Genomic DNA, 244,355 nt, shown 5'->3' with positions numbered 1-244,355 from the left:
TCTGCTCTTGGCCTGTCGGGCTGCATTGCTGACGTAAGAGCTTTGGGTTGAAAGCAAATGGAATAGATTTCATCTGACAAATCCCTAAGGGTGAGTGGAAAAAGGAAACTACGTTGCTGCAAGCCTTCAAATTATTATTCACTATCCGTTTGTTATCAAGGCAGGAATAACAGAGGCTCAAGACAGCGGGAGTTTGAAGTTAGGCCTTTGCGGATATTAAAGATCCTATCTAGACAGTATTATAAATCATAGCTTGGACTGTGTTTATGGGACTTGGCTGTTGTTGGAACATCAGCCTTTGTGAAAGTAATATCAAAATGTTCTCTTTAAACTGAACTCACCAGGCAACAATATTCAGAGTCAGACTATGGTAAAAAGCCATTAAGCACTGCCATGTTCGTGATCAGCACCCTCAGTGTTATCATATAAGGCAAATTTGGCCAGTTCCTATGCACACTTAAACCAAATTCAATAAGACCTACTTATGAGTGTGGATAGGATTGCAGCTTTAAACAGAAGGTGAAAAATAATGGTAATATTCATCCTTCAAGTCAGAAGTAACAACAAACAGCTTCCAGACATCTGGGATTGGGGACCAGGCTTATAGGTGCGAAGGTGTGACTCCCAGGCTGCCTTGAGTCCGACATCTCTGAAATTTATAGAAATTGCCCACTGTGAAAGACAGGTATGGTAAAAGGAACTGCCCTGAGTCAGACTTAGCACAGTATTCCCTACTAAGACTGGGAGTTACTTTTCAGGACTTCCAGCTCTGTACCTGAGACCCTTTTCATAACAGATGTCAGGAATTAAGCTTTTTCTACTATTGAAATATTGCCCTTCTTTTAGACGTGATAGTTATTAAATTAGCCCCATCCTTTTTCAGTTATGCTCTTCTGTGGTCAAAACAAAACCCGACAGTGATTAAGCCAAAGAAATAATGCATATAAGAGATAAGGAAATCCTGAATGGGTCAGCCAGCCAATCTTGTAGCCAGAGTAGCATTGTCGGGATTTAATTTGTTTTTAGTAATTGGGTTAGTACAAAATGTTACTTATTAGAGTTTTCTCTCCCAGATGTTTCTTGTTTTTGATTTTATTTCTTCATGCTAACAGGAAAAGTCCTTAATTCTTTACTCATGACATCAAAATGAAAACCATTGTTCCATCATAAACACACACACAAATCCATGACCTCATTTCATGGAGCAGGATCAAAGGACAGTGACAAGGTAATATTCTAGAGTAAGGTAAGCTTAAATAATTAAGAAGAATACTAGAAAGGAAATGTAATTACTTTAATTAATTTAATTATGCGCCAAGTTTTAGTAAAAATTTGATTTTTTTGAAATAATAACTTTCATGTTCCCAGGGCTGGTTATATTTGCACGTGACTTTTTGCTGCAGTGTCAACACACTGTCAGACTTTTCATCTTGTAATGATCTCTTCAACTCCAGTAAAATGGCGATGGTTGAAAGTTTCTACAAACACAAAAGAGGTTTTCCCAGATAAACCAAGAAACAAAAGGAGTGGGACCCTAGGAATAAAAATGAAAGAAAAAATACAGAATGTGCAAATGATGTTTTTAGTCATCCAAATATATTAAGTGCGCATTTCAAGATTATCAACTCAATTCATAGAATCATAGAGTTGGAAGGAACAAACCATGTAACTTTTTGTAATTATTATCTAGATTTGTATTCAGTCTTTTTTCATTTATAGCAATGTCTGTGTAATTTCCAAAATATCATGAACAACAATTACAAAAAAATACCCAACTTAAAGCAATAAAAAAGAAACAGAATGGTCTAAAAAAATGAAAACGTGGCCTCACTGGTTCACCTCAAATTCCTGGAAGAATAAGGATGTTTTTACTTGATGGTAGAAACTCATCATGGTCTCCACCATTTGAGCTTCCAGGGTAGGATGTTACATTGTTGGGGAGCCACAACAGAAAACGTTTTTGAATGCATCACTGGTTGCTCAGACTGTGGACACATTACCATTGACTCAGGCTCCAGTGCATTCCCATCACTGGTACACATACAGTTGCTCTTCTCTTGAAGCATCAGATCCACAGCTTGAGGGTTCTTTCTCAACCCAGCCCTGTTCCTGGATACCTAGGCAGCAGCAGTGACCAGGATGACCTTTGACCTTTTTATCTTTTATGCCACCTGCACCCTTTCCTGCAAAAACCAGACCTGGCCTCAATTTCTCCTGCTCTAATCACTTTCACATTAGATTACTGTAATGCACTGCCCTTGAAGATAGTCTGGAAGCTTCAGTGTGCAGAATGTGGATGACAGGCTTGTCTGGAGTTGGTGGATCAGATAACAGAATCATAGAACTGTAAAGTTGGAAGGGACCCTGAGGATTATCTAATCCAATCCCCTGCAATGTGCAGGAATATGCAGCTGTCCCATACGGGGATCGAACCTGCAAACTTGGCGTTATCAGCCCCATGCTCTAACCCACAGAGCTGTGCACAGATCAGATCACACCAATCCTTTATCAGCCAAGTGGATGCTAATTTAATAGGCAGACATAGCTTGGACCAAGTATATCTCAAGTATTACCTCTCCCTTTAAGAGCTAGAGAGTGGCCATGGTGCAGCCTCCCAATAAGGTTTATTTTATTTAGACAAGAAGCAAATACTGTTTTATTTCAGGGAGCTATTTTGGGATCTCTCCCCCCCCCCCCCCCATTTTAAGGATTTTACTGCTACTGCTGCTTTTAGCCTTGTTGCAAACTTTGTAAAAGTTGCTTTATTGTTTTTAGCCTTGTTGCAAATCATTGTAATAGTTGCTTTATTGTTTGTAAACTGCCTCGAATATATTTTATACTAAAAGGAAGGATAGAAAAAGGATGTTCGCTCTGTGTAGGAAGGTCTCTATCTCTTAATTTAACAATGTTGGCTGATCTCAAGAAACTATGAACAATCTTAATAAACTCAAAGATTAGTTGTAGCACTTATAGAGTGAAGAAGAAAGCATTAATTTGAAAAAGGTGTTGCAACAACAGAAAAGGCACACACAAATCTTGCTTAAAAAGCCATTTATCTCTAATATTATGTAAAGGAACCAAACCATAATTTACGAGGCAGCTAAATCACCTCAAGCCTTCTTAAACGTGAATTGCATGAAAAAGCTCAGAGCACAATTGGTTGCTGTTATGTTCACCCCACTTCTCTGAGTGATGAAAAGTTCTGGGTGCACAGCACACAACTGAATTTGGTTTCCTTTGGATGAAGGTTACTTGAGGCTTAGGGTGTTTTGTAATGTTTGAATTTATTTAAAATTATGCCGACTGAACAAAGATATCCATGAAAGCAACAGTGAAGCAGAAAATGAGATGCTCTGTTAAATTACAAATGAATCATTTATTCTATATTTCTTCCATTATGGAGCTCAAGGCAGCATATATGTGGTTTCGGGTACTCACCCACCCTAGCACTGACCCAGATCCAGACCTCATCTGCTTTAGAAAGACGGTGGCCTCATGTGTCCTCAGACTATACCTTGGGACCCTGAGAAGTTTGTGCTTTTTCCTTCAAAGATAATAAAATAATAAATACAAGACAAAGGAAATGAATATGTAGAGACTGTTCCGTGTCCCACATTTGCTATTTCAATATTATTATTCTGTTGTGCACAGCCCCACCTCCTGGTTCAAAAGCAAAAAAATGAGTGAAAGATTGCTCCCCCAAACTTCAAACTTATTGCTTTATTTAAAGGAAGTCTATGAAGGGTATTGTTACAAGCCACCACAACCTCCACAACAGTGCTAGATTCCAGGGGTCCAGGCACTTACCCAGGATTCGTGTTTCCTTTGGAAATGAGGCACAGCGGAGACTATGGTTTCTTTAAGATAATATGGTTTATTTACACTTATATACAACCTGAGCCTGCCATGGAAGGGTTCAGAGCACTGCCGCTGCCCCCGCCACCCATAGACGTAGTCCTGGATTCAAATAAAAAATTAGACATCCTCAAAAACATGGCCCTCTCTTCAGCTTGCTGACTTTTAGAAACTGCCGCGAACCTCTGCCCTAAATTTCCCTTTTGTCTTTCTAACTAACTGACCATTGAGGGAGGGGCCTGCCATCCCACTTGCCCTCTGGCACACAGCCACTCCTTTTGAGGCCTGAGCTTCAAGCGACAGCAAAGGATTCAAGAGTACCCCCAAGTTACATGCCCGCTCCTTCAGGGAAGGAATGGAACCCTAGCGAGGGCAGATTAATGTCGCCATGTACTGCAGTAAATATTTTTAATTATATTCAGTGCTTTTTTCTGGGGCGATGCAGGAGTAGCATACCCCTAAACGTTTTGTGAATCTTTGTACTTTTGTCCGTTCACTGTATTTATTTTTCCTATAAAATGGTGATTTTCTTGAGTCAAAATGAGAGTACCCCTAGACATTTTTTTACAGGAAAAAAGCACTGACTATATTACATCCAGCCAAACCTAGGCAGCATCTTAAAAAGCAGAGACATCACCTTGCCAACAAAGGTTTGTATAGTTAAAGCTATGGTTTTCCCAGTAGTGATGTATGGAAGTGGGAGCTGGACCATAAAGAAGGCTGATCGCCGAAGAATTGATGCTTTTGAATTATGGTGCTGGAGGAGACTCTTGAGAGTCCCATGGGCTGCAAGAAGATCAAACCTATCCATTCTTAAGGAAATCAGCCCTGAGTGCTCACTGGAAGGACAGATCCTGAACCTGAGGCTCCAATACTTTGGCCACCTCATGAGAAGAGAAGACGCCCTGGAAAAAACCCTGATGTTGGGAAAGATGGAGGGCACAAGGAGAAGGGGACGACAGAAGACGAGATGGTTGGACAGTGTTCTCGAAGCTACCAGCATGAATTTGACCAAACTGCGTGAGGCAGTGGAAGACAGAAGTGCCTGGAGTGCTCTGGTCCATGGGGTCACGAAGAGTCGGACACGACTAAACAACAACAAACTGAAATGCTTCTCATTCCCATCGATTTCAGCGGGAGAGCCCGACTAAAGTTTGCAGTCGTACGCATGCCTAATTTTGTGACATGCACTGAAAGATCGGCAGGTGTATCATGCCGTATATTTCACAGAGCGGGTGCCGACGGAGGCTGGTCTACGAGGGCATATGGGGCACCCCCCCCACCACCCTCTTGTCTGTCTGCGGCGACAGAAACGCCTGAAGGGAGAAGCAGGTGAGGTTGGTGGCGGTGCACGGCTTTCGACGCTGAGGAGTTCAAGGCGGTGGGGAAGGAAGCCTCTGCCCCGCGGAGCCTTGTGGCTGTGGGGTGACCCACCCGTGTATGCAACGCAGCAGGGTGCAGACGAGGGGGTTCCCCCCCCCCGCACGTTACCCCCTGGCAGTCCAGTTCGGAGCGCAAAAGCGACCTAACGCCGCCGCGCGCCCCTTTAGCCGTCCGCGCCCCCGAGGCCAGGCAATTCGCGTTCCAGCGCCGCAGCCCGCTCGCCGATTGGCTCCTCGGAGCGAGGGCGTGGCCGCGGAGTGGCAGGATGTCACGTGGGCGCTGCGCTGCAAAAGCGGGGCGTGCGGGAGCGGCGGCCACCTTGAGGGCAGCGCTTCGCGGCGGGGCATCATGCCGTACGTCCTCATCAGTACGCAGATCCGCATGGTGAGCAGCTCGGGGCGAGCTCTAGGTGGGCTTTCCGGGATGGTGCTGACCAGGAGCCCGTCGGTGCCCATGCCCAGGAAGGCGAGGGGCGGCCCCGAACGGGTTGCTGCCCGCCCGTGTCCGCTTGCAGAGGTGGACTGGGGCGCGGGACGGAGTTGATCCCATTTGCCTTGCAGGAGGTGCCGCTGCTTCCAGGCTAGAAAACAGCGGCCGGCCCTTGTTTTTTGCTTTGGCCCCTGAACGTGCATAAGTATTTTCGGATCCCGATGGGGCTGTCTTTCTTTGCTGTTTAGGGCTGGTGGCGGTGTGATTGGCAAAACCCCCCAGGGTGGCCTTGTGATCTCGGCATGGATCGAAACATACCTGGCTATTTCCTGGTTTCCTTCCTTTTTCAGGGATGCCACCTGCTAAAGTGTCCAGGTAACTTAGTGCAGCAGTTCTCAACGGATGCTCGACAGGTGGCTCCTTCCGCTGAGCGATGGTCCCGAGGGTGGTCTGTCTGTTAGCATGAACCTACTGTGGATATATCCCAGTGTATCAGACGGGTGCCAAGTTTGCCTTTTTGATACTAAAAGTTGCTGTTATTCAGGCTGAGGAAGCAACCAGTGATTCTGTAGAATAGTTGCATGATAAGACAGATGTCCTAGATTACAAACGGATAGCGCTTACTTTTTGTCTCCTTGACAAAAATAACGGACTGAAATCCAGTGTGTTGTAGCTTTGCATGACAAGCAGCTTGAGTCTGATGTAAATTTAAACAATGCTGCCAGAAGTTCTGTTACATGTGAATGACTAATACTGCTTATTTATGTAGAAGATTTTAGTATTCAAATCAATTTACATATTGGTATATTATTGTTGTAATTCTTATGACAGCTCCACAAGTTAGGGCAGTTTTATTACTCGCATATTGTAGACGGGAGGCTGCAGCTCAAACAAAGTGGTTAGGTTAATATTATCTATTTTCATGCCTGAGGTAAGATTTGAACAAAGGAATTCCTGATTCCTATATTAGACTGTTAGCTACTGCACTACACTAGCTCATCCTACAAAAAAATGGTAAAGGCTACTATTTTGTATATTGTACCTTTTCTCCTAGGAGTTCAAAACAGCATATGTGGTGCTCCTTCTTTCTATCTATCCTCAAAACAGACCCATAAGAGGGGCATATATATGTACAGTATGTGTATATGCAGGCATATAAATATGTATTTATGTGTTTGGTGATTTGTATGTGTATGTGTATATGCCTAGATGGAACCAAATGAGCACATTTAAAGCTGCTTGATGCATTATATTTTATCTGCACACTTAAAAATGTAATGTGACGCAAACCCCAGGAAAAGGACCAGAGCTAAGTAGTAATGCTTATGCTTTGCATGCAGAAGCTTGGAAAACACTGTGATATTGCATACCCTGTGATATTATTTCAGCACTGCTCAGTCCGTAAAATACAGTGGAAAGATTCCACGCCATGGTAACTCCCATTGTTTGCGACCTGTGTACATAATGCAAATTAGGCATATCTTCACTCACTCTTTCCCATAATTTAGGCTGGAATCCTAAACACATCTGAGATCATGCATCATTAAACTTACTTCTGAGTGGATATTTATCGGATTGTACTGGGCATGGAAGGGATGAGGCTGGGCATGGAAGCCGCATCTTCTAGCCAACTGAAAATGTCACTTGGCCTTTGCTGAGCACTGCCCCCACACATCCCAATTTATTTTTGCCCATAAGGACTAGAAGCTTGAGTTAAAAAGCTAAGGGAAAGGAAAGGAAAACTGTAAAGCTGAATTTATGGCCCCAGTTCCACCTTTTGTACTCTATGCTTTTGTGGGATCTCAGAATACCGACAGCTTTGTATATGGTGGCACATATACCAGTTATTTTCTGCTTTACTAAGCACGCATGCCTGGAGCCGCTCCTTACTCCGAAGTTTGGCTCTGCTGCTGCACCAGACCCGCATAGAGTTCCCTCCACCTGCAGAAAGCTTAGGTAGTGATTAAACTGTGACTAGTCTTGGTTAAGCTGTTGCTCTGATTTGCTTATAGGGTGGTTGTATGACTATGAGCATTCATCTTGATTTTCTTGCCTTCCCATTAATCAGTCATTTATCCTACATTTCCCTATGCATTTCCCTGTCGCTTTTTGAGCTGCAAAAAGTGTATTAAGAAGTGAATTTGTTGCATTGCACCAACCTAAATCTCTGATACATGCTTTAATAATAATAATAATAATAATAATAATAATAATAATATAAAATAATACTATCCCACCCATCTGACTGGCTTTCCCCAGCCACTCTTGGGTGGCTTCCAGCACATATAAAAACATAATAAAACATCAAACATTAAAAACCTCCTGATACAGGGAAATCCCTTCTGCAAAATAGTGACTGTCGGGAAGCACTTTGAGTCTAGCTTTTTTAATGTGCTAATCTCAACCTAAGTGACTACGGGCAAAGGGGGGCAGGAACTGTGCAGATGTATTGCTCTGTTCTTGCTGGGTAGAGACTCTAGCAGAGTCCCGTTATATTCATTGCAGGGGCCTCTGCCTGCCAGCCAGAGTATCAAGCTGCATGGGCTAGGTGTATTGAATGTTAGCAAAGGAAAGAAATGGAGTTACAAAACAACTGGAAACTGAGTGAAGAGTGGCAAAGGGCAATGTGGAAGAAACTTCCAGTCATTTTGATCTGTAAACAGAAAGGCAGTGTGTCGCAGTGCATAGTGAATCAAATGGGGTTGCACAATCGTGCTTTAAAAATCGAATAAAAGTTTAAAATTCCAGTTCCTCTCTGATACACAAATGGATATTCTTGCCCTCATTTGTTATGAAAAGCTCTATCAAGTTTCACCTTTGCTCCCTTGTGTCTCTGTGTGGTACACTCTACATTGCAGCACATTAAAAAAAAAAGTTTTAAGAAATCTGTAGTGGATCATGTGGGATAACAAGCCTCAAATAACCTACATGCTTAGGTCTAATTTATGCATGAAGGGATTAAGACCATAGAGTAAGCTGTCTTGCAAGGCTTAGCCCACCTTGGGCGGGACAAGGTAATCAAGACTTCATTTCTGTCAGCCTACCTTGGTTGTTCCAAGCTCAGACCACATGGCTCGAACAAGCCTCTCTTGAATTCCTGTACCAATAATTTAGGAACTTTGACCACTGTAACTAAGTCAGGTTTACTGCCTGTAACTTTTTCTGAATGCTGTGTGGAAACGCACACGAATCTGACCTTTGCAGAGTTTGTAAGTAAACCATTTTTTAACTGACCAAATGTGTGGTCTTTTTCTATGCTGGGGAAGAAGGTGTTTGGGGTTTTTTTTGGAATTTACAGGTCTAGCAGCCTATACTTCCATGCTTTACTTTGCTGCATATTTTGTGATGTGAAAACTCTGCTGGGGTCTCTCACCAATGAGTACGTGCCCCAGACTTGGATCTTGGCATCTAGAAATTCTCTTTTTTATACCTACAGTATTTTTCCCTTGCCACCAACATATCACACATTTGCTTAAGCAATAAACAGCACAATCCTACTGTTTACTCAGAAGTAAGTTGAGTTCAAGGTGACTTGCTCTCAAATGAATTTGTTTAGGGTTACATCCTCAGTATGAATAAATTCTAGCTTTCTATAGGAAGCTGACATATTTGTTTTGCAATGCATATTTTGTAGGAAACGAAAGGGGAGCAAATTTTGAGAAGCTTTAGAACACTGGCTAGACCATTAACTAATATGAATAAAGAGGGGGGAAACCATAGGGTGACAACATTTTGTTGTCTGTCTACAGCCATTTCAAATAGTGCAAGTTTCTCTTTCCCAAATACAGTCCAGGGATGTACAAAGCTTATTCGCCAGTTCCTGCAGCACTCGGTCCCTTTACTCAAAGGGCTTATGAAGCTGGAATGCCAAGTCATTTCCTGGACAAATTGGCCAGGAAACGCTGTTGCACTGAATATGTTTTCTGCTGGACAAGAGGGTTTGCGAGGTCATTTGGCTGTGGCGTGCTCTTGTAGACATTGCTCTGCAGTGCATGCCACAGTGAGCGCGAAAGAGCTCCTTCATGGTTTCTGAATGAGCTGTGACAGTTGCACTGTTTTCTTCTTTCCCTTTCCTGAACCGTGGTCTGGTCACACAGTGGACCCTTTTAGCATTGCGGCCTCTTTGTCACTTACATTAGGCACAGCCATTGTGGGTTCCCTTTGCTGTTTGGCAAGCATCTTGACCTTTGGGGTAAAAGGCAGGTTGCTGCTTAGCATATTTTGAGACTCCATGCTCTGAACATTTTAAATTTTTTTAAATAAATTTTTTATTAGATTTTCCACCGTGATAACACAAACCACAAAGCAAGATGATACACAAAAACAGAAAAAGAAAAAGAAAAAAGAAGAAAGGGGGGGGGGAAAGAAGGGGGGAAAGGGGGGAACAATACACAGATAAACAATAACAACTAACTTAATTCTTCACAAATCCAGCCTTTTAAACATCTTGGTTGACTTCCTCAAATCCCTCCCTTCCTCAAATCCTACTTGTAATTAAAAGTAACAGCTTTCCAATATCATTATTAAACTAAAACAATTTCCTATTATAGTCCATCTTATTCACTTTTCTTAACATTCTAAATCCCATTTATTTAATAATAATTTAATCCTAGGCCTATTTGTTTCTTTCAAGTAATTTTTAATTTTACAATATTTATTCAAATAGTCCTTGAATAGTCCTCCAGTGCTATGAACATTTTAAAGCAGTATATTTGCAACTGCAAAGTGGCTCCTTTGAGATCTAAGTAAGATTTTGCAAGCATTCAAATGGTTCACCTTTAGCTTGTGGTGAGTAGGAAGTGGCTCCAGGCAATTAGTCAAAGCTGCTGCTGCTGCTGCTGCTGCTGCTGCTGCTGCTGCTTCTTCTTCTTCTTCTTCTTCTTCTTCTTCTTCTTCTTCTTCTTCTTCTTCAGTGGAAAAGAAGTGGAAGTACTCTCTGCCTCTCTCCTTGCTCCCCTTATAGGTTGATACGACTTGTAAGTTTGGGCAGGCAGGCTAGTAAAACGTGTGGCTAGTGATCTTGGTTGCAGCTAAGGCTGGTTCAGCTTCCTAAGTGCCTCTAAGTAGTGTAACTGTTTAAACAGTTATTCTTCTAACCCTTCACTGTGTTTCTCTTCTCTCTAGTTAATCTGGATTTAAGCATAATAACTAACTTGGCAGGATAAACGATGCATATGGAAATCCTGGTGTCCCTTGCTCAGCCTGCAGGAGGAGTTCTAGCAGAATGTTTCGTTTTGCATGCCTGCTGTGTCCACCTTCCTGGGCCATGTATTGAACAGCATAAAAGTCTCTAAGTCACTATAAATAAAATTGTCATTGGAATAAGGAAAAAATAAGAGTAATCAACATCAGGATGGCCACAAGTTCCTGATCCTTGGATTAGATGGATTAGATACTCTTGCTAGATAGACTGAATGAATGTCCTGATCCTAATATGATTTTCAGTAATGAAACCGGGTATTTCTCCCTGCAGGAGGTTGGGCCCACCATGGTTGGTGATGAGCACTCTGACCCAAACCTGATGCAATACCTTGGGGCCACGAAAAGAAACATGCTGGGGAACCATTTGTAAGTATTTCTGTGGGTATTTGATCTCCCACCTTTTTGCTTCTCCATCCTTTGGTTAACCAGTCAGAGATCTTGATAGTATAACGTGACTTTCGCCTTTTGATTTTGCATGTGCACTGCAAATACAATACTTATGGGCAATTCACATGTCTTTGTGTTTATCACGGGATGCTTGCAGTATCAAATAGTGCCTTCCATGTGTGGATAGGCCATCACAGCTACAGCACTGCAGGCAAGATGTTTCTATCACCTCTCAAACCCGAGGTTTTTCAGTGGATTTCAGTCCACACATCCAGTTGCTAGTCTAAATGAAACAAAAATAAAGTAACAAGTGTAGATAAGCCAAGTGAATATGAGAACCAGACTTCAGTTTAGTTTTTAGGCTATACTGAGTTCAATAGACCAGTGGTTTGACTCATACAGTGTAAGGCAGTTTTTTATATGTTCATATGTGATTTGGAATCTAAACATTCAGAGGCACAGTGAATAGTCCATTACCAACTCAGTGTCTACATTTTATGTCAACATGTGGAGGGCACCATGTTGGCTACCCCTGATCTAAGTGGTTAAAAAACATTTCCTCACACCTCATCTATGGCCAAACCATGCCCTGCTGGTCACCTTCATGATTCAGCTCTGTGAAAACTGTGTATTCTTTAGGATGGATGGAACACTCCACCCTGCTGCCGAGATGTTTCCTGGACTTCAGTCCAAAGTAAATGAAGAGAGTCCTCTTCAGGCCTAGCTGGATCCACCCCTTCCATCTCATCCCCTGCTGGCCCCGCCTCTGCTATCCATGCATTAGGGAGGGAAAAATCTGAAGCAAGAAGCCTGCTGTGTACTTGTACACTTGCAGGTCAGGCTCTCTGCTTTAGACATTTCCACTCAATGCATGGAGGGCAGCAGGGCTGGGCAATGGGGTTGTGACCAGCAAGTGTGGCCCCACTCTTCCTCTCATGCAGTAAACATCGTGTGAGGGCTTAATGCCAGAGTAGGGTTGGAACAACAGTAAAAAATAAAAAAATGAAGGCCCATTCATGCTGAGAAATTTCAGGAGGAGTGTTCCAGCCACTGTCCCTTGCAGGACTCGCATCTTGCTTCAGCCCCTAAATATATAGGAAGCTGCCTTGCACTGAATCATACCATTGGTCCATCTAGCTCTATATTGCCTGCACTGACTGGCAGCAGCTGTCCAGGATTTCAGGTGGAGCTCTCTCCCAGACCTACCTGGGACATTCTGCATGCAGAATAAATGTTCTACCACTTCCTCGTCATTAGTTCAACTTCTTCCTTGTGCATTTTCCCCTTCCTGTCCTCAGTCTGTTTTCAGTCTGGTGTTCCTTTGACATGTAAGAAGCCCTTTTCAGGTGTTATAATCTCCCCCACAAGTAGCATTGTGTGATGAAGAGCACCCAAAGCTTTGGCCCACCGTCACTGTTCCTGTCACCCTCCAATGCTGGAGAGTGAATTTCTGAAGCAGGAAACCTCCTATACTTGTGGAAGCCCCACACACAATGCAGAACCCTGTAACTACGATTTAAACACACAGTTTTGAAGGTGATACTTTATTGTTTCATAACTATAAGGTGAGACTGAAAATCTCTTGAAACAAACAAGTATTTCAGATTTGAAGAAGAGGAAAATTAAGGAACGTTCTTCTCCCACATGAATATTTACCTCAGAGATAAGAACTAAGAAATAGTGAAGAACTAGCATCTCCCCCTGTCATTTATAATCATGCCCTTCTTAAAACCACAGTGCACTCTTAATGTTTTCTGCTCTTTCCCTTCTCATTGTCATATTCCCTGATCGTACAGTTTATACTTGAAAGCAACCATTTTACTAGCAGAGAAAAAGTGATTTAATGTGTAAAATTGCATTGCTGGAAAATGGCATTTGTTGGAAGCACCAGCTTGTCTTGTGGGGCCCCCTAGAATTCTGATCAGCTGCCTTCCTGCAAGTGCCTTCAAGAAAGAGTGAGGACCTTTAAGCCTTGGGTGATGAGTGTGGCCCTCGAGGCCTCTTTTTGACCCTTGAGACTGTCCCTAGGCCAAGCCCCCTCCTGCCGCTGAGTTCTTGTGCTCACCAGAGAAGTGTCCTTGTTCATTTCCAGCAGGTGTGTGGCAACTATGTGGTGGGATGTAACAACAACAACAACTTTATTATTCATACAACAACAACAGCAGCAACAACAACAACTTTATTATTCATACCCCGCCCAGGTCTCCCCAGCTACTCTGGGCGGCTTTCAGCATATCTAAAAACACAAAACATCAAGCATTAAAAGCTTTGATGCGAGAGGAATCCTACCTGAGACCTTGTTTTAGATTGGGTATAGACAACATGGTGCCCTCCAGAATTTGTGAATTGCAACTCCCATCAGCCCCAGAAAGCAGGTCTAATGGTCAAGGATGATGGGGTTTGTAATCCAAAACAACTGGAGGGCAGCACGTGGCCTTTCCCTGCTCTAGGGTTTGCTGTGAGAAGTGTCACTCCCTCATGTCAACTTTTGTACTTTTCTCTGGCTGACGTGTCTCCAAACATTGCAAGTTCTAATTCTTACCCCATCCATTTCTAGGATGCAATCAATGTTTAGTCAGTGGAAGCTTTTCCTGTCTCCGTTGCCACGGCGAAAAGCTGCGTAGCTTGCCTCCTCCCTTTTGTAATTGAAGAGGAGGAAGAGGGGGAAAAACAAAACAAAAAACACAAACCTGCCTTGGTGGAATGTAGGGCTATACTTGGCTTCTTTGCTGTGGGTGTGAAAACCTGCATTCCAGGAAGGTTAAGTCAGAGGGATCAGTTCAGAGAACCAAGTAGGAACACAACCAAGGGAGGCCTATTAAAATATCAAGGCAGAGATTGAGCCATACTAAGGGAAGATTGGGACACGGGTGGCGCTGTGGGTAAAACCTCAGTGCCTAGGACTTGCCGATCGTATGGTCGGCGGTTCGAATCCCCGCGGCGGGGTGAGCTCCCGTCTTTCGGTCCCAGCTCCTGCCCACCTAGCAGTTCGAAAGCACCCTTAAGTGCAAGTAGATAAATAGGTACCGCTTTATAGCGGGAAGGTAAACGGCGTTTCCGTGTGCTGCGCTGGTGCTGGCTCGCCAGAGCAGCTTCGTCACGCTGGCCACGTGACCCGGAAGTGTCTTCGGACAGCGCTGGCTCCTGGCCTCTTAAGTGACATGAGCGCACAACCCTAGAGTCGGACACGACTGGCCCGTACGGGCAGGGGTACCTTTACCTTTTTAAGGGAAGATTGCTTTTCTAAGCAATTATGGCTCCCTTCAAGTTGTAAATGACTTGTGAAGGGCATATCTACAACACTTAAAGTGTTATAACTAAGTAGCTTTTAACTGTATTAAAAATCCAGTTGCACTAAATGATTATGCAGGTAATCCACTCTTTCAGTAAAATAATTCCTGTTAGTTTTAAAGCAGATGTAGGGAACCTGAGGCTCTCCAGATATCGCTGGATTCTAGCTCCAGCCAGAATGGTCAATGTTGAAGGATGATGGGAGTTCTGGTTCAGCCAGAACTGGAAGGTCACACATTCCCCACCCGTTTAAAAGGTTCAAGTGGATGTTTTTTTAATTGAAAAAAGTATTTTGGAATAAGCCTGGAAATCTTAAAACAAGAATGCATTAGCTGGTATTACAAATGTAGTTAACAAGAAAGTACCTAAATAAATGGAGATTGTGTGGCTTGAATCTGGGTCATACACAGCCATGGATTTTCCCACGGAGCAAGACGACCTCTCATCTAGCCCAAAATATGTGGCAAGGACCACAGAAATGTCAAAAATGTTTCGGCGGTGTTAATTATCCTTAATTAGTTGGGATGTATCAAGAGCAGAGTCGATTTGGATTCCCTTGTTAATTTCTTATCAGTTAGATTCCCAGGTTGTAGGCCGGCCTTCCTATTTCCTCATTATTCACTGGGCATTTTAATGTTTCTATAAGTGATCCCTAAACTGAAAAAAGAAAAGATATGCTGAAGATTCCACAGCCAAGTTCAACTCCAAACTTGCATTTACAATTGGTTTTGACCTCACTCTGCCATGAAGTGTATAAGCTTCATTCTAATCCTATCTAGATCACCCAATACTCAAGCTGGCAAGAGCTGATAGAAGTTGTGGTCCAAAACATCTGAAGGGCACCAGGTTGGATAAAACTGCTCTAGATCAGGGGTCAGCAACCTTCTTCAGCCGTGGGCTGGTCCACTGTCTCTCAGACCATGTGGTGCGCCAGACTATATTTTGAAGAAAAAAATATGAATTCCTATGCCCCACAAATAACCCAGAGATGCATTTTAAATAAAAGGGCACATTCTACTCATGTAAAAACATGCTGATTCCCGGACCGTCCACTGGCTGGATTTAGAAGGCAGTTGGGCTGCATCCAGCCCCCGGGCCTTAGGTTGCCTGCCCCTGATCTAGATAGTGTGATTGGTCTGTATGGGGTCTACTACTAGCAAATCAGAGGTTAAACTAACCCCTTTCCAGGCCCAGGAGGAGCTGGAAAGAACTACCTTTGGCCCCAAGGCCTGAGGTTTCCCAACCCTGTCCTACGTCTTCCAAAAAATTGGGATGGCAAAGCCGTAACTGGGCATAACCCTGATCCGCACCACTTTAGTTTACACGTCCAGTTACTTTCTAGGTTTACAGATTGCGCTGTCAGAACCTTGATGGAATTTGGTAGCCTTCCCCAAGTGGCGGTTACAGTTCATTTTTTTTTTTAAATAAATTTTTATTAAAGTTTTACAGAAAAGGAAAGTAGAGATTCTCAAAATAAAAAAACCATAAGTTACAGAAAAAAACACACACAGAGATACAAGAAAAAAATCACAACTAATTAAGAAAAATTAAATTTAAACAAAGAACAAAAAATAAAAACAAATCCATTATTCCCAATGACCTCAAATTCATATGCTTATGTTCTTGACCTCCTCACGCCTCCCCCCTTTTGTATTCCCGTTTAGATATTTAGTTCAGCAAATTCTTACCCTTTTTCAAATATTTAAACTTTATACCATAACACATTCTATATCAATATTTTCAGCCAATCATCAATACCTTTTTTTGCATAATCTTATTAACTTTTATCACTAATTACCACTTATGACCAATCCAAGCACAGTTTTAGCATTCATTAATTAAGTGGCGGTTACAGTTCAGTTGAAGTTATTTGGGAAACTGCTTCTTCTCATTGTTTCCACATCTTGTTTACAACAGCTGGGAATACTATGTGCACGATGCCCCTCGGATCGTTTTGGACAAGCTGGAGAAGCGTGGTTATCGTGTGATCAGCATGACGGGAGTGGGCCAGACACTGGTGTGGTGCCTCCACAAAGAATGTACAGAGAACTCTGATTTTCTCTCTGCCCAAGATATTGCTGTAAATCGCCCAGCATAGTCCTGCCTTCATTTTCCAGCGTGTTACTCGGTTTAAGGCATTATGAAACATAGGTACCACTACCACAAGCGCATCATAGGAAGGTGGCCCGGTTAGGGCTGGCGCTGGCCTGAAGAGATCAATCCTTTTTGAGCATTAATTGGAATGCCAGTCCAGAACTGCCAATATAGCAGCATTATCCTCATTTGTTCCTGTTGAATGATGAAAAGCTGGCATTAAAGGAACTCTCTCAGGCTAGAGTGGCTGCGGGGAGAAAAGGCCAAGCTTATAAGTTTGTTACTTTGCTGAGAAAGGGGCGGGTGCTGCTGCAGAACAAGTTGATCACCAGTAAGCACAGCATATCTCTAAACTGAAAATAATCTAGGCTGTACTCAAATTAAAGAGTATGAATAGAATCCTGAATGTGGTTTTTTTTAGTTACCCCTTCTATACGCAAACTGGAAAACGGAGGCGAAAGGTCCTGTAAATATTTGAACATCAGTTTTGTAATTGTACCAGTCCATTCATTGCTGGGATTATTTGGAACTGTGTTTATGCAGTAAGCCGTTCTTAAAATAGCTGGCAAAATAAAATAATTTAACAAACAGACTTCATATTGTCCAGAGTTTAATTTCTTTGAAGTAGCAGCGGGCAAGCATTTTAACTCTTGAATGAAGTTCTGAGAAATAATGAGCAGCTGCCGCTAAAAGGCTTTAGAAGAAGTACACAGATAATGACCCTGGATATGGGCCAGTTCCTGCATTGCCAGATAATGAATCAGATGCCCACAGCCTTAGTAGAATCATAGAATTGTAGAGTTGGAAGGGACCACAAGGGTCATCTAGTCCAGCCCCCTGGAATGCAGCAATCTTTTGCCCAATGGGCTCAATCCCACAACCCTAAAGTCTCATGCTCTACCACCTGAGCTATCCCAACTTGTACAGCCTTCCATTCTTCAAGAAGCTGTAGGAACATGGCAGTATCATGGGCTATTTACTGATTTAGTAGTGTAGTGCCAAACCATTTACTCCCCTTGTGTTTGAAAATATGGTCATGTACTGTGGCCAACACTGATTATATATAATCTCCATGTTTCCTTGTTAATGAGAGCAGTGAGAAAAGACCAAAAACAGCACCAGTACCTGCCATGATGATTGCTGCAGATTTGAGGGTGCATCCAATGTATTTCAGAACCCTTTTTTTGAAAAAAGCCTTCCAGGTGGGAACAGAAGCAATAGGTTTCTCAAAGGTCCATTGCACGACAACCTTCTGGTGACTTCTTCTCAACTAATAAATGCAACCAATGTGTCTATTCATCACATCACCATTTCAGTGTCTTTGAAACTCCCTTTAACACACAATTTTTTTAACACAGAAGTTGCTGGAGATACCTCGTAAACATGGCAATCATTTATATAACTTATACCCATCTGTGGAGTTGCCAACAGCAGAAACCATTTTCTGGCAGTTTCCATAAGATTAAAACTAGCCCATGGTCTGTCAATGGGAGGAGAAACTTGACTTGGTAGCTTTGACAGTGTGGGCACCCGATATCTAAGCAGAAGCCACACACCACCAGATTTATACCCTTATTAGGGATGATCAGTTTATTTTTCAAAGAAAACCACGGCTGTTTTTAAAAAGGATATTTATTGACTTAATTTAAGTATAAGCAAACACACAAGCTAATGCTATTTTTCTCCTTGTACTATGTGGAAGGTTCTTCCTCATCTTCCTGTTTCATCTGCTCAATCAGCTTCTGTCTCTCAGCGGCTTGGCGCATCCGCATCATCACGAGGCTTTCGTAATCCCGCTCCGAGACAACTGAACCCTAAAGAAAAAGGGATGGTAGGAAAAGTAAGGTGGGATCCCTGCTAGTTCTTTCAGAAGTCCTAAAATAAACACCACCACAATGGCACAAGAAAAAAGGTCTTCTGGTGCAGAGTACCTTACAGACATTACTAGCTAGTGTTTATTGGCAATAAAGATTGCCCAAAGTGGGGAAAACTCTAATGTAGCCACTCCAAGCAAAATGTCATGCCGGAGTAAGTAAGCTCCTCCACTCTCAACTATTACAGTTGTGGCAGTTCTCATTACTACAGGTAATTGTAGCCTACCTCACAGGGTGGTTGTAAAGGTAAAATTGGGTGTGCAAGGGGACACAGACCCAAGCTAGCTCCTTACTGAAAAAGTGAAACAGAAATGTAATAAATGATAAATAAATTTCCTTTTGCTGCAATATAACAGGAAGTACTAAAGCAGCATCATAAATGTTCTAGGATCAAAATACTGTCTACTGCCTTAATTTTACAGGAACGTAATATCACTTTAATTAAGAACAGGCAAAGCACTGCAAATACTCTTTGGAGGAGGGTTCCAGAATCTTAACTAGTGATTTCTTCCTCAGATTCCAAGAAGAGAACAATACAAATCCCCAAATCTAAAATTGTTGAAAATGAAACATCTTACATTGAGGGGATTCCCCTGGCCTAATATCCTGTAAAACCAGTGGAACCATTATCCTGGAAATTGTGCGGCATTTTATTTCTCAGCACTCTATTAAACAGATTCTATACTTAAACATTTAGTGTTGTTGAGTCTCAAGAGGACTTATAGATGGCATGGCTCTTTAATACTAATCAACAGCTTTTCATTTTCAGCTTGGAGCTATCCAGTTCATAAAGCAGAGTAAAAACAGCCATTTTTGTACATTCCTGATTAGTCAGGCCTTTTAAAAAATTTGAAGGCAGTTGGCACCTTATATTTGTGACTTAATTGCTTATGTAACATATAATGGTGTGAGAATACAATATAAAGAATAATAGAATCGTAGAACTGTAGACTTGGAAGGGACCCTTAGGGACATCTAGACCAACCCCCTGCAATGCAGGAATCACTGAAGCATCCATGGTAGATGATCATCCAACCTCTGCTTAAAAATCTGCTGGACTGGATCAGACCAAGGTCCTTCTGGTTCAGCATCCTGTCTCCAGGAGTGACCACCAGTCAGGTGTCCCTGGACAGCTGTAAGCATAGCGTGATTATTTGCTTCTGTCTCTCCACCACGCCTGATAGTCAGACTCTTACTGCCTCTGACCATGAAGGTGCCATTTGGGGACGGGGAGAGATCCCATCTCCAACCTTAAGTAGAAATGCACGGGTCCCTTGAACTTGCAATTCAGAACTGGGTCTTACTGTATTTCCTTGTCCTCCCCCTCCTCCAGCAGCTACACTGAAAGTTGTTCAAGTAGTATTCCATAGAAGCCCTGTATTCTCTTGAAGCTTTGTATGTGTGGGCTGACACTTCACAGGTCTACACACCTACTTCCTGCAATCTCTGCAATTAACTAATAGTGTAAATCCCAGTTTCTGATGTAACTGAGTCAGCAAGGGCTTGGCACAGAACACGCACAAAGGAATTGCCACCAGCAAAACACATGAGTGGCTGAGTGAGAAGGGCAAGGAGTAACACCGAAGGAATGGTGTTCTAAAGGTAGAGCCGAGAAGATACAGTGGACTTTTAAACATGGACACAGGTATGCTGGGCCCTGGGCTGGAAGGACTTCCTTCAAAATTCCCCTCTGTCTCACAGTAAGTAGCAACTCTACATTTCATTTTCTTCAATGTTAAGCTCTGCAACTACTTAAGCTCTAGAAATCCTTCATGAATATAGTTTTGCTAATTCTCGGCTCTGCCAATCCAGTAATGAGAGACTGATAATGACTTTTCTGTCATGTAACATTCAACAATTCCACCATATGGATGCTGCTTTGTGCTCTAGAATCTGGGTAAATTTGTTGAGATGATGATATGTATATACAGCCCTTTATTTGGCAGCTCCATAATTCCTTTGTGTGGTAAGGATTTAAAATGGGCTAAAAGGGGCAAGTGGAGTTTGGTGATCTTGAGGTGGCAGATGAAGTTAGTACGTCCTGACACATTACAGCTTTCAATCTGCATTAGATAGTACCTCATTTTGCCTAACAACTGAGGAAGGAAATGAGGTAGGGAAGGTAGCAGATCAAGTGAAACAAAGGCAGGGTAGGTCAGAAAAGACTCTTTTGGAAATAATTTGGTCTTAAAGAGCGCTCTAGAGAAAGAAAGGAAAGTGGCCTGATAAATGGAAAATGGGAAGGCCATCGAAGGTAGAAGGAAGAAAAAAAGGAGTGAGATGTGGATTTGTACAAAAAGCTGTGGAAAACTGTGTTAATGGGGGTGACAGATAAGGAAACATAGGAATGAAGAATACCAGGGAGGTGTTCTAAGGGACCACTGGATAAGAGGGTGATTTGAAGCAGGGAGGCAGGGAAGAAGGCTGATGGTGATGATGGAGATAGGTCAGTAACTCTCTCTCAAATAGTACTATACTGGTTGCCACTGTCCTGAATAAAGGCTACTGCAGAAGCATGGCAGAGTCAAGCAGCAGAGGAGTAAGAAGGGTCAAGCCCCATCCTGTACACTGCAATAACTCATCTGCTGCATCTCAGCCGGCTGGGATGACAGAGCCTCAACTACAAATGCTTTAAAACACAACTGTTTACACACTAAGAGTTATGATTGGCTTTCAAATTCACAGTACTTGAAGTGCTTTTTATATGTCTACTTAACATTTTCTTTGAAATACTGATAACTTGGTTCTAATACGGTCATGAAAGTCATGTTGGTAGAACTCTTTCCCAATGATTTCTTTAGTGGAAGTGAGGGTTAACAGTCAAGTATTGCCTTCTCTGGGAAGCCAGCTTGTTAGGTTTTCTTTTTTCTTCCAGAAATTAGAAGAAAGAAGCTCCCCACTGACTCAGAAAGCCTCAATTAAGCTCAACACGGTGGCCTCTGGCCTCCTTCATCACACAGTTGGGAGCCGCCAGCCTTTTTTATTGCTTCTCTCACCATGGACACTTGGCGGAGAGGATCCATCAGATCCTCTGGTTTCTTCAAGCGCCTCTCATTCAGGAGGCATAAAAAGCTGGGCAATCAAGTCACAATCTGGAATCATAACAGCCAAACAATAGACACCAGTGGACAACAGTACAACAAAAGGGAGCTCCCAAGAGACTTGACGGGAAAGTCGGACTATTTATCGTGTCAGAGCGAGCAAAACCTACTCAGCAAGCCACTGCCACCTCCCAAACCACCTCGGCTATATCTGGACAGTGCCAGCTGCCCCAATATAATAAACCACACAGATTCTCCCTCTACAGACATTTCTTTCCCAAGCACTTCACGTCATTTCCACAAGGCCACTCAAACACAGCCAGACCTATTTTATAGGAACCAAGCCACAAACTGGTGGCTCTCTGAAACCACCTCCTGCTACAGAAATCCTATTCGTGATCCATTAGACCCCTTTTTTTCTTTCACATTGGATTTGGGGCCCTCACTCCTTGATGATGTTTTGCAGACACTCAGAAACCAGAATTTACTGTCAGATTAGCTAGACTTGCAAATAAAAGCAGAGGAATTAATTACACCGAACCACTGGCTCATCTTCACTGCCTGTACGCAACCAAGGCTGCTTTTTGTTTTTCTCAATGAACTGAGAACAGCAGACCAGCTAGCAGTTGAACACAGTATCTACTTGGAATTTACTAGCATTACTGTATTTCCATTCATCACACATTCCCAAGAACTCCTACTCAGAGTACTTCATTATGACAAGATGCTTCCTACATTTGGACCACATCAGAGATTCTACAACTAATGTGTGTCTGGAAAAGGGTGGGTGGTTGTAACATGAAGGAACTATAAGGAACTCATGGATATACAAGAGCCTTGAACTAGACATGACTGAAGTTCATCTTCCTTTATGCTGGTGCATATTTTCCTCATTAATGGGTATATTTAAGCTATTAGAAAGCCAGACCATTATTGGAAAGCAATTGTTTTTCTTTCTATTTGTCACAGGGGAAAGGAAGTGTATAACTATTGCTTCCACAATAAGCTATGAATAATCCATTGTAAAATGTGAAAGAGAATATATATTTTAGACCTTATTAAAAGTATTTCATGTACTTCATTTGTGTCTCCTTTAATTTCCATTGGCAAGCACTCATGTAACAGTGTGACTGGGGAAAACCCTGTTACATCAAACTCTAGAAAGAGCAGGAAAGGGGCCACTGAAAGGAAAACCAAACAGCTACTGCTCTCCTAAGCATATCCAAACCACCTAAGACCTTTTGTTGGCTGAAAGAATGGCTGCTTCTTGAGAACACAGACATTTTGGATTTAGAAGGTTTTAATAACGTTTTTGGGTGGCATGCATATATGTGGTACGACAAGGTTAAAGCTCATAAAGCATTCAAAAACCATATTGTCAGGAAAGCATTGTTTAATGTCTGGCTAAGATATAAAGACTTATTGGAGAATAAAACCCCAAGGTGGTTGTCACCAATGGAAGCAAAGGCACTGAAAAAGTCCAATATGGAGGCCAAATGGCCGAAATATTGGGAAATATTGGAACAAGAAGGAGATAAATTGAAATTGCAGAGTTTTGAGAAATTAAAAGACAAGGTGCGAGATTGGTTGCACTATTTTCAAATAAGAGAGGCCTATAATTTGGATAAAAAAATAGGTTTCCAGGTGGAAAAATCAAAATTGGAAACTGAATTGTTAGAACCCAAAACTAAAACACTTTCAAGAATGTATAACTTGCTGCTAAAATGGAACACGCAGGATGAAACAGTTAAATCTGCTATGATTAAATGGGCACAAGATGTTGGTCATAACATCATGTTTGCTGACTGGGAACAGTTGTGGACCACAGGTATGAAATTTACGGCATGTAATGCCCTAAGAGAGAATATTATGAAAATGATATACAGGTGGTACATGACACCAGTCAAGCTTGCAAAAATCTATCATTTGCCCGACAATAAATGTTGGAAGTGTAAAGAAAATGAAGGAACATTCTTTCACCTTTGGTGGACGTGCCCAAAGATTAAGGCTTTCTGGGAGACGATTTATAACGAAATGAAAAAAATATTTAAATATACATTCCTTAAGAAGCCAGAGGCCTTTCTCTTGGGCATGGTCGGCCAATTGGTGCCAAAGAAGGACAGAACTTTCTTTATGTATGCAACAACAGCAGCAAGAATTCTCATCGCAAAGTATTGGAAGACACAAGAGCTACCCACCCTGGAAGAGTGGCAGATGAAGCTGATGGACTATATGGAATTGGCGGAAATGACTGGCAGAATCCGAGACCTGGGAGAAGAGATGGTGGAAGAAGACTGGAAGAAATTTAAAGACTATCTTCAGAAATAGTGTAAAATTAATGAATGTTAAAATTATGTTTGGATTGGTAATAAGTGGTAATTAGTGACAAAAGTTAATAAGATTATGTAAAAAATGTATTGATAAATGGTTGAAATTATCGACGTATAATATGTTATGGTATAAAGTTAAAATATTTGAAAAAGGGTAAGAATTTGCTGAATTAAGTATGTAAATGGGAACACAAAAGGGGGGAGGTGTGAGGAGGTCAAGAACATAAGTATATGAATTTGAGGATACTGGGAAAAATGGATTTGTTTTATTTCTTTTTTCAAACTTCTTTTTTCTTAATTAGCTGTTTTTGTGTGTGTATTTTTTGTGTTTTCTTTTTTGCAATGTATATTTTTATCTATGGCTTTCTATTCTGTGAATTTTTATTTTTTTCTTTTGTAAAACTCCAATAAAAATTTATTTTAAAAAAAAACAAACCACCTAAGACCCCCTTGTAAGAAATATCATGTCCCAAGGCTTGTTTATGAAATCATGTGGCTCCAGGGCCATGTCAAAATAATTTATTGAGTTACTGCCTTGAATAAACACTTACAATGTGTAGATGGATTCACAGTCACACTCCCTTGCTTGCTATTGCAGGTCAGTCTCAGGACCAAAATGCAAGTGTTATTTTTTGTGTTCTTATTTTTATTATGCATTTTGTCTTTTTATATTGTAAATTTATGTTGTGAACCATCCTGAGATCTATGGATGAAGGGTGGTATACAAACCAACAACAACAATTCCATGTTTAAACAAGAATACAAAACCTTACAGCTTTTATTTCAGAGAGAAAACAACCACCCCATATAGCTTTCCTGTGGAAAACTGCCACATCACTGGCTGCTATTTACCTCCAAAGGTGCAATTTACTATCTCTACTGCCGATTGGAACTCTATGGCTGCTGCTGCTTCAATATAAAACAGTCAGGCTGTGCATTATTTGTTTGCAATGCATGACTAACATCACATGTAGTTTTGCCCTCTGTAAAACTAACACTTGAATTGAATTATGAACTCCACCCATTTTTGCATACTTGCCATAATGACTGTGCCATCAAGATAAAGCTGCAGCATGCCAAGAGTTCCTAAGTAACTAGGGACTCTTACCTTTGTTTCTGCTTCTGGCTTCACATTATAAACAAGTCAAGAGTCAGAACTGAGCTTAAAGTGATTTCCTCAGGTTAACAGCATGGCCTTGTGAGAAACGCAGGACACACTATCCTCTAAGTAGGGGTGGGGAACCTCTGGCCCATGGTCCTCATTAGGGCCAACACAAGTCCCAGTTTGGCCCGTGAGACAGTTTTTCCCAAACCATGCCAACCTGCAGCCATAGGTGACATCAAGTGTGGGGCAGGTGGAGATGTGGCTGCCACTGCACAACAAGGAATCTGAAAGTACACTCCCAGTTGTGTGCTGTCACTAATCGAATCAGCTGACTGGCAGCGAGAGCAAGTCTATTCACTGACAGGGGGTAACTTCAAGCCTGTTTTTCCTTTTCTAGCAGGGAACATGTCACTCGATGTCAGATTGACAGGTGGGTAGGGCCCTGTCCACCTGTCAAAGTGGCCTACCAGGGTTAGCAGAACCCAGGATCTGGCCCGCTGAATGGATCTAGTTCCCACCCCTGCTCTACAGCAATGTATATTGGCATAGCTTTTCAGCTAGCATGCCAGACAATTCCCATTCCAGCACAAAAAGTGATGCTTACTCAGATGCTTAAAAAGTTGAGGTAATTTTAATGTTTTAGTATTTTAAGTTTTGTATGTTTTAAAGTATGGCTGTGGATTTTTCTTGATTCTGCTGTTTTATCTTTTTGTAAACAGCTTTGAGATTTATTTATTTATTTTTACAATCATGCAGTGTAGAAATGTTATGAAATAAATGAATAGCAGATTTGTCCTGGTGCAAGTGCCAAGCTAGTGTCTCTGCTGCAAAAAAGCATCTGCTTTTGAATCATCTTTGCAGATAACATAATTTTTCTAACAAAAAAATACATTAAGCATGCAACATCACATAACTCAAGGAGCAAGCCAACAAACAGGTTAATGCCGCAAGAGGTTTCCTTTTAGAAGCAAGATGACAGCACAGACAGAACAAGCACTGTGTGGGTATACAGTCTACATGCTTAATGGATTTTACAATATTGCAGGAGGAGGGCACCTAAGTATTTATTGGAAGGCTAGTAAACATGAATAGGATAGTAAAAAGAGCCTCAGGGCAGACAGAAGTCAAGAGATAAGCGCTGAAGTAAATTAGTCATTAAAATTCAATAACTTTTTTTAGCATGTAAATACAGACAGAAGTGGAAGAGGATCCCAAAATATAATGAGGCATTAAAGATGTCACTTAAAATTGGGAAGAGAATGAATAGAGCAAGTTACAAGCATTCATATTCAAGTACTGCCAAACAAAATAAGTTGTGGGAAGCTTCTGTAGAAAGGATGTAAGGAATCAGTGATGTCACCTCAGGAGTAATTATACAAAAAGAGGAAGGAAGGTGATCACCACAGGCATGGCACAAGCAACAGGAAAAAGTTTGCATATCAAAGTGAAGTTTACTGGAACTTCACTTGTCAAAGGCTAAGGATGCAAAATATAAGTAAACTTTTCACAGGTTTAATATTTTTGTGTAATTGTAAAAATTCTAAAAGCAATTTTAAAGTCTCCTGATTAAGAATATTACCATATTTTGTGTTGTAATGTATGGATGTTTATTTCATTTAGGTAATTTACACAGGTTGCAGGATCCAGCTTTTTCTGTACTGAATTTAGGTTACAGTACAGAAGTTTATTATCTTTTCAAGTAAAAAATCAGTATCCGCCTACTGCATTTTTTAATAAAAAAAATACATTGGGATCAAACACAATCCTGCTATTTTAGGCAACCATCCCAGTTCTTATGAAAACTGACTCATAAAAACTGGCAGGCCAGTTAGCTTAGGTGCAAACTATTACTTCGGGGGGGGGGGGAGGAGTACTGGAGTTAATCTCCAACCTGAAAGACATACCAGTTGTATCCCTTCTAGCTGGAAACCCACTGAAAAACCAGGAATTACATGAATTGCAATTACATCCCACTGAAAGGTGCTGCTATGTGTCCAAATACAAAACTTGCTAAGGTATCATCTAAGAAAGAGTTCAGAATAGCACAATCCCAATGTCTGCACTCCAGCAAGTAGCTGGAAGGCCTCTGTATCAGAGCATCTATCACTTCCGCAGAGCTATGAACTCAGTCACAGCTCCCAGCTTGGGTTCATACACATTAATCCTGTGCAGCAGGCAGAATATATGGGCTCCCAGTAAGAAACATATGGAATGGAAACAAGCCAAGATAAACTCACGTCATAAGCCAGAGGATTCATAAGAAGCAATAAGCTAACTTGAAAACCAACAAGAGCTTCTGTTTGGAGACAACTTTTGCTCTTCAGTCGTGAGAAAATAAACTTTTATAGGCATTGTTTGTGATAAGAATGTAAGAGTCTGATGGATCAGGCTAGTGACCAATCTAGTCCAGCATCCTGTTTTCACAATGGCCAACCCACAAGCAGGACCAAACCACAACAGCACTCTCCCCTCCTGTGGTTTCCTGCAACTGGCATTGAGAAGCATTACTGCCTCTGGCTGGAGAGGCAGGGCATAGCTATCATGCCCAGTAGCTTTGCCTATATTGTGCAAGGGAGAAAAACATCTCTTGGCCCCAAACAACCTGAAAGTACTGCTGGATTCCACCTAGTTCAGCACAACCAGTCACAGGATTTGTTCCCTACTGCACTCCAGGCAAGACTATTTGTGGCCATAAACACACAGCCCTGTGGAGTCGGGCAGGAAAGTCACTCTTTGAAAAGAGCTGAAAGTGCTCCCTAGATGGAGCCATCCAGGCTCAAACAAAACCTCAGGCAGGCTGAGAGGCAGTTTCTCAGGAACTACTACTTGGAATTAAACACAAAGCAACCGGCTAGCAAAACAAAGGAAGACGCAAATAACAGCCTCACCTGAGAAACTACCAGAATACCTGCTCATTAAGTAGACAGCTGCTACTTTTCCACCCACACACTATTGAAAAAGCTATTCAAGCCACGTGCACAGAGAAAAGGAGGGCAGACTTTGGCCCAGAATTGCTTTTGCTTTTAAAGAATAACTGCATGTGCAGAATGAATAGCTGGGCATTCCCATCTCACATATCTATAACAGATACAGTCCAAATCAAGATAATAAAGTGGTATTTACATGTTCCCACTTCCCTCCATCACCCATTTATCTAGTCTGTTTTGTCCTTAACACATGAAGACTCTTATTTCATTTATGACTAACAATAGGTGCTCTGATTCAAGACATGACAAGCTATAAATGAAAAAGTAAAGACAAATGAAGCCTCAAATATAAAATGGAAGCTCAGATGATCTTGCACTCTACAGCACCGATTCCCCTGCCTTCAACAGAGCAAGGGTAGTTCTAGAAACATTAGAACAGTCTTTATAAATGTAATATTGAAATGGTGCAATAAAGCAAATCCACATTTGGGGATGTGAGGAACCTTTAGCTTAGATCTGCTTTCAAAGAGATCACAGAGGTTTATTTTAGCTAGCAGATTTGCAGACAGTGCATCACGTCTGTAGGCCTCTTTCCAATGATGGGACTTTCTCAACAAACAGAAGAGAACATACAGTGGTACCTCGGGTTACATACGCTTCAGGTTACAGACTCCACTAACCCAGAAATAGTGCTTCAAGTTAAGAACTTTGCTTCAGGATGAGAACAGAAATCGTGCTCCGGCGGCACAGCGGCGGCAGCAGGAGGCCCCATTAGCTAAAGTGGTGCTTCAGGTTAACAACAGTTTCAGGTTAAGTACGGACTTCTGGAACGAATTAAGTACTTAACCCGAGGTACCACTGTATACTCTAAAGCAGGGGTGGGGAACTGGATCTGTCCCCACATCCCCTCCCCACAAAATTGACAGGTTGGTGGCAAAAACACAGTGCACAAAGTGGTGATGATCTGCTTACTTCCTGGTCTTGCAAAGTGCTGTGCACAGGGCTTTGCAAGACCTGACCATCAGCTGATGCTGGGCTGGAGGTTTCCTACCACTGCTCTAAAACCATGAGTTTCATCAGTAAAACAAGCCTTTCCTTTTCTGGGAGAATTATCTGCCCCAATCTAGTTTCTCAGAAGAGATCGCTTCCCCAGGCTCATCTTTCATCAGCTGTGCGTGTACTTCTTCAGCCCAACCCTAAACACAGCAAACATCACATAGGATCCTCTCTATTACTCCATTTAGCAACAGCCCAATTAGTGCCGCAGCAGATCATATCTATACAAGCTCAACATCAAGCCAGATTTATACTTGCTTTCATTAGAACAAGTTCATAAATGAAAAACTTTAAATGGCTTACAGTTGCTTCCCAAGGCAAAAGTACAAAGAAGAACGGAATATTTTTGCTAGTGCCCATACCAGGTGTTTGCAGAGTTGAAACAGATTTTAAGAACCACCAAATGTAAAAGTAGCAGCTTGTATTGGTCCTACCTTGGATATCTGTGGCAGGCTGGTGCCATCAGCAAACACAGGATTGCTCTGCGGTTGGCCCTCTAGCCAAGAGATTTTTAGAGGATTGCTTATCAGGCCAACTTCATTCTTCACTGCCATCTCCTAATGAATAAAAACAGCCTCTTCATTTCATGCTTCCCATACTAAGCCCAGAATAACAGAATAGCCACAGGTCAATTGATTAAACGATCATGCTAGATCAGCATTCTCCAACCTGGTGCCCTCCAGGTGTTTTGGACTATAATCCCCATTATCCCCAACCACTGATTATGCTGGGCTGATGAAAGTTGGAGTCCAAAACATCTCAAGGGCATCAGGTTGGGGAAGGTTGTGCTAGATGGAGCTGAAAACCCCTCCAAGCTTGTATATGAGCCCCTCCCAATCCCTGATTAGCCCATCCCATTTTCATCAGTAGGTTTGTGTGTGCACATTAATGTGAGAGAGTGCATGCCAGTGCCACAAGGATGCACCATGTGATAGGGGAGAGCTTGTGTGAAAAGTAAAACAAATCCAGCTTGCTTAAAGCAAACCACACTAAATGCACTGTATGGAAGAGTGAAAAGTAAAATAGTCAGATAATCTAATGGGAGGAAAATTCCTTCCTAACTTCATTAAGGTTTTCTTCTGCATTTAATGCTCATCATAATATGGAGAGAAGCATCCTAGTAACTATAACAAAATCAGATGTAGCCATTTAGGGTTTACTGGTAACTACTGTATTTTTCGCCCCATAGGGCACCTAGTTTTTTGGGGGGGAAATAAAGGGGAAAAAAATTATTTCCCCCCCAGGCGTGGGGCTGGGGTGGGGGAAGCCCAAGCTTCCCCCGACCCCAGCCCCCAGAACAGGCTGCTCTCCGCAAGCCGTGGGAGGGCTCCCGCGGCTTGCGCAGAGCTACCCGAACCCGGGGCGCGACTGCGCAGCGCACCCAGGCTTTGAGACTGCGTGGTGACATACGAGAGCCAGTGTGGTGTAGTGGTTAAGAGCGGTAGACTCGTAATCTGGGGAACCGGGTTCGCGTCTCCGCTCCTCCACATGCAGCTGCTGGGTGACCTTGGGCCAGTCACACTTCTCTGAAGTCTCTCAGCCCCACTCACCTCACAGAGTGTTTGTTGTGGGGGAGGAAGGGAAAGGAGAATGTTAGCCGCTTTGAGACTCCTTAAAGGGAGTGAAAGGCGGGATATCAAATCCAAACTCTTCTTCTTCTTCTTCTGCTCAGCGCGTCCCAGGCTTCGGGATGCAGGCAGCTCTCCGCAAGCCATGGGAGCCTGGCGGGAACTCCCACGGGCTCCCAAGGCTTGTGGATAGCTTCCTGAAGCCTGCATTCACCCCATAGGATGCACACACATTTCCCCTTCATTTTTGGACGGGGAAAAGTACGTCCTATAGGGCGAAAAATGCGGTATCTTGATAGTGGTATTTGCATACTGATGGGAGGTTTTACCATGATAATTTTGTTACTCAGGGGCTAGTTTTGTTACTCAGAGTGGGTGTTTAAAGTAACAAGAAACTCTATTCACATAAATTACTTAACTATATAGAAATATTTAAGTATGGTTTCCTAAACTGCAATAAATGCTTTCCCTTTGTTTTGGTGAAGATTCTCAGAGCCTCCCACCCCTCTATAAACACCCACCCGTTCTGCGCCAGTCATAAGGGTTGGGTGGGGGAAGCCCAGCTGCTGTAGAAGAGTCATAGAAAGACTTCTAATGATACCTTCTTCCATAAAGGTCAATGTATACCACCATAAAGGTGCACTGAGAAATTCCAAAGTCGAAAAACTTACAGCGGCTTTCACCGTGGCAAATTCCACAACTGCACTCCCAGTCTTCTTGCTAGAGATTAGCAAATTCAGAACCTCGCCATACTGCCAGAATCAATAAGAAATGTAAAGTCAGACATAGGTCTAGGGGAGAAACCGTATGTTCTAAAATGTGATATATGACAGCTCTTGCCAAAGTCTCCATAAATAACAAATGGAAAAAGGACTGCAGTGGGATGAGATACAATACTGGTGAAGAGCACATTTTGTGCTGCGATATACTATGCATAATCATGTCAAAATGCTAGTTAAAGAGTTTTTAGAGATATTACAATAGCAGTCATTGATTTGAGGCCAAGGTCATCATAACAAGCTTGAAATGCAACACAGCCATAAGTCAGTTCACAGATCACACTTTCCCAGCAAAACCCCATAGAACATCATCATCATGTGATGTAATGAATGAGGTTATTGTTCCAGCCTAGTTCTGAATTAATTGTTCACGAAAAAAAAAATAGAGAAAGCCCAAGCTAGTCAAATCTGCCTAGCAGTTACTGAAGTACAAATAGGGATGAAGTAAAGATCACATGTTAAATCACACCATCAAATTATTTACGAGTCATACCACAGGGATATATTAGTTGTATTAAATATTAGCTGACAAGTTAATAAATTCCTTATGATGTCCTCCTGTACCAACAAAAAGGAATGGAATGATTTATAATTACCACGGGAGGGCCTCATTAGTTTATGAAGATATCAACTTTCTTTGCTTATTCTTACAGTTTGCTAGGCAAAACCAACCAACCAAGGTGAAAGGAGCATTTTGGAACAGGACCTTTTGTAGGATTTGCAGAAGAACTTCTTTTGAGTAGCCTCCTTTAGTTTCATCTTCTTTCTTGCATTTCCAGCGTAGCTGATGAGGAAAAGTTAGAAATTAATTTCACACTGTTCAGTGTACTGGATGCAATATATAGCAGAATCTAGCATTTGGTTTCACATCTGTGATGCTATAGAGGCAACGGATTCAGATGTTAAAATTTGTAGACATACTAAAAGGAACGTATACACTGCACAGGAACAGATATACATAGTCCTAGGCACAGGGAAAAGTTCACATTTAGAAGATCTGAAAATTACTACATACATCAAGCAGCATCTGGCAACCTGTCAATATCCCAAGTCACAGAGACTTAACTTCTAATTACCTTCATCCTAGTGCCTAGATTCTAGATTAAAGTGCAAGGAACACATTAAGATGAAGTAAGTGACAATTCCAGTAAGCAGCGAGGATGCCAGAGACAGTCCAGCATTCTGTGTGGCCAGAGGCGATCCATGTGGCTTCTACTGATGGAATGATAAGTTAGTTGCTCATCTCTCTTCATAGCTCAATTTTTGGGAATGTCTTACTTTGAGCTTGGGTGTTCCTTTGCCCTCCTCTCCATACCCATCATGTTTGCCTCAAAGAAGAAAAGAAAAAGAAAATGAAAACTACACTGACATTTAATGAATGCAAATACTCAAGAAAGTCTATGTTCTGCATACCCTTAGCTTGATTTAAACTCCACCACAGGGGATTTGGGTGTAGGTTGGCAATTATCCTGATAACTATGCAAGTTAAAAGGGGGTTCTATTTTGACTCTTGTTACTTCCAGAAATAGAGCTCCAATGACAGTGAGATTGGAAAATTTCACTCAGCCATGAAGCTCACTGGGTGACCTTGGACCAGACACCACCTCTTAGCCTAACCTACCTCACAGGGTTGTTGTGAGGATGAAATTGGGGGGGGGGACACTACACCATGTACACCAACTTCAGATTATTGGAAGAGAAAGGTGGCATATAAATGTAATAAATAAAAGAATAAATAAATTTGGGGTGGAAGGATAAAAATAGCACTGAATGTTCATAAACCAATCTCACATGCCAACTGAAAAATCTGTAACAAATATTGCAAAGTTCTTTGCAAACATTCCTTAAAATAATCGTCTATACCCTCCTCATTTCCACATCTGCCTGGGGTGAAAAAGGAAATAAGTGGCACAGCTTAGAAGAGACCAGAGCTGCAATCCTACACACACTGACCTGGGAGAAGGTCCCCCTGAACTCAATTTACTTCTGAGTAGACATGCATAGGAGTGTGAAGACATCTCCCAACTTAACTCTTATTGTTTGGCCATTCTACTTGATAAAAGAATATTCTGCCACTAAGCTCCACAACAAGAGACGCAGCAAAGAAAAGGCTATTTTTCTACAGGCATATACTCCTTAACAACAAAAGCAAACTGACTTTGAGCACCCATGGGCGTGTTCAGAAGAGAACCGAGGCAAGACAACTTTGTGGCAGTCAGAGGCTCTGACCTTGCCTGGCCTTACCTCGTACTCGCTGTTCTTTCTCAAGTCGTATTTGTTCCTGGATAAGTTTTTGTTGTTCCTCCAGCTGGCGGGATCCCTCCTCACGTAACCGTAGGATCTGGGGAAAGAGGCAGAAGGCAAAAAAATGGTGGCCATGTTGCCAAGAAAAGTGGCTGTTACAAAACAATCTACTCTTTAACTTGTCGGTATGAAGAAAGTGTCACAAGGAATAGATCAGCAGTCTATTTATCGCCTGTCTAGCAACAACAGCCAAATTGAAAAGTTTTTTTGTTGTTTTTTTTTTAAGGAGAAGAATAGATACACAGGAAGCAGCCTTATATAAAGTTAGACTATCTCTCTCTACAGGTTTTTTTAAGAAAGGAGTCTTACCTGGAGAAGCCAAGGATCAATACCTAGGACCTTTTGCATGTGAAGCACACTCTACCACTGAACTACGCCCCTCAAGTTTATAATCCCTTTATGCCATGTTTTCACACAGCCTGAACCTCAATATTGCTACTCCTATAGGCTGCCAGCATAATTTATCTTTCAATACCATTAACTTTCTGCTCTTTACAATGGCTGTGCACATAAAGGATCCCATCCTCACTTCTGATATAAAATAACATTTTGTTTGGTTGCTACCCTTACCTCTTGCTCTAATGTTCTAGTTATCTGGATCTCTTCCTCCTTGCTAACCTGGGACTGGGCTTCTTTTTCCCGGGCTTCAAGATCTATAGAAAAAGAAGAAGTCCACAAGTTGGTAAAGTAGGAGACTCTTAATCTCAGGGTTGTGGGTTCAAACCCCACGTTGAGCAAAGATTACTGCATTGCAGGAGGTTGGACTAGATGGCCCTTGTGGTCCCTTCCAACTCTACAATTCTATGATTTCAAGATAGGACAAACCCAAACAGATTGGTTTTTCCTGAGATTCATTTCTAACAGGATGAATCTCTGCTCACAGTACAGTATATTTAAGAGCACCTACTGATACCACCTCAAATTTTAATGAAAACAAACGAATTGCAGACATGAACAAATGGTAAGGATCCTGCAACCTGGCATTTACTCCATATGCAAAAGAATATTCTAGATTTCCATACCAAGTTTGACTTTTTTCCTCCTTTCATCAAGTTTCTGAGTCCTTTCTGCTGCCTGTTTCTTTGCTTTCCTCACTTTATCATATGCTGCCTGCAGTAGTGATAGGACAAGAAAAAACAATAAATCAAAACAAAATAAAAGTTTCAATCACATATCTAGAAATATTAAAATTAAAACAAAACAAAGATCTGCAAGTGTCATGGACATTCAGATTGTGTTTAACAAGGATAAAATTTTTAATAGTTCCAGACTTCTCAGTAACTAACATTAGTAATATCCACAAACAGAGGAAAGAAAGATGGACCAGAATATGTGAAATCAAGAAAGATACAAATATTTGAAAGTATTCTGAAGTATACATCTTACTTATAATGTCTGTATTAGATCACTAGCCCAGTTTAATGCTAGCACCGTAGGAGCAGCATAGTCTGAAACATACTGACAACAGGTGTTGACAACAGGTATAGTTTTGCTTGCAGCTTTTAACAGGGATCCAAAGAATTGGGCAAGAACAATAGAATTGCAAGAGCTCTACCTGCTTTCATGTCACAGCAGTTCAAAATACAGGAGAAAACCAATGAAAAAAGCAGTTACTTTTTTCGGTAATAAGATCTGTTGCAGCAAACGAGTTTGAAGCTGTGCATATAGTTCTCCCTCTATCTCTCTCACATTTTTTTTAATCACATCTTATTTCTTTATATGAAGTATTATTTACTCAGATAAGTGGAACCCAGCTCATTTTAGAACCTAAATACTTGATCATAGTGCCAAAAATCTCTTCCATCCCAAGCTATCACTAATTTAGAAAGTATGCAGAGATCAGTTTGAAATGAAGGATTCATATCGAACCTCCAAGGCAAGAATAAATTAGTTTTAACCTTCCCCAAGGTCAATGAACACATTTACACTATGAGGTGCCACAGGGCACTATATTGTTCCCAATGATATTCAACATCTATATGAAGCCACGGGAAGCAGTCATTTGGAGTTTTGGAGCAAGGTGTTGCCCTGATGAAACTCAACTTTATTTCTCCATTACAACTGAGTGTGGAGCAAGCTGCAGTGGTGGCCTGGATCAGAGTCAATAAACTGAGCTTGAATCCTGGAAAGACGGAGGTCTTGTGACTGGATAGCTCCTGTTTCTGGGAGAAAGGCCACGTGTCTGTTCTGGATTGGATAGCACTTCTCCAGAAGGAGCAGGTGTGCAGTCTGGGAGTATTCTTTGATCCATCTCTGTCACTGGAGGCTCAAATGACCTCTGATGGTTATAGAGTTCTCCCTCCATGCAAGTATGACCCAGCCTCAGCCACTCATGGTTTAGAATAGGAGTCTATTGCTGAGAGAAGTAGGGAATTTCTGTACATAAGCTATCCAGAGATATGTAAGGAAACAGCCAGAAACAACTTGTTGGCTTGTACTGGCCTGAAATAAGTTTCTGACTGCACTTTTCTTTTCCAAGTATTCATGTCTAACAGCAGAGCCAGAAAATGCTTGGAGTTCTAACAGAGCATTAAAATAACTCACCCTTGCTGCTGCATCTGTTAGAACTGCCAAAGCTTGAGACAACTGATGGAAGAGCTCAGCTAGGAAACAGAAAAAAATGAAACAGCAATAAGAGAATGCATACAATTCCTAGATATAGAACTGAGTAAATGATTGTCTGAAATTTGTCTGAGTAAATCATTTCAGAGAACACAACAAAGCTTCTTACAATATTTGAAAGTCAATCCTCACCATAACTTCAGAACTTCAGTTTGCTCCATTTAAAATACAGTTTGTCCCTTATGCAAGGATCAGTGCTTTATTCTTAATATCTTATTTCTAAACTTACAGGTGATTCCTAGTAACTTGTATTTATTAGTAACCTTGGACAGTGAAAGCAGAACCTAGCCATCATGTATGAAAATACATTTTATTTTGTCTGTCCTGAATCTCAAACAATTAGCCCCCTTCTGAATACAAAATATTGCTGAGTCATCATTTAATCGAATATATTTATATTCCCCCAGATAAACTTATGAACATTGTAAGGCAGATTGCAGCAATAAATATAATATATTGAGCAATTACAGAATTAACAGAAGTCAGTAAATTAAACATCTAGAATAGCAGCAGCAAAAAGATGAAGCCCACATAAAACCATCAACAAAAGCTTAGAAGAACAATAAAAATCTCAAATCTGCTTAAGACTCAAACAATGGGGGTCCACACACAATTTCTGAAGGAGCCTCAAATATCGGGGGCTACCACAAAAAAGCTCTGTCTGTGGTACCTGCCAATCCTATGGCTCTTGGTAGCAGGCCTAAAAACTGCACCATTTGTCAACCAATGGACCTGGTACACAATAGGCTTAATGTGATTAAAGGGTCACGTAAATAATCAAGCCTAGACACTGATATCCAGAACATTCCATCTATTACCAATAAAACACACCAGTGTAATTCTGGATAAATCTAGCCACTTCTAGTGATCACACAGGGAAAACAGTCAATAAAAGCTAAGAGTGTCTATGAATACTTTCCATACCTGCTTTGGGGTTGTCTGGATTTTTATCTGGATGGCAGGACAAGGCCTTCTGTCTGTAGGCTTTCTTAATCTGTAAATGACAGAGCAAAAACAATGCAATGAACAATGTGATTAGCAGATTAAGGCAGTATTCAGTTATGTAGAAGATAGGACAGCAGGCAACTACAAGTAAATAGGAAAAGTTTAAAAATAAGCTCATTCTTTTAAGAGGTTTGTTTTGCTGCCAGAGGTTATCTGCCCAAATGCAGGCCTACCTTATACCAAGCAAACCTGGTATAACACTGCTGTAGATATGACAAACACACCTGCTGCCTAATGCATCCTCAATGCTTGGACTGCAGCTGCTCAGGTAAATAAAAATATTTTATTTGTCAAAGTAACTGTTTCACTGATTCCATCCAATGGCAACAACCTGGCCTGATAGGAACTGAACATGTGCTGACACTTGGCCAGAAGCTACAAAATACTACATGAGTTCCATGTTGGCCAGCCCCGATTGTTCTTGCTGTTTCTGCCTGTGAATCAAAAGTGCGCTCCAGAAGCCTCAACCCATCCTTGCAAATGCACATTTGATGGGTTGTTCAGTAGTGCTGGAAAAACTGTATTACTGATCTTCTCAGTAAGGAACCTCTGAGTTCTCTGGCCTGTTGCAAATCTGTGTGAGACTGTTAAGACACTGAATCTTTCTTCTGTTCAGGTTGCTGGATCAGATGTTGTTAGCATCTTTCCAGCTGTACAATTCTGTCACAACAGAGTTACTATGAAGTACAGATCACATGCATTCATTTTAACATTAATACTCCTTATCAGAAACATTTTCATATGCAAAGCAGTGTCTTATTATTCTAAGATAACTACCCTAAAAAGTTCTGTCAATATGCAGTATGTATAGACTAAAAACGTCTGGTATTCAGGCACCACCTAGTGGACCAAATGAGTACTAAAAAGACAACTTGAAGCTATTGATCCTTAAACTTAAAGGAAAATATTAACACAATAATACATAACAACACTATTTGACTACTCAAAGTGCTTAATACCCATTATTGCAGAAACTGTTACAAACATGCTTTCAAGAAGCTTCCAAAATGCTTGCCTGTAACAAGCAAATATCACTTCTAGGAAGGAAAACATGTTAAAATTTAGCTTTTTAAAAAACGCCTCAAATGGGGGTGAGGGGATTAGGATAACAAATAAAAATAAGTCTTCTAGTAACTTTTGAGGAACATACTTGCAAGGTTGCCACAATGTTTGCCCACACAAAGGAAGACGGCATTATTATCAATTTATGCCAGATGGAGAGACTGAAAGAACTGTGGCCAAGATCGGATGCAAACCAAGGACTTCCTAGTTCACAGTTCACCTCCCCCATCATTATACTCACCACCTCAAGCATCCAAAGCAAACCCAAGAGGCCATCTCAATCACAGTTCATTCATGCAGCTCAGTACCACACACTTGCAAGGCCTATCATAAACAGACTCCCACGAGAGGTGGTGGACTGTCCTTCCTCGGAGGTTTTTAAGATGAGGCTCGATGGCCGCCTGTCATGGATGATCTAGTTGAGATTCCTGCATTGCATGGGGCGGGGGGTTGGACTAGATGACTCTCGGGGGTCCCTTCCAACTCTACCATTCTATGAGAGAGAGCTCAGTTGGTAGAACACGAGACTTAAATTCCACGGTCGTGGGTTCGAGCCTCACGTTGGACAAAATACTCCTGCACTGCAGGTTTGAACTAGATGACCGTCGTGGTCCCTTCTATAATGACTATGAAAAAACAGTAGTATGATCGCATTTGAAGAAGGCGCGACTTTCGCGCAGGGCTGCACCTCGGCGCATCTCAGGTTTACTGGGGAACCCAGAAGGGGGACCCATCGAGTACAGTGCCAACTGGCCCGTAGGAAAGTGTGTGCAGTATCGCCTCAATACTTTAGGCCATGGGCCCTTGAACACAGCAGCTCGAGGGCCCTGAGGTCTTGTCCCGTAAGGAGCGGCAGGGACAGAGCCCCCTGCTATAATTCTGGCCCTCGGGGGCCTGCGAGGGTCCGGCTGGGCCCTCAGGGATCTCCAGCGGCCGCCGCCGCCGCCTCTCCCTCCCCTCAGCCCGAGGCCTTGCCGACCTCTTTATCCGACGCCTTCTCGCCAACTCCCAGCAGCGCGTACAAGTCCAACTCCAGCAGCTCCTTATCCACCGCCATTTCTCTTCCCGCTCCGACCCGCTTCTTTACGGGGCCAAAACGGCTGCTATTCCCTCGACTTGCCCGACCGAGCTTGCCTTTCCTCAGCTAGGCTACCCTCGCCCGCCGCCCAACAGCGACTCGCGCTGCCCTGAGGCTGCTGGGAAACGTAGTCTTTGCCTCCTCAGCAGTTCCCCTTCGCGCGTGTGGCCAGAACTACGATTCCCGTCATGCCTCGGACCTAGAAAGGCTGGGGCTCCCATGAGACTCCGCGCAAGGGAAGGTGGGGGCGGGGAGGCCCCGTGGGCTCTTGGGAAATGTAGTTCTCCCAGCTTCTCCGTTCCTTCCTGTCTTGCCGGAGAAGATCTGTCCGGGGTGATGGGAGTGGGACTCTCGCCGCACCGCGCATTTCTTGCACTATAGTGAGTATTGCCGAGCCGGGCCAGTGGACGTTGCCATTAGTGAGGTTCTGCTCGTGGTTGTCTGGCGGGGAGGCGGAGGCGGCTTCTGCCTCGCTTCGCTTCCAGCCTCCTCGCCCTCCCGGCGCCCAGAGGCTGTGTCGTGTTGTGCAGCTGGGTGTTGGATTTCCAGATTTGGGACCGAGGTGTGTGCCTGGCGGGTTGTTGTTTTGCTCTTCTATGGTAAAACGGCCGTCGAGTTCCGCGCTGGTAGAGCATTTGCCTTCGACTGCTGGGTCGTGTGAATCGGCTGGATGACGCCCCGGGTCAGCCTAAGGTGGGTTGCTCCACAGCTTTCTCCATCATCGTTTCCATTTTCCATTTTTTGCCTTTTTTATTTTAACGAGGGAGTGAGAGGAAGGCGGGGGGGGGGGGAGAGAAGGCGGAGGAAGACGGAAGGAGAGATACCTGAAATGTGTGGGTTGTCCAATACATACATACATACATAGATAGATACATAAAAGTGGGTGCCATGAATAAGGTGGGGGCTGGCATTCCTGGTCTTCAAAAAAGATTGAAATGTTTAGCTGTTGCGAGATGAGTACCAGGTGGGAAATCTCTCCGGATGTTTGCTTCTCCATGTATCAGCCCAGCCGCATCTGCATTTTACAGTAGTACATACAGTACAGATAAGTGGATCTATAGCTGTTCTGTGATCCTCTCTAAAAGCCTTGGAGTTTGGCAGGAAAGTGCAACCTCTTCTTATTTTTAAAGGTTGCCTGTAGGATGCTACCTTTAGGTGGTGGGTAACGTGCTAGCGGCCTGCGAAAGTGATGAGTCACTCCTCTTCAGAAATGTGCATTGCCAGCCACTTTTCTCACATAAATCGGTGCATTGTAGATGGTTGTGTTTGCCATCTGTGATGATGAGAATGGGAACTTATGGGGTGGGTGACCCATTACACACAGACTTGGGGGGCACTGCTTTCATCTGAAACGGATAGTGCTGAAATCTAGAATTCTGCCTTCTAGGAGACCCAGTGATTTTCTCCTTTAAATTTGGAGGGGTCACCAGGATGGTCACCTCAGAAAGGATATTTATAGAAGAAGTGTAGTGTCTGTTTTCTTTACCTTTGATTTAGTGATTTAAGAACATTTCAGTGGCAACCATTGCTGTTAAGGTTAAGAACCAGATCCTCACATTTTCTTCAGACTGCATGAACCTCAGGTTCCATAGTATGGCATGTTTTCAGTGGTCCGTTGCTAACATTCCATAACTGTACCGTCTCTCTTATTGTCTGGTCTCTCTCTGAAAGAGGAAGAAAGTTGAGGTAGCAGACAGAATAGAATCATGTGTCTCCATTTGTACATTTTTGAAGACTGAGTGTGCCACCTCACCTGACATGATGGATAGCAGATGTTATGGCTGTGCATCGAAGTTTACTGTCTTCAAGAAACAGGTATGGTTTTCTCCACTAATCGTCTTTGTCTTGAGAAAGGAGACCTTGAAGAATAGAACTTGGAACTATTATTCCAAAATGTTCCACTAGAACTCAGGCTTTCAATCGTTTGTGACAGGTGCGCTTGCTCAAATTTTAGTTATTTTAATGATGTGTCAGTTGTTTATTCATCTGTCATTAATTTACTAGATGTAAGTCTTAAGCAAATCACTTGCTTTTGTCCCAATTTTCTGTTTTGTACAGCTGTAAAGTGTATAGGTGCTAAGATAGGCAGAGGGGGGTCTCTTGCTAGTTCCTCCACCCTCAGAAGTTTGGGGTGTGGTGTGAAGGGGTGAAAACGTTGTTTCTATGTTGGCTTTGCAAAGTAAGAATTAGGACTGATTAATACATTATGCTTTTTTATACACCTTTTCAATACAGTATTGTATTGTTTAACTTTAATTTCGTTGTTTAAATATATAATAAAATGTTTTGTATACCACTTAGAGACTGTTCTTGTATTAAATGGAATATAAATATATAAAATAAAACAAATATCCAATATCTGTAAGGGTGCAAAACTGTGTACAGTAACATGGGAGTAAGCATCACTGTGGAAAATTACTGAATGAGTAGGCATGCTCTGTGTAGTGTGCACTTAAAAATGTAAGGTGTGGGTGAAGCAAACTTACGTTTGGAATCTTGTATGTATAAAAAGAACATTCACCAGAGACCCAGGATTTTCTTTTGGTCATTGAGTTTGGTGGCAAAGGTCTGCAGCTACATAACATGTGGAGTGGCTGAAATTAAGATTGATATCTTTGAGCACAGATTTAGTAAACAAAGGTTCATTTAATGCGTTTTATGGGAAGTATTTATGTTATGCTATTTATTTATTTAGAAAAAGTATAAGCAAAAACAACAACCCAGGTTCAGTCATAAACCAGTTAGTCATAAAGCATAACTAAATTTCGCAAACCAGTTAAAAACAAATATGGATAAACCCATCATTAAAATCAAAGATAAAAGCAGGAAAACATTTAAAACAAATATCACTAAACCATGTGTCCGGTTTGGCTTGCTGAAATACTGTTAGCAAACACTTTCTGCATTCACATAAATTCTTTTGCTTTCAAAAGGTAGAAAGTGATCAAAGAAGGCTATAATGTTTTGATGTGGAAGCATCCCCTTTGTGAACCCTTTCCAAGAAAAGGTCATTCAGACTTCTTGGAATCATTTGCAGCTGGTGTTAAGAGCACTTCCTTCCTTTTCCTCTTCCCTTCCTCTCTCAGTGTGGATGCAAGAAATGCGGGCGAGCGTTTTGCTCAGGCTGCCTGGGATTCAGTGCTGTCGTCCCCCACTGTGGAAACACCCAGCAGAAGGTCTGCAAGCAATGCCATGGGGAATTAACAAGGTAAGAAACCAGAGCTGTGGTTCTGATTGAGGGGTTCTCGCACTTTCCTTTTATGAAGGCAACACAGGATGTTTCCTGCAGGGACTTGCCACTCCAGCACTTCTACAAGCTAGGTGGGCATTCCCCACAACAATGAGGTCCATATGATGCTGCAAGGGTCTTTCTAGACTAAAGGAAGCTTTTCATGCTGTTTTTCAGCCTGAAAGCTGCATTCTCTCATAGGTAACTGGGCAGGGGCTGCATGCCTGCAAAGGGGGAGGGGGCAGAGGCAAAAGTAGTTGGCGCAACAGACGTGCCTCTTAACTCTGTACAGTAGGCTACATTCCAGCAATGCAAAAATCAGAAACTTCTACACCCCTCCCTGTCTCTCCATCTGTGCAAGCAAGCAGAATTATTCCAGTTGAGACATGTTCTATCCAGGCAAAAGCATTCACGGAGGAAATGGAGCATGGCCAGTGAGGGCTACATTTTCTCCCTGGGGCTGAGGTTCCTCACCTTTGGAGTGGACTTAGTGAAATTGCTGAGGCTTGTTAGAAAACTGGCATGTCAGACTGAAGTTTAGGCTGGGACCTTTCTCCTTCGCTTCTAGTTTTCTGTGTACTTTGATGGAAGATTGTTGCGGGGGTGCCTTCAGTCAGGCAATTCTTCAAATGCAAGCCAGAGATGAACAAACACCCTTGCCATCTCCCCTGTTGTTTTTGAGGCATAGGGTGAAATAGATTGGTGTTATACCCGGGACTTCTCATGGGGTCGAAGGCAAGGCAAGATGGGGTTCTGTCTGAGGGCATGTCCTGCCATGATTAAGAAGGGATTTATGTTCTGCCATTGTGACATTTCTCCTTTTGGTTTACAGTGGCTCACCTCAGTCAAATGCAGCTAAATGGTCTCCACCAGAGAACTATAAAAAGTGAGTTCTATCTACTGGTAATCTAATTATCTATCATTTATTAAATTTGTATACTGCTGTTCATCTGAAGATCACAGGATGATTCACAGCTTAAAAATACAAAGTGAGAACACAAAATACATAGTAAAAACAAGAGCAAAAAACAAACCAATAACCCCACCCCACAAATGCATTTAAAAGGATGCCAAAGCCAAAGACCTGGTTAAAGAGAAATATTTTTGCCTAGTACCTAAATATATGTAATGAAGACGCCAGGCGAGCCTCCCTGGGGAGAGCATTTGCAAGCAAGGAGCCACTACAGGAAAGGCCTGTTCTTGTGTTGCCACCCTCTGGACATGTAGTGAAGGAGGCACACGAAGAAGGGCCTAAGATTATGACCACAGGGTCCACATTGGTTCATATGAGGAGAGGCGGACCTTGAGGTGTTGCGGTCCTGAGCCATTTAAGACTTTATAGGTCTAAAACACCATTTTGAATTGGGCCCCAAAATTGTCAGCCAGTGCAGTTGGGTCAGGATTGGTGCAATATGGTCAAACCATCTTTCCCCAGTGGTCAGCCAGCTGAAGTTTTTGAACCGTCTTCAGAGGCCTCCCCCTGCATTGCAGTAATCTAACCTAGAGGTTTCCAGAGCATAGATGACTGAAGTTAGGCTATTCCTGTCCAGAAGGGGGAGCTGTGGATCCAGAAATACCCCAAGCTATGTACCTGCTCCTTTAGAGGAAGTGTAACCCCATAAAAAGCAGGCAGCCTCCCATCCATTTAGTCTAGGGAAGAGCCCACTAACAGTGTCTCAGTGTTACCTGGATTGAGCTTCAGTTCATTGGCTTTCATCCAGCTTGTGACCAAGGCAAGACATTGGTCCAGCTCTTCCACTGCCACACCTGCCGATGCGAATGAGAAGTGTGTCATCAGTATATTGCTGACAATGTACTGCAAAACTCCAGATAATCCTATTCAGTAGTTTCATGCAGATGTTAATTTATTATCATCAGTAAAAGGTTTATACTGCCCTTCATCCACAAGTCCCGAGGCCGTTCACCACACAAAAATACAAGATATAAAACATCAAATACGTAATAAAAACAAGAACAAAAACAATCTAATAACTCCCTTCCCCTCACCCCCTCTCACAACACATTTAAAAGGGTATCAGATGTTCTTCAGCCAAAGGCCTCGAAGAGAATTGTTTTCACCTGGCGCCTAAAGGTGTGTAATGAAGGCGCCAGCCGAACCTCCCTGAGGAGGGCATTCCACAAACAGGGAGACACTGGCCTTGTCTCTCTCCTGACAGATGTCATCATACAGGGCGACCAAAGCAATTTCTGTGCCAAAACCAGGCATAAACCCCAACTGAAATAGATAGAGAAAATCAGTTTCCCCCAAGATCACCTGGATCTGGTACGCAAATAACAATCTTATTCCGTATCCTTGGTGTAAGTTGCAAACAAGGGTGTGTACTTTTGCTCATTTTACAGATCCAAGTCTTTGTTCTGAACTGCCACCATTAGCTCTAGGTTATAATCAGCCAACAGTAATGTTCTTGTTCTCTAGTTTGTGTCAGGATTCGGAGCCCTAATGTAAAGGGAAGTCAAAATTGTTTCTCAACCTCATCTAGCACTGCTTTGCTGTTGAAATGTTAGTTCTTGTTTCTTATTGGAGCAGCTGTGATTTCCACTCATATGATGAGAGAAGGCAGTTTTCCATAGTCGTTGCATAACCTTCATCGAAAATTACCCGTTGCTTAGGACCGATTCACTCATGCCTATGTACTTCTTGATTGCTCAGCCCTTGATTGCTCAGTATTTCACGACTCTGGCTGAACATGTGAATGCGCTTGGGAAACAGGACTGTGTTTTACTTGGTGGGGTGATTCCATCTGTAGTGTTTGTTTTGTGCATGCAAGTAGTCAGCTGATGCTCCAGTGATCAAATGGTGTGGGTGGGTGTGAACAAACCCCTAGAAAAGCACATGGAATATGATTTTAAAATTATTATTTCCCCTTTAAAAAAAACCAAAACCCTGCTGTAACTCCTCCTGGTTGCTCTATCTGCAGGCGTGTAGCAGCCCTTGAAGCCAAGCAGAATCGGCCGCAGGGACTCCAGAAGGGTTTGTTGAAGTCCCAAAGCCAAGCAGGCTCCACATATCAAGGTCTATCAAAAGAGGATCGAGCTCTAGCAGAGAGACTGGAGAGGCTCAAGAAGGAAACAAAACCCAGTAAGCTGCGTACTACCATATTTTTTGCTCCATAGAGCGCACTGGACCATAGGGCGCACCTAGTTTTTTTGGAGGGGAAATAAAGAAGAAAAAATTTATTCCCCCCCCCCCAGCTCCAAAGAGCAAAGAAGCCAAGACAGCCAGCGGGATCCATACTGCTGGCTGTCTTGGCTTCCTCTTTAGTCACTCACAACCTCTGCAGCTGGGAGAGGCTGCGCGCGGCTTTGGCAGAAGCCAAGACAGCGAGCGGGATGGATCCCGCTCACTGTCTTGGCTTCCATTTTGGCCGTGGGGGTGGGGCGGGGAAAGCCCGAGCTTCCCCCGATCCCAGCCCCCAGAACGAGTCTGGGAGCGGGAGCAAGGTTGCGCGCAACCTCACCTTCGCTCCTGGAGCTTGCTGCTATGCGCAAGCCTTCTGAGCTCCGAAGGCTTGCGGATAGCTGCCCAAAGCCCGGGGTGCGCAGCGCTGCGCTCCCCAGGATTCGGGCTGCTGCCTGCTATCCGCAAGCCTTCGGAGCCCGGCAGGAACTCCCGCCACGCTCTGAAGGCTTGCGGATAGCTTCCTGAAGCCTGGAGAGCGAGAGAGGTCGGTGCGCACCGACCCCTCTCGCTCTCCAAGCTTCAGTGAAAGCCTGCATTCGCCCCATAGGACGCACACAGATTTCCCCTTCATTTTTGGAGGGGAAAAAGTGCGTCCTATAGAGCGAAAAATACGGTATTTTTGGAGTCATTTGCTCTTATCACCCCTGGAAAGCCTGCTTTAGACACAACATAAAACAATTTAAAAAATGACTTCCCAGCCTTGCAAATGGAGGGGAAGGCTTGTCCTTAGCTTTAAAGCCAACACGTGCTTGCAGCAGTGTGGGAAAAAACCAACGATGGCAAGGTTACCTTAACTGTTTATTTGCACAGTAGATCTGCCACACACTGATCCAGTTTGCACATAATGCTACACTAAACCATGGCTTAGTGTGAACACACTGGTTCCTGGAGAGGAGATTGTAGCCACTTTACTCTTCCTCCGATCCTGCTGCAGTGCTGCGAACTAAGCCATGGTTTGTTGTACAAACCTGGCCTTGTGATTTGTTTTGCTTTGGACAAGCTGTAACCTGAGCTGTAACCTAGGTTTGCTCTAGGTTTATAGCTCATGGTTTGTCTTGAGCAAAAATAGAACTTACTTTTCAGGCAGTACTTATGGAATTGCGCAGTTAGTCGATATATTGCTATATGCTCTGGGTTGATGACCTCTGTGTGCATATACATCTTCGACTCTTCCTTTTGCAGGCCGTTGTGCTGCTGCTGGAAGCTGCTTTAGATACCTTCCAATTGAAGGTGCTGAAGGGAAGGCACTAGAGACTAACAATGGTCTGAATTCAGCTCGCATCTGTGTGATACTTAGGCAGGGCTATGTATAATTAGTGTGTCCCTGGGATTGCTACACAAGGCAAGCATCTGACATTTGGTAGGCATTATAAATATTCTTGTGGGCGGTTGAAAGGAACTTCTATTCATTGTTTAGTTTCTGGCGATTGAGGTCTCTGAAGCAGCATTGCTTGATATGTGAACAATGTCTGATGGAAACCTCAGACTGAATGGGAAGGCCCTCCAGTGGTCAGCAGGTGGAGCTTCTGTGTCCTGAATAGCTCTTTGTCCTGCCTGCAGAGATAGCACACAATGCACCAATTGTTGTCTGTTACTTAAGCTTTATTCAAACAGCAGGATTTGGGATTTGCAGGGCAATGAACGTGCGCAGGCTTGGGAATGATGCGGTGGGGGCGGAGAAGGGAAATATTTTATTCCAGTATCACAGGTGGTTCTCGGTATCCTCTGGGTCTAGTCAATATGATGGCTGGAGCGGGGGTCGGGGTGGGAAATACCTGCCTATCTGTTTTAATGCAAGGCACGAAAGTTACAAAAGCCTCTTAGGCTCTCTTAGTAAAACAAGATTGTTCTTAATTGAACAGAGTCCATTCCATCTCAGGCTGAGATAGAGTCTAGGCTGGCAGCACTGAAAGATGACCCTGCAAGACCCATTCCATCAGCCCAGGAGATGGAAAACCGACTGGCAGCCTTGCAGGGCAGAACAATCCCCTCTCCAGCTCCAAAACCAGTAAGATTTCTCTCTTTCTCTCTCTCCCTTGGTTTAAGAACAGCTTAGATTATGAACAACTTGGATTAAGAACGCTGCAAACCCGGAAGTAGGTGTTTTGGTTTGTGAACTTTGCCTTGGAATAAGAACATGTTCCGCTTCCTGTTGAGTGTGTTCCATTTGTAAATTGAGTTCCCCACTGCTATGGGAAAGCATGCCTTGGTTTAAGAACGCTTTGGTTTAAGAACGGACTCCCGGGACGGATTAAGTTCGTAAACCAAGGTACCACTATATATAATTTCCAAGGGATAAGGAACTGGTGGCCCTCAAGATGTTATTGAACTCCAGTTTCCATCAGCCCAAGCCAGCATGGTAGTGAATAGGGATGCTGGGAATTGTAGTCCAACAATATCTGGAGGGCCACAGGTTCTACTCTTTTCCAGATTCTGTTTCTAGTTGCCACATGAGTATTGTCAAGGGACGTGGGTGGCGCTGTGGTCTAACACCAACCTAATGTAATAACTGTGAGATAGGCTATGTGGAGAAAGCTGTCGTGTGGACAAACACCAGCTCCCTTGGCCTGAAAGCGAGATGAGCGCTGCAACCCTATAGTCGCCTTTGACTGGACTTAACTGTCCAGGGGTCCTATACCTTTTTACCTATTATCATTCTCTTACTAATAGGGTTTTGAAGTTTTATGAAGTACAGAATCCACCAGAGACATTCTGGTACATACTAGTGTTTCAAGTTCTCAGCTGTGTTCGAAGGCTGAGAGAGAGAACAGGTGTTGATTTTCACTGTGCTATCTCTGTCCAAGGGCCGTTTGCCTCAGAGACAGGCTATATCTGTTGTCTGGCCCCCTGAAAATAAGATTGGGTATATTAGGTTGGTGTGAAAGAATAGAAATGTCCCTGGGCCCCTTGAGACATTTGGGAAGTTGTTGTGGCTGGGCCCCTTGTTCTTTCTTTTAGTTTTGAACCTCTGGGCTCCTTCCATTGATTGTATAACTTAGGTTTTCTCAAAGTGGTCAGCATTGACCCTCTGGGATTGATGGGACTGTGCAGGGGTAAATAAAGATCTGGGGGTCCAAAAGGGCCTGGGGTGGAAAAGGAATTTATAAGGTGCAATGTGAAAAATAAATTTAATTACAAACTATTGGGCAAGGGCATGTTCAGAGAGCCAATGAATGCCCTTGCCATTGAGGAACCTCTGTATTTAACAAGATGATTCCGCAATGCAACAGGATTCTCAGACCATGCTCTTCTGTTCTTTTGCAAAAAAAAATGTACGCAAGTGCAGAGTTTCACTTGTAAAATATTATTTTTTTACAGTGTTAAAAGGCTAATTATAACACTCCTCAACCAAATATATAAAAGCAAGCTGCCTTTGGGAAACTTCAGTGAGTCTTTAAGAAGCCTCACTTTTCTTCAGGGTTCTGCTTAGCTGCTTCCCAAGGCCACCCCTTTATTTCCTAAGAATTTGGGTAGAGGTCGATGGCAACTTTCTGAACTCATCCAGTGGTCAGTGAACTTGAAAATTTGGGAATTCTGATGTAACTTGTGCAATCCCTTTCTGTTTTTCTTTCTCTTTTTAGGTACACGAGGCCCCTAATGCCAGGACGCAAACTGAGCAGTCAGATGACCTGCTGAAGCAGATGTCTGAGGAAGTTGCCATTGATGAGAGCGGTGGCTCAGGAGTTACGCCACAAGGTCCCTGTCTTGTTTTAAATCTGCTCAGTCTCCCCCCCCCCCAAAGTTGATTTAAAATGGAGGAACAAGCAGGTACACCTCAAGACCTCAAAGGGCACCACTGCTCTAGATCAATATATCCATTACAGTATAATCACTCGCTCAAGCACATCACCCAACATCTACTCCTTGCTGCAGGTCCCGGTTAAATAATGTATGATATATAAATGAAAACAAGGTTGTCTGAATTGTTTCCATATACAGTGGTACCTCGGGTTACATATGCTTCAGGTTACAGACTCCGCTAACCCAGAAATAGTACCTTGGGTTAAGAACTTTGCTTCAGGATGAGAACAGAAATCGTGCTCCAGTGGCCCGGCAGCAGTGGGAGGCCCCATTAGCTAAAGTGGTGCTTCAGGTTAAGAACAGTTTCAGTTTAAGAACGGACCTCCCGAACGAATTAAGTACTTAACCCGAGGTACCACTGTATACATCTTTGTTTGCTGTGATCTCTTTAGTTACAGTTCGAGAGCAGTATTAGTACCTTGATCAGAGTCATGGTGCACAGTGTCATTCTTTGGCTGACATGTTTTTATTCATTTTACAGTGGTACCTTGGTTCTCGAACTTAATCCATTCTGGGAGTCCGTTCGACTCCCGAAACCATTCGAAAACCAAGGCACGGCTTCCGATTGGCTGCAGGAGCTTCCTGCACTTAAGTGGAAGCCACGTTGGACGTTCGGCTTCCGAAAAACGTTTGCAAATCGGAACACTTACTTCTGGGGTCGTAGCGTTGGGGAGCCGATTTCTTCGGAAACTAAGCCATTCGGGAACCAAGGTTCCACTGTATTTATTTCAAAAAAAATTATAAGCTACTCATATCAATATCAAGAGTGGGGTACAGAAAACCAAAAATAAACATAAAATATGCAGTAACGATAATAGTCAAAATTTCAATACAAGACCAGGAGATGATCAGTGGTCAATAATAAAACAAAACTTAAGTATGCCTCTGAAAGATTCCACTCCTGATTCAGATGTTATAGAGCAAGAAAGCTGAGTGTCTTCAGCTTACTGAAAACATTGTGTTGCAGATCTCCTAATGACTACTCCCAGTGGCTTCATTTAGGCATTAAATAGGATTGGGGAGAAAATAGTGCCCTAACAGCATAACTGTTAGGGGACCAAGGTTGCTTTCCGAAATTGACCCAGCTGATAGATACAGAACCACTGCAGAAGTGTGCCTCTAACCCTCAGAGGAAATCCTGGAGGATATCACAATCAATAGCATCAAACCTCTCTTTCATAAATAACTCCTACAAAGATGCATCTCTCCCCACCGCCCCAATATTTAAAAGTATACAGGGAGGTCTTACTTTTTATCATACCCACCAGAAATTTGACTCCCCTCCTCCTATGTATATAGCAGGTGTGGGGACCCTCAATCCCAGGGGCTGAATGTGGCCCTCCAGCCTTCTCTATCTGGCCCCCAGGACTCTCATGGAGCAGGAAGGGCCAGCATGTTGGGTCGGTGCTATGGAGCTGTCTCACCAGTGTCCTCTGCAGAATGGTGGCAGCAGGGATAGGGTTCTAACAGGCACACACTAGTGTGAATGCAGGATTGACCCCTCTGGTGCATCCACACAACTGTGATGTCACTCTGCTCAACCCCCAGACCAACCCAGAAAGCAGCAGTGACACTACTGTCCCGAGGGCTCCATGCTGCCTGCTCCTGTTCTTCAGTGTTGTTGTTTTTCCCAGTCCTTAAACTGTGATGATGTCTTTTACCTGCCTGGAAGGGAGAGTAGGTGGGAGGTGCAGAAACCTCTGGTTTTGGTGGGGCTAGAATGTACCTGCTGCGCAAAGGTGAAGTTCACATGTTCCGCCCATGTCTGCCTCTGGCCCAACCCTCTGCTGGCATTTGGACCTTGGGAGGTTCCCTGACAGCAGAACTCTCTAGGCTGAAGGCAAACCTAACATTTAAAGAGAAATGGTAGCGGGTTATTTGCTGTTAATTTTCACTAGGTGGGGAGAATAATTATTCACGCCCTGCGGTGTGAACCTGGCCGGGCAATTTGCAGAGCAGATTCATATACCAGAAATTCAAAATCTACATCATCTTCCAGCCTCACCCCACCCTCTCTTTGTGCTTCAGGAGGGCTTTTCCTCTTTTATGTTTTTTTTTGTTTTGTTATTATTTTTTAAAAGTGCCACATGTAAATTTACGCTTATTTTACTTAGCAATTGCAAACGTACAAATAAATAGAAAAATGATGGAAGATCCTTGCTTTTCAGGCTCTGGAGGCTCTCATGAGATCTTGTAGGGCCTTGCAAGATCTCAAACAGCTGGGGGAGTTCCAACGGTTGTTTTGACTTTGCATGATTTGGCCTTTGCACATGAACCCCCAGAATGTAACCCAAGTCAAGATCGACCAGTGTTACTAATTAATCACTATTTTTTTAAAGAAAGCATTTTTAGAAATTAGTGCAAAACTATTCTGGGAGGGAGCAGAGGTTTTTTGATGTTGTAGGTGCCATCCAACCGCACTATCCAGGAAGATCAGCCCCGTCATATCAGGTCTTCAAAAAGCCCCCAAAGGCTTTAATTGTTTTCTGTCATGTTCTCTTAAACAGAATTGCATGGGGTTGTTGAATCTTCAATACCCTTCTAGCTTTAGTGATTTATTGGGTCTTAGTTATTTTATTGTGATTGATGCAGCAGTGCCCAGTGGGACAATCCTGTATCATTGACCTGGCTCCTTGATGCCGCACATTGCGAGTGGCTACTGAGAGGGGAGGCAAGGCAGCAGAGAGCTTGCCGCAGGGTAGGCACAGCAGCAGGAATGTCATGTTGGCTCCAGCGCTTTGCTTGCATCACACCCAACTCCCTGCTGCCTTGCGCCTCCCCATCCCCCAGCTTGGTAACTATCTTTTTTTTTTTTTTTTTTTTTTTTTTTAAATAATATTTATTGAAGTTTCCAAAATACAGAAAGAGAAGAAAAGAAATTATGAAGATACATTCAGAACCTTATTTTCAAACATCCACTTTCTGGGACTCCCCCCTTCCCCCACCCCTACTGTATTCCCCTTTCATATTGTTGTTTCCACAAGTTCTATTTCTGATTTAAAGCACAATTTATATACCCCATTGTTCAAATTTAAATTTATACAAACCTTATGCAACACCCTTGATAAAAAAAAAAGCAAAAGATCTCTCCCCATAGCCCACCCCCTTTTCTTTCCACAATGTCCCCCTTTTTTCCCATTAAAGTAAAAGCACACAGAATAAAAGTATAAAAAAATAAAAAATATATTAGAAAATAGAAAACCAATTCAGAAAATAGTTGCAAGCCTTTGGATTCTAATTCTCCCTCCCCTTCCCCGGTTTAATTTCCCTTATCCTCCAATCTATGTTTCCAGCCTGGAAATCTTAAGTCCATCAATCCCATTTTTCCCCCAACTCCTTGCAGAATTATTTCCCATTTCTAGGATTACTTTCTTTAAAAATTAATTCCTAAATCTTTAAAAATGTCAAATTATAAAATTCCCCCCATTGTTCTTTCAAGGTTATAGTCCAGCTTCCTCTTGTTCCGCTGCTAAAACTTTCTTATTCAGAAGTTTAGTAACTCTACATGGGTTGTTGTTATTCAGGAACAAAAACTTGCGTTCAGTCCCTTCCTTCTTCAGTAAGGTATTCTGTTGTCTCCTTTTAGTCTAAACACCCTGTAGACAAGATTCAGTTTCCGTTTTGCAGCTTTCCCAGGAGATAACCAGTTCTGTGAAATTCCGGAGTGTTGTATTTTTCCCGGCTTACGCCCATCTTTGTAATGTCCCGAAACTCCTCTAGGGGGGTTGTTGTAACTTTGTTTCCAAAAATCCGATTGTTCTCCGTATTTTCGCCATTTTGTATTCAAGTCTTAACAAATTATATCAAGTTGTAACAAATTTGACCAGCAAGGTCCTTGTAATAAAATCCTCTTTAATATTCCGACTTTGACAGCTACTTTGACAGCTGTCAAAATCACCGGCTCTTTTCACCAGGCTCACTCCTCAATCGCCCCGGTTCCCAGGGAGGGGGGTGCATTTTCCTTCTCCTTCAATTCTTCCTCCAGCACAATTCTTGTACTTTCCCATCATGGAATTCTTAATTTAGCAAAGATACCGTTCTTTTTGGGCCTTGGCTTCCCAATCCTTGTTTTAAAATGTCTACAATAGGGAGGGGGACTGACTTCCTTTTTAGATCCCCCCCCGCTCGTCTCAAATCCCAAAAATTTTTCTTCTTTTAAACCCGATTTCCAATTTACTCACGGGTTGTTGTTAAAAGTCCAAATTCTCAATGGAAGAAGTCAGCGCTCTCCGCCGGATGGCATGCGGCTTCGCTCGGCAGGGATGGCAGAGGACTCAAAGCACCACGCTTCTCCCCGGCACCCGATCCGTAGCCTTTAAAAAGGCTCCTTCACGAGTCGGGAGGGCGCTAGCGGTGCTAGCCGAGTCTCCAAGTCCACGGCCCCCGTGGCCGTGGTTTCTAAGGGTCCCCGCATCGCCGGTGCGGTAAAACCCAGCCCCTGCCGAGCCGGCTCCCTCCGGAGCTCGGAGGGAGTCCGCCATTCGGCGATGGCGCCAACCCGGAAGTCCCAGCTTGGTAACTATCAGTGGTGCTTGACACTGGGAATGCAGCCTCACTGGCTGCTGCCGATTGGATGGAGGAAAGTGGGTGGCGCTGTGGTCTAAACCACTGAGCCTCTTGGGCTTGCTGGTCAGAATGTCAGTGGTTCGAATTCCCGCGATGGAGTGAGCTCCCATTGCTCTGTCCCAGCTCCTGCCAACCTAGCAGTTCGAAAGCACACCAGTGCAAGTAGATAAATAGGTACCGCTGCAGTGGGAAGGTAAACGGCATTTCCATGCGGTTTTGTTTCCATCACGGTGTTCCTTTGCACCAGAAGCGGTTTAGTCATGCTGGCCACATGACCCAGAAAGCTGTCTGTGGACAAATGCTGGCTCCCTCAGCCTGAAAGCAAGATGAGTGCCGCAACCCCATAGTCGCCTTTGACTGGACTTAACCGTCTAGGGGTCCTTTACCTTTGCCTTTACCGATCGGATGTGTTTTATTTGCTGGCTGCTGGTTCTTATTTGTTCTTGCTGTAATCACAATCCTTTTCATGGGGCGATAGACATTGCAGACTGAAATAGCATTGTTTTTATGGTGATGTGGGAGCCAGATAATAGATGTTCCGTCTGCCGCATTTGGTCTGGGAGGTTTGTGCTGCGTGCATCATTTAAGGTTGCAGTCATCATGCAATGGTCATATATTTCTGAATTAACCCTAAGTCTCTGCTTTTCCAGAAGTTAGGACCCAAACTTTAAATGACTTAAATCGAGCCGACAGCATTGGCGGCATTGATGATATGGATCCCAAACAGTTGGAGGAGGAGAAGACTAGATTGCTGGCATCGGCGGCGACTGAGCTGAGGGAAGACAACACCAGGCAGGAGAAGATTCTAGAAGTAGCCAAGCGATTGGCCGCACTAAAAGGCCAAGATCCTGAGAAAGGTGTGTAATGGGATATTAAAGGAAGCAGAAAAACAGGCACTCTGTTTCCTTAAGAGGAGTCGTTCTCAACAGGAGGAGACAGTGCCAGTGCTCTTGGGTCCTGCTTGCAGGCTTCTCCGTGGAATACAGTCAAATTTCGGTTGTCAAATGTAATCCGTTCCGAAAAACCGTTTGACTTCAGAAACGTTTGACAACCGAGGCTTAGCTTCTGATTGGTTGCAAGAGCTTCTTGCACTCAAGCGGAAGCCATGTCGGATGTTTAATTTATGAAAAATGTTTGAAAACCGGAACATTTACTTCTAGGTTTTCAGCATTCAGGAGCCAAAACGTTCAAAAACGGAGCTGTTCAAGAACCGAGGTTTGACTGTATTTGGTTGGCCACTGTGAGAACAGGATGTGGGACTAGATGAGCCACTGGCCTGAACCAGCAGACCCTTCTTACGTCCTTACATTTTCTTTGTTGGCTAGTGGGAATATGCCTGACAAACAATTGTCGAAAAATATGACTGTTTCCTAGTGCTGTGATTCTGGTTTTTTAAGGAACAAGTAATTGGTATCGGTGGATAGCTCGAAGCTAACTTGTAACAGAAACCCTTAGTTTCTTTCACAAGTGAAACTGTTTGAACAAAGCCTGATTTGCGTATAGACAGGCCTGTAGCAAAATTCAGTACTTAGCTGTGTTTTCTCCAGCCTTGGGCATTTGCCAGGGGCCTGGTCTTCTCTCATATTTCTTCACCCCTGGGTGCCTAGCATTGCTCAGGAATTTGAAGAAACAAAAATATCAGTGCCATTTTGAAAGGTTTGGTCTTCCATTTTCCCCGAACCATAGATTAAAAACCTGCTCCTTGATCTCAGGAACCCCATTCAAATTGTGATTTATGATACCTTAAGAGGTGTCCAAATGTATATCAAACAGACAAATACCTTTGCAGAACATTATTATAATAAAATAAAATATACACACTATTCCTTCAAGTAATCCCAAGTGTTAGAAAATATTGCAGCCTGTGCAACTGGGTCAGCTGCACAGTAGCTTCATGCTCCCTCTGTAATCAATAACTGCATTCTCACATTGACTGCTAGGGTTCCCAACTAACTGAAGGAAAGGCAATACCTTGACCTAATCTTTTGCCTTTGATATTACCTTGATATGCAAGAGTGAGTGTGTGGAACTTTTCCACCTAAAAAGTATCCGCTGCTAATTCTGCAAACAAAGCTGCTGTCAAGGTGACCTCTCATCCATTAGCAGCTCCATTTGCCACAGCTAGAGTTAGCCTTGCCTACATGATGATGGGAGAAGTAGGATCCTGGATGTCTTTAGAAATCCTACTGACTGGAACCAGAAGTAACATGTTTCTCCTGGGACTCTACCATAAAGAGTAATCAGCCTAGAGAACCTGGGCTGAACAAGAAGGGAGGATTGGCTGCTAGGGAAACAAGGCCACAAGAGGAAGAGGGTGGATTGCTAGCTTCCTTGAGCCCAAAGGCAGCAAATATCTGCCTATCTGTTGATGGAACAGAAGTGACCAGGGAACAGCCTTTATTATTCTAAGAATACATGCGTCTGGGGTGTATTAGTGGTACATGCTATCAGGTGTCCTTTATTCTCTCTCCTTTATTCTCAGAAATACACTAAAGAATGCGAACCAAAATGAAAACCTATCTTACCATAGGGAGGGCAAATCTGCAAAGGAGGGCAAGAAACATAAGATGATGATGGGCAGTCTTGATGAATTGCATCTTTAGCTCCTCAGTTTCCTCTTCTTTCTCTTGCAGTGACTTTGGATGACTACAGATTCCCCAATAGTGATGAAGAAATAGAAGAAGAAGAAGCCATTCAGAGAGTTTTGAAACAGGTCCATAGTAATTGGAATTAAGTTTTGCATTTGTTAAGCCTCTTGCTTTTGTCTGGCTGCAAAGACAAGATTTCTGCTATGCCCACCCTCTTATCTTTGTTGTAAATCCATCCTCAGAGTGTGCTCCTAATGGTTTTCCCAAATTAGTCCATAAGCCTTGTAGAGTACTATGTAGAGCTTTCACTCAATTAAAGAAATTGTGTAATGCAGTTCCTGTGCACGTCAGCTTAGAGTTAAAATGAAACTTACTCCCATTAAAATATGTATACAACAGCCACTGTAGTCAATTAAGTGTAGGAGTTGTGTAGTGCAATTTTATTTATCTGTAAAGTCATTTATAGGTTGCCTTTTGGGGTATAGCCCATCCAAGTCAGCTTACAGCATCATAAAAAGCAATACCATCTAAAACTCACAATGGCAGCCGTTCAGCAATTGGATGCATGTTTACTCAAAAGTAAAGCATTCTGTAATCAGTGGGTTCTTCCTGCAGGCTCACAATATCAGAGAAACAAGGGGAGGGGAATAGGAAGTACGTAGTAAGATGAATAATTTTTTACTATTCAGTGGAAGCAATGAAAGAATGATGAAACGAAGATAGATGTAAGAAAAATAATAAAAATCAAAGCTGTCATGCTTGAGACTTTTGAAAAGGGTTTTGAGAGGCAGAAAGACAAGCCATGCAAATGTCTGAAGGGAAGTGCATCCATATTATTGATTTTGTTACATAATTTCTAGCCAGAGGAGCTACCCACAACAACCTGTGAGGTAGGTTAGAGATATTAATTAGCTGAGTAGGAATTTGAACCCAGGTGCTCTCTGAGTATTTGATGACTAGTAATAGTATTTTTGGTCATAAATGCCCTTTGTAAAGCTGCTTTCTTTCCTTCCCAATAGTTAATCTGGTGGCTGCATGTTTGTTTACTAAACCAAAGATTAAGGAAGTAGGAGAAGAAAGACGCTTCTGAGAGGAAGGTTTGTGTGAAGAAAAGTCTTTTGTTTCAACTGCTGTTGTTTCTGCCTTCAGCTTACTGAGGAGGCGGCTCTGGATGAAGCAAGCGGCTTCAATATTTCTCCAGATCGATCCACCCAACCAGCGAAAGCCCAACAGAAACCAGCCAGGAAACCCGAGCAAGTAAGCAGCCAATTCAATCCTATATTCAGTGCTTTTTTTTCTTTAAAAATGTTTGGGGGTACTCTCATTTTGACTCAAGAAAATCAGTGTTTTATAGCTCAAATCAGGAAAAATAAATACAGTAAATGGACAAAAGTACAAAGATTCACAAAATGTTTAGGGGTATGCGTACCCCCACAAAAAAGCACTGTCTATATGTGTGGCTTTCTCTGGCTTTGCTGTGCTCAGTGCAGTGTCAGGCTGATCCCAGCAAGGCCCTTTTTAGTTTAGGTGTCATCCCATCGTGCTAAATAGCACCTAAACAGAAACAACAACAAAATGCCCATGGGCCGAATGGTTAAGCTGAGAAGCAAAAGACAAAATGACTCCTCGAAGGCCAGCTAATTCTGAGCCACATTCTGTGTCCTAGTTCTGTGTTATGGCAAACAATTCAAAGCCCTCCAGCTGTAGGCAAAATTGATAGGTGTTCTCTTCTAGAACAATAGGTTTTGATGTTTATGTGAGCAAGAAGAGATGCCCGAAGTTGTGTGTGCACTTTAAAGTAAATAGCAATCAAGCATGACTGGTGCTGATGTGGGAAATAACAAACAGTTCTTCCACATGCTTCCTCTGTGAATTTACGAAACTCACGTCAAGGCCTCATCGCTTCAGATGGGCCCTTCCTGTACCAAGCAGAAGCGGTCCTTCCTTTATTGCTTGGGCTGTTCTGCATTGTCTCCAGGTGTCCAATATTGCACAGGGTTAGAAGTGTATTCTGGGGCCTGCAGCAGAGTTCATAGCAGCTCAGTTTTATTTTATTTTTTGAGTTTCTGGTCCTTGTGGCTGTAAGATTTTAATACCACATTTATGCAGACATTTCAGGTGTCTCAAACGTTTCATGTATATTCCCAGTATATTCCTTAAAACAGCCCTGTAACATGGGGTAACACCACAAGCATCGTATTGTACATGGTGGTGAGGAGGAGGGAATGTAGGCCTAGAATGAAAGAAGAACTGTCTCAGGTAAGGTGAGGCCTGAAGCAGGAAATTGATGGTTCATATTAATAACACAGTGGTTATCTCAAATCTTCAAAAAAAGAATGTGTATACAGTAGTACCTCTGGTTAAGAACTTAATTCGTTCTGGAGCTCTGTTCTTAACCTGAAACCGTTCTTAACCTGAGGTACCACTTTAGCTAATGGGGCCTCCTGCTGCCACTGCGCCGCCGGTGCATGATTTCTGTTCTCATCCTGAGGTAAAGTTCTTAACCTGAGGTACTACTTCCGGGTTTGCGGAGTCTGTAACCTGAAGCATTTGTAACCCAAAGCGTTTGTAACCCGAGGTACCACTGTATATGTAGATGTGTGCATAGCATATATTTAAAATGCTGTGATCTTCAGGGAACAGAGTCCTGCACCCTATCTAGTTCAGTTTCTTACCTGCTGGCCTCTAGTCTTAGGTGGGACCTTGGTGGTCATGCAGTCCAACCCATGGCTGAGTGTGGGATCCAGGAAACAACTACAGCATCCCTTCTATGTGCTCTGACTGCCAATCACATCTTTCCTCTTACACTCATGTGGCTTCCTGACCTCCCCAAAAACAAATAACGCATAGGCAAGGTGTGTGTTTGTTTTTAATTTTTAAAAACTGGAATTTTAAAAAAAATGAAATGAGAACATTACATGATATATGTAGAAATATTGCACTGATTTAGATAAGTGGGTTTGGGTTTTTAATTGGTGCAAAGTTGTAATGGGAGGAATTTTGCTGAATGCAAACAGTGAAGGCAATGTCATGCAGCTCCCCATTCACACCAGAAGGTACTCTTGGAGTTTCTGTTGCAACATCTAGGCATATTACCCTTTCCCTTTAGGGAAAAGCTCCAGCGGTTGCTAAACCTCTCGTCTTACCGGACAGCGACGAAGAAGAGCTGCCCTGGTGCTGCATCTGCAACGAGGATGCTGTCCTGCGCTGCCACGCCTGTGATGACGACCTCTACTGCCAGCGATGCTTCCGGTAATGGCAAGAACCTCGGGGCGGAGGGTGGAAATCCCAGCATTCCATGCAGCTTGTGTAGCGTGATCGTGTGCTGCATGTTTTTTTAGAGTGTGCAGGAAGAACTGTGTGCCGAAAAGGCTGAAACAAAGCACCTGAGTTGCAAGGGCCCCACGGCAGAAAGTAGTTAGCACTGAACGTGCAATCCCCATGACTTGGGCCTAAGGGGAGGGGACTGTCCCACTTCCTTTATCCTGCTGCAACTTCCTGCTCTCCCTAAAAAGGATGGAGGAATCATCTGGGACAGGAGTTGAGGGCTGTTTTTGGAGAGGGAAATTGGTGGAAAATCTACGCTTGCCTCAGCAGCAGTGCCTCCAGCAACGACCACACAACTGGTGTCGGGCCTAAAGGCAGCTTTTCTCAGGCCCAGACCATGACCACATTCACACTGTCTATTTAAAACACTATGTTGCCACTTTAAACATGGCTTACCCCAGAGAAGCTGTAGTTTATGAAGGGTGCTGAAAGTTGTTAGGAGACCCCGCTGTTCCCTCACAGAGATATAATTCCTACAGTTCCTTGGGAAGAGGGATTGATGGGTAAACCACTTGGAACCGTAGCTCCATGAGGGAAACAGGGGTCTCCTAACAACTCAGCACTACAGGATTTCTTTGAGTGGGGAGCCATGGCTGTCTAAAGTGGTCGCATGAGTTTGTGTATATTGCCTTTTCTTACAGGCTTGGGGGAAGCCTGGTTCTTACTGCAAAGGCAGAGCCTGGGGAAAAGTTCTCTTCATATTCACATCCCACAGCTGGAATGGAGATCAAGCCCTCTGTGCTGCTGAGAGCCTTAGATAAAAAGTCCTCATTGGTATCAGTGGGAGCTTATTTTTCTAGCTGCATTTGGGGAAGGGAAGGAATCTCCATTCCAATCCAAGTGGGGAGAGTGAAGAGAGAAGCTTCCCCTCTCTATGAGCTGCAATTCCATTAAGAACCGGGAACTCTCATGCCTGCAATTATTTAAGGGGAAATAGGTAGCTCTATCTGCGTACCTAAGTGAACATGTAGTTTGGTCCAAAGTTCAAGTCCACCACTTGGCTTATAATATACCCCACTGGCTCTCTGCAGATCTCTTCTTGTAGGGCAGGGAGGGAGAAATTTGTCATTCAGACTATGGTGCCGAAGCTTAAAACACTCCACAGTGTGTGAGCACACGCATAAAACAGAGTAATTTATTTGCAGGTGATGACCGTGATGTGCACTCACATAGTTCTGGTTCCTTCCATTGAGCTTGTGCAAGATAATCCTGCCGGTGGATTGGGCCCTTCTCTGCTCCTTTCTGTGGCTCACAATCCTACAGAGAAGGCATCCCCACCCCTGTAGTGCAGTTTCAGAGTTGGATCTGAAGGAACGGCTGGAGGCGTCCTGTTTGCCAGCCGTGCCCAGTAACCTAAATTTTCATACTAATAATTTATAGACTTCTGACTATGCCTGCAAAACCCTCACTGGAGGGCTTGTGATCTCCTCTTACCTCTCCTCTTACCTCCATGAATGAGTGAGAGTCGCCATCACTTCTGCAGGATATTCTGGTTGGCATGACAGTAGACTCTTAGTAAACACTGCCTGCACTTCCTGTTTTGGTTTTCAGGGAAAGCCATGATGAATTTGATCGGAGGGAGCACCGAACATCTAGCTATTGTCGTCCTCGAAAGCAAAAATGAGCCTATGGAGCGTGAGAAGAAAAGGGGAGGAAGGTGAAATGGAAGGGGGTAAAAGAGAAGATGCCCACAAAGGTTTGCTATTTCAGCAAAAGCTGGCAGACTCTGAAAGGCAGCTCTGTGTCACTGAGAAGCTTGGAGGGCAAATGGTTGTGCCCGGCAAAATCAAGGCAGCCGCTGTGGAGCTCGTAGTACGCGGAAGGTGGTTTGCCATGTGAGTAAGCTGTTAATTCAGTGAGAATGAAGACTGGCATGCTTGAAAAGGTGGGTTATTTTGCAGAGATTTGCCATTGACCTGGATGAGATGTTCATAGGAAATATTGCAAAGATAATAAATTATATGAAGAGAAGTTTGTGGTGATTTTTCTCCCCCCCCCCCCCCCCCGTAGATGTCCACTGTTGCATTCTACAATCTGAGAACGCGTCTCAAGGTCTCTTAAAACTACACCGTCCTTAATGCAAGCAGTAGTGTTGCCTCAACAGCAAAGTTCTTCACAAAAATGGAACCAGTTTTATAGTAAATTCCAAGTAGGCTTGGATCATAACCAAGGCCTTTCCTCTGAAATCAGGAAAACATTCAATTCCTATCTTTCCATTCTCTTTGGTCAGTTTTCCCCCTTACAAAAGGAACTAGATTTAGGTTTCATATGTCTTGTTTTTAATTACTAAATTTTCAGAATAGCATCCTTTTTGTTCTCGCTTCACAATAGCGAATTCCAAAACCATTATGAGGTGAATGCTTTTAGTAAGTCAACCTGACTGTGCTAAACGGACATGTATTGGCGTTGCACCAAAGTCCCTTGAAATGCACAACTGCAGATTCTAGAAATGGAACCCCGTTTCTCAGTTCTGTGTTCATTCATAGGCAAAACACATGGATTTATTGACCACTTCACCCCTTACATTGCTTCTTTTAGAAGTGGCTTGGGGGGGGGGGGGCAGGGCAGAGATTGTGGGAAGGCTGGTGAAGTGCAAAGGCATGGGACCCAATCCAGCACTCCTGCCAGTATGTTTGTACTGTGCTGACTTACCCTCCGCTCTGCATGTTGTCCCTTTCTCTCATTGTAAGCAACAGTGAGACACACACACACACATTGCAAAACTAGCATTATGGCTCCACTCCATCCAGCAAACTGCTTCTGACTACTTTTATGCTTCAAGTGTATGCTATTTTATCTTCTCTGTGCTAGGTTTTGCTAGAACTATCCCTTCTGGAGAGTGCGGCAGACAGAGGTTTGCCCACTGTATTTTTATTCGTTCCGGTCACACTTCCCTTGTATCAGAGCATATCACACCCCTACAAGGAACTGGGGGAGGGGGAGGAGGCAGGCTGGTGCAGCCAGTCACTTCATCTGCCCTGCTTGTCCTAGTCGGCCATGTTGTAGGGTTTGCCGAAGACGTTTTGGCATCTGAAGTGAAAAATCCAAGTGGTGAGGTAAATGAAATTATAAACAATGGGGTTGCATCCAATGAAGTCATCCTGCAAGGACTTTTGCAGTGGAACTTCCCCTCTCTCTCATTTCCCCATGTCGCAGTAATAATAATATAATAATTTATTATTTATATCCTGCCCATCTGGCTGGGTTTCCCCAGCCACTCTGGGCAGCTTCCAACAAAATATTAAAAACACTGTAAAACACCAGTCATTAAAAACTTCCCTAAACAGGGCTGCCTTCAGATGTCTTCTAAAAGTCAGATAGTTGTTTATTTCCTTGACATCTGATGGGAGGGCGTTCCACAGGGAGGGTGCCACTACAGAGAAGGCCCTCTGCCTGGTTCCCTGTAACTTCGCTTCTTGCAGTGAGGGAACTGCCAGCATTGGCAAACCCCCAGAACAGGAGAGAAAAGGGAAGTTCCATTGTGGAAGTCCTTTTGTGAACGGGATGGCGCCACTGGATGCGAAGCAATGTTCTTCATTGGCTCTTACTGGTGTCCAGATCTTCTGCTTTCCTCTAACTCAAGGAAATGGCATTCTCGGACATGTGAACCAAGGTGACTGGAGGACTCCGCATGTCTGAACTGAAGGCGGTAAAAACATTTTGAGAATTCATAGCTGGGTGGGCATGGGTTCCTGATGCATCTCTCCTCTAAACAATTTAAATAGCCAGAGGAGGTTGGGCATAAAGCTGTGTTCTGTAGCAGCTGGTTTGCAATTGCAACACACTCTTGGGTGGATTGGTGGCCTCTTCTGCGTGTTTCCATCTAGGGTGAACAGAAGGGCAGTCTACCTGGGAAGCCAGGCACTTGGCAGGAGTCTGGATGGGCAGGTGTGAGCTGACAAAGAAGCACATACAGACCATTTCCTTTCAGTGTGAATGGTGGTAATTACTCTGAATAGAGCAAGTAATACCCGGACAATGACTAGTGCTAGAGTAACATGCCCATCATCGGATCTGGACACCGCCCAAAGAGAAAACAAATAGTGTTTTAACAGGAAGATGGGTTGAAATAAACAGAAGCACTTTAGCATAAACCCCCCCCCCCCAACGCTCAGATGCATGGCTTGTATCTACCAGGAATTGTGCATTCAGTAATTTGTGATGGACTGCCCCACTCAGAGGTCTGTGGCTGCAGAGGCTTGAATGTCAGGATTTCCCCTAAAAAGCATCAGCATCCCATATTAGCATTATGTCCACAGTGAAGCAGAAGTGTGCCTGATGCAGAATCCAGATGCATAATCATGGGGGCTGGATGGCTGTTAGGGGGCAGGATAAGAATTTTAAAGGCAGTCTCACTTTCGTAGAAACGATTAGTAGCTGAACCACAACATTTATAGTTGTAGTGTCTAGTCATGCACTGTCAGCTCGGATTTGCTTAGTATGGACAGCAGGTTTCAGACAGAGCAGTTTTTGCTGCTGTGTTTGTGGTTAGCATATTTGGACCGTGTTGAAGAAGACAGGATGGGGAAAAAGGGAGGAGCAGTCTGCCTGCTCAGAGGTGACAATCTATTTGACATCCAGCTTATTCTCCCTTGAGTTGTTTCAGTAACCAGTCTGCCAGGTTTTATTTTTAACCACTATGGGCCCTGCCCTTGGATCGAAGCTTTCTTCATGTTGGTCTTTGTGTGCGTGTCCTTTTTTTCAGACTATCTGCTGAAAGGGAAGGAAAGGGGATTGAACCAAGACAGCTATAGAGCAGGGTGGGGAATACGAACTGGCCCAGAAGCACGTAGTCACTTTCTCCCCACAGAGATTTCAGTTCTTACAAATTCTGAAGTCAGTGACAGGCTTTCTTTACAATGCCTTCTGTGGCATGTTGTGCTTAAACGCATTCATGCAAAAAGATGCATGAAACTGCCTGCTGGAGAAGGAAGCGTCGGTTTTAGTTCCTTGATGCTGTATTTTTCCACAAATATAATTTCTTCTTCAACCTCAGTTTGACCCTTTGTGTTTGTTGTTTGTCGTTCTCGAGTGTGTTTTATGGACTTGAGCAACTTGCCCAGCAAGTACTGCAAAGAAAACGCATGTAGGAAAGAGAGGGAAACAGACACAACATTTCTAATATGAGGCTCAGTGCACTGTGATCAGTTTGTTAGGAGGACTGAGCTAGCCAGGCGGTTTGAAGAATGGTGAAATGAGTGTTTTCCTTCAGGTGGTGTGTTTGTAATGCATGTGAGCATAGTGTGCGAGCAGAAGACGTTGCCTGGAAGCATGTTGCAGTGCAGTACAGTCGTATCTTGGAAGTCGAACAGAATCCGTTCCAAAAGTGTGCTCAACTTCCAAAACATTCAAAAACCAAATTGCAGCTTCTGATCAGAAGCTGCAGTAGCCCTGTTGGATGTTTGACTTCCAAAAATAGTTCACAAACTGGAACAGTCACTTCTGGGTTTGCGACATTTGGGAACTAAGCTGTTCAAAAACCAAGGTACCACTGTACATGCTGCTCTCCTCTTACACTATCCATGGCGTGTTTCAGTTTCAGAAGTAACCTAACAATGGATCTCTTGCAGACAGACAGAGAAATTGGCCTGAAACCCAAACTATATGTGTAGTTCAGTAGACAGAGATATGAGACCAAGCTCTAGATCTCAAGGCAGGTGAGAGAGGCAGGCACATAGTCCAAGCTTTCTGCCACAACAGTGGCAGACTTTGGGCTTTCAAATTTCAGCGGTGCCCCCGTCTCTCATCTGTTCGAAGTCATAGTTGTGGGGGGCCCTGCAGCCCAGTGGGGGCAAGCTGGTCATGCTCCCCGAAATCCACCTCTGCCCAGAGACCCGCTTGCTCTGGTCCAGGAATGGCACAGACCTGTGTTCCTTGTGCCATTTACAGCACCCATGCCACAGATTAGCTACCAAGCATTATACAGTCACCTCCATTCACAATGTGGCAAGTGAAATACACCTGGAGATGGGGGCATGGGAATTGTGACATTGGAAAGACCACACTGAGGCCATAGAAAATGTACCTCTTAAACATGATGATGATGATGATGATGAAGACATTGTACAAAGCGATTGAAATGAAAGGCAAAAATACATTTTTGTTAACTCCTTATGCATCCCAAACTATCACATGCTTGAGGTGTTTGTGCTGAAACACAATATTTGAAAGGGGAAAAAAGCAACAGTGAACACAGGTTTTTGCTATGGATGCAGCCCTGGTGCCTGAAAGAGCACAGATCTTTTGGTGAAGTCATTCCCATTGCTCAGCAGAATGAACGATCTCAACATTGCCTTAGTCACCAGTGTGTATTCCTCAGAATAGGAAATAAAAAGGACAGGAAACCCCACCTTGTAATTACATGAATGGACATGTGTTACTCAAGAAAACTCACAGATCTGCAGCAGCTCAGGTATTTCATCTCCCACCTCCTTCACGTTTAGCTGCTAGAAACTCCCATGCCTCAGTATTTTTGGATTCTAGACTCTGGTAGCTAAGCCACGTGCAATTACCTAAGAGCATTTATCCATGAAAGAGAGAAATAATCAAGGGCTGAGCTAAATCCACTTCCCCATGTCCAACTTCTTCCCCTCTTACACTGAAAACTTGACTTCCCCGCTTCCCATTTTTGGCATTCTGTCAGCTTTCTGCATTTTGAATGGTGCATAGGTATGTAACAAAGATAGGATACTCCAGTTGTAAACCCCCATCATGATGTCGTTCTTCACTGTATGACTCTGTTTCCTGTGCCTTACCTTATCAGCTGTATCGTTGATGGAAGAAAAGCTGGAAATCACTTTAGGCAGGAAAAATGTTTTTAAAGACTGATCTCAGAGGTGATGTCAATGAAAACTGGGGAGTCTGATAAATTTGAATAAATGCTTCTCTTAGGCTATGCACACACCATATATTTATAATACATTTTTAAATCCAAAAAAGATCCAGGGAACTGTAGAATGCCCCTCACAGAGCTATAATTTCCACTACCCTTACAAAATACAGTTCCCAGGATTTATGAGGAAACTGTGTGCTTTAAATGTCTGGTGCATACATTCATATTAAGAAGCACAAAAATATTCAACTGAAAATTATTATTCCTTGCAAATGCCATCATACAAACAGATAACCTGTACCGCTTGAGGGACTTGTCCTGTCCCCCATACTCTAATTCAGGGGCAAAGAATCTGCTGTTGCTGTCTTCTGACTCCCACCAAACCCTGCCAGCATCAGGGATGATGGAAGCCGGAGTCCAACAACAAGAGCCCCAGGTTCCCCATCCCTCAAAAACATGACACAATGGGTGGAGGGCAACAAGGGATTTACGTATTTCGTGTTTGTATTTTTATGTTGTGAGCTGCCCTGTGATCTTCAGATGAAGGGCAGTATACACATTTAATAATAACAACAACAATCTGGTGGCCCTTAGTTTTCATGCTGGCTCAAGCTAAGTTGGGAGCCTGGCAACATCTGCAGGACCAAAGGTTCCCCTCCCTGATTTAATGCAAAGAGGAAAGAGATGCTTCCCTCCCATAACAGCTGTTCCCTCCCCACCCTGCTCTCCAGCACCCTTGAGCAAAGGCCACACTGGGAGGATTCAATGGGGGCTGAAATCCAGCAACATCTGGGGAGACACAGACTCCCTGTCCCTGTTCTTAAAGACCTAGCTTGATTCTAACAGTCTGAGCATTGGCATGTCTAGTTCCATGTTACCTCTCCGGAGCTTTGAGCAGAGATCTTTCCCCGCCCTGCTCCATAAGTGTTTTTCAAATGGAGATGTCAGGAACTGAATCTGGGAGCTTTGACCAGCAATGCATCTGATCTGCCTCCTGAGCTATGGCCTCTCCTCCCCACAAACAAGCTACTGCTTGCAGATAGAAATCCAAGGGGCTAATGAAGATGGATGCTTTAGAATCTGATGTGTACGATATCAGGCAGCGCTGGAATTCCATCCCTGTGTCTTCTAATAATTCTCTTCCACGGGATGATGCATTTTGTGTTACAGGTTTTTGTCATCGCGGTTCATTTCTTTTGATTGTTGGCCATTCTCCTGAGACCTTTCAATCGATCGAGCAGTTCTGTAACAAAGTCCTGAATCAAAATCCATTAAAACAAGGTTTTAATTCATACAGTTAACTCACCCTCCACCAAATTAAAAGTAGCTGGATCTTTACAACCTCCTGGCGTGTTCCTCTTGCAAAGCATTAGGAAGCAGCTAAGCCATAATTAGGGACGCGGGTGGCGCTGTGGGTTAAACACTGAGCCTAGGACTTGCCGATCAGAAGGTCGGCAGTTCGAATCCCCGCAACGGGGTGAGCTCCCACTGCTCGGTCCCTGATCCTGCCAACCTAGCAGTTCGGAAGCACGTCAAAGTGCAAGTAGATAAATAGGTACCGCTCCGGCGGGAAGGTAAACGGCGTTTCCGTGCGCTGCTCTTGTTCGCCAGAAGCGGCTTAGTCATGCTGGCCATGTATGCCAGCTCCCTCGGCCAGTAAAGAGAGATGAGCGCCGCAACCCCAGAGTCGGTCACGACTGGACCTAATGGACCCTTTACCTTTACCTTTAAGCCATAATTAAAAGCTGCCCCCCCCGGGGGGGCTAAAATAGGGTAAGATTAAGGTTTTCAGGCGATCAGGGTGGAGTATTGTTTAGGGTTGTTACTGTGGCTGAGACGTTGCGCTGTTATGTTCTTGTATTTTTATTGCTAGGCCTTTATTAGGAATTACCAGCAGATTGTTTAATTTTATTATAGTTTCATTATAATGAGATGTTTTCATTGGCATATTGCTTACATGACTATTTACATTTTGTTATGTCGTATAATTGCTAGTGAATTATCTTATGTAAACTTTGATATGAGCTGGTTTGGGTATGGTTTTCCATGGATAAGTGGCATGCAAATAAACAATGGTGCAGTAGCTGTGTAGAAGAGGAAACTTGGTGGGTGTAGCTTCCTTAACTAGCTCGGAACAAACAGCAATTTGAGTTTTCTGCAGATTGCCATTTGCTCTGATTCAGAGGCAAAGAGCGAGTTTTCACTGCAAAAGCCCTTAGACACTTTAAGGCACAGGTCTGTTCCTAGAAATGCAGCACAAAAAGAAGTCTGGATGAGCCTGGAGTTGACATGACAGACTTGCTGAAACTCCTTCTTTCAAGCTATTAAAGATTCAGAAGCCCTGACCCTCGCTGGCCTGAGGCCAGCCTGTTTGACACGGTGGCTTTGGGGCACAAGGAGACAAAACGTCTTCTGCGCCATTACCAATTGCAAAGTTATTTTGTTAAGTAAGTAAATAGCAAGTGCAGGGCCCCCACTCTCGATGGGGATCTTGGCGTGGTCCACATTGCAGTTCCAGTGTGGATCTATGTCCCCAGACCCACTTTTTGCATTGGAACAGAAGCTCCTGTTCACACCAATGGAGCTGTTCTTTTAATGCAGATGGTAGGCCTTCCTCCTCTCTGTAACCCTACAAAGCGGTTTTTAGTTCACACCGGTTCTCCAGGCCAAATGAAGACATATAGTGGTGACACCCAGGTCTTGTGTCCTCCCCTCTTCCCCTGCCCCAGGCTGGATCAGGACTGCAGCAGGGGCAAAAGGTTAAAGGCCCTCTCCCACCAGTACCAGGGTTCCAGTCTGGACTGGGGTCCCCATACTTGCTATGCACTTTGTGAAAAGCCATTCATGCAACGGAGATCTTAGCAGACAGGTGGGAGAAGAATTGCCATGTATTTTTAAGAAACAGGATCAACTACAAGACAGATTCTTCTCCCCCCTATCTGCTAAGATCACCATAAGGGGATTTATTTAAATATAAACCAAATGCCAACCAATTTATAAATATAAATTGAAATCTGTTCTTGGGGAACTTCAACCATTCTACCCTGGAGTGCAAGTAGAATGGAGAGACTCAGCTGATCAAGCAATTTAAATGTAAGTCATGCATACCAAAAGCACAGCAATTGAGGTTCTGGACTGTACCACTTCAGACTGCAGGTGGCAACTCTTATGTCTGAATACTCATCTACTTGAAAATAGTTCCTGCTTAGAAAACAGGCTAAGCTAGAATGCTTCTTCCTGGCATACCTATTTCTTGACACTCAGTTTTTTTGGCCTTTTTTTTTTTTTTGTCTGGAGGAACATGTATTTGTTCATTTATTTGTTAAATGCATATCCTGGCCTTCCACCAAACCCTGCTGCAGGCACAATTCAGCCATGTAAGCCTCTACTTGCCCTTTAGTAACTGAAGATTACTGGTGCTATTTTCTAACAGAATGAGAGGGACGCAGTCCTGAAGCTAGATCACATATTGCCCTTCATCCCGCTTGAGTTACACATCTAGAAGCCACCTTCCATGTGCTTATACCCCGCTAGCTGTACAGGTGGTGACTATTTTGCACACATCCAATTGTACGAGTGATGGACTTTGTGTGTTACCTCTTGTAATGCTTCAAGCTAGCACCGTTATTGGTGGGTTTCACTTTCTACCCAGACACACCTGAGCGCTCTCTTATTGTTCACAAGTAAATCATTCACCAACCCTGCTTGTTGTGTAGTCACCTTTGAACAACTTCTACAAGGATTGGTCAAGTTACCATGGAGATCAGCAATGGTGAGTCAAGAAGTTCAACTGCCACTAGTTGTGGAGAAGGAAAATCTTGCCTCCTTCAGCTGTAGCACACAATATAGTTCAGAGTCCTATTTCAATAGATAACCCGATTGATTTCCCTTCCAAACATAATTACAGGGTGGTGGTATGCAACTAATTTTCTCTGAGTAGACCGATTGAAATGAATGAAAACTAGTGGTGTCCTTTGCATAACAACACAGTCGCCTAGCTCATGTGCAGCTCTCTGCATGAGGGATGGGTGTTAACCTTGAAGGGAAAGTTGATGATAGTGACTCCATGGATGAACCAACACAGGTAGAAGGAAGTGGAATGAATGCCATGAGGACTGATTAGTTCTCTTAGGGCCAAACTAATGTCTGCCTGATATTAAACCTTATCAAGTTTTCCCTTTCTTAAGTACAGGTGTAGGGGTGTGTGTGTGTGTGTGATCCTTGCAAGGAAGGCTGAACATCCCTTGTGTGATCAGAACCAAAATCTTCCTCCCCTCCAGCATGACTACAATACTTACAAAGAAAACTTACCATTGTAATCAATGGGAATTTTTCCCCTTAAGCATTTTAGCTGCACAAGGAAGCCAATTTTGGCTCTGATTGCACTGGAGAGGGAAGAAATAAGCCCCCACTAACTTCCCTGTAATAATCTCTTCCCCATATGCTTGCAGTTAAGGAAAATGATACTTGATACATAGCTGCACCTTAAGAGTAGCCTATAGTTTGAACATAGGAAGGCTGCCTTATAGCATGTCAGGCCATTGTCCATCTAGTTCAGCATTGTCTATTCTGGCTGGCCATAGTTCTCCAGGCTTTCACAGAGGGGGACATATCCAGACCTATCTGGAGATGGTAGGAATTGAACCTGAGACCTTCTACCACTGAGCTACAGCCCTTCTTAAGTGAGTTTGGCTCTACTGCATTCAAAACAAATATATTTAGAAGTAGAACTTCCATCTTGGCCACCCACCACATTCAACCCTAGTAGCTTTGTGCTATTTGGAGAAGATAAACTGCACTCCTGTTTATCCAAATTTTGGCATTATCCAAACCTCTTGGTTGAGCCACAAACCGTTTGGGATAAAATAATTTATACCTGTGTAAGTATGGCTGAAAAATGAAAGCATGAGCAATGCACACTAAACATAGCTTCAAAACATCTGTAGAACTGGCTGCTCAGCTATTCCTAGAGCAGAACACTGTGATATTAAAGCATCACCAGTGCTTTTTCTTCTTCTAGAAAAATAGGTGCCAGTACTCACCATGAAGTTGTTAGAGTAAGTGCCACAATTTTTAACAACAACAAAAAAGGGGCTGGTACTGCATACACTTGATTACTTCCTGGAAAAATAATTTTAAAAGCCCTGACAGTTGCCTTGCTCTATGCTCACCTCTGTAGGTCTGGAACACTCCTGGAGAATTTCCTACAAGATAAGATAAAACATTTATGCATGTATCTGAATTATATATCTCTATATATCTTCCTCTACATTTTACCCCCAGGGACAAGGAAGCAAAATCTCTTTGGTTGGCAGCCAAAAGAACACAGGAAGCTGCCTTATAGCGAGTGAGATGATTGGTCCAACTAGCTCAGTATAGTCTACCCTGATTGGCAGTTCTCCAGGGTTTCAGGCAGGGGCCTCTCCCAGGCCTAACTGGATTTACTGGGGATTGACCCTGGGACTTTCTGTATGCAAAGCAAATGCTCTCGCACTGAACCATGGCCTTTCGCTTATCAGCAATAGGAGTATACCACACTGGGCCACATGAGCCAATAATCTGACTCTGTATTAAGCAGACTCATATGTTTAAAACTGATGTACTTTATGGACAGTCTCTCAAAACACTCCCAAGTCAGAAATGGCCTGCCTGCTTTGAATCTCAGAATTCAACCACATGCAAAAACGGTACACAGAGCTTGCACCCCATGCCACCCCGCCCTGCAATTCCAGTTATTTAGTTGTGGAGGACTCCGTTTTCAGGTACCACATCAAAAAAGCGGGGCAGATGGTTTTGTCTCATTGAGTCACGCTGTGTTTAACAGCTCATGGAGAACCTCCTTTCATGATGACTAACATGGCAGCGTTGGAAAAGGCTCCTTTGGTCCCCACAAACCATCTAAATAGGCAGTTAAAGGTGCCTCTGTCCAACCTGCAGTTTAGATTTCTGCTCCTCGTTAGAGACGTCAAGAAGATCCTCAATGTCGATTTCTGGCTCTGGAGCGGCTGTGGCTTCTGTCTCCTCCTGCAACTGGAGCAGAATCACCAATGCTCAAATTACACAGGCGCTGCCCTTCATGTTTTGGGGTTCCCCCTTCTCTATTGCTTTTAGAAGGCACTGGAACCACCATCTCTTTCCTCCCCACCATCCTGCCTGGGCTTCTCCAGCTCCACCGTGTCTACCAGTCTGGTTAAAGCTGGTCAACTGGCCCCTGGCCAGGCATAGCTCTGTTTATTCAGGCAGAACCACTCCTGTTACGTCCCCAGGCGGAATCTTTCTTTAGCTAGTGCCTGGCACTCTGTTTGATCAGATACTTGCACCTGCCAATCAAGAGCCTCCTGCCACGCTCCAATGGCTCCAGTGGCCTAGCAAGTGTTAATGAGATGTGACTTTAAGCACATTTTTTAAATTGTGGGCTCTTAACTAATCACACCTTTCTTAGCAGCTGCAGGAGGACCCCAGTCTGAATCAGGATTGTGGGGTGAGGGAGTTTCCCTGTGCTGTTTATCCCCTGAAAAAAAAATATCTACCCCAACCTCTCATTTCCACCCAGCTGTAATGAATTATTACTATGGATTTGGTGACGATAATAAATACTGTAGCATCTCATATAGGGCTGCTACCCAGGTAGGGTGATTCTGTTTCATTCAGGTGTATGTGTGTGCACACTTAATGAGGCACATAGCACCTTCAGTTTTTGTTTCTTCATCTAGCCCACCCATTGCTACTCTGAAGGTAAACTTTATAAATACATAAATTTGATTGACTGAAGCGAATTTCAAATGGTTTACTCCTCTACCTTTCTAAGACCTCCGCTAGTGACACATGCACACAGTCGCATTTCAGTTCCATATTACACAGACAGGTCAGCAAATGTCTTGATTACTTAACAACCTCCTTTCAATAATGTTGAATATCCTCACCTTTACCTGCCTTTGAGAAGCAGGGATAAGGCTGCTGGAAAGTAAAGCATCAGCAAAACTGTGTAGGGAAAACAACCTTTGGAACTGAGATAAGAGGGCCAGGCATTTACATGCTGCCTGTACATAAACAGGCTTGAAATACTCTTCTCAATGACCCAAATTGTGAAAGATAGCCCACAATTAGTTTGGTTGTTAATACGCTCCCTCAACCTCCTTCATCCCCTGCAAAGGATCCCAATAGGCTAATTCCACCTCGATTGGCAGAATTGGCAATATTACAGATGCCACATAACACTCATTCAGCCTTTATAAGAACGCAATAGTGTGTCAGCATCTACACTTTGGAACTCCCTGCCAATTGCTATCAAGCAGCTATCTTCACTATATTCTTCTTGGCACTTGTTAAAAACATTGTTTAGGCAAGCCTACTCAGATGCTTAGAAATGCTGGTGTGGATTTTAATCTGTTTTAATAGTTTAGCTTTTTGTATATTTAAAAGTTGGTAAAAAAATACAATCAAGTGGTGCATGCATTTCATGAAACAAACAACCTTATTTTAGGTACAATCAAATTACTGAATGGTCTTCTGAACTTAGAAATTTAGTAGTGCTATTGAGGGACCCTGCTGAGACCTCATTTAGAGTATTATGTTGAGTTTTAAGTTCCATAGTTCAAAAGCTGACAAGATGGAAGAGGACTCTACAAGCATGGGTAAAGATCTCAGGTGTTTCCAGGTGTGGATAATTAATCGGACACAATAATTGCTGTCCTGCTTTAGGCTGCAAGTGGAATAGCAACTCTGTTTTCAGGCTTATTGTCTTTAGGATTCAACATGTACCCAGGTGGGTAGCCCCCCCCCCAAGAAAAACAGCCTCGAATGCTGAGGTGTCATGACCCATGACCTGGGAACCTTGCAGTGCATTGTTCAGATGAAGTTCAGGCTACTCATTAGAGGAAGAACAAACAGTGCCTTACTCAGGGCTAGCAGACACAGTCCTGCCACTATCTTCTGATTTAAAGGGTGAGTCCCCTGCATTACCTCTGTCTCTCAAACCTTGTAGAACTCAGAGACTACAAAATAAGGCAAGGGACCTTTAACCAGCAGACGAGGTCTTCCAGGGCAGTGGAATCTGCCACACTTTAGGCTTGGTTAGACTAAACAACAACAAAGGCTATAGCTCCCTGCTGCAACAGCTGGTCTTGTGGCTGTTTTAGAGGGGGCTTTTTGGAGCTGTCCAAGGTCCTGGATGCTCTCTGCTTGGCTTGTGACTACTAGACAGTGCCTTCAAGTCTCAAGTGTCCATGGGGAGGAAGAGAATTCTCACTTCAGCAAGGGCATGGAGGAAAGGGTTAAATGTCCCCCCCCCCTTTCCTCCACTTGCTGCAGTCTTGATCATAGTTACCTCCCTTTGGTGTGATGCGTGGGGAGAGTAGAATAGAAATGGATATAAATGCAATGCTATTTGAGAAGGGAAGGGTTAAAGTAATATATCTGATTCATAGATAGGAGAGATGGATCATAGGGAAGGAAATTGTTAGAGCAATCTATACAATCCATAACTTGCCCAACAACCTAATAAGCAGCTGCCTGATAGGTCATCTACCTCTTGGGAAATTGAGCTTTGGAAAAGGATGGAAGTTGAAGAAGATCATCATGGGAGGATGTTTTGACATCATGCAGATTCCCCATAAAAAGTGAGTGAACAGAGGGTAGGTGTTCCACAGAAAATGCCCATTGTGAAAGTAGCCACAGAAAGTAAATGTGGATTAAATGGTTCAAGGTGAGTTTGGAAATGGAAAACATTTATTCAAGTTCATGATACAAAACTCATTGGGATGACTATGGACAGATTTCTCAATCTCTCCCAGCTGATCATCTCCACAAAGGGATGTTGTGAAATTAAAATGCCCTTGCAAATTGGGCAGGACACACATGCCATAAATCAATTATGCGTAACAAAAATGTCTGCAAATGTGACCTGAGGTTGGCAACATCGACCCTGCTGTGTGGGAATCCTTTGTAGACAAGCACAGTGTCTGGAGACATGCAGTCAAGTTGTGTATCCTTAGCAATGACCTGAAGAGGAATGACCACTGGGAGAAGAAAAGCCATGGTGCATCTGCAACAGCACAACTTGAGGCCTTCATCTGCCCCCGCTACAACAAAGCATGTCTCTCCCGCATTGGTCTCTACAGACCCAACAGGCGCTGTAACTTCCCAACAGTTTGACTTCACACATACACCCAAGGCAAACCCCTTCATTGTCTCCTGAGACAGACAGATGCCAATCAAAGTCAACCTTCCCCACCCTGATCCACCCTCGATGTTTTAGATTCAGGTTCCCAGCAGCCCCCGCCATCAGGACAATGGTCAGGGATGATGGGAGGGCACTAAACTGGGGAAGGCTGCCCTAAATAAGAAAGCAAATCCTTTGAGGCCAGTCTAAAATATCCAGAAATTCTGTAAGGTACCCAGACATGCTCCAAACATTTTTAGAGATATTGGAGAATAAAAGGGAAACAGTCATCCATTCTTTCAACTTGCATTCAGGACAACAAACAATGGCTTTTAGTTGCAGGAAGTAGATTTAAATTCAAGATTAAGACAAACTTTCTGATCATGGGAGCATTCCCACAACTGAAAAAGCTACTTAAGAAGGTGGTGAGGTCTCGGGCTTGGAAATTTCCAAGGTAAGAGCAGAAAGGTGTCTGCCAGGAATGCTTTTTGGATATAAGATGTCTTTGCCTCAGGGTGGAGAGTTGGATGAGCTGATCCTTTCCAGGCAGACGTTTTGTGGCTCTACCATTAAGCCCCAGTCTAATCTCACACAGTAATCCATGCAGAATGGGAGTGGGAGAATTTAACAAGTTAATGAGTGTGATAGTGAATCACATTCCTTTATCACCAAAACAGATGTCCATTCCATTCCAAGCCATACATTGTGCCACAGACAGTCCTGGCATAGGTAAAATTCTTTGGACTTATGTGTGATGTCTTTATCCAGTCAAATAGTTACCCACCTGGTACTGATACAGCTCTTGCAACTGGGCATCAATCCACTCCTCCAGATCTAGCCATCTCTGAAGATCTTTTCGGTTATACTTGATGGTTAATTTGCCCAGCCTTCTGTGGGACGTTTCCTCTTCTGGTTTCTCTGGAGCATTAAAAGTGACCCGAGGAAGGGAACTTGGGCCCTGGGCTATGCTCACTAACTGTCCCACCTCCTCTGTACTCTCCGGGGACAATGCTCTCTCTTCCAGCATGTTTCTTCCCCCTACCCTCCTCCTCCTCCTCCTTCAAAAAATTGCCATTGATTATTTTCAAAGAGCAGAAGAAACTGCCTGTGGTGTCCCAGAGCAAGTCGCTAGATGAAAGAGAGAGAGAGAGAGAGAGAGAGAGAGAGAGAGAGAAGTCGCAGGAGAAGCAATCAATCAGCTGCTCTAGGAAAAAGCTGATTTGGTTTCACTGATAGTGACACTGACAAAAGCAATGTGGGAGGGAGAGTAGTTGTAATAACATCTGTTGTTAGAAGAGGCTGAGCGATCATAGACCGGGCAGACAGAGTCCATTAATGTTTTATGCAATCCACTTCCTGAGGAGAATGAGCTAAGTGGGGATAATTGAGAGCGAGGAGAGGGAAGGCAGGCAATATTAAATTGCATGTTTCTGAAATGTGCAAAAAACAACCACGACACATCTCTCTGATGCATTTCTGATCAATACATTTTGTGCTTTAAATATGCTATTTCCTTTTAATAGTCTAACTCTAATACCCTTACGGTAAGGAGGCCTCTTTCTGATACAGTATCTATCTATCTATCATCTGCTATCTATTGTTGTTGTTGCCGATGCTGCTGTTGTTTTATTAAATTTGTATACCACTATATACCCCCAGGTCTCAGGGCAGTTCACAATACACACACACACACACACACGCACACAGCTGTGTTGAGTCAATATTGCCATAGAAAAGCAGGATATATATTTTACCCCCACACATCTATCTATCATCTATCTATATCTATCTATCTATCTATCTATCTATCTATCTATCTATCTATCTATCTAATCTATCATCTATTTATTTATTTGTGGCATTTCCTTATGGGAAAAGGTAAAAAGGTAAAGGACCCCTTGATGGTTAAGTACAGTCAAAGGCGACTCTGGGGTTTGGCACTCATCTCACTTTTCAAGCCAAGAGAGCCGGCGTTTGTCAACAGACAGTTTTTTTGTTCATGTGACCAGCATGACTAAATGGCTTCTGGCACAATGGGACACCGTGACGGAAACCAGAGTGCACGGAAATGCCATTTACCTTCCTACCCCATTAGTACCTATCTATCTACTTGCACTGGTGTGCTTTTTGAACTACTAGGTTGGCAGGAGCTGGGAAAGAGCAGCAGGAGCTCACCCCGTCGCGTGGATTTGAAATGCCAACCTTCCAATCAACAAGCCCAAGAGGCTCAGTGGTTTAGACCACAGCACCACCCGCGTCCTTTAGCTGAAAAGGCTTTTAGAGCAGCTTACAAAAATCCATACCATGGCAGTCCCTGTCCTTAGGTCTGTAATCTAAAAATACATGACACATGAGGAAAAAGGAATGGAAGGGAGGAGGGGTAAGTAAGCTCAAGTCCAAGTTCTTCATGTTCTTATAATGCAGTTCTATAGGTTATGGCTGTCCTCCCCTCATTAAAAAGGAAGTCTGCCCTGGAAGCACTCTTCACTCCCAGATCAGATCCAGAAGCTGAGCAGGTGAAAATGTCCAGCCCAGGAAGACCAAGCAGCTCCTGTTATAAAGATATTCCCTCAGAAAGATTACTTGATCTATACATCTTGCCCTTCCCAGACCAGAGAAGGGTGTGCTCAGGGATCCATGCCTCGTAGACTCCAGGGCTGAATTAAAGATTTAGATCTCTCTCCAGGAAGCTTCACTTGGGCTTGAGGCCTTAAGACTTGTCAGCCAGCAATAATGTCATTGCTTTGTAACAGAGCCTTAAAGTTACTACATGTGGGGGAGGAGGAGGTGAATTTCTGAAATAAAAATAAGAATAAAAAATTTCTGAAATACCAGTTTGAACTTAGTTTGAATACCTGGCTAAGAAAGAAATTTAAAAAACAAGTCCAGTTTGTAGAAATGATTTCTGAATTAGACTCGATAGTGGAAGCCAACAAAATCCCCTAAATGATAGTTACTCTGATTCAATGCATTATTTCATATTTTGGTACATGAAATTAAACCTGAAACACAAATTTGCAAATATTTTTTCAGCTGGCAACACCAATTTCACCAAAGTTTAATGTGACATTTCAAATTTATACTCTGCATGTGAAATTTTACCTCAAGTCTTTAGACTTGTTGACATCCCCTGTCACGGACTGGTTGCAGACCTTTCTCATAAAAGTTAACGTTTGTATAGGTTACTGTACTAAGAAAAGAAATAAGAGGAGACATGTACAGACACATGTCTACAAAGTCCATTATAGTCTTAGCCAGGATCCGCATTCCATTCAGGCAGAGAATGAAACATATTACAGTTGTTCCTCAGGCAGTTAGAAGAAAGATGTTTCTGTTCTGGAACCAATTAAGCTACATCCTCTTCCAGTAGCCTCTATCCATCTCTCTGTCAAAACTAACAACTGGTGCACACACTAAACAATTCAGAAGCCATTTCTACAAGGAGCCAGGCCGTTGTAATCTCCTCGTGTCCTACTGCAGAGTGGGAAGCCACACTGCAAAACCCACAGGGTGATGGTCCAACGTTTATCAGAGTAGCAGGTCCATTGAAATCAACTGACAGGTCTATAGATTTCACTGTGTGTAGTCTGAATATGACCGAGTTGGTTATTGCCCATATGGACTAACTTCATTATTTCCCAATATTTAAGATATATTGCCACTTCTTTCAAAACCAGGAACCAACAGCAACAAGACTTGTTAGGGAAGAAGATTCATACTGGGTATGAAAGGAAGCTATGAATCCATTAGTGCCAGGTCTAATCCCTGACGTCTCCAGTTAGGGCTGGGAATGTCCCCTCCCCTGCCAGTGTAGTCAGTATTGAGCTAGATGAACCAATGGGCTGTCTCCATATAAGGCTGCTTCCTATTTCCCTATGGCCTGGGCTGGATCTAGACACATCAAAGAAGCATTTCAGTTTAAAGCGTTTGTAAATTTAAACAGGGAAAACAAGTAGATTAAAACGGGACTCCACGTCGCCATCTGGTTGCACAATGTTATATCACACATACAACACATATAAATCGCTTTTTTGTTTAGCAGTCTAGCCGAGTCCCAGGACTGTTCAGTCAGTAGGTGTGACACTTTTCCTAAGCAGTGGAACTTCAGAGGGCATATTAATTACTTGTGATTTCTTGCAGTTTGGCTCTCCTCATGGTTAATCTTGAAGGCCTGACAAAAGATTACTTAAGTCATTTCAGGGGTTGTGTTCAGTGGGGACAGCTCAGCTCCCATACGTGAAGCAGCAGCCATCATTTGTTTTTGATATCTTGTAAAACGTATCTTTTCACCCGTGCTTTCCATGACCCATAAGGTTGGACCCTGTTTTCGTTCGTATAAATTGCCTGAATTCCTGTATTTGTTTTTATACGCATTCATGCTGCTGTTTCACCGGTTTCATGTTGTCTTTTTCTTTTAAAGCTATTGCTTACTGGTTTTATGTTGTATACTACCTAGAGATTAAAAATATATATATTAAGTGGTGAATAAATGTTTTAAATAACAAAAGGATGAACAAATACGACAGGAATGAATTCTGGATGAATTCTGGTAACATACTGAGAGCACAATCCCAAGTGTGCTTGTTCAGAAGTAAGTTCTACCAAGTCCAATGGAATTTACTTTCCAATAAAGGTGCAAAGCACTACAGCTGAACATGCTACGGCAAGAGGAACCACAAAGAGGAAAGTGTTGGGCATCCAAACAGTTTCTGGCGTGGAATGTTGGGCTTTCTGCTGACAGTAAACAAGGGTTCTGCAGAGCCCTGGTAGGTCCCTCCTCACTCACTATAACCAGATAAACCCCAAGTATATGGGGTTGATGAGCCTTCAGTTGCTCATCTGAAAGCTTATCTAGGGGGCAAATCAGAGAAACACATTGCAAAACGCTGCAGCAGTGTATTTCCTTGTGGACTCAGAGGCCTGTCATTCATTTTTCTGCTCTATTTCACACCACAGCTTAACTTGACTGTTAGTCATGAACTGCCGAACTCTGGAAACCTTCCCCAAGTCTCCCTTTCCTGCGCCACCTCTCTGTCTTCCCTTAGGTCCACACCTCTTCCTCTTGCCTTGGAAATTTGACACCCAACAACATCTAAGGCAATTAAACTGGTGGGTGGAGATGGAGGAACCAAAGGACAAACAAGCCAATCCTTTTTCAGCTGCCTCTTAAAAGCTGTTTAGAAACAAGGCAGTCAACAGCTAGATGGAACAAGGTGAGAGTTTGCAGAAAGCAATCGGAGCCAAAAATTATTAGATAAGAGATTGCAGGCTGGATATTGCCTCTTGCAGCAGACCATAAAGCATGCCCTGAACAACAGGAGTGATGTTGACATGTTGCCCAGAGACATCTGGCATATCTAGGCAACCTGTCAGCATCATTTTTGTTGTCAAAGGAGTGGGTGTTTTACAGTTTGATCCAAAAGGCACTCGCTGACCTCTTTAAGTTTTATGTGAAAGGTCAGGTTGCCTTTGGCTGCAAACGTTCCCTGCAACTTGAGCATCCTTCCATCCTATTGTTGTCTCTACCATGCCTTGTTTTTAGACAACTGGAATAATGGGAAGAGATGTCAAACCAAAATGAAGAAATGATCCAAAACAAAACCACTCCATTTCTCTGACTGGTGAGAAGACTTACTCAGGTCTGCAGCCTATTTTCAGGGGCATTGGGGGAGCAAACCTTGGCTCCTCTTTTCTTCCATTAGTGGATACATAAAAGCCTTTCTGTGAGCCTAACCTGGATTCTGCCCTTAAATTTTAAGTTAGAAGAAAAGAATATAAACAGATTGCTGCACATAAACTTCATGTGGGCTAGCTTAGCTCTGAGTCATATTTAAGAAATCAGTTCTGATGTAACCTGCTGCATGTGGCATGCCATATTTGTTTAATAACTATTATTGTACTAGACACACGTCAGATCAATCCATCCATGCAGACTAATTGATCATTTTAGCACTATAGATCCAAAAGCAGACATTTCTGCTGAGGCCAAAGATGTTACAAACATGCTCAGTCAATGTATAATGCCAGAAACACATTTAGACATTACGCTTGGCAATAATCTCCTATCACCCAAATGTATGAGCAGAATGGAATGTGCCATAGTCTGATTTGTTTTAGCCTTATCTGAAAAGCGACAGATCCTGAACTATGAATGACAACTCTTTCTGTTAGAAGGAGCTCTGAAAAAATATAGCTCTCTCCCTAGTAGTATCTTTTGTACGCAAAATCACAGCATCAGATTAATTTGCAGTGAGTGATTTGTAGTTCCTTTAAAGGAATAAAGTCATGGAAGCAAAGCCCCAAGAATTTTGACATGAAGTCAGTCACTACATGGCTAGTGGCAAACATGCATGTCATTCTGGGGGGCAGGCCTGCTTTGGGGTCCCCTGTGGAGGCTGGCATTGGTTATCACTTCATGAGACCACAATATATAAGAGTGTAGCCTATTTCCATTATCAAATCCTTACTTTCAAGTGGTTATTTTTGCAGGTGCAAAAATAGGTCATACTGAAATTACCGTATACAAAGGACTGATTCACAATACCTTGTCTCCATGCAATGAGCAGGCATTCAAGAGTCCTTAGGACAGGGCTCCACAGTACTGCAGCTCATACTGTCCTACTTTGTTATTACGTCTATCTATTCATACTGGTGGGACGCGGGTGGCGCTGTGGGTTAAACCACAGAGCCTAGGACTTTCCGATTAGAAGGTCGGCGGTTTGAATCCCCGCAACGGGGTGAGCTCCTGTTGCTTGGTCCCAGCTCCTACCAACCTAGCAGTTTGAAAGCATGTCAAAATGCAAGTAGATAAATAGGTACCGCTCCAGCGGGAAGGTAAACGGTGTTTCTGTGCGCTGCTCTGGTTTGCCAGAAGTGGCTTAGTCATGCTGGCCACATGACCCGGAAGCTGTATGCCGGCTCCCTTGGCCAATAAAGCGAGATGAGCGCCGCAGCCCCAGAGTCGGTCACGACTGGACCTAATAGCCAGGGGTCCCTTTACCTTTATTCATACTGGTACAAATAAGCTACTTTTGAGGAGTCTGGTGGTGGTTTGCATGCCCCATAAAAGAAATATGAAAACTTGAAAATGATCACATTTTACCACCTAGAAAACAGAGTTGGTACATTTAAGGTCCTTGTGTGAAGGGTTGTGTTAATTTTCTGTGTGCATAGCACCATTTGATCTATTTCCCAGTGTGTACAAACCTCTACTAGTTTCCAAACAGGGTGTCATCTATAGGGGAGGGCAGGGAGAGCAGGCCCCCCAATATGTTCAAGAAGGGGGTCGCCACCCCAAATTCCACAGTGATCCTCAAAAGGATACACCAGGATGAAGATGCCACCTCCTTAGGATTGCCAGGGACGAGGCAGGATAAAGCTTTGTCCCACACTTCCCTTTGGTGGTTGCCAGAGTGCCTTCTGGGGAGGCACACTGGTGATCGCCACCAGGAATGCGGCAAGGCATTCCTGTGATCTTTGTCGTAGTCTTGTGCTTCCACCCATGGCAGAGCTCAGTGGGGGGAGAAGCCAGCCAACCAGCTGAATCTCAGTGGGGTACTTGCCTGGAAGCAGACTCCATATGCAAGATTCAGTCCAATCCTAAGGTCACGAGCATCTCAGTTCATGTAGTCAGATGATCCAGGGGGCATGAAATCTGAGGGTCCAAGGTCACGAGAAACGAGAAGCAGCAAGGTCTGACCAGGAATGACAAATGTTGTTTCCAGCAACTCACTGAGGCTGAAAACCCTGCTTAAGAAAGCTGGAGCCAGCTGATTCTCATCAGGAGCAAGAAGAGTTTGGATTTGATACCCCGCTTTATCACTACCCGAAGGAGTCTCAAAGCGGCTAACATTCTCCTTTCCCTTCCTCCCCCACAACAAACACTCTGTGAGGTGAGTGGGGCTGAGGGACTTCAGAGAAGTGTGACTGGCCCAAGGTCACCCAACAGCTGCATGTGGAGGAGCGGAGACACGAACCTGGTTCACCAGATTACGAGTCTACCACTCTTAACTACTACACCACACTGGCTCTCTGATCAGCAGCAGTTGGAGTCATTTCGCCTTCTGCTCCTTCAGGCTGCTGCTCAGCAGGTGAAGCCAACTCCTGGCCCATGACAATCTCTGCCAGGGATGTGCGGGGTGAAGCATTGGTAAGGCGGCTGATGGGGGGGGGAGATGGCGGGCCGAGTCGGCCTGGTCAGGTTGGGGTGCGTGTGTCATGCATGTGATGTCATGCACAAGCAATGGGCCCCTCAACGCTGGGTGCAACTCGGCGCCTATGTTTCCACATACTGTAATTTGCAAGTTTTTTCAACCTTAAACATTCAGTATACATTCAGTACTAGTATACATACAGTACTAGAGCAAAGTATACATACAGTACTAGAGCAAAGTATACATTCAGTACTAGAGCAAAGTACTGTAACAGTCGAGTTGAAGCATGCTTCAACCATAGCTGCAGTTTAAGTACACATTAAGGTCCTTGGAAATTAAGAATATCCTTTGTTTGAAAGGGTGGTCCATATCATTCTAGAACATCTGGATTTAGATGGAGTCTAATGTCCTGTATTCACATTTCTACCCAGCATAAATGGATACTCTTTTTCAAAAGTGATGCTTAATGGCCTCCTGACTATGGGACACCAAACATTCTTGTCAGTGATATAGAGAAACTGAGACTGCAAAAAGTGAATCTTACTTCTCAAGGGGCAGATATATCAATAGCTGATAGTTAAAAGAAAACTACTACCGTATTTTTCGCTCTATAAGACCATAAGACGCACCTAGTTTTTGGAGGAGGAAGACAAGAAAAAAAATATGCTGAATCCCAAAAGCCAGAACAGCAAGAGGGATTGCTGTTCTGGCTTCTGGGATAGCCACGCGAAACCTCCTCAGGGCAGCGGGATGAAGGCTCCCCCTGCCCTGAAGAGGCTTCGCGCGGCTAAGCTAGAACAGCGAGAGGGAGCGCTGCGCAGTGATCCCTCTTGCTGTTCTAGCTTCTGGGATAGCTGTGCAGCCTGCATTTGCTCCATAAGACACACACACATTTCCCCTTACTTTTTAGGAGGGAAAAGTGTGTCTTATAGAGTGAAAAATACAGTATATGGCAATAGGATGAGAGGAATAGCTCAGTCAGTAGAGCATGAGACTCTTAATCTCAGGGTTGTGGGTTTGAGCCCAACAGGCAATATATTTTTGAATTGCAGGGCGTTGGAATATATGCCCATCAGGGGATCTTCCAACTCTACAATTACTACTTTCTCTGATTCTATGAAATAAAACAGTTACTCTGTTTTCTAACCACTAGGCAAAACAATGCCTGTCTGAAGGACAGAGATCAATATGAGAAAGGCAGCGTTTTTGTCTGCTCTGGGCAGACAGTTTCCATGGAAAGTCATGCAATGTAATAGGCCCAGTATTTATTCTTGATAAGAATTTGTGACCTTATGTGGAAACTGCAAACAAATAAAGAGTTAAGAGAAAAAGACAACACACAAATTAGTTGACCTTAGATAAGCCAGCATACTAGACATTCTGAAGCTGCCTATATTTATATTTTGGATTCTGTGTCAGTATGTTTTTCTTAGTGCCCCACTAGTACCAGCAGTGGTATTTTAGAAGAAACCACCTTTTATTTTTTATTATTTAAAATGTTTATTATGTATTCATTATATCTCATAGACCACCCTTTATTGCATCAGTACTATGCAGTTTTCAGCATATCAATTAGCTCAATTAGAAATACATTTAAATAAAACAATATCTATCTATCTATCTATCTATCTATCTATCATCTATCATCTATCTATCTATCTATCTATCTATCATCTATCTCAATATTTCAAAATATGCTTTTGCTGGCTAGCTTTGTCCTGTTTGTTAGATTAGGATGTTGATTACAATGTACGAGCGTAATTCTGATGCAGTCCCTAAGCTATCAGGTGTCTTATGTCACTATTTTCTAATGAGATATAGCTGAATAAATATATAGCTTTTGTTGTTGTTGTTTTTACAGAAGTGCATTTCAATGGCATGAAAATGTTTTAACTGTGCACTATAAGCAATTTTTGAAAGCAATAATAACCTTGGGCTCTGTCTGTCAATCTAACCTACATCATGAGATTATTGTGATGATAAAAAGGGAGGAGAGAATTATGCACTCCATCCAGTGCTCACCTAGGAAAGAACAAGACAAAAAAATTAATTGAACAAACTTTCTTTTTGCAATCTTTCTTTCCCTTTGCCTCAGGGAAGAAAACTGTTTAACCCACTGTCTGAATTGCAATTGTCTCATACAAGTCAACAGGATAATGAAATTGACCAGATCGTAAGCAGCGTTTAGAGACTATAAATTTCACCACTAAGCAAAATGCTTTATAAATTGAAAAGTAAGTGTTCCACAGGGCACTGCTAAATGGAAAAGGTAGCATTGCACTGATTTTTCCTTTTAAAGAGTTACTTGTGTATATACTTGAATATGCACCCGTCCTTTAACTAATTCTATCTGTTTCTCTAAAACTGTGAATGGAGTTTCAAAAATGCTGAATGTGAGAGGATCAGTCTCATCACAACTGACAGGTGCCAATTGCAGCAAGTGCTGGCAACAATTCTGGGTCCTAGTTTCAGCTCTTCCAGTCTAAGTTAAAACAACACCATGCAACTGTTTGCAAAAACTTTTCCCCACCAGCCCACTATGTTTCCATGCTTGGAACAGAGGAGGAGGTGCTCTCTGGCACGGCCCCATAGCTAGGTAGCATAGCAATGTGGAAGGCTGGCAGAGGAAGGATGGAGAAAATCGGTCCCTCGTTTACCAGCCTGCTCACTCACCTGCATGGAATTCCTTGTCGCCTATGTCAACCAGGTGAGCTAATAAATACAAGGCTGAGTTAGCAATTAATCTTTTGATTTATGTTTGGTGGTTCTTAGTACATTGCTCTACTAGAATAAAAGGCATGTTTAAATAAAATACAGGCATGCAAATATTACACATGCATGAATGTTTGCCTGCACATGTCTTTAACTGCTGACAAGCTTGACAGAGATTTCTGAGTATCCATTTGTGCAGGATATCCTGTTGCTGGACTAGAACTCCCATCATCTATGACTCTGACCATTGACTATGCTGTTGGGGGCTGATGGGAGTGGGAGTCCTATAGTATCTAGAGGGCCACAGGTTCTCCACATTAGAGCAGGGAGATAAATAGATTATACTGGCCTTGTGAATTTGGAAATGGTTGTTGTTGGAGGAAGGTAAGCAAAGATGATTACTTCAATAATCGAAATACTCTGGTATTTCCTCAGAAGGTTACTGTGTAGCAGATTTAATCAAAATGGGTTTTGTTCCTGCCCCCCACTGAAGAGTGTTAATAAAATGCAACCTTTCTCCTTATCCTTATTAAGGCTAATTGTGTAGTAGTTAACCTAGCTGCAGGAGTAAAAATAAGACACAGTCATTCCTGTTTTCACACATTCTGGCACTGGAAAGCAATACGTAGTGGTTCTTCTGAACAGGTAACCACCCTTTTCTGGCAGGGCTTCAGTGACGCTAACAACTTCACAAGAAGCAGAGATTCAAATGTAACAGGCCTCCTCTGCATTACTAGATCTTGATGCTGCAGTAAAGTTTCACCTGTAAGGTTTCACCTATTATGCACTGAAAGAGATTGGCAGCTGTTTCGTGCCCAATTCAAGGTGCTCACATTAGTGTTTAAATGACCCAGGCCCCAAATATCTAAAAGACCCCCTCCTTCCATATAGTCCTTCTCAGGTGTTCAGATCTGCAGAGGGGGCCCTCTTGGTTGTTCCACCAGCCTCAGAAACTCAGGGTGGTGGTGCTCCAGAAGAGAACATTCTCCATGGCTAGACTTCAGCCGCAAAATTCCCTCCCCACAAAGGTGCATCTGCCACCTTCATCATACAACTCGCAGTGGACGCTGAAGATGCCCCTCTTTGCCCTGTCTTTTGACCTTTGGGATGTATATTTTTAGGACCCAGCTTATTTCTGTGATTGTAAGTTGTTTCAAATGGCTTTTAGCATTGTGCTTTAATCGTTGTAACCCATTGTTGGGACCTCAGGGTTAAGGGCAGGAAAAAATAATTGGCAAGCCCAAGAGGCTCAGTGGTTTAAACCACAACGCCACACACTACCCAGGTACCCCTTTAAACCACCCTTGGCACATAGGCTGCTTGACAGGTGACAAAAGCCAGGGTCTTCTCTTCCCTGACTTTTCAAACAATGTTGATTTTTATGTGATCATCCTAAAGTGGTTTTTAAGAGGTTGGTGGGTGGCAGGAGGGTGAGTAAGCACTGTGGCAGCTATTGAGGAAGCATAAAGTGGAAGTGTCCTTCATCACTTTCAACCAGCCAAACTGTGCAGTTTGCTTTGTTTTAAATCACTTCTACATTGAATCCAAATAAAGTCTCGAGACAAAATCTGCAGAAACTGTTGGCATCATTTTCCTGTTATAAGAGCCTGGGGCTATTGGTAAGGGGATGGGCAATGCCTTGAATCTTCTGCTGCATCACACTCACAATCTGGGGACTGCAATTCTCCTGCTACCACACTGCCATTCAGCTGAGGGTGGGGAGTGCCAAGTACCTAGCGCATGGCAGAGGATGGAGGGTTTTGCCAGGGTGGCTCATATCTGCCTTGCAGGCTCCCACCTGCTAGGATGCATCAACTCTGATTCTTCCCATTGTTAAGCTAAAGCAACAGAGAGAAAAGCAAGCTTTGGTCTCCAGCATCAGAAAGCTGGATCAAGATAAGTTTCATCTAGTCTAGGATTCTGTTTCTTGCAGTAGCTAACCAGATGCCCTTGGAAAGCCCATAGAAACAGGTCACGAGGATAAGAGTCCCCTCGCCCTCTGTTGACTCACTCCAAATGCTGTTCAATGGAATTCTGACTCTGAATGTGAACCTACAGTTTAGTTATGCTGGCAATGAATCTGGGGGTTTCCCCATACTTCAGCAGGGCAGGCCCTACAGATGAAGAGGCAGGGGGAATTTTATTCTCCCCACCCGCCTTTCTGAATCACAGACATGATCCAAAGTTGACTTTATCAGAGCAAAGTGAAGGATACGGCTAAGGCAGGTGTGACAAAGCTTTGCCTTTTTGGATGTTTCTGGACTACAACTCCCATCATGCCTGGCCACTGGAGCTGATGGGTTTTGTAGTTCAGCAACATCTGGTGGGACGAAGATTCCTCACGTCTGATCTGATGTCCGCTGGCCTGCAGCACACATCTAGCTCCTTAAAGGATTTATACATGGAACAAAGAATATGCTTTTCTTGTGATCTTGCTTTTTTTTTTTTTTTAAGAAAAATGAATTACAGCCCTCCCCAGGGAAACACATCTGACGTGCCATTCTGGAAAGCTTTTAGGCACCTCTATGCTCAGGATTTGGTTTGTTAACTTGGATTGTACAGTGGTACTATTTCTGGCATATTGCTGGGTGAGCGGGAGCCTCTCCCAGTCTCACATTGAATGTAACTGATCTGTAGAAAAGATATCATGACCTGGAAAAAAAAGAGACCATGCACATACTTCTGTAACCTAAGAAAATCTTTAATTAAATTTGTTTGTTTTAAAAATGTATTACATAACTAGACGAAATAAATAATTCTACAGTGTATAATATTGTGCACTACAACCAGTGTGGTGCAGTGGTTTGAGTGCTGGACTAGGATCCAGGAGATCTGAGTTCAAATCCCCACTCAGCCCTGAAGCTCACTGGGTGACGTAGGGCCCATAATAGTCTCTCAGCCAAACCCACCTCATAGGGTTGTTGTGAGGTACATGATGGGAGAGAATCATGTACGCCTCCTAAAGCTCCTTGGCAGATATTAAGTAAATAAATAATAAATATGTTTGTTCAATGTAACACATTTCACTGTGTGGGGATATTTGAAGATTCACGGATGAAATGCCCCATGTAAGTCATATTTAGATTTGAAATCAATGGGGGAGGAAACCACAGTGGAACATCTTATTTTTATTTTTGATTGTATCCCGCCCCTCATCGATATATCTCAGGGAGGTTCACAACATAAAACTACAATATAAAATATATATGATAAAATTAAGAACAACAAACCCATAATCCCTTTCCCAGAACATCGGGTGTCAATCAGCCAAAGGCTGCCGTTTTCGCCTGGCGTTTTCTACAGGGAAGAGCGGGCACTAAGAAATGGGCAGTATTTCAATTTCACATTCTCCCCCTGGCCTGAAAGGGCTTCCAATTCTTTCAGATCTGCCCGTCCTCTTCCCTTTCACAGGAGGCGGCTGGGGGGAAAGGCGCGCCTCTAAGCATCCTCCCCTTTCCCTTCCCTCTTGCCTGCTCAAAGTAAATAGGAAGGGCTGGGTGTCCAGGCGTTGAATTTCACTTCCTGTCACCTGGAGTCTTTTGTCTCTCCCTGAGCTCTTGCTAAAGGGCGCACCTTGAAGTTCAGGCGGCGGGGAAGGAGTTAATCGGAGATCCGCGGAAGGGAAACACCCCTCTTGGGCTACAGCGTAGCCCGTGAGTCAGTTTCACCTGAAACCAGTCGGCAGGTAGTGAAAAAAAACCCGAAAAGGGAAACAGATCGCAGAGGTCCGAGGGAGGAAGTCGTCGCACAAAACCGAAGGGACGGCGCCCAGGGAGCCTCACTCTTCCGATCCCCGGACACGCGCCCGCCGCCCGCAATTTTCTCCGAGGAGGAACCGAAAGGAAGAGTCGCCGTCGCGCATCGGCAGTTGGACTTTTTGGGAACAGGCGAGCCAGAGTTTAAAAAAGAAAAAATCTGGGGGAGAAAGTTGTTTAAAGAAATGCTCTTTGGGCTAAAGAGCCATAAGTAGACGGGAGGGGAAACAACTCCCTTTCAGCTTTCCTAGTCGACGGCGCGGTCGACTCTCCTTGGCGAGCCCTTCTGCGCTTTGCCTGCTTTCCGCTCCTCGAAGCGCGCCGCCCTCGCTCGGCTGCGGAGATCCACCGCCTGCGCGGCAGAAGGGGCTCCGTCTGCGTCACGATGCTCCCCCGTCGGATTCACGTCCAGGCTGGGCTGCTGCTTCAGCTCGTCGCGGCTGCCTTGGTAGCCGTCGGGCAGGAAGAGGCGGCGGAAGGAGAGTCCTTCGGAGACAGGTGCCAGGCCCATTTCACGGCCGGCTTGCCCGAGTTTGTCCTGGACACGGACGCCTCGGTGGAAAACGGAGCCACCTTCCTGTCCTCGCCGTCGGTGGAGAGGGGCCGCGACTGCGTGCGGGCCTGCTGCAAGCACCCGCAGTGCAACCTGGCCCTGGTGGAGAAGGTCCCCGGAGGGGACGAGGAAGACGGCATCCACAGCTGCTTCCTCCTCGACTGCCTCTACGAGCAGGCCTTCGTCTGCAAGTTTGCCCGGAAGGATGGCTTCCTCAACTATGTCAAGAAGGACGTGTACGAGGCCTATGTGGCCATGCGGGGGAAAGGCCATCGGGGTAAGGAGATGTGTGTGTGTGTGTGTGTGTGTGTTTGTGTGTGTGTGTGTGGTGGTTGGGGTGTCTTGTGGGACGTGTCGAGATTTGCCCTACTATGGACTGAAGTATTATTCCCCCCCAAAAAAATACTAGAATTCCAGAGAGACCCAAACAAGGCGGGTCAGGAGTAAGGAGAAGTAGGACTTCTACTGGAGTTAGGAGCTGGTTTTTGAAAAAAGTATTAGACCAGGGGTCGCCAACATTTAGGGGCCTTGAGTTTATTCACAAAATGGAGAAAATGTAGTAGGTAACACAACACACACAACATTCCTCCCCCCCCCAAAAAAAAATCCTGGGAATTGTAGTTCAGCCCTCTTGGGTTCAGTTCTCACCACAAACTGCAGTTCCCTGTAAGACAGGGTGATGTCTAGTTTTCAATATTATGATATATTACCAGCTGAGCATTGCAATATACAGTGGTACCTCGGGTTAAGTACTTAATTGGTTCTGGAGGTCTGTTCTTAACCTAAAACTGGTCATAACCTGAAGCACCATTTTAGCTAATGGGGCCTCTTGCTGCCGCTGTGCCGCCGGAGCACGATTTCTGTTCTCATCCTGAAGCAAAGTTCATAACCCGAGGTAATATTTCTGGGTTAGCGGAGTCTGTAACCTGAAGTGTATGTAACCCGAGGTGCCACTGTACCGATATATCACGAAGTCTGAATTAAGGATGAAACTATGTAGAAGCGAACCCAGGTTTCTTTTTTTGCCCTTTAAGTTTAATGTGTTTATACAGCTGCTGCCACCCTCACAACCAAGTACACACCACAACCTGTTCAGTTGGCTACAGCTAAATGCTTCCTTCAAGCCTAATTTCAGCAGTGGGAGGAGCAGGCACCCTATGGGTGTCAAGGGTGCATGTGTGCCAAGAGGTGCTACATCGAAGACCCCTGGAGTAGGCAAGTGAATTGAGTGTGGGTCTATCAATGCAGTTTTAACTACTGAGTTGAGCCCCCATGCCCAGGAGCAGTTTATACCTCTTGGGCACAAATGGCCGGAGAAAGCGACCACCTTCACGCCTTGATCATGAGTAACCAGAGGCATCTGCTGCCCCTGGAAACTGAACAGTGGAACCAGCTGACCTTGGTCTGATCTGGAAAATGTTAATATGCTTTTGTGAGAGAGACTCTGGCCAAGCATTGTTTTGAAAATTCATAAATCCAGAATCTTCAACAGGAGGAAGGGAAAGCACATATATTACAAAGGCTGAAATCTAAGCACTTTTTCCTGGAAAAGTGTAATATTACAGGAATGTACCAGTTTACTTTAACTATGGAACTTTTCCACATTGTGGCTTCTTGTGTGCGTGTGCAAATTGTGACCATGTAAAACATCTGTCCCACATCCCCATGCAACATGGATTATGATGCAGAGTAGCCCTTTAACAAAAATAATGGTTAACTCATGGGGAAATGCCACTAAAGGCCTTTCTGCACATGTTGATCCCTAACACTACAAATGTACATGTGTACATTATTTGTGTGCTGCCTGCATTTTATCCTTCCTCAAGACTGGGCTTTTGTTTCAGGGTGATTGCATTTTCCACCCACTAAATGTTATATTTTATAGTACTTTGCAGCCAAGGTGGCTTTTGGCTGCATACTAACTCCAGCAAGAGTGCCTTGTTCAATTTTTTAGTAACTTGAGTCTTTAAAAATTCATTTTATAGCTTGCTTCAAAATTTGCATCTGTGATTTATCATTATTACTCGAGACAGTAAATTTGCACAAATGTATCTGATCATCATTGGTCAAGCACATACCATTTGAATGTTATTGATCTTATAAACATTCCTGCAAATAGCTCCTGCCCCCAAACTCACAAATAATGCAGTATTAGGCATGCAGGTGAGTATTGCCAGATTTACAAGTAAAGATGATCTGCTTGTACTATTTGATTCCTCTATTGCCTTGCGTGCCTAGGAAACTACATCCCATTCCACAACAATGCATCTATAGTTGTTGTGATTAGCTTCAGGTTGTGTAATGGGCAACTCCTGGATGTAGTCAGTGATGTAATTTTATCAGTTGTCACTAACTAACCAGCCTGCATACCAGATTGACTATCACTTACCCCAGTGGTTTTCAGCCAGTGTGCCGTGGCACCCTGGGGTGCCTTGAATGATGGTCGGGGTGCCACAGGCAACACTAGCCTCTATCCCTCTTTCCCTCCCTCCCTTTGATGCCCTCTCATGTCTCTGCCTCCCAAAGGCTTGCACAGCTGTTTATTGCAGCAGGCCTGGCTATAAGCTCTGCAGGTGAATGGTGCCTCTGGAAGACACCTCTCTTTGGGGTAGTGTGGGGGGCAGCAAGAATGGCGGCAGCAGGAGGAGAGGAGGCCGAGGGAACACTCCACAGAGGAGGATGTTCAAAAAGGGGTGAGAGGCTGCCAGCTCTGTGGTCAAGGGGTGACCTAACTGGGCTCCTGAGCCCCACAGGGGTGCCGCAGAAAGAAGGTAGTTGCTTAAGGGATCCGTGGACTCAAAAAGGTTGAAAATCTCTGACTTACCCAACAAGAATAATTCCCCTGCAACAACCCATGTTGTGATGCTGTACTTCTTACACTCAGTCAAGGCTGTAGGAATGCCCTGTGTCATAACTGGTTGGACATTCCCAATGAGGACATGACTTGGACTTGTGCAGGATTTGTTTGTTTTTTTAAAGATATTTATTGAAGTTTTACAAAAACATAAATTTAAAAAGGTCATATAAAAAGAAAGAAATAAAAAAAAAACATAGAAAAATACATAAAAAAGAAAAAAGAATAAAAACAAATCCATTTTTTGTAACCTTAACTCATTATCTTATTTCCTTGGCCTCCTCACACCTCCCCTTTTTGTATTCCCATTTAAGTAATCAAATCAGCAAATCCTTACCCTCTTTCGTTTATCTTAACTCTGTATCTTAACATATTATAACTCTATATTTTCATCCATTATCAATTCAATTTTGCATACTCTTGTTAACTTTGTTGCTAATGCCACTTATTTTCAATCCAACATCATTTTAACATTCATTAATTTTACAGTATTTCTGAAGATAGTCTTTAAATTTCTTCCAGTCTTCTTCCACCAACTCTTCTCCCAGTATTCTTGCTGCTGTTGTTGCATACATAAAGAAAGTTCTATCCTTCTTTGGCACCATTTGGCCGACTATGCCCAGAAGAAAGGCCTCTGGTTTCTTCAGGAAGGTATATTTAAATACCTTTTTCATTTCATTATATATCATCTCCCAGAAAGCCTTAATCTTTGGGCACGTCCACCAAAGGTGAAAGAATGTACCTTCATTTTCTTTACATTTCCAACATTTATTATCGGGCAAATGATATATTTTTGCAAGCTTGACTGGTGTCATGTACCACCTGTATATCATTTTCATAATATTCTCTCTTAAGGCATTACATGCTGTAAATTTCATACCAGTGGTCCACAACTGTTCCCAGTCAGCAAACATAATGTTGTGACCAATATCTTGTGCCCATTTGATCATAGCAGATTTAACCGTTTCATCCTGAGTATTCCATTTCAACAGCAAGTTATACATTCTTGAAAGTATCTTAGTTTTGGGATCTAACAATTCTGTTTCCAATTTTGCTTTTTCCACCTGGAAGCCAATTTTTTTATCCAAATTATAGGCCTCTCTTATTTGATAATAATGAAGCCAGTCTCGCACTTTATCTTTTAATTTCTCAAAACTCTGCAATTTCAATTTATCTCCTTCTTGTTCCAGTATTTCCCAATATTTCGGCCATTTGGCCTCCATATTGAGCTTTTTCTGAGCCTTCACTTCCATTGGTGACAACCACCTTGGGGTTTTATTTTCCAGTAAATCTTTGTATCTTATCCAGACATTGAACAAATATGCATGCCACCCAAAAACATTGTTAAAACAGTCGGAGCTAAACAATATAAACTGAGAGCATTTGCAGATGACTTAGTACTTACATTACAAGAGCCAGAAGCTAGCACGAAAAGAGTTTTGGAAATAATTCAAGAGTTTGGTCAAATGGCAGGATTTAAATTGAATAAGTCTAAGACAAAGGTTTTGGAGAAAAATTTGACACAGATAGAAAAGGAAAGGTTTCAGAATGAGACAGGGTTAACTGTGGTTAAAAAAGTGAAATATTTGGGTATAAATATGACAGCTAAAAATGTGAATTTGGTTAAAGATAATTATGAAAAAACTTGGAGAGAAGTGAAAAAAGATTTGGAGATTTGGTCCAACTTAAAGCTTTCCTTGTTAGGCTGTATTGCAGCTATAAAGATGAATGTATTGCCAAGAATGTTGTTTTTGTTCCAAGCATTGCAAATAATTGATAAAATGGATTGTTTCAAGAGGTGGCAAAAAGACATATCTAAATTTGTCTGGCAGGGCAAAAAGCCCAGAATTAAATTTAAGATATTAACGGATTCAAAGGAAAGAGGGGGGTTTGCCCTGCCAGACTTTAAACTTTACTATGAAGCGGCAGCTTTCTGCTGGCTGAAAGAATGGCTACTTCTTGAAAACACAGACATTTTGGATTTGGAAGGTTTTAATAACATTTTTGGGTGGCATGCATATTTGTGGTATGACAAGGTTAAAGCACATAAAAGTTTCAAAAATCATATTGTCAGAAAAGCACTACTAAATGTCTGGGTCAGATATAAAGACTTGCTGGAAAATAAAACTCCAAGGTGGCTGTCGCCAATGGAAGCTAAGGCAGTTAAAAAGTTAAATATGGAGTCCAAGTGGCCAAGATACTGGGAAATTTTGGAAAAGGAAGGGGACAAATTGAGATTGCAGAGTTTTGAGAAATTAAAAGGGAAGGTGAGAGACTGGTTTCATTACCATCAAATAAACGAAGCGTTTAAACTGGACAGTAAAATTGGCTTCCAGGTGGAAAAATCAAAATTGGAGACAGAACTGTTAGAACCCAGTACTAAGAATTTGTCCAAAATGTACAATTTGCTGCTGAAATGGAATACACAAGATGAAACGGTTAAATCGGTCATGATTAAATGGGCTCAGGACATTGGTCATAATATCTTGTTTGCTGATTGGGAAAAGTTGTGGACCACCGGGATAAAATTTACGGCATGTAATGCCTTAAGAGAAAACATTATGAAAATGATATATAGGTGGTACATAACCCCAGTCAAGCTTGCAAAGATTTACCATGTGCCTGATAACAAATGTTGGAAATGTAAAGAAACTGAAGGTACATTTTTTCATCTTTGGTGGACTTGCCCGAAGATTAAGGCATTCTGGGAAACGATCTATAATGAACTTAAAAAGGTATTTAAATATACTTTCCCCAAGAAACCAGAGGCCTTTCTCTTGGGTATTGTCGGCCAAGGGGTGTTAAAGACGGATATAACTTTCTTTATGTATGCTACAACAGCAGCTAGAATACTCATTGCGAAGTACTGGAAGACGCAGGAACTACCCACACTGGAAGAATGGCAGATGAAGGTGATAGACTATATGGGCTTGGCAGAAATGACGAGCAGAATCCGAAACCAAGGAAGAGAAGCAGCGCAAGAAGAATGGAAAAAATTCAAGGACTATTTAAAGAAATATTACAAAGTTAATGAAAGTTAGAATGATGTTGGACTGGAAAGTAAATGGTTACTATTAGTAATGGTTAAGACAAGGAGAATAAGGAAGAATAGTCTAAATTTAAATTAAAATAAGGGAAGATTTGCTGAACAATCAATAAGAATTTGGAATACAGAAAGGGGAGGCATGAGGAAGTCGGGGAAGATGGGATATGAAATTAGGATATGAAATGATACATGTTTTTTGTTTCGTTTTCTGTTTTTTGTATGTTTATGTTCGTTGTATTGTGTTTAAATGGAAAATAAAAATATTATATAAAAAAAAAAAACATTGTTAAAACCTTCTAGGTCCAAAATGTCCGTGTTCTCAAGAAGCAGCCAGTCTTTCAACCAGCAGAATGCTGCTGATTCATAGTAAAGTTTAAGGTCTGGCAGGGCAAATCCGCCTCTTTCCTTTACATCAGTTAATATTTTAAATTTTATTCTGGGCTTCTTGCCCTGCCAGACAAATCTAGAAATATCTCTCTGCCACTTCTTGAAACAGTCCATCTTGTCCAAGATTTGCAATGATTGAAATAAAAATAACATTTTTGGCAATACATTCATCTTTATAGCTGCAATTCGACCCAACAAGGAAAGCTTCAAATTTGACCATATTTCTAAGTCTTTTTTCACTTCTGTCCAGCATTTCTCATAGTTCTCTTTAAATAAGTTTAAGTTCTTAGCAGTCATATTAACCCCCAAATATTTTACTTTCTTAGCTAATGTTAAACCAGTCTCCTTCTGAAACCTCTCTTCCTCAATCGGTGTTAGGTTTTTCTCAAGAACTTTAGTTTTTGACTTGTTCAGTTTAAATCCTGCCACATGACCAAATTCTTGAATCAATTCTAATACTCTTTTCGTACTAGATTCTGGCTCCTGTAATGTCAAAACTAGGTCATCTGCAAAAGCCTTCAATTTGTATTGTTTGGCTCCGACCTGAATACCTTTAATCAGACGGTCCCTTCTAATCATATTTAACAAAACCTCCAGGACCGAAATAAAAAGCAATGGGGAAATTGGGCAGCCTTGTCGTGTCCCTTTCTCTATCTTAAATTCCTCTGTCATCACATTATTGACTATTAGCTTAGCCTTTTGCTCTGAGTAAATTGCACTTATACCATTTTCAAACCCTTGGCCCACCCCCATTCCCTGAAGATTTTTCTTCATAAAATTCCAAGAAATATTATCAAAAGCTTTTTCCGCATCTATAAAAATTAAAACTGCTTTGGTATTAATGTTCACTTGCAGCTTCTCCAGTATGTTAATTATGTTCCTCGTATTGTCAGACAAATGTCTACCTGGGAGAAAGCCGGCTTGATCTTTATGTATCTCTTCAACTAATACCTTTTTTAATCTATTAGCCAAAATATCAGCAAAAATTTTGTAATCCACATTAAGCAGGGATATGGGGCGGTAGTTCTTAAGTTGTGTCTTTTCAGACTCAGTTTTCGGTATAAGTGTAATGTAAGCTTCCTTCCACGACTCTGGCGCCTTTTCCCCCTCCAGAATTTCATTGCAGACCTCCTTTAGTGGCTGAGTTAACCAGTCTTTCAGAGATCTATAGTATTTGGAGGTAAGACCATCCGGCCCTGGAGATTTGCCCAACTGGATGTTCTGGATGGCACCTTCAACCTCCTGTTCTGTAATTTTGTGATTCAACATTATCTTATTTTCTTGAGAGATTTTTTGTAATCCATTTGTTCTTAAAAATTGGTCTAAATCAGTCTCTTTCTGTGGCCCTTGTGTGTATAGTTGTTTAAAATATCTCTGGAAGCACTTTCTAATCACCAATGGATTCTGTATGTTCTTTCCTTCCACATCCAGATTTGTAATGGTGTTTAATTTTTGTCTTTTTTTCATCTGCCAGGCTAGCAGTTTCCCGCATTTATTAGCTGATTCAAATGTCTTTTGTCTCATCTGCTTAATTTTCCATTCTACTTCCTGATTTATCATTTTCATGTATTGTACTTGATATAATTTTATTTCTCTCAGAATCTCTTGCGACATTGGTTTCGCTCTTAATTTCTTCTCTCCTTTTATTTTTCTCAAGATTTTATCTTTTTTCTCATTTTGTATTCTCTTCTTTAATGCATTCTGTTGAATCAGAAACCCTCTCATAACCGCTTTGCTTGCGTCCCAGATTACTCTTTTTTCAACCGTGTTATTCAAATTTATCTCAAAATAATCTCTCAGGATTTTTTGGGCCTTCTTAGTAACCTCTTGATCTCTAAGGTGTCATTCATCCTCCATCTGAAGGAACCGATTGGTGTTAGTTTCATCTCCATCTTCACCGCATTATGGTCGGAGCAAGTTTTTGGGCAAATTTCCACTTTTCGAGTCTTAGGTGCCAGTCCTCTAATTATCCATATTTGGTCAATTCTTGTCCATGTCATGTTGGCTTCAGAGAAGAATGTTCCCTCTCTTCCAAGGGGGTTCTTGGTTCTCCAAATGTCAATCAAGTCCATATTGTCAGTCAGTTCAAAAAAGGTTTTTGGTAGTCTGCCATCTTTGGACTTGTGCAGGATTTGGACCAGGGAAACTTTGTTTCTAATACTTACTCAGGTTCGTTGTTGTAGTGATAAACCTTTTAGCCCCGTTGACTGCAGACATGAACTTCTGGGGGAATATTAAGGAGTATATCAACAAATAAGAACAGCGCATGCACAGTCATTGAAATGGCATGCAAAGTCCTGCACTACTCTAGTAGAGTCTGTAAGAAGGGATTCTACCACATTTCACTGGGGACAGAAGCACGGTGCCAGGCCATAGGGAACATTTTGAATATGCACAACCCCAGACCTTACTCAGGTCATCTGCAGATACAATGCTGAAGGGTCAAGGGAATGTGATGCACCCATCCATGCCCATAGTCTATTATTTTTTTCCTTTGGCCTAAATGTGCTTTGACTCCTGAATGTCCAGAGACTTGTGGGAGAGAAACGGGAGTTTCAGATCTTGGATTACCTAAGAGAGCTTTGAGTAAAAGCTCATTGTGCACCTATCAAAATATCTTTGTGGGTCCAAACGTTTTAAAAGTGCCGCTTTAAGCATTTAATTGCATGGAAAGATGTGCCTTCCATGAAGCATTTTTTCCATTTCTGTTCTCTAGCTATTTGTGGCCTGGCAACCGACGTATCAAAGTCTTCAAAGAAATCTAAACCTAGGCCTAGCAAAGAGTCTCATGGGGATTAGGTCTGAGCCTTCCTGGAACCTAATTGCCTCATGCTGAACCAGGAATGCTTTAATGGAGGAGAAGAATACAGTGCAAGGTCCTGTATTTGGAGGTGGAACTGCAGCTTCCTGGCATCTCGAGTTTAAAAAGGCTCAGGCAGCAGGTGGTGTGAGAAACCCTCTGCATGAAGCTCTGGAGAGCCACTGCCAAAGCTCGCATCCACAACATACATTTAAAGCACTGTTATATTATTTTGACAGTCATGGAGAATCCTGGGGACTGTCGTTTGTTTTGGGTGCTGACCCACACAGAACTACAGTTCCCAGGATTCCCCATGAGTGTTAAAGTGGCATAACAGTGCAATAATAATAATAATAATTAATAAATATTTTATTTGTATCCCGGCTGAGGCCGGGCTCAGAGCAGCTAACATCATAAAAAACACAATATACATGGAAACAGACATCAATTAATTAAAATACATCTTAAAATTAATTCAGACAAGTTAAAATCTGGGCAGATGGCAATTATCGGGTTGGAATTGAGAGTGGTTAATACTTGCCAGGACCAACTGTTTCCACTGATCATACAAGGAAATGGGAGCTGGTTGGGGGCCTCCTTTGGGCTTGTTTTATACAAAGGAAAGTAAGTCAAACTGCATCCTGCCCAAAGGCCTGGTGGAACAGCTCCGTCTTTAAATATATAGCAAGGAGGTGATCAAAGCTGGGCTAGAAAGATCAGTGGGCAAAGGTTTGATCTGATGTAAGGCAACTTCCTATGTTTGTATAGGAGGTCTCAGCTCCAATTTACCAGTTGGATGTTCCAATTTACTGTAAAAGCATAAATAAAACATTAAAAAAGGAGGTCTTGGCCCAGCTAGGAAGACCTTTTATTTTTGCTTCCTCTTCTGTTCGGAATGTTTCATGCTTTTCTGTTACTGGAAAGAGGAGGATAACATGATAGTGATGTCAGGTATATTTGAAATATTTTGTTGTGTGTGCATGATGCCATCAATAACAGGTCTTGTTTGTGGGCTTTTCATAGGCATCTTGTTATCTGCTGTGAGAACAGGATGTCGGACTAGGTGGACCTGATCCAGCACACTCTTCTGATGTTCCTGAACAATCCACCACATTTTTTTAAAATGTAGCTGTTGTAGTGGATGATATATATACAGTATATGAAAACACTAGTTTCCTACTTTTTATACTTTATGCTAGGCATGGCAAATACATGGGCATGGACGGTTTTGAAGGCTGTGAGAGCAATTTGCCCTGCACTCATTACACATTTCCCTGTTCAAAATTGCTGCAGGATTTCTCAATAGTAACCAAAGCGAATTTAATGCTTTATTTGATAGTGGGGGCAGTTCCAAAAAAAGTAAGGAATGTAGATGTTTGTGTAAATAGACCCTGTCAGTATGCTGAAACATGTGTGTGTGTGTGTTAGGAAAAAGTTTGACGTTATTGAAGCTTAACCTCCACCACCCAATTATTATAAGGGTGCTGAAAAACTGTTTCAAGCCAGGAGATGGGAAGATTGGTGAACAATAAACTAGCTCACAAAAATTGAATGAGTTGGAGACTGTACACAGTAATACCAATTTGGCTTTCTCCTGTATGTATAAACTTCCCCTTGTGTTGAGGGCATATTCTGAGGCGCCTTCTCTGAATGACTTATAGACGCTTGCTGGTCTCTCCAGGTTATGGAATGCCTTTCCGGGAAGGTTTGGTTGGTGCCTGTTCTTCATTTTGACCCAGGATTGTAAATTCTATCCAGATGGGCTTTTGGAAATAAGCTAAAGGCTTATTCTTTTGTCTACTCCAGCTTTAATTTGCTTCTTTCCCTCTTTGTTTTTGTGTGTGGCTTTAAAAATCTCCACATGTTTATGTTTGCTGGGGGCTGATTTGTGGGATCGAGATATTTGAAAACGAAATACAATTGAAGCCGCTGACAAGGAATGGTGGTGGGATCTGAGCCAGAAAACAAATGTATTCTGTAGCTATGACATATGAACTAGGTCAGGAGGTGGGGAATCCCGTGGGGAATGGAAGGCTTGTTTGAACAGGACAAGTGAGTGCATCATTTCCGTTGGGTGCCCGGGAAGAGTGAGGTTACTATAGGTGTGTTTCTAGGAGACCGGATTAACAAAGCCCCTGAGCAGTGAGGTGACTTACCTACCTGGCAGATACTTTTTCATTTACGTCACTTTCTCTCCATGACCTGCCTGAGACTTCTGCTGCGCTGGAGGGAATGTAAGAGGCAAAACACAGAAGTTTGCCTCCAGTCTGTGCATATCATTAAAACTTAGTTTTGGCAGGCAAGGCTGTGTGGTTGTCTGACTTAGGTAATGCATATGATGACCCCACGAAAAGAGTAAGGAACAACGGAGAATGTGTAGAATAGCATCCCGGTCGTAGTGAACCCTGCATGCAGTCTCAAGAGGAACAGGTCAGATATACATGTTGTCCACTCCGCTTGATCAGTTCTCCAAGCTTTTTCTCTGGATGTGTTTAGGTTATTGTAAATGTGAAGGGATATGTAGAGTCAAAAAGGGAGAGGGGACAGCAAAAATGTAGGAGAGTTGACTGTTCAAATGATACAGTTTAACACAGTGTTTCTCAAACTTGGGTCTCCATAGTTTCCAATTCCCATAATCCCTAGCTAGCAGGACCAGTGGTCAAGGATGATGGGAGTTGTAGTCCAACAACAGCTGGAGACCCCAGTTTGAGAAACACTGGTTTAGCAGCTTTGCACCCCTGCAGCATGCAGTGCATAAGTAATGTGTGCCTAGCTCTCACGTTATTGGCCCAAAGAGCAATCTAGCGGTCAGAATTGCAGTAGTAAATAAGCTACATGGGTAATGGAGGAGGCTAGGCCAGAATGTAAATCAAGCATGACCTGAAGGATAGCTCAGTCAGTAGAGCACGAGACTCTTAATCCCAGAGTCATGGGTTCAAGCCCCACATTGGCCAAGAGATTGCTGTATTTCAGGGGGTTGGACTAGATGACGCTTGGGTCCCTTCCAACTCTACGATTCTCTGTTTTTATGTGTTCTCCAGATGGTACTGTGCTCCTAGAGCAGGGATGGAAACCTGTAGCCCTCTAGATGCTGCTGGACTGCAATAGTCACCATCCATGACCATTGGTCATGTTGCAGGGAACCAATGTCCCCACTGTGGAAAGACGTGTGGGTCCAGAATTGGCCTCCACAGTCATTTATGGACTCACTGTTAAAACCATGTTTATGGAAGACAATCTTACTTGGCTACGAGTGATTGCCAAAGAAGAAGAAAACTGTGCTCCCAGAGTAGGGATGGAAACCAGCTCTCTAGATGCTGCTGGACTGCAATAGTCATCATCCATGACCATTGGCCATGTTGGCTGCTGCTGGTTATGGGGGCTGGTGTCCAACATCTGGAGGACCACAGGTCCTCTCCTCTGTGCTGGGTTGGATTTAGACCTGTGGGAGCTGACTTCAGAAATGCATCGGGGCAGGGTTCCTTTCTTGCATCCTCAGTTCCCCATCAATAAAATGGGAACAGGGCTGCTGCTAGGATAAATCTGATCATGTTTGCAAAGCATTTGGAGCCCTAAAGAGTACCTTAGAGATAATTTCTAAGAATTGGTACATGCCACTTCCCAAAGTGTTAGTCTGGCGAAACATTAAAGGTAATAATGGGCAAATTCCATAATGTCAAAATAAGGATGGGCAGTTGGGCCATGCTACTTCCTCTTTGTCATCCTGTAGGCCAGATGCCCCAACTGGTATGTCCAGTATAATTCCAGTATGATTTCTCCAGAGCCTTGCCCAGTTATGGTGGCAACCTTCACCCTCTTGTACAGCCTCATGATGATCAGCTCACCAAGCAATGCCAATACGGTCACATTGGTTTTTATTTGTTAGCTGTCAAATGCAACCACAGCAAGCACAACTGAGGTTGCAACGTAACATTGCCATGCTCTTCCTTATCCAACAGCCCAAGCTCAATATGTGCCTTGGCTCACATGGGTGGCCTGTTAATTTCTGTAGAAGCTCTGTTCCATCCCACAGAACAGAGTGAGGAACCTGTGGCCCCTCCAGAGATGGTTGGACTAGAACTCCCTTCATACCTCATCACCATTCTGGCTGGGCCTGATGGGAGTTGGAATCCAACATCCTCTGGAAAGCTCATAGGCTCCCCTTCCCTACTGAAATAGATTTGCTTCCTTCACTGAGATTAGCTTTCTTCCCTCTCTTGTGGTACAGGTGAAAGATCTATGATGATTCTTTTGATCAGCACACATAAGATTTTATATACCAGAATAAAAATGGAATATATGCTCAGATGTGCAAAAACAGCTCTGGGGTGAAAAAAGGTGTGTGTGGAGGGGAGGCATTAGCTCAGTTGGTAGTTAGAGCATGGTGCTGATAATGGCAAGGTTGCATGTTTGATCCCCATATGGGACAACTGCATATTCCTGCATTGTAGAGGGTTGGACTAGATGATCCTCAGGGTCCCTTCCAACTCTACAATTCTATGATTCTATGTGCCTAAACACTTTCTGCTCAAATGAGAAAACTGCTTTTAGGAATAGATGGGTATTTGAGTACTTGTTTGCTGACCGCTTAAAAAAAAAATAGTCAAAAGAAGATGATACATGATTGTGCTGAAGCTGAGCAAGAATAGAAATAAATGCATTTTGTCTGGAATCTTTAGATGGAATAATATGCCAAAGACTCTTCTCCTTGTTTGTAATTCTTGAGCAATTCTGGCACCCCCTCAGTTCTTGCCACTTGTTTTGGCTGTTAAGGATTGTTTTTGTTAAGGATTGTTTTGGCTGCTAAGAATTAAGGAATAATGCTGTTCATCATAAACTGCATTCTTGGGTGCCTGCTGTTTGACTCTTTACTGATGCTGCTGTGCTCGTTCTGTTTTTTCCATAAAATGGGAATCCTGTGTTTTCCTTATGTGGAAGGGCAGGACCTAAAGATGTTTACTGGCAACAGTCTAGAGCCTGCTATTTAAGTTATGACTTCATAGGTTTATTCTGGGTCTAGGCAAACCAGTTCAGTGGGAGTGGAATAACCTCCTCAAACTTTTGCCTATGTTTAGAACAGCAACTTCTCCTAATTCTGCGAAATACTTGCAAACACAGCCTGCCTCCAGTTTTTCAGTTTATTGGGTGGGATGAAGTGTCTCCAGAACTGTCACCACCCCAGAAGCAACTGCTGGTGACTTTTGGACTTTGATCCTAGGCACTTGCATGCAGGGAAGTGGCTTTTATTGAGAGAGATGGGGATTTCCTTCCAAGGTGTTTTTGCAGTGGAGCCCAGCAATTTGCCGTTTGTTTTCCCAACAGACTTTGCCATCCAGCCTAACCTACCTTGCAGGGTTGTTGTAAAGTACTTTAGCCCCTTCACATTTACCAGAAGAATAAATGGTGGGACGCAGAAATTCCTTTCCTTTTGATTGCTTGCACCCGTTAGTAGCAAGTGTGAATGTTGCTGGACAAAAGTGTGAATCCTGGATTGGTCTGGATTTAATTCTGATTTAGCAACACTCACTAGGCCTGGGCGATATATCAATATACAGTGGTACCTCGGGTTACATACGCTTCAGGTTACATATGCTTCAGATTACAGACTCCGCTAACCCAGAAATAGTACCTCTGGTTAAGAACTTTGCTTCAGGATGAGAACAGAAATCATGCAGCAGCAGCGCAGCAGCAGCGGAGGCCCCATTAGCTAAAGTGGTGCTTCAGGTTAAGAACAGTTTCAGGTTAAGAACGGACCTCCAGAATGAATTAAGTTCTTAACCCGAGGTACCTCTGTGTAGCCCAGGACCAGTATGAGGAGCAGACCGCGATGTCTGCTTCACTCACCAGTATATCGCTAGTAAAACCACCACCACCTCCAGCATCACCTCTAGCGAGTGTTGCTCTACCCCAGGGGTTGGCAAAGTTTTTGTGGCTTGGGCCGGTTCACAGTCCCACAGACGCCGCAGTGGGCCGGAGTGTGTGTGTGTGTGTGGTTGCACACATGCACAAATGCTATTTCCGGTGCTGCTCCTGGGTCGGAGGAGGCGTGCACAGCTTCCCATTGGCTGCAGGAGCTTCCTGCAGCCAATGGGAAGCCGACCAGGGTCACGGAAGGCGGTCCCTGCTCTGCTCCGTGCCAGCTTAGCATGGCGCACAGGAGCTGACCAAGCAGAAAGCGGGGTTCCCTGAGCGGGCAGTGGGGGTCCATGGGCTGGTTAAACGACCCCCATGGGCCGCTTGTGGCCCATGGGCCTTAGGTTGCTGACCCCTGCTCTACCCTCATACTGTGCAGAGGGAGGAAAAAGCTATGCCGGCGAAGCGCCCATACAGCTTGTTCCCACCACTGCTCAGCTGAGGAGTGTGCGGTTGCTGCTCCTCTCAGAGTCCCCCAGCCTGGCACTGGCTCCAGGCAAGGGATCCCCACTGCTCTCCCCGCTCACCTGCAAGCTGGGGGAGCACTGGGGATGGGGAGCCCTCCCATGCCCCAGCTGAGCTGTACAAACAAGCTGCCTTGTCCCAGCCCGCTAGGTGCCAGGGTGAAACTGCCTCAGCTCCTGCAGTGAGAGCTGTGGCAATTTCACCCGGTGCCTCGCAGCCAGTGCAGCTTGTTTGTTCAATATCGCGGTATATCGCCAGACCACGACGTTTGGCTGGTGATATACTGCGATGCTGCAAAGCTGATATCGCCCAGCCCTAACACTCACCGTGACATAGTTGGCTGCTGCTTTAGATTAATATGAAGTGTTCTGATACCTTTGCCAGTGTTTTTGCAGGAAAGCTTAAAGCCACTCATTGCGATGGCACAGAACTCAGACTGGCCAACATCACTTTCACAGCAGTCAAAAAAAAAACCTCAGTGTCGTGCGGCCGCTGAATTTCTTTGGACTTGCTGAAGAGAATATGATACTGTTTGCCTTAAAACAAGGCAAGCGAAACCCCTGAAAATCCAAAGTGGTACAGACTAAACAGAGTTGCAGTGCTTAGAGTCGGAAGGTATTTGTCATGTATACAGTGCTAAAGAAAGTACGAACAACTGGACGATGCTGAACTTTGATCTGTGTTTATGATAGGCAAATGAATCAAAGTTCGCAGATAAAGGAAGTTAGACCAGGATTATGTATCTAGGCGAGGTTAGTTTTTGTATAGTGTAGGTCATGATAAAGAGAGAAAGGACTTCATTGAAAATCTGGTGTTGAAAGAGGCTGCATCTCCAGGGGCAGAGTACATGGTGATGGAGAAGGCCCAATTTGAATCTCCAGCTAAAAGGATCTTGGATAGCAGAACTGCAAAAGGCAGAGACTTCAGAATATTGCTGCGTCTCAGAGCAAAAACCAAGCTGGTTCAAATGTTCTTGTCTGTAAAGGGGTTTGCCAGTGGCGTCTTGGCTACAGTTTTTACCCAGTCTAACTGTTTTGGATCCTTTCCCCAACACAACCTTGGGAATTATAGTTCTGGGTTCAAACCAGGGCTCTTTTATAAAACTGATTCTTGCTACAGAAGCAACAACTGCTTTGTGTTTTGGACATTAACTGGTCCTAATAACATTTATTATTTCCACTGACTGACTCCACACACTCCTCCCTGGACTTATACAACTACCAAAATCTTGATCTAAGCTTGTACTGTAGTACAAATATGTCCTTTAGTTCATTTAATTTCCGTGTTTGGGTGGGGGGGAAGTTCCAGGTCGAGCAAAGGTCCAAGTGTGTGTGTGTGTGTGTGTTTGTGTGTGTTTGTGTGTGTGTGTGCTTTGTTGTCTTTCTCTATAAAGGTGAATGGCTCAGGCTTGAATGCTTTAATCTCTTAAAGACCAGACTCACCTTTAGAATCTGTCTTCTCTTTTCAAATAGGAATTTTATTGGTATGAGTTTTGTTTGTTTTTCTTCATGTGTACCTTGAGTGAAATCTTTTGTCTGGAATAAAGTAGGCAAGTCCTGTTGAGGCAGATTCCAGGGATGGCTGCAACACAATACAATGTGAAGCAGGGCTTGCGGAGTTTTGAAACTGAGCTACAAATGAGGCCCACAGGAGTCCTCCTTCCTGGTCAAAATTCCCTTTTTTCCCATTTACTCTTCTCCTTCCAGTTTCCCATATTTTTTTCCTTCCAATATTCAGACAGCAAACATTTCATGGCCACTAAGCATGCTCAGCCATAGCTGTTTTGGGGTTATGTTGGTTGTCCCAAGCCTGCTGAGATTTACGGGTATAGAAAAAGTCTTTGGAACTTTATTTCAATATATGATCACAGCATCGAGACTTTTACATGCACAAAGAAGGAAAAATTCATCGTTGTCTACAGTGGAGGAATGGTTGTTAGAATTACTGGACTTGGCTGAGATAGTGAAATTGACATGTTTAATCAGAGAAAAACCATTGTCAACATTTACTAAAGATTGGAAACTTTCTATGGGTTTTTTGCATGGAAAAGAAAATGTACTTATGATATCTCGGTTTGAGGCTTGAAGATAATGTTAGTTTATAAAAGGTGGATTTGTTGTGTTGTCTTGGAGTGCATGTGTTGAACAATTCTCTCTAAATAGCTGACAGATAAAGAATCAGAAGTTCTCTTTTCTATTTCTCTCTATTTCCCTCTTTTTCTTTTACCCCATTCATCTTTCTTCTGTTTCTGCTCTGCGTTTTTATTTACCGTAGATTAGTGTTTTAGTGAAGACAGGAGTGCCTGGTGTGCTCTGGTCCATGGGGTCACGAAGAGTCGGACATGACTAAACGACTAAACAACAACAACAACAGTGTTTTAGTCTTGATAAAAATATATCTGATATTGATCGTTATTTTTTTCCAAATTTCAATAAAAGGAAAGAACCTTCAAGATATTTGAAAACAAAAACAGATTTCCTGTTTTAATCGCTTGGCCTGAGCAGCCTCCTGGCCTAGGTAGAGTTGGCACAACAGATCACCTTCTTCCTGGGATCAGGGCAAGGTGCAGTTGGAGGGCCCAGGTGCTGTTAACAGTGCAAGAATAAAATTTTATTTTAAACACTTTGGAGGAAGGTTGAAGTACTACAGTAAATGAAACTGACCCAGCGACAGTTCCCAAAAGCTCACCCAGAGCAACTATGTGCAGTGTGCATGAACTACAGAGGAATAATGTCAGTGATACAAATGAATGATGGCTTCCAGCCTGGGCATGTAGCAGTGGTGCTCTGAAAGAGACAAGATCTCACCATCACGTCCCACGTCAGGCAATTGCTTAAGCACACACCCTATCTAGAGCTTGGATAGATATATTTTCTAGCCCTGGTTTTAGTGTGGAGATTAGCAGGGCTTTTTCTCCCCCAGGTGTAAATCACTGGAACTAGGTTCTGACATGTCTCAGGTGGGCGCCATAGCCATCCTAAGATAACCTTTCTGGGATGTTTCTGGAAGGAGTACTTCACTGTGAGACATACAGTTTATGTAATCAGATGCCAAGTAAGTGCACTTGTCATGGTGATAGCCTAGTAAAAACCTATGGGGACTTTGATGTGATCCTAACCATACTGCCTAGAGTATAAAAAGGGCCTGGGTCCTCTGCGATCTATAGGGAGCTAACAATTGCCTTACTTCTTGCATCATGCAGGTTGGTTTTCACAAATAAGTAATTTGAGCTGAGGCAGTATAAAAACACACACAAAATAGATATTACATAGTAACAAACAAACAATATCATGTAAATAACCAATTAATGCCTAAATAGGCCCACTGTAACTGTTTCTGATATACATGAAGGGGCTTTGTGGTCCAGTGGGGGTGGGTACATCAAGTGGTATAGTGATACTTTTGTGAATAAACATAAATTAGATACATTATATAGAAGTACTTTCAGAATGTAATTTTTTTTTGTTATGTGCTATTTCTATTTTGTAAGGGATGTTTTGTGTTTAAATGCTGTGTAATATATATCACTGTGGAAGGAGGTAGTTATTATTTCCCTGCAGGCTATTTTTGTGATCAGCGCCCCACCCCTATTGCTTTTCATGGGGTAAGGGAAATACATGAAGAAAAATGCTGGGGAGTTTTATAATTGATCTTCCAGATTCTTATGTTGTTTGAACCTCTGTGTAAAGCACCTTTATGTTAGATTGTCTCCCTTCATGACATGAGAAGAGCCTGTCACTATGGAGAAACTGATCTAAGGAGTTTCAGGGGAGAAGAGATGGCATAATAAACATACTCAGGGGGCTATTCATTTATTAAGTCATGTTTGCTCTAATTTGAAAACACCTGAGGCATGTGTCTGATCTGTCATATATATGTCTGAATGCACACCCGCAGTGTACCTGTTCAGCATCATGCATATTGTTGTTGAAACAGGATGGGTGTGGATGGTTGGGTGCATCAGAATCCCCTGCTATATAATGGAGAGTTTTCTTCCATTGACTTACCAGAGGATTCCATGGAAGCAATGGAGGAGACCCCATGCAGGTACTCTCTATCCATTCAGTTCCTTGCATCTCCAGTTAAAAGGGTCAGGTATCAGAAGCTATGAAAAACCTTTAACTGCCTGAGATTGTACTGCCTAAGCATTGGCAATCCATGTGGGGAAACGACCTTGGGGAAATGATGGAAACAGTGTGCTTGCATGGGTATAACCTATTGTAATCCTTTGGGTGTGACCTGAGCATTTGCTGGTCTTTGCCTGTTGTTAAAAAGTCTTGCTGTTCTGGCCACTTTCTGTAATGACGTTTAGGTAGCTGATTGAAAACTCTGGCATAACTGGTTGCACTTCAGTCTAGTTTAAGGTCACTGGAAACTTCCCAGTATATTTCCATTTGACGTCAAATGTCTTTGCCTGCAGCTTCCTAGGTTTGGCCCTTTCCCTCCACGTGAACAGCCCTTATTGCTAAAGATAAATTGGAAAAGAAAGCTGGAATGAACTTTCCGGGGTAAAAGATTACGGCTTCTTCGGCAACTGTCTCAAGGGCCTGTTTGTTGAGTTAGTAGGATCAGGTAGTAATATCACTCTTTCACTGGAGGTTTTTAAGTAGAGGTTGGATGGACACCTGTGACAGGTGGAGCCAGAACCAATGAGAGGTAGAGCCGATGGATTCTGGTTTTGCCCTCATCCTCCACTGTGCTGAGTTGTACAGTGGCAACACTGAGAGGAAGGAGGACAAAAAATGCCATCAGTGGGCTTTATAAAATAAGAAGACAGGCAGGTGGAGGCTGGATAAAGGCAGACTGAGGTTAGTGGGGCAGTGCTCCACTGCTGGATGCTCCACTTGCATATAAGAATGGGCACAGGCAAGGAAGTAGACAAGATGGCGCCAACAGCCACTGAGCCAACAATACATACAAAAGTGCTACTTGACCTCATCCCTTACTGTCCTTAAAGCTACTTGTCTTCTACTACTTTGAAAAAATATCTAATTTGTTAAAATAAACTGCTAATGTAGCATTTTAACCACCAGCGATACCTGTCTTTGGACATTCATTTTTTTAAAAAATCTCCTGCAGGTTGTGGGGTGCATTTGTAGCTGTCATGTCATTTTAGTCATGTGTTTGTTCCCTTCATTTTTCAGAGTTGGAGCCAAGCATTCTGTCATCCTTTGTTAATCCTTTCGCTTTACTGATTTTTTAAAAATGATTTTATTCAGTTTATATTATTAATGGTTAGCTGTGCATGGTGCTGTATGTAGATTGGCAGGATATATTTTGAATTAATACATAAAAATGTTGTTTCTTCTCTCCCTTGTCAGATGATCGGCCGCCTGTGGCCCGTGCATGGATGGAGATGAAAGTGCAGCCTAACGAGCCGGTGACGCTGAGGGGTTCAGAAAGTTTCGATGACCATGGTATTGTGAATTATGAATGGACACGTCTCTCTGGCGATGACTCTCTGGTGATGGAGGTAAGGAAGGCCAAATGTTTGGCTTAGGTTTGCTTCCACAATAGTTTGCCAATCTACACTTATCAGCATTCAGGTGATCATATCTCTGCTTAATAAGCTGAGACAGAATGAACTGCCTACACATGAAACCCCTTCTCTCCTTCCTCTGTGTCAGCCATGATTAAACAAGGGAATCACTTTGTAAACATTGTTTTTCATTTCATTCGAACCAAGAAACTATGGTTGGTTAGTTTCAGAATCAAGGTATGATATTCAACCATAGGTCATAGTTTAAGATTGATTAAAAGCTTTAGAACAAGCCTGAATCTTAAACTATGGCCTATGGTTGAATATCATACCTTGATTCTGAAACTACTAACCATAGTTTCTTGGTACGGATAAAATGGGAAACTATGGTTGATTCAGGGATTCCCTGATTTAATTGTGGCTCCTATTAAGAGAGGAGCGAAGGGGCTGCATGCTGTGGCAAAAAGGTGATTTATGTCTTGGCTTATTAAGTCAACATATGATCATCTGAATTGAGCCAATGAATCATTTTGTCATGATGTCAGCAGTATGGTTCAATTAAGTTGTTACTCAGCATACGCCTCCTTTCTTTAAGCAAATTACTGGAGATGTTATGCAAAGAAACTGGCTCTGTGAGAATAGCCATCAGCTTTGCATCTGATATTCATTTACTCCCTTCTCCCTCTAACACCTTTGCTTTCCTCTCCTACTAAATAACCTTTTTATATCCTTGAAATCCTTAATAGATGGATTAATGCATTTTTTAATATTTAATAATATGGCATTGTTGAACTTTGCACAAAGATAAAGGACAATGAGATTAGCATTCAGTACTATTAATCCCAGAAAATCGTCTAAGGGCATATGGTTTTCTTACATTATACGTAAGATCAAAGCAGGTCTGAGCCTGGTCAGTGTCTGAATTAGGAGACTGCCTGAAAGCCAGATCTGTAAGCTGTACTTAGTGTAAGTTTGATTATGTAAGGCATGCCTCAGTTCAAAGCTTGAACCTGTCCTGGGTTTGCGTATTCTAGATGTGTGCTACATACAATCCCTTGCTTGCTACTGAGTAAGTAAATCCAGTTTAGGCAGATTCCAGTAATGACTGCAAGGGAGGCAGGGCTCCAGCAGTTTGACATTCTGCCTTTCAGCAATCTTTAATGAGTTCAAAAACAACAGGCAGGTCCTTTGCCACTACAAGTGCTGGGTCAGATTATCTGCCTTTTCTGGCCCAAGGAGATGGGCAGCGAACTACCTTTTCCCATGGCAAGGGAGAGTCTTGGGGATTGTGACTGGGTGAATACCCTCGTGTTCCTCAATCCTAGAATGCAGTGGTGTTCAAGCTGACTTTGAGACATGGCAGGTGGTAGCATTTGAGGTGGGCTTTGATCCAAGAAATGCTGCTCTATCCTTTATTGGGGAAACGGGGGCCTGACAGCATCACTTGCTCGTAATGGGCACTGTAAGTACCTTCCACTGGCGGGGAGGTATACAATAGCCACATCAGACCTGGCAGTTGCCACCTCAGTTGCATGTGAGAGGGAGACAAATTGGGAGGACCAGTCACAGGGACAAATCACTATTGCTTTGAAGGAAAGGGAGGGGTCTGTGGCTGGGGTGGGGGTGGGGTGCCCCCAAAAAAATGCCGTTCAAAAAACAGGCTTCAAGTGAAACTAGGCCTTTATGTGGTACAAGCATATTCAGGGGCAGCCTTCATGAAAAATCAGTGAAGGACTGTAACATGGTATAATTGCATAGAGCAGGCATGGCCAAACTTGGCCCTCCAGCTGTCATATGATTGGTTAATAGTAATCATGTGTGTAATACAGAAGTGTATAAAAGCTCTATGCCGGGCACACATGATTACAATTAACCAATCATATGACTGCAATAAATTTCCTATAACCCACTTTCATCAGTCTAAACCAATTGGGAATCCTTTCGCTCCTTTGACTAGCCCTCCCAGCCTTCTCATTAAAATATGTAATTACGTATAGCTATTCTGCTCTGTCTTTCTTTATTAACCTTTGACTAATTATTCTGTTCGTTAGCTATCCACCAGCATCCTCTTTTATTTATTTGTGATTAGTATTTTCATTCTTCTACTGACTTCAAGATTAAATTTAGTCAGTTGTTCCACCTAGCCAACTTCCTTCAATCATTGCTTATGGTACTTGTCTTCAGAGATTAATGGTGCATTCTTTCAGTATACCAAGGTACAGGTTTTTCACACTTCCAATCTAAAAATGGTGTTTGTGTGGGGGGGGGGTTAAAACTAGACAGCGATAGTGAGATTTCATGGTTTTGCTAGGCCACAAGCTACCAGGAAAATGGAGTCTTGGCTACAAAAATGGATTCAAACAAAACAAGAAGATGCAGATTTCAAACAGGACAAGGAAATTTGAGTTTTCTGCTTCAGGGGAGATGATGGGAGATGGGAAAGGGAGAAACTTGATCCCAGACTGGAGGTTACTAGCTTCCCTTGTGGGTCACCTGAAGTCAAATGTAAATTCTAGCTTGTGGGACTAGTCTGGCAACCTTATTATGTCCAGTGCCTATGCTTCCTGCTCTAAATTGTTGTATAATGCCATGCCATCTACATGCCCCATAAATTGTTACTGTCTACTTCATGACGCAAGAGTGAATATAAAGTACTCATTTTATGTTGGACAAATGTGAGGTGCCAGGTTACAGTGCCATCTTGGTATCTGAGTCTGTGTTCATATCTTGCAGTGTTTAAGATTTGGTGCGTGTTTTTTCAGAACCAGTGTATGGCTTCTAAACACAATTTTGAAAAGCTTTTCCAAGGTTGCCTTGAACTCTTCATCAGGTTACATTGTTTTTTAAAAAAAAGAAAGTTGAGGGATGGGGAGGCAGGAGAGTTGGCTGATGTTCAAAGCCATCTGTGTCTACGTCTGGCAAGTGTCTGGCAACTTTCTTCCTAGGAGTGAAAAACACATAATAGCAGATGCCCCATCTCTGCAAGTACAAATAGCTTTTACAAAGTTCTGTCTCCTTCTCCTTTGGCCACTCACTGTATCACTGTGTGGCATTTTGGTTGGCGTAATAAAGGTATTGCCCTAATATGGCTTTCAGATTTTTTCTTACAGCCAACATGACTTCCTTGTACTCTTTGTAGTAGAAAGTTTTAGTCTTTGGTCCTTCTAGTTGATGTCATCAGGAAGGGACAGCTTTGATTGGAGGTCCTTGTGACTTTTTCAAAGGTTTTATTACTACTATCGCAGTTATCCTAATAATACTGTGTGTTCTGTAACATTTTGTTGTGGTGTTCCTGCAAGACTGGTCTACTAAAACATTTCCAGTGCTGGGATCCATTGTTTGAAATGTCCTGTGGGGCAGTCCCAATTGTCCTTGGCTCTCAGTGTATCAGTGTATGGACATTGAAAAACGTCCCTCAAAATTTGCCAGAGTAGGGAACCTCCAAATTTGCCTTGATGCTTTAGGTCACGGCTGTGGAACCCATGGCATCTCAAGATGGTGCTGGACTCCAGCTCCCATCATTTCCAGAATATAGCCATTGACCAGGGATGATGGGAGTTGTAGTCCAGCAGCACTGGTGTGGTGGTGGTGGTGGACAAGTTCTCCATCCTGACTTTAGGTCAGGCATCCCCAAACTCGGCCCTCCACCTCCCATCATCCCTGACCACTGGTCCTGTTAGCTAGGGATGGTGGGAGTTGTAGTCCCCAAACAGCTGGAGGGCCGAATTTGGGGATGCCTGCTTTAGGTGAAGTTCTGTGGCAACTCTGAAAAACACCCACCACCATTACATTTCTTGAACCAAGATGAGAGAATGCTGAAGCTCTTGCTATAGCTTATGTTATCATGCCTTCTGAAAGGACCTCCCTTCTTTACATTTTGCATCTTCAGAAAGAGACAGATCATGTGGTGCTCACCAACCTGCAAGAAGGGACTTACATCTTCCAGCTGACTGTGACGGATACTTCTGGACAGAAGGGCTCTACCAACATCACCGTCACTGTGCTAAATGCTGAGCAGACTGTAGGTGGGTCATTGCTAGCTGTACCTTTCAAAGATAGAGTCTAGAACTGGAACCCCGGCTGATACTAGTCTTAAGGACACACTGGGGAACAGTGTCACATGCTGGGACCTTCCAACTAGTAATATTGTAAGATCAGGGGAATAAGCTAAACCTAAACCTAACCAGTGCTTCCTAACCAGCGTCTTCTCTGATACTTACTGTGTGTGTTTCTTCTAGAGCACTGCTTGGCTCCTTATAAGGTGGGACGTTGCCGGGCTAGCTTTCCTCGCTGGTACTACAATCCAGAAACTCAGCAGTGTCAGGAATTCACCTTTGGGGGTTGCAAACCCAACAAGAACAATTACATACGAGAAGAAGAATGTAAACTTGCCTGCAAGAATGTCCAAGGTTGGTCTCCTTTGAGAAAATCCCTCCTTTCTGGATTTCAGAGATTCAAGTGAGAAAACATTTGTCATTTGATAGATGCCACTGAGAATTAATTTTTGAAGGGGTGGAGGAAGAACCCGTCTACCAAGTCTCGATGTGATGTGCTCAGGCTTTTTGAGGGGAGATTAAAAATCTCCATAAATTTGGAAGCAATAATTAGCCTGGGACTTGTTCCAACATCTTTAATGCTGAACTGATCATAAATTGTGGCAGTTCCTGCAAAGCATTTATTTTATAGATTGATGAGGACCGGCTATTCTAGCCAAGCAACATGGGATTTCCCCCATCTCTCTAGTCAGAGCTCATCATTGCATGCGAGAAATGCATTCAGTTAAAAATTGAAGATTGCTGGCATCCGTCTGTCTTGAGAGACAATGGAAGAGTGTGCCATTGGGGGGGGGGGAATTCAAACTGCTGGAGAGTTACAGTGTCTGCTATGGCTGTAGAGGCCAATAGCAGAGTTGGTCTGCCAACAGGCCTGGTACCTGAAGCCGGCTCTCCGTAAATCACTTCCTTGGGGAAATTCACCTTCAATTTTGTGGTCAAACTGCTTGCAATCCTTTCAGGACATAACCTCGGAATGCTGAGTTTTGCAACACACAAGTCATGTTCTTTCCCATACTTCTGCCCCCTGGCATTGGCAGAGCTGAATCTTAATAGCTTTAAATACAGTGCGTTCACTGAGTCTCTGTAACCTGTGACTTTTTGTACTTTGCTAAAAGCTAGCTAGGTTTTGGAATCGGGAAGGACTGACAGCTCTTTCACTAATTCTAGAAGGGTGTTGTTGGGAAACCACATCAATAAACCTCTTTTTCTCCTGTGGCCCCTCCAGCACAGTAGTGTAGCTGGAAAGGAATTGTGTGCATACCAGCATTTAAAAGGAAGGGAAATGTTTTAACAGATAAAGTATTATTGTTTTGTCTGAATTTTTAGATGAGATCCAATGACTTGCACGTAATTTTCTGAAAAACAGCCATCTCTCCCCCTCCTAATCTCTCTTTCTTTCTCTCTAGGTGCTGTTGAAAAGCGAAATGAGCCAGGTAGGCATTTCAGTGGCCTGGTTTGTCCCGAACACTAAGCCAAGTCTGGGCTTAGGAGATGGCCCACATGTGCAGATTCCTAGAGTGGAACCTGCAGCCACTCTGCTCTTGCCTGGTGCTTTCTGTTGCCGTGCTGTACTAAGCTGAGCCAAGGATTGGCTTAACATTTCTTGAAGCTGGGCTCGCAGTTAAGCAGAGGTGGATTTAGGGCAGCGGGACTGGTTCTGCCGCACTGGGTGCTGGGGCTAGGGGGCGCCACAGAGCGTCACAACTACGACGTCATAAATTGAGCAGAACGGAAGGCGAGAGACAAGCTGGGTGTGCTGAAATTTAACCTTGCGCAGGACGTTGCTGAAATTTGAAAAACCACTGTTTGCCCCTGAGTTAAGTTCTCTCCTCACTAACCATGAGCTGTGAGCAATAACACACCTTGGTTACAGTTCATGGTTAGCGAGGAGAGAACTTAACCCCAAGTCCAGATTTTGATAATGCCTTAAGCCAAACCGTGGCCCAGCACAGCACACTGCAACACTTTTGTGCCCTCTCCCTAAGCCAAGGTTTGGCTTTGTGGGTTCTGCCTGTATATCTACATGACTCCACCTTTTCTCACTTTTTTGCTGACTTCAGGCTCAATGGCAAATACTGGTGACTGGTCTCTTGCCTCTGTGCTTGCAGCGTTGCAAAGAGGTAGCTTTCTTGGCATGGTGAAACTCTTGTCTTTACTGCTCTCACTGGCACAATCATTGGTCCTGGTCTGCCCTAAGGATGATTGATCTGAAGCAAATGTCCCCGTCCGGAAGGGGGCACTGTCTTTGCTGAGAACCAAAAGGTCTGGTTTATATTTCCCCTATAGTGTGCAATGAAAACTGCCTGCCCTACTCTTTCAAATGTGACGATGGCTGCTGTATTGACAGCTTCCTGGAATGTGATGAAACTGCAGATTGTTCAGATGGGTCAGACGAGAAGTTATGTGATTCGTGTAAGTAGGTGTTGCTGTGACGTCTTTGAAAATAGGCATAATCATGCCACGCATGCAGAAGAACCCAGGCTCAGGCCAATTTTGGGACAGACCACTGAAGCTACTATCAAATCTACTATCTCTTCTGCTAGAACCGTTTCCACAAGTTCACAGAACTGAAGCTGGAAAGAGCAGGATGGTAGACTTCTCTCTCCCTCTCTTTCATCACCAAAGATGGATCATGCCTTATTTCATGTTAATCAGTCCCATACAGATTTCACAGTCCCCTCTGAAATCTAAAAATGCGTAAGGACTGGTTCACTCGTGCAGATCAGGCATTTCTCTCCCCTCCACACACTTTTGCATGAACCCTCCTCTCTCTCTCTTATTGAGTCCAGGATCTTGTGTGGAGAAATATAAGCAAGCAGGACTGAATACAGAGGCACCATCAATATATTTCCACCCATTGCAATCGCCAGCATCATTGCAGACTACTGATTGTATCAGTGTATTGCCTAGTTTGCGCTGATGTACCACAGGACTCTGTATTTGGATTGAGTGGGGAGAGATTTTATGATGAGCCAGTATGCATGTGTGTGCACATGTGTGCACACTAGAACCAGCTAGCTGGCATGTGTGAACTAGCTTTTAATGGCAATGTCCTGCATTTCCCGTTGCTCTTGTTTGTATTTCTGTTCAAAGTGTTAATTGCAATTTCACAGGACTTCAAAATGTTGCTTATTGAGAACATGTTTTGCATTTGGAGGTGGGGGTGTTTTTATTTCTTGTATTTTTTAGGTGATAAAGGGCACCTAACAAATATAAGAATAATACCAGCTTTCATTGATGGGGGGGGGACTAAAGGAAAATGTTGCTGTGTAGAGTACACTGTTCAGGATTCCAGCCATTCCATTTAGTTTTCCTGTGCTCCAGTTTTCTGTATTCTGCGCATGTACACACCCCAACAATCAATCAGCAATCTGGCCACGGAGAATACCCAGTCTTTATTGACTTGTTATATATTCTCTCTCTCTCTCTCTCTCTCTCTCTCTCTCTCTCTCTCTCTCTCTCTCACACACACACACACACACACACACACACACACACTTTTTGTGTAGTGTTCTGTTTTGTTTAACCACATGTCTTGCAAACCTTGGGTTTTTCCCTAAGACTGCTGATACCTCCCTCTTGTGGGTGGTACTGTTTGGGCTACAGAAGCAACAGCACTCACAGTTGCTGTTGAAAAGTATGTGGGCAACATCTACTAAAATCTCAGAAACCAGAAAGGAAACCTTCCAGACAACATGTTTAATACTTTAAAAATTGCCAGATACATTTTGCAAAATGAGAACATGCAAATCTGCTCCATTTCCCAGAATTAGTTTTATTTCAGTTTTTCTTGCTTTTCAGTTAAATAGATGCAAAATTGTTATCGTGGTGTTTTGTTTTTAAAGTAGGCCATACATACAGGTCTACTTATTACTGTCTAGTACAGGGGTCAGCAGCCTTTTTCAGCCATGGGCCGGTCCACCATCCCTCAGACCATGTGGTGGACCTGACTATATTTTGAAAAATAATAACAATAATGAACGAATTCCTATGCCCCACAAATAACCCAGAGATGCATGTTAAATAAAAGCACACATTCTACTCATGTAAAAACACGTGGGCCAGATTGAGAAGGCGATTGGGCTGCATCCGGCCCCCGGGCCTTAGGTTGCCTACCTCTGGTCTAGTATGTCTAAAATTGATAACAGAAACAAATAAGTAGGTGAATGGGGAAGATCAGAGAACTACTAACAAAACAACAGGGATAAACTATTTAAATAAGAGGTCAGGGAGTTTCTGAATTTGCATTGTCATCACACCGAAAGAACCATTATGTGAACTATCCCCTCCCCTTTTGTGTTTCTTGCAGATGTGCAAGGGTTCAATCGATTACGTAATATCAATGTTACCACCAGCCAAAGTAAGTATATCCTGAATGCCTGTGGAGTGGGCTCTACTTTGGATGAATGTGCTAATAACCAATTTGATTACTTACATTTGCATCTCTCCAAGTGTAATCGGGGTTGGAAAGGGTGGCTGTTCCAGAAGGACTGGAGATGGATTGCAGTTACCTTGCTCAAATTAAAAGAATAAACTGTACCAAAGGCTTTCCTGCACAGGAACAGTAGCACTTCTCAGCTCCTTAGTATATGGTATGCATCATTTTGAAACACTAAAGTTAGGTTTTCCCAGTCAAAGAAGATGTGGTCAGTTCACTGTCAAGTAGTGTTCAAGTATTTTAAATGCATTAATTTTTATTCAAAGAACAAAAATATATCTTAATCTTCAACTGGTTTGAAAAACCAGCAAAAGTTATATGGCACCTTAAAGAGTAACAAATTTATTCTGGCATATAAAGTATGACTGCACCCATGTTTTGTCCAATGCTAGCTCTGCACAGGGTAGACCCACTGAAATTAATGGGCATGACTAATTTAGGCTCATTTATTTCAGTAGGTCTAACACTGAGCAGGACTTAGTTGACTACAGCTCTTGGTTACTGCGAAACAATGAAACTTTTGCAAAAATGTAATTGTAACTTTTAACAATGTGAGGTAAGGATTCTATAAACGTGAATCATTCACTGAACGAGTTCATTTTGTTTTTTATCCTCAAATACCTGGGTCAGCCTTGCCCAACCTAGTGCCCTTCAGATACAGTTACATTACTGCAACACACATTGGCCCCAGCTAGCATGGCCAACTGTCAGCCATGATGAGATATGTAGCTTAATATCTGGAGGGGGTCAGGCTAAGGAAAACTGGACTACAGTTGCCAAAAAAAGTTAGAACAGAAATAAAGTGAAGCAACAAGCGGTTATGGGGAAAGTCAGTTTTTGAAGGCAGTTGCGCTAAGAAAGCAGTAGATCAATTTAAATAATTATTATCAGATGATCAGGTATTAACTAATGTCCTGATACAAAACCACCTCAATAATATTTTTTGGCAGGTCACTGTGTGGATATGCCAGATACTGGGAGATGTGACGATAGCATACCTCGCTGGTATTACAACCCGTTTGCTCAGAAATGCCGTCGCTTCACCTATGGAGGCTGTGAAGGCAACAAGAATAATTTTGAGGAGGAGGAAGTGTGTATGAAATCTTGCGAAGGTGTCACAAGTAAGTAGAAAAAGGACCTAAAGAGGTGGGCAGGAGATGTGGGGCATCTTTTGCTTAGTAAATGTTTTTTGAGTAAATTCTTGGCACCATGCAGGACAGAGGTCAGCAGAATATGGAGTCACAGACTCCTTCTCCTGTTGTGTCTGTACTAGCATGAAAGGCTTAACAGATTGTTGTTTAGCAGCCAGAGGTTCACATATTTATACTTCTCAGTCCTAGATGGTGGGAACTAACAAATAATGGTGCTTATCATAACTTTCTCTGTGGCATCTATCTGGTTGCTATTAAAAGACAGAATGCTTAAATGCTCTTGATTTGACCCAATGTAGCATTTCTGTATTCTTGTGAGAAGCTGTCTGAGTCCAAGCAAGGCCAGTGGTTCATCTAGCTCAGTAATAGACTGCTGGCTAGCAGAAAGCGCTGATTCTGGTCCCTGGAAGAACCTGGTTTGTTGCTGGCCTCCCAAGCGTGGCTTGGTAGGAAGCATTTAACCCCCATCCCTGGCTCAGGTGTAACGCAATGCCAGCTTCCTAGTTTGTTTGTTCCACTTGCACCAGGGGGGAAGCAAAGTGGGAGCAATCAGCCACTTCTTCCAGTGATCTTTGGATGAAGGGCAGTATACAAATTTAATAAACAATAAAATAAAATAAATATACCACAATAAGCCACAAAGTCTGGTTTATTGCATGAACATCGCCTGTGAGTATCTTTGTTTCCCCGAAAGGACTGTTGGCCTCATAAGCCTATTTCAGGGGTCAGCAACCTTTTTCAGCTGTGGGCTGGTCCACCATCCCTCAGACCATGTGGGGGGGCCAGACTATATTTGGGGGGGGGTGAACGAATTCCTATGCCCCACAAATAACCCAGAGATGCATTTTAAATAAAAGCACACATTCTACTCATGTAAAAACACGCTGATTCCTGGACTGTCCATGGGCCAGATTGAGAAGGCGATTGGGCCGGATCCGGGCCCCCGGGCCTTAGGTTGCCTACCCATGGCCTATTTCATTGTCACCATCTTCTTTTACCTCCCACACTCCTTTCTTTTTCTTTCTGGTTTCTGGTTTCTTTTTTAATTGTTAATCCAGCTGTTGGAAAGCAGAGAAAGGCGATATATAAATCTAAGAAGTAAAATAAAAATAATAAATGTACATATGATTGAACTGTTGGGGTGAAAATATGATATGACTTAAAGAGAGTTTTAATATTAAAAGTTCACTGTATGAAACTGCCTGAAGGAAGGGAGCATCTGCCATTATTCCAAGCATCATTATACAACTCTGTCTTTCTCTCCTCCACAGAGGAAGATCTGATTGGCCAGAGATGGAGCACCTATGAGGCCCGGCAGGCAGGTTTAAGTATGTAAACTGAACTCTACAATGCTCTAGTAGCACACTTATTTCTTTGCTCCCCCGTCTCTGCTGTCTGTCTCTTTTGCTTCGGCTGTAAGCTGCCATGTATTTTAGAAAATATGATAACTGGGAGGAGGCATGGGAAGAATCCTGATACTTCTGTACAAAGAAAGTGATGACGCGCAACTTGTTGCCTTTAGAAACATGTCACCATCACTTATGTGTGTTACATATTCCTCCACTGCATTGTTTCTTAAAAGTAATTTATGTTTTTAGTTAGCCAAAAGTATATGCCACTTACTCAATAAAAGACCTAGGCGGCTGACTATTAGTCACACAGCTTATGACTACAAATCACAACAGTGAAATTTAAAACCAAAGGTTTTTCAAGCGAGTGCTCTAGAAATAACATGTATTTGACATGCTATCATAGGCACATCTACTCAGAGTTGAGCCCTGTTGAGTTCAATGGGATTGATCTGTTGTAAGTATGTATAGGATTGTAGCCTTAGGCTGCAAGTCTGCACACACCATATTTTTCCATGTATAAGACAATATTTTTTCCTTAAAAGTAATAGGCAAAAATTGTGTGTCATCTTATACACGGATAGCAGAGGTGGGACGGGCAATTGGTGGCAGCAGCCAGCAGGAGATTGGCAGCGGTGATTGGGTGTGTGATTGGTTGCTGTGGCAGTTGGGCGGGTTATTTACAATAGCGGTGAGGCGTGGTTGCTCCCCCCCCCCAAGAAAGCTTAACAACTCTGGGCAATCTCCCCCCAATTTTTTTGTTGTGGTCCAAAAAAAATAGGGGTCGTCTTATACATGGGGGCATGTTATACACGGAAAAAGACGGTACCCTGGGATTCTGCGCCTCCGGGTATCTGCATGTTACATACCTTGGTGAGGGAATCGCACCATGGAATACAGTGGTACCTCGGGTTAAGTACTTAATTTGTTCCGGAGGTCCGTTCTTAACCTGAAGCACCACTTTAGCTAATGGGGCCTCCCGCTGCCGCCGCGCCGCTGGAGCACGATTTCTGTTCTCATCCTGAAGCAAAGTTCTTAACCCGAGGTACTATTTCTGGGTTCGCTGAGTCTGTAACCTGAAGCGTATGTAACCCGAGGTACCATTGTACTTCTGTCAGGAAGTCCTTGTTGCAGAGGGCTCTGGGAAGAGACCCACAATCACATTTTGCTTATTGTTTTTGAGGTGGCTAGGCACCCCACGTTAAAAGTGCATCTTGCATCTCAAGATCTGTGCATTCAGCCTAGGACCCTGACCCAAGTCAGAAGCGGTTCACTGGATGAACACTGCAAAAAGAGGACAGGTGCCATTTTGAGTGTGGAAAGGCAAGCAGCAAAATAACCAGAGGTGCCTCAACCCTTGGGCTGCTCCAGCTTTTACTGTAAATACATTAACAGCACCTCCTTCTTAACGCTTGTTAAGGCCCAAATAGCAGCTTTGGTTAACCCTGATTCATCCCCCCCTCCCTCAAATCTCTCACAGGTTCTTTCGAAACGGCCATTGCAGTGCTCCTGGCTGTATGCATAATGATAGTGTTGGCAATCCTTGGCTACTTTTTCCTGAAGAACAGAAAGACGTACCGGCGACGGCGCCAGCCAGCTACTGCCGCCAACTCCACTCTCTCCTCTGTGCTCTCCACCACCGAGGACACGGAGCACCTCGTCTACAATAGTACTACGAAGCCTATTTGATCTGGAAGAGCTGCCCTCCACTTCTGGGAGTGGGACAGTTGCATTGACTGATGGTACTTCTGAAACTAAAGCCTGTGGCTGAAGGATGTCCCTCTTCCTCCACGCTTCCTTCCTTAGACTGTCAAATTCCAGCCATCTTACTGCCCCTAGCGATTGTTCTGACTATGTGACAGCTTCTGAGGAAGAGGAAGGGCAGTATCCCACCCCTCTTTTGTAATGACAACAGTGGCTCACTATGCTGTCAGAGGAAGCTGTCACTGAGGGCTTACTGTACCTATTGAAGGAGTCGTGGTTTGATTTTTGGTATGGATTTCATCCCTTCACAAACCTGCTCAAATCTACATTTCGTGTGTGTGTGTGTGTGTGTGTGTGTGTGTGTGTGTGTGTGTGAACTTCTGCCTAGTTCCTTTTTGTTTCTCTTGAAAGTCCTGCCATCTTAGAGCCACCCTCTCTGTGCTAAGGGTCTAAGTAGTTCAAACCTCATGATACTTCTGAGAGTCCTGAGCAGGTTCTCATACTTGATCATTGTGAACTCAGGGTTGCACATGGTGGTCTTTCTAGCAAGATGCTATCGAAAAGAAGCTTGATGCACCACTGGAGTGAATCTGGCCTCTTCCCAAATATATTGCAGCCCTTGTTGCATGTTAATCGCTAGGCATGATGCAGTGCACGTAACATAAAATATATAGTACGACCATAAGTTTTAAACGTAATTTGAACATCTTAAGAAGTGTGGCTGAATTGTTCCTAAATGACTGAAAATCAGGGTCTGCATTCATTCTCCTTGACATTTTCCCGCCTGTTCCTACCTCCCAAGGTTGCCATTTCTGCTTTTAATGTTAAACGACTAGTTCTTGAGTTTGAATATTGCACCTGTATGTATTTATTTTTATAGAATCAAAATGTGACTAGAAAGATGTTAACTAGCTGGTCTCCCAAGTACATAGTGAATCTTGTGGAGCAGTAACTATTCCCCCGCCCTCATGGCCCCAATTATAGGGAATTCCAATTGTTTATTTGCAAGCTAGTACCACTTACTGATTTCCCATTACATGCTTTCATGAGAGCTTCAGAAGGAGCACTGTGGAAGCTGGAAGACACTGCTTTTTGGTGGACTACAGTAATATATATATATATATATATATAGAGAGAGAGAGAGAGAGAGAGAGAGAGAGAGAGAGAGAAAGAAAGAAAGAGCCCCAAAGTGAACAGAAATGAACTGGGTGAATGAAGGACATGTATGTTCCAGTTTCTCATTTATCACGTGTCTTGGCTGTCAAAGCATATAGTATATAAGTACAATTGCAATTTACTGTTTTGAACTTGCTGATGACAAGGCAAGCTATTGTCCTTTTGCTGCTGTTCACCATTGTTCAGTATAACAGATTTTTTTTTACGCCCCCCCCCCCGCTCAATTCTGATGTAGGAGTTGGGAGTCCAGCAACATTCAGAGGGCACCATGTTGGCTACCCCTCACCAGTCCTGAGTACTGAATTGATTGTGGTTGTCAACGCTTGAACAAGATCCATCCTCCATGCGTTTCCCTACATTTTTGCAATGCCCTCCTCAGTATCATGCACCGTGTTGTTCCCCCTACCCTCCATATAACAGCTGCTTGTGTGTAGGCATGCCATGTGAAGGGGACCTCTGTGGGGGCCACACTACTCCCCCATGCATACATTCCCCTAGGTATGGAGGATGCTTGTGAAAAGGATTCATGTGATAGGGGTAAGCTGTATGGCGAGCCTAGAGCAGCTATCATTGAGAGTTTCCATGTGACTCCCAGACATTTTCTGGCCCAGAAGCCCTCGCAAATGTTTGGGTTAAGTAGATGGGCCCATTCTAGCTAATCAGCCAACTCCCATTTTCGCCCTACTAAGAATCCAGTTAAACGTTGCTTTAAGAACCAGGACAAAACACCCTCTCTGTGTGATGGGTGGGCGGGCTGCTGTCTGAAATGAATTTGATACAGTTCTGTACTGGGAATGCAAATGTATATAGCTCTCTCTGCTGCTTTGGAAATGCCCTCTGCTGTGAAGTTGAGAGAGCAAGCAGAGAATATTTGTGTCGTCTTTTTGTGGTGTTAATGAGGGGGGTGTGTGTGTGTGTGTGTGTGTGTGTGTGTGTGTGTAGAAGGACTTTTTGCTGAAGCCAACAGGCACCAGCAAAAAGAATTTTCTGAGAGAAGGGAGCAGCTCTTTCCAATAGCCAGATTGCTTAATGCTCAGCGAAGTGGCAGAATGAGATTGAGAAGATGATGGTGAGGGTCACCAATGTGCCGTGAAGGAATGGGACAGGAGATAATTCATTATTTTCTGTGGTTGGCAGGTTACTCCACCTTTTTAAAATATATTTTATATCTGCTAGTTCTGCCCTCCTTCCATCTGCCCCCTCCCCCACTTCCCCCCTTTCTGCAAACCTCTGCTTCCTGAGCCCTTAAATTCTGGATTTCTCTCCCTCAGTAGATGTAAATTTTAATAAAATACTTTGTTTGTAGCAACTTACTTGCTTGGAAAGTTATTTTGCTCTGGTTGACTTGAGAAGGACTTAGGAGTCGCTGTTGTCAAAATGCTTCAGGGAAAGGAAGAGGCAGTCAGACATTTCATAAGACAGCAGCAACTTTGTTAGTCACTATAATGGTAGATCCAGCCCAGCTATTCCGCCAGGTAGCAAGTAGGTCAGAGGGTTGCTGCTGTGAGGTCACTTCCTGCATGTTAGGACCCAAAACTGACTGAGGAAAAAGGTGTCGCCTCAAACTGGGCCTTCAACCAGTCAGACTAGTTTGGAATAAGGAGAAAATGCAACCGGGCATGATCTTGCTTGCTCAAATAAGTCTCCTTGTAACCTATGGCTATGGGGTGGTTTATGAGTGACTGGTCTTTGTTAAAGCCCAAGGCAGCAGACAAGTCAATATATAAAACATAATTTTTAAACAATCATCAATCACGGCACTCGGCCCAGTAAAATAATAAAATCACAAAAATAAAGGTAAGATGGTGGCTGCAACAGCAGAAAAGAGCTCCTGAAGCCAGCCAGAGTAAAAGGCTCTGTCTGGCCGACTCCCGGACTCCCAGGACTGCTGCCGCCAGCACTGCCAGCGGATAGGAATTGGGGGTGCCCGGGGCATCAAAGAGCCAAAACACCCCCCCCACAACCTTGATTGAGCCGGAAAGGCACCCGACCACCCCCCCCAACAGCCGAGAGGAGCTCCAAAACCAGGAGGACAGTGAAGCTAACGCAAAGAGGGAGGGGAGAAAAAAAAGGGGGGAAAGAGGAAGAAAAAGAAAGAAAGAAAAAGGAGCCCCAACTTTACCGCTGCTGCCCCCATCTCTGCCAACGGGAAAGGAGAGGAGAGGTAGGTGAGCACGGGAAGGCAAAAAAGGCTCCGAAAAAACACGTGGCTGAGCCGACGGGAGCCTATCCCTCCAGCGGCAAGGAAAACAGAGGAAAGCCGCATGACAAAGATCGCAGAAAGGAAGAAACTATCCTTTTTTTCTTTCCTTTTTTTTTTAAAAAAAAATCCTGTTTAACCCCTTCCTCCCCCTCTCCCTTTAAAAAAATAATAATAATTCTTTTTTATCCCCCCCCCCCATATACCTACTTTTATCATTTTTCTTTTTAAAAGAGGGGCCACTGCTGCAGCAGCCACCCTTACTTTTTTACAAACAAATAATAATAATAATAAGGGGAAAATAGTTTTTTTTTAAAAACACACACACACGCACACACAAAATTCCCCCCTCTCCCTTTTTAAAGCCCTTTCTATTCTATTTGGTAGCTTGTTCTTGAGGGGGGAATCTTTCGCCCCCAGCTACGACCACCACTCTCTTTTAAAACAAAAATTTCCTCCATATCACTTCTATTGCTATTGATACTCACCCCCCCCCCGTTTATTTTTCTCTCCCTTTTTGCTCTCCTCTCTCTCTCCCTTCACCCCCCCTTATTTTTTCCTTTTATCCCACCTTTCACTTTCCATCCCCAATTTTGTTTTCTATCCCCTTTATCTTTTAAAATCAACTTCCCCTTTTTAGCCTGTTCGTCAGTTTGTTTTTGAGGGGGGAGCCCTTTCCCCCACCCCCTCTTTTAAAATAAGACTTTCCCCCCATACCATTGCCACAGCTCCCCCTCCCTCCCTCCCCCTCCCTTTTCTTCTCCTTCCTTTTCCCACCCTTCCCCCTCCTCTCCTTTTCTCTCCCTCCTCCCTCTCTCCATCCCCCCCCTTCCCCTAAAGGAAACACATACACACATTCATATCACCATATCATACTTTGCCCCCCTCATACTATCTCTCCTCTCTCTTTCAACTCTCTTTTTGTCTCTCTCTCTCTCTTCTCTTTTACTCCAATCTCCCCTCTCTCCCCCCCCCCCGTCTCCCCCTTCTTCTTTCTTTCTTTCTTCTCCCTTTTTCTCCCTCCACCCTTTACATATAAGCCTATTTGTCTGTCTCTGTTTCTGAGCGCACTCTCAACCCCAACTTCCACCTTTACTGGACCCCAATACCCCTTTTGGGTATATACAACTCCCTCCTAAACACATATTTCCCCTGGCCCCACCCCTCTAATCTCTTGCATCTCTACCTGCTAACCCCCCCCCCCTTTATATGAACTGTCTGTCCGATAGTCTATCCATCTCTGCTTACCTGCCCCCCCCCCCCCGCTTTGGCGGCACCACTGAGGCAACTAGAGAAACCCTAGAGAAGTTCTTAAAACACAGGCTAGAAGTGACACAAATGACCACCTAATCTAAAGGCTCTGTAAAAGCCACCAGCCAGAACGCCTGATCAGCCCAGCAACCCAACAATACCCAGGAATCACCACTGCCACAACTCCTAACCACCACACGCCCCACTCCAAGAGGACGCCAAGCCAACCTCAAACCAAAACCATTAGGGAGACTGAGATGACACCAACCAGGGAGATGGCAAACAATGCTAATACCGTAACTCCCCTTCAAGATGATGACCACCCAGTAACGAAACGAGATCTGAGGGAAATGGAAGCAAGATTAGAAGCACGATTAGAAGAAACACTGAAGGCCACAATGGCTCCCATGCAGGTACTAATCAACAATCTAACCTCCAAAGTGGAAGCTCTAGAGAACAAGAACCAAATGCAAGAAAGAATAATAGAGCAATACCGGGAGGAGAACGCACGTGTGAACAAGAAACTGGATGAACTGATATACCAAATGGAAGCAGAACACAGAGAGATGAAAATTAAGCAAGCCGACCTTGAAGACCGCAATAGACGTTGTAACATCCGCTTCCGCAACTTTCCTGAAAAAACAGGAGAAAAGCCCAGCAGATCTAATTATACGCTGGCTGAAAAACACAATCCCAAGCCTGAAACTTGAGGCAGATGACTTGGAGAGGGCTCACAGAGCCCTAAAACCTATGCCAAAACCCAGCGCCCCCCCAAGAGACATCATTGTATGCTTCACACACTACAAAAAGAAGGAAGAGGTATGGAACAACCTCAGAAACTCAACCAACCTTCGATATGGAGAAACCCCCATTCTGGCCTTACAGGACCTATCTCAGGATACCCTAAACCGGAGGAAAAGCCTGCGCCCATGCACCCAGCGTCTCCAACAAGCAGGGATCAAATACCGATGGGGCTTCCCCTTCCGCCTCATTGTAACAACCAATACAACACAACACATGGCTACCAACATACCTGAGGCCCTGCAACTACTAAAGAACCTTGAACTCGACCTCCCACTGGAATGGCAACCGACAAACCCACCAAGTGACAGCCCCAACCACGAGGAAACAACAGCAAACAACTGGACGACGATACAGAAGAAAAAGAAACAACAGAAGCGGCACAACAACGCAAGCCAATACAGACAAGCATCATGCTCAGAACCGTCCCGCCAGCCATACGACACAAGAAACCAGACCAAGATTAACCAAACCAATTCATCGCAGATGGACAACCCTACAACAACAACAACCGCAGCTGAATGAAGCAACCAGGAAAAAACCACAAACTGAAGGACTGGTGATTCCCCCCCCCCCCGTTGCCCCTCTCTCCCGCCCAAAAACATAGATTTAGTTAACACCATCAACATCCCCCCCCAGGCCCGCACCCCCACAGAAATCCCCATCCCAACACCAGTCCAGACGACCTCAACCACATTCCCCATCACCCACACCTTCAACATCCCCATACTCCATACTAAGGTAAATACCAACCTTAATAACACAACCCACAATCAGGCTAAAATCTGATACCCAACCAGCACTATGGTGGCACCAGAGCGTACCAGCACCCACACCCCCACCCCAACACACCAACAATGTTGCTCATAACATTGGCAACATTGCTTATGAACCTTATACTTGACAGCGACGTTACAAAGTCACTTCACACTGTCTCACTGATCTCCCCCTATCGCAAACAACAGGGGGGATGGCCTGTCCTTGAACACGGCCTTCCACACCAGCTGAGACCTAGGACCAACCGGCTAAATGCCAGATGGCCTAAAATACCCCAAACAAACACCTATATGACTACATATAGGAAACTCTCTACAACTTACCCCCTACTCTTTAACCCAAATCTTACTCTAATCCCATTAGCCCTCCACCCACCACACCCTAGGTCAGCGCAACCCCACTGGTTCTTTAAACAACACGAAGAGAGAGACACAAGACAACCCGAACGGGTTGGCAGGGAATCGCCCCACATAATAGATAAGGAAGATGGCTAACCTAAAAGCAATTACATTAAACGTGAGGGGGCTGGGAAACCCCATCAAAAGAAAACGCATCACCTCTTACATAAACACCATGAAACCACACATCACCTTCCTACAAGAAATACACAACCCACCCAAAGGCAGCAAACTCCTGAGCGACCCCCGCTTCAGTCAACAGTGGGTCGCACGAGGCTCAGGGAAAGCTTGTGGTGTAGCCATAATACTCAGTAGAGACCTGAACTTCACTGCCACAACAGTCCTCAAGGACAAAAAAGGCAGATTCATTTTCGCTAAAGGGACACTAGATGGCAAAATCAAACTGACAATCGGCTCCATATATGCCCCAAACATGAAACAATTAGAATTCTTCCAGAAGACACTAAACAAATTCCTCTCCTTCTCTGAAGGGGAAGCAATCCTAGGAGGGAACCTCAATCTAAATATGAAAGGTATATCCCTGAAAGATATCCACCCTACAACCCCATGGGCAACCTTCCTCCAAAGGAAACCCCCAACAACTAGGAACTCTTACAAGTTACTAAAAATGCTAAAAAACAGGGGTCTCTATGACATTTGGGGTGAGCAAAACCCGGGAGACATCAGCCATACATTCCAATCGGGACGTCATGATACAGTGTCCAGACTGGACAGCATTCTACTCACACAGGGTCTGATCCCCTCAGTGGAATCAACAAACATAGGTAACATTAAAATCACAGATCACGCCCCAGTAGAAGTCATCGTTAAAATAGGAGAAGGAACACAAACCACCCCATCATGGTCGTTCAGTCCCATCCTAACTACAAACAAACAAATTAGAGAGAGTCTCACAAAAACCCTCCAAAACTACGTCAAGGAAAACTATGTAGACAATATAACAACCCCCTCCTATGGGACACAATGAAAGCGGTCACCAGAGGAGCTTGCATAAAAGAGAAAACATTCCTTAAAAAACAAACCTCCTCAAAAATTAGCAAAATGGATCAAGACATCACAGTCCTCTCAACACGCTACAAACAAACAGGATCTAAAAAACTCCTCAAACTTATAGAACAAAAAAGGAGAGAACTAGACTCCCTAGAAATTAACAAAACAATGATCAACATTCTATATTCTAAACAACATTTCTATGAATATGGAGGGAAAAACTCCAGATTACTAACAAATAGATGTAGGAAAAAAGCACTCAAAACAAGAATACACTGCATCACCAAAAAAGACGGCAACATAACATTCTCCCCTGAAGAAATATCCTCAGAATTTGCAGAATTCTACTCCAACCTATACACCTCCCATAACCCACCATAGAAGGAAATCAGAACATTTCTAGCAGGACTGACCATGCCTACCCTAACTGATGAGGAACAGGAATTCATGGACAGCCCTATCACCCCAGAGGAAATAGATGTGGTCCTCAAAAACCTGAAACCACACAAAGCCCCAGGCCTAGACGGCTTCACAGCAGAATTCTATAGGAAATTCAAAGAACCCTTGATGCCCTACATGACCCGCCTATTCAACGACATCATAAAAGGGGGCCCCATCCCCAAAACCTGGACCCACTCCAAAATAGTCTCCATCCCAAAACCACTAAAAGACAGCCTCAAAGTAGAATCTTACCGCCCAATCTCATTAAGAAACCAAGACTACAAGATATTCACATCAATCTTGGCCAACCGCCTAAAAATATTCCTACACAAGTTAATAGCCCCAGACCAGACTGGCTTTGTCCCTGGCCGCAATATAACAGACCCCATCAGTAAACTACTGAACCTGATCGACCACAGCAAGGCAACTAAACTCCCATTGACAATTATGTCCCTAGACATCCTCAAAGCCTTTGATTGCTTAGAGTGGAAATACATATTAGCAGTACTAACTAACATGAAATTTGGCCCCAACTTCCTACAAACCCTCAAACAAATATACTCCCAAGCCTCAGCAAAATGCAGAACTAACAATGTGGATTCTAATACTATAGCTATCCAAAGAGGCACGAAACAAGGATGCCCACTGTCTCCCTTCTTATTTATCCTGGCTCTGGAACCCTTAGCAATCCGCATCCGAACAGCCACAGACATCAAGGGAGTGGAAATAAAAGGCAGAACCTATAAATTAAGGCTCTTTGCAGATGACCTAATGGTCACAACACCAGACCCCATAAGCACAGCAACCTCCCTAATCAGAGAACTCAACACATTTGCAATGGTGTCGGGCCTACAGGTAAATTTTACAAAGTCAGAAGCTATGTGCTTCAACACCCCTCCTCACACCCAAAAAGAACTCACGAAGGTCACCAAAATAAAACTCTGCCACACCAAGTTCAGATACCTAGGGGTACAAATAACCAGAAACCTCAATAAATTGTACCCCCACAACTACAAGCCCCTGTGGCGACAAATTAACAAAGACCTAAAGAGATGGAATAACATGAATTTCACTCTCTCAGACAAAATAGCCATGATCAAAATGATCACACTCCCAAAACTAACCTACCTATTCCAAACCCTCCCAATCTGGATCCCCTCAACCCAACTCTGCAGTTGGCAGAGAAAACTACACTCTTTCATCTTCTCACATAAAAAACCAAGAATAAGCCCCAAATACCTGCACCTCCCCACCTCAGAAGGAGGATGGGGAATCCCCAACATAGAAGCATATTACATTGCCAACCAAATACGCCATATAATCCCATATATACTAGAAGATGAGACAAAACAATGGGTACACCTAGAGAGGGACACAATTGAAAATACCTGCACCACAACATACCCACTCCTCCCAAACAAACTAAAGAAAATTCCCACAACACTTAACAGGTACACACAGACCATGCTCAAAGCATGGAAAACACAAATAGGCAAACTATCCCCAACCCCATCCCCACTAATCCCCCTGGCGTACCACCCATTATTCCACCATGCAGCACAAAACCTCCAGATAAAAACCTGGCGAACCAAAGGCTTATATCGCCTAATAGACTTTTATAAAAATAACAAACCCTTGTCAATACAAGAAATACAAGACAAACTAGAAGACACCCAAATGCCCTGGTTAACACAACACCAACTACATGCCCTCTTAAACAACTCAACAGTAAAATCAGCAGCAACTAGGCCCCTGGCAACCTTTGAAAACCTCCTCCTAACAACAAAGGGAAACGGTAAAGGGACGGTATCCGCAATATACAAAATACTACTCCAAAATCCCGCAAATCCCCTAGACGCAATCAAAAAACAATGGGAGAATGACATAGGCTATGAGATTAACCCCACTCAATGGACCAGAATGTGGTCTAAACCCCCCTTTAAATCCATATCAACAAAAAGAAAAGAACTCACACTGAAACTCACCTACAGGTGGTACCTAACACCAAGGAAACTAGCGCTAATACACCCAGGAACCTCACCAAAATGCTGGAGAGGGTGCACCTCCACAGGCACATACCTCCACATGTGGTGGGAGTGTCCCAAAATCCAACTATTCTGGACAACAGCCATACAAGAAATATGTAAAATAACTAAGCAAGTATTAGACTTCACCCCAGAATTGGCCCTACTAAACATCTTCCAAGACAACAATGCCCATTTACACCACAAAGAACTCATAACCCACCTACTTTCAGCAGCCAGAAACACCATAACCAGACACTGGAGAGACCTGTCAGGAGTAAGCATGGACCAATGGTACCAAATAGTATGGGAAACAGCCCTACTAGAAAAATTAACTAATAAACTGAAACTGACACGGGGACAAACAGAAGAAGACACCTTCACCCCAGTATGGCTCCCCTTTATCACATACACAGCCCAACAGGACAATGACAATAATCCACCAACAGCATACAAATCAATATGGCTAACCTGATCCAAAACACCCACCCACCTCACTCACACACGAAAACAAAGATCACCACAGCCAATCACAAACAAACAATCACACCCTAGGCCAACCCCAACCTCTCTCACCACCAAAGGAACACAAGTGAACAACACAAGCACACTGACACCAAACTCTACATACATTAAGCATAATAGAAACACCACTACCCGACCCCACCCCCATCCATCTCCCCTCCCTCCAACCCCTTTCTTTTTTTTCTTTTTTTCCCTTCTCCCCCTAATGCCTCAACAAATGAAACGGATTTGTAAAAATGTTACATGGGGGGGAAAAAACACACGAGGCATTACACTTACACTGTAAAACAAGAAAACCCTTAATAAAAAATAATAATAATAATACAAAAATAAAGGTAAAACGACACCAAAGCTGCAACACCCTGATTATCATGACAACATAGCAGATACACACTAAAAGTGCATTGACAGAAGTCTAGTGTCCTGACTCAGTTTCTTCAGCCCTTTTATACACAAGAGTTACTTGCCAAATCTGCCCGGTAACAGATAGGAGAGAGACAAAATGCCTGCATTGTGGGGAATGAGTCACTTCTGCTGACTGATGGAGAATTAACCCATTAACTACATTCCTTAACTTAGTTGGCTGACTATTTTGAAGCCTGACTGATCCTGTGGAGCTATCTCTGCAGTTGATCATGGTTTCTTGATTCCAAGGGACCAACATGACTAAGATTGTCAGATTATATTGCCAACACAAGTACATAAGAGCCCTGCTACATAAGTTCAAATGCGTTTCCAAGCACAATTAAAAGTGTTGGTGCTGACCTTTAAAGCCCTAAACGGCCTCGGCCCAATATACCTGAAGGAGCGTCTCCACCCCCATCGCTCAGCCTGGACACTGAGGTCCAGCGCCGAGGGCCTTCTGCTGGTTCCCTCACTGCGAGAAGCAAAGTTACAGGGAACCTGGCTGGGGGCCTTCTCGGTAGTGCTGCCATCCATGTGGAACGCCCTCCCATCAGATATCAAGGAGATAAAGAAATATACAACTTTTAGAAGACATCTGAAGGCAGCCTTGTTTTGGGAAGTTTTTAATGTTTGATGTTTTATTATGTTTTAATATATGCTGTAAGCCGCCCAGACTGGCTGAGGAAACCCAGCCAGATGGGTGGGGTATAAATAATAAAATTATTATTATCTAGTCCAGTTTTCTCTTCTCACACTGGGCAACCAGATGTCTATAGGAAGCCCGTAAGTGCAATGTGAACACAATATGACTCTCCCACTTGTGCTGTTCATCAAGAGATATGCAGAGGCATATTGTCATGTTCTTCTAGTGGCGCCTTCAGGAGGAAGCAAAGGAGGAGGGCATATTTTCCCCTTTCCTGCTTGGAGTTGTAGTTGTCTCATTCCAAACTATTGCTTGCTCAAGTTCTAGGCTGGTAGCACAGCACAGCAGGATAAAGCCAGGAGTGAATATGTTCTGTGTCCTCTTCACACATCCCTTTTAGACCTGAACTACATTACAAGGGAAGGGATGCGGGTGGTGCTGTGGGTTAAACCACAGAGCCTAGGACTTGCCGATCAGAAGGTTGTTGGTTCAAATCCCCGCAACGGGGTGAGCTCCCATTGCCCGGTCCCAGCTCCTGCCAACCTAGCAGTTCGAAAGCACGTCAAAGTGCAAGTAGATAAATAGGTACTGCTCCGGCGGGAAGGTAAACGGCGTTTCCGTGCACTGCTCTGGTTTGCCAGGAGCAGCTTAGTCATGCTGGCCACATGGCCTGGAAGCTGTACGCCGGCTCCCTCTGCCAATAAAGCGAGATGAGCGCCGCAACCCCAGAGTCAGCCATGACTGGACCTAATGGTCAGGGTCCCTTTACCTTTTTACATTACAAGGGTCCTGTGCACGGCTCCTTGGCACTACAGTCTGTTCCCCTTTTAAGACACTCTGAATTATTGGGAAGAAGTATAAAGACTTAGTGGTAGAGCACAATGCTATGCATGCAAAAGGTTTTAGGCTCAATGCCCATCATCTTCTGTTGGGGTCGGGGGAGACCCATTTGAAACCAGGGAAAACTGCTGCCAGGCAGTATAAAAGGCAGCCTCCTATGTTCCTAAATCACTGGTGTATTTGTAACAAGCCTGCGCATGGTGCAATATGGATTTTGTTTTTGCTGCTGTGCCATGATTCTCAATCTACCTATCTACAAAGTAGCTGTCTTATTACAAAAGAATTTCAGAAATAGACTGGAAAGAGAAGTTGCTGAATTGCAACTTATTACCAAACTTAAAACCATGGAGAGACCTGGTCTGAATAGATACATTGGATTCTTATCTCATGATACATGATAAAGCTATTTTTAGCCATCTCACCCCTTGCTTTCCCCTGTAAGACCAATTGCAGTCGTTAACAGTCATCAACAGGTTTACCACACCTATCAGCCAAACACCCATTGCCACCACCCTTCTAAGTAATATCCCTCCCCACCCTCTCACTATATAAAAGGGTCTAGTGACTTCTGTTTCACTGTATCTGAAGAAGTGTGCATGCACATAAAAGTTCATACCAATAACTAACTTAGTTGATCTCTAAGGTGCTACTGAAAGGAATTTTGTTTTGTTTTGTTTTGTTTTACTTATCTACCTGTTTGCAGGCTATTTGGAGCCGCCCTAAAAAGGAGCACCTCTCAAGAAATAAGAGATAAGCTGCAACACTGTGTCGCAGGTCCCACTTATTAGACGTAATTGACAGTCTTTGTCAAGGAACTGAAGTTCTTGAATGGACCACATGGTGGCACTAGGGCGCTTTGGCTGCATATATATGTATCTATTTTTGAAAACAAATGTAGAGTCTTGTAGGGCCTGAAAGACTAAACAAATTTATTGTGACATAAGCAACCATAGACCAGAATCCATTGCATAATATGCTGCATCATCACTGGGTGATTCTTTGTCTGTTCTTCAACAAATACAATGAACCCTCTGGAAGTTATTAGCTTAAATTAGACAACAGCAGTTGCTCTGTTATTTTCTCTTACAAGTTTTCTCTATGCTTGAATCAGGGATTCCAGTGCAGATCTATGCATCTCCTACATGCTTCAGAGATAGGCAGTTTGTTTTTTTTAAAGATAAAAAGCATGGCATATATGCAGTTTGGGTTTTGCAGTTTGCTAGGAGAATCCTAAGAACTGTAATTCATCAAGCATGCTGCGAATTATAGCTCTGTAAGGGGTCACTTCCCTTAACAAACATTCTCCTCAAACTGATGTAATAGTGCTTTAAATAGGGCTCCAAATTGTGCAGGTGTGCTGTTGTCAAGTGAACATTCCAGCCAGGAAAAGGGCTTGGAGCAGGAGCAGCAAGGGACGGGGGGGGGGGGGGGGGAACTTGAGAGAGACAGGGCCAGGCAAGGAGACCTGGGAGTCTGCATTCAATCCCCAGGCCTGGGGTTCCTCATTCCTAGCCTAAAGTATCTCACAGGGTTCTTGGGATGATAAAATGGACCGAACCTTAGGTGGGTAGATAAGGTGACATGGAAATCAACGAATCCCAAGTTTTCACACAAATACTTTGAAAGTGACTTAGTATAAGCCTATTGTACAATGAAAGGTTTCCACAGCATCATAGAGTTGGAAGGGATTCCGAAGGCTATCTAGCCCCTGTCAAAGCCACAACATTCTTGATTGGTGAACATCCAGCTTCTGCTTAAAAATAATGGGGGCATGATCTAAGGCTTTTGTCTACTTTAAGGGCTTTCCTCCTTAATTCCAGCCTTCAGTTCATAAGGGGGCATAGTTTCATACTCTGAATCTCAGTTAAAGTTGCTATAATAATATTTTTGAATATTTTGATCTGACCACTTTAGTTCCTAACAGAGAAAAAAATACAGTATTTGTAACCCACTTCCTGAATTAGCTCCCAGTTCCACTGTTGTGGTTTTGGGGCTTTGCTTGGAATAGACAGGCTCTGTGATAAGTTATCTGCTTTGCATGGAGAAGGTTCCAAGTTCAAGCCTGGGAATCTTCAAGTAAGGTTGAACTAGAACAGGCATAGGCAAACTTGGCCCTCCAGCTGTTTTGAGACTACAACTCCCATCATCCCCAGCTAACAGGACCAGTGGTCAGGGATGATGGGAATTGTAGTCCCAAAACGTCTGGAGATCCATGTTTGCCTATGCCTGAGCTAGAACTCTGGCCCAAACCCCAAAGAGCCACTTCCAGTCAGACAGTACTGAGCTAGATGGCCAATGGTCTGACTCAGAGCCCCTCCAGATCACCTATTTATTGAGCATTTATCTTGATTTGCTTACACAAATATTGCACGAAGGTTAGATTTTATCCAGATTTTATTGAGCATCTGTTCCGATTTGTTTGCAAGGAGGTTATCCAACAAGGAACATTCATCCTGATTTGCTTGCAGAGTGTTTGCAAGTCTTCCTGTTAGTCATTCATTTATGCCACAGTTTTCAGTGCATTTCCCCGTCACTTTCCAACCTGCAAAGTGTATTGTTGCTTCTTTAAAGCAAATTTGCTCTGCTACAATGACCGGGCACTTTCAGTGCACAAACCTAAAGCTCAAATATGCGATTGAATTGAATCCCACAAAACACCGGCAGTCTGGAGACAGCCTTAGTAAAAGCCAGCTTCCTATGTTCATAAATTGCATGCAGCAAAAGCATTTTTCTTTCTCGGCTTCCCATGACCAGGCTTTTCAAGTTCTCCTGTGCTGTGACATAGATGTGAAGCGTAAACAGTTCTTTTCTTAATTGGGTTTGTTGCCAGGGCAGACTCCTCGGCTACGAGTCCCCTGGGCTGCAAGGTGATTAATGGGCTCGTCATCACAACTGTTGTGTTAGCCAGCTCAGCTTGACAGTGTCACAGCTCAGCATATTAGCCTATTGCTGGGCCACTCCAGTTCTTATTGCACTGTCTGTATAGACTTAAAGATGGCCACACCTAGGGCAAAAGGCATGCCTGGACTTGGTCAAAGTAAAACGCTTCCTGTCGTTTGTTTGTGCCCTCCTCCCCTATTTCTCCTCTGCCATTTAATACTTAAAGTCTCCCTTTCCACGTACTTTTGCCAGCAAGGAAAGAACTTGACTAATGTCATGCAACCGTGTGGAATAATGTATGTTTTTCAGGGGCAGTAGAAAGAATGGTGCAATTAGGAAATTTTAGATTCTGGACTTAATGGTATTGGGGCTCCCCTCTCTAGATGGCAATGTGCACTGGATGGCTTTAAAAGAGGATTACGCTCATTTGTGGAGGATAAGGCTACTAGCCATGATGGTTATGTTCTACCTCCTGCAATGGGATTCTGGACACCAGCTGCTGAGAATCACAAGTGGGTTGAGTTCAAGTCTTGCTTTTGGGCTTCCCATACAGGTCCTATATACCTGAAGGAGCGTCTCCACCCCCATCGTTCAGCCTGGACACTGAGATCCAGCGCTGAGGGCCTTCTGGCGGTTCCCTCATTGTGAGAAGTGAAGTTACAGGGAACCAGACAGAGGGCCTTCTCGGTAGTGGCGCCCACCCTGTGGAACACCCTGCCTTCAGATGTGAAGGAAATAAGCAGCTATCCTATCTTTAAAAGACATATAAATATTTAATGCTGTATTCTTTTTAACACTCAATTGGGAGCCGCCCAGAGTGGCTGGGGAAACTCAGCCAGATGGGCAGGGTATAAATAATAAATAATAAATTATTATTATTATTATTATTATTATTATTATTATTATTATTATTACGGCATCCAATCTGGAACTGGTTCTGCTTCTAAGGCATTATTTGTTATTTTGCTTTCCTGCTAAGTTTAGTACCAAACAACAATATTAATAAGATCTTTGAGAACAGGTTGCTGCACTAGATGGGTCATTGGCCTGATCCAGCAGGTTCTTTTGCACTGCTTTACTCATTTCAAAATGCAGTAAGCCCACCCTGATGTGTTTGGAGGCCTTCCTGTTCATTCCTTTGAGTGTGGCCTTGAATGCCTTTGTGTGGCGAGGCCCCAGGGACACCCCCCTCCCCAGCTTCCCGAAATAAATACACAAACACAGGAATATTGGGTTAATGGGATAAATAAGGCCACAACTGTATTGGTTCCAGATGTCAGTGGTTTGGCTTAGGAAATTGGGTGAAGCAAGACTATAACCTGACTCCTGCCCGACTGCAGGAAGTCTCTTTAAGGGTCAACCACCGGAAGGGGGAGCCCTATGGTGTACATCAAATGAGGGCCCCCCCGGGTCATCCTTGGGGTTGTGCCCAGGCTTCAGACAGGGACCACACCCCTGGATCCCTTTAACGGGATACCCTTAACATGGAGGGGCAGGCGGAGGCAACAACCTCCCCTCCCATAATAAGGCTTACCTAACCTTACAAAAGGCGGAAACCAAATGGCTAGTGCCAATTATGCCAAGTGGAAAAATTCCTACCCGGCCCTGACAACCAGGCGACCGACATAAGTCATAGCAACGCCATAGTCAAACCAAGCAAGAAAAGAGGGTGGGCGGGTTGGGAGATCCCGAGTTGGAAGCAAAGAAGGCCACCTCCCTGGCCACGCCCCCAAGCAGCCCAGTTGGCTGGCCGGGGGCGTGATGCGGTCGGGGATGCTACTGACGTGGGTAGCGTACCTCCGCCCACAGCCGAGTTTCAGGGAGGCCCCAGATTCCCGTCCGTAAAGCAGCCCTCCAAAAAGGGGAGAGAGCTGACATCTCAAAGCCCTGCTCTGACAGCAACATGGCTAAATCTCAGGTGGCTGTAGCATGACCTCATCCATCTGCTTTGATAGCTCTCTCTACTTGTTTCTGAGTGATGCTGTGACCCAGTGCAACAAAACCCTAGTAAGTTATTGCTGATTGGCCATCGTCATCGGAGGTCCTCCTCTGTATCCCCTGCCCTGGCACAAGAACAGGCCTTTTAAGTGGTGGCTCCTTGATTGTGGTTTGCTCTCCCCAGGAAGGCTCACTTAGCACTATCATCACTTATCCTGAGCTGTCAAGCAAAAACATTTTTTTCAGGCCTTTGGATTTTAATTATCTGTGGCCTCCTTCAGTGGGTAGTTCAGTTTTAGTTCCACCTTTTAAAAACTGAGGTTTAGATTTTTCTCTGTTTTTTATGCTGGTTTTAATCTATGTGTTATTTATTTATTATTGTAAGTTGCTGTGAGTTACTTTTGATTTTAAAAAGTGACTAATAAGTTTAATAAACATGAATAATGCATTTATTTATTTATTTTATGTTGCACCTTTCTCCCAGTATGGGATCCAAGGCGGCTCACAGCATAAAATTAAGACAAATACAACTAAGAACACAAATAAATGTAAGCATTAAATTTAAGTATTACGTTCAACAAGTATAGTTATTTTTGGAGGTGCTGATGCACGTGTTGAATTCCTGTTATACACCTCTGTCAAGAAGATATATCGTCACGCTGCTGTTTTCAATGGAGATGTGCCAAAGCCCACCAGATGAGCTGCATTCTTCTTTGTGAGAGGAAATTTTCTCCTCAAATGCTTTTCTTTCTTTTTTTTCATTCTCCCTGGGGGAAATGGTGCATAAAATGTGCCTGCTTTTGCTTTGGCTCCATTAAGGATAAATACAGTAACAATAGCAGCTTCCAGCTATTGATGACTCATGCAGTGGCAGCCTCAGGGTTGCTGTGAGCAGAGAGAAGCAAGTAGTTGAAGACATGGAACTTTTTCACTTGAAACAGTAGAATACAAGATTCCACCATGTCTCTGTATTGCACTTGGGCAAAAAAAATGAGAGGCACAAATACAAGATGGGTGACACCTGGCTTGAGAGCAGTACATGTGAAAAGGATCTAGGAGTCTTGGTTGACCACAAACTTGACATGAGCCAACAGTGTGACGCGGCAGCAAAAAAAGCTAATGCAATTCTGGGCTGCATCAATAGGAGTATAGCATCTAGATCAAGGGAAGTAATAGTGCCACTGTATTCTGCTCTGGTCAGACCTCACCTGGAGTACTGTGTCCAGTTCTGGGCACCACAGTTCAAGAAGGACACTGACAAACTGGAACGTGTCCAGAGGAGGGCAACCAAAATGGTCAAAGGCCTGGAAACGATGCCCTATGAGGAACGGCTAAGGGAGCTGGGCATGTTTAGCCTGGAGAAGAGGAGGTTAAGGGGTGATATGATAGCCATGTTCAAATATTTAAAAGGATGTCACATAGAGGAGGGAGAAAGGTTGTTTTCTGCTGCTCCAGAGAAGCGGACACGGAGCAATGGATCCAAACTACAAGAAAGAAGATTCCACCTAAACATTAGGAAGAACTTCCTGACAGTAAGAGCTGTTTGACAGTGGAATTTGCTGCCAAGGAGTGTGGTGGAGTCTCCTTCTTTGGAGGTCTTTAAGCAGAGGCTTGACAACCATATGTCAGGAGTGCTCTGATGGTGTTTCCTGCTTGGCAGGGGGTTGGACTCGATGGCCCTTGTGGTCTCTTCCAACTCTATGATTCTATGATTCTATGATTCTGTTCACTAAAGTTGTTACCTGTCTTGAGTCTGATCAGAGTTCGCATTAAAAAAATTGGATGGTGTTCCACTAAGTTTTACTCAGAAGAGACCCACTGAAATTAATGATCTTCTTCTTGTTGTTGTTGTTTAGTCGATTAGTCGTGTCCAACTCTTCATGACCCTATGGACCAGAGCACGCCAGCACTCCTGTCTTCCACTGCCTCCTGCAGTTTGGTCAAATGCATGTTAGTAGCTTCGAGAACACTATTCAATGATCTTAGTCATGTTCATTAATATCACTGGATTCTCAGAGTAAAACACTCATGATCTTATTCAGTCTCACAGTATATCTGTGAAGTAGCTGGCTGATAGTGGAAGTTAAGGCTTGGCTGGTTCTAGATGTCCCAACTGGAAGTGTCCAAGCTACCATCTCTGCCATCTGTATTCCCACAGCAACTAGAGTGGCAATCTTACTGCAGAACCAGAAGTGGGAGTGATCAGGTGGGGGTTCCTACCAGCATAGTGGTTTGCACCAAGGACAGCCAACATGGTACCCACCAGAATGATATTGTGAACAAAAAAAACCCCCTCCTTTTGGCTTGGCATGACCAATTGACCGCAATGATGGAAGTTGTAGTTCATGGCACTAGGAAGGATGACACATTTGCCACCTCTGGTACACACCTTCCAATGCTGAACATTGTTCATGTGTATCAATCCCTGCTAGATATTGAAGGGGACCAACGCTGTCAGCAGAGAGCTTGCTTCCACTTGCTAATTCAACATGCTAACAAGTATTACAAAAATATTATTTCTGAAAGTGCTTTTGGACATGTCCACTATGGGGATCATAGTGATCACCAAGTTCTAATACTCCAACCATTTGTTGAAACCATACATACAGTATGTAAAGCAATGAGGTAAATATGAACTCACAGATTTACATAGTCTGAAGGGATGTTGTGCAGGACATTGAGTCAAACCTTCTTCCCAGTGCTGGATCTTCAGTCATGAAAGATGACTCAGTCTCATAAAACTATTCTTAAGTAAAGGTAAAAAGGTAAAGGACCCCTGGACGGTTAAGTTCAGTCAACGGTGGCTATGGGGTTGTGGCGCTCATCTCGCTTTCAGGCCGAGGGAGCCGGCGTTTGTCCACAGACAGCGTGGCCAGCATGACTAAACTGTGGCGTTTGTCCACAGTCATGTGGCCAGCGTGACTAAACTCTCTTCTTGCTGCTGAGGCCGCTGCACGGCGATTTTGAGGTGAATTCATCAAGACTGAGAATTTAAGCACAGAAGAAGAGCCTGTTGGATCAAGTCCAGCATCCTGTTCTCACAGTGGTCCACAGGGGTGCCAACTTGAATAAAATATTGGTGGGATGCCGGTAAACCCCACCCCACATAATCAGTCACACGACACGGCACATGAACACCATTTGAATGGCAATCCCCATCAACTTTGGGGATCCCAGCCCCCTCAAATGTTTTATTTGGGGGTGCTGAAGGGACCTCAGTCACTAGGAGTTGGCTCCTATGGTGTCTACCAGATGCTTGTGGGAAACTTGCAAGCAAGGCCTGAGCACAGTGCTTCTCTCGCCTCCTGAGGTTTATTGCATGTGCCTCACATGGGCGTAGCCAGGATTTTTGTTAGTGTGGTGGTTATTATTATTATTACTGATTTAGGGGGGCAGCTGCCCCTTCTTGCCCCCCCTTGGCTACGCCCATGGTGCCTCTCATGTTCTTTTTTTAGCATCCCTTACTGTCTGCCTGCACTTCCTTTTTCAGCCAAGGTTTGTGTTCCTTTTTTGTTCTCTTCATTTGAACAAGACTTCCATTCTTTGAAGGAGGTATTCTTGCCTCTAATAGGTTTTTTTGACTATGTTTGTTAACTATGCTGGCATCGATTGCACTTTGGTGAGATAGTTCTGCATTTTCAGTGCGCCACACATGTGTGGACTGGGCAAAAGGGTTCTTATGCAAAACCAAGTACCTTTTCTTGCAGGCTCCAAGTGAAATTCTTGCCATGCACAGATCTAGTTGCTGGGTGGAGTGGTTGATTGGCAGGCGCATTCCTGGGAGCATCAGGATTGAGGGGGTCGGATGCATGTTTATTCCCTTCAAAATGCTTCCTAAACTGAGAAACCCTAATACACCTTGCATAATGATTAACCAAGACCTACGGAACACAATGGCCTCCTCAACTGTACAGCATTAAGCACCTAATCCAACTGTATTGAATTTCAATAAGTGTCTGGAATTATTTGGTTTATGTCTTACAGAAACATTTCCCCCCCCCCCCTCTCTCTCTCTCTCTCTCTCTCTCTCTCTCTCTCTGAATGCAGTTAATTCATTTGAAGAGGTGTGAAACGTTTGTCCCCTAATTGACTGCATTTCCTCCTGGCACAGTTCTGGAAGGTTTTTAAACATAGATCCCTTGCGGTTATTAAAGGCTTTTGAAGTATCATGTGAAATCTGCACTGTGAGTGCTGACTGTGACTGAAGCCCTGGGAGAGTCTCACCAACTCTTTCTCTTCTCTCAGGAGTCTATTCCCATGAAAATGATGATCTCAGGTGTGTGGTGCGTCATTGTACTGCCTGAGGCACCTGTCGACTCATGGAGGTGGCGGGTGGTAAGGTGAAAGCACAGTTCAGACAGTCCTTCTGACCATACTTAGGCTTGTAGTTCTCCAATCTCTGATTGCAAAATGCTCTTGCCTCTTCCTCAAGTGTGGGACACAGACAGACACACACTCCTCTCCAGCCAGATGTGACTTTCAGTGAGCATAAGAGGAGAAACTTTTAGTTTAAACTTGTCCCACAAACTAACCCAGCAATGCCCCTAGGTATTGCCTCACCTGCTATATTTCTTCTGCAATTTCTCATGGTAAGTTCTCCATTTTAATAAAGTGAAACCCCATTATAACTGAATAGCCAGTGTATCTCGTACCCCATCCAAAATATGTCCTATGCCACTGCTATGATTATTTAAATTAGGTTAGGAAGTATAGAAATATATCTGTTTTGTTCATTTTTTTCCTCACCGCTTTGATTCTGCTCTGTGTTCTCAGGGATGCATTCCTGTGGATGCAGTCTGATATGAACTTCGATTAAGTTACCTAGAGTTTAAAGGAAGTTAGGCATCTTAAATATATTTGCAATTCGTGGTGAATGATGTTCATAGAAGTCACTTCACCTTTCTAGTTTATAATATTCTGCCCAAATTTAAGATCTTCCTGTTTTGCTTGATTCTTTGTTTGAGGAACAATCGACACTCTATGTGGTAGTTGCATTTGCTGCCCATAAACACCTGCATTGTCACCTATGCACACACAAAATGAAGAGAGGGTATGCTTCTCTAAACCCTTGAGAACTTCTCACTGACCTTGTGTGTGTTCCCTGTGCATTTGCAGATGGGTTTCTCCGTTCACATTTTATAAGGATGGGTGTTAAAACCAGTGGTATCTGATGAAGGTGGTGATCCCTTACATTCACCACTAGGTGATGGGAACATGGGTGGATAAAAAGGAAGACAGGGCCTCACAGTTCCTCTTCTAGGACCATGGTTGTCAACTTGCATCATTGTCCCTGAAGACTTTAGCAACCTACACCAGGGGGCAACTATTCATTCAGAAACCACCTGGTCCTGACTGAGGCATTCCCTATCTCCTTTCCCAAAAGGTAAAGATGGGAATTCTGTTTCCCCTGTGCACCACATAGTGGCTGCTGATTACAGGTAGGTAGCCGTGTTGGTCTGACGTAGTTGAAACAAAATTTAAAAAATTCCTTCCAGTAGCACCTTAAAGGTAAAGGTACCCCTGCCCGTACGGGCCAGTCTTGCCAGACTCTAGGGTTGTGCGCTCATCTCACTCTATAGGCCGGGAGCCAGCGCTGTCCGCAGACACTTCCGGGTCACGTGGCCAGCGTGACAAGCTGCATCTGGCGAGCCAGCGCAGCACACGGAACGCTGTTTACCTTCCTGCTGGTAAGCAGTCCCTATTTATCTACTTGCACCCGGGGGTGCTTTCGAACTGCTAGGTTGGCAGGCGCTGGGACCGAAAGACGGGAGCGCACTCCGCCGCAGGGATTCGAACTGCCGACCATGCGATCGGCAAGTCCTAGGCACTGAGGTTTTACCCACAGCACCTTAGAGACCAACTAAGTTTGTTATTGGTATGAGCTTTCGTGTGCATGCACACTTCTTCAGATTGTTTCACCTGGCAAACAGCACCCATTGCCAACCACCTGTGTACAGGTGGCAAAACTGATTACCATGCAATGTGTGAAATAGCTGTAGGAACACTGGAACATAGGAAACTGCCGTATACAGATTCAGGCCATTGGTTTGTCTAGCAGTGGCTTCCCTGAGGTATTCCTCAGCCTCTGCCAGGAGACACCAGGGACTGAATCGAAACCTTCACATGCAAGGCACTGACCCATGGTCCTTCCCCCTCAGTCTAACCCACTAGTGGATTCAGTTTTGTAGGCTGAATTGACTTGACTCACAGAGCAGGGGTTTTTTTGTACCCTTTATAATGAGTGGACTAAGGCAGCCATTTTCCCACATGTTCATTCCACATATCTATATTGGTTATGTGGAAAAAATTCTACTTGCCACTTGGTGGGATGATTCAAATAGCCTCTACAAATGGTTTAGCACAGTGGGGTGAGTTCTCCACCCCTCTCCCAATTGCTCATCCTATCCAGTGATAAGAATCTGAGTAAACATGAGCTACAAATGTGTGGCGTTGGCCTCAGGCAGCTGATTTTGATGTCACAAAAGGCAGCACATTGTTAATTAGTAGTTATTGTTGTGTTTTTTTATCTGCCAGGTTGTGGGAGAGGTGCTTGTTGGATTTTCTGCCTCAGATGCCCAAATCGCTGGACTGGCCTTGGTGCCTTGCAGGAGGGGCATCTACTACTCCACCTCAGGCATACAAATCTCTCCAGGCTGGTCCTAAGCAAAATGGTTCCTTAGTCGCAAAAGTGGCTATATCAATACAGTGGTACCTCTGGTTAAGAACTTAATTCATTCTGGAGGTCTGTTCTTAACCTAAAACTGTTCTTAACCTGAGGTACCACTTTAGCTAATGGGGCCTCCCGCTGCCGCTGTGCAATTTCTGTTCTCATCCTGAAGCAAAGTTCTTAACCCGAGGTACTATTTCTGGGTTAGCGGAGTCTGTAAGCTGAAGCGTCTGTAACCTGAAGTGTCTATAACCCAAGGTACCACTGTATCTGGTTAAGCAACTATTTGCACAACAGCCAGTTGTATCCAACTTACTCTAAAATAAGGTATGCTTCTTTAAGAGGAGTGATGTGTCTTTAAGGGTGAAATCCAATCCTGAACTCCTGAATCCTGAAGGTGAGGATCTGTGGAGCGACATCTTTAGCCCAGCTATCCACAGCAGCTGCAGCAAAAGCTGGGAGCAGGACAATAATTTGGTCTTAATCAATTCACAATGATTGAGTCCAACAAAGCCTCTCCTCCTCCCAGAGGGGAGGGGTTGTGAGCGGGAGCAGCCTCCCGCGGGGAGCAGGGAGCCGTGTTAGGCTCCCTGCCCCGATTGGTTCTGCTGCGCGGCCAAGCCTCCCAGCCAACCAATAGGACCGGCTGGTGGGCGGGGCTAAATGCATTTAAACAGCTGCGGCAGCCCACTTCTCTCATTCTGTTCCTGCTTCCTTCGGATCTCCCTTCCTCCCTCCCTGTTAGGTCAGCTTCTTTTGCGTATTGACCTTGCTATGGACTTCGGTTGGTTGTCTTGGTTGCCCAAGGGGCCTGGTAGGACTTTTTTATCCATTTGGCAAATTGGCACCAGCCTCTTGGTTTTTTCGCCTACCTCGTAGCAATTTGTCACAACTTTCTGGTACTGGCAGTTAGGCATTGGAATATGTGTGCTGTGCTGGAGGATTGGGTATGCGCCATCATCTACCCCTTCTCTTAGAGGTATTCTGTTAAAGGAATCCGGCGGTTGTGGATCCTGTCCGATGCCCTGCTAGTGGCTAGGGCCATGACACAACCCCCGGTGATGTCATGGGGTTGCTTCCAGTTGTATTTGCATCAACAAGCTCCTCCCATTGGTTGTTAACCCTGATATGACTTCCAGCTGTGTGGGGTGGAGTCTTGTATTGCTGTTTCATCCAATGCCTAAGCCAATACTACTCACATGCTGTAACCAATAAAAGTTGTGGCTTAATTTTGCCCATTAACCTAAAATAACGTGTCTGTGTGTCTTATTATAATCCTATGCAGGTGGAGGGTCCTCGACTCACAACAGTCTCCTTGCAACAACAGCAAGACTGGCCTGGACTTCAGAGGATCCCGGCCTGGCTCAGTGGTCCCTGGCTCACAGATCCCACCAGCCCAGATAACTGGCAGCCAATGGGAGGTTGGCTGAGCAGTGAGATACCTCTACTCCACGGGTGTCAAACACAAGGCCCGCGGGCCGAATCCGGCCCGCCAGACCTCGTCATGTGGCCCGTGTAGCCGCCGGCGGCCGCCAGCCTTCACCTTTTATTCTTGCTTTTTTTTTTTGACACAAGAAAGCCACCTGTTCAGCGCATGCGCGGCAGCCTACAAGCCAGAGAACGTCTGCCCTCTAGCGGCACCGGCCATTCTACACAGGAAACCTCCACTTTACATGCATTCAGGAAACCTCCACTTGTTTTTATATTGAGCGCATGCCATCCTGTGATGTGACAGATCCAACGGCTGCCTGAACCCTTCTCTCCTGTACTGTAAGTCCTACAGATACAACCGGCCCTTTGAGGGTGACCAAACTGCTGATGCGGCCCCCGATGAATTTGAGTTTGACACCCCTGCAGTCTACTCAATCCAACTCCCCCTAGCTGAGCATAAGGGGAATTGGGATTGCTCTGTCCATCAGGGGACTGCTGACTGCTCTTACTTTGGGAGTTCTTCACCGTGCCCCAACGTGTGATTGGATATAGACATTTAATAGGTTTATCCTCTTTGCCAAAAACCCAGTATCGCCTTCATATTCCCAGTCCTTCTTGAGAAAACCCAGCAAGGGAGATTTACAGTAACTCCTGGGAAGCCCTTCATTTTCATTGTGTTTCGATTTTAATAGATTGCCTGCCCCGCCCAGGATTATCTCATGGGAAAGAAAAGCCTGGCTTGGTGACATGTGGCGAAACTTGTTTGAGAGCCAGATTTCACACACCCAATGATCCTCAGTCAGAGGGACAAAGGGAAAAAAAACCCTCTCATGCAGCACTTCAGGTTCACAACACAGCCTCACGTGGGGTGGGGGTGTCAGTGGAAGAAGAGACAGGGCCCTGCAGCTGATCTTTCCCTTCCAAGACTGGTTAGACCAGTTTAGAGCATTGCAAGCTCTCTCTCACACTGCGCAAAGGGCACCCTGTCAGCCTGGGAACCAGCATCACATGATGCAAAGGATGAGACTTGTCTCAGGGTTGAGCTTGAATCATTTCCCTCCTCCCCCCACCCCTTTCTTCACCCGCTTGCACAATGGACCTTCACAAGGGCAAAACAATACTGCACTTATCATTGCGCTGGGAACTTTTTGTCTAGCGCAGGAGGGACTGCAGTTTACATGATTCAGCAGGTTTCATTTAGGAGGCCCTGAGAGCAGGATGAGATGGCTTTCCGACATCCTTGCCTCCGGCCTTATCCTTACTGGAATCAAAGCCACGCTACAAATTGTACAGAAGGAGGAGCTTGTTGCCTGTGGGCCTCTCGCAACATTTGAGGAGGCGGTCTGTACTCGTGGCCTGAGTTAGTGCTGTCCACTGGGATGATTATTGAATGCTGAGCTCAAGTCTAATTCAGCCAAAGATTTTCACCAACACCCACCTTCCTTCTCCTGCTATAAACTGAACTTTGGACTCCTCCTCCTCCTCCTATCTGACCCACATCCATCCCCACACCACATACAGGCTTTTGATACCTGGCTTAAACCAAGCTGAGTCACACTGATTGGCTGCCTCCATTCCCCTTCTGATCAGTGTTACCACCTCTGGCCCAGTCACCTGATCTTGAAAATACTATCAATTCTGACCCAGACCTGATTCTACTGTCTCCTTGATCCACCACACCACTTGAAATGTGCCATATTCGTTGACAATTAGGGAGGGGGTACTGAAACACTAGATCTCGGGTGTCCCCACCTGTGAAATGGGTAGACTTGGTGGCTGCCCTCCCTCAAGCAAGTCACTGTGCCTAACTTAAGAGTTTGTTCGTATGTTCCTTGACTCACTGTGTAATTCCCTTATTTTCTGCTGTTGTGTGTGAAGTGAGACTCAAGGCACTCACCTTTAGTGAAAATCTTAAGGTGCAACTTTGTGACTGAGTGGAAAGGGAATGTGAATGTACATGTGCTTGCAAACTGAATGAACAAATAAAGAAAAAAATAAGATCCAGAAATCATCTTCATTCAGTTTCCCCATAGATGACATGTCACATACCTATGAAAAATAAAGAGTTTGTTGGCTTGCTTGCTTCTATAGTTTATATCTCACCAGGGTGGCTTATGAAAGCACACACACAGCACACACAACAGCCACAAAGCGCAGATAAAAGCACAAGACAGGTAATGCTGTTACTTATGGACAATAACAAAAGCGCAATCCACTAAAAAATCGCAAAGAAGCAAGAAGCTTCCGAATTCATCAAAACTTTTCATCAGGTGGGAAGTTAAGCAAGCAAATTGAACAATGAAGAAAGAGGCAGGGATTAAAGGATGTTGGGGGGAAATGAAAACGCCCAAGTTAGTTCCTTTGTGTTGATACATGAAATAAAAATGGTAAGATAACGAGCAGACTAATCTTTTATTATTTGAATGCATCACAGTATAATTGCCTGTTCCTTGAATTTTGTTTATAAGGGAGAAATACCCCCCAGGCTTCTGGGGGAAGTGAAGGACCATCCCAGTTGCATGTTATCTTAAAAGGCCCCCATAATTAGCACGGTTAAGTTTCCTATGGTCTCATCAGCATTTTTAACTGAAAGAGGCTGGCTAAAGGACTCGCTTCATCATCACCACCAACCAACATCTACATTTCGCCATGCATTATAAATAAGGCTTGGAAGAAAAACAGCAGGAAGGGTGAATCTTTTGGAAGTTCTCAAAGCCTGGCCACACCCCACTTTAGGAAGAGGAACCCCACTGAACTGAACAATACTTGGTGTCCCAGGGCTTAATTTGCAGCCTGGGATCAGGAGGGGGAATAGGGTAGCTGTCCCAGCAGGAAGCTGATGAGGTGAAGCCAAGCCTTTTAAGGGATGCATTCTTTTGTAGTGAAACAAATGGGAGACTGCCTAAGGTAAGCAAGACATTTGCTGTTTTTTTCCCACACTGCAAATGCTAGAGTTGGTAAAACCCATACCCTCCTGTGAATGGCCCTGCAGATTGGCATCCCTGAGTAAATTAGGTTTGCTATCAGCTGGGATTTATGAGGAATATTACTTAGCAGCCAGCTGCAGGATGCTGCCATTCACATGAGTCGCACATTGGTGGGAGATTTCCAGCAAAAAAGTCATAGCATAGATAAAGACCGCTCTGTTTATGGAGCCAAGAGAAGGGGTTTCAAGTAAGCTAAGCTGCAGAGTTTCTGCTGTCGTCTGCTAACTATAAAGCTGTGGAAAGAATGCAGCCAGTATTGGGTATAATCTGGAAAGAGTGTGCCCAGACTGAAACTGGCCCTTGGGTAGCCCTCACTCTGTGCCTTCTGCACCATGATTCAGCTGCATCACATGGTTTAGCATGATTTGAAGAAGAGTCAATGGATGGGTGGCTTAATGCCGCAGGCAGAAAATCAGCTTAAAACGCACACATAAAACTGGATCTCTCTGGAGGTATTGCTGACGAGTGGCTGCCATGACAGGGATGAACCTGAGAAATCTATAGATTCAAGACCTTTTTAACAAGCCAGTATTGTTTGCTCAGTTTCCACACTCCCATCTGCAATATGGAGACAATTAATTATTCTGACCTAGTTTGTTAAGGATTACAGAGGTAAACAAATGTGAAACGCTTTGAAGTGTGCTTTGTAAATGCACTGTGTTATTACAAACTCTCAGCTTTTATGTCTGTAATAAAGATAGTAAGAGATTTGGCACTTTAAGAGAGTTTTTCGAATTAGTAATATTAACTCTGCGAGATGAATGCAATAAAGATTTAAGAGATTTTGCACATAAGAATGCTATATGAATTATCATTATTGTTAAAAATATAGAACCTTTCTGTGGCCTTAAGGCTTTTATAACTGGGTCTACCAGCAAGTTTGCTTCAGCACAGGGGAACTGAGGAAGGTATCAGTTTACTCTTATATGGAACACCATAAAAATGCTTCTTACCAACTAAGTTTTTTTGCAGTGAATTACTCTACAGGTTCTTTGACAGTTTGCTATCACTCCCAGTCAGATAGGTTTCCATCAAATTGCTTCTCATCAGCTAGTCTGGAAAACAGCAGTAGCAGCTGACACAGCAACTCTAAAATCTGTGTCACTGTGGATTTCCTTTAGAATTAAATACACCAAAAACAGAAACTCTCCCCCCTGGCTGCCGCCCAAGCAGCAAGGCATGCTGCAACTTGGCCAGGTCAAGTGACGGTTGGTTACAGCAGGATCAAAGTGCTTAGTCTATGTCTATTTTGCTGGCGTCCAAGTAGCTTGCTGCGAAATAATGATTTTATCAAAGTAATGGCCTTACAGCACAGATGCTCTTCCCTGTTGCCAAAAGAAATAATGCAGAAAACCGAACTGGTTGTACAGATGGAACTATTATAATAACACGACACTGAATACCACCCAATGGCCTACTTTGTGTATGATGGCACCTGTATTATCTGTATTTATTAATTATGTCTGTACTGCTCCCAACAGTTTATTTTGCTTTTTGAGGGATATTTTGTGGCTTATTTATTTAGCAAACTATATAGAATGAGATCTTCAATAATTCAACCACACCCGTGGTTTGCCCAGTTTAATTTGGATCGCCGAAATTCACCTGACATTTTGCAACTTGCTACTTCTGCGGGGAAAAAATGTTCTGTGACTCTTATTCATCGTCACTAGGCTTTTGCTACCTTGAATTCGTTTCCATTTAATCTGTGAAGGTATTTCCCACCAATGCAAATAATTCACAGAACCGCATTCATACTTAAACAAAACATCTTTATTTGGAAACAAAAGGTGTATGATACACAGTCCCTAGGGCAATGGGAACAGGATTGAGGATCCTTTCTTTCCCAGGAAGAACTCCTTGGAATCCCTCCAATGCTACAAACATGAACTGACAACACCCATGCATCCTTCCCTAGTACTGCAGGAAAAGGGAAGCAGGCTTAGTTCCTTTGAACTCCTGGTGTTGGCACTGCCTTTAAGATTTAGTCCTCAACACAAGGCTGCCATGATGTCCAACCTCATTCCAGGACCTTCCCCCGTGTACAATGGAAATGCATAAAGACCCAACATGCAACGTGTTCCACTTGTGCAGCAAAAGTGTGCCGTGCAACTCGAGAATAACGATGATCAAGAACGGCTTCAAACACAGCACATTTCCAACATGCAAACTGTGTGCTGATCATCACACAAGGCATACAAATGCTGGAAAGTCATGGCTGAGCTTCCCAGTGTATCCACGCGTAGCAAAAAGGAAATACGCATGATTACCGCATGTGATGATCAATCCCTGATCTGGACGCTGTTTTCTGCCTGTGGAGACATCAATTGAATAAGCAAAGCCACTCAGGTTCTCGCTTCTCATTCACACTTTCCGAAGCCTGGCATTTAAGAAACTGGTGAATTCCAAAATACTTGTGTATTTAGTAACACAGTGCCACTTCTTTTTCTGTGCTGAACAATTTGCAGGCACTCTCACCTCTTATACAAAGGTCCAGGTTTGCATTCAGATCCTTATCCATAGGTGGGATCTCTGCTACTCCAGGGCTGCCAGAATTTCTGGCTCTCACGCTCCACCCATAGGTCGCAAAGCCAGTTCTTTCCTGATACAGGAAGAACGGCAGTCTCTCTCCTTGCTTTTAGTACAGCACATCAAAGATCTTATTTCCATGACAATTCCCCTATTGCATCTTCCTTCATTTGAATCTGAGGTATGAGTAACCATCAAGAGGTGAGGTCACTGAAGGGTTTCTTAGTGCAAAAAAACACAACCCTCTGCCAACATTATCTAAACCCCATGGCGACATACTCTCCTGTCTCTTGGTTTCTCTATGCCAGCCTGGTACAACTTCCAACAGCCTCAGCCAGCTGTGCTGATGGGACCTGGAAGTTCAAACATCTGGAGGGCACTACACTGGGAAATGCTCCTTTATGCCTCCCTTTCACCTTCCTTAAACTCCCTCTGTATCTCTGTCTGCCTCTGTCTCTCCTCCTTCATTCCTACCACCTCTCTGCCCTTCTTGTCACATGCTTCTCCTTTATTGTCATTTCCCTTCTATTTTACCTTCTCACTTTTACAATATTTGTTTCACACAACAGTGAAATTTTCTTACAGTTCTTTCAAATGCACCCGGTCCTTCTTAAGAGGGAAATATTCACATTTAGATGCTGGAAGGTTCCCTACCCTACCAAAAACCTTAAATACATTTTTGGTGGAAAGTCCAATGAGGTCCAAAATGATGTACTGTATTGGAATAGCTTTGTGGAAGCATAGGGATCATTCCATGTAATTTCACAAAAAATGCTTTGTCTTTTTAAGGCTGTGCCACACAACTGATACTCCTTCATACAAACACCCTGCTGTCTGGAGGACTTATTCTGCTTCCTGAAGCAGGACTGAAAGCAAAGTATAAAAGATACTTTTTCCTTGAGCAGGCCATGTTATTTGACATTGTTGTCTCCCAGGAGAAATCCCTCTATCCTTGCCTGTGCCTTGAAAAGGAGATATCAGCCTCAAGAATATATCTCAGGTTTAATCCCGTGAGGTGGAGTGCTGCTGCTTGGCTGAAAAAGGGACCACTTCAAATTATGGGGCAGGGCTGTGGGAAGGACAAGGCTGTGAGGGCACACCAGCACCCGGTGCTCCTGTCAGTCTGGCCCTGCAGCCCTGCCCTTGCCCCAATAAGCAGAAATGCCATTGTTGGGGGGGGGCAGCTGCCTGGCACCACCCCACTGCATCAGCTTCTCCTGGGTTTAAATAAGATGCTGTGAGGAGGTTCTGGAAACTGCTCGTGCTGTCTGGGTATCTAAAATGACAGGCTTGGCTCTTCTTTAATACTGAACTCAGTACAAGAAGCTTCAAACCACCCCGGTTCTATTGAGATTGCATGAGCCATTTGGTATCCTGGCACTACTACACAAGTCCACTTCCTGTCTTCCAGGAAAGTTCTATCCCAACCCAGCAAATCCTGGGGCTCCAGGTCCCCTTGGCTCACGACATTCTCCTTGTTGGAGCCACTTTTTCATTCAGTTAGCCACTTTGCCCTCTGTGGCAGAAAGTGCATAGTCCAATCCCGACTTCTAGGCCTCTTCATTCCCAAACCAGCTTCAGACAAAACAGAAGAACTTCTTCCACCGGCACTTGGAGAGAGTTTTTATTCCCTTGGCTGTCATTTTCTTTTCCTGTTGGGCCTTGTGCTCAACTGCACTGATGATGGCTGTGTCAAAAACCTCCTTCAGGTTCTTTTGAGTCAGAGCAGAGCACTCGATGTAAGTCTGAGCCCGGATTTTCTCAGCCAGGCCTTCGGCCTGAGTTCTCGGCACAGGCCCGGCATGATAGTGGTCCAGACTGATCAACACATTGACGTCGTCCCGCAGATCTGACTGTGTTCCCACCAGCACCACGGGAGTCTGGGGATTGTGTGTCCGTATTTCAGGGATCCATTTCTCCATAATGTTCTGGAAGGATGTGGGATTTACAACACTGAAGCAGACCAGGAAGACATCTGTGTCAGGGTAACAGAGCGAACGAAGGCAATCAAAGTCTTCCTGCAGAGGAAAAATAGGAGATGTTGAATTTGATTTGCGATGCATACCGGCAGAAACTAGCTGTGGCTGGTAAGATAGAGGGTTCTCATAAAATGTAGTAACACTGTCTTCCACGAAGCTCTAAAGCAGGGGTCAGCAACCTAAGGTCCATGGGCCGGAAGTGGCCTGCAGATGTCATTTGACCGGCCCACAAGCCGCCCCCAAACCGAGTTATCCGCTCGCGCGCTGCACTAAACCGGCACAGGGACGTGCTTCTGTGGTGCCGGAAATGCATTTGCACAGACGCAGATGCCAAAAATTGCGTCTGCGCACGCAGAGACATCAAAATAGTGGGGGCACGCAATCCAGCCCACAGAGGGATCTCTACGGGACCGATCCGGCCCAGGCAAGATAAACCTTGCTGACCCCTGCTCTAAAGCATACATTTTCATCCTTTGTCCCAGCAAACCTTCTGAAGCCAAGAAACAAAACAGTTTGAGCTTTCCAAGTGTAACCAAAGGGAAACAAAGACAACTTGGTAGCTCAGCCACTCTCATAACAAGAGGGAGCTCAGTTTGGCCCATGTAAAAGAGAGAGGCTTTAAGGTCCACTACAAAGAGGGATCTCAGCCAAGCAAAAAAAAGCTAGTTGTTCCAATTAACGCTTGGGAAGCTTCTCTAGCAAGGGCTGCACTTCTATACAGAGGTACCCCACATTTTTCAGTACCCTGGCTGTGGAGGCTTCAGTAGATTTCAATTCTTGGAGCCCTCAGTTCTAATGTTACCTCAAACACAAACTCATCAGGTGACAATACTGCATACCCTCAGCTGCGATACAGGGATCCTAGCTGTGTTTCACTGTCTGAGGCAGTATGTCTCTGAATACCAGTTCCGGCGAATCACAAGTAAGGAGAGTTTGGCTGCGTTTAGATCCTGCTTGTAGGCTTCTGACAGGCCTCTGGTTGGCCACTGTGAGAACAGGATGCTGGACTAAATGGATCTTTCGCCAGATCCAGCAGGGCTTTTTCTTAATTTGGTAAGATTGGCCTAGTAAGTCTGTAGTAAGGATTACAGGGGTGATGTATCTGAAACATCTTTAGAACTTGAAATGTGCTGTACAAGAGCAATTATTAATGCCACTCATAATTTCACTTTGACCCAGATTTTCACCACCTTCTTCCTGACATTCTTGGCACCCCATCAGAACTCAAACCTGTATTCTCCTTTAATTTATGAGTCTCACCTGTCCTGCAGTGTCCCACAGCTGGATACGAAGTGGTGCCCCATCTACCAGGACCTGCACTGCAAACAGAAAGAGAGAGAAGGTTGGGAGTGGGTAAGTGCTGGATATATTTCATACCCATCTACTAACATGTCCCGCATTTTATATACCTAGGAGCTCTTTGAATGTGAGGAGCTGCACAGTGTCAAAAAGCAGCCATTTGAAAAGCAAGCGTTCCTCCATATGTCCAGCTACTCCCTTCTTTTGCTGCCACACTAATGAAGGGATGGAACCAGCCATGAATAGCCAGCGTAGTTTACTGTCAACAGCGAAACTGTACTGGCAGTGAATTATTTGTGCAATGTTTGCAACAACACTGTTCCATAATTGCAGTATGGTTTTAAAAAACAACAAACCAACCTAGCAAGTTTGGATTTCAATACAAAGGCCTCTCCCTTGCAGGTTTCGTGCAATCCCTTTGCAGCAGGCCAGTTTTCTTCCACTAGTGCACAAATCCCAGTGACTTAGGCTGCGTATACACTGTCCCATTTGAAGCACAAACACAAAGTTTTCTCAGTCTGGAATCATTCATGTCCAAACTCAACATGATGTTTTCAACCTAGGTTTATACTAGATCATCCACAAGGATGGGTGGATGTAGGTACTTGATGCGCATTTGAAAACCTTGCCCTTGATTTGGTTATCCATGCCTTTTCCTCCCTGCACATGCCCCAGATAAAGAAAGGAGGAAGTGGTGATTGTTATCTTGGTATAACTACGTCATTGCACAGATGCAGATACACCCTCCATAGCCAGGACCGCCCACATCTATTTTCAAATGGAAATAATGCAGAAGGGGCCCTTGTATATAATATTGTCCAATTTTCTGATTAGTGCAGAAATGCAGAGCTAGAGAGCATCTCGGTCTAGCCTCTGTTTGAAGACTTTCCGTGAAGGAGAGCTCTCTGCCCACCCTGGTACAGGTTCCATTGCAGGGAGTTGGACTAGATGACCCCTCAAGAGCCCTTCCAACTCTGCAATTTTATGCTTCTAGGACCCTTGTCCTCTCTGCCTTCCACCCCACCAGTCCCAATGGGAGCCAGCCCCCACTGGAAGTATGTCACAGTTTTGTAGCTTCTCTTCACGAGACAAAGAACACCACAGATGAGACCATGTAATGGAGTGTGTGTGACAATATGCAAATGAATGACTGATGAAGGGAAATATACCATGGAGGAATGTTTTTTTAAAAGTCTTATCCGCTACCTTGAGCTGCATTTAACTAACTGTTACAGAGTGAAGCTGTGAGCAACGCGAGCTCTGGAACATTAATAGATATTGGGGGTAGCTTACAGAGAATGTAGAGACAGGGTAATAAAGAAAAACAACAACCCAAGACAAAATGCATAATTAGCAGGAGTGTGTAATCAAGAGAAGCAGACATCCTGTGCTAAAGGCAACAATAGCCCATACTTAGCACCAACTAGTGATATTGCCACTGTGTCCTTTCCTCAGCTGGGGTGTGTATGGGTTCTTTATTTTGTAGAGAGACAGGGTTAAACTTTTCTCAGGCTTTGTGCCATTAGCAGGTGACCACAAACAACCCCACTTCAGAATTTACATTGATCTACTGAGCAAAATAACTCTCCCTTCCTTGGGGCCTTTCAGTGCAGTGCGGCAAAGGGTGCCCTGATCACATTTTCGCCTGTGTCTCAGCTCCTTCCCCACCCCAAATCTCAATGACAATGGAGCAACTAGATGGTGCCTTTGTTCAGCCCTTTCTTTTCCTTTTTTTCCATGGTGAGATGTGCACTCCCACACAGGAAAGAGGGAGTGTGGTGAAATGTCCAATTTAAAAATAAATAAAACTTTATGTGTTGAGGGGGAGAGAGGTTGTACCCAGAGGACACCACCCCCACTTACACTTTGGCTACCTCTGCAATAGCCGTTCCCATGAATGGAGGGGGGGGGACCACTAATTTTTCCAGCTGCAAAATATTGCACATTGAGCACTTAGCAAATGTAAGATCTCCATTCTCAGAAGCACAAGTTTGAGGAGAGATCTGCAAATGCATCAAAGGATAAACAACCAGGCGTTTTGGGACTACGGAATCAAGGAGCATTTTGGAACTGCAGAAAAACAGAAACGTACTGAAACGGAGACAAAACAGCACAATCACAGTGCATCACAGTGGTACCTAAGGTTACAGACACTTCAGGTTAGAGACTCCGCTAACCCTGAAATAGTACCTCAGGTTAAGAATTTTGCTTCAGGATGAGAACAGAAATCGTGCGGAGGGGGTGGCCCCATTAGCTAAAGTGGTACCTCAGGTTAAGAACAGTTTCAGGTTAAGAACAGACCTCTGGAACGAATTAAGTTCTCAACCCGAGGTACCACTGTATTTGTGGAAAATCCTGCACCACAGAAAGGCAGTAAGATACATTCAAAGTTACTGTTGAAGATCCCACAGTAGTTTAAATATTAAATAAGTAGGTTAGGGGATTTTGATTAAAGAAAAATGGAGTACAAACTCCTCCTAGGCATGGGACAATTAGAAAGGAGCCATCAGTTTTCACTGCAGTAATTTCATTACAATGCCTCAGCGGCCAGGCAGGCTCCTAGGGACTGAAGGCCTCCAAGCTGTCAACTGGGCTGGGCTTGGATATTCCTTGAAGTGCAGCCAAGGTGTTAAAGGTAGCAAGTGAGACACAGGGAAAGCCAAAACACTTTGGTTGGCTCAATGTGGCAAAGCAGATACAAAAGCAGGGTCACTGGAATGGTCAGGGGTATCGGGAGTTGAAGTCCAACAATGTTAGGAGGGCATCAGATTCCCCACTCAGGACTACGCTGGTGGATGTCTTGCCCTTTGCTGTTTATGTATGAACACATTACTGACAGAGTTAATGGTGAATTAAGCTTTATTATTATTATTATTATTATTATTAAAAAAGGTTTTCATGAATTACAAAAAAACATGCAGTGTCTTTCTTGATGAGGCCTAGGATTCTGCAAAGGGTAGCAACAAACTCTTCCAGCTAGGCCTCACCTTCAGGAGTTGGTCTCCTGGCTCATAGCTGTTTCTTTCTAAGGGGCCATGTACCAGACAGAACATATCTGGGTCTAAGCAAGGCCTTACAGACTCTGCTTCACACAGTGAAACCTATTGGGCCAACCCGGAATATCCCCACAAATGGTTGCCTCTTCATCATGTGAATGGGTGAAAATAGAGGTTTCCTTATTGAATTTTAGGGCTCAATGTATGGAGCGCAATGAACATCTTTGCCTGCCACTGTGTTGGGTGAGAAGGGGGTTTAAAAGTGGCTCCACATGAGCGCAAAAGCAGGTAAAAAAAGGAGACAGGGATAGCTCAAGGTCCTAGAGTGCCTCTTCAGCCATCAGAAGGGCTGGTGTGAAATACATCACTTCCTTATGGCTGGGAGATGGCTGAGCCCCGTAACCACAGAGAAAGAAGGGAAACCTGTTCCTGATCAAAAGATTCTACTTTGATCTTCAAGATGCTGAGCATTTCCCTCTTGGCGTCTCATTTCTAAGTATTTGCCAATCCCATGGGTGGGGGTTAACTGGGAAATAAATAACTGGCATGCGCAGTGTTTGAGGGAGGATGCAGGACATGTGTAGGGGGGATGTCCTGTTGAGCAAGCGGAAATAAAGGCACCAACAGGATGTGGTAGTTGTATACTGCCCCAAATACTTTATCAGAAATTCATGTGAGAACTGTGAACCAATAGGATACAGACCGTAAATTCCCTGGGGCTTTATTGCTTCTGTCACTTTGCAGCCTACCCTGTTCATCGGGTTTGGGGGAATCTGTGGCCTTCCAGGTGTTACTGGGATCCAACTCCTACCAGCCCCAGTCAGATAAACCCTGGACTAGGTGGTTTCAGGACAGTCCCTCAACTATTACTGCCCTCCATTTTGCTGAAGGAGGAAAATCACACACATTTTCTGAGTAACTACCTGGGCTTATCTCCCTCTCCTTACCAGGGTGAAGCCCAACTGGAAAAGAATCAGGAAAGAGGAAAAAGAAAGAAGTTGGGAGAGAGGGGAGGAACACGGGGTTCATTCGTGAATTATGGCAACAGAGAGAAGGGTACGTGGTGGCAGTGTGAAAAGGTGCAGAACTGTGCCCCCCATTTCAGGGCATCCAAATGCATTTGGCCAAGCGTATAATGCACAGCACCTCGGTATGAGGAAGTTTGCTTCTTTACTTCCCCATCACTACAATTTTGTAGGACTCTCTAAGTTTAAACCTTGCATTGGCCCCTCCTATACACAATGGAAGAATTTCAGCATAACGGAGAAGCAGGCTAAACAGGATAGTTTGGTGGTTGAAGGTCAATATTTATGCATATTTCTGACCCCTTGAAATGACAGGTTATCGGTAGCTCAGATCTCAACCTGTATGCATGGGAAACTAATTTCTCACCAGGAAGCCTGTCTGGGAACTGGATATGAGAATCTGCACCAGAGGGGCTGAGCTACAGAGCAGCCTGGGGTGTTGGTGATGTAGCACCCACCCCACTTCTTGACGCAGCCTCCCTGCGTCAGAAGTTAGCAGAGGTTCTCTCTAGGTTGTTTGTGACATGGACCAAGATCTGTATTAGGGCCAATTTTCTGCTCTGCCTCAGGACATGATAACCATGGGGCTGTCTTTGTACACTGTATGCCTTCTCGGTGGACTGCCCAGTGTTACTTTTCCAAGTGGTGAATGGGCTGTTGAAATCCAGCCCTGAAGAGAAAGCAGATAACCATAGCAAAGCAGCCTTTGACGGCAATCAGCAAAATTGCTTGTATCCACATATCCACATAATGAAATGATTTTAGAATGTTGTATCATTTTAATGTTGTTAGTCGCTCTGAGCCCGGCTTCGGCTGGGGAGGGCGGGATATAAATTACTATTATTATTATTATTATTATTATTATTATTATTATTATTATTATATTTCACTTGCTGCCACAGTTAATGCAAGTCCTGTGAAGATGCTTAGAGCACTGTCTGCTTGAAGCTTGTGAGATCAGTTGTTGCTGCCTGAGGAGGGACAGGACCCTGGAAGGGATCAGGCCCATTGCATTCTCTCTTGGCCATAGCCCATCATGCCTTTTAAGCAGAGATGGATTGACTAGATGTCTATAGGGAGCACTTAATCTCTCACTTATGGAGAAGATGCCCACTGCATTGAAGGATACAGTGGTGCATCCCCTCCTGATGATGGTATCCCCAGAACCTGAAGTTTAGATAACTACCACCCAGTTGCAATAATCACTTCCTGGGCAGGGTGATTGTGTGGTGGCTGCTATCCCTGGATACAGCAGATTATCTGCACCCATTTCAGCTCGGCTTCAGATTTGAATATAGCATTGAAACAGCCTTGGTCCCCCTGGTTGATTATATTTGGGAGAGTGACAGACAGAATGGTACCCAGTTGAGTCTGTTGGACGTCTTGGCTATGTTTCATACCACTGACCATAGTATCTTCCTGGCGTAGGAAATGGGGGCACTGTGTTATGGTGGCGCTGTTTCTATCAATAGGACCATTACCAGAGAATAGCATTGGAGATTTTCTGCTTAGCCTCATAGCATTTATGCTGTGGTGCACTGTGGGGATTCATCTTGTATTGAAGAAGAAGAAGAAGAAGAAGAAGAAGAAGAGGAGGAGGAGGAGGAGGAGGAGCAAGAAGAAGAGTTTGGATTTGATATCCCGCCTTTCACTCCCTTTAAGGAGTCTCAAAGCGGCTAACATTCTCCTTTCCCTTCCTCCCCCACAACAAACACTCTGTGACGTGATTGGGGCTGAGAGACTTCAGAGAAGTGTGGCTGGCCCAAGGTCACCCAGCAGCTTCATGTGGAGGAGCAGGGACACGAACCCGGTTCACCAGATTACGAGTCCACTGCTCTTAACCACTACACCACACTGGTAAAGGACTCCTGGATGGTTTGTTTGTTGTTGTTTAGTTGTTTAGTCGTTTAGTCGTGTCTGACTCTTCGTGACCCCATGAACCAGAGCACGCCAGGCACTCCTGTCTTCCACTGCCTCCCGCAGTTTGGTCAGACTCATGTTTGTAGATTCGAGGACACTGTCCAACCATCTCGTCCTCTGTCGTCCCCTTCTCCTTGTGCCCTCCATCTTTCCCAACATCAGGGTCTTTTCCAGGGAGTCTTCTCTTCTCATGAGGTGGCCAAAGTATTGGAGCCTCAGCTTCACGATCTGTCCTTCCAGTGAGCACTCAGGGCTGATTTCCTTCAGAATGGATGCGTTTGATCTTCTTGCAGTCCATGGGACTCTCAAGAGTCTCCTCCAGCACCATAATTCAAAAGCATCAATTCTTCGGCGATCAGCCTTCTTTATGGCCTGGATGGTTAAGTCCAGTCAAATTTGACTATGGAGTGCTGTGCTCATCTCCGTTTTCAGGCCGAGTGAGCTGGTGTTTGTCCACAGACAGCTTTCTAGGTCATGTGGCCAACATGAGTAAACCGTTTCTGGCACTACAGAACACTTTGACGGAAGTCAGAGCTCACAGAAATGCCATTTACCTTCCCATTGCAGTGGTACCTATTTATCTACTTGCACTGGTATGCTTTCGAACTACTAGGCTGGCAGGAGCTGGGACAGAGCAATGGGAGCACACCCCATCGCAAGGATTCAAGCCGCTGACCTTCTGATTAGCAAGCCCAAGAGGCTCAGTGGTTTAGACCTCAGTGCCACCCACGTCCCCATCTTGTCTTATTAAATGCTTCCATGAAACTGCTGGGTGGTGCTGGGGGTTTGGAGTGTGGCTTCATCAATATGCAGATGACACCCACTCTGTATTTCACTTGCATCTGAATCAGGGAAGCCAGGCCGGCCAGTGTGTAGAGTCAGTGATGGGCTGGTCGAGGGCCACAAATTGAAACTGAATCCTTATTAGGTGGAGGTGCTGTGGATAGTAACAATATATACATAAATTTACTTTGTCGAATGCCATTATCTTCTCTCTGGTCACTTACCAGGGAGAAGGTAATGGCACTTACTACTCATGATCTGTTACAGTGGTACCTCTGGTTATGAACTTAATTCATTCTGGAGGTCCGTTCTTAAGCTGGAACCATTCTTATCCTGAGACGAGTTTTCACTAATGGGGTCTCCTACTGCTGCCAGTGCGCGACTTCCGCTCGCATCCTGGGGCAAAGTTTGCAACCAGGAACAACTACTTCCGGGTTAGCGGAGTTCGTAACCCGAAGCATTCGTAACCAGAGGTACCACTGTATTTTAAAGGCAGGCACTTCCCATGAGTGTTAGCCTCGTTGCAAGCCTACATGTGTGTGTTTGTGTGTGTGGTTCACACAACAAAGATGTGCTGCCTGAAGACAACCTCCAAACATTATAATTTGGGTTCTGGGAAAACGTGATTATTTCCATAAGAGAAGCCTAACCCTGACAGAAGGTCAGTGGACAGTGCATTAAAAAAAAAAGGACAAATCTATTGAGAAGCTTGTGGAGGGAAACTCCAGTGAGGTTGTTTTTTTAGACAACTTACTCAGGTGTATAGCTGATAAGATTTGACCATGTGGCTCAGACCTTTTCTTGCTCATAAGATGATAATTTAAGTTTAGCCATGTATTGCAGCTTGGCCTGGAAGGCAGAACTCATGACAATGTCCTTATGGACCCTAATTTGAGGCAGCCCCTCGAAGGTGCAGTGAATAGTCACTTGTGGTGGGGGCCACTTATGCCTCACCAAAAAGAAGAAATGCAACAACAAAAAACGATTCACATAACCTGTGCATATACTACAGATTTAAAATAAATTACTATTATTTAAATATGAATACAACACATCTCGCCATGGAAGACCAGGACCTGCATGTCTGCTGCCCAGCTGCTTTCAGTGTTGAAGGGCAGCTCCAAGACCCCAGTTGTACTTTCTGATGGGCTTTTTTAGTCTTTAAACCAGATTTGGACTGGGCAGCCCTTGAAACGACGGGCACCTTTCAACAGAGGACCATTCCTCTGTAAAGCAGGGCAGATGGCCACCCTAGCATAGTGTGGACATAGCGTGGGCACGGGAACCAGGGATCAAATAAGTGCTTACCTATGAAAACTCATTGGCTATCTTTAGATAAGTCACTATCTCTCGGGCTGCTATTGTGTGAAGAAGAAAACGAGATAAGGGTGCATTGTATCCTGCCTTGAGTCCTTGGAGGAGTGTCAAAAACAAACAAACACATTTCAGAAAGAAGATTGCAAAGCCTGTTCTGTGAGCACCGGGAACAAGGAGGCACAGGGCAGAAAGAGCAATTAAGCTGTTGTTGCCATATCTTGCAAATAAATTTGAAGATCAGGAAGATAGTCATATACAATAGCCCCTAATCAGGATAAGGCCTTGCCTGGTCTCCCAAAGGTTAGCGATCAGCTGTGTCGAATTGGGTGTGGAGCAAAGCCATCACAGCCTTCACAATATTACCGGTAAATACCCAGCCCCCCCACAGTTGCCAGTGTAAGAAAACTGCTTCTCAGCTGAAGAAGTGAGGCTCCTTTGCACCCTTGGCCAGGAATTGTAGTGGCGCCTCTGAAGCCAGGTGAGAACATGGACCAGAAACTCAAAAAGTGGAGAGGCGTGAGGCGAGATTTCTGCGCTGCCGTCCCCCCTGACCAGTACCCCGGGGGGTGGGGTGGCGCAGCGGTGGCAACCTAACCAACCACTAGGTTTGCCCCTGAACATTTATATACTCCCCTCAACCATATTAAGATTTCAGGACAGTGCAGAAAATAACAGATCAATTCAGTAAAACACAACAATAAAAGCAAAAGGTGAAACCTGAAAAAAGATGAATGATTCTACTAAATGACCACCAGCGGAATGACCGCTGACATATGAAATTGGTGTCTTTGCTCTCTGAGTCACAGTCTGCCTGCCATCTAAACATTACACATGCTCCCAAATAAAAGAACAGAGATATCGCCTCCAGACATTCTCAGCCTATTTGCACTAGACTACTCATTTTTCTAGGGGAGTCTATGTGCAGTGTAGGGGGAAGGTTCAACTTTAAATGCCTGCTGAAAACTTTTCTGTTCAGTGAGGCTTATGCAGGCAATTAAGAATACATATTTTATATGGCTTCTATAGTTTGGTTTCATGTATAATTGTTGTAAACCGCTCTGATTTTTTTTTTATGACTATCTGGGTGTAAATAATTTTTTTCCATTTTATTTATTTATTTATACTTTACAAGTGTATACATTTCATTAATTTTACATTCATTTTGACATTTCAAAACTTGACTTACCGCCCCCTCTTTCTGTGGTTCCTTAATTTTTTTTTAAAAAGTATCTTCTGCATATCCAAATTAAATTAATTTACTCATTTATTCATCTTCTTTAAATATATACTCTTATAAAACTGCAGGTTGTTACAATAATCCTGCCAAAGTTTTTATCTGTTTTATAATTTATCTGTAAATATTCAATAAACCATTTCCATTATTTTATTTTAATTTTTTTTTATCTTGATTACTTATTTCTCTGGTAAGTTTCACCGTTTCTGCATATTCCAAGCTGTATGTAAATATTTTATAAATAACGAAAGAAATAAAATAAAAGGTGAAACTTTTTTACAGCCAGATCCTAAGGTAAAAGTCAGCCTTAATTCTACTGAGCACTTTAAAGCGTTCAAAGTCTTTCAAATACATAATCCTTGCAACCATCCTGTAAGGTAGATTTGTCACCCCATTCATTATGCAGACAGGAGGCTAAGCAAAAGAGAGTGCCATCTAGTGAGAGTAGAGCAGAGGTGAGATTCAAACTGGGACCTAGTTTAGCTAAGGTTTAGTTTCTTTACTTGCTCCACTCCTTTTACCCTACTTCAAGCAGCTCAATTAAAACATGCTTGAGATGTACACCCTTTACTCCCACAGCTGCCCCAAATATCTGTCAAGATGTGTTCTACTTATTGCAGGCTGATATACTACCACTGTTTCCAAAATATAGAGAGACAGACTTTTTGGAAACTTTCAAAGGGGCTGGCGGAACCTAACCAAATTCATACCAAGAAATTGATGCAATCGTTTTCTGACTGTTTCAAAAGAGAGCTTCAGAATTTTGTGATTTCGTTTTCAGATTTGCAATGGTTTTATCTTTGAATTTTTATTTGATTGATTGATTGGTTGGTTGGTTGGTAAGCTGCCCTGGGACATTTGGTGAAGAGCAGACTTCAGGTACAATTAAAAAACATAAATAAAATTCCATGGGCTTTACTCTCAGGTAAATGGATTGCAGCCATTTCTTTCTAAACCCCCATTCTCTCCCTGTTTGTTGTTGTTTAGTCGTGTCCGACTCTTTGTGACCCCATGGACCAGAGCACGCCAGGCACTCCTGTCTTCCACTGCCTCCCACAGTTTGGTCAAACTCATGTTAGTAGCTTCGAGAACGCTGTCCAAGAACACCCTGTTTACTCAGAAGTAAATCCCAATGTGTTCAATAGGGCTGGCTCTCAAGTTAGCCTGCGTGGGATTGCAGCCTTTGCAGCATGGGTTAAGGAAAGCTGCAAGGAAAACGCATTGTGCCCTGATACCTTAAAGGCAATGGCCTACTTCATCAAAAATGTTTGGTTGACATTTTGTGCAGGGTTCCAACGTGAAATCTGCTACAGTCTTTTAAGACCCAAGAATGTTCCAATCCCTTTTTGACTTTGGAACCATCATTCCACACAGCTGCCTCCTGGCATCTGAAATTCTCCATCCCAATTAGAGATACAATAAACACTCCCTCCTCTTTCCACAGGTAATCTCTTTGCCTATGCAATTCACAGGCAATACTAGGAGAGTCCTCACACCTGGTTCTCACCCGCTGTGCCTTTTGCTCCCTTCTCCTTACAAGGCATCCAGACTGACAGAAACTCTCTTGAGGCGGGGACTAATGGCCTTTGAAGAGCCTTGAGAGAGTGTGGGGCAGGGCAGGCCCCAATGGGGTGAAAAGGCTGGGAGCCAGATAATTGAGACACACATGGCAACAGCTAGTGTTCTATTAAAATCCTTTTGAAGCCTAAAATTAATTCTTAATATTGAAAGAAAGAGGGTTGTGTTTGAAATAAATAAGCCCAGATGTTTAATTTTGCACTGTTTCAACGCCGATGCATTTGCTGTCCCTTTAGGAGGAATGGCAGGAAAGAAATGTAATATATAAATGAATAAATATTAAATTCCATTTTTTGAAAATGCATCTGTTGACCATAACAATGATGAAATTGGACTTTCCAAATAGAAGAACAAACAAACTTGGTTCCTTAACAACTTGGGTCCAGAGCATTTCAACGACTTCCTGATCCCGTATTATATTGGCAGAGACTTTTGGCAGGGAAAGGGGGTGATTTCCCTCATTGGTGGTTCCCCAGGTGCACGACTCACACCTATGGCTTTGACCCTGTATATCTGAAGAAGAGTCTCCACCCATATCATGAGATCCAGCTCCAAGGGCCTTCTGGCGGTTCCCTCATTGCGAGAAGTGAGGTTACAGGAAACAAAGGAGAAGGACTTCTCAGTAGTCACTCCTGCCCTGTGGAACACCACCCCATCAGATGTCAAGGAAATAAACAATTATCTGGGTTTTAGAAGACATCTGATGGCAGCCCTGTTTAGGGAAGTTGTTTAATGCTTGGTATTTTACTGTGAAACATACTGAGTAGTGGTATGGAGTAGTGGTTAGAGCATCGGACCTGGGAGATCTGGATTCAGATCTCTACTTTTTTCTCCAAGGAGCTCAGGATGGTGCACATGGTTCTTCCCTGCCTCATTTAATCCCCACAACAACCCTGTGAGGTAGGTTGGGCTGAGAAAGACAGTGTCTGGCCCAGTGTTACCCAGTGAGCTTCATGGCTGGGTGGGAATTTGAAGCCTGGTCTCTCAGGTCCTAGTCTGACACTCTAACCACTTTACTGTTCCAGTGGAAATGTTACCATATTAAAATCATGCCTGATCTTATTCCCTAAGAAGTACAGAACTCAGAGCATGTTCTGTCAGTTGGCAAACAATCCCTCCAAATGTCTACTTCTGTTTCTACCTTCCATATGATCCTTCCTGCATTTCCAGTTCAGTGCCCTATCACATGAGCTGCAGTGTGGGAAACCGCCTGTCTGTACAGAGCTTAAGGCAATCCAGCCCCACGTGCTATGGGGAGTTTCACCCTAATAAATGAATTACTAACACAGCTTCAAATGTCACAACTGCTCTCTCCTCTTTTCCTATGCTTGAACTGGAAACACAATCTCTTGAGGTTTACTCTCCCAATTAGAAACACCCAAAACCAGTTGAACAGTCTTCCACAGTTAGCTAAGCGAGAGTGCTGCCACCCATGTTTCGGGTAGAAGACCAAACCTGTTTCCTTTGTATTATTATTATTTTTTTTAGGGTTCAAGATGTGTCCACTTGACAGCTTTTTGATTTTCTTTCAAAACCTCTTAAAGATATTGACACTGATTCAATATTGGTGGGACTAATGTAAGATACATATGGCTACTGGTGCTTTAAATAATGGCCTCATTCACACATCACTTTAAATCACACAGAACCTTAATTATAGTTTAAAGGTAAAGCTTTTGTTGCTGCCCTGCTACCAGGAGCTAAGCCATGGTCTGGCTTAGCTTTACAACCAAACCAGGGCTCAGGTTTTTCTCTCCCAAACCATGAACAAACCTTGGTGACAGTTCATGGTTTATCTGTAGAGACACAAACCACAAGCCCATCAAACTTTGATGAATAAAGTGGTTGTACAGTGGTACCTTGGGTTACAGACGCTTCAGGTTACATATGCTTCAGGTTACAGACTCCGCTAACCCATAAATAGTACCTTGGGTACTTTGCTTCAGGATCGTGGGGCGGCAGCAGGGGAGGCCCCATTAGCTAAAGTGGTAAAGGTAAAGGGACCCCTGACTATTAGGTCCAGTCGCGGACGACTCTGGGGTTGCGGTGCTCATCTCACTTTATTGGCCAAAGGAGCCAGCGTACAGCTTCCGGGTCATGTGACCAGCATGACTAAGCCACTTTTGGCGAACCAGAGCAGCACACAGAAACGCCGTTTACCTTCCCACCGGAGCGGTACCCATTTATCTACTTGCACTTTGATGTGCTTTGGAAATGCTAGGTTGGCAGGAGCAGGGACCGAGCAACGGGAGCTCACCCCGTCACAGGGATTCAAACCGCCAACCTTCTGATCAGCAAGCCCTACCTAGGCTCTGTGGTTTAACCCACAGCGCCATCCGCGTGGTACCTAAAGTGGTACCTCAGGTTAAGAACAGTTTCAGGTTAAGAAAGGACCTCCAGAATGAATTAAGTTCTTAGCCTGAGGTACCACTGTAATTCCTTCCCTTTCCCCCCACCTCGCCTGCACCAGCGCATAGCTAAGTTTAACCATGGCTTAAAGCAACAGGCAATGAAGGCCACTGTACTAAGCATTTATAGGAAAGCAGCTTCTCTGGGAGGAAGTGCCACTTAACTTCTCAGAGCAGACATGCATTGGGGTTGTGGTGCCAATGAAGTTTTGTAAGGGATCAGGTTAAATTGCTTCCCAATCTATTTCCTTTACAGATGAACACCATCCGATTGCTGCAACTGCAATATGATATGATATGATACTGGGCTCAGAAGGCTGGTTGTTTGCAGCTACAGCCCCTCCACTACAACTCCAATTACACCCAAGAAGAGAAGATCCAAAAGTCTTTGCTTGGAACAGAGAACACATGTAGGCCTCCCCCTCATTTTCTTCTGGCAAAACTCCCATTTCAAGGAGATATTCAATAGGCAAACTTTTCTCTGTCTCTGCATCTGCCTGCTGGAGATAGCTTCACCTGGTGAATTTCCGCCTCCCATGCTACTGTTAAAGGCGGGGGGGGGGGAGCAATCCTTTGCATGCTTACTTAATTGCTTCTTAATATGTATGTATATATTTCTTAAATTCCCACTCAGACTTCTTACATTGCAAACAATATTAAATTACAACATCCTATTCTAATAAAACACAGTCATTTAAGCCAGCAGTTTAATAATATGTATCTCGGTATATATCTCAATAATATACATCTCAATATATCTCAATTGCCACCCATGCCATTGATCTATTAATTATGAACATTGCATCCCACTTGTCACTAGTCAAGAACGCAGAGTGCCAAAATGACAACAGACCACCATGTACCCCATTGTGGCAACATGTACCCCAACACATATCAGGAAGGAAGGAGCTGCCCAGGTTCCGCTCTGCTTACCTGAGAAGGTGTCCAGCGCCGTGGGCTGGTACTGGTCTGGGTATCCGTTGGTTGTGTAGCTGACAATGAGGCTGGTCTTGCCGACTGCCCCGTCTCCTATGAGGACACACTTGATGCCCAGCTCGGAGCCGCTGCCTCTGCTGGGGGTGCTGCATCTTCTCAAGGTGGGCGAGTAATCCAGTAGCTCCTGGGGGGGCATCGCTGGAGGAGCGAGAAAGGGGACACTTGGCGTCCCTCTTTTGAAACAAAAAATGTTGCGATTGGATATTTAGTTCTTTTGGGCTTAAAACCACCACCACAACTGCCAAGCAGGAAGAAGTGAGAGCCAAACGTGGGTCAGTCACTCTGATCCCACGCCCAGTGGTAGTATCTCATTTTCTGGGACTGCATCCCTTCAGGTGTCTTGGGTCTGGAGCAAAAGAGAGTTGCATCCGGGCCGAGTACTCCACCTTTTCACTTTGCATTTAACTCCCGAGACCTGTAATGGTTTTTTAAAAAATTCTTTAAGCCACCCAGAGCAGCTGTGATTTGCATGGGCCCGCCCCCTTTCCCGGTAACCTGATGCTGCCTTGTAGGTGCTTGGGCAAACTCCCAACCCAGCCGCCTTTCCTCATTTTCCCAGCACTTACTGAAGGTGCTGTTTGTGGCAAACTGCTGGACAGACTGACACATGAGGGTAAGGTGGGGTGAAGCGCCGTCTCGCACAACAGACAAACAAACAAACAAACAAACAGGTGGAATAGTTTTGCTACTGTGGCTTCTACCTCCACTGTCTGAAGCAGTGCTGTTGTGGTCAGATTCTGTTTACAGGCTTCCCACGGGCATCTGGTTCGCACTCAGCCATGAAGCTCACTGGGTAACGTCTCTCATGGACTCTTAGCCCTCCCTCCCTCACAGGGTTGTTGTGAGGATAAAACAGGGAGAGGGAGAACCAGGTACAAGCAGGGACCACCCCCTCTTGCAAGGAGGCTTTAATCCCCTCCCTGCTAGATTTAGCAGCCAAGAGTCCACCTCCCTGAGCCTTACTAACTGAAACTTATCCAACAAAACAGGACCACACAATGCTCTGGACACCCCTTGAGATTCATGTGCTATAACAATCGAGTCAAGGTCCTGGCAGATGCAAACGATTTTTTCTCTCACCGAGCTGAGCAGTCTTTCAAAAGGGTGTTTCCAGAGGTAGTGAGACGGGGAGGCAAATGAGATGATTGCGTTTCAGAACCCCTCCGCCCTCTTGGCCCAAACAGAAACAGCTATTGATTTATGCCGGGGATTTCTAAAGAGGATCAGGAGTGGTGGCTCTGGTCAACAAGCAGAGCGTAGCAACCTAAAGCAAACGAAGGGGAGCTGTGAGCTCTCATATATCCTGCAAAGGCAGCATGGCAAGCAAACAGGTCTGACTTTCTGGAAGAGGTGAAATCTCGGGCTCATTTCATGCATATTTTCCTGGAGGAAACCCAGGTGGCCTCTTCCTCTTGCATTTGTTGCCGGGGGCTCTGTGACAAGCGGCATTCACAAAAGCCAGCATCATCATTAGTGGAAGAGGCAGCATGCTACTGAAAAACAATGGATTTAAAAATAGAGCTCGGAAGCTTTAATATTATACATATCTGGGAATAAGTCCCACTGAACTCTAATACCTCTGAGTGCACAGGCTGTAAGTGACTTATTCCTGTGTGTTGACATTAGCGTTCCCAGTGACACAATCACTGGTGCAGCAAATGCAGCCATTGCAATGAACTTGGCAGGCAAGGATTAGGAAAGTGAGAGATGAACACACCCATCCCGTAGTACTCCTTGAGAAAGCTAATTCTCACCCTCCCCCCTCGCCCTTCTTCAGAACAATGGTTATGGTAGCTTTCACTAAGGATATTGCAACAAAATTTGATCTGTGCATGCTACCTCTTAGCACATCCTCTTCCTCCAAGCTCAGGGTTATTGGCATGTATCCACGCAAGACGCAGCTAATCCATACCAGGCAATGCATAGAATCATAGAATTGTAGAGTTGGAAGGGACCCTGAGTATCATCTAGTCCAACCCCCTCTGCAATGCAGGAATATGCAGCTGTCTCAAATGGGGATCGAACCTGCAACTGTGGCATTGTTTGCACCATGCTCTAACCAGCTGAGCTATCCAGTCCATTCATTCCAGCTCTGGGTTCCCCACCTGTTTATACTGCAAATGTACCCAGCAGGCTCAGCGATAATGCCTGATCTACACCCCTTGCAAGAGGGAGGTAGCCATAGGAACATAAGTGGAGCCTGCTGGATCAGCCCAATGGCCCATCTAGTGTAGCATCCTGTTCTCACAGATCATATTAATATTGTCGTTTGGAACTAAAGAGTAAGGCAAAAAAATTTCCCTAGAAGCAGAGCCAGCTCCAGATTGGACAGAGTCTCCTCTGTTGTCACCACTGATCTGTCATCTGAGCCATGGTAGGCTTATCTGACTGTGGTTGGCAACACTCAAGAGGCCTGTAGGGTGGCTGGGTTGAGCTAGCCTGGTAATTTAAAAGGGCGTCTAGACCCAGCCACTTGGAGCGGCTTAGAGTGCCAGCCAGGAAAAAAACCACGACTATAAGTTGGTCCCCGGGGCAGGTATCATCAGTGCTCAAGGATGCCAGGTCCTGCTAGCCCTGCTAAACATTTGCCCTGGGTATATCCCTCCAGATGTTGCTGGACTCCAACTCCCATCAGCCCCAGTCAGCCCAGCCATTGGTCAGGGATGGTGGGAATTGTAGTCCGAAAACTCCATATTGGCCATTTCTGATTTAGCCACTTCTGCAGCACTGAGCCCTTCTTGACGCCATTGGCACAACTCAGCTTCCTGCAGCACTCCGTGACTTCTGGCCAGCTGCCTGAGAGTGGCTGCTTGAGTCTTCATTCACGTACCTCTTGAAATAATCACTCTTCATTTTGCTGACGGACTCCTGTTTTCCGCCTTAGTTATATGTTTCTGACAACGATTGCCTAGAATGACTTCTTCACCTCTGTGGGAATTGTGCAGTGTCTCAATGATCTTTAATCTAAGCAATTAATTTATTAGAAACAAACAACCCTGCTCCCACAGGTTTCTTTCTCAGGCGTTATCTGGCTCTCAGCATCTAAAAATTACAGGTGCAGTTTCACTTCAACTAAAAAAAAAAGTAAAAAGCTTTTCAAACAATGGGACCTGACTTCAGCCAAGAGTTTTGTTTTTACAACCAGAGCATATCCTCGCTCAGGAAAGGTGCACAGCTGATAGCTTTAACTTCCAGTAGCACCTTAAAGACCAACTAAGTTAGTTCTTGGTATGAGCTTTCGTGTGCATGCACACTTCTTCAGATACACTGAAACAGAAGTTGCCAGATCCTTCTATATAGTGAGAAGGTGGGGAGGGGTATTACTCAGAAGGGTGGTGGGAATGGGTGATTGGCACATAGCTGTGATGAGCCTGTTGACGACTCTTAACGACTGCAATTTCTGTTTCAGTGTATCTGAAGAAGTGTGCATGCACACGAAAGCTCATACCAAGAACTAACTTAGTTGGTCTTTAAGGTGCTACTGGAAGGAAAAATTTTTTTTTTGTTTTGACTATGACAGACCAACACGGCTACCTATCTGTAGCTGATAGCTTTGGAAACTAAGGTCACATCCATGCCACACATTTAAAGCAAATGACTTCCTACAAATAACCTTTGGAATTGTGATTTGTTAAGGGTCCTAGGTACTGTAGCTCTGTGAGGGGCAAACTGCAATTCCAAGAATCCTCGGAGCAGTACGTAGTTTGTTGGGGGGGGTAGCATGGGTGTAGCCAGGATTTTTGTGGGGGGGGAAAGACTTTTGTGGAGGGACAAAACTGATGTGATCAGTCAGTTTGTTAAGTATTTCTATTGTTTTACTTGACCTGGGAGGGCAGCTGCCCCCTGCCCCCCCTGGCTACGCCCATGGGGTGTAGGTATTGTAGCTCTGTGAGGGCGAAAACTACAGTTCCCAGCATTCTTTGGGGGAAGCCATGTGCTTTCAATGCACTTTTAGTGCATGGTGTGGCTGTCACCTAAGACTTTGATCCTCCTGTGTACTTTTGTAAGTCCCACTGAATTCTGTGGAATTTCCTTCTGAGTAAACACGCACAGGACTGGGCTTTAAAACACGTTTATTCACACTTTTGTACACATTATGGAATCTTTTGGTCAATAGCAGTAAGGACATATTTAAAGTAGCAATTAAAAAACCCTCTTCTAGTTAATTCCACAGCAACTGTGGTGGCTAATTGGTGTGACCAATCTAATGGTGGCTTAAGCTTTCATGGATTTTGTCAGATGCATGAAGCAGTCTCCTCTGCTGGCAGATTGGTGTACATAGTTATTTAGTTAACTATGACATTTCTATCCTGCCTTTCCTCCAAAGAGCTCAAGATGGTGCACATTCACATTGTTCTTCCCTATGTTATCTTCACAACAACCCTGTGAGTTAGGTTAGGCTGAGAGATTGTGACTGGCCCAGCGTCACCCAGTGAGCTTCATGGCTGAGTGGGAATTTGAATCCTGCTCTCCTGGATCCTAGTTCAGTTCACGAACCACAACACCACACTGGCCCCACATACACATATATGGAACCCGAGAAAAAGTATTGTTTTAGGAACACTGGAGCCAAACAGCTACAAAATGCATGGGAAGTAGAATGTTTGTGGCTTTTGCGACTCTGGAGGCACACAAACTAAAGGGAGGAGGAGCAGGAAAGTGTCTTGTGCTGAGTTACTTACAAGGTCTGCAAGGAAGATAAACCAAACAAGAAAAACAAAAGGAAGAAGCTTGCAGTCATAACGGGGAATTTCCCCACTGGTCAGCATAAACATAAATCCTTGATAAGACATAAAGGTTTATTGCTTGTTGAGCAGAACGATGCTGCCCTGTTGAATTGACCTTGCATAGTGTACTAGTAAAGAATGGAGGTGGATATAATGAAGTCAGTTGTGGAAGGCGGATGAGAACGGGCTTCAGCTGAGCCTGAGGGCTGCCCTTGTCCCCACTATGTCTTGCGACATCACTCAGAGGGGCATCTGGGGGGTAAGGATTCCAAGCTGCTTGTTATTCTTGTTTCAGGGAAAGAGATTGCCACACTGTGTGTGAAAGGAGGGGAAGGCAGGCAGGTCCAGGCCACATTTACACCGTACATTTAAAGTGTTATGATACCACTTTAAACCATCATGGTTTCCCTCAAAGACTTCAGGAAACTGAAGAGTTGTTTGCTCATATTCCCCTCACAGAGCTACAATTACCAGAGTGGTTTAACAATCAATCCCTCTTTAGAGGGAAGTCTAGGAATTGTAGCTTTGTGAGAGGAAGTAGCCAGATGTACCTCCTTTGGGAAGGAGCTCTAGAGATATGGGGCCACCACTGAAAAGACCTTGATGGTGGGCCTGCAGACAAGGCCCCCACAACTGACCTTTCTACTGGATAATTAATTGTGTGTTTAGGTGGTGGTTGTGTTTTTTAAAAATGCTTCACCCCAACCATCCAATACAAAAGCCACAGCTGCCGCCACGATACATTGTATCTCCTATTCCAAATTAATTTTTTTTTTCATTTGTCACACCAAGGAATAATATAAAGATGGTCTTCAAGTAGGCCTCCTTGGAGACTGAAACTTAGTGCTGCAATTGAGGATTTCTTAGCACAGGTCCCAGCTAGCCTAACCTGACAGACAGATAGACACTGGAACAAGCCCCCATTCCCCAAGTTCTCAATGAATGGTGGGTCTCAAAGTGATCTGGCTGAAGTCAACTGAAGTGTTGACATGCTTCAGAATCAGTGTGTGGCTCCTGAAGAGTCACAGCTCCTTAAATGGTTTGCTCTGCCACACCCTATGCTTGCAGTAGAAGCAAGCTTACTTGGAATCAGTGGTTGGATCCAGACTAAGTTAGGTGCACTTTGTTCCCACTGAAAGCTAGTTTGGATCCAACCCAATGGAACTAACTTCCAAATTAGGGAACATAGATTGCATCCTGTGTCCCACACACTGATAAAGAATGAAAGGTGTGTGGAGAAAGATCGGGATCCCTGCAGATGTGACTGTGGAGCCAGTAAAGTAAAAGGGATCTGGTGAAACCAAGATAGATCTTTCTGGAGATGAGCTATACACCTCCCTTGCCAATCACCTGCTTAATTATTATCTAATTAGTGAGAGAGCCAGCTAAAGCTGATTCACCAAGCGTCACTTTTGACAGCTCATCTCAGTCCAGTCGGGGGAAAGCCAACTCCCTAATTTCGACATTGAAATAAATTTGCAGCATCGCTGCTTAAAATATGATCTCGATGGACATGATGAGAAAGGCCCAAGGTTAAAATGTAATGACCCACTGTACAGAACAGTAAATAGCGTGAAACTTTGTAAAAACTGTATGCTAGAGTTATGACTATTAACAAAATGGATGCTGTTGTGTTCTGTTAAAAGGGAATATTTGCCAGTTTGCTGGCTGATCCAAGGTCGGTTACTATTCCTAAAGCCCATTGTCACAGTTTTGACTAGAGAATGTGAATGCCATTTATTTATTTATTTATTTAATATAAGAAGTCTGCGGCGTTGAGGTTCTATGTAAATTCCACAATCTTGGGACCACCACAAAAAAGACCCTATCTCTTGTGCTCACCAACAAAATCAGTCCTCCAGGTGGGCTCATGGGCAGGGATTCCTCCCCCTGCGAAGGGAGTGCAATGGATTCAAACTCTGAGGCTTTATAAAGATCCTCAGTGTATAGCCTGCTCTTATATTCTGTCATTATTTAGATTGCCTGCTATTCAAATAAAGCAACGCTGAACAGAATTAGACTTGAAATGTGCAGAAGGAATAACCTCTACATCACTCTTCAGCGTTCTCAAAATGTTGGCTACTTAGATCTTTACAATTTGCTTATTGAATTAAAGCAACAGGGTTTTTTTTAATCCTCCAGAAAAAACAACAACACATATATTAGTCTGATTGCCTTGGCTTGATTCAGATGTAGGCCAGCATTTATCCACCAAACAGGTAATTGTTTGAGTTGTCTTTTTTTGCTTGATACTTTTCAGATGTGTCTTTTTAAATATAAATCTTTGTTGCCACCTAGTGGACAAAACCAGCTACGCTGAATCCAGTGACATTCACAAACACGTAAACCCCATTTAACACAGTGGGTATTGCTTCCAAGACTACACAAGCCCATTTTATCAGATAAACGAAGTACACATTTAATGGACCGATGTCTACTCAAAGCAGGATGTGATAATCCCAATTGTAGCACTAGTCTGATATTGGTGGTGACCCTGTGAAAGACCAGATTCCTTTCTTTGTCACAGCTACACAGCAAGTGTGTCTTCTTGGACAAACCTTGCTGTGGGCCTGTAGCACAACAGGCACGCCAAAGACTTCTTATGCATGTCTCCTCAGAAATGTGCCCTACTACCTTAAAAAATGCTTAATCCCAGATAAGTGCATTGCAGCCTTAATCCGTGGTAGCTCTTTGAGGTGGAAACAATATGATGTGATCTGCAACAAGCTTAAGTTTATAACATCTTATCAGCCCAGCTATGAGCGACAACATTTATTTATTTAAAATATTTTGTGCTACCTTTGATCAAGAAGTAAATCAGGGTGGAGTACAACATATGTAAGAACAGGACAATACACAAAATATCATACAACAATGAATAAAAATGACCAACACTGTGTATAATACATTTTAAAATGCCATAAAAGTCTTCCAGTGGCATATACAGTAAAACCTTCAACTAAAAGCCAGGGAAAACAGGACTTTTTAAAACTTCCCCAAAAACCTGAAAATGAAGGATGCAGCCATAATATTTATGAAGGAAATTCCATGAAGTGGGCTCCTGTCATGGAATTCTACTCAATATTGATCCACAACAGAACTCCAACGTATAGTTAGCAGAGTAAAATCTTAACAATGTTACAGGATTCCCAAAAAATAGACCAGAGGCAATTGTACAGTACTTCATCCAGCAGAGCTTTACTGCTACTGAAGGCAAATGAGCATAATGGTCACAAATCCAATACGTTCAGGATTGGCACTGTCCATAAGAAGTCCAGTTGCTGTAGACTTAACTGAAACTTACAATAACTTACAAAAAGTCTAAACCTTAACACTAAGCATACTATGTACAGAACACCACAAAAGAGGAAAAGAGAAAGTGAAACCCAGGCTCCTTCTGGCCTTACTTTTATAGTCAATGTGACTGAAAAGAAGGCAGAACCAGTTTAAATCAGCTGCACTCAGCTTCTCTGAAGGAATAACCCAAACATCATGAACCTTCTGCTTGTTTCTTTCACACAGAGAAGCTTCCAGAACCCTCTTGAATTAATTGGAAGAGGAAAGATCTCTACACATCAGATCAATACTTTCTGCACTAAGAAATACAAACTGACAGCACCACCACTGAGAAGACTCTACCTCTAGTAGCCACAAGTCTAAATTGATCTTAAAGGTTGACACACAAGTTAGGCTTCCAAAGTCCATTTTAATAACCTGGACTCAAACTATTTATGGACTTAAAAGTCAGAACCAGCACTTTGAATTGGCCCTGGAAACACACTGACAACTAGTGCAACTGATATAGGAGCCATGTGATGTGGTTGAACTGTCTCGCCACAAGAAGGGCTCAAGCAGCCCTATTTTGTGTGAGCTGATGTTGCTGAGTAGTCTTCAAAGTCGGCCTTACTAAGAATGCATTACAGTAGGCCAGCATGGATGCAACTACTACATCCATGACTGAGGCTAGGTCTGTTTTCCCAAGATAGGACTGTAGCTGTCACACTAACTGAAGTTGGGGGGAAAGCACTCTTATCTGCCACCATGTGGGCTTCCAGGCAGCTCCAATTCCAGAACGATCCCCAACCAACAATTTGGTGCTTTGGATGGGTGTGTGGGTCCAACACCAGATCACTCCATCCAGATCAGTTGATTTCCTCACCCACAGCACCTCCGTTTGAAGCACCGGCTGACAGTGAGGCAGCTAATTTTGGAGCAGCAAATTGTTAGCATTTCCCCCCCTACTGCCAAGGAAGGGGAAGCCACACTTGTGGGATATCAGGAGTCAAAACTGGAGGGGTGGGGCAGCTGCTGCACTGTCTCAGGCAGCAAAATGTCTTCGTCCAGCTCAGAGTGATACTGAACATATTATTCAGCTACAGATGTGCCACAGACAAAGCTGTTTATACACTATGCTCTGTCAGTATGAAAGAAGATAAAGCATTTTAATCACCCTGTGGAAAGAGAGCTGCTTCTTTCTCCCCTCAGGCGCTTAGTACCAGCTTACTTGTCTTGTTCTCAAGCCCCTCTTGGGAGCACTGGAGCCAGCTGGGCTTTCAAGTACCGACTTTCCCCAGCGGCTAATTTCTGTCCATGGGAAAAAAATAATGTTACAAATAGGCTTTTAAAAGGAGTTTAGTACTGGGCCTTCTAATTTGATAAAAAGTTTTAAAAAGAAACCAGAAGGATGTTCCCTAGCTCCTTCTAGCAATGTAAACAACACAATCCTACACATGTATCCAGAAATTAAATGAATTCACTTCAGTGAATTGATTTAAATAAAGCTTAGTCCCAGTTAAGTGGATATAGGATTGAAACAAGTTCAGCTGAGCTCAGCAGGGCTTGTCTCTGAGTAGACATTTATGGTGGACTGGATGAGCGCCAATACCCTAGGAAGATGGAAGCACTGTAGGTTGGTAGCTCCTATGTCCGGGAAATTGGCTAGCTCCCTGTTCTGGGTGGGGTGCACTCCCTCAAGTACAGGCTTGGAGTCTGAGGGTGCTCCTGGATCCACCTTTTCCCCTGGAAACTCAGGTGGTCTCGGGGTTAGGAGTGCATATTACCAGCAACATCTGGTACATCAACAATAGCTATGAAAGAGGTGATCCGATCCCCATGATCCATGCATTAGTAACCTCAAGACTCAATTATGACAATGTGCTCTATGTGGGGCTACCCTTGGGCCTCATTCAGAGTCTCCAGCTGATGGAAAACACTGCAGACGGACTATAACCAGCACATTACTCCAGAGCTCAGGGGTCTGCACTGACTGCCCACACGCTACCAGTTCAAGGTTCTTGCATACATTCATAAGGCACTTAACAATTTGGCTCCAGAATACTTCAAGGACATCCAATCCCTTGTATTCATGCCTGATCACTTAAGTCTTCAGGGAGCCACTGTTAGCGATCCCTGTGGCTCTGATGCACAGCTTGTATCAACCAAGTGCTGTGTGTTCAGTATTGCAGAACTTTTCAAATTCGATTGCACACTTTAACTGATTTTTATTTTTTGTACTGCATCTTTGTAAACCACATAAGAGACTATTGCAGGTAAGTGATATAATATATTGTTTAAATAAATACATTTTTAAAATCCACCGAACGATTGCAAAAAGGTCCAAGTTTGTGCGCCTAGAAACACATTACCGCGATTTAATAACCTCTTGCCAGCCCTTTTTATGTTTTTTATATTGCAAAACTACCCTGTGATCCTCGGATGAAGGGTAGTACAGAAATTTAATTGATAATAATAATAACAGTAGTAAAGCTAAACGTACACTCCGCGTCTAACTCAGGCCCTCATGCATAGGGAGAACATTTCATATTTTTCTGGATTTATTACTCTTTCTACAAAACACCCAACTATCCTAAGCCCTCCCCTCCTGTGCCTAGAGAGTCGGGCGACGCAGGAGAAGCTGCCCACTGAACTCTCTTGCCTGCGCTCCCTTCTCTATGGTCGGGATTTCGACCCGGAAACAGGAAGCGCAGGCTGCGCTCGCGGGTCTCGTCAGCTGATCGGAGCAGGAGGAGGCGGTGGTGGGAGAGAAGGAGAGGGCCGAGCCGAGCCTCTTGGCGGTCTCTGGGGACCGGAGCCAAGGAGGTGCTGCGGCGGCGGCGGCGGCGGCTTGGAAGAGCTTTCCGGGCAGGCTGGGCGTGGCGCCTGCCGGAGCAGCCATGGCTTCCATTCTGGACCAGTACGTGGACTCGCTTTCGCACTCGGCTTCCTCGCAGCAGAACCGCGCCAGCCTGGGCATCCCGCACACGGGTAGGAGGACGGGAAGCAGAATCCATTCATTAGTGCACTTGAGTCTCTTCTTCCAAGCAGCGTGTATTTCGGCTCTTTCTGCCTCCTCCTCTCTGCTAGGAGTTGAATACACATTCTCCCCATGCCCCCTTCCATGGGCGTAGCCAAGGGGGGGGGTCAGGGAGGGGCAGCTGCCTTCCCCTCAGAAATAAATATAAATAAATAAAAATGCATAGCAAACTGTGGTTCTGCCTCCCCCCAAACAAAAGGCCTGCCCCCCAACAAAAATACTGGATACGCCCATACGCCCTTCGCTTTTAAGGCCGCTCTTTCCCGAGTAAGCAGCCATAGGCTCTGTTGAGCGATCTGAATTCTAATTCTTCTGGATCCCTCGCCGGTGTGGCAAAACGTTTTCCTGTCTTCCCTCCTGTTTGTTACGCTCAGATCAAAACCCCACTGCTTCTGCTTCTTTCTCAGTTCACAATGGAGGCAATTTGTCTCTTTAAAATGTTTATATCCCACTTTCCTACCTGAGTAGGGCCTCAGAGAGGTTTACAGCAAATCTAAAACATGATTAGAACTTTGAAATAACCATGTTTGTGTGCCACCACACAAAAATGAAGCAGAAGTAAGTGGTAAGCAGTACCATGAATGGCCTACTCTTGCTGTCCGAAGGCATTTGAAGATGTTTATATCTGGAATTTCATAGTCTAGAAGATGCTACTGGAGTAGAAATTCAGTCTTTTGTCACTGTGTGCTATGATGTAGAACAGGGTCTTCTGTGCTGGTTGCAACCCACAGGTAGATCTGTGTGGAAGGAAATGGTCCTTCAGACGCTACGGATAGTCTCAACAGAACAGAAATGATAGTTGAAAAAAGGAGCCCACAGCTGACCTCTTGTTATACTTTGTCATACAATTTTTATTTTTCGTGTCACTCCCATTTGAAGGAAAAGCAAACAGAATCTGTGGTTATCTAGATGCCATCCTATTTTAACACAGGTTGTGATTTGAGGGTAACCTTAAAGCAGGGTCAAAATATGGAAGACAGCTGCCATAGTTCCGTTCTGTGTTTCAGTTCAGTGCTAATGGAACTTTCCCATCCCAGAATATAGTAAAGGAACTCTTTGGGAAGAACTGAGACAAGTGGAACAGCATAGGTCAATGTTGCAAAGAATGAAGCCGGATGATCTGGAACATTTGCTTTAGTCCGTGTCAGTTCTTCCAAGTACATGTTACTTGTGAACATTTTCCCAGGCTTGTATTGCCGCTTATATAAATTCTTTTGGCATCAGGGTTCTCCGCTCTCTGCCCCCACATTTGCCTCCAGTGAATCTGATATTAATTAACTTGGGAAGGGACCCACAACTGCTCATCCCATTTTTTGTCATCCACCCTGAGGTGATATGGGCAGATCTTGTTACCAGATCTTGTTTAAAGGGTTTTCTGGTGTTCTGCAGACTTACAATAAATGTGAGTCTAGGAAAAATGGGTGTCTTTGAAGGACAGATGTGGTCCAAAAGCTCTGATACTATCTGTTTGTGTATGATAAAAAATGGTTCCATGTATGTGTTGTTTTATGAGGATGTCACACTATTTTCCAGTTCAGTGGAAAACTATGCTTTTCTCCTTAATCTTGAAAAGAGACATATTTACCTTGGGAAGGTTTCAAAAGTTCTTGAAACTACACATTTTTAAGTTTCCCAAGCAGAAGGCTGTGTGTGTAGTAAAATAACATCCTTGAATATTTGTATGAATGACGATTCTGCATCTTTCTGGACTGGCCAGTGCAATTTGCTGTCAACTAACGTTTGCGGAAACTAGTGAGATGAAAGCTCTATCAAATGTGGTTAAGTGTGTTTAGTGAAATTGTTTGCAGCTGTCATTAGTGTGTGTGTGTTGTAACTTCCTGCATTTAACGGAACACTTTTAAAATGGAAAGTGAACCAAAAGGAAAGGGATATATATTTTGGAAAGCACATTAGGTTCATTTCCACTTTGAGTCATCATCTTTTATGTATGGTAGCTGTAGATTGAATGAGAGATTATAATGTTACAGCACAATGCTGTGCATGTCTGCTTGGAAACAAGTTGTATCTTTATTCTCAATATTTCCAGATTAATATCTTTTAACACTGAGATTCTTATAATAGTCTTTGTTTAACCTATGCAGTCTGCTTTTGTATGCATTTTTTATTCATTCATTCATTTTACTTGTATGCCACTTTGCAAAAAAATCCCAACCATGCTCAAAGTGCCTTACAACAAATAAATGGATGCATTTCAAACACACACTACAAAAACAACTTCATATTAACAAAGCAACCATTTCAAAACATATCAAAAAAAGCAATTATAATAACATATCAAACAACCACATGCCAATACAATAAATATATCAAGATTTCTTAAATAACATTCAGCACCCAGCTGTAAAAATATCAAGGGAGCATCACATTTTCACTGTAGTCCTAGAAGTACCCCTTGCATGATGTTGAATTTTATTTGCAGTGCATACATTTTGCAAACTTGCTTGCATTATTGTGCGCTGGTCATTCTTTTCTGGTTTATTCATGGCTTATATAAAGCAACTGACTCTTCCTAGAGCTCTTTGGTGTTTCTCTGTTCTTTTGGCACTCTCTGCTGGCATGAGGATGGGCACTCTGCACATGCCTCAACAGGAATAAATTAATGTTTCTCTTTATTTTATTTGGCACAAAGGACAGTTAACTGTTTTCAATAAATGCAGTGTATGTAATTGGATCACTTTTCCATGTCTAGTAAGTGCATGGCAGTTGAGGGTTTATACACAGGATTATGCTGCAGTTTGATTTCAATTTTTTAAAACCTAACTGTTTCCTTCTTTTTTAAGGGTATGTGAATGCTCGCCTAGAAAAAGAGACCCCAATTTTTAACAAACAGAGGATTGATTTCAACCCCCCTGAAAAGATTAATAGCCTGGTTGTCTCTTCAAACCAGCTGTGTATGAGTCTTGGAAAAGACATCATTTTTAGGTATGTGCAATCTTTTGTTATCGTGTTTGAAATTTCATCGGGTGTGGGAAGGATGAAAAAAGAATATGATGCTGAATTCCTGCCTCCTATTATCAATCAATTTATTAGATGCTTTCTACTAAAAAAAAATCCCAACATAAAATACAAACAATATAAAAATATACATGAATTGAAGGCAGAGATAAAGTCAACTCACAACTGTGTCAGTACAATTCTAATAGCGACCCACACAACCCCAAGGAGAATACATGTATCATAATTGGCACAAAGTAAATCCCTTTAAATGTCAAGCAAAACCTAAGGATGTTAACAGTCAGATGTCTGGGAGAAGAGGAGAGTCTTTATCTAGTGCCAAAATGATGTCAATGTCTGTGTTTGGTGGACTTTCCACATTCCACAAAATGGGGTCCATAACTGTGAAGGTCCTTTTTCTTGTCACCACGGAGGCACATGGCAAAGGGCCTCATATGACAACCTCAGGGTCTGGACCCACTACTTTACACAATCTGTGACTTACTGGGATTCAGTTTTATTTAACTGGCCCTCATTGAGCCCATTATGTTGACCAGACAGTGGCGCAGCCCCTTCACCTGACTCAAGTGACTTGGAGAAAAATATCTGGGTGTTGTCAGCATACCGAAGACACCTAACTCCCAAATATTTGCTGACCTCTCCCAGCAACTTCATATAGATGTTAGATAGCATGGAGGACAGCATAGAACCCCGCAGTACCTCACAGAGTAATGGCAGCAGGGCAGATCAGAAGTTGCCCAGTGCCATCTTCTGGAACTCATGCTGTAGGTAGGAAGAGAACCACAACAGCACAATGCTCCCATCTCACAGAGGCAGTCTCATAATATACCATGGTTGTTGATATCAAAAGCTGTTGAGAGATCCAGCATAATTAACATCTAGATGGGGACATCAGGAACAGAACATCAGTCAGGGCAACTGAGGCTGTTCCAGTCCCAAATCCCAGCCTGAATGATAATTCTGCGAAGCAGCAAAGTTTCTGCTAGTCCCACACAATCCCACCCCCTGATTTTCAACCATTTGCTTTCTTTCTCTTTTTATGTAGGCTTGACCTGGCGAAAGCAGATGAGCCTAACCAGGTAGAGCTTGGACGAAAGGATGAAGCCAGAGTTCACAAGCTCTTTTTGGACCACACAGGTGAGTCAATAAGAGGAGGTGCAAAGTGCTCTGGCATCTTCCGTAAATGCCACAAACATTATGTTACGGGGTTTGTTTGTTTTCTGCATGCAATATGAATGTTTCTTTCTAGAAAAGCCATCCCTAGTTCACTCCATATACAGTATTAACAAAATATATTTTTCTCCCTTAAGGAATTTTTTGTAAAGTGCACATTCATGTGAAAACACACATTTGCAATAGCCTCTGTTATTCTTTTTCTTTTACCTACAGTATATTTTTGGTCAGACCATCCTGTAAGGGTATTCCTTCAGTACACTTTTTGCCGATTAAATGTGGTCATAGCACAGTGATGATATTCAGACTTGGATGTACACAAGTCGTTATCTTAAGATTGATCACAGGGGCACTGCAGCTTGTATGCTTTCTGTCTTCTCAAGATAAACTGATCTTTGAGTGAAGCTAGTAATGTTGAAGAATGTGTTTCTGTTAACTGAAATAAGGTAAAGTAATGTGTTAGTTTATATCTTAGTAAGGGTTTTAAAAATATTCAGATTTGTAGCAAATTTGACATCTACTGACACCAAAAGAAGCCAAATTCTAAATCACATTTATGCATGATTATGAGTTTTCTCATTTGGATGGAAACAATGAAGGCAAGTAGGAGATTCCTGAAGAATAATCAGGATTTTTAATTTTTAATTTTTAATGTCTAAATGTGTATGACAGATAATGTTATAGTGTTATGCTAGGTACTTAATGATAAGACAAATATGATGTGGAGGAGGGGAGTTGAATATTTTGTGCTTGTCAAATCTATTTCTAGAACCTTCTGAAAACTTTAGGCATCAGAGTGTTTAAGGAGAGGTATTTTGCTATGATCCTCTGTTTTCATCTTTGTCGCGGTATCCCTTTTTTACTATAGGTTCTCACCTTATCATTGCCCTGAACACCAGTGAGTGCCTCTATTTGAACCGAAGTGCTCAGAAGGTGCGGATCCTGTCACGCTGGAAAGGTCATTTGATTGAAAGTGTGGGCTGGAACAAGTTCCTTGGCTCGGAGATGAACACGGGCCCCATTTTGGTGGGAACATCTCAAGGCCAGATATACGAGGCTGAGGTCTCGGTCAGTGAAGGCAGTCTCTTCGGCACTAACCCTGACCAGTATTTTCGCCAGATCTATAACCTAGAAGAGGAGGCAGGACCTGCCCCAGTCTGCTGCCTCGAGATAGAACGAGGAATTGATGGGAAGTGCTTTATCATTGCCACTACTCGTAAGAGGCTTTTCCAGTTTGTTGGCAAGATTCCAGAGGGATCTGAACAGCAAGCCTTTGGAGCAATATTTAGCATGCCCGCAGATCACCTGCCTGGCTTCCGCGAGTTTCCAGCTAGTCTTGGCTACAGCGAAATTGCATTTTATACTCCTAAGCTTCGCTCCACCCCAAGTGCTTTTGCTTGGATGATGGGCAACGGTGTCCTGTACGGATCGCTGGACTACGGACGTCCCGACTCTATTCTTAGCGATGAGCAGGTCTGGGAATATCCATCTGACGTAGACGCGGTAGCCAACAAGCCCATGAATATAGTGCTCACGCAGTTTCATTTTCTGCTGCTGTTTCCCGACAGAGTGAAGGCTGTGTGTACCCTGAATGGGCAAGTTGTCTTCCAGGATGTGTTCTTGGAAAAGTTTGGCTCGCTGAAGCGTATGATCAAAGACCCCGCGTTTGGGCAAATCTGGATCCACACAGAAAAGGCCGTGTTTCGATACAACGTGCAGCGAGAGTCCCGTGACGTGTGGAAGATGTATACGAACATCAACAAGTTTGATCTGGCTAAAGAGTACTGCAAGGACCGCCCCGAGTGCTTGGATATCGTGCTGGCCAAGGAGGCCGAATATTGCTTCCAGAACAAGAGATACCTGGATAGTGCAAAGTGTTACGCATTGACTCAAAATTACTTTGAGGAGATTGCGCTTAAATTTATCGAAGCCAAGCAGGAAGAGGCGCTGATGGAGTTTCTGATTAAGAAACTGGCTAGCTTGAAGCCTTCGGAAAAGACTCAGACAACCCTGCTGACCACATGGCTGACGGAGCTGTACTTAAACCGCCTAGGAGTCCTGGAAGCAGACGCATCCAAACGGGACCTCTACGAGAAGACCCGGGACAAGTTCCGCAGCTTCTTGGGCAGCCCCAAAAACAAAGACTGCCTGTTCAACAACCGAGCAACCATTCACGAGCTGCTGGCGAGCCACGGGGACACAGAACACATGGTGTACTTTGCCGTCATAATGCACGACTACGAACGGGTGATAGCCCATTACTGCCAACATGAGAATTACAATGAAGCGTTGGAAGTCCTGTCCAAAATCAGGGACGACGTGCTATTCTACAAGTTTTCTCCAGTCTTGATCCAGCACATCCCCAAGAAGCTGGTGGATGCTTGGATCGAAATGGGGAAGAAGCTGGATGCCAAGAACCTCATCCCTGCCCTTGTCAACTACAGCCAGAGTGGGAGCACCGAGCAGATCAACGAAGCCATTCGATACATGGAGTTCTGTGTGAGTGAACTGAAGGAAACTCAGCAGGCCATTCACAATTACCTCTTGTCCCTCTACGCTCTGTGTCGCCCTGACTCGCTGTTGTCCTATCTGGAACGCGCTGGAACCTACGCCGACAACATCCACTATGACCTGAAGTACGCACTTCGGCTCTGTGCAGAACACGGCCACCACCGGGCTTGTGTCCATGTGTACAAAGTTATGGAGATGTACGAGGAAGCTGTGGATCTCGCTTTGCAGGTAGGGGAACAATGACCCCGTTCGTTTATGCACTTGAAAACACATTAGATTTGTTTCAAGGCTTGAAAGGATTGTGGAAGTTTTGGTGTAGACAGAAGACCTGGGAAACACTGTTGTCGTATTCGTTGTCTGGAAAGCAAGGGTCTGTTAGTACAGCGTTGTCCAATGGAATAATTGCATTGCTGGCTTGGTTGGGTGTGCTTTTCAGCAGCAGCTAGCAGTTGTTTGGGGGGAAAGTCACAAGAAGCGTATGGTTTTCTGTCCCAACACCTGGCATTTTGAGAGATTCTGTTTCTAGACAACAACGTTTCATTTAGCTCTTCTATGTCACCGTCACGTAATTGCTGCTGGGCTGTGTACACTTGGCATCCATCTGCTGTTGGAAGGCTCTTAGACCCAGTAGAGACTTCTGTCCATGGAACAGGGAGTGAAGCCATCTTTGGAAATTCCCCCTCCGCCCTGCATCACTTCCAATCTGCTCCAGAGGGTTGGGAGACCCTTTGGAATAGCACAGGAAGTAATGTAACAGGGAGGGCAAAATCGCCAAAGATCACCTTGATCTGTGTTCCACTGGTGGAAGACTCCAAGCCTTTCATCCGTGGAGAGACATGAGTTTGATATAACCCACTGTTTGTACTTCTTCCATTTTGTTTCCCTCTGACTTCACTGCTTAGAATTGCCTCTCCTGGCCATGTGTATATGGGGGGGCACTTCTTGTGGTTCCCCATGCCCCTAAGGTTCAGTCAGCCTTTAATAGGGACTGAGCCCTTAGCATGGCAGGTCCTGCCCTGTGAAACTCCCTGCCAGTAGAGGCTCAGCAGGAACCACCCCTGTCTTCACTGTCTTTCAGACAAGCATTTAAAATGTGAATTCTTCAACATGTTCCTCTTTAAGGCGCCATATGACTCTTTTTTGTTCTCGTGGGCAATTAATGAAAGCATCCAGTAACCTCCGTTTTGTAAGGAGAGCATCCAAATGGTCTTCTACGTTGTTAATTCTCTCTATGTTAATAATAATAATAATAATAATAATAATAATAATAATAATAATAATAATAATAACTTTAATATTATTTATACCCTGCCCATCTGGTTGGGTTTCCCCAGCCATGTTGATTAAGAGCAAAAAGTGTGTCCCATGGGGAAATGCAACTCCTTTTGAATTTTTCTGTCTTGTTTCATCTATGGATAGATGAGTTTTCAAAATGATCCCTGACCATTGAAAGCAGCAACCGAAAACAACATCAAGATTTGATTGGGGGAGACGAGACACATCATCTTCCTCTTGTTACCTTTATTTTTATGTAACTATGTCTGGTTCCTCTTACCAGTGTCTTTCCTTTACCAACTGTGTTTTTAGTGACAGGAGCGAGGGGTAAATGGTGACTAGTTCCTTATCTTTCTTTCCTTCCTTTTTGCTTTGTTCTTCCCAGGTGGATGTAGATATGGCAAAGTCCTGTGCAGACCTCCCTGAAGACGATGAGGAGCTGAGGAAGAAGCTTTGGCTGAAGATTGCGCGACATGTCGTCCAGGAAGAGAAGGATGTCAAGAAGGCCATGGCCTGCCTTTCCAGCTGCAACCTGCTGAAGATTGAAGATGTCCTGCCATTCTTTCCAGACTTTGTCACCATCGATCACTTCAAGGAAGCCATCTGCAACTCTCTAGAGGCCTACAACAAGCACATAGAGGAGTTGAAGACGGAGATGGAGGAAGCCACGCAGAGTGCCAAAAGGATCCGAGAAGACATTCAGGAAATGAGGAACAAATATGGCTCTGTGGAACCCCAGGAGAAATGTGCGGCATGTGACTTCCCGCTCCTGAACCGCCCCTTCTACCTCTTCCTCTGTGGGCACATGTTCCACTATGATTGCCTTCTGCAGGCAGTTTATCCAAACTTGCCTGCCTACAAGCAGGCTAAACTGGAAGACCTTCAAAAGAAGCTCTCGGCCACAAGCCAGCCCTCCAAATCCCACCACCGGCCTAAGGACACCGATACTTCTAGCCAAGGAAAGGGACAGTTAAGCCGTGAGCAGATGAAAGCTGACATTGATGATATTGTGGCAGCTGAATGTGTGTATTGTGGAGAGCTGATGATCCGGTCCATTGACAAGCCTTTCATTGATCCACAGAGGTATGAAGAGGAGATGCAGAGCTGGCTGTAAGGCCGACATGTTTCTGCCTGCACTGGAGCATGAAACCGCCTGCAGAGAGAGCATGAGACTTGGCAGCTAAACACCAGGCACCTTAGGCATGTGGGCTCCCTGGGGATTTGAAAAAGTATTACGCGAGTCTCACAAGCTGTAAGTTAGTGGGGCAAAGTGGGGTGTCAGTAATGGTCATTGCTACTAAGGCAATTATATTGAAGCTCTACAAAGCACTCTTAACGGCTGCCTACACAAGGCTTCTTCAGAGACATCCTTAATATGAATTCTAAATGGATGTTTTTCTTGCTGAGAGGTAACCAAACATTACCGCTTGTGTTACCATATCTGGATTACGCCCATATTTCTATAAAGAATTGGGCCGTGGTGGGGATACACTTGTATTGTTTTCAAATGTGGAGCATCTCCTGCTGTTTTTCTTGGTCGTGAGACTGAGATCGTGTTCTGTGTCAGAAATATAAAAGGAGAAAATGTGCATGAAGTCCTGTTCCGGACACACGTCCATTGTATTAATATGCCAAGCATAGGCAAACTCGGCCCTCAAGATGTTTTGGAACTACAACTCCCATCATCTCTAGCTAACCAGTGGTCAGGGATGATGGGAATTGTAGTCCTAAAACATCTGGAGGGCCGAGTTTGCCTATTCCTGTAATATGGCATAAAAGCTTCACTTTTAGGCAAAGCAATTCCATGTAAAATGCTACATTTTTATTTTTCTCTTTTGAGGTGTTGTTCTTTTTCCCCTTAGTTTTCTGAAAGCTTCTGTCAGGTAGCTGCAAATTGTTAACATTCTGTAAGATTTCTTCATTTTGTTCACAGTATGCAGAAAAAAATTATGGCACTCTGACTTGATAGCATTTGTGCAGATCCAAGATGTTCCATGCTAGTTTTGTTGCCTTTTTATTTTTTACACTCTCTCATTTGAATGTTCACACTGCCCCTAATTAGAGCAGCACCTGGCCATTCCTGGTCTTAACAGCTGTACACTATTAGCTGCACATTTTTGTGGACTGATATTAAAACATAGAATTGGAAACTCGCATGTCGCCAACAGCAAATCCATCCTGAAGCTGGAGCACAGCAATTCAGGATTCACATCCTTAAATGACCATAGAAAAATGGTGTGGTTGGAACAACTGTTGGATGTAAGGTGAAAGTTATCTTTCCTCCTTCCCTCTTTAAAGGCAAATGAATGATATGAAATAGACTTTAGGTCACAAGGAAAGCCAGCTAAGGGACTCAAAGTTTAAATCATGTCAAAGGTAGTATGTAACTAGAACTATATTTTTTCTTGGTTCTAGTCTCCCCCTCCCTTTTTTTTTACATTCTTTATTATTCTGTAAAATGTGGCAAAAAAGAACTACATTTGGGATACAAGGTTTCTAGCTCCTTATGATTTTTCCTGAAAATATCCCAGCTTCTTTATAAAAGCAACCCACAGAGCCATCGGAATGTCTGACGCAATTATTTTGTGGCGTTATTATCATAATCATTTTTAGACCGCCCTACTTTAAGAAACCATTCAGCACATAAGAAGGGTGAAAATTTGAAGTCTTGTATGACCTACGAAACAAAAGGGATTATATAGTGACAGAAGTCAATAGGAAGCCACCACTCATTCTTTCCAGGTACCATACAAACTGTGACAATCACAAAACAATGATTTTGTTTATTTTCCCGTTGGTTTAAGATACAAGTAACTGACATGAAGATGTTCCATAATTAAATTCATGCTAAGAAAACCTGCATTTATAAAAGAGTTGAGAAAAACATTCCTCTCTTACCAATACAGAATGGAGGTACGGATACCAAATGATGGAAATGAAGGGGGCTAAATTTGTTGCTCAGAATTTGGCTTGTCGTCAGACACTTCAGCATCATCTTCTTGCTTAGATTCATCTTTTTCCTTTGCTCCTTTCTTCCCTTTGGCTACCTTTCAGTCCCCTCTCATCATTTGCTCCTTTTTCTTAGGTGCTGCTTTTGGGGGCTTTGACTCTGGTTTAGGTGGGTGGGGGCAGGCTTAGCAGATAATCTAGCCGATTGTCTCAGTGGCACCTCCATTTCCTCACCTGCAGTTGCCGCCTTTCTTTTGGGCAGAGTTAAACCTTAATAGACGCAACCAAACAGCATGAATGGGTCCAGGCTGTGACTGATCCACTCGCTCTTCGTTCTGGTTATGAATTACCTTTAATAACGAGCAAGGTTATGTCTGAACTAGAGAGTTTCTATGGTGAAGCTGCTTCTAAGGATGTGCCTCAGTTGTTATTTTTTAAATGCACATTAAACTTTTCTGAAATGTTCAGCTGGCTTTTGAGGTTTTTGTTGGATGCTTGGAATATGCATGTGGCCGCCTGCTTCTGGTGTGATGAGGCTGTGGAGCACCTGAGTGTCTCATTAGTTTCAATTAAAAATATTATTTACTACATGGACACTAAAAGTAATATGCGACACAGAAACAGGAATTGTTCATGGGGAAACTCGAATGTTATTATAAGCTTTCTAGAACTGTGTACAATGATGTTTAGCATTTCCTGCTCACCATGTTCATTATCAATATTAAAGATGGATTTCTTCTTGAGGTCAGTGGTAGCCTTCAACATGCCAAATCCAATTTCTATTTGAGTCAGACTTGTGCAATTATGTGCAATGCACACTTACATTTTGCCCCACTCTTTACAGACATAGGTCTGTGCCTTAAAGCTGTGTGTCCATTCACACACACACCCTTTTAAAGCTCTGGAGCTTTCTCCACAAAAACCTGCTCTTTAAAGCTGCATCAGAATAAACAGTTATTGGGGATGCATTGCCATCTAGATGTGCTGAGAGCCTAGATTGTCACCATGAGATACTGGGAGTAAACATCCTGGTGTGTGGCTTCCCTTGGCCTTTTGGTTTTTTTGGTCAGGGCATAAGCTACAAGGTTGTGTCACTAAAACACACACTAATTTTAGTTGGGCTTTTTGAAATCTAGCTATGATTTTGTATTTTGATGTTGTGAATCAGTACGTAGAAGCTGCCTTAACACTGAGTCAGACCATGGGTCCACCCAGATCAGCACTGCTTGCTCTGGCTGGCAGCAGCTCTTCAGGGTTTCAGACAGTCCAAGTCCTACCTGGAGGTGCCGTAGATTGAACCTGAAATCTTTCCAGAGATTGAACCTGAAACCTTCGACATGCAAAGCAGATGCTGTGCCATTAAACCATAACCCATTTCCACAGCTATAGCCTTTCCTCAAGAACAGCAAAAGGAAGAAAATGAAAGATGATACAGTACAAATGGTACTTACAGTAATCATGTCAGCTGATATTATTGTAAGACTGATATATAAACACCCAAAAATATACAGAAGAACCATGCTGGATCAGGCCAAGGGCCCATCAAGTCCAGCACCCACTTCTTACAGTGGCCAACCAGATGCCTTTCTCTCTGGATTTATTGTTTCTTGATAGAGTGTTTGGACCACTGACAGGTGCTATCCTTTTCTGTAACATCTGTGTCATTTGGGCGACCAGCAAAGAAACCTCGCTCCCCAAAGCAAATTTTGTTACGCAGTTGTTAAAAGTTTTTTTTTTTTTAAAAGCCATATTGCTGTTAAGCCAGCTAAACAATAATTGGAAATATATGAAATTCTAATTGTATATCATGTAATTGTTGAAACCTGTCTAGTACAAGAATTCATAAATAATAATAATAATATAATAATAATTTATTATTTATACCCCGCCCATCTGGCTGGGTTTCCAAGCAAATATTAAAAACAATACAGCATCAAACATTAAAAACTTCCCTAAACAGGGCCACCTTCAGTTGTCTTTTAAAAGTAAAATAGTTGCTTATTGCCTTGACATCTGCTGGGAGGGTGTTCCACAGGGCAGGCGCCACTACTGAGAAGGCCCTCTGCCTGGTTCCCTGTAACTTCACTTTTTGCAGCGAGGGAACTGCCAGAAGGTCCTCGGCACTGGCGTGTCCGGTCTGGACAATGGGGGTAATCTGCCACTCATTTTGCGTTTATCCAGAACAACTAGGTTTCTCTAATCCCACCCCCATCTTGTTCTAAAAATGCTAAGCTGAAGTAAGAGTAAAAACTCTGGGACCAGCCACTAGATGCCACTGTTTTGTCAAAGACCGAGAAAAGGGATTACTTAAAAACAATTTGATACAGATTATAAAGCAGAGGTTTCAGTTGTATGCAAATAATTAATTTCACGTGTAAAGTCCTGTGGATTTGTGGATCAATAATTTATTCCTATAGCAACTGGAAGAACAAAGTCTTTTATGCCCACAAGGGTAGTCTTGACCAAATTAATTTCTCCGCATAGCCTATCTCACAGTTATTACATTAGGTTGGTGTTTTGAGCCTTGGAGAGATTACTGATGCTATAGACCTGTGCGACCCTGTATAGGTGTGCATCCATTTAAGTGCTTCATAGTTGGTTCGAGATCATGATGGGAAGCAAACAGAACCTGTTGGTCCGTTTGTCTTCTGAGTTTTGCAGCAATATTAATTAATATTAATGGTCACCAGTGTATAGATGAGTACATTTTGAAACGCTTCTCTCGCTTCAGCCCATTGCTGCTTCTGATTTCAGACGCTCATTGGATACTGTTGATACCTGAGCAAAGATGCAGGCGCAGCTTATCGGCTCTTGTAGGGTCTTTGCCCATCTTCAGTTACCTTCTACAGAAGCAGCGAACCAAATCTGGCAGTCTCGGCCTCTGAACCTGACCAAGATGATCTGAAATAGCGTGTGCCTGCTGGATGAGGTTTGCGCCATCTCCGAAAACACCCTTGCTGCTGAATAGGCTGCCGGTGCCTTGCAAAGCTTGCTACCTGGGTAGGCTTTAAGAGAAGTGTGTAATGTTACACCCTCCTCGTTCCACTGTTGAGGCTGAAAGTGCATATACAATGACCTGCCTCAGCACAAGGCCTGCTTCTGACCCCACTCTCAGCCCTGCTTCTGCCTGCCAGATGTTACTCCCCGCTTCCTCTCTGTTGCTTCCCCTCCAAAGCAGGCTCGCCGACCGATCACGTCTCCCCCACCCTCAGCATCAACCCTCCTTCTCTGCCCTTCCTCCACTCGCTGCATCGGTAAAGAAATGCCACCACTATCACGTTCCGCTCCGGCATCAATGTTTAATATGGGAAGAGCAGGTGGGGGAGAGAGTGAAACTCGCTGAAATTGGACTTGGGAAGCGGAGAAGAAAAGAAGGAAATAATTCTGAAAGGGGTGTGACTGATAGGGGAGGCCTGCTGGTTTCCTTGTTGGGTGTATTGTCTTTCCATAATATAGAGGTGAATTGGGGGCTTTATGCGCTGACGTAATGAGAATTGTGTCTCCCGGCCTGCAGGTGCCCTTTATTGGTACGGATGTAAAGCTGAGCTGGGCAGGAAGACGGCTTTATGCCCTCCCAACTTTGCTGCCAGATAGCCTCCAGGTCTCATCTGGGTGTCTTTTCCTCCAGGTTGCATTGTTGTTCGCTGCCTAGGATCCATTAGAGGTCAGTGGGCAACATCAACACTGCATCATGGGGCTTGCGCAGTGGGACTTCCCGGGCCCCTCATCTGTTTCAGAGGGTCCCTCAGCCCTCTAGAGTTTTGGGGGGCTGTGAAAGAGGGATCTGTTCTGTGAGCAATTTCATTTCTGCTGGCTGACTGTTGGATTTCATGTAGATGGCAGGCACATAAATTTGTGTAGATCAGGCATAGGCAAACTCGGCCCTCCAGATGTTTTGGGACTACAACTCCCATCATCCCTGACCACGGGTCCTGTTAGCTACAGATGATGGGAGTTGTAGTCCCAAAATATCTGGAGGGCCGAGTTTGCCTATGCCTGGTGTAGATGAATGTATCCTACTTCTGTATCTTCCATTGCCAGTGTAGATGCTTTTCTGTCTTCTGTGGAGCAGAGGCAAATGTCACAGGAAATAACAAATACCTGTTACTATTTGACAGACTTTGCCTTTGGTCATTTGTGGCCCTAAACTTGCCTACATATTCACACTTAACATTTTATTGTATGTTCATCACTCGCTTTATCCCACGCTGTTACTTTTTCATATATCCTCTTGCAAGCCTTCATAAAGACTTCATATTGTAGGCCTCGTGTAATAGGACTCGGTGCATTAGTAATCTTTTTTTGTACATTATCATAGCAGTCCTTACAACAATTTTGTAGTTACGTCATTGGTATAATCTCTGTATTGCAGAACAGGGTGTATGTGTGGGGGGGTGGGATCTGAATCTGGGAAGGCAAGTGTGCACATTCATGGCTAGGTTAGTGAAGCTTTCTGTTTCACAAATCACAGTAGCCCTGTCCTTACGATGGACATGCCTGGAGTGAGGATGTGCATGTGAGGAGTGAGATCACATTAGCAAGCTCTACCCAGATCAATTTGGCTCCACTGTGTCAGGGGTGGCCAATATGGTACCCTGCTGATGTTGCTGAACTCCATCTCCCATCAGGCCCAGTCAACGTAGCCAGTGGCCAGGGATGATGGGAGTTGTAGCCTGTATCTAAAGAACACCAAGTTGAATACTGCTGCATTATTGGTTCATTGTAGTTCACTAGGCTGTCCCTATATGCAGACTATGCAGGAACAGGAATATTGCGCACAGGAAGTGAATTACTAGAGTCCTGATTGCCCAACAAGAAATCAATCAGGAATCACTGCAGGGAATTACTGCAGTTGAAAGAAACTGATGCAGCTGATCTTGGTCCTAGTCATTTTCAGGAAGAATCCTTGTCAGATATACATTTGGATGCAAGACCTTGACTCTGTAGGGTCCTTCTCTTTTCACACCAGTAGCTTTCCTCGTGCCCACTGGTGGGCCTTCTCCACGAGCTTCTACCCTAATTATCAGAGGAGCCCTAATCAATGGGTAATTTGCCAGATGCAGGTTTGTTACCAACAGATGGCACAAAGCATTTGAGGTAATGAGGGAAAGGATAATGTTGACTGATCTGCATAATAATCAGCTTGTGAACTGGTTTCAAATGGTTTTTTACGTTTCTAGGGCTTGCACTGTGAGAAAATCTAACACTTCCTTCTCAGGCAAATTTCACCAAAGCAAATATTGCACAAGAGCAAGAAACTTGTGAAAGTAGCTTGGGGGCAAGTGGAAAACTGATGACAGCACACTTAATGTTTAAGAATGGAGGCCACATACTCCTCTGAGATGTTTTGGGGACATCTACTGTCAGCTTCTGTACCCTGAACAGACAGTTGTCAGCTGGATCTTGGACCTCTCCCATGTTGGGTCTCTCTGGCTCAGGCCTAGTAGAGGGAGAACTCCACAGTTATCCATGCACTACTAACCTCTCAACCAGACTACTGAAATGCTATATACATGGGGCTGCCCTTGAAGACTTTTCAAACATAGCATAGCACCAAAATACTAGGAACAGATATAAGGAAGCATCTTGCCAGGACCTAAAACAACGGCACTACCTTGCTGCTTAGTGGGGGCAATTCAAAGCAGTTTAGTGGGAGCAATTCATTGTTACCTATAGAGTTTTAAATGACTCTTGGTTACCTGAAGGCGCACCTTTTTCAACCCAAAGGCTTCATTATTCACAAGTCTCATCTCCTGTCCCACTATACAAAGGTTAGGTGGATGCCAGGAGATGATTGGAAATGGCTTTGAGGGGCATGGACTCCATCTATGAAATTCAGCCCCTTGAGAAACTTACCTGGTGGCTCACCTAGCTGCTCTCTCAATGCCAGGTGAAGACCTAAAAAAAAAAAAAAAAAAGCCCAGATATTTCAGCACCTTATTTAAATGATTTTAGATGAATGGTATAGCTCTGCTGGATTTTATTTATTTCATGGCCAGCTACTTTTATGCTGGTTCCCCTGCCCCCACGTAAGGTTATGACTAATATTGCATGCTGCCCTGGGAGTTTTATACTAAAGGACTGCCCAGAAATCATCTAACTCAGGAACAAGATTGGAAAGACTCAAAGATGGCACACAGCCGCTGGAAGGCGAGAGAGCAGCTTCAGCTAAAGGCTGTTTGTTTAGTGGATTTTATGCTCATTTCAGCTTAGTCCAAAGCCTTGCCAGTTGTTAGGAATGAAGCTAAATTTAGAAGCAGCTGAGCACCGGCAATAGCTCTTTGCACTTGCTTTCTGCCTGGCACTTGAGCTGGTATTGCCATGCAGCTAAGCAAAGATGCCTGCTGTTATTTATCATGAACTGTAGCTCAGTGCCACTGTATGCCTTACAGCTCAGGAGCAGAGAGCATCTGCTTTGCCTCCAGGTTACCTGGGAGGGAGCCCCGCTGAACTCAATAGGATTTGCTTCTGAGTAGACATGCATAGGATCTCATTGTAAGACAACAGCCAAGCCAGCCTGTTTCAAATGCCTGCCATTTAGCTTCACATGTGAAGTAGATTAAAAGAGAGAGAGAGAAATGACTTGTCCCGGGCAATACAGTGGTCAAAGTGCCCTCTGATGGGTCTATCAGTGGGTCCTGGTGGGGTTATCAGGCAATGGTGGCAGCAGAACTCCAAGGAGGGCTTGTGTAGGCACTATTTCCCCACATCCATCCAAGTAGCAATGTTCAAGGGCAGGGGTAGCCAATGTGGCACCCTTCAGATATTGCTGGATGAAAACGCCCATCAACTTTGACCATTGGCTCTGCTGCCTGGGGCTGATGGGACTTGGAGGGCATCATGTTGCCTGTCCCTGTTCTGATACAACATGGAAGGCGTGGGTGGTGGCTTGACCCAGTTGCCCAACGCTCCTTGGAGCACTGGCCCATATATAAAGTATGGAGTTCAAGGGTGCCAGTTGCTGATGCTGGCCCTGAGACAATTCAATTTCAGGGGGCAAAGCAGATGGGGAGGCAGTGACCATGATTTTAGGGAAGGCAGCTCAAACTTTCTTAGGCCTGCAGAACACTTCCAAATCTCATAAACTGACACGGACAGTATATATATAAAAAAACATTTCCCAGAAGAAAAACTAGTGTTGATCAACTTACTTCCCCTCCAAGCATTAGCAGGCAAAACACCTACAAACCTCAAAACAGATGAAACACAAACCAAAAAGAAGCCCCCCCACAAAGTACCCCTAGCTAAGCAACCACAAAAGCCCCTCATTGTAAAAAATTAAAAATAAAAGATTGGAGTGGCTTTGGTGGTTGTTTTCAGGGGGCTGTGCCCACAGATGCCATGTTGAGGACCTCCTATTTAAAGCAAAGGAGTGCCAGGGAGAAAGGGGGTGGTATGCCCCCCATTTCATCACGTTCTGGTAGCATCTAGTTTGGCCCTAGGTAGAGCTTTGAACCTGAGCTTTCCAGATCCATTCCCAGGGTGGGGCTTCTACATTAGACACACTAGTGTGTGGCTCAGGAACTATAATTAGGTAGAAGGGGAATGGAAACAAAGTTTTTATACAGCATTATGTTCTCTAGTAATGCAAATCCCCATAGCCACAGTCCTCCTGTCGTGTTTACTCACATGCCGTTCCTGTTCAGTAAAGTTTGTTCCCATTGTTTATAAAAAGCTTCCGGTTTTCAGGTTCTGTTCATTTGATGGTTTCCTGTTGACTGTGACTATGGGCCTGGTAAGGAATGGTCTCTTAAATTTCCCCAATGTCAGTGTCTGCTCCTGTGGACGGAGCGGGAGGCTTCAATTATTGGTTGTGTTGCATTATTCCCCCCTCCATTTTTATGTTTGTTTTTAAAAGGTGAAGAGAGGAAATGGGTATTTAAAGCCTTTCCACCTCATGAGAAAATAATATCGAGGCAGTTATGAAGTTATTCAGCATTAATCCACCGTTTGTTTAAACAACAGGAGACCGTCAAACAGTTTGGATCTGCAATCAGGAAACTTTTAATTAAAAGGCATGGGAGCCCTGAAAGGCAAAAAGTAAAATTTAAAAAGGCCACCAATCCAATCAGAAATTGAATTGTCTGGCTCTGAACTCAGAAAACGCTGGAATGCAACACTTTGCAAATTACTTTGGGCATAAAAAGAATGAACAATCCGAGGGTGGCATTTCCAGAGAAAATAGCTAGTGTGCAAGCCAGCCAATGATTGTTTCAGGAGCTAGTGAAAGAGAGCTGAGTTCAAATCTCCACTCAGTCATAGTGTTCACTGGATAACTTTGGACTGATCACCAGCTCCTCGCCCAATTATGTCACAGGGTGGTAAAGGATAAAATGGGGGGGGGGGAGGAGACTGCAAGCCACCTGGAACTTCTTGGAGGAAAGGTGGGATAAAACTATAAATAGCCCCCTAGGCATTGTACATTGATGATGATATATGAATAAAAAAAGCAGACTAGATCCTCACCTGTTAGTTCTCCATCCCAATTGTATCCTCTTTCAGTGGATAATATTATAATTCTACAGTGTGTCACATCAAAGGGCACACCAAGCCTCTGCCTAATCCTTGCTAGAGAGCTTTGAAATAGTAGTTTTCCACTTACAAGTATCTTCCACGTAGGAAGCAGGTAGCAGTAGCTGGACTTCTGCTGTTTGGGAGCCTCCCCAGGCTTTTTCTACCGCAGCTGGAGAACAGGAGCCTGTAAGAGGGGCAAGAAGTGTTGACCAGCTGGCCCCACCCATGAAGAGCAAGAACTTTGCCACGATTGTAGCTGGTTCCCAAAGTGGAAATCTGCTGTTTGGAGACTGCTATTGGCAGTCCGTCGCCACTGCTGAGACAGCCCTGGTAGGGCATCAATGAAGGGAAAATGTCACTCTGTTGAAGTAAGGCAAGGGCCTGAGCTTGCTCCTAGATGAGAGACTGGAGCAGCGTTCTCTCTCTCTCTCTCTCTCTCTCTCTCTCTCTCTCTCTCTCTCTCTCTCTGTGTGTGTGTGTGTGTGTGTGATGATGATGATGGTGATGATCTGTTGTATTGATTGTGCTTTTATTGGATTTCTCTTTTTGTATTCTTTTGTATCTTTGGCAACCTTTGGACCGTAAGATGGTATACAAATAAATCACAACATATATCCTACAAGTAAACATGTTTGGCTGTCAGAACGCCAGGTTTCTTGTTTCAGTAATACTTCCCTGATCCAGCAAGGATGGTCCATGGCTGGTCAAATCATCTCTTTGATTTCCTGTGTTTCTCAGTGGAGATTAAATGGTCCTGCCTAACTTGAACAACAAAAAACCATCTCCTGTTCCTGTTCTAATCCTGATAAACAGCTTGTGTCTTTATTTAAAAGCCAGAAGCTGTCCCTTTTATTTCATTTATATATATAATCAAATCATACAAAGTTTAGCCTGGTGGATGATTTCATCTTTTGGTCTTTCTTCTGTGCTGGAGAGAAACTGGACAGTTGTCATACTTGCTAAAACAGTAGTAGGAGGGGTAGATTTCACCAGCAATTTATAGCAATCTTGTCTCATTCCTTGGCTCACTATTTCTCATGATTATGGAGCAATATACGATAAAGTAACTAACTACTCTGTCAGTTTAATAAATGTCCATTGGATCATGCCCTATTTTGGTGGGGAAATAAGTAGAGAGATTGGAAAGTAGTCCTGAGGTTAAGCTTGTTTCTGCTTTTCATCTCTAGCATAAATTTAAGAAATCCACTGTAGTGCAGTCTAACCAGTGGCTAAAGTCTTTGGCTTGGATAGTTTTCGTGCAAGTTCACATCTCATGCACCAATGGACTCAGTAGCTGCTGCTGCTGCTGCTACATGCTAAGTCAACATCACATTACAGGTGTAACTTTCATATAATATTTTGTGCTGTGAACTGCCATGGGATCTATGGCTGAAGGGCAGTATACACATTTAATTACTACTACTACTAATAATAATATCACTCGAATCACAACATACTGATGTAGCGTCCATTCACATATTCACTTGCATACTATCAAGTGGATGAGAAATTACTTGATGTACATGAATGTGTGGGCCAGCCCAGGACTATGAAAGACTGCCAGTGTTGGATGCACTTTTGAAACTTTGCAAAACTCTGGAAATTTGGCCCTGTTGACCCTAAAGCTCTTGTCTTAAATTCCAACCTGTTTAATAAAAAATATTGCTATGTAAATTCCTTCCCAAAATTACCCGTTTGTCCACCCACAGGTCTTTCACACAAGGATTTAGCTAAAGATCACCACATCTCTAAGCTTTTTGCATGCTTCTCTTCCAAGGCCCAGAACTGACCAACGCTTCACTGAAATCTAGAAATGTCTTTCCTTTTTAAATCCCCTAAAGATCTGTCCCTTTGGGGCCAAAAGTGGGTTTTTAAATATATTATTTTTTAAAAAACAGGTTGTGGTTAGATTCTCCTTAAAACAACACAACAATAACAACAGCAACAACAACAACCCACCATTGCCAGATTGGCACAGCTAATTTGAGGAGGAAATTACATTTATGACTTTCCCCAGCCAGTGAACCCTGGCTGTAATGCCATTTCGTGCAGTGCAAAAGCAGATGCAACTGAGGCAGCCCGTTTTCCTAATTTCATTTGCAAGGATCAGGACAGAGGCACCGTGCTGGTATCACAGGCTGGGGGCTTGGTGCTAAGGAGCAAAGCCCTGTTGGGCTCCTTTATTGATGCAGTCTATGGCATCGCCCCAAGTGCACGTTGTCCAATGACGTTCAAGGACAAAGCATCTGTTTCCAGCCAAACTGTTATCACAACAGCCTAAGGTGGAAGAGGCCCTCTGTTAAAGATGTGAAAACAACTGTTTAGGTTAAGGTAGCATTTTGCTTCTATTTTCTGACGCAGTGTCAAATTCTGGGGCAGGACTCTGTGTCACATTTGTATGCTTCAGCAGGCTACACATACGGTTTCCTTTTCTACATAAGTGTTCTAGGTCCCCTGAACACACGTACACATACAGCCATCCACCAATATAGTATGAGAGCCAGTGTGGTGTAGTGGTTAGAGTGCCAGACTATGACATGGGAGAACAGGGTTCGAATCCCCACTTGGCCATGAAGCTCACCGGGTGACTGAGGGCCAGTTACTACCTCACGGACTAACCTACCTCACAGGGTTGTTGAGGGGATTAAATGAGAGGGAGAACCATGTACACCACCTTGAACTGCTTGGAGAAAAAGCGGGGTATAAATGCAACAAAGAAATAAACAAACAAATTCTCCATATTGTTAGAAATGTGCATGAATATTCTAAGCATGGGATGAGACTGTTTATGTGGACTCCCATGCCATAGAGGAGTTGTTGTTGTTGTTTGTTTGTTTTCAACTGGAACTCACCAGAACTCTGTTGCCATTGCCATTATAAGAGAACAACTCCCATGCTATGCCTCAGACCTGTATACCTGAAGGAGCGTCTCCACTCCCATCATTCAGCTTGGACACTAAGGTCCAGCTCCGAGGGCCTTCTGGCAGTTCCCTCACTGCAAGAAGAACCAGAGAACCAGGCAGAGGGCCTTCCTGTGGTGTCCTTCCTGTGGAATGCCCTCCCATCAGATGTCAAGGAAATAATGAACTACAAAACTTTTAGAAGATATCTGAAGGCAGCTTTGTATCAGGAAGTTTTTAATGTTTAACGTTTTATTGTGTTTTTATGGGTGTTGGAAGCTGCCCAGTGAGGCTGGGGCGACCCAGCCAGATGGAAGGGGTATTAATAATAAACTTCTTGTTGTCAGGGCTTTTTTTCAATTCTGGCACCTCTCAGGTGGGCACCATTGTCATTATAAGAGATCATGGTGAGTTCTGGCACCTCTTTTTCTTTGTTGTGGTTAATATGTGTATGGGAGAAAGGGGTCCTTGGTTTGATTTCCCCAGGTTGATAGCTTCTCCTGTTGTTCTGCAGCTGTGCCTTGCTAATATCAGATCTTACCCTCTGAATCGGATCTTATCAGATGCATGGAAAATGTGAACAGAGATTTTTGCTTAACCAAACTTCAGTTCAGTAGGTAAGATCAGATTTCTATGGAGTATACTGAACATTTCTGAAAATACCATAGACATAGTAATAGGCTGATCAGGACTTTGAAAAACGTTATTTCGAATAACTAGGAAGTAAATAGTGTAAATGTGTTCCCTGGTGATGAATTGAGAACTGTTTAGGCCCTTGTAGTAAATTTCAAGCCACATGTTAGGGGAAGATCCATGATTTGATCTTCTGGCTTTTTTTTTTAGGATGAATGGGTCAGTTGCCATGACTAGCTTCTGCAATTCTATTTTTCTTTCAAGTTACAAGAAATGAGAACTTTCTGACAGCAAGAGCTGTTTGACAGTGGAACCTCAGAAGGTTGTGAATTCTCCTTCCTTGGAGGTTTTTGAGTAGAGATTGTATGGCTGAAATATACTCGGAGTCCTGTAGTGAGTTCATGCTCTTTATTGCAGCTTGTAAAACAGTGATTGAATTGCCCCCCCCCAAAAAAAAAACCCTCAGGCTTTTATATACATTATTTACACAATGAGTCCTATCTGACTGGCTGATTCCACTTCCCTCCTGGAGCCTGATTGGTCTTTTCCTGCAGGCCAATCAGTTGTTGCATTCTAGGATCCTACTTGCCTATTGTTCTAGGATCCAAGCTTAGTACATAACAATAGCCATCTGCCATGGATGTTTTAGTTGAGATTCTTGCTTTGCAGGGGGTTGGACTCGATGACCCTTGGGGTTCCTTCCAACTCTATGATTGTATGATTCTATATCTAAACAGTAAGTGCATACTGCAGCCGTGCAGTAAGGTACACAAATGTTACCAGCCCATCAGCATTTTCTGCCTAAAGGGGGGGGGGGGAGGATAACCAACTTTCATAATACTATATTTCTCTTTCCAAAACTCTAAAAAAGATGACTGCCTCCATTGCCCAGGCAAGTGACTATATGGTTGGGGGGCAGGAGAGAGAAGAGTAAACTGTGATGGCCAAGACATAAGCAGCCCGTGGATGTGTCAAGGCTCATGCAATTTTGTCAGCAAAGGCTGCCACAGCTGCCACCAAGCAACATGGGAAAACAGCTTGCCGAGTATAAAGCGAATCGGGGGCTCCGATAGCGACCTTTCCCATTGCTACAGGCTTGTCCTGTTCTTCCATGGCATTTGCGGGTCACCATACAAGGACATTCAAGGCCCAATGGGCTTTTGGCAAACACATCCGTATTGTTCTGTACTTTCACCCTTCTGAAAAGAATTAATCAAGTCCAGATTTAGTTGGAGAAACTCAAGCTGAATGTAACAAACTTGCCTTAACTGTAGTAGTTGGGTCTCCTGGGAATGCAGTTGCTCTTATATGGAAATGAATGGGAAGAAACTCCCGCAATGGAGCCGGAAGAAGGAAGAGTCGCTGCAGTTGCAAGACCAAAATATATCTGTATTGATAGTTAAGGCTCATCCAGACTTCCTTTTGTGCCACATCTCAAGGCACAGGTCCGCACTTTAGAGCATTGGGTCCAAGTGCTTTTTCTTTTTGCCCCAGTGCTTCCCCTGCGAAATCCCTCTCCTTACTGCTGAAAATAATTCTGTGGAAAACCCAAATTACTGTTTGTTCTGATTCGGCATTAAAGAGCAGGTTTTCCTGGGGAAAGTGGGCAAGAAAGAAAACAGACACAGACCAGGAAAGTGGAGATCTGTGCCTACTGAGTGTGGGGCAAAAGGTAAGTGTTGATAATCCCATAGATAAATAGGTGTGAAACCATCAAACAGCACTTCAGAGGTTTTTTTAAGGATCCTGGTAGGATGCAGTTAATTACTACTACTACTATATTTCACTGTGCTTCACCCTAAGGTCCCAGGGTGAGTTACAACATTAAAATACAATATTATCACTTCTGAATCCACTGCAAATCAGTTCCACTGAGTAACGACTAGCACCAGTGGCGTAGCGTGGGGGGTGCAGGGGGGGCGGGCCGCACCGGGCGCAACATCTGGGGTTAGAGCAAATCCATGGGTTAGGGGGCGCAAATTCACGGGTTAGGGGGCGCAAATCCACAGGTTTGGGGGCGCAAATTACTTGCCTTGCCCCGGGTGCTGACAACCCACGCTACGCCACTGACTAGCACTCTGGGCAAGAGGAGCAATGTCGTTCCACTCTGGTTTTTTTATTTATAATTTTTTATTAGGTTTTTGACAATTTTATACACATATGTCATTCCACTCTCGTTACACTGTTCATAATTTTGTGAACCTCTTTATTATGTCCGCCACTACTCCTTGGTCCTCTTTTATCTGAAATGAAAAATTCCCAAAGACTGGGGGTTTCTTTCCAAGTGAAGTTGTTCTGGTCCATTAAGGATTTCAGTTACCCTTTTCTGTAAACTTTCCAATCTGTCAGTGTCATCCTATGCCTTTTTCACTTGGAATAAGTCCCACCATAGGAGCCCACTCCAGGGGGCCGTGTGTGTTTGGGCACCCACAATAATATAGTTGCAGGGACTGGGCACCCACAAAGTCAATGAAAAAAGGCAAGATGGAACTTATCCTCCCATAGCTGTGCTTAGAATTGTAGCTAGGAGTTGATGACTAGCTCAGTTTTGGTTTCTGTAACTTTATTATTTTCCCAATCTTAAATTCTCATCAACATTTTTCTGCATCAGTTTGCAAGTCCTCATGAAAATATATCAGCATTTTAGTGCACACTTCTAATACACAGGTTTTTGTATGTAATTTTGCCTAATTTGCACAATTTTGTAAACTATCTTCCCTAACTTAATGCACTTTTGAATTTTTGTCACTAATACATAAATTTTAAAGTGGATATATACAAATATATATCCTTTTTTCCACACAACTTGTATCCAGTAAAGTATCTAAGTTGAAATACTTGCTTGTTTAAGAAGATACCATTTGTTTTTGCTTTTGGAAATTTCACTGCCAACAGCGTTGAAAAGGAACTACACGCTTCTTTCACAATGCCCGTAATATTTTACAACTTGTCTTCCAGGCGTATAGCTTAAACAAATAAAAATTGTTACCACTACGCTTGACAACTTGCAGCTAAATGTGCGGACTGACTCCATTGAAAACCATTGTACTTGTTACTTGAAAGTTCTTTCTTTGGACTGATGAATTCTGACAGCTCATTCACATATAAAAGTCCCCATGCAATGCTGCTGAGCAAGTGCGCACGAACCACTCTCAGCTTAAGGACTGATCATGAGTGAAATGTGGTACTTGATCTCCCTCCATCGCTGCCCACTTTTACCACTCCTTGCCAGTTGCTGTTTGTAGGCCCTAAGCCATCTGGAGCAGCAAGTGGTGCTGTTCCCCCAGATGCTTTCGGTTAGTGCAAAAGACAAAGACTTAGACATCTGCTCCTTTTCTTAGGAGTGTAATTACTTAGCCACCATGGCAGCAGCTTATACCCTTCTAATAACCAGCACTAACTTCCCAGCCTGCGCCTCCACCAAGTCATCTCCACACCTTGAGATCCACAAGGGTGTTTCTTCTGAGTCCCTGGTGGTCTTTGCCAAAACTCCAGCGCTATTTGAATTCTGTAGATTTCCACTATCAGTTTACCTGCAGTTAAACTGCTACTTTCGACGATTTAGTGTTACATGGACATGATACACCTGAGCTAGAGAAAGGCATCTTTCAGAAATGGATGGGCACAACTTTATGATTGTGGGTTGTTGTTGTTGCTGTTTTTAAAACACTTCTGCTTGCAAAATTGTGTTGGCCTGAGGCATCCGTTTTATCAGCTCGGCAAGCCTGGGACACAGAGGGCTTTTCTTCTTAAGCTGACCCAGATGCTAGGGTCAGTGTGCAAGGGCACCCTGAAGGGGACGTGCCAGTTTTTGCCAGCACAGCTGCTCCTTCTTGCTGGCAGCTGGGCTTGAATATTCATGGCAGTAAACGATCACGGCTGGCATTTGTTTGGCACCTCGAGCGGGCAAACTTTTTTGAGGCTCCAAGAACACAGCTCTTGTTCCTTTCAGTATGGTTCTCTCCTTGCATCCCGGCTTTGTTTCAATTTAACACGGTGGCATGAGTAGCCCAATTAGAGGCTGGGGTGAAGCTGACAGCCTGGTTAAGTGTCTGTGAAATTGGCTTTGGAGGACAGATGACCACGTACAGCTATCTTTCACCCCCCGCAAGCAGATTTGAAACAAAGAGAAGACAGAAGAGTTGTTTTTAAGGAGTTCTCCCCCCCCCCAAATGATAACAAGTTAGCACATCTCAGCTGTTTGGAAAGCAGGAAGAGTCCTACAGGTATCACTGGTGGGACCGGTGGCACTGTGGTCTAAACCACTGAGCTTCTTGGGCTTGCTGATCAGAAGGTCGGTGGTTTGAATCCCCATGATGGGGTGAGCTCCCATTGCTCTGTCCCAGCTCCTGCCAACCTAGCAGTTCGAAAGCACGTCAAAGTGCAAGTAGATAAATACCGGTAGGTACTGCTGCGGTGGGAAGGTAAATGGCATTTCTATGCGCTCTGGCTTCCGTCATGGTGTTCCATTATGGCAGAAGCGGTTTAGTCATGCTGGCCACATGATCCGGAAAGCTGTCTGTGGGTAAACACCAGCTCCCTCGGCCTGAAAGCGAGACAAGCATCCCAATCCCATAGTTGCCTTTGGCTGGACTTAACTGTCCAGGGGTCCTTTATCTTACCTTACCTTTACAGGTATCATCACTGAGATGATTAATGATTTCCTGATGCAAATTTCCTGTCAATGAGGACTGAACAAGTTCTGAAGGGGGACAAAAACAGAACCTTTTGGAGGGTCTGATTTATGTTCACTTTTGTTATGTTTGCTTGCCCTCAGGTAGACAGAACAGGGGTAGGTGAACCTGTGGCTGCAGAACTACAACTCCCATCATCCCTGATCATTGGACATGCTGACTAGGGCTGATGGGAGTTTGAGTCTATAGGTTTCCATCCATGATACAAAGCATAGCTTTGGTTGGATCAGACCAAAGAACTATCCAGTGAAAGGAGTCTGAATAGGGCTGTAGCTTCCGAGTCATCTCCAAGAGCAGTCCCAAACAAAGGCAATCTCAGCCATGATGTAATCATGAATAAGCATGGCAATTTCCTCAGTCTGAAGACTGTGCAGCAAGTGCACTCAGGAGGTCCCTTGTTTGAATATTTCTTTTCCATAGATTCACTTGGTGTATTTGGCAAGCCACTCCCTCTCTTGGTCCCCTTAAGCTGCAAAATGGAGTACAAAATATGCTGAAATGTGCTGTACAAATGTTGGAACACTTGAAAGGGCTATACACGTTTTATTATTGTATTGGGTTAGCACCAACATTCTAACAATAAAAGTTACTACATAAATTTGTCGGGGTGGAGGCAGAGTCACAAGTCAAGCAGTTCTGGCAAGCCATGTAGGCCTTCAAAATCATGTGATATTTAAGAGTTGATTATTTGCCACAAAGTGGGGAATGGGAATGATTTGGAGTTTACTCTGATTTACTGACAAGTGAACAACCAAAGCCATCATCCATTCTTCTGCATTTCTGCTTGTTCTCCAAGGGCCACAGTGTGGCACTGACAGAGCTTCAGGGCAGGACCACCTGCTCCTTCTCCATCTGACACAGACTCAGCTGCATCCTGCCAAGACTTGGCCTCATCCAGGTCTCTTGTGGAGCTGACGGAAATGGCCTAATTAAAGCACAACACTGAAAACTTGCTGCAAAGGCTTCTGCATTTGGACGTGTTTAGGGAAGCAGACCATACATTTCCAGAGAAGACAGTGGCTGCAGCTCAACACAGATGTAGCTGCGCAAAAACCTGTTGATGTCAGTGGGCTTCAGCAAACGAAGGGTTTCCCCAGACACGAGCGATTTAGCAGCACCCAGTAACTGCTGCTGTGCTTTAAGTTGGAAGTGGAATAGCAGCCCTCATTCCAGACTCTGCAGCCAAAGGAGCAGTCCACTTTCTCCACCCCTAAATGTTGGGGGAGATGGAATTTTTCCTTCAGATCATTGCAGTGGGAGGTGGGGAAGAGTTACAGTAAATATCCGACACTTACTGAGCTGCACTCTCAATCATGAATGCCCCTACCACCATAGTGCAAGGGGTGTGTGTGTGTGTGTGTAACAGTTTAAATAGCAATTGCCACATCTCGGTTACTTTAAACAGATAAAATAAATATAAAACTGGGTTAAAGTAAGTACAAAATCAGAAAACTTACTTAAAATCCCTGCTATAATAAAAAGGGTTTCACTAGGTGCTGGATGTTCAACAGGGAGGGAGGCTGTCTGATCTCAGCCAAAAGGAAATTCCACAGAATTTGGACCCCAGTACTGAACACATGTTTCCTGGTGCGTACAATCTGTGCATTCAATCCATTAAAGGTGGGAGAGAGAAAAATACTCGTAAAGTCAATGCCGTTTGGAATAAGAAGGGTTAAAGTGATAGAGCTGATTCCTAGAGAAACGAGGCAATCTAGAAAATGGCTGCAACCACCTAAGCAGGTAGAATAATGTCACAATAGGCCATCTATGCCTGGAGAAATTGTCCAGTAGTCTACTGTGTTAGGAAAAAAGTCAGTTATTCTGAGCTGTGAAATATAACGGAATCTGAACACACAAAAAATATGATGTTCATGAAATCAGATCACAAAACACAGTTTTCCCACAGCAAATGCCCTGTGTGGAAGCAGCCTAATTCATGTGTTAGGTTGCAGCTAGCCTATGAACTAGATTGTGAAGCCCAACACATTGGCAAGAGAGCAAGAAATGTTATGATTTTCTTTGGAAATCAACACAACAATTGTTATGTACTGAGTTGAATAGGATCCAAACTGCAGCAGTCTGATTGGTCCTAGAACAATAGGATCCAAAAGGCAGCAGTCTGATTGGTCCTAGAACAATAGGATTCAGAATGCAGCAGTCTGATTGGTCCTAGAACAATGCAGCAGTATGATTGGTTGGCAGGAACCACCCAATCATGCTCCAGATAGAAGTGAATCCACAACCTGATTGGCTTACAGTAGAATTCCGGAATTAGCCAATCATGTGCAGCCCATTGTGTAAATAATGTATATAAAGCAGATACTTTGAGGGGACTTTCATTCATTCCTCCTCACCACTATGAGCTGAATAAAGAGCATGAAATCACTTTGCGACTCTGAGTATATTTCACTGGCGACGAGGATGGGATCCCGCTGAGCTGACTGCCACACACAGCACCGCAGCACCGCCACCTGCCGCACCGCTGCCTTGCACCGTGTATCCAGGCTTCAGCTCCGGGACACAAGGAACTCAGAATGGCAACCGACAGCAGCTTCTCGCCGTTCAACCCAGCATCTGGAGACTGGGAAGCGTACGCCTCCCGTTTCACCTTCCTCCTAGAAGCCAAAGGGGTCACCGATGAAGAAGACGCCAAGAAGAGGGCAATATTCTTCAGCGTCTGCGGAGAGGAGACGTTTGAAATCGCCCGGGCTCTCCTTGCGCCTGAAGACGTTGCTACTGTTCCATACAAAACAATAATGGAACAGCTGAAGGGGCACTTTTCACCACAGCCCTCAGAGGTGGCTCGTCGAAATGCCTTCTACGCAAAGCGGCAAGCCCCTGGAGAAACCATAACTGGGTTTGTGACCTCTCTCCGCCAAGCTGCCCGGTTCTGCAACTTCTCAGAGCTGGAGAACATGCTTCGTGACTGCCTCGTCGGTGGCCTGAAGGATGAGAAGCTGCAACGACGCCTCTACGCTAAGAAGAACCTAACGTTCCAGGTCGCTCTGGAGGAGGCCCTGGCAACAGAAGCTGCCGAGAGGTCGACGCAAGAGGCACGGCCGAGCCAGCCGTCCCAACCGAGGGTCCACCACAAAGACCTCACCGACGACTCAGGATCCAACAGGGAGGAGGTGCACCGAGTACAGCAGCGCACTCAAGCAGCCCACATACCACAGCTGCCTCGACGAGAAGGAGGGAACTGCGCAAGCTGTGGAGAAAGTTACGAGAGGAGGACCTGCCGTTTCCGCAACACAGAGTGCAGGCAGTGCAGAAAATCAGGACACATCGCCCGGGTGTGTCGGGCTCGGCCCACCCGACGCCAGGCATCAGATGACCAATCCAAGAGCCCCAGGTCCCGGGGCCCAACTCACCAAGGCAACTCGACGGAGCTCACGGACTTCCAGGTATACCAGTTGCCTCACCCCAACGTAGAGAAAATTTATGTAGAGGTACAGATAGAGGGGGCCCCATGCCGCATGGAGCTTGACACGGGTTCAACTCTATCAATAATCTCGGCAAGGACCTTAAGGAAACTGTGTCCTACTGGGGGTCCCAAACTCAGGCCGGCCCCATTCACCCTCCGGGACTTCCAGAAACGTAAGGTCCCCACAATGGGGGTGGGGACCTTCAGGGTGCAATACCGAGGGCGGACGCGGCAACTGGACTTGCTTGTGGTCAAGGGCCCCTACATTAGCTTACTGGGATTGGCATGGTTTGGACCACTGGGGCTAGCCGTCACCGGGGTGAACCACACCAGCTTACAAGTGGATGTAGACGCCATATGCAAGGAATTTCCGGGGGGTTTCGATGGGAAATTGGGACAGTATACGGGCCTCCCCATTGCTCTACAGCTTGACCCCGCAGTACGACCGGTCAGGCTCAAGGCCCGCCGGGTCCCGTTCGCCCTGAAACCCCGTATAGACGAGGAATTGGACCGGCTCGTGGAGCAAGGAGTGCTGGAGCCAGTGCCTAATGCCCCCTGGGAAACCCCAATCGTCACACCTGTCAAGCCTAATGGTTCGGTCCGCATCTGCGCAGACTACAAATGTACCATAAACAAGGCCCTCACGGCCCATGCATACCCAGTACCAGTGGTCAGCCATGTCCTTGCCACCCTGGCTGGGTCGAAAATTTTTGGCAAGCTGGACTTGGCCCAAGCATATCAACAGCTGCCAGTAGATGAGGCCACAGCAGAGGCACAGACGATTGTGACGCACAGAGGAGCGTTCAGGGTAAAGCGGCTGCAATTCGGTGTCAGCGTGGCACCAGGCATATTCCAGAATCTAATGGACTCTCTCCTTAAAGGGATTCCTGGCGTCACCCCCTTCTTCGATGATGTGTTGATTGCCGGGCCCACACCAGAGGAGTTTGAGGACCGCCTCCGCACCGTTCTGCACCGTTTCCAGACGGCGGGTCTCAAGGTGAAGCGGGAAAAATGTCTACTAGGAGTGCCTCAGGTGGACTTTCTGGGATTTATGGTGGATGCAGAAGGGGTCCACCCGACTGGGGACAAGGTACGGGCCATTTGTGATGCCCCAGCACCCAAGAACAAGACTGAACTTCAGGCCTTCTTGGGACTATTGAACTTTTACCATTCCTTCCTTCCCCACAAGGCGGTGGTAGCGGAGCCCCTACACAGACTCCTGGACAAGCGGGCCCCTTGGGTGTGGGACCAGCGCCAGGAGGCCGCATTCCAGGCAGTCTAGGACTTGCTTGTCTCAAACTCGGTCTTGGCACACTTCGATGAGAGGCTGCCGGTGGTGCTAGCATGCGACGCCTCGCCCTATAGCATTGGCGCTGTCCTGGGACACCAACTCCCGGATGGAAGAGAGGTACCGGTGGCATACTTTTCCCAGACACTCAACGCAACCAAGCAGAACTACTCGCAAATCGACAAGGAGGGTCTGGCAATTGTGAAGGGAGTAAAAAAATTCCATGATTTCTTCACCGTGGTGACTGACCACAAGCCGTTGCTTGGCTTGTTTGCCCCCGAAAAGCAGACCCCCCAAGTGCTGTCTCCTCGCGTCCTCAGGTGGTCAATTTTCCTTGCCAGCTACCAGTATGCACTGATTCACCGCCCTGGGAAGGCGATGGGCCATGCGGATGCCCTGGTCCTAGAACAATAGGATTCAGAATGCAGCAGTTTGGATCCTATTCAACTCAGTACATAACAACAATCATATAAACAAGAGATCACATCATATCTTGGCCAATATAGTGAGGCAACAAATAACAGTTCCAGAAGTTCACAGCACATTTAAAGTCCTGTTTGGTGCATGTTACCGGAAAACATCCTTCCATGCATCTGGGGTGCTTTCCTCTGTGACTCTTGTTCATAAGTTTATGAAAGCTGTCCCACAGTACACAGATGGCATTGCTGTGTATACTCACAGTACACAGTCTCCTTACAGTGCATGTTAGCTATTTGGCCAAAGCTATTCCACAGACCCTTTGGCACTCCATCAAAAACTTAGTTGTATTTTTATTTTTTCCAAATTTTCCCCACTTCAAATCTAACAGCAACAGAAGGCATGTTAAAAAGGTCTTTGGGTATCAGATTCCCATTTGCACCCACAAATAAAGATAATCACAGGCTCACATGAACCTCCTGCCCAGTGGTTGCAGAAATTTGTTGATGAACACATTGCCAAAATGCCTGTACTGGCAGACACATCTACCACGTATGAAAACATGTCCCATGAGTGTTACAAACCCTCCATCATTCTGGGGAACAGGTCACTGTAATTCTAGATAGTCCATGGGAAGTGAGATACCAATAATAGTTTAATGGAGTTCTCTCTTTTTTATGTGAACACTAATCTTGATTTTATTCTGTGAACTGCCCCGAGGCCTCCAGGTATAGGGCAGTATATAAATTCAATCAATCAATAAATAATAATCTCACTGGGTTTTTATTCCATACCTTTGCCCACTCTTCCTTAGGCAGTTCCAACTCTAGATTTTCTCCCATATTCCTTTTATTCTCTATCTACTTTCTGTCTGATTGGCTCTCAATGGACACCAAAACCATAATGGTTGGACACACCCTCCTTTCTTCTCACTCTTGTTCCCTAAACTAGTACGTGTGGAATTTAGTACAGTGGTACCTCAGGTTAAGTACTTAATTCGTTCCGGAGGTCCGTTCTTAACCTGAAACTGTTCTTAACCGGAAGCACCACTTTAGCCTCCTGCTGCCGCTGCACCGCCAGAGCACGATTTCTTTTTTCATCCTGAAGCAAAGTTCTTAACCCGAGGTACTATTTCTGGGTTAGCGGAGTCTGTAACCTGAAGCATATGTAACCTGAAGCGTATGTAACCTGAGGTACCACTGTATACATGTTTGTGCTGCACACCAAGCCAGAGCAACTCAGATGTTCATTAGCAGCTGGGAGCCTTAATTGAATCCTTTCCTCCCATGCAAGTCCCAATGGAGGGTACAATCCTGTTGGCCTTCAGATTTGGCTCTCGCTCTCTGCTCCCTTCTGTATTTCAGCCAGGAATCTGAGGCACACACTCAGCGCTTGTGCCAAAGGGTCCTGTAAATTCCCCAATGCCGTTTCTGGGATAATTGCTGGCCTGACTTTATCTACGAGGCCTGAGGCTTTCATGCACTCTTGCATTTTAGGTCATCCCTGTTCCGATTGTTCATCTTTCCCATCATCTGTATCCAGGAGTAGCAGCAGCAGCAGGGACCTTATGATGGGAAGAAGAGAAACACCTCCCGGCAATTATTTCTATGGAGGAACAGTAGTAACTTTCCTCTACTCTTGCAGAATCCCGTGGTAGCACTTTAAATGTGAATACCAAGCGGGAGGAAATCTGATATGGTACTTCCCCTAACTCAGGAGTGAAGAGCCCTTTTCACCCCAAGGGCCACATTCCGTTCTGCACAAGCTTCTGGGGGCCACATGTCAGTGCCTGGCTGGGTCTGGGGCAAAAGTGCATGGAGCAGTGAATGTATATAGTTTCTACACACATTTGCAACCCCCTCACTCACTCACCTGACAGAGTGTTTGTTGTGGGGGAGGAAGGGAAAGGAGATTGTTAGCTGCATTGAGACTCCTTCGGGTAGTGATAAAGTGGGATATCAAATCCAAACTCCTCTTCTTCTTCTTCTTCTTCTTCTTCTTCTTCTTCTTCTTCTTCTTCTTCCTCAGGCTGGACAATATCCCCCAAGCACCACTGTCTGGAGCTGGTTGTCCAGGTAGAAGCAGATTCCCTGCAGTGCAATGCCCCTAACACAGCTAGTTGCCCAGAAGGATGCTATGACCAATAATACTGGAAGCCACTGAGAGATCAAGAAGAGTCAACAGGGTCATCTCCCCCATTTCTCTCCCAACACAGGTCATACAGGACAACCAAGGAAGCCTCAATGCTGTTTGAAATGGATCTACTTTCTACTCCAAGAATACCTGGATCTGTTGGCAACCACTCACTCCCCAGGCGTCTGTCATGAAATTCTACTCAACATTGATCCAGAGCAGATTCCAACATATAGTTAGCAAACTTAAACATGTTGCAGGATTCCCAAAAAATAGACCAGAGGCAATTAATATTCCATCCAGCAGAGCTTTACTGCTACTGAAGGCAAATTAGCATAATGGTCACAAATCCAATAGGTTCAGGATTGGCACTGTCCATATGAAGTCCACTTGCAGTAGACTTAACTGATACTTACAATAACTTACAAAAAGTCTAAACCTTAACACTAAGCATACTATGTACAGAACACCACAAAAGAGGAAAAGAGAAAGTGAAACCCAGGCTCCTTCTGGCCTTACTTTTATAGTCAATGTGACTGAAAAGAAGGCAGAACCAGTTTAAATCAGCTGCACTCAGCTTCTCTGAAGGAATAACCCAAATATCATGAACTTTCTGCTTGGTTCTTTCACACAGAGAAGCTTCCAGAACCCTCTTGAATTAATTAGAAGAGGAAAGATATATCAGATCAATACTTTCTGTACTAAGAAATGCAAACTGACAGCCTCCCTGTCACAGATTCATTAAAGACAGCTTAAGCAACCCTGATGGAATGGTGCAAAGTGTGGCCTTGTGACCCATAGCATCCTTCAAAAGAACATTTTCTGCCTTCCAGAGTAATATCTGCACTCTGATTTTCTTTCTTCAACTATGTTTCTTTTCCATTTCATCTCTCTCTACTTTCTCAAGCAAGGAAATAGGGTTGCATAGGCTTCGCCGCCTTCCTCAAACACAATCAGGATCCCTACATGTTATTTGGGCACCTGCCACTCTTCCTTCCCCATATCTGGCATTCGCTCTCCAACATTCCGAAGACCTACCACTCTACAGAATGCATTGCTGTTTCTATTTTTGTAATAAATGGCGTATTTTTTTTACTCTAAACTCTGGCTTGTTGATTGATTGCTAAATTCCCTCTTCTACAAGTATAATTGGCCCTGTGGCACACTGTGACTCTTAGCTAAGGACCGAAACATGTATTGGTCAAGTGCCATGTGTACATGTACGGATGAGGCTATGCAGTAACAGTTGGGATCCTTCTTGAATTTAATTTTTAATTTATTAATTTAATTTATTAGACCACAGGGAGCCTTCCAGCTTCAACCCGGCAGGCTTATCTGGGCAAGGCCTTGGAGACTACAAAGGCCAAGCAGAAATGCAAGCCAGCCTCTTATTTTGAACTAAGCATTGCAGCATAAATATTACCAGAAGACTGTTGGCTCTGTTTCCAAGAATACAAACAATTTACCAGAGAGAAAGCTGAATGAGAGGATCACTGGTTCTTAGCAACACTTCACATTCCAGAAATCCCTGAGTTTAAATCAATAACCTTTACACAGCAAACTGCTGCCCTTCAGTGCAACAAATTGGGAAAGTTTGCTGAGTGGGGCCTTCAGGGAGGGAGAGGAATTGAATGTCGAAAAATAGGAACTGAAGGAAAATTTGGAAGGGGACCACCACTCAACAGCTGGAGACCCAAAGTCCAGTCCCTGGTGTTTCAAGTTAAAAGGATCTCAAGTAGAAGATAATGAATCAGAACTCTAACTCTACCTGACTCCCTGGTGTAGGGTTGCCATATTTCAAAAAGTGAAAATCCGGACACAAAAGTTGCTGTTACAGCAGGTAGGGCTGCCATACACCCAGATTTTCCTGGACATTTCAGCGATTTCCCCCAGATGCTGTTTATAATACTGGCTATGTCCGGAAAATTCCGGACGTTTGGCAACCCTACCCTGGAGACCTGCTACCAGTCAAAACAGACAAATGCTGATGTAGACAGATCAAAAATTTGACTCAGCATAAGGAAGTTTTGTATGATGCTATATAATATGACAATCAAATATACCTTCATGTGAATTCTGGGTGTATCTTTTGGTTTCAAGATGATTTCAAGAAACTGACCACATACACACCATATATTTAAAGCACTTCGCTTCCCAAAAGATTCCAGGGAATGATAGTTTACCCCCACAGAGTTAGAATTCCCAGCATGCTTAGCAAACTACAGTTCCCATTATCCTTTTGGGATCAGGGAGGGGGATGTACTTTAAATGTGTTTCAGATGTATGCTGCACATGCAGAGTCAGTTTGGTGCAGCTCCTTGAAACCAGGCATAGCCAAGACAGTGCCTGCCAGATGTTGTTGGACTTCCACCAAGCCCAGCCACCAACGCCAATGGTCAGAGATGATGGGAACTGTAGTCCAACGACATCTGAAAGGCACCACAGAGACAGTTTTAGGGTGGCGCAACCAGTCCAGTCGCACTGGGCACCATGCTGCAGGGGGTACCAAAACAACGCTGTAGAATAGAACATGAGAGGCATTGGGGTGCCAAATTTTAGCACCACACAGGGCACCACTAAAATTTGAGAGCCCAAAGTCTGCCACTGTTCCCCAGTCAGGGGTGCTGTAATTCGGGACAGGCAGCTGCAAAACAGACATTTTTAATTTTCCCGGATGTTCCGTTGCTCTGGGGGCCTCAGCATGCAGAGCACATACGCTGACTTGCAGGGTTTACACGGGATTGCAGTGGTTTGGCAGCTTGGATTCTTCATAGCAAGTGAGTGACTGAATGGCGTTACTTTTAGAGAAAACGACTGGTGTGGAAGCAACCCTGGAATACCTCTGCAAACAGCAGGAAGCAATCAAAACTCTATCGGTCTTGGAAGGGAGAGGAGAGAAAGACTCAGCATTCCTTTCCTTTGTTTATGGATACAAAAATCACACAGACCGCTGATGCAAGCGGATATCAGGATCAGAGGAATTCCCCACTTTACTACAAGGTTGTGTCAATTGCAGTGCAGAGATGCTGAGAAAGGATGTCAGGGCCAGTTCTATTATTTGGCAGAATGAAGTAGCTGCCTCAGCTGCTATGGGGGGGGGCATTAGTGGCAGCTTCCCTCACGAGCTGTTTCTCCTGAGTAGTCCCACAGCCCTTAACCTCTCGGTGTACTGTGTTGCTTTGCTGGAGGCTCCTAAGCTAGCCTGCTTCCCTCAGGTGCAGCAGAGGATGTTGAAATAAGGTCCGACTGCCAGGCTTGTTGGTTTCTGTGCATGCAAAGCAGGTGACATCTTGCCCTTTGCCTCAGACAACAAAATGTCTTGGCTGGATCCTGAAGAGTATATATTTCATTTCATTTTCGGCCCTCTCAATCCCAGTATTAACATTCTGAATTTTTCTTATACCTATGTACCCCTTTGTAGTTTTACCGTTAATAAATGGTGGGTTTGAACAAAGTCATGCAGGCCTCAATGACATTCACACATAATGCAGAAAAAAAACATGGAAGGACCTTGGACTCCTTCAGGCTGTTGATTGTTGTTTTTTTGATGAGGTATCTATTTGTGTCTTTTTGAGGATGTGTGTCTGTGTGTATTCTTATATATAAGCACTCTTCTTGCTTTCCACATGCTATATACTTCATATTCCATTCTTAGGATTTTATTTTAAATAAAATTTCTTCATATATGCTGTTCATTTGTCTTCTTTATTCTTTATTCCCCCCCAAAATATAACAAAATATGGATAATAAATAATAATAATAACAATGTTGAAAAAATCCTGGTGTGTGACATTGATAATTAGAATGTTAATAGCTCTGTAATACAATATAGTGTAGCCCTTTGGATAACTTATTGAATTTTGTCTTGTTTTGTATGTTGTACTGTTCTGGATTGGAGAATATGGTGCTGTGTCTTTTTCCTTCTAATTTCATCATTGATACCCCTGGCATTGATAGGAAAAACCATTTGACATATTATATCTAAATCCACTATAAAATCATATATTTGTTCCATCTTTTATTTACTTATGAAAGCTATTTGTCATTTTGTCCCATTTATACTTTCCAACAATTCTGCTTCTTCTTCTGCATTCTGTATACAGTGGTACCTCGGGTTACATACGCTTCAGGTTACATATGCTTCAGGTTACAGATTCCGATAACCCAGAAATAGTGCTTCAGGTTAAGAACTTTGCTTCAGGATCAGAACAGAAATTGTGTTCCGGCAGCGCGGCAGCAGCAGGAGGCCCCATTAGCTAAAGTGATGCTTCAGGTTAAGAACAGTTTCAGGTTAAGAACAGACCTCCGGAACAAATTAAGTACTTAACCCGAGGTACCACTGTATATATTCTGCATACCTATTCTGTAACAAGTTATTGCCACTGTTATGTACTGAAGTTCTCACCCGGGGCCAGCAGGGAGATACTGTGGATAGTTTTCACTCAGGTCCACATATGCAAAAAAGGGATTGAAAGTGACGTTCAATGATTGGATAGTTACAGAAAATGGTTACTGTTGCATTCTAGTGGAGCTCTATATAAGCAGGCTGGCTGAACCCTTCAGTTCAGTTCTGTTCTGGCCTGTGAATAAACAAGAGCTGTTTGGAGATTCGCTGTGTCATCTAATATGTTCACCCACAACTTAACAGCCCCAATACAATTGCATTAGGGGTGGATTTATACTGGACTGTCAACATATCATTCCACTTTATTAGTTGTTTTGTGATGCTTCCCCAGTGTTCTTACATTATTGCCATCTAGAGAGGCACTCCTGCGCTATAGTGCAACAAAGCATGCAGACATAAAATAAACCAGAATATTTGTAGTATAAAAAGTTACAGTATTTCAGCAGGACATGAAGCAGTATGTCTGCCCCAAAGCAGCATTGAAAGTGGGATTTTGTATAGACACCATTAAACTATCATGAACGTGCTCAAAAAAATGATGTTTAAAGGATTTGTAAACATTTCTGGCTCCCCATCCCTATACACAAAAGAATGAACTTCCTTGCACTATTCCTTCCTTCCCCCTTGTGGAGATTTTTGGGATTCTTAGAAAAGGCTAAGGGGAGATTTGTCTTCAGCTGCTTCTGTAGAAATGGACTACAGATTGAATTAAAGATTAATGAACTTTATTCTGACGAAGCCTGGAGTAGTAACACATTTCTCCAGCAAATTCAGCCTTCTGACCCAGCTCTTCATGAGCTCTTGTTTCTCTGAAAGGGGCCATGAGCCAGATATTTAATTAATAATGTATATATTACAAATTCCATGTAATGGATTCTTAAGAAAAACAGTTCATTTGTTAGCAAACAGCTAGCAGAGTTTCTCAGAAAGGCATTGGTTTCTCATTTGTTTTTTGCCACCAAAGGCCACAACTGCAATTTTTTTTGGGGGGGGGGGGAGATTCAAGGTCTGGCAGCTCACTTTATTAGAGACATGATCTCGTTTTTAAATTAATGAGAGGACAATGTAAACGGGAATGCATCTTTTCTCAGCTTGAATTAACTTTATTGACTATATTAGCTGAGGAGAGCAGGGAGGTCTGGCTCCCAAAACACACCCTCCAAGTGTCCCGATTTTCCAGAGACAGTCTGGAACTACAAAAGCCACCCCAGCTTTAGATTCGATCCTGGATTGTTCCTATTTCCCCTTGCCAGTGCTGCCACCACTAAGCTCAGGGAGGAGGGTGAACTGGTGCTTGTCCACAGCAACAGTGGTGGCGAGGGAGCATCCCATTGCCTCTCTGTGGCCACTGCTGTCAGCCTTCTCCCTTGGGCAGCTCTTAACGGTTGCTGGAGGCCCAGCCCTGTGTAAAATGCCAGCTCTGAGGGGCAGAGAGAGGGCAGAGCTACCCTGGGCAGGAAGAAAGAGGGAGCAGAGCACAAGGAGTCTTGCTTTTTTACTTCTATTTTTTTTTAAAAAACAAACCTTTGTGTGTCCACTTCTAATCCTGCTCCTTTCTAAATTTTATTTATTGGTGTGCGTTTTTCTTTTCTTTTCTGTAAATCAATTTTTCTCTGCAATGTTTGTCTGCGCGTGCGGCGACTCGCCGCTTCTGCGCATGTGCGTGACGTCATTTTGAGCGTCTGCACATGCGCGAGCGGCGAAACCCAGAAGTAACATGCTCCATTACTTGTGGGTCGCCGCGGAGCGCAACCTGAAAATACTCCTGAAGCTACTTCAACCTGAGGTATGACTGTATAACCATATTTCACTTCTAGTTTTCTTCTAATTGACTTCCTTTGTCCCCAACGCGGATCTACTTTCATATTTAATAAACTGTTTCCTTCTCATTTCATTTTTTCCTACTTTTCTTTCTATTTTAGACTTTTGTTTTGCAAAAGTTAATCAAAACAAGTTCAGGTATTAATTTGAGGGCACTGCTTTTTAAGATAATCTCTATATTTCCCCCATTCCTTTTGAAATTTTTGTTTAGACTGACCCCTAATTGCATCTGTCATTCTAGCCAACTCAAGGTAATCAAATAATTTTTCTTGCCATTCTTTTTTTGTTGGTGCTGACTCGTTTTTCCAATTTTTGGCAATTAGGATTCTTGCTGCCAATGTTACATACAGGAATATTTTTGTGTTTCCTCTAGCAATATCTGAATCTAATATTCCCAATAGAAAAGATTCTGGGTTTTTTTGTTTGTTTTTTACGAAAGTTTGTTTAAATCTTTTCTTCAACTCTTCATATACCAAATCCCAGAAGCTCTTAATTTTATCACAGGTCCACCATATATGTAGTAGCATCCCCTCTACTTGACTGCATCTCCAACACAATTTAGATTTTGTTTTATACATTTTAAATATTTTGCTTGGTGTTAAATACCATCTTTAACAAATTTTCCTTTATCGCCTCACAAGCTGTAAATCTCCAATTCTCCTTCCATAATTTCCCCCATGATGATAATTGAATAGGTTTGCCTATGTCCATTGCCCATTTAATCATTACCTCTTTTACTTGTTCATCCTTCACCTCCCACTCTAGTAAAGTTTCATACTGTCAGAGCTACCCTAGGTCCCAGCTCACAAAGGACCAACGCTGCTTCGTTGTTAAGTACAAAAGTCTTTATTGAAGTTCAGTTTCACTTCCAGAGCCGCAGCGCGCAGCTCTACGTCTCAACTGTCAGACCGCTGATGCTCCGTCTGAGTCTCCTCCCCCTTGACACCAATTTAAGATTCTAGCCTTGCTCCACCTTTTCCGCTGCTCTTTCCTCCTCTGGGTCCGCCTGCCCGCCGGGGTCTCGCCCCTTCTAGCCTCCTCTGAGGCTGATTCCCCTGAGCCGTCTCCCTCCCTCCGGCGGGCTTTAGGAGCTGGTTCCCCATCCGGGTCTCCTGCTGTCCCGCGCGCCTGCACATTTGAACTTGGCGCGCGCGCCCAGCCAGCAGCTTTCCTCCTGACCGTTTCACTGCTGCTGTCACTGCTTCCCCCTTCGGGGGGGCTAGCTGCAACTGACCTCCCTTCCGTTCCTCCACTCTCCGATGGAGGCGTGGTCAGCCCTGACTCCCTCTCTGGAGGAGACGCTGGCCCTGACACATGTGACTCTTCCCCCCCACTACGCTCTGGTGGGGAAACTGGTCCCGATCCTCCACTGCTGTTTTGGGGTTCCCCTCTGGCTCCTTGTTTCTGGTGCGTCCCCCCTGGGACCCCCCTTGCCCTGACCATCGGCGCCCCCTTCTGGGAATCTTCTGATTCGCTGGAGAAGCTCATGGAATCTCTCGGGCCACTGTCATACTCCCCTACTCTGCCCTCGGATTCTTCCCCTTCGCTCTCCCATTCCTCTCTCCCCATTGCTCCTGCTCCTGATTCCCTGACACATACGTTTTAGAGATTACCTTTGTCTTATTATGTAATAAGAAACATTTTCCAGTTATCAACAAGCTAGACCATTTCCTTAATATGTTGCCTGTGTCATATCACGTCCGTTTCTGCCGGCTCACTATTCCTAGCCTTGTTTATTTTACAAGGGTGAATCATGTTTGTATACTGTGCGGATATTGGGCAAGATCCTGCATCTCGTTCACGCTGATGAGAGCATTGCCTCAAGAGCAGGAGCCGATTCAAGTATCTGGGGAAACACACACAAACACAGGGGCATGTACACGCAACACTTTTATGAATTGCAAATGTGTGTTCTCTTGTAGTGATGGAATCAGCAATATGGTTCCCAGATGCTTGACAGGGTTTCCAAGAGAACTAACCTCCAGGCCCAACTAGATGTGACATTAAATGTTCTTTTGCATTTAATATACGCCATTTAAAAAATGCATATAGCTGCCGTGCGGGGAGGGGATGAGCAAGAGGTGAACTGTGGTGGGCAGCAATGGAGAGTTTAACACTTTCTTCCCTGGACTACGGTAATATCACATCCCCAACACTCCTGTATGCACTGCAAGTAAAGCTTGCAATAGCAGCAGTGGGGGTGATTTTAATTAGGGTTGCAGGAGGAGGAGAGAAAGGGCTAAACTCCCCCTCCCCTCCCTCCTACGCCTGCTGCCATTAACATTTTTTTAAAGCATGTTAAATAGCATTTTGGGTAGGGTGTCCCTCAAAGCTATTGCCTCAAAAGAGAACACAAATCACACGCAAAGAAGGACATTAATTTCCTTTTTTAAAAAAATATGCTTTTATTAATGTTTTAACATATCATTTCCAACAGTCATTTAACATACATTTTTGTCTTATACAATAATTTAGACTTCCATCAATTACCTCTGAAGATTTTCCATTCTTTATCACTTAATTTGCATTTCTTAATTTCTCTATTACTTTTAATTATCCTTAACTGATATTCTCTTCATAATCTTCCTTGCAATATTTCTCATAATCCTCCTTACAAAACTTCTTGCAGTAATCTGTTTATTACAATTGCTTTTCAGATAATTCAAATATTTACTCCAGTCCTCTAAGAATCTCTGGTCCTGCAGGTTTTGAATCCTTCCTGCCAATTTGTCTAATTCTGCATAGTTCATTAATTTCATTTTTTAAAAAATAATATTTATTAGAGTTTTAAAGGTTACAAAAAGAAAAAGTAAAAACACCATATTAAACAAAAACGAAACAACATATTACAATAAGGAAAAAAAAGAAAAAAAGAAAAAGAAGAAAACAGAAAGATAAAATCCATTAAAAAAACACAGCGAATCTTCCCATAACTTATCTTTCATTTGCTTATTTCCTTGACCTCCTCACACCTCCCTTTTTTGTATTCTAGTTCAGTTAACTATTTCAGCAAATCCTTTCCATCTTTCCAATTTTTGTCCTGTAATTTATCTTAATATAATGTAACTTTACTTTCCCTCTTTTCACCAATTAACAGTCTGTTTTTTCCTAATCCTTTATAACATTTCTGCTAAAACCACATAATTTCATTCCAACATCCTTCTAACATTCATTAATTTTACAATGTTTCTGTAAATAGTCTTTAAATTTCTTCCAATCTTCCTCCACCGACTCTTCTCCCTGGTCTCGGATTCTGCCAGTCATTTCCGCCAGTTCCATGTAGCCCATCACCTTCATCTGCCATTCTTCCCGGGTGGGTAGATCTTGTGTCTTCCAGTACTTTGCAATAAGTATTCTTGCTGCTGTTGTAGCATACATAAAGAAAATTCTATCCTTCTTTGGCACCAATTGGCCGACCATGCCCAGGAGAAAGGCCTCTGGTTTCCATAGTTCATTAATTTCATTTGCCACTCTTCTTTCATCAGTACAGTGGTACCTTGGGTTAAGAACTTAATTCGTTCTGGAGGTCTGTTCTTAACCTGAAACTGTTCTTAACCTGAAGCACCACTTTAGCTAATGGGGCCTCCCGCTGCCGCTGCACCGCTGCACAATTTCTGTTCTCATCCTGAAGCAAAGTTCTTAACCCGAGGTAATATTTCTGGGTTAGCGGAGTCTGTAACCTGAAGCGTATGTAACCTGAAGCGTATGTAACCCGAGGTACCAATGTAATTCTTCTGAGAAGGACATTGATTTCCATGCAACCTGCACATGCACATTTAGAAACAGTTCCCGCAATTTAAAATAGAAATGCGATATACCGTATCTCGCCACAGTAGGGAAGACTGTGCCAGGTGACCATTATGAATTTGTGCCTTGTCCAGCTGAGGAAACCTTTAAAAATGGGATCTGGTGTAAGGAAGAACAGATTTCCTATTCACATCAGTCTCATGTGGATACTTGTTTGGACTTCTGGGTGGCTTATTTTGACTTATAGGGTTAATTTCAGATAACTGCACTGATGGCTATTGCATCCTTAATGTGAACCAATGGTGTTGGCTTGCTTGCTTTCTTTCTTTCTTTCTTTCTTTCTTTCTTTCTTTCTTTCTTTCTACCATTAAAAAACAAGGAGGAAATATGGAAGTGTGCATGCGATTATGCATCTAAAATAATGGTGCAACTCTTACACAGAGAGGCCTTTCCCGCTGCTACACTCCCTTCTTCGCTTCCACACCTTAACCAGCAACTGCAGTGACAGATCTTCAACCACTAGGTGGTTCTAGTGGTCCAAATTCTGGTCCCTTAAAAGAGGATCTGCATCGCTTGGGCTTGAGCCCTGCCCCTGCCCTGCCCTGCCCTGCTGTGTCCCAAGTTCAGGGTCAATATGAATACATAATCAAAGTTGTTTGGTTGGGCATTCTGGGGTTTGTATAGGGTGGCTTTCGTTCGTTCTATCCTGGAAAGCGCTCTGCATCGTAGGTGTGACTCATTCCCCTACACTTTCAGGAGCAGCTCTGTGCTACCTGGGAATGTGCATTCCTGTGGTCCTCCAAGCAAGACACTCTCCACCGTTCATCTGAGGCAGGCTGAGTGCAGTTTGCCCCGGTTTGCCAAGAGATGCTCTACTTTGGCTCGGAAAATTGCTGAGTAAGAATGGAAAGAGTCCCAGTTACACACGTGAGCGAATGAGTGAGGGATCTTGCTGATTCTGTCTGCACTTTAACATTTGAGCTCCACAGCCTTATCCTACACATGCTTGCTTGGAATGAAGTCCTGCTTTCTCCAAAGGGCTCCCAGGTCAGTGTGCACAGGGCAGCCCCAAAGCACCTCTGGATTTGGTTGGTTTGCAGTGCCTGCCAAGAAGGCCAAGAAGCCTTGGTCACTTTGTAGATTCCTCTCTTCCGCAAGAATGATGGAGAAATGTGCAGACAGGGCCCTCTTTAGTGTTATGTTTGTGAGCTGCTTCCCATGACATTTGGAGAATGTGAGATGCCCCTGACTCAAAGGGTAGAACTTACAATGTTGCTCCTCGCCTGTCTTTCAGGGCTGGGGCAACAGTAAGGTGGCTTCTCACTTTATCCAAATAGTATGAGGAAAAGCTGCTGTTCTGCTACAGCTGGGGCAGGGGAAGACTCACCTGCAAAAGATTCCAGGTTCAGTCCCTAGCAGCTTCTCCAGGTAGGTCTCAGAAAACCCCTTCCTGAAACCCTGGAGAGCCACTGCCAATTGAAAAGGACCCCTGCACAGTTAAGTCCAGTCAAAGTCATACCTCATATTACGTTTGCTTCAGGCTGCACGTTTTCAGGTTGCATCCTGCGGTGACCTGGAAGTACCGGAAAGGGTTACTTCTGGGTTTCGCTGCTCACGCAGATGTGCAAAATGACATCACACGCATGCGCAGAAGCAGAGAATCATGACCTGTGTGTGCGCAGATGCGCAGATGCGCAGACGCGGGTTCCGTTCTTTTCAGGTTGTGAATGGGCCTCCGGAATGGATCCTGTTCGCAACCAGAGGTACCACTGTATGGGGTTGCGGCGCTCTCTCACTTCAGGCTGAGGAAGCCGGCATTTGTCTGCAGACAGCTTTCTGGGTCATGTGACCAGCATCACTAAACTGCTTCTGGTGCAATGGAACACTGTGATGGAAGCCAGAGCACATGGAAACGTTGTTTACCTTCCCACTGCAGCGGTACCTATTTATCCACTTGCACTGGTGTGCTTTCAAACTGCCATGCTGCAGAAGCTGGGACAGAGCAACGGGAGCTCACCCCATTGTGATTCGAACCGCCGACCTTCCAATCGACAAGCCCAAGAGGCTCAGCAGTTTAGATCACAGCACCATCCGCTCGCCTACTGCCAATTGACCAGTGGTACGACTTGGTATAAGGCCACGCAGCAGAGCAAGCCGACCTTCCTGTCTGCTGAGCTGGGCTCCACCCAGCCATGCAGGACTCCCTCAGCCTCACTCCAGCCTGGGCCTGTGGAGTGATACTAGCACTGCTCCACTGGTGCAAAGCTTCCCCTTCTGCCTGCCTAATATGCTGGTGGGTGGAAGTGCTGTTCAGGACTTTTGGAAGCAGAGAGGGGGCTAGGGCTGGATCCCATCGGATCCTCAACCGGCCCTGCTGCTGTCACTTGGGAGCCTCAGGTCTGAAAGAGGGCTGGTAGCTGTGTCAGCTCAGGGCTCTCTCTGTAATCACTGGCCGGCCTTTCTGCCCTGGATGCTACCTGTGGCAGGGATACAGATAGATATTTTATTTTTATTAAATTCCTATGCCGCCCATCATCAAAAGACCTCAGGGCTGTTCACAAGATAAAAAAAAATAAGATAAAAGCACTAATAAAAGAGAAACATCAAAACAACCCCCCCCCAAACATTTTAAAGGCTGTACAATATTTATCAGCTCAAGGCCTGGTTGAAGAGGAACGCTGTTGCCTGGCGCCAGTGGCGTATCATGCATTGCCAGCGTCCAGGGAAAGGCAAGGATTATGCCTCCTAACCTTATTGCGGGTGTTGTGCAGGAGGCAACAGGCAGACTTCCCTCACTGCGCCCCTGTGGGCTGCTCCTCATGGAGGTCTCCTACCTATCACCACATTCGCCTTCTTAGCTCAGCCAGCTCCCAGTGAGAGCAGCAGCTGGCGCTCCTTGGCAGGCTTGGCGGTGTCCCTGTAGTAGGTCTAGGATGAGGTCGGTAGAGAACAGGCCGAGGCACCAGGCGCTTCCACGGCTGCCTCTCCTTGGCTGCGCAGCACAAGTGGGCGCTGGTGGGTCCTGGGTAAGCAGGCGGCTCTGATCTCCATGCTCCCACTGCAGGGCATATGTCTCGCCACAAGGCTCTGGGAAATAACCAGTGCAGGCCAAGAAAAGTCCAGGCTCCGGCCGGTGGGAGTTCAATCCAGCAGCAGGTGCCCCTTTGCCAGCCATGAGGAGGTGCCACCATCACAGCCCCAAAGGCCTGGCCTGGATGTAGCTCACATCCAGAGCCAGTGTAGAGAGCCAGTGTGGTGTAGTGGTTCAGAGCGGTAGATTCGTAATCTGGGGAACCGGGTTCGCGTCTCCGCTCCTCCACATGCAGCTGCTGGGTGACCTTGGGCCAGTCACGCTTCTCTGAAGTCTCTCAGCCCCACTCACCTCACAGAGTGTTTGTTGTGGTGGAGGAGGGGAAAGGAGAATGTTAGCCGCTTTGAGACTCCTTCGGGTAGTGATAAAGCGGGATATCAAATTCAAACTCTTCTTCTTCTTCTTCACCTCTCCACTGCTGTGGAGGTTGATAGCCATGTGGCCTTGGCCAGAGAGCCTGCTTTGGGGGCGTTGGGTTGCACCCCCTCAGAATTCTGTCCCCAGGGCCACCGCCCCCCACACTACGCCACTGCCTGGCGTCTAAAAATATACAGCGGTACCTTGGTTTACAAACTTAATCTGTTCCAGAAGTCCGTTCTTAAACCAAAGCGTTCTTAAACTAAGGCGTGCTTTCCCATAGCAGCGGGGGACTCAATTTACAAATGGAACACACTCAACAGGAAGCGAAACATGTTCTGCTTCCAAGGCAAAGTTAACAAACCAAAACACCTACTTCTGGGTTTGCAGTGTTCTTAATACAAGTTGTTCATAAACTAAGCTGTTCTTAAACCAAGGGACCACTGTATACAGTGGAACCTCTACTCACAACCACAATCCATTCCGGAGGCCTGTCCGAAGTCGAAACGGGTCGCTGGGAGAGGCGTCGTTGTGGGCAGCATGGGTGATGATGCCCACTTCAGCGCATGTGCGATCACCGCTCCTGCACAGGCGCGAACGGTGGCACCCCCCTATTACTTCCGGGTTTGCCGCAGATGTTGGGCAAAATGGAAGCGAGCAGAGGCGGATGTAAGAAGAGGTTTGACTGTATAAGGAAGAAACCAGATGAACCTCCCTGGGGCGAGCATTGCACAAAAGGGGAGCCACCACAGAAAAGGTCTGGACTTCACATGGAGGAGGAACCCAAAGGAGGGTCTCATGGCTCTGCCATTCCATAAAAACCCCACTGGCATAGGGGGAAATTGGGATTGCTTCCTTAAGAAAAGGGCCACCCATCGTGGAAGATTGCCTAGAAGCCCATTTAAAGCTCAATTTCAATAATGTTCTGTATCTTATCCCCGGTGTCTGGGGTGCTGATAACACAGATTGTTGTATCTGTCTATAACCACAGTGATGTATATCGCAGCAGTTCAGATTGCCTGTCCCCCACTTGGCTCAGATGGGATATGAAGCGTCGCACTAGCGTGCAGGCAGAGTGGAAAGCTTTCAGGAACTGGATCCAGGTGCACAAAAGGTTAACAGGAGCATCGTGGTGCAAGTCCGCTATGGGAACCTCTGTCCTGATTACGATCTTCCAGCATCCCACCTGGCAGAACCCATCACAAAAGTGATAAAAGAATCTCTCTGTGTCAAAACCTCACAGCCACCCCAAGGACTGTCGCGTACAAACACAAGCTGTGCCACTTTTGTTTCTGGCAGCGCCTTCTGTGTTTTTAACAGCTGCACAACAAGAAGAAATTTAGCAACTCACATTTCCACACCGTGGGAAAATTAAGCAGCCATATAGCTGTTGTAGGCACAGGAAACTGTCCTAAAATGTAGCTATATTTTATTCCCTGACAGTATCTTTGAACCTTTAACAGGTGTGTGGCAGGTAGGGATGGAGGAGGAATTTGATTCAGTTTGCATTTAAAGGTGACTCTTCATAATTTGCCCTTTCCAAAGTGATACAGGACCCAAAACACAGCCAGCCCTTAAAAATTGCATGTCTCTGAATTCTGCAATGCAGTTATTCAGCCAGTATGAACAAAGATGAGTAGACAAGGGTAAAATGTGCACAGAAATGCATGTATGTATTAGCGAAAACCACATTTATAATGTATTGCATATGGGGAAACTGCTTTGCAAAAAGCAACACCAGGCAAAATTGCATACAAAAATGTGTGTCGATTAGGGGAGATTCACACTAAATGGTTGATGAATTTTCATGACGACTTCAAAATAAATTCACAAACTGATGTGGAAATGCGAAGAAGGGAGCTTAAGAATGTGGAACTGAGAGAAACTAAAATTGACCAATTCACCCAACCGTAGCAGCAGGCAGAAGACCAATAGTAAAGGATACAGTTTCTGCTTGTTAAAAGTTTCTGCCGGCTCTTTCAAAGATGCAGAGATTCTGATGGAAGAGAAGCTAGGAATCCTGAAGGGAGAAAAGTCCTTATTTCCCCAACTCCTTGCGGTTCCTAGAAGCTTGCTTCGAAATGCGTGCGATTATTCTTGAAATCTGCTACACTGTTGTAATTTTTAATGCCCTTTTACAGGAAAGAAAAACACGCACACATCAAATTACAAAGGAAGCACTCTCTCTTCTCAACCTTATATCCTGCAAAGGCAAACTAATTCACAGAGCTATTTTGCAAATCAGTCCTCTGTGCTGCTGTTTTTTATGCCCACCTTCGAACCTTCATTGTTTTAGCTAGGATTAGGAAGTGGAAGCTCTAGCGCAGCTTGACAATGGCTCTTGTCACAGCATCTGTAACCTTCCCCCTGCCCTCCCCAAACCCGGATTCAGAGCCGGTGCATTAATTATTTGACCCAACATTTTTGCAAAGCGAAAGGTGTTGCAATGGCACAAAGAAGGAGACATCTGATCGGATTCTTCCCAACCAGAGTCTTGAAACGTCAATCGTGGTTGGCTGAAGTGAGTGGGACAACCTCAGGGCTAAGGGGGGGGGTGGCACTGGACGGGGCACCAGCAACATGAGTCATGTTTCAGTTTCATGCAGCTCTGAACAAAGCAGAAAGGAAGAAATGTTCCACTGGTGAGGAAGTGAGGGACGGAGCAGACTTTGTGATACCATTAGTCTTCATTTCCTGAGGAAACAGTAGGGACTTGGGAGCAGTTAGTCGTCAAAATCCTTTTTGTATTTCAGCCCCTTCTATAGGAAATGGCATTTGGGATTCCCTGGCATGTCCCTAGGGAATGCTCTCCTGGAATTAAACTTATTCAAGTCGTTGGGTGGGCTTGCTCTGTGTACGTACATTTCAAGGGAACACAGCTTATTCCCTGGTAGTGGTGGTGGTGGGGTGTCATTCCCACATTGTAACTGGGCTGGGCTTTTGGTAATAATTCTGGAGTTATTGCAAAACGCAAGGCAGCTCACAACCTGAATTAAAACAGATACAGCTAAAATAAAATGAATCACCAGTCACAAATATTTGTTTTTAAAAAATCAGATAAGTTACCATATTAAAAATAGTGCTGCCTCAAAATGACTTTAAACCATTTAAAAGAGCAACAAGAGAAGAAAACACAGAACACCCACCAGGAAAAGACCCTGCAACTTCAGCTGGTTAGTGGCCAAAGGTCTGCCTAAACAAAAGAAGTATTTGCTTGCTGGTGAAAGGAAAGCAGAGAGAGGAGGCCAGACTAGTAGGCACAATCTAGGAGCAACTACCAACAAGCCCCTCTCCATGGGCAAAGCCTGGTGTGATGGCCTGGGACTCGGGCTCGGACTCGGAACCAGAGGAGACTCCGTCTGCACTGGATCCTTTGCCTCAGGCATCACCTGAACCAAGTCTGGGGCCTGATCCTGAAGAGTCCCAGTCTGTACAGGTTCCCCTGCAACAAACACCAGCTGGGCCGAGTCAGGGGCCTGAGCCTGCCCTGGCTCCAGATGCGGGGATTACCTCATTGCCTTCAGCTGGGCCATCACTTACAGCTGCTCCACTACCGGTTTGGTCAGGGGAGGCTGAGGCGGCCCCTGGGTCTAGTAACCCACTGACATCTCCCGAGCTGCAGAGACTAAGGTCTGAGAGAAGGAGAGACCTGAGTACTTGCAGGAGGAGTGCTCGCCTTTGGGCGAAACAGGGAGGTGAGTCGCCAGGGGCTCAGGACCAGCCGCTACCCCAACAAAGATAAAAGGCTGCTGGACCCCGCCCCAGGTTGCGGGAGCAACATTGCTGTATGCTAGATCCTGTACCTGTCCTTGCCTGATTTCCTGCCTCGTGTCCTGCCTCAGCCCTGTTGGACTGACTCCTAGCAGAACCTTCAGATTCTGGACCAGTCCTGGACCGTATTTCACGGGTTACCCCCGGGCCCAGCACACCAGGATTCATGGGGGGGGGAGAACCTCAGTTAGTTAAGTATTTTTATCGATTTACTTTATTTAGGGGGGCAGATTTTCCCCTGCCCTCCTGGCTATGCCCATGCCCATGCCCAGAGCCGTAGCTAGGTGATCTTGTGCCCCCGGCAGCACCGTCCAGACTGCACCCCCTAGTCATGGACAAATTAGCTCTTCTTTCCGCCTCTCCTCCAACCCCTCCCCATTCAATTCACCCTCTATTAAAAACATTTTCTTATGAGGCAATAATCGGTATTTTTATTTATAGACATATTTATGGACATATTTTGACCCAATTTTGCAAAAAAAAAAAAACCCCGCCTGCACCCCTGGCAGGGGCCCACCTCACCACCCCCTAGCTACGGCCATGCCCATGCCCCTCTTTTGTGACTTTACCAAAGGTTCCTGTGAGGATGATGTGAAGGGCTGTCCCAGGGCCTGAGCAAACCACAAAATGGTGCCCCCTCCCCACTAGGCAAGAAGGGGTGAGTGAAGATCTACATCAGGAAGAAGGGGCTAATGAAGATTGACCTCGGGATCAGCTGCCCCTGTGGATCATTTATTTGCCTCATCTTGCCTCATGGGTGGGCCAGCCCTGGTGGTGGGACCAAGAGAAAGTCCCCACCAGAGGATCTCAGTGATAGAAGGGGAACACAAAGAACCAGATGGTCCTTAGGCTACTTCAGACCCTCATTTATTTATTTTTTAGGGCTTTGTGAATTAGCGCAAGTTCCTTGAACCTGGCCCGGGAGCAAATCAGCAACCAGTGCAGCTCTCTCAGCAGCAGGGTGGCATGCTGCCAATAAAGTAGTACCTCTGGTTAAGAACTTAATTCGTTCTGGAGGTCCGTTCCTAACCTGAAACTGTTCTTAACCTGAAGCACCACTTTAGCTAATGGGGCCTCCTGCTGCTGCTGTGTGATTTCTGTTCTCATCCTGAAGCAAAGTTCTTAACCCGAGGTACTATTTCTGGGTTGGTGGAGTCTGTAACCTAAAGTGTCTGTAACCTGAAGCGTCTGTAACCCGAGGTACCACTGTAATCTGTTTCTGTGAGGAGTCTAGCCACTGCATTCTGCACAAGCTGAAGTTTCTGGACCAGGTACAAGGGCAGCCCCACACAAAGTGTGTTACAGTAATCAACCAAGGCATGGATCACTGTGGTTAGGCCGTCACAGTCCAGGAATGGTTGCAGCTGGCATACTAGCCAGAGGCAATAAAAAGCATTTTGGAGCCTCTGGTGACTGAGATGGAACAAGGAGAACTCCCGGACTGCATACCTGCTCCTTCAGAGGGTGTGCCACCCTGTCCAGAACAGGTGGTTGACCTATTTGGAGTCAAGCTCAGTTTATTGACCTAAATACCAACAAGAAAAATAAGGGGCTGAAGGAGTTGGCCATGTTTAGCCCCAAGACTGAGAGGAGATAGGATAGCCATATTCAAATATCCAAAGGGCTGTCACATGGAAGATGGAGCAAGCTTGTTTTTTCCTGCTCCGGAGAGTAGGACCAATGGATTCAAGTTACAAGAAAGGAGATTCCGACTAAATGTCAGGAAGAACTTTCTGATTGATGGTAAGAGCTGTTAGACAGTGGAACAGACTCCCTCAGAAGGTGGTGGACTCTCCTTCCTTGGAGGTTTATAAACAGAGGTTGGATGGCCATCTGTCATGGATGCTTTAGTTGAGATTCCTGCATTGCAAGGGGATTGGGCTGGATGATCCTTGAGGTCCCTGCAAGTCTATAATTCCGTAAAATTAATAATAATAATAATAATAATAATAATAATAATAATAATAATAATAATTTTTATTATTTGTACCCCGCCCATCTGGCTGGGTTTCCCCAGCCACTCTGGGCAGCTTCCAACAAAGATTAAAAATACATTAAAATGTCACACATTAAAAACTTCCCTGAACAGGGCTGCCTTCAGATGTCTTCTAAAAGTCTGGTAGTTGTTTATCTCTTTGACATCTGGTGGGAGGGCGTTCCACAGGGTGGGCGCCACCACCGAGAAGGCCCTCTGCCTGGTTCCCTGTAGCTTTGCTTCTCGCAAGGAGGGAACCGCCAGAAGTGAGGGATAGACTTCTTTTTTGTCCTTCCCCCCACACTGGTTCAGGTAACTTATTGCAAGCGCTGCTTTACTCCCAGCAAAAACAGAACAGAACCAAAAAGGCAACCCATGTACAGAAGGAGCAGACATCTGAAGATCAGCTGCTGAGGATGAACAACAAAGGAAGCCAACCTATTCTTGGCCTGGTTGTGAAGAAACATCTGGCTGGCCGCTGTTGGGGGGAAAGCCCATCTGATCCAACAAGGCAATTGCTGAGCTGTCCTTTCTCGCAACTGGGAGGAATTGTGACTATTTTTCTTGCACTGTCATTCATTGCGCTTGGGGGAAGGGATTGTCTTCATGATCATGAGCCATTGAGGCCGGGCATTCAGATCCGGTCCCTCTGTGAATCAGAAGGGGTTGCGACTTCCGTGCCACGTTTTCCACGGGACAGAACTCTGCCTGGTTGTTGCAATATTTATACTAGCTGCTCATAGCTAGCATACCAACCCAGGCAGAATCCAGGCTTTGCTTATAGGATCAACTTGTTTATGTTTTGTTTCATGGCAGCCCAGTTAAAAGCCGCATTGCACAAACTGCCCCAGCCTCCTGCTTGCACTTGCCAGGGAGCTGCCAACATTTCTCAACACAAAACAAGAGGGAGGGAGCACCTACCTTTTAAAGGTCTCCTGCCATGATGCCCTGGGAGCTGAAATGGACATGTGCTGATTTGCCGGTTTGGCTCCCAGGAAGAGCATAGGGTTAAACAGCCAATTTCAGTGCTAATCACAGCAAGACTAGAGGATGTGAGGATGGAAAGAGTGAGACGGACAGTGCCAGCTGCCTGGCAAGAGGGAGCAAAAAGGATGACAGTATTAAGGTGAGACGGTTTTGCAATCGCTTCCTGCTCTGCTTCTGAAATCACACAGGCTCTACACTAGTGGCCAAAATTGTGGAAACCTTTTGGAGAAAGTGTCTTTCCAAGGTTTGATATCTCATTTTTTCTCTATGTGTTTCATGTTTCTTCTTTATGACTGCTTTTGTAATAAATAACCCTTCATAAAAGTTATTCCATTACATTCTTCTTTAAATTATCTTTCCATTGATATATAATTTTATGGTGTTACTCCAAAAAAAGTGGTGTTATGAGCCATCAAACCTCGGAAATACACTTCCTCCAAAAGGTTTCCACAATTTTGGCCACTAGTGTAGGTGGGACTTGTTGACAGAAGGCGGGAGACTCTACACTGCTCCCCAATCACTTTCGGAACAATTTGGGGAAAACAGAAACAGTCTCAGTGCTAAGCCCACCAAACAGGGGTTAAGGGGTGACCCAGGGGCCCTGAGCTCTTCATCCCTTTTAAAAATTTCTTTACAATGTTGTTTACAGTGCTTCTGGACATGTTGGAAAGCACAGTGCCAGGGTGACCCCAGCAACTCACGACCTTAATTTGCAGAGACACCTAGATTTGCATCTGCATATAAAAACCAGGACATGCATATTGCATGCATCTCTGTCTCAAGACTCTGTGCCCTGAGGCTTCTAATTAGTAGCACTGGGCATTGTGAGAATGGCGTTTAGGGTTCATGTTCTTAAATTTAATGTTCATGCTGAAATGTTAGCATGAAAAGTCTGGAAATCTGCATGGCTGGGATTGTTGCACCGCAGAGCATGGGAAGCAAAATCTGTAAGCTGCCAAGGAAGCCTGGGGATCCCAGCTTGGCTCTTTGCTGCTAGGAGACAAGAAGTTTCTAGCCCTCATGAAATGCCTCAAGGTACCTTAATTGTTGCTGCTCAATAGTTGAAAAATAACAAATATCGCGTTCTGATTTTCGGTACTCAGGTAATTGTTCTCGCTCATCATAGTTTCTAGCAGCTGCCCTGGTAGACTACCAGTCTTTTAAAATAAACATCCACATGCAGAAAATATATACAGAAAATACCTCTTCACAAACATGGAAGCCTATTTATTCTCATCTTGTTGCACTTAGCAGAAACATTTTATAACATTGCATGTCCCTCATTTCCCCTCCAGGGTATTTTTTTTTTAAAGATATTTATTGGAGTTTTACAAAAACATGAATTTAAAAGATCATATAAAAAGAAAGAAATACAATAAAAGAAACATAGAAAAATATATAAAATAAGAAAAGGAAAATAAAAACAAATCCATTTTTGTAACCCTGACTCGTTATCTTATTTCCTTGGCCTCCTCACACCTCCCCTTTTTGTATTCCCATTTAAATAATCAAGTCAGCAAATCCTTACCCTCTTTCATTTATCTTAACTCTATATCTTAACATGTTGTAACTATATTTTCATCCATTTATCAATTCATTTTTGCATATTCTTATTAACTTTGTTGCTAATGCCACTTATTTTCAGTCCAACATCATTTTAACATTCATTAATTTTACAGTGTTTCTGAAGATAGTCTTTAAATTTCTTCCAGTCTTCTTCCACCAACTCTTCTCCAAGGTCACGGATTCTGCCAGTCATTTCCACCAATTCCATATAACCCTCCAGGGTATTTGAAGCCTCTCGCAAGAAGTTCAACAAGAGGTGCTGAAGTCATGGAGGGGTGTGTGTTTCTGTGTCCCTGTCACTGGCACCTATTGGATAGTTCCTGTAACATCACTAATAAATAAGATCCAATTTCACCCTCTTTCAAAGGGCACAGATTTGTGAACGTGTGTGTGTGTGTTTATAATTTGTGCAGTAGCTGTATCACACTAATACTAGTAGCTGGGAGTCAATCAGCTTTGTGTAGTAATAGAAACAGGGTAGAACCTTGTAAAATCTTTCTAATTTAGATAAGCCGGGTAATGTAATGAAAATTTGGACATGAGCTACTTGCATTCCTTGTAAAGTGCAAAACATAAGGTTGGAAGGAGAGGAATCAAGAAAAAATGTTTGTGAGTTTGTCATACTCTTTCCTGTCTTCAGAAAGTTCAGGTGCCACGAGTAAAAACAAAGGTCATTGTAAATGCCTCTAAGAAGAGTATTTCTAGTAAAATGAAACTTCTGCTGTGCACCTCAGCTGGTTTCATTGTCAGCATCACAAAGGTCAGTAACACTGCAGTCTCCTCAGCAATGTTTGTGTAATACTACCGAGCAAATTCCAAAAGCATTTTATTTGTACACAACTGTCAGCTGAGTGAAAATATAAGAACTGGAAATGGAAAACAGGGAGCAGGGTGAGGATGTATGGGAGAGAAATTTGGTTTGGTTTGCATTTGGAGACCTTCCTAATTCTCCCATGAAACAAAATTTGCATTTCTCTCTCTTTTTTTAAAGAATAATTTTTTATTAACCGACCAATCACATCAAATCAAACCAAATTACATAAATTCCAAATTACACAGCCGAATTTTAAATTTTTGTTGGGGGTACCCATATTTCAAGTTCCGAAGGGGATCCAATCAACTTCTTGCTTCTTACTGTTGTTTTAATGTCCACAAATCTAACCTTATGATGTTCACAGTACTATCCAGTCCTTTCTTATTGTTTTCCCACATCTCTTGTTGTTATTTTCATATATTTTTCCTTTCTCTTTGTGACCTCTGATAGTCTCCGCAAGCTGGTTAGAACAGTTTGTAATCCTGCGTGGATATTATTTTTTTTAATCCAGTAGCCATATCCAGACGTTTTCCATATAACATCACTTCCATACATCAAAACAGTCTTAGCGTCATTAATCTTCACCAATCTGCCTCTTTTCTCAAAACCTCTGAGGAGATTCACTAGGAATGCAGTCTAAAAACAAGTCCGTTCTTCCTCCCGGCTATAAATCCTTTGGCAAGATGGCGACTCCGAATTAATTGCTGCGCCATTTCCAAAAGCTCTTATTGCTTCTCGATCTCCATAAAGCATACTTTTGGTTAAAGTTTATCTCCACACAGACCTTAATCATCCTGCTTGGGTCAGTTCAACCGACGATTCTAATGAGGAGGGGTTCTTGTAAATCACATAGAAGGAAAGTAAAAAAGGTTTCCCCCCCCATTCAGTCCTGTTGTCAACATACCCAGCCTTTGATGTATCTTCATCGTAAAGTATTCCTGTTTCTCCAGCCCGTCGTCCTCTTTCGCAGAGGTCACTTAAATTAGCAGACTTCACTCCCCTTCTTCACTTGAAATACGTGCATTTGCTTCTTTTGTAATTAATTATTCCAAATTGCTGCAACTGGTGCGCGATCAGAGACAGCGTCCAGGAGAGCCGAGGTCCACACGGGGGCATTCTGCCTAGGGCCCCCACCCCCTTCTTTCGAATTAGGGGGTGATTTATGGGCACAGCAGGCAAGGGTAGTGTTCCCCATTTCCTTGGGGCAACAAGGGAGGCTGCCTACTCCCATAACAGCCTCTTAATTACCCCGTGTGGGTCAGAGAGATGGTATTGTAGGCCATCTTCCAATGCACCCCCTAGTGCCCCCCCCAAAATTTGCATTTCTCTGGAGGATCTGATGCAGCTTGCCAACCAAAAAACTGGGTTGAAAAACGCCTCCTAAAACTATAATAAAACTGGATCCATTTCAATGAGGGTTTAGCCCCAGCTGCAGCACAGAAACTGCTTTGGTCGCCCTGTAGGATGACCTCTGTCAAGAGAAAGACAGGGGGAAAGTGTCCCTATTAATTCACATTGACCTCTCAACGGTTTTTGATACCATCAACCATGGTATCCTTCTGAAGTGGCTGTTCGAGGTAAGGGTGGGTGGCACCGCTGTGTTGTGGTTCCAGTCCTACTTGGATGTTTGTTTCCAGAGTGCTCTTCAGCCCCATGGAGCCTCCAATGTGGGGTTCCTCAGGGTTCAATTTAATCTCCTATGCTGCTTAACATCTACATGAAACTGCTGAATGGGGTCATCTGGAGTTTTGGAGCATGTTGTCAGCGATACACTGATGACGCACACCTCCGCTTCTCCTTTATATCTGCAGGTGTGGCAATGAATGTGCTGGATTGTTGTCTTGCCATCGAGTAATGATGAGAGCCAGTAAACTGAAGTTCAGTCCAGATAAGACAGAGGCACTGTTGGTGGGCAGTTCCTTAAATCGGATGGATGCGAGGCTGCTTGCTCTTGATAGTGTTACACTCCCACTTTCTAAAAAAAGAGGTGTCGGAACTCACCATGAACCCCTCCCTTCTCTTATAATGGCAATGGCACCCACCTGAGAGGTGCCGGAACTGAGTTCCGGCAAGTTCCGGCTGAAAACCCCCCTGGATGCATACTACACAGGGCTGCCTCTGAAGACAGTTCAGAAACTTCACCTGTTGCAGAATTCAGCAGCCAGGTTGCTCACTGGGGCAAGATCAGGCACCAATTACCGTATTGGTCCGAATATAAACCACACTTTTTTTTCCAAATTCTGACTGTGAAAAGTTAAAGTGTGGCTTATATTTGCGACCTTACAAAAATTGGTTTGGAGCACGTTTGTCCCTGGATGTTGCCCGGTTTTGGCTGGGCTGGCTCCAAGATGGTGGCACGGTGATGGGGTCCCTGAGAGGGAGCCAGAAGGTGGTGAGGAGGAGGAAGGAAGGGAAGAGCATGGATGAGAGAGAGAGAGAAAGAGAGAGAAGGTCTGTTAGCAGGAGGAACAGGAAATACAGCCGGTGTGCTGGGATTGGCGATAGTCCGAGGTGCTGCCTGGCT

At 44.0% G+C, this 244,355-nt stretch overlaps 8 protein-coding genes and 1 long non-coding RNA gene across 17 annotated transcripts; 5 read left to right on the top strand and 4 right to left on the bottom strand.

The window, feature by feature from the left end:
• The first annotated feature begins 5,181 nt into the window (after positions 1–5,181).
• GCHFR (GTP cyclohydrolase I feedback regulator) lies at positions 5,182–17,233 on the top strand. The gene is made up of 3 exons (XM_083622006.1): positions 5,182–5,622; positions 11,141–11,235; positions 16,465–17,233. The coding sequence occupies exons 1-3, from the start codon at positions 5,296–5,298 to the stop codon at positions 16,643–16,645; spliced, it is 603 nt and encodes a 200-aa protein (XP_083478132.1). The 5' UTR covers positions 5,182–5,295; the 3' UTR covers positions 16,646–17,233.
• A 1,024-nt stretch (positions 17,234–18,257) lies between these two features.
• On the bottom strand, positions 18,258–39,510 carry DNAJC17 (DnaJ heat shock protein family (Hsp40) member C17). The gene is made up of 11 exons (XM_083619415.1): positions 39,294–39,510; positions 37,172–37,241; positions 36,170–36,228; positions 34,648–34,735; positions 34,196–34,278; positions 33,566–33,662; positions 32,600–32,649; positions 32,028–32,105; positions 31,214–31,294; positions 29,409–29,531; positions 18,258–18,455 (listed from the first exon to the last, which is right to left on the bottom strand). The coding sequence occupies exons 1-11, from the start codon at positions 39,369–39,371 to the stop codon at positions 18,333–18,335; spliced, it is 930 nt and encodes a 309-aa protein (XP_083475541.1). The 5' UTR covers positions 39,372–39,510; the 3' UTR covers positions 18,258–18,332.
• On the top strand, positions 18,463–22,632 carry LOC310765786 (uncharacterized protein C15orf62, mitochondrial). The gene is made up of 2 exons (XM_083621279.1): positions 18,463–20,215; positions 21,391–22,632. The coding sequence occupies exon 2, from the start codon at positions 21,513–21,515 to the stop codon at positions 22,053–22,055; it is 543 nt and encodes a 180-aa protein (XP_083477405.1). The 5' UTR covers positions 18,463–20,215; positions 21,391–21,512; the 3' UTR covers positions 22,056–22,632.
• A 127-nt stretch (positions 39,511–39,637) lies between the features above and the next one.
• Positions 39,638–62,076, top strand: ZFYVE19 (zinc finger FYVE-type containing 19). 6 transcript variants are annotated; one of them, XM_083617901.1, is made up of 12 exons: positions 39,638–40,085; positions 41,064–41,207; positions 42,479–42,600; positions 43,454–43,507; positions 45,561–45,721; positions 47,686–47,831; positions 49,405–49,519; positions 54,841–55,047; positions 56,824–56,903; positions 57,928–58,035; positions 59,888–60,030; positions 61,657–62,076. In XM_083617901.1, the coding sequence occupies exons 2-12, from the start codon at positions 41,151–41,153 to the stop codon at positions 61,727–61,729; spliced, it is 1,266 nt and encodes a 421-aa protein (XP_083474027.1). In that variant the 5' UTR covers positions 39,638–40,085; positions 41,064–41,150; the 3' UTR covers positions 61,730–62,076. The 6 variants fall into 6 exon arrangements, with proteins under 6 accessions (XP_083474027.1, XP_083474030.1, XP_083474029.1 ...); XM_083617904.1 differs by having other exon boundaries at positions 39,668–39,772; positions 54,844–55,047; XM_083617903.1 differs by having other exon boundaries at positions 39,668–40,085; positions 54,844–55,047.
• Positions 40,869–52,045, bottom strand: LOC310766689. Its single transcript, XR_014550361.1, has 3 exons — positions 50,890–52,045; positions 44,308–44,388; positions 40,869–41,056 (listed from the first exon to the last, which is right to left on the bottom strand). It is a non-coding gene; the product is annotated as an uncharacterized lncRNA (long non-coding RNA).
• Positions 62,077–63,341: 1,265 nt separating the features above from the next.
• PPP1R14D (protein phosphatase 1 regulatory inhibitor subunit 14D) lies at positions 63,342–77,557 on the bottom strand. Of its 2 annotated transcripts, none has more exons than XM_083621633.1 (4): positions 76,882–77,557; positions 72,869–72,967; positions 72,109–72,141; positions 63,342–68,180 (listed from the first exon to the last, which is right to left on the bottom strand). In XM_083621633.1, exons 1-4 carry the CDS (start codon positions 77,122–77,124, stop codon positions 68,163–68,165), a joined length of 393 nt encoding a protein of 130 aa, XP_083477759.1. In that variant the 5' UTR covers positions 77,125–77,557; the 3' UTR covers positions 63,342–68,162. The 2 variants fall into 2 exon arrangements, with proteins under 2 accessions (XP_083477759.1, XP_083477758.1); XM_083621632.1 differs by having other exon boundaries at positions 63,342–68,193; positions 76,882–77,554.
• A 12,147-nt stretch (positions 77,558–89,704) lies between these two features.
• SPINT1 (serine peptidase inhibitor, Kunitz type 1) lies at positions 89,705–127,396 on the top strand. 2 transcript variants are annotated; one of them, XM_083615844.1, is made up of 10 exons: positions 89,710–91,547; positions 112,057–112,208; positions 116,104–116,239; positions 116,453–116,623; positions 117,676–117,702; positions 118,556–118,681; positions 120,579–120,629; positions 121,658–121,828; positions 123,130–123,186; positions 124,688–127,396. In XM_083615844.1, exons 1-10 carry the CDS (start codon positions 91,103–91,105, stop codon positions 124,894–124,896), a joined length of 1,545 nt encoding a protein of 514 aa, XP_083471970.1. In that variant the 5' UTR covers positions 89,710–91,102; the 3' UTR covers positions 124,897–127,396. The 2 variants fall into 2 exon arrangements, with proteins under 2 accessions (XP_083471971.1, XP_083471970.1); XM_083615845.1 differs by lacking the exon at positions 118,556–118,681 and having other exon boundaries at positions 89,705–91,547.
• Positions 127,397–155,057: 27,661 nt separating this feature from the next.
• RHOV (ras homolog family member V) lies at positions 155,058–173,797 on the bottom strand. Of its 2 annotated transcripts, XR_014539743.1 has the most exons (4): positions 173,308–173,797; positions 159,075–159,133; positions 156,310–157,853; positions 155,058–155,614 (listed from the first exon to the last, which is right to left on the bottom strand). XR_014539743.1 is itself a non-coding variant. In XM_083576414.1 (3 exons), exons 1-3 carry the CDS (start codon positions 173,504–173,506, stop codon positions 157,413–157,415), a joined length of 699 nt encoding a protein of 232 aa, XP_083432540.1. In that variant the 5' UTR covers positions 173,507–173,797; the 3' UTR covers positions 155,058–157,412. The 2 variants fall into 2 exon arrangements, 1 of the variants encoding a protein (XP_083432540.1); XM_083576414.1 differs by having other exon boundaries at positions 155,058–157,853.
• Positions 173,798–184,054: 10,257 nt separating this feature from the next.
• On the top strand, positions 184,055–195,761 carry VPS18 (VPS18 core subunit of CORVET and HOPS complexes). The gene is made up of 5 exons (XM_083611801.1): positions 184,055–184,361; positions 187,212–187,353; positions 188,432–188,523; positions 189,428–191,298; positions 192,731–195,761. Exons 1-5 carry the CDS (start codon positions 184,271–184,273, stop codon positions 193,457–193,459), a joined length of 2,925 nt encoding a protein of 974 aa, XP_083467927.1. The 5' UTR covers positions 184,055–184,270; the 3' UTR covers positions 193,460–195,761.
• The last annotated feature ends 48,594 nt before the right edge of the window (positions 195,762–244,355 follow it).

The sequence above is a fragment of the Podarcis filfolensis genome (genome assembly GCF_964270895.1).
Source record: "Podarcis filfolensis genome assembly, chromosome: 1".
Classification (NCBI taxonomy): Eukaryota; Metazoa; Chordata; class Lepidosauria; order Squamata; family Lacertidae; genus Podarcis; species Podarcis filfolensis.
This window is presented reverse-complemented; position numbering and strand designations above follow the sequence as displayed.

Excerpts from the sequence above, each read along its gene's own strand:
- GCHFR (XM_083622006.1), top strand. The coding sequence starts at position 5,296 with ATGCAACGCAGCAGGGTGCAGACGAGGGGGTTCCCCCCCCCCGCACGT. Across the intron at positions 5,623-11,140 it reads TCAGTACGCAGATCCGCATG|GAGGTTGGGCCCACCATGGT; the intron begins GTGAGCAGCTCG and ends TTCTCCCTGCAG. Across the intron at positions 11,236-16,464 it reads AACATGCTGGGGAACCATTT|CTGGGAATACTATGTGCACG; the intron begins GTAAGTATTTCT and ends TGTTTACAACAG.
- LOC310765786 (XM_083621279.1), top strand. The coding sequence starts at position 21,513 with ATGGACACTTGGCGGAGAGGATCCATCAGATCCTCTGGTTTCTTCAAG.
- DNAJC17 (XM_083619415.1), bottom strand. The coding sequence starts at position 39,371 with ATGGCGGTGGATAAGGAGCTGCTGGAGTTGGACTTGTACGCGCTGCTG. Across the intron at positions 34,736-36,169 it reads TAACAGATGCAGCAGCAAGG|GCAGCATATGATAAAGTGAG; the intron begins GTGAGTTATTTT and ends TCACTACTGCAG. Across the intron at positions 32,106-32,599 it reads AAGGAACACCCAAGCTCAAA|CTACGCTGGAAATGCAAGAA; the intron begins GTAAGACATTCC and ends TTTCCTCATCAG.
- ZFYVE19 (XM_083617901.1), top strand. The coding sequence starts at position 41,151 with ATGATGGATAGCAGATGTTATGGCTGTGCATCGAAGTTTACTGTCTTC. Across the intron at positions 42,601-43,453 it reads TGCCATGGGGAATTAACAAG|TGGCTCACCTCAGTCAAATG; the intron begins GTAAGAAACCAG and ends TTTGGTTTACAG. Across the intron at positions 56,904-57,927 it reads TTCAGAGAGTTTTGAAACAG|CTTACTGAGGAGGCGGCTCT; the intron begins GTCCATAGTAAT and ends TTCTGCCTTCAG.
- PPP1R14D (XM_083621632.1), bottom strand. The coding sequence starts at position 77,124 with ATGCTGGAAGAGAGAGCATTGTCCCCGGAGAGTACAGAGGAGGTGGGA. Across the intron at positions 72,142-72,868 it reads AGCAGAAATCTAAACTGCAG|GAAATTCTCCAGGAGTGTTC; the intron begins GTTGGACAGAGG and ends CTTATCTTGTAG. Across the intron at positions 68,194-72,108 it reads AGTGTTCCAGACCTACAGAG|GACTTTGTTACAGAACTGCT; the intron begins GTGAGCATAGAG and ends ATTTTGATTCAG.
- SPINT1 (XM_083615844.1), top strand. The coding sequence starts at position 91,103 with ATGCTCCCCCGTCGGATTCACGTCCAGGCTGGGCTGCTGCTTCAGCTC. Across the intron at positions 118,682-120,578 it reads CGAGAAGTTATGTGATTCGT|ATGTGCAAGGGTTCAATCGA; the intron begins GTAAGTAGGTGT and ends TGTTTCTTGCAG. Across the intron at positions 121,829-123,129 it reads ATCTTGCGAAGGTGTCACAA|AGGAAGATCTGATTGGCCAG; the intron begins GTAAGTAGAAAA and ends TCTCCTCCACAG.
- RHOV (XM_083576414.1), bottom strand. The coding sequence starts at position 173,506 with ATGCCCCCCCAGGAGCTACTGGATTACTCGCCCACCTTGAGAAGATGC. Across the intron at positions 159,134-173,307 it reads GGCGCTGGACACCTTCTCAG|TGCAGGTCCTGGTAGATGGG; the intron begins GTAAGCAGAGCG and ends TTCTGTTTGCAG. Across the intron at positions 157,854-159,074 it reads TGTGGGACACTGCAGGACAG|GAAGACTTTGATTGCCTTCG; the intron begins GTGAGACTCATA and ends TTTCCTCTGCAG.
- VPS18 (XM_083611801.1), top strand. The coding sequence starts at position 184,271 with ATGGCTTCCATTCTGGACCAGTACGTGGACTCGCTTTCGCACTCGGCT. Across the intron at positions 188,524-189,427 it reads GCTCTTTTTGGACCACACAG|GTTCTCACCTTATCATTGCC; the intron begins GTGAGTCAATAA and ends TTTTTACTATAG. Across the intron at positions 191,299-192,730 it reads CTGTGGATCTCGCTTTGCAG|GTGGATGTAGATATGGCAAA; the intron begins GTAGGGGAACAA and ends TGTTCTTCCCAG.